Source organism: Rhinolophus sinicus, linkage group LG13 (genome assembly GCF_036562045.2).
Source record: "Rhinolophus sinicus isolate RSC01 linkage group LG13, ASM3656204v1, whole genome shotgun sequence".
NCBI classification, from domain to species: domain Eukaryota; kingdom Metazoa; phylum Chordata; class Mammalia; order Chiroptera; family Rhinolophidae; genus Rhinolophus; species Rhinolophus sinicus.
Window position 1 is genome coordinate 31450432 of NC_133762.1, and position 243793 is coordinate 31694224.

Here is a 243793-nt window from a genome sequence, read left to right on the forward strand (position 1 = left end):
TGTTAGACTGAATCTTCCTTAGACTGCAGGCAATCTGGGACACTTGCACTCAACCTTCTCCCCCTCTCTCCTTCACTTGGGGTCTTATGGCTCTCCTAGCCTTCTCTGGCTCCCTCCCCATTTCCTTTCACATGGGTATCTCCCCCAGTAAAATCCTTGCACTTTTAATCCCATCTTGGTGTCTGCAATTCACAGTCTCTAGCACAGATACAATAACGCATGCAACACTTGCATAACTCAGAACTGGGCACATAGTACGCACTCAATAAACAATCGCTATGTGGTGATAATGGTTGGGGTGGGGGGAGGAAGTAGTGCAGAGCCAGCCATGGAGAAAGGAGGGTTCACATATTGGGGAGACTGAGGAGGAGGCAGGATCTGAGGTAAATCACTCTGTTTGATCCTCCTTCACCCCCACAGAATATTTCTATTACAGTAAAATCTGGTTAAAATCAGCACCAAAGTCAGTATGAAAGGGGGAAAATAGACTCTAGTTGTCATCACAGGGAAATTGAACTGCTATTACTTAGCATGAGCCATTTCAAGTCATTTTTCAACATAAAGGAAGGAAATAAATAATAGGGCAGGCCTGAGAAAAAAATTGCACAAAATAAACCCAATGTGCTGAGCAACTCTGATTCTCATATGGGAAAAACAGTGACCAGAAATTACTTCTCATGATGACCTAAGAACACCACTCCCACGAGATAGTTTTCAGTATGGAAGTTAAAGCGCATGCAAACATCTAGAAAAATAATGAAAGAATTCCAAGGAGAAAACACATTGTGAGGGAAGGAACAGTGGGGACAAAAGGTGGATGTGAGGTCTATATGACACAAAAGCTCCATGGAACTTAACCGACCTTATGTACGTGGCACATGGTAGGAGCTTAATGAATGATGGTCACCCAGATAATTGAACGGCTTTCTCGAGGTTGTAGTTCACCATTCATTCATTCATTCACGGAAGAAAGATTTACAGGAAGCCTACTATATGCCAAGCCTTGTGCTAGGGACTGAAGGTGCCACAGTGAATAAGACAGTTGAGGTCCTTGCCCTCACCACCCTTCTGCAGAGGGATCTCCTTTACAGACATTTTGTGTGGGCCCCGCTACCTCTGTTTTTCCACGGACCCAGCCTGAATTGGCTCCCTCATCTATCAGATTTCAAGTCCATACGTTGCTTCTGAAATACTTGCTTGGTCTCGAAAACCAAGTTGATTCACCCATGTAAATTTATCCCTGATGCAAGCTTGGATTTCCATTGGCCTCTGTATTAGTTATCTACTGCTGCATAACAAATTAGCCCCCAACACTTAGCAGCCTGAGGTAACAAACGTTTATTATCTCCCAGAGCTAAGGAGTGACTTGGCTGAATGGTCTAGCTCAGCATCTCTCATGCGGTCTCAGCCAAGGTGTCAGCTGGGGCTACAGTCATCTGAAGGCTTGACTGGGGCTGGAGGATCTGCTTCTGAGGTGGCTCACACATGCCTAGCAAAGGTGATGCTGGCTGTTGCCAAGGAGGCCTCAGCTCTTTGCTACATGGGTCTCTCCCCAGGGCTCCTCATGACATGGCAGGTCACTTTCCCCAGAGCAGATGATCTGACAGAAAGACAGAGACAGAGACCAAGAGAGAAGCTGCGATGTCTTTTAATAGCTAACCTCAGAAGTGACATGCCATCACTTCTCCTGTATTCCGTTGGCCACACAGACCACCTCTTGGTACAATATAGGAGGTAACTCCACAAGGGTGTGAAAACCAGGAGGTGGGGTTCATTGGGGCCATTTTGGAGACTGGTAACCATGGCCTCCAAGGAGAGCTTGCTCTCCCCAAATTCCACCCAAACCCCAATGGGGGAGAGAGGGTGTGTGCAAATTTCTCTGTTTGAAAATACAGTAGTCCCCCCTTACCCATGGTTTCACTTTCTGCAGTTTCAGTTACCCATGGTCAACCGTGGTTCAACAATTTTAAGTGGCAAATTCCTGAAATAAACAATTCATACGTTTTAAATTGCAAACCATTCTGAGTAGCGCGATGGAATCTTACACCATCCCACCCGGGATGTGAATCATCCCTTTGCCCGGGGTATCTATGCTGTACGTACAGTACAACAAGGTATTTTAGGAAGAGAAAGACCACATTCCCATAACTTTTACTACAGCATATTGTTATAAGCGGTCTATTCTATTATTGTTGTTGTTAATCTCTTGCTGTGCCTAATTTATAAATTGAACTTTATCATAGGTATGTATGCATGGGGAAAACATAGCACATACAGGGTTTGGTACCATCTGCTGTTTCAGGCATCCACTGGGGGTCCTGGAATGTATCCTCCACAGATAAGTGGGGACGCCTACCCCAAGAGGCACAGCAGTGAATTTACTCTCTCCTGGAAACCCAGTGTTGGAGCCCCATGGACCTGCTTTTCCGCAATGGTACTTTAGCATCATGCCGCAGGCCTGCCTAGAAGGAGATCACAGAAACAGCTCCAATGAAGTCATCGGTGTTTGTTTCACTGTTCTGTCAGTGGGCCATCTATCTCTGAAGACCCACGAGAAAAATATCTCTCTGGTCTCACGATCAGAAAAAGTTGTTTCTCCTGAATCATTACTTTGTTTTTCTCATGTAAAATCTGGAGTTTTGTTACCATTGTTTCCCTCTTTACTTTGGCTGTTCGGAAGCTCAGAGCCAGCCGTATGCAGGCACTCGTGTCTTTGATCTAACGTCATCCTGGAGTTATTTCTTCCACTTGTCCTCTAATTTCTGCAATTCCCTCAACTTTTCATTTTACCCTTTTCTATATTTTCCTCTTTTATAATTCCTCTCAAAGCTTCTGTGGACTGGAGTATAAACACATAATAAAATTCCAAGTTTTCAGCCGAAGACTGACGACTTGCACACATGTGCCATCTAGTGGTGAGAGTGAGAACTGCCAAAATAGACACCCCAGATTTTTCAAGGTTTGTTTTTGCAGGAAAGTGGAGTGGGAGGGATGGAAGAGGAGGGAGACCCCGACCTCTCTCTGTGCTTTGTCAGGGAATTGAGACTGTTGGGGATTAAGGACACTCCAAGCAGGGCAAAAGAGCAGGTGATTCAATGGCTGGAATCTAACATGACTTACAATCTGAAGCAGCAGCCAACAAACAGCAAAGACCTTGCATATAAGAAAGACACTGGCAGTGGAAGGGTTACGTGAGAGGTGTTAGGAAAAAAACTAAACAATGAAAATAGGCCAGATTCAAGCAAATGATCACTTGAAAGGTACTTAATGCAGGTTGATTGCAGATGTGACCAGCCATTTTTTTAAACATTCACATTACCTTAGGAAGGAGCTAATGTTTTTTAGTCTAATGTCTTTGTTTTACTCATGAGAAAACTGGGGCCCAGAGGCACGGAGCACCTTGTCCAAGGTCATACAGCCTGTTAGTCACAGATCCATGGAGACTCTGAGACCAGTCCTGTTTCTTCAGAACCACACTGCCTCTAATCATATGTAGCAGATACTGATGTGGGTTTTCATTTTCCACACGGTTTCAAAATAAAAATCTGATTATCACATAAAAGTGCTGGATCCAGCATCGTTCCAAGAAATTAGTACTCACTGGTTTTGCCGCTGTCCCTTGGCACACCCTAAAGGGTCAGGATGGAGGAGGTGGTTATGAAGCACTGGTTTCATGAATCTTCACTAGATGGCAAAAGCCATTAGTCCACAACAAGGAGGGATCCTAGAAACCAGTCTCCAATAGCTGAGGAAGCCCTAGCCTGGGCAAGAGAAAGTAGATTCATTCATTCAGCCACCGTGTTAGCCAGCACCTGCTCTGGGCCAGGGTCCAGGCAGAATGCTGGGGTAGCAACGCACTGGCCATCCTGGGAGCCATATACATTCTACCTGTCTGTGCCCTGATGTGTGCTTGGGCACAGCTTGAACTACGGCTAAGGTACAGTTTGGAGCTACAGGGCCCTTAAAGCCCTAGCCCAGGGGTCTGAGTCTCAGGGTGAGCTATCTTGGAAACAGCCTGGAATCAGGGACCACTGGTGGTGGTGGTGGTGGCAGGAGGGCTGCTGCTAGAGCTACTAAGTGAAACTTGTGACATCACCATATTGAACAGCACAGATATAGAACCAAACTGTTTAATCATCTCAGAGAGTTTCCTATTGGACAGCGCTAGCCAAGGGTGCCCTTTCTTGAATTTTCTGCCTCTCTCTTATTAATATTGACTGCCTTCAAATATTGACATAGAGAGTGATATAAGTCACTGGTTTCTGGAAGGGGCTGAGTCCCAGTACAATGGCTGTTCCAGATGTGATGTACAGAAGTACAAATGACCCACCTGAGATAGAGGACATCTAGAGTTCAGTTCCTTCAACTTTTCAGGATTCTGTGCTAGTAAAAGGTGCCATAATAGGGGCAAAGGGAGCAGGGAGAGTATTGGGGGCCTCAACTTTTGAGGTGGGAAAGACCTAGGTTCCTATCCCAGGTTCCTCATTACTAGGTGGGTGATCTTTGGGCAGCAGCTTTCTTGCCAGCAAAAAGAAGCTGAGACCCACAATTGTCAGCGGATTAGATGAGACCGTGGAGGAGACAGTATCTGGTTCATGATACGTGTAGACTTCTTATTCATCTCTTCTTGCCCTTTGGATGCTAATCTTTACTCCTCCACGGATGGAAGCTACAGGTCACCTTCTCATCAGGTACCAGGTGGAGGCCAGTGATGGCTAACTGTTCGCTCATTCTCTCAGTGGATATTTGTTATAAAAATACCAACAGCCGGGCCTCATGTTCTGCAGTGCTGCATCATATAGAGCTAAAAAACAAACCCCTGAGAGGAGGAGCTCACTGTCTCATGGGAGGGATTAATAGGCAAACCAATAATTATATAGCCAGGGAACCAGAAGTTGAGAGCACACTGGGGAAAGAGCACAGAGGAGGTGACATTGAGGCTAAGGCAGGAAGGGTGAACAGAAATTTGCTTGCTCAGCAAGAACATGGGCGAGAGCATGCCAAGCAAGAGGTAACAGCACCACCAAAAAAAGGGAGACTGCAAAGCAAGGTTAGGCCATGTATGAAGGTCCTTGAGCACCGAGCCAAGGAGTTTGGTTTGTAGGGGACACAAAGCCTCTAAAAGGGAGTAAAGTCAACATATACTGAGTTTTGAAAAGACTTCTGTATTGCCAGTGTGGGACAGCTTAGATGAGGCAACAGTGGAGAAAGGGAGGCCAGCCTCAATTTGCTCCACCCTCACCTGACTTCACTATGCTCCAGTCCCAAGGCACTTCTCAGTTCCTTGAATAACATACTCCTAACACTAAGTTCTTACCCATCTCAGGGCCTTCGCACTTGATGGTCCCTCTGCCTGGATCACTCCTCTCTTGGCTGTTAACAAAGCTTCGTTTTTCTCAACGTTCAGGTCTCAAATCAAGCATTTCTTCTTTTCTTTAATTTCCCTAATTTATACTCTCTCCATTAGTCTGTCGTGTAGCGCCCTATTTTTTGCTATTAACCCTAGTTTGAGATTTTATTATTTGCGTTATTGTCAGGCGGGGGACCCCGCTCGCTGCGCTATTTGTCTGGCAGGGAGGCCTGCGGGGTCTTGGCTCCTGCTCCCCACATAAGAACGCAGGATATGGTGAGGCCAAAAAGGAACACCCACGGAGCCATAGGTAGGGGAGTCATACCACTATAGTCTCACTGGAGGCTGGATCCACACTGTCCGCAAACCGCCATCCATGTTTGCCAGCCCAGCCGCCATCTTCTTGCTAGCCCCCATTCTCTTCTCTCTCTCTCCTCTCTCTGCTAGCCTAGCCACAGCAGTTATATTAGTGGCCAATGGCTCACTGGTTACAGCTGACGGCCAACTAGCCACAGCTGATGGCCATCCAATCACAGTTGATGACCATTTACTACCTGAGCCAGCACCTGTCTCTGTGAGGCCGAGAGCCTGGAAACTGCTTTCTGGGGCTCTGCCCCCACAGTTATGTAATCAACGCGTCTTCCCTATTAGATTATAAACTCCGTGAGGGTGGGGTTGTGTCTGCCCCATTCAATACCGTGTCTCCTGCACCCAGCACAGCGCCTGGACACTTCACACACTCGCAATAAATACTGGATGAGACTGTTAGAATAGCCAGGATGACCATGGTTTAAACTAGGGCAGTAGCAGCAACATTGAGAAAAGGAGACTAACACCGCACGAAGCGGACAGGACAGGTTTGAGTCAAGAATCATAATTAGTTCCGGTTGGACCGAGTTCTGACTACACACCTAGCTGTACAGCCTGGGCAGGTTGACAACCCTTTATCCACCACACCCTGTTTTCCCCTCCGTTTAATGAGCTCGAGACCACTGCAGCTGGGCAGAACGAATGTCCTCCAAAACAGAAATAAGGCCTGGGCTGGGCCCAGGGAGGAGGGAGCCCACTTCAGGGTGGCTGTATGTGAACATCCGCAAGGATTCCTGACGCTCCCTGCGGGCGGAAATAACTGCCCGATGAGGTCCTGACATAAAATGGTTCCCCCATGTGTGCAGCGCCACGGTTCTTTGCACCCTCGTAAAACATCCGATGAGCAACAAAGGGAGGGGGGGTGATTTAGGGCCGTAATTATGTTTCTTTTAAAATATTTTCCTCATTTTTCAGCAGATGTCTCTAAAAATTGCTTAATCGAAATCTATGATCGAAGAATTCTCGGGACTATAGAGTAGAAGGAAGATTCCAGCATGGGATAAGCAGGAGGTAGATGGGTAGATGCCTGCGCAGTGCCACCTGGTGGGGGGGAGAATCCAGTGTCCCCCTCTTCCCCACGGGTCCCACCCGACCCGCGACCCCGAGATCCCAGATGAGCGCCAGGAGACCCGGAGACCTCCACGTTACTAAGTTTCCCAGAGGTCTCTGCACAAAGGAAAGGGCCGAGCCGCAGTTCGCTTCCCCCGCCTCCAGAGTGCGCATGTTTTAATTCTCACCAGCCAGTCAAGTTCCCCACCAACGTGAGGCAAACCCGGCACCGCCCCCCACTTAACCAGCCAGGAAGAAAAATAAGCGCCACAAGGCCCTCTGGGAAATGTAGTTTCCAAGAAGAATTCTGGAAAACAGAGGAAGGCGCTGAGCTTTTGCAGCCAATTAGAGCCGGGTTTGGTCACGTGATGCGCGCGGTGAGCTGTGCTGGGGTTTTGCCTTTGCCGGCGCTGCGGGAAGGAGGGTAGCCGAGGTGTGGGCGGCAGCTCCTGCCACCGTCTGGGCTCGACTTGTGGACTGGCTCCCTCAGTACCTGAGCCGTCCCCGTGGGCGAGCGCTGACCGTATATTTGCATGTACTTAAACTTGCCATGGCTTCTAGGACCTCGAGTTAACTTCCAGGCTCTTATAGGACCTCACCATCCTCTTCTCGTATTTGGCCTGTGAAGCAACCAAACGACCACTCGAGTTGCTTCAGAGCTTTACTGAATAAGCCATTAATTAGTTATTGGGTCGCCTCATCTTTGGGGATCTTTCCCGCCACTGTTCTCACTCTGCCTCCTGTCCTCACTCATGACTCAGATTTAAGTCCCAGGACCCCTCTCCTTTCTCGCTATCAGCCCCCTCCTAGCTTCATTTCTTCCCCTACCCAGCCTAGTTCCTAAGAATCCTGTCCTGTCTCACGTCCTTCTGCAACAACCCCAAACATAAATACAGTAACCTGCTTTGGGTTGCTAGGTGCTGCTGGAGGGGAAAAAATACATCACCTAACCTTACAGGTTGGTGCCACTAGAATCAAGATCTCAGACGTCAGCTAACCCACAGCTCAGTGGATTGGGACAGTATTGGGGAAAAGAAAGGTAGAAATTAGAGGCAGGAAGCCTGCCGCAGAGACCTCTGAGAGCAATACAAGTCTTTGGAGACTATCAATTGTTGCCCTATTCCTCGTTTGTCCTATAAGAGAGTGAAAATAAAATGTAGAGTAAATCAAAATATTAGTTATGATAATATTCTAGAATGGCACGTTGGTAAAAAAGTAGAGGATCCTGTAAAAACGCAAACAAATGTTAACATAAACAATGAAATGAGAAACAGCAAGAAATCAGATCAAATCATTGTCAGAGTTAAATGAGCCCAGAAAGCAAATGCCCAAGTCCTTCAAAATGCATTATGATGGAAAGAGATTGGGTGTTTCTGGTGGCAAGCCAGGCATGGACAATGTTTTGTTACCTTTCCAGAAAGATTAAAAGATTATACAAAACAACAAAAACATCCTGGAGAAGTGGCAGGTGTAAGAGGACACTGGAAATCAGTAACTAATATGGCTTCAAAAAAGTAATTTTTAAAAACGATTCTTTCCTTGAGGGAAAAAGGAGATCTAAAACAGATATGTTTGGACATTTCAGAGGAGCCTACTGTGCTGCATCTCGGCGGCAGAATCTCACAGACACTGGGCTCCTGCTGTCACACAGGCCATTAAGCAAGCTTTGGAGTCCCCTGGTGGAGACCACACACAGCCTGCAACTTCTCAGGAAGAGTGCTGCCAAGCGCTGGAGAGGAGGTTTGGTTTTATTTTGTTCTCTTACAATGACAATGCTTTGTTGATTTATAGCTTTCATTCCTCTATAACATGAGGTCCATTTGTCATGTGAGAAGTCCATGAAACACTTAAAACCCTATCTATAGTGTTTTCACACACCATATTTGGTATAATTAAGAAAAGCAGCAAACTGGTGAGTTAACACTTAACTGGGAAAGGTATTGCTTTGAAAGCAATCCAATATATGACACTTCCACATATCAACCTTGCCACCTGATTCTAAAGACTACTGTCTGCCAACAGGACACACAGCTACTTTTATATGTGTCTCTGGGGGAAATGCATACAGAGAATAGCTACATCTTTATATGCAAGGCAAATTATTCGGAACCAAATAAAACAATTCTGGAATTCCATACTGGACATTAATATTTTAGGAGTAGAGCACAAGATCCCCAATGAACAAGAAAAAAAAATCACTAAGTTAACAATTTTCATTAAGATAGAGCAATTCACCTCAAACTATGTATGTAGGACCGGTTTGTGTATTTGTTTTCAATTCATTGCACACCAATACTTTTGTAAAATAAGAGTTTATTTCTAGAAAATGAAATTATAATGAATGATAAAATACAAGACCATATTTTTTGATTATTAGATTCAACATACATAAAATCACTCTAAAATTGCTGTACTGTAATAGTTCCCAAACCCTTAGGCTCAATTCTATATTTAGTTCATTGCAGACCAGATTACCAACCCACACTTGTCTAAGGATCATATTTTGAATGGCACTGAGATACAAAAATGGAGATCTTTCAGAAGCGCGTCCCATATTGTTCCCTGGCTCGAACTTTCATTATTTTTATATAATAATGACTTTTATTGAAGTTGTAATTACGTATAGTTTAAACGTCAGCCAGAAGAACAAGGTTTAAAAAAAACAAGTCTTCTGCACCTCCCTTCACCTTCCCCTACTCTTCTTTCCTTTTCCTCTTTCCTTCCGTGTTTCTGAATAAGCATATAATGCTATCTAAGTGACATATTTTATTCTAAGGTACAAATAACAATGAATATCCGTCACCCAGCTTAAGAAATAAAGCATTACATTTATAGCTGGAGCTCTGCATTACCCTCCCTGATTTCATTCCCCTGCCAAAAGTAAACCACATTTGATTTTTATTGCTGTTTATTGTTCCCATACATGTGTTTTTATACTTTTACTAGATATATTCTTAAACCAAATATATATTGTTTGTTTGTGTTTTTAAGTTTTAGAAAAATAGTACAATACGTTCTGAAACCTTTTTTCCCCTTAACATGATGTTTCTGAGAGTTATCCACAATGATACATGTCACTGTGGTTCACTAATTTCCTCTGTTGTACGGTATCTCTTATATGAATATACCATGATTTATTTAACCCTTCTCTGAGGCTGGACATTGGATTGTTTCCCATTTTTTATTATTACAAACAATGTTGCAGTGAACATTCTTGTAAATGTCTCCTCATGCACAAGTGCCAGAACCTAGCATACATACCCATGTGATTCTGTGTGATTTGTACACTCATGAGTGAAATTGCGGCGTTGGAGGGCACGAGCATCTTCATGCATCTTCACCTTTAGATATTGCCCACTTGGTCTCCGAAATGCTTGTACCAATTTACACTTACTTCCGCAGTGTAGTGGAGTTCCCGTTTCTCCATGTGACCACAAACATTTGAAATTGTCAGACTTTTTAATTTTCCCAAGCTGATGAATGTGAAATGGTACTTCATTATGGTTTAGTTTGCATTTCTCTGATTATGAAGGAGGTTGAGCATCTCTTCATACATTTATTAGCCATTCTGGCTTCTTATGCTGTGATTTACCTCTTTATTGTTTACTCATTTTCTATTGGGTTTTTGTAAGTATCGATTTATGAGTTATTTATATATTATGGATTTGAATCCTTTGTCAGTTATGTATGTTGCAAATATTTTTCCCAGTCTGTAGTTTGTCTTTTCACCATTTTAATAATGTCTTTTGAAATTCAGGCTTTTTATTAAATTTATTGAGGTGACATTGGTTAGTAAAATTATATAGGTTTCAAGTGTAGAGTTCTAAAATATATCATCTATCTATTGCATTGTGTATTCAACACCCAGAGTCAATTCTCCTTCCATCACCATATATTTGACCCTCTTTACTCTCTTCTACCACTCCCCTTTCCCCCTTGCCCTCTGGTAACCACTAAACTGTTGTCTGTCTATGATGTTTTGTTTGTTTGTCTAGTTCACTTGTTGCTTTCAGTTTTATATCCCACATATGAGTGAAGTCATATGGTTCTCTATTTTTCTGTACTCAAGCATTTTTAATTTTAATGATGTTGACTTTATCGGTTTTTCTGTTTATGGGTTGTGCTTTTTGTATTTTATTAAAACATTGCTGTAACCAAAGGTCATAGACATACTCTCAATTGTTCTTCTAAAAGTTGTCTTTTCTTACGAGGTTCTTGAATTCTACTTGGATTTTTGTATTTGGTCTGAGTAATAGTCTCAATTTTATTTTATTTTTTTCTATATGAATAACTGGTTACTCATCATCATTTTTTGAAAGATCTATCTTTTCTCCAGTGATCTGCAGTGCCACTGTCATATATATCACGTCCATCCATGAGTGTGTCTGAGCTTTATATTCTCGTCTGGTGATCTACTTATCTATCTGTGTTCCAGTGCCATGCTATCTTAATTTCCATACTTTATAATAAATCCTGTAGTGTACTAGGGTGAGACCACTATCCTCTCTCTTCCCTGTTCTTGTACATTTCCATTTATGTTTTAGAATCAGCTTGTCAAGTTCCCAAAGTAACATGTCGGGATTTTTTATTAAAATCACAATCAAATATGTATATTCTGTATATTCCTACAAAGAATTGACATCTTTATCATATTAAGTTTTTCTGTCCTTGTTCATAATATGTTTTTCTATTTATTTAGGTCATTTTTAAGATTTTTCTATCATTTTTTTATAATTTTCTTCTTAAAGAAGAAAATTATAAAAAATGATAGAAAAATCTTAAAAATTAGATTTATTGTAGGGTACTTTATCACTTCTTTCTTCATGTTATAAATGACATTGTTTTAAAGTTTTTATTTTCCAAATCTTTGTGTCTGAACTATAGGAAAGCAATTGAATCACCTTGCTAAACTCTCCTATTAGTTCTAATAACCTGTTTGTAAATTATCTTGGCTTTTTCTATATAAACAATCATGTAACCTGTGAATGATGGCGTGGAAGTGATACATAGTAGACTGAATAATTCCTCCCCCTCCCCCGAAAGATGTCCACTGCCTAACCCCCAAAACCTGTGAATGTGTTACCTTACAGGACATAATGGACTTTGTAGATGTGGCTAAATTAAGGGTTTTGAGATGGGGAGATTTTCCTGGATTATCCAAATTGGCCCAATGCAATCATGAGGGTCCATGAGAGGGAGGCAGAAGGGTCAGAGACAGTGAAGGCTATATGATGACAGTAGCAAAGAGAGACCGTGTAAGGATAGAAGCAAAGGAGGGAGTGATGTGCTTTGACTGGGGAAGAAGGGGCCATAAGCCAAGGATTGGGGGTGGCCTCTCGAGCTAGAAGAGACAAGAAAACAGATTCTCCCCTAGATCCTTCAGAAGGAACACCCCTGCCAACACCTTGATTTTAGAGCCATGGACTAAACTAATTTCAGATGTCCAGAGAACTGTAAGAGAATAAATCTGTGTTGTTTTAAGTCACTAAATTTGTGGTAATTTGTTATAGCAGCAATAAGAAGCTAATACAGGTTGTATGAAAGATAAACTTGTTGAGACCTACCTTGTCTGAACTTGTCTTACTTAATTCTGCTGTCTCATTTGCAAGTTTGGTGGCTCTAGAATTCTGGGCTCTGGAATTCAAGATGCTCTGGGAACAAGATAGGTATTTTTTTCTCCCTTTAGAATTTTTATCTCATTTATTTATTTTTCTTGTCTTACTGTGCTGGCCAGACTCTCCAAGTACAATGTTGAGTAGAAAGATGTTAAAGGATACCCTTTTCATCTTCCTGATTTTAAAAGGAATGTTTCCAATACTTCACCATTTAAGTATTATTGGGAGAGATTTTTCATCAAGTTATTGAAGAAATTCCCTTATTCTCCTAGTTAGCTAAGATTATTTTTAACATAAATGAGAGCTGATTTGTATCAAATGTTTTTTCTGTGCTTGTCAAGATAATCATGTTCTCTATTCATCATTATTGTGATGACTTAATAGTTTATTAAAGTTGGACCAACTTTATTGCTGCAATAAAACCAGCTTGACTCTGCCGCATTCAGCTTGCTAACATTTTAATTAAAACTTTCACATCTATGCTTCTAAGTGAAACTGGCTGTGAATTATTTTCTTCTGCTGTCCTCATCTACTTTTGCTTCAGGGTTATATAGCCTCCAAAATCGAACGGGGGAGTGTTCCCCGTCCTACTATTTTGGTTAGTTCTTTTCATTTTAGAAATTAAGCATTTACTTATAACTTCAGAAGATACAGATTTCGTTTATTTTAAATTTCATATACTCTGACCACAAACACACTTCCAGTGCCTTCATTCTCCCTGTATAGTCATATCATAATTTTTGGTTTAGTCCGTATTCAGCATTATCATGATTAAGTATATCATGATATACTAATGACCCACATAGAATATTACGTTGACATATCCTTTCCTGTATAACTTCTGGTTTTCCCTGGAGTAAATTAATGGCTTCGTTTTGTTTGTTTGTTTTGGCTTAGTTTTCTAGGTGCCAATCCGTAATTGTTCCTGAAACTGTTACACATAACTGTGATTCAATTTACTTAAATATTGGACAACTGATATTGTTGTTTTTCATGGAGAGATTTCTCCTAGATTTTTTTCTTGTTCTCTTGCTCCATACTGGATGGTGCTGTGCCTGCTTCCTGCTGTTTGGGGGTTATTTCCCTCCACTAACAGCCTTTATATTCCTTTTGCCTCTTTTCTGTGTTGAAATCCCTGTGTCCTTGTTTCCAGGGTTTCCTCTTTTTTTAATTTACTGGCTCATTTTGGTAGAGCACATTCTTTCATTTTGAGAAGGGGTGCGTGGAAGATAACGTTTTTGAGGACTAACTTCTCTGAGTTTACCTTATTTCTGCTCTCTCGTGCTACTTGGATGGGTCTAGACAGGAATCTTTTTCCTTCAGAATCTAAAGGTGTGTTGTCTTCTACTTCCATTCTTGTGGGTGAGACACCAACACTGCTCTGATTCTCAGTTTTTTGTATGTGAGGTATTTTTCCTCTTTCATTGCTTCTATGATATTCTTCTTATCTCTGATGTTCTGGAATTTCATAATGATATGTTTTGGTGTAGATTTTTTCCCCCTCATTGCATTGCGCTGTTAGGCCCTTTTAATCTGGAAACTCACATTCCCAATTCAGGGAAAACTTCTTATATGATTTCTGTGTGTGTATGTGTTTGTATTTGTGTGTGTGTGTGGAGAGAGAGAGAGAGAGAGAGAGAGAGAGAGAGAGAGGAAAAAAGAAAGAGAAGCATTTCACATGTATAAAAGAACATGAGTAATATCAGGTAGGAGACATAGTAATAAAACAAACACCTATGAGCCCACCACGCACTTAGGAAATAGGATAGTATCAATACCTTGATGTTCCCTATATGCTGTTTTCTGGCCCCATTCTCTGCCTTCCCCTGCTGCCCCCCATGCCCTCACCCTCCACCAGCCACATAACCACTCTCATGCCTTTTTTCTGATTCACTTGCTTTTCTTTATTGTTTTACTACACATGTATATGTTGCTAAACTCTACCTTGTTCACTGGTGCTTTGAACATCATAGAAATAGCATCACACACAGAAATGGCATTCTTCTGGGGCTTGCATTTCATTCAACGTTGTTCCTAAGAGTCATCGATGCACATAGCTGTAGTTCATTAATTTTTCATCTGCAGTGTAGCATTCTGCTATGTGAAGATACTACCATTTCCTATCTATCAGCCCAATGTCGGGCATTAAGTTATTTCCTTTTTTCCTTCTATCATGTGTACTAGTGTGATCACGTCTTTACCCCATTGTCTCTCTTCTCTCTGAAACTTACAATTGTCAGTTTGTTGAGTCATCTGAGCTGAGTCTTGAATTTTCTTACCTCTTCTCTCCTGTTTTCTGTTTCTTTGTATTTTTCTTCTACTGTCTCAGAGAATTCCTCAAACTATACTCTAATTCATCTATTGAACTTTTTTATTGCTGCCATCATATTTTGAATTTTTAAAAGCTCTCAGTCTCTAGATGTACCTTTTTCTAACTTACTGTTCTGTTTTCATAATCTTCATAGATGCAAACAAGGTTGAGGATTTTCTTGCAATTTTCCTTTGCTTTCTGCAGTCTCTGCTTCCCTCTAGGATGGGTGGGTGGGTGGGTGGTGGATTTATGTCTTTGGGTTTCGTGTTAGAAGCTCCCCTCTGATGTCAAGGGATGCTTAGCTAGCTGTCTGCTCAGGCTGATTTTCAGTCCTGGGTGTGTGGGAGGGGCTTGTCTGTCACTGGGCTTCCCAGTAGGGTGATCAGGTAGGGACCCAGCTGTTTCATTCAGAGAACACCAAACGCCAGTAAGTCTTTTCTTTTTTGACGTAGTCGGTCTCCCCAGAGAGGAATCTTTCATTCTTCCTCCCAGAGGATGTAAGCTGGTCTACCATCATTCTGGTTGCTGAGAAGGGAAATTGAGTGGGGAGGTTGTCATCCACAGGTAGACTTTCACTTAATGCCCCTTTTTAATAGAGTTCTCTGTTCTCGTCCGACTGTGAAGGGTGGGAGTGGATATATGGGTGTCTCACTGCTTCTCACACAGACAGCCAAGATGTCGCTCCTATTTTCAGCCCCACCTCTCATCCCATCTCTGGTGGATAGTTCAGTGAGAGTCCTACAGCAAGGAATCCACTGACTGCTTCTTATTATACACCACCTCCCTTTTCAGGTTTAAATTTCAGCTTTCTTTGCTCTTCTAAATCAGTTACCCCTGACTTTCCAGCTTCCAAAATTTCCTGGACATCTGTCATCTGTCCCTGTCTCCTCTCCAACTCACTTTGTCCTTGTGCATCTATGCTTTTTTTGTTGTCGTAATTCCTCTCCTCTCATTTCAAGGCTTTGGGGAGGAAGTGGAAATAAATGCACATGTTTTCAATGTCATTACCCCACAATGCAGAGATGTTATAATGCGGACAAGTACCTGAGGGGAGGAGCATTGGAAACTGCAGGAGGTCTGCAGGGCCAGGCTTGAATGTCTGGTTTTCAGAGGCCTCCCTGAGCTGGCCCACTGCCTGGCACAGTATTCATTTATGTGGCATGTAGAGAGGAATTGTGTGTGTGTGTGTGTGTGTGTGTGTGTGTGTGTGTGTGTTCAGACCAGTGAAGCTTTTGCAAAAGGCATCTGAGGAAAGAGCTGTTGAACGGAGGAAAGAGAATCGAGCTCAGTGGGAGCAAACAAAAGTCTACCAGAAAGGCACTGACGGCCAACATCCAGATGAACCTCAGCCCCCCGTTTCTTCCTGTTGGGAGACACAATTCATGTGGAGGCAATATTGGGTGTTCTTGAGAAGCAGCCCCGGCCGCAGAGTGCACTAGCAGCCCGTGCCCAGACTCCAGGAGTTGATGGAGCTATGACTCCAACACCTGAGGCTAAGTTCCTGAAAACAGGAGATTTCTCACCCCCGTCAGAGGGTCTAACCCCCAGACCAGGACTCATGTTTGCAGCGTGGGCTAGGTAGCCACACACCAGAGAGCTGCGTCTCAAACAGGAAGCTGTCTTGCCCCTCGCCATCTAGCAAACCAAAGTCAGATGGGGCAGCTTCTGAAAGAAGACAGTGCAGTCGCCACCTGTGCATCCAGGGCTCTGTGACCTGGGGTGAGGCGCTGTCTCAGAGATGTGTGTTTTCACTCCCTCTGGCAGGGGAGCTGCGTTGTTCCATGCGCAATTTCTGAGGGGCAGGTGTGAGTACTGAAAACGTTAGAAACGTGCAAACCTGTGGATAATTTTTATGAGTTTATTTGAGCCAAAACTGATGACAGTTGCTGGGAAGCAAGATCTAAAATGCTCCGGAGAATAACTGTTTTGCAGCTTCTTTGATGCATTCGAAATTAAGGAGGGAAAGTAAGGAAGATCACATGAGAGTGGAAGAAAGCAAGGTGGGGATTGGATGGTGAGATTATGTGCTTTCCAAAGGGTGGTTACACCTTTGAGGGGTATTACTTCTGGCATTTCAAATGTGTGTTAACCTAGATGCACAAGAACAATGGACAGGGCTGGCTTAAAAACATTTCACTAAGGAAGTTATGGGCCTGGGGCGTGACTACCTACCAAGACCTGCCCAGTTAGGAACTTATGATTTATTACAGCACCTCCTTCTATCCACAGTACTCACCCTTTTCTTCTGATTGTGAGTGCCCTGTAGGGATCCTAAGAAGCTAAGACAGGCCTGAGATGGGTGGGGAAATGGGAGAAGGCCCTGGAAGAATAGCTCCTGCCCTGGTGTGAGTGAGGATGCGTTGGAGAGTTTTCAGCACTACCAAGCCATTCTCAGCAGCTACTGACTGGACTCCTATCTGCCGATCTGATACGATTGAACTCAGTTCTGACACTACCTAGAGACAGCGTCCTATCTCACAGCTTAGGGCTCCCACAACACTGCCCCACTTCACATGCCAATCCTCAATCCAGGTTGTCACCTGAGCTTCGGAATGATGGGCGATAAATCAGAGGTTCCCATGGACACGCCCTCAGGTTCGATCATTTGTCAGAACAGCTCACAAAGCCCAGGGAAACATTTACGTACATTTACGGGTTTATTGTAATAGACGTTATAAAGGATACAGATGGACAGCGTGAAGAGGTACCGTAGGGTGAGGCCAGGAACTGTCCTGACTGAGCTCAGCAGCTTCGGTTCCCGTGGATCTGGGCTGTGCCGCCCCTCCTGGCACGTGGATGTGCTCATGAAACTCATCAAATCTCCTTGTTCAGAGTTTTTGTAGAACTTAATCTGCAGCACCCCTTGTTCCCCCCCTCCTTAGATCAGTGGGTGGAGCTGAAAATTCCAATCCTGTCATCATTTGGTCTTTCTGGGGTGACCAGTCTCATCGTGAGGCTATGTAAGGGCCCCATCCTGAGTCCCTTCATTAGTATAAACTCAGGTGTGATGGAAAGGGCTTGTTATGAATAACAAAAGATATTCCTATCATTTAGGAAATTCCTATCATTTAGGAAATGGGTTTTAGGAGCTCAGTGCCAGGAACCAAAGATGGAAACCAAATATTCTTATACCACACATGCCAATACCACATCCTCAGTGATAGCTGCTTCTGCTTTCTCCAGGGTGGCCTTACGCACTTCACTGAGGAAATTATTCTGCACACACAGTGGGAAAGGGAGGGGAGAAGGGGTGACTGCAGCAGATGCTGCTGGTGCTGTGCCCGTAGCCGCTAGGAAGCCTGGACTGGTTTGCGTGCATGCTCGCTCTCCGTGTGCTTTCGCTCCCAACAGGCTGCACCTGCAACTCTTGGTAGAGAGTCTGGGAATTTATGTCCCCCGAGGGCCAGCCCTTTAGCAAATGACTGACAAACATGGGGGTACCATCCTCCAGCTCTCTTGCTCCCAGTAAGAGCAATTGTAAGGTGTCTCCAGAGTTTCCATGTGGGATTGAGCCAGAGCTACCTTCTTCAGGACTCTGCTTGCTGTCCTATCTTTGCTTGTCCTCTTTTTATTCCGGGTTCCACTTCCCTACCCACCCGCCCCCCCCCATCCAGTTTTTTTCTGGGAACACTTCTTAAATAATTTTTACATGAATCCTCTTCTCCGAGTCTGCTTCTGGAAACTCAATCTAAGGCAGCCTCGTATTTCAGAGTCCTTGCTGGTTCTTTGCTACTAAAACCAGAAAAGACTAGATGGCCCTTTGTTTATAAAGCACAATAAGGCTGCTGCAGGTGGGAAAAGGGTCGACCCTGAGATGCGGAAAGAGTGGAGACTTAAATTGTTTCTTCAAATCAAAGGGAGAGAATTGGGCTTCTTAAGGGAACCTGGAGTGGTAAGAAGGGGAGGAAGTTGGGAGTTTGGGGTGGAGAAGGTGCCGGGCACCACGGCAGGATGCAGCTGCTCTATGGTGCCAAGGCTTCTACTCACACAAACACTGTGCGGGCGTGATGCGTGGGGCCAGGGGAATCCAGTGCAAAGGCGGCTTGGGATGCAATGCTGCAGTGCAGACCAGAAGAACAGGACAGGAAGGCAAGGCAATCCTGGAACAGAGCTCGTTCAGTGGAAGCAGGAACTCTGAGCCAGAGAAGAGGAAGGAAAACATAATCCAGCATTGATGCAACACGCACACACACACACACACACACACATGCACGCATGTGCATGCATGCACACATGTGCACACATGCGTGCACACACCAACCCACCACGAGGTGGAAAGGGATAAAAGACCTCCTCCTCTGAGATCTGAGTTACACATGAAATGACAAACTTGAAATAATTGAACGATACATTCTAAAATCATGCCAAGAATATCCAAAGGCATCTACAACCTCAGAACAGCATTTCTCAGTTAAAATCTATCAACTGAGTCCCACAGCAAACAGGAGTTCATGGACAAGCTAAGATACTGTCCCTCAAACACACAACAGGTGTCTCAGAACATGGCGTCCCCCATGACCTCATCCCTCCCTCCTCCTCCCAGCCCATGGCAGAGCCAGGACAGCCCTGGGACTTCCTCCCTCTGCCCTGTGCTCACAGCCCTGCCCCTTCCCTGCCCTTCCTCTCCTCGGCCCTGCTGCCAGCTTCCTGCCCGTGTACCAGGGTCCTCACAGTGGGTGCTCCAGGGTGAATGAGGTCTAATTCAGTCAGGGAGCTGGGCACCTACCTCCGAATCCACTCCTATCTCTAACTCTTCCTCCTTTCAAGTCTTTATTCCACGAACATTCGTTTCACCACATGCTGCTCACCAGGAGCTGGTATCTTTGTTCTGTCTCCATCCCTGTTTCTGTTTCTTTTTTTCTCTCTCACCCTGACTCCATTCCTGACTCTTTCCTCCTCCTTTCCCCTCTTTCTCTCTTGACCCTTAACCCTCTCCCTCTCTCTATCCCTTCTCCCAGTCCTGGTCTCTTTGAATTAAATTGGCCTATATCCCTGAAGATAGATCACACAGCACATTTGGCAGTGCCCATAGTAACACAGGTCACAAAGCAGTTTGTGCTAACCTAACAAGTCCATTTTTTTGCTGCTGTGAACATGATTTTAGATCTTTTCCTACCTCTCTGATTAATTACTTCAGGAGAGCTCCCTAGGTATAGTATTTTCAGGCCAAAGGGTATAGACATTGTTAAGGCTTCTGATGTAGTTAGATAATTGCTTTTATAGCAATGTTGTATGTGTTACTACTTTCAGTTCGTACCAAGCTCAGATTTAAGATGGGATCACACAGAGGTGGCCAGTTAACTCAGTTGGTTAGAGCATGGTGCTAATAACACCAAGGTTGCCGGTTCGATCCCCGCATGGGCCCCTATGAGGTGCACCCTCCTTAAAAAACAATTTTTTTATTAAAAATATATAAGTAAATGTGTTAATGCTAATAAAAGTGTCATTCAAAAATAAAAAGATGGTGAATGAACTAATCAGAAACAGTTTTGGAGACACAGAGGAAAAACTGAGGGTTGCTAGATGGGAGTGGGGGTGGAGATAAGGGGGAAGGTGAGGGGATTAGAATACAGTCAGTAACCACAAGATGGCCATGGGGTTTTGAAAATTAATTTGGGGAATGTAATTAATAATGTTGTAAAGACTTTGTAGGGTATTCGATGGACACTTGTCTCATTAGGGAGAGCACCTCAGGGATGATGTAGATGCCTGATCACTGCATTGTACACCAGAAGCTGACATTGAACAATAATGAATATCAACTACATGTTTATATGTGTGTGTGTGTGTGTGTGTGTGTGTGTGTGTGTGTGTGTGTGTAGTTACAAGAAGCAGAGTACAGCATTAGGAATGTAGACAGTGGAAATGTAATGGCTCTGTGCAATGTCAGAGGGATAGTGGATGGGGGGGGGTTCACACAGTGTGAGGGATATAAATGATAAATGTCTAAGTTTTACTTTGTCTTGTGCACCTGAAACTAATAAATAATAATAATAATAATAAATAAAAAGATGGGACCACACATGTTTTTCCAGGGTTCCTGAAGACACACGTTCTGGAATATCTCTGTGGATTGGTTGCTCAGGAGAGGACATGCCTAATCCCCTTTCTGCACACTTGTTCATTGATTTGTTCCACACCTATGTCAAACATGTGCCAAGTGCTAATAATGACCCTGGAGTAAAGACTGGTGATGTAGACCTTTGCCAGAATCATGGGTAACTCCTTCCTTCAGATTAGGTTCAATTTAGGCATTTGGTATTTTAAAAATCAACAATAGGATGGACGTTTTCTCAACGTGAGACAGAATGCGACCAAAGATCCTTCTACTACCCATCTCTTCTCTACCCAGATAGTAGTAAATAACATTCAACTCTCAGCCATTCTGCCATCAAGGCCTCTGTGGATCAAGGCGTCTCCTTTTTTTCAAACATTCAAACAGCTTTGGAAGTCCTACAGTTTTTAATCACTGCTTACTCTAGACTGAATGCTTGTGTTCCCCCCAGATTCATATGTTGAAACCCAACCCCCAATGTGATAGTATTTGGAAGTAGGGCCTTTGGGAGGTGAAAAGGACATGAAGGTAGAATGTGATTAGTGCCCTCAAAAAAGACCCCAAAGAGTTCCCTCACTCCTCCCACCATGTAAAGACAGAGTAAAACGAAGGTTGTCTATGAACCAGGAAGCAGCCCCTGGCCAGACATCAAATTTGCCAGCATCTTGATCTTGGACTTCCCAGACTCTAGAACTGTGAGAAATACATTTATGTTGTTTATACGCCACCTCCTAGTCTACGGTAATTTGTTACGACAGCCCAAACAGATTAAAACACTGCTTCAAAGGAGGGAAGTATTTTGACCCTTTTTGTTTCCTCCCTACTGCAGAATTCCTGGGCCATTGTGCCCTCCTGTATTCTTTTCCCTCATCTGAGATCGATCCAATGGGCTATTCTCTCTCTGCTATCCAATGGGTACATGAAAACACCAAGCTTTATATTTTCCACTTGTTGCAACGTGTGCTCACAGATACTGGTATAACTTGCTCACTAATCACAATTTTCAGCTATTAGGTGAGTGTCAAGGGGTGTTTTTAGGTCTCCAAAGAGGAATTTGACTAAGGGTCACCCAGGACATTTAGGTGCACTTAGAAGCTCCCGGTGCGTGTTAATCAGATAATCACAATATAGTATGATAAAGGCTTCTCTGAAGTTGAACTATAGGGGAGGTAGGATTTGAGGGGGAACCCAGAAGAGAAGTTCATAACACAACAAGCAGAGAAAGGGACCTTATTAACTTTGTGTCAGTCAGCTATTACTGCATAACAAACACTACAATAATCTGTGTCAAACAACAGTACGTAGTTGTAAATTTCTCACTCACGTGACTGGAAGTTTGTAGTATGTTGGTCTTAATTTTTTCTGGGTTTCAGGTCGTGGATTTGATTCTATTCCATGCATTTTGGACTTCCTTGCACCAGTGCCTGGTTATCATGACAAAAGACATGCATGCAAGAACCAAACCCAACAAGCAAGCACATTTTAAGCCTCTGCTCGCATCATGTATATTAATATCCCATTGGTCAAAGTAGGTCATATGGCAAACCCAAAGTCAAGGTGAAAGGAAGTACATTCCTTCCATGGAAGTATAGTGAGCAGCAGTGACTATTGTTGAGTAGTCATCTACCACAAGTTGGATCTTGATGAACCAACAAATGTTGTTCTAGGGAGAGAGGTGAGTGTTCCATAAGAAAGGAACCACATCAGGAAAGACTGGGAGACACAAGAATGTATGGCACATTTAGGGAATTGTGGGTGGTTTGAAGGACAGAAGCCCAGGGCACTTGTGAGAGGTGTTAAATGTATTTAGGAAGATGAATCAGGAGAGGGAGACAGGAGCCAGTATCTCAGGGTTGAAGGAAACCCAAAAGATCTGGACAGATAGGGGCAAAGTAAGAGTCCTCTCCTCCCTGTTGGATTTTCTGGGGACTATTTCTTGAAGCCTCTACTTCCTGAGGGAGAAAAAAACCTATCAACTCTCTGTGCTCTCTAGGCAACCAATATCACCTTCTTTTCACTATCCAAGGGAAGAATTGCACTAATGTTCCTTTTCCTCAACACCTACCATGCCTGCAGAGCATCTAGTAAATGTTTATTGTGTATGTCTCAGAATGTATGAACAACTGTGAATTCTTTATTCAAAATTGTTTTTTCCTGATCAGGCATACTTATTGAAAGAATGGCACAAAGTGGTGAATATTCATGATGTACTGCCTGTTGGCAGAAATAACCACCCTTCACCCTTTTATCAATAGCCCTCCAGGTTACATGCAATGTAATTATATAACAGAATCATATATTCTGTTATAGTTAACCGGTTTTTGTATATCAACTCAAAGCATAAACCTATCACATCCTTTTGAATGGCTGCATTGTATTTTATTGTATGGCTGTGCCATCATTTAGTCACTCTCTTTAATTTTCACCACTAGAAATAATACTCTGAAGAATATCCTTTTGAATATATGTTTGCCTACTGGTCTAGTTACTTGTCTAAGAATAAATTGCTGGAAGTAGAATAGTTTTTTCAAATGCATACACACTTAAACTTTTCATACATGTTATCAAATTACCTACCAGAATGATTGTGTCCATATGTATTCCTACAAGCAGTGTCTGAAAGTGGCTTTTCCTCACACATTTTATATCGTTAGGTATTTTACCCATTGCTAATATGAACAAGTATACTCGTATCTCATTATCATAATGGAACAATGATATTTTTATTTCTTTGTGAAAAAGATATTTTTTGAACTAGAATCATCACACCAGAGCTATCAACCAATGTGAGGGGAGAACACAGATATTTTAGGAGAGATAAATTATTAAAGACAGAAGCAAAAATTAATAAATTAGAGAGCAAAAATACAAATAGACCTGATAAATAAAACTAAGAGCTGGTTCTTTTAACAAGAAGGGGGGGAAAGAAGAAAAGAAAAAAACTGTCAAGCACAAGCAAAAAAGTAAGAGAAAAACACACAATGCCAGGTATAAGGAATAGGGTATTTACTCCTCAAATAAAGAACTAAAACTTATTAGAAAATTCTAATAAGTTAAAGTTTGTTAATATACCTGTAATTTTATTTGAAATGACTGGTTTTCTTTGAAAATATAAGTTCCTAAAATTGATTCTACAGAACCTCTATAGCAGAATATACCAAAATCCATTGATAAAATGGAAAAGGTTGTAAATAATTGATTCCCCCAGTCAACAGCACGCCAGAGGGTTTTATGAATGAGTTCTAGGAAAACTTATTTTAAAATACCATTTCTATGTTATTTAAACTAGGTATTTAAACTAGCATGGGAAAAGATGTAATTTATAATACTAAAATGCAATGCGTTTTATAATATGAAAGTCTAACTAGGCACTTACAGATATGAAAGTCTTAAATAAAATATTAGTGAGTTATACTCAGCAGTGTCTTAAAAGAATTATGCACCAGGATCAAGTAGTGTTTATTCTGGGAAGAATGATTGTCTCAACATTAAGAAATCTGTGTTGAACCAAGCATTCTGTAATACATCAGATGGTGAAAGAAACACGCATACGATCACCTCAATATACGGCAAAAATTCATTAATTAACTGTAACATTTATTCCAGAGAATGATGACAATGACGATAATGATAATGAGGATAAATACATTAGTAAGCAAATAACGGGGGCCAAAGATACTTTTTTTAAATCAGAAGCCACAAGCAGCAAACTTAATGGTAAAACATTAAACATTGGAAACATTTCCATTAAATGAGATGCTCACTATTATTGCTATTAATCAAAATGTTTCTGAAGTCTCAGAACAATGTCATTAGTTAAGAAAAAGAAATAAAATGGGATAGATATTAAAAGAAACGGTAAGTTATCTTTATTTCCAGACTATATTATTTTCTTCCTAGAAAATCCATGAAAACAAACTGCTGAAAATATTATTGAAACTAATAAGAGAGATCAATGAAGTGGTTCAATATAAGAAATACTTAAACATGACTTTAAGCAATAACTAGTTAGTAAATGTAATGAAAAAAAGGAGATTCCATGCATAATTGCAACAGTAACTATAGAATATCTGTATATGACTATGACAAAAGCTATATGACTTATATGAAGAAAACTATAAAATATTCCTAAAGGAAAAAAAAAACTTAAAATGTTGGAGAAAGATACCATATTTCATGGTATAAAGATATTTGTTTTCCCTGAATTATTTTATTAATTTAATACAGTTCTAAAAAAAAAATCCCTGTGGGATTATTTTTTGAACTTGAAAGATTGATTCTAAAGTTGTCTGGAAGAAGATATGCATGAAGCCAAAAAATTTTAGATGGGCCCATAGACACACAGAATAAAGACTACGTTTCCCATTCACCTTTGCAGCTAGATGTGTTCACGTGACTATGTTTTGACCAATAAAAGTGTTTTGTTTCTGCATCCAGAAACCTTTTTTAAGAAATGGCTTACATACATCATTTCCCTTCTCTAACCTCTTTCTCTGTCCTGCTACTTGAGACATTAAGTCTGAGAATGAGGATGTATAGGCTGGACTCTAAGAAGGATGGTCTCATTCTAATGGCAGAAAAGAAAACTGAAAGGAGCCTCGTTTCCAATCAATCAATCAATCAATGTTTTTTCATGAAAAAAACAACATCAACTCCAGATTACCTACCTCTGGACCTTCACATGAGGGAAAACAGAACAACCATATTTAAGCTACTGACATTTTAGGTGTTCTTCATTCACAGGTGAATCTAATCCTACCATAATAACCTTTCATAATTTCCCCATGCTTATATAATTATATTCAGATCTATTTAACACACAAGTTTTATACAGGTTTTTATCCTTGTGAGAGGAAAAAATAACTTTCTTCATCTTGATTTCCTCTGTCCATGCAACCTTGTGAAATGTTATCCATGTCAATTGGTATAGCTCTAACTCATGTTTTTTGGTGACTTTTAAATAGTACCAAAATTTACCCTCCCATCCTTCCTTTATTGGGCATTGACTTTGTTTACAATTTTTTTCTCAGCACTAACAATGAAGTAATAAACTTGTATATTCTTTTGTACTGGTGCTCTTGTTTCCAAGGGATAGATTCCTAGGAGTAAGCTAGCTGGGTGAAGGGTTTATGTATTTTAAATTGTAAGAGATGTTACTAGATTGTTTTCCAGAAAGCCTGCAACACTTACATTTCCATTAGCAATGTATGAGAGCACCGTTTCCCCACATCCCCACCAGCAATAGCTCCTTTTTATTTTTTAGCAGTCCATCGGACGTAAAATGTTACCTCAATTTGCTTTTCCCAGACTATTAATCAATATCTAGTAATGTAAGACTCCTGTTTCTTCTTTTCATAGTTTTCAGGCATTGTTCTTGCATACAACTAGATCACTTTATTCAATTCAAACAAAACCCTATGGGATTCTAAACGGACTTACAAGAAATTGACATATAAACTTGAGAAAATTAAAATTTTTGTATTAAGCCTTCCCACCCAAGAACATAGTAAACTTTTTATTGGTTTAGTTCTTGTATGCCTTTCAATAAACTTTATTGGTTTTTGTGTAGCTTTTCCTGAGGCTATTATAAATAAAATACCTTCCCATTTCCATTTCTAGGTATTTATTGGTAAAAACAGAGAAATGTTATGGATTTTTTTGTATATTTATCTTATAACAAGACACATCGAATTATTTTATTCATATAATCTCTTTTTACTGGAACTTCTTGTATGTTTTCGTTAAATCATAACATCAGGAAAAAAAGAGATAGTTGTAGCTGTTTATTTCCAATGCCTATGTTAGTTATTTCATTTTCTTTTTTGGCGTTTTCTAGAACCTCCAAGACTATGATAAATAATAACAGGACCAATCTTTTGGTTTTTAAATCCCTCCCCTTCAATTGCTAGTGTTTGTTTACTTCTAACCTTGGTTGGTCCCCTTCACATCTTACTTGAAGGCAAGAATAATGTCTAATTTCCCCAACACTCTATCCCTAGCAACCAGAATATATTTCAAGAAGGAGGAAGTGGCCAAATGTTGAGTTCACTAAGATCAATTAATAATTCGAAATGTACTTTAGATTTAACAACAGGGAGTTCGCTGATGGATTTAGTGGTGGGAGCAGAAGTCACAGGACAGAAATTTTGGAAATAAGGCACACCAGGCATGAGGGAAATTTGTATAGACATTTGGGAACCTGAGCTCCCCTAGAGCTTAGGCGACCCTGAAAACGTTTCAGGACAGCAGAGCCTGTGGTGTATGTGGAGAGCTAAGAGGTGATCAAGAATCATGCTAGGGACTTTGAAGGCCGTGCTTCAGCTTGGAGGCTGTGAGTAGCTATGGAATAACTTTAGCGTCATACCATTAGAGTTGCTTTCTAGAAAGATCACTCTTTCTGAAGGAAATGCAGTACTGTTTTTCCAAATTCACCCATTTCTCTCCAGTTTTCTTTGTGTTGCCTTTCCTTGGATCACCCTCCCCACATGTGGATTGCTGCAATCATTTCTGGGCCTCTTTCTATCCATTCTTGCCCCTCATTGATTCATTCTTCACACCAGTTTCCAAGGCAATCCCTTTGTTTTGTTTTTCAGAGAAACCTTTTCTAGACTACAAATCTAATAATGCCATTCTTCTGCTTAAATTATTGGGAGGTGTAAAGCACCACCCTGGTTTCTATGGGATCCAGGCTTCCCCGGTGAGCTGCTGAGGGTATCAGCATCCATCCTTTGGTTGGTAGAATCTTTATCTGGGGAATGACTTATTCTTGGCGTTCCTATGGAGAAAATAAGTTTGTGCTTTAGGGAAACAGAATTCAGTGAGGATCTGGTAACCATCTTTGGAGGTGTGGTGTGCAGATTTCCTCAAGACTGTCTATTCTCCCACCGTAGTCAGTTCAAATTGTGCTGAACTCTGGTTATGGTGCTTTTTCCATTTATCGCCTGCAGGAAGCCCTGATGCTCTTATGTCTGCTGGGATGGGAAGATGAGTTCTCTGGAACAATCTTGTCTGTAGATCTGTGTCTGAGGAGGGAACCAGGAAGATTTGGATGGGGTTTAGAGAAGAGTCCTTGGAAGACTTTGCATTCAAACCAGTTCAAGGCGAGGATTCAGTAATAGTAATGGTGACGATAATACGGCAGGATGGCTTAGCTGCCATATCTTCCCCTCCTTCTCCTCAAAACCTAGCACCTCCTGAGGCCAAGGTAGTAGAGGTGGTGAGACTTGGTCAGATCCTGAATATATTATGAAGATAGAGCGGATGGGACTTGCTGACAAATTAAGTGTAGGGTGAGAGGAAAAAGAAGAAATGGATCGAGGATGACGCCAAGGTTTTCAGCCTGAGCAGTTGGAAGTATGGAATTTCTTTTTACTGACATGGGGGAAGCAATAAGATGAGAACATTTTGAAGAGGGCTGGAATTTAATTTTGGACGTGTTATATTTGAGATGTTATTAGACACCTAGAGGAGAGTATCAAGCAGGTAGTTGAATATACAAGCCAAGCGTTTTGGAGAGAAGCCCAGGTCGGAGATACAAATGTGGGAGTGTTTAAAGCCATGAAACTGAATGAAGTCACCAGGAAGTAAGTGGAGATAAAGAAGGATCAAGGACTGAGCCTGGGGAAATCCAACATTTAGATGGGGTGATGAGGGAGAACCCGCAAAGAAGACTAAGAAAGAGCAGTCCCTGCAATAGAAGGAAAAGCAGAAGAATGCAGTGTCAGGGAAGCTAAACACAGAAAGTGTTTCCATGAGCAGAGATGTTTCCATCATGAGCTGTGCCAAATGCTGCAGATAGGTTGTTATTAGTCCCAGGAGAACTACCTGCTGTAATACAGACATCCCCATATCTCAGTGGCATAGACAGTATAAGTGCATTTCTCACTCATGGGAAGTACATCAGCAGCAGAAAGGAGGGATAAAAAGGGGAGAAGTAGTAGCTCCATAATGGAAATCAGGGCCCCATGTTGACAGAGGCTGAGTCATTTTCAACTTGTCGCTTAGGGTGTCACTGTCCCCCAAGTAAATGGTGGAAGGTGAGGATGGTGCATAGGAAATGCATTGGTAAGAGTGTGGCAAGAAATAGAGAACACACTCAAGTTGGGTAATTTGAGAAAAGTTCAGCAATGGGATTGTCTATAAAGGTGTGAGCGGGGGCAGGAAAACTATCAAAGGATTTCCATAACCTTGAGATGGTTGATAGCAGGAGCTGTTACCACCCCAGATCTGAAGAGACAAGCGAAAGTAATGGTTAGGTGAACTGGGAAAGAGAAACCACTGTGTGGGGGGGGATGCCTGACTGAGGCTTTGGTAGAAGCTAACAGCCAACTCAAAGCAACTGCACACGAGGGAGCCAACAAATACCCTGCCCTCACTTTCCTCCCTCCCTCCAATCTCCTGCAGGTAACTCCCACTGACTTAACCCAACCAGAATCCAGAGTCTCATCAATAAAGCCCCTGGCAGTCAGACCCCTGAGGCACAGGGCAGGGTGAAGACAGGTGAAGACCGGTGAAGACTGGAGATGGAAGAGCAGATACCCAGCCCCGGGCATTTCTGTGAGTCAGGCTTGGAAGTTGCAGACATCCCTTCCACTCACGTTCCCTTGGCTAGAGCCCAGTTATATGGCCACATTTAACTACAGATAAATTTGGGAAATATGGTCCAGCTGGTGCCCAGGAGGAAGAAGAGAGAGATTTGGTGAGCAGCTAACCCCTCTCTACCTCACGGCCAAGCAAGAGAACTGCAAATTGACCAGTGGGTTTAGCAACATGGAGGCAATTGATTGATGGTCATGAGAATCCAGTCTTGGGAGAGTGGTGGGGATTCAAGAGAGAATGGGAGGAGGATAATTGGAGACAGCAATTGTCAACAACAACTTCTTTCAATAAGTTTACTGTAAAGGGAAGCCAAGCAATAAGGCAGTAGCTGGAAGCGTTGTGAGATCAAGTGGGTTTTGCTTTGTTGTTTGCATTGAAGAAATAAAAGCATGTTTTTATGCTGATGGGAATGTTCCAGTAGAGAGAAAAAAAACTGATGATGCAGGAACGAGAGGGAAAATTGCTGGAGCGATGTCCTTGAGTCAGCAAGAAAGGATGGAATCTAGCAATAAACAAAGGTCAGCCTTGGAAACGAACACAGGCCGCTCATCCTTAGTAGCGGCGAGGAAAGCAGATGTGTGGACAGAGCCCGGGTAGGGAGTCCGTGCAGGAGGGGAGCCTCCGGGAGTTCTTTTCCGATCACTTGTATTTTCTCAGGGAAACGAAGCAAAATGATCATCTGTGAGTGAGACTGGAGGAAAAATTGGTGGAGGTTTCAGCAGAAAGGAGACAGTAGGACATAGCTACTGAAGAGAGTGTGAGAAAGCATACCCAGAAGTTAACGTTCCCAGTGGACGCGGTCCAGTTGTCTCTAAGATATTCTCCTCTGAGTTCACATGCAGGTGCGAGCCCCTGGCCCTGCCTTCCCTGCCTTCCTCCACTCTATCTGTAGACCTCTCCTTGCCCTAATCCTGTATCGGAACTGGATAATAAGAATAGATAGCACTTTCTGAGCACTTACAAGAGCCAAACATTGATCTAAACACATGTATTTAGTCTATGAAGTAGGGACTACTAGTATCGACCCCATTTTATAAAGGGGAAACTGAGGCACAAGGTAAGTAAAAAAATATCATAGGTGCTCAAGCTGAATCCAGACTCAGGCAGTCTGGCTCTAAGACCCTTGTTCTTGACTTCTATGTGTCTATGCGCACTCGAAGTGTCAGAGTGATAAACCCCAGAGGGGGCCAGGCTCGGGAGGAGTAAATGAAATTTTGAAAGGTCAAAGGGCTGCGTGCAGCTGGGTCGGTGGTTATGAGATGGCGGTGCTTAGGCGATGGTTGGTGGGGACTTTCTGCTAAGAGAGGGGCGGCCACATGGTGACCCAGAGAGTCTAGGACCAAAAGGCAGAGCCAATATCAGGGGCCCAGGGACAAGCTGAGACGACACCCTCGTGTCTTCCCCAATCGGCGTAGGCTCTGCATCAGTCACCATGTAATGCTGGATTTGATCCTGATTTAACACACCCCCGGCTTCCATGTGTGTTTCACTGGCTGGCAGAATCTGTTCCGTGATAGGGATACATGGTGCTGCGATGGTAGCAATGATGATGATGATGTGGGCAAATGCAAACTTCATCTGTGAACAGTGAATTGATGAAGAACTTTGTCTATGAAAAATGCATCAATAAGTGAAGAAGCAAGCCTTGTGTTTACATGATACCATTCAATGCTTATAATACCCCCTGGGACATACACACCATTATTTCCGGTTTCAGATGAGGAAAGTGAGACTCAGGGAGGTTGTATCACACATCCAAGGTCACTAGGTAAGAGGTGGTGCAGATAGAGCTTAAGCCTCAGCCTATAAGAGTCAGAGGCCTGTGCTGGTTACACCGTACCAGCTGCCTCTCTATTTTGGGATGAAGCACCGAGAGCGCTTAGGAACCCTACTTGGCCCCGAGGGCCTCTGGGACAGGGCCCCTGGGTGAGAGGGACTCCCCTTAATGAAGGCAATTGAAAAACAATCCTCCTCTTTATTTGCTTATAACAGAGGCTCAGAAAAGCTAATTATCTTCCTGTGAACCAGTTAACTATTCAATTTTCTCCATTTGGGTAATTAATTATCAGAGTCAAATGCAGGATCCAGCTAATTTTAGAAAGATGCAGCTGTAGGGTCATCTGGGGAACAGGCTCAGCTGAGAAAGGAGGAAACTCAGGCACCAACCTCTGCAGTGGCTTGGAGGGAGACGCGAGAGCTGAGGGGCCTGGGGCTGGCTGGAGTGGACGGCAGGGAGAAGCGTGCCTGACATAGGCTGGCTGGGGTTCCCTCAGCAGCAGAGCACAGCAGAGTCGGAGCCCCAGGAGGGCAAAGCTGCCATGGCAGCTGCCAGCACCACTTCAGGGTAGAGACGGAGACACTTCAACCACCAGCTGCTTTCACTGCCTCCTTTCTCCCTTTGAAGGATCAGTGGGAATCTGCCATCCCCTTGGTCCTCCCAGTCTCACTTGGAGCCAGCTCACAGAGAGAGAAATCTTAGATCCTGTCTGAGTATCAACACAGATTAACATTACTAATATTTATCAGGCATATCTCGTACTAAGGAGGTTAGGTAGGTACTGTTGCTTTCCTGTACTACAGATGAGAAAACCGAGGTTCTGGGAGGTGACGTAACTTACAAATGATTAGGGACATGGCAGAAGCTGGGATTTGAATTCAACTCCCGAACCCATGCTCTAAGTGCCGCTTGAAAGTGACACGCTGCATGTGCAATTTTCTGAGCAGCACCAAGGTGAAGACTTGGGACGTTTGGGGCAGCAAGTGTTGGAGGAGAACTTGGTTCACTAAACAGAATCAATGGGTCAAGAATAGTCAAACCCTCAACAAGTTCCTCAGGGGCAGGGGGCATGCTCCTTCCACCTGAAAAAAGCAGAAGGTCTAGGATTCTTGCCACTATCTACTGTCATGTGCTCTGATGGCGTCCAGAGAGTTTGGAGAAGACCTGGCCATAAAGTCTATTCTGGGCCAGTTTCTGGGGGTAAGTGTTGGGTGGGGATAACAATGATGGTCGTTTTGCTGCTCACTTTACTATATGCCAAGAGGTATAGTAATCACACATGGACTAACTCATTTAATCCTTACAATGATCCATGAGGTGGTCATTCTTAATATTCGCATTGTACAGACAGAGAAACTGAAACACGAAGTTTGGTCCCTTGCCCTTGGATGAAGAAGCTGAATTCAAAACTGAGCAGTTTAAGTCCATAGCCTACCTCCCAATCAACCTGGGCCTGGCAGAGGGCCAGAGAGGGAGCTGGTGGGGAGGGCAGCCAAAACCATGGACAGCTCCCCATGGCCCGGTGGTTGACTAGCCAGGTTGCTGTGGCTGGGTTGTTGTACCTCCTTACCACCCCCAATGTCCACCCGTTGTGAAGAACTTTGCTTTCTTGAAGAGGGGAATTCTCCTTGTACTGACTCCCAGGGGTCAGATGCTCTGGCTTGATTCGAATCCCTGAGAGTCGGGTTCTGAACCAGGACCCTCCTCTGGAGACCCATCTCTCTGGACTCTGGACTCTGACATGTAAGATTTTCACCAGGGTGGGCCAGATTGAGAACTGCTACCCACATCAGCCCAACATCATTTCTCCTATCCAGACCTGCTCTTCCTACATCTGCTATTACTTCCCAAATCCCATCACTATGGGAAAGCCAGGCCCTCCTGCCTCAGCTTCCCCATCTGTACCTCTGCCATCCCTGCAAAAGCCCAGGGCCCAAACTGGACCTGACCAAATTAGGTCTTCCTCCTTTTGCCAGCCCTGATGGGAGTTTCCAAGTTCAAAGCCAGGCTCGCTGGCCCAAGCTGCTGGCCCAAAGCCCCAGCAGGTGCAGCATAGTTGCTAAGCAACATCTCAGAATCTCTGTGTGTTCCTGTCACATGATTATCGTTGCTAAGGAAACAAGTCCTCTGGCATCCCAGGACACAGCAAGGCCTAGGCAGTAGTGTGTTACCTGAGGCCTCACAGAAACCTTCCTGTCCCGTGTTCCTTACGAATTGTGAGCCCCTCACTGCTGTAAGGGATGCTCAGGTCGATGCTTGTCTTACGCAGGCACTGGCTCTTAGAAGGGCATGCCTACACTGAAGTGTCGGTTACTCACTGGGTGCTCATGGAGTGTAGTTCTTTGGGTACAGTCAGTAGTAAGAGCGGCTGTATTAATATGTCAGGGTTCAGAACATAATCTTCCATCCCCACTTCCTCCATTCTTTATCCATAGATTCAGCTGTAGAGATAGGATGGGAAAGATTTGGATTGGAGGATGGGAAAGCTGAGGAGGGCCTGTGCACGGGAGGGTTGAAGCAGGGTCCCACGTCTACAGCAGCAAGAGAGCCAATCGGATTTGCCCCCAGTACCGCCCCCCACACCCACAGCTCAAACACTACCAGGGGATGTCAGTTTCCTTGAAGGGCTGGCCTCACTGGATTTTCCAATCCAGACTTCCTGGGGTTCCCTACCCAAGACTGGCCCAGAAATTAGGTGGAAATGAGGAAATCTCTCTAAAGGACTTTGGGGGAGGAATTATGAGAGAATATCCTGGGAGGAGGTGCAACAATTAACTAATAGGAATTCCAGAAGTAAAGAATGGAGAGAACAGGAAATAAGTTATCAAAGAAGTAATAGAAATATATTGAAAATAACGGAAATATCCCAGAAAAGATGGGCGTGAATTTCCAGATTCAAAGATTCCAAGGAGTGGCCAAAACAAACACTGAAAATAGTTCTACCGGCATCTCATCTTTGGGAAGCATCAGATCACTGGGACAAAGAGGAAATCCTAAGAGCTTCCAGAGAATAAAATCAATTTTCATGGAAAACATAAAAAGTCATAATGGCATCAGACTTCTCAAGTAGAAGATAGAAGACCAGGCAGCAGCGTCCTCCTAGTAATATCCAAGAAAAATGATTTCATCCTTTCTATGATGGCTGTTTTCATTTCCAAGACTTCCTTTTTGATCCGATTGATCCCCCTTTTATAGCACTGTTATTTTTTTTTTTATGTATGAGTGTTTAATCTTCTCTCTATATCATCTCAAATTCCTTCGAATTTGTTTGGGTCTCTATCTTTCTCATTGAAAGCTTTCCCCCAAATGTTTGAGGATGTTTAGTGGTAATTTGGATGACTAGCTTAGGTTTAGGTTTAGAAGTTTAGGTTTCCTGATCATACTGAAGAGTAAAGTACCAAAAACTGATCAGAAGCTCTTTGTACTTGGCAAGGGCATGTGGTCTATGAACTTCTCCGTAAGATGATTCCCACAGGATCCATTGGTTAGATCTTTTTCCTTAGGCTGCTTAGATTCCCCAGAGAGAAGGGTTGCCCACTCCTGCCTAGTGGGCATGACCCTGGCTATCAGCATCCGAACAGCAGTGAAATAAGAAATGGGTGGAAGTTTCGAGATTCAATATGCAAACTTGTACTAATTCCTCTGTTTTTATTAGAAAATACCCCTGCCCTCAATTGTACCTGACATCCCCAAATCCAGAAGCCCTCTTTTACCTTCTCTGGAAAATAAACCTGCAATCACCAGCGGGGGTTGTGAAAGAGAACTGGGGGTCAGTATCTTAAACTTGAAAGCAGTCTGCCTGTTTTAGCCCCATCTGGGGGTGCTGCCAATCCCTGAGCTTTGACGATGTCTGCTGTGGAAACAGGTTGTTGTTTTTTGGCTTTTCCCACAGACAGTATAGGTCAGCTTTCTGGGTCTCCTAAGTCAGCCACCATATTCACTCATCTGCTTTCCAGCTTCTAACAATTTATCGCTCCTTAGGGATATTGTCTCCTCTCCTACCGTCTTTTTTTCTTTATAGATTAAAACTTAAAAAAAAAAAAAAAATTCCTGCAGTATTATTTTACTTAGATTTTGGGGAAGTTAGTAATCAATTGTACTTATTCAATCTTCCATCTTAAATTGTAAGTCTTCATGTTGAATAACAACCAAGATTGAAACATGTACATCCAGACGGCCTGGGTTCCAACACTGGCTTTAGCATCCTGGCTCTAGCACGTATTATCTGCGTAACCATGGGTGACAGAAACTCTGTCTGTCTCTGTTTCCTCATCTGTAAAAAAATGGGGATAATAATAGTATATACCTCACTTGACTGTTGTGAGCTCTTAGAATACTGCCTAGCACATAGTAAACCATTCTGTCAAAGTTTATTATTATTATTATTAATCATGATCATCATCATCATTGTGTTTACTCTGTCCCAGCACCTGTGGCAAGAACAGTGGGTCTGGGGAAACCAAGAGGAACACTCCACGTGAACTTGCACTCTTCCCAGCCCCAAACTGGTATGACCAGTTTTCCCACTCTGGTCTATACCATGTAAATACAATATGTGCACTAAGTAAATTACAAGCAGGTGGAAATTCTAGTTGTGCAAATATATCTGGTAACAATGTAAATAGAGTATTCAAATGATGAGGCCAGCGAAACAGAACAGTTGTTTTCAAATATGGTTGAATTTCTTCTGTTTCAGTATAATGTCACAGATGTGATTTTCCAAACGACTGACACGCGTTTATTTCTGAGCATCCAAATCATGTTGTCTGTTACTTGTTTTGCAGGGCAAATGACACCATGTGGACAATGGAAACAGCACATGCTTAGGGCAGTGTCCCCCTCCCATCCCAAAGGCTTAAGCCAAGTCTCCTCCCCCTTTCAAAGAGCTTCCCTCGGGTTGGGTTTCCTTTCATCTGATCGGCTTGGCTTTTCATCTTCCTCCCTCTGCTCTCTGTCCCGCTGAGCAGGCAGCAAACCTGCAGGTTCTGTAATCCTGCTGCTCAGCTTTAAAACAAAAAACAAACAGAAAAAAATAAAAACGCTGTTGCAATTTGTGAACTTCCTCTCCTGGAAGGCATAAGCCATCAGTTTTTGAAAAGTAGGTGCTGCAAAGTCTTGAAATTGGAGAGGGAAAGAGAGAAACAAAAGCAGAGGGAAGAAGAGAAGCATGGAGAGAGGGAGGAAAGAAGAAGGAGCGAAGGGCAGGGGGGAGGGAAAGCCAGCCAGAACCCAGGTGGAACCGTGTACTCAGCCATTAAGAAACAGGGCTTCTCTAACACGAATGCACATACCAGCCAAGGTATTGGCACAGCAGATTCAGTACCAAGCTGAAGATGACTAGACATTTTTAAAGTGGCAGCAACTGGGCCAGTTCTGGAAAATGCAGTGATTCAGGTTAGAATAGTCTCCGTGCCTCCCACTCCTTCTGCTTGGAATGGTCTTCATCCAATAACCTGTAGTTTGATGCTTCTTGCCCCCAGTTTCACACACAAAACACCCCCTTCCAGCCACGCGCCTCACAGCAGATCACTCAGGGGTCAGCGCGCTCTTACATGTATTTACAAGCCTGGGAGGTCATCCTGAGACATCTGCACGTATATTCTGCTTTGGCTCCTGCCACCCTCCCGTGGGTACAGCTGTACCTCTGGGCAGTGCTTGCCTCCTCCAGACATTGCCACTGATGCTGAGATGCACTTGGGGAGCAAGGTATCGTGCGTTGGGAACCGACAGGAGACCAGCACCTGTACTGTGCCTGAGCACAGGACTTTACAAAGTCAATAATGTAGCGATTCTTCCCGTTTGCCCATTAATAGTATGTTTTCACTTTGCAGTTTTCAGACTTCAGACTTCAGCCTCTCTCTCTCTCTCCCCCTCTCTCCTGCCCACCTTAAGATTCAGATATGTGCCCATTGGACATAAATCTAAGTGGAAACTGCCTTTCTGAACTCAGAATTGCCCAGGATGAGGGCCTCACTCACTAGGTCATCTTCTTCTCTGGTTTCTTCTTTGTTTAGGGTGAGTTTTCTCCCAGGAACCCCCTTGTACCCTCATGCCAAGAGATGTCTGGTTGGCAAGCTCAACAGTTTTTTGGAGACATAATTGGATGTGTCTATACCCCACACATGGACACAGCTTAGACTAAGCCAGGCTGGCCAAGCTTCCTCCCCGTTAATCCCAGTAAACCTTCTTCAGTCCCTTTCGTGAGCCTCTGCCTTCGCTCACCAATAGCTCCTTAAAGAGGGAAGACATGATTCTTCTATTAAGGAGGGCCCTTAGGTGCTCCTTCAGGACTTGGCATCCAGGGACAATGAGACCTCGTGCTAAACAACTCTGTTCTACAAACAACAAACAACAGCTGTTCTGACACAGCCTCGGAACAAAGTAAGTAGGCCTGATCTGTGTCCTATGCTGTGGTCTCCTCTCTGGGAATCTGCCCCCACCACACCTCATCCATCCCCACAATTGATTGGTTTGAGAGTTATTCTGTCAGGTCCCCAGTTACATGGAAGCAGGCAGCTCTCTTTGGCTCAAAGGTGGAAGCAAGTCTGTATGGATCAGCTGGGCGCCCCCTTCAGTGTCTCAAGCTCCAGCCACTTTGTTCTCAGACCGGCTTCCATTTTGGTTCTTGATCAGTTGTTTGGCTGGTGAAGGAGATTCTCCTACTTCCTTTTGGGGCCACTTCTTCATGATGCCTTACTTGTTCTTTTTTTTTTTCTTTTTTTCTTTTTTTTTACTGTAGTCCCAGGATGCAAATAACACAGCTCTTCGTCTGTTGTCTCTCTCTGCCTGTACCACATCCGGCCTTGGGGTCCCATTCTCCCAGGGCAATGGCGAGTGCATCACTCATACTGGGCCAATTGGAGCTTTTCCTTTCCTCCCTAGGTTTTGAGTCTCAAGCAGAGTAATCCAAGGACAAAAGTGATTGCTATGTAGCTGAGCTACTCCAACCAAGCTTCCTAAAGAGATGGCTAATTCCTTTCTCCCTAGATCCCTAAGCTGCCCTTCTTTTTGATCTTTCCAAAAGCTGACTCTTCAGCTTTCTTTACAATTCTTTGACTTTTCCTATCGTCCTCCAGTAAATCCCTTTTATCCTTAAGTTAGCCCAAATCTGTACCTGTTGCTTGATTCCGCAGGGATGGCCTCTCTCTCCGTCTCCCACTGTTGCCCGAGTTGTCCTTGCCCTGAACCCATTCATTTCAGGGCACGGAAAGCTCAGGCTCGTCCTCCTGCCACATGCCCACAACTGCCAGGCAAACTTCAGCTTCTGGGTCTTTGTTATTTTCTTTCAGAATATGGCCATCCTCAGTTTAAAACACAAAAATGTTCCATCCATAATCCCTCTCCATTAATGTTAACATTTATCAGGCAGGGCTCAACCAGGAAAACAGAACCACAAAAGGATTTAAAGGAGAGGGAAGTCAACTCAAGAGAATTGGTTATGTAAATGATGGAAGAATTGATAAGCCCAACAGAGGCTAAAGCAGCCACGCAGAGCTTAGCACAGACAGACAGGAAGGCTCTACCACGCCACGGCTGGAGGGACAAAAGAAAGAGGCGGTGATACTGGAATGCGGGGTGTAGGGTCACTGAGGGAAGCTGGAACCAGATGACAGGCATGTCTGATAAAAGCTGGAGTCACACAGAAGACACAGCTACTGCTGAAGGTGCTGCTGATGGCAGACAGAGAAAGAAACACCCAGGGCTGTCCCATCGTCCTACTCTGCAATCTCCTGTCAGTGCCTCCTGTGCTCAACCCAGATGGAACCCAGCTGACAGAGGAGCTTGAGAAAGGCGCCTGTGGGGTCAGCCCCACTGTGACACAGAGCAAAGCAGAGGAAGGACCCAGAATGGATCTGAGAGCAAACAGACCTCGGACAGCACATGTTTCAATATTTAAATTACGTTTGTTAGAGTAGTATTTAATTTTTAGAAGTAAAAGAAATTAGCATTTAAGTAGCACCTAATAAGTATATATCAATGCTCAAAATGTATACCCTATTTTAATTCCTTATTAAGTACAGATATTATCACATAAAACAAAATAGGAAAGTCTCTACTACTAGAAAAAGCTCTGTACCGTGTCCATGTTCTTGACATCATGAACGAGCCTGTTTCTTTCTTTACTGTTCATACTGACACTTTCTTTGACTCCTAAGTTTGTAGGGTGAGGGGATGCAGTAACCTCCCAACGTCAGTTTCACTGACAGAAGCAGTGTCTCAGGGTCCCCACACTTCCAGGCCCTGGAGAAGCCAGAGAACAGGGTGGTTACCATTTGGCGATTTAGTAACACAAATTACTCAATTCCTCCCCACCTCCCTGCCTTCTCTACACTTATTTCAGGCGGCAGATGACTGCAAAACAGGCTGGCCTCGCATCAGAGCCTGGAGAAATGGGAGTGGCACAATGACGGGCAACATCACAATAACAAAGCAGCATTCTTTGTCTTATATACATAATGAGGTGTAAGAATTTGTATAAACATTTGGTTAGGCGATTTGTTTTAAGTTCATTTTACAATTTTATTAACTATAAAAGCAGTACAAGTCCTATGTGATTTGAGAACTCAGTTTTCTGTCTGCGCTGTATGAAAACAAGGCTCCAGCATTCTGTAGGAGCTTACATAATTCTCAGACAGAGTCTCTGGTGCAGTGTTTAGGCTCAGTCTCCCGAAGAGCAGTTCTGGCTGTCTTTCCTGCAGTGGAACAAAGCTGTGAACCTGGGAATGGGAGAGGGAAGGGACGACCTCGGGACAGGGAACAGAGTAGACCCTCGATGTTATTACATAAATGTTTAATGGCACAGACAGAGCCAAAGTCTGGGCTGTGGGATTCCCCAGGGTCCCAGTATCCTTGGCTCGAGGGTCCCAGCTGGCACAAACCCTGCTCTCCAAAGGGACTGCTAAATCTCTACCTATAATCCATCTGGTTGTAGGTGTGTTTCCCCAGAGACCTTCCCAACGGGTCTCCACCTGAATGTTCCATAGATCCTAAAACAACGTGTTGACAAATGAATTTGTTCATCTCTACCCCAGACCTATTCCTCCAGTGTTTTCTTTCACAGGTGATGGTACCCCCAGCCTTTTATCTGTCTATGTAAGGAACCACAATATTATTCTTGAGACCTTGCACCCCCTACTGGCATCACTACACCCCCAAGTATCATCTAATTTATTTTATCTCCCAGACATCCCATGAATCTGGTCACATCTCTGCATCCCCACAGCGATCACTACAGGTCAGGCCACCTGTTATTTGATATTCAAACTACATAGTTACCTCTTAACTGATGATTTTCCAAAGAGTGGCCATTGATTCATTTCACAGTTGTTTAACGAGAGCACCTACTATGGGTTAGGTGCTGGTGATACAATGGTAAGCAAAACAAAAGCCTTGTCCTCGTGGAACTGACATTCTTACAGAAGCCAGTTGTCCTTCCTAAAGCACAAATACCGTCATGTCTGCCCCCACCTTAAAACATATCAATGGCATCCCATTGCCCTCAGCATAAAATCCAGACCCACTAATGTTCTTTCCTCTCTAGCTCATCTCACCCCACTATCCCCTCTGCTTATCTCCCCCGCCATGTGGAATCTATTGCAGTTCTTTAAATGCACCAAGCCTTTGCATCTCCTTCCCCCATTTTCTACTCACCCTTCAGGTCTCGGCTCAGCACGCTATTGGCCAGGATTGCCAACTGTGATGCATTAAATCATGTTGGGCATAGTAACAGCATTTGGAAGACGCTCAGGATTTCCTGAGACCCATCCTGCCACCACCACTTCTGCCCATTCTTTCTCCCCAAGTCTGTGAAAGAAACATGTGCCCAGCGAACATGACCAGAAGTTCATTTTCTGACGTAGCCTCTCGTAGTGCCGGATTGAACAATGTGAGGCGTTTTATGACCTGGGCTGGAGGGAGACCGAACTGATCTCAGAAGAGAACATTTACCATTTTGGCTGCTCAGCATCTGAGTGCTTGTTCTATTTGGAGGAAACCAGAGCCCAGCACAGTAGAGGTGTTTTTCCAGTAGCAGCAGAACCGGCAGAAATGACCTAACTGGACTGTTCCTATAGATAGTAGGCTCTTAGCTGGCTTTTCTGAGGCCAGTTTTCCAGCCTTCCAGTCAGTTCTATGAGCTACCTAAGATTCTTCCAATAAATCTCTCTCTGATCCAATAGAATCACTGGATATGGTCTCAATTGATGGAAACCAGAAACCCTGCATGGTTCAATATCTTTTTTATCCTGTCCCCGCCGTGGGGCCCATCCTTACTCCCCAGTCCACTAGTGCAAATGACAAGCCCAAGGATAGATATACGGGGCAGGATATCGATTCTAAGCTCCACAGTAGATTTTGACTTATCCACTCACCCCAGGCTTTCTTTGAAGGGCTGGAAACACAGATCCCACGTGTAAACAGACCTAGGCCATTTCCCTTCTCAGCCACATGAGGAGAAGAAAGAAAAAGAAAACAAAAGTTCATCATGAAAGAGGGAGATACCCCCTTAGCCATGTGACCCCTGTCAGTACCCTGACCCCTGGCCTGTCCCTGTTGGCATGCGTCCTGCGCAGAGGCAGAGCCCAGAGACAGGAGTGGCACTTCTCCCTGGAGTCCAGCAGCTGTGGATGAACAGAAAATGTATGTTGTCTTTCTGGGCATCCCGTGGTTCCCTGAGACACAGACACTATTGCTCCCCACCTTTGTCACTTCACCACGCTCATGATTTAATGCCCTTCTACCTTCACTTCTGTCTCGTGGCTTCTCCCTCAGGTGGGTGTATGGATTCCTTACATTTCCCAACCAGTTACTCTCACAGGTCATCACTGCTTGCCAGGCTCCTCCTTCCTGCCCTGTCGTCTCTTCTGCCTGGTGACTTTGCTGCCTCACTGCTTCTGCTCGCTCCCTTATCTCTGTTTCTCAAAGCTTGCCAGCCACTCTGCTGAGTATGTTTATCTCTCAGATCCAAACCTCCCAAAAGATGATGTGATTAGATCTATTGAGGCCCAGGGTCTATGGCCACTTTGCTCACAAAGGCTAAGGATGGGGCAAGCTCGCAGAGCTGATGGATTCCACTCTACTCCAGCATTTCAGACTCAGCTCATGCAAACCTAGCCTGTCATCGTCACTCCCAGCTCTGTTCCTTCTTCTCTGTTCCTAAATTTAGTGACGGTGCTGCCATTCTGTAGAGATCCGGTCTTCAAAATGAAGTCCTCCCCTGCAGCCTACCTCTCCAGCTTCATGTCCCTTCGCTCCCTCTTGTACCACAGTCTTTTGAACTTCTCAATAGGTTAATTCTTAAAATGAAATCAGCTCTCCCCACCCTCTGGCCAATGCTCTCTCCTTTCGACACAAGGGAGACACACGCTCCACACAAGGGAGCTTTGTTTGAACTTCTTTGTCTCCACTTGTATTTTCTTTTCTCTACAAGAGCCCGGTCTGGAATGCATTAACAGCTTCATCTGCTGGACCATGGACCCTCCGGGGCACGAAGGATGATTTACTCATCTTTGGGGCTGGCCCAGAGTGGGTGTCACTGAATATTTAAAGACCAATTCAGACACCCTTCCGCTAGAGCCCAAAACACACATCTCCCTTCCTCTGGTCCAGCAGCTCATCTTGAGGACGTGTGCAAAAATGAGGGTCCTGAATGGACACAGTATGGTGGGGTCTGTCGGTCATTCCCCTGTGCCAGAGATTGCTTGTGTGTGAATGGGTCTGCAGGCTCAACCCTGAGAGCACTTCTCTCCAAAGAGTAGCAGTACCATGTTTCCCCGAAAATCAGACCTAGCCAGACAATCAGCTCTAATGCGTCTTTTGGAGCAAAAATTAATATAAGACCCAGTCTTATATTATAGTAAATTAAGACCGGGTATCATATCATATATCATATCATATCATATCATATCATATCATATCATATATCATATCATAGACCTGGTCTTATAGTAAAATAAGACCGGGTCTTATATGAATTTTTTCCCCAAAACACGCATTAGAGCTGATTGTCCGGCTAGGTCTTATTTTCAGGGAAACACGGCAGCTGAGAGGACACAGTTGTGATCTAGGTGGTCCTTTGCCAGGCCTGCCTGGAGCTTCCGGCTCCCTGGCTGCTCTAAGTGCCTCTCTGTGGAATGAGCTAATTTTCTCTTGCTCTGTTGATTTCTCTCGTGATGGTGATGCCGCAGGACTCTGGCCCAGGAGTGACTCAGCTGATTTGCTTTCTAACATGCTGGGAAAGGTGTAGGAGGCAGGCAGAATGGTAGGGGGTGAAGCTGGAACCCAAGTTTGAGTCTTATGTCCATAAGACGATGGAGAGGGCCAGAAGGGTTAGGACCCGGTCCTGAACTTATCCCAGGGGTATGGCTGGGGCTGGGGAAACTCTGCCAGCTCCAGTAGGATGTAAGAGATTGCAGGGTTCTCAGTGAAGCCCAGGCCTGGAGACTTTCCCACCAAGCAGCCAGAATTACTGGTGGGAATCCAGCCGGTGGCAGATGATACAAAGCAAGAGGTATATACCAGGTCCTCATAGCAAGATTGAGATGGGAACCAATTCTCACAGAAAGTGGGGGAAGGGAGCAAAGTATTCAAATAAACAAATCACAATGAGATCTCAAACAGGAACCAGCCCTGTGAGTCTGGGCACAGGCTGGGTGGGGAGGAGAGACCTCAGGTTTGGAAGCACCTTCATCATTCATTCATTCTGTGTTGGGCTCTGGAGATGCAGAGATGACTGAGCCTGATTTGTACCCTGGAGGAAGCCCTTGTTTGAGTTTGGTGGGGAACCCAGACACGCAATTTAAATGGTCAAAATCATCAAGGAACGTTTTCCTTCTGGCTTGGCAAAAGGGATCAAGTTTCACAACATACAGCATGGGAAGGGCTTCCCCTAATATGAGATTGCTGGCGTGGGGTAGCGTGGACCGAAAGCACTTTACATTTGACCTTCTAAGTCTCACTGCTCTGACTCTGAGTTTCATATTATGTATCTTCCTATGAAGACTTGGCTTCCCACGTGGGTGTGAGCCCTGGGGAGAAAATGCACTGATGACACAGACTTGAGTATTCTAGTCCTTTCAAAAACTGTATTTCTCATTGAAAGTTAATTGACTGTAATCTGGTTTATACATTGGCCTAATAAGTTTGGTTAGTGTGAGTCTGCCCTAAAGCTGAATCTATTCTCAGTGCTGACAAAGGTTTCTGAGCTCTCAGCTCGAGAGTCGGAGTCTAGGTTGTGTTAATTCATACAGACCTTTTTGAGAAAGGTCAGTCTTAACTGACATAATCCCCAACATTTCCATGGCTATGCAAGTATCTTTCTCAATAATGAGTGGTGAGGGCCGGCCCAGTGGCTCAGGTGGTTAGAGCTCCATGCTCCTAACTCAGAGGCTGCCGGTTCGATTCCCACATGGGCCAGTGGGCTCTTAACCACAAGGTTGCCGGTTGGATTCCTCGAGTCCCACAAGGGATGGGGGGCTCCGCCCCCTGCAACTAAAATTGAACATGGCACCTTGAGCTGAGCTGCCGCTGAGCTCCCAGATGGCTCAGTTGGTTGGAATGTGTCCTTTCAACCACAACTTGCAGGTTCGACTCCCACAAGGGATGGTGGGCTGCGCCCTCCTGCAACTAGCAACGGGCAACTGGACCTGGAGCTGAGCTGCGCCCTCCACAACTAAGACTGAAAGGACAACTTGAAACTGAATGGCACCCTCCACAACTAAGATTGAAAGTCAGCAACTTGACTTGGAAAAAAAGTCCTGGAAGTACACACTGTTCCCCAATAAAGTCCTGTTAAGAAAATAATAACAATGAGTGGTGAAGGTGAATGTGCTAGAAACCCCATAACTAATAATAATTAATAAGCACCTACCCCCCTAATTAAGCACTGTCCTTGGCACATTTAATGGACTATTTAATAGCCAGAACATTTCTGTGATGTAAACAATATTAGTTTCTAATTTGCAGCTGGAGAAAAAGGTGCCCAGAAAGAAGTAACTTGACCAAAGTTAGGAAGTCAGAAAATGGTGCTGCCAGTTTTTGAACCCTGGACCATCGTTTTCCTCGAGGCTTTGTTTGTAATAGTTGATTATGACCCCCGTCTTGAAATCTTCCTGTAGCTTAGAGAGCCTCACTGTGATCTAATTATTCCACTAACTAGTCCCAAAATAAGTTGATAACTCCTTTCCCACTAATTTCTTTATTTCTTCCTGAAAGTTCAGACCTTCAGCATTAAATCATATATGTGAGCACCCTGTAGGGACCTCACAGGGACCTCCTGCCAAATCTCTCTTCCCAGAAAATGTAAGCCTCTCTTCTTCCACGAGCTTCCACTGCTGTGTCGAGTTTAAAATATAAAGGGTTTCTTGTGCATTGTCTTCTAGCCAGAAGCAGCAGCAAAAGGCTGACACATTCCATATGAGGTCTTAGGCCTCAAGGAAAATGTCTGTCCTTTATCATTTTCCAAAGTATTGATTTAGATCTTTATTTTCTGAATGTGAATACAGAACTTTATTTACCAGTTTCAGATGGTTTAGTAATGCTCAAATAACTAAAACTGGCCAGTCTATAATTGAATTGCGTTATTTGGCAGATATAAAAATACTGTGCAATTTTGTTTTATGTAGTGCTATTTTTGTGAGGTTTACAAAGTGTTCTATAGACAGAAAAGTGGAAAATAGAACGGGAGACTGCATTGTACTGCTGGAAGAAATAAGAGAAACCTGGGAAGAAAGGAGGAAATTATCACTTGCTGTTGCCAGTCATCATGCTAGATGCTTCATTTATATCGTCATGCTTAACGTCCACAACCTGGGACCTATATGTGTTGCATCCATTTCATGGATTAGGAAATAGGCTCAGAAAGGTTAAGTAACTTGCTCAAGGGCACACAGCTCTTCATGCAGAGCTGGGATTTGAGTGCAGTCCTCTCGGGTACAGAAAAGAAGGCTAGATGACAAAACGTAAACTGAAGCCTGGCAGATAACTGAAAGGTCAAAGGGAAGCTAACTGGGGATGAGAGAAAAGAAGCATGATGGGAGTGACAGAAGAGGTTGGGCTAGCTGTTCGTCAGAGGTGTGGTCTCTGAATCTGTCAGCCTGGAGCAAGGCACGGCAGGTGGCTGCAGCTAGCACTGATGGAGGTCTGGAGGTCGAGATGGGAGATGGCTAGAGGGCCTTATCAAGTCAGCTGCTGGTTTCAGAACTGCTGAGTGAGAAGGATCTCAGTTAAGACAAAGAGATGGTTGACCTGGCCCAGAGATGGGGTCTCTGATCCTTTCTGGGGCAGAGGGGACTCTGGGCAGAGGGAGACTTAAACTCAGTGGATGGCTCTTCCCTTTTGGCAGAACACTGTCCTTATCAAAGTCTGCCATCAGTAAAGCCAGACTTAGTCTCCAGGGTATCAAAATGCCCCAGCAACCCATCAAGGTCTTTCCTGATGATTTGCGTGGGAATGCCACAGGAAGGTTTCAATCCATTCAAAAAAGTACTGCCCAAAAAAAACCCCAATAAATTTAATAAAATAAAAAAATAAAAAGTACTTCCCAAAAAACCACACTGCATGTGCCAGGCATGACTTGAGGGAGGGGGATAAAATGGTATGCAAAAATACTTGGATCCCTGCGCTTATGGCGCTACAGTCCAGTGGAAGAGACAAATACCAATCACAGGAGCATACAAATAAATGTAAAATTGAAATTTTAACAAATGCTCCAAAGGAAAGGTACCCAATACTGTGAGCACATATTAAGTAAGACGTCCCTAAGAAAGCAGTGCTGTGATGCAGGGAATGAGTGGAAGTTAATTACTACATTCCAGATAGAGAAACGATCAAGTACAAAGGTCCCTTCTTTTAAATGGCTCATCCTGGAGGATGGAGGCTTAGTACAGGATCAGGGCCTTGTACTCATTTTACAGTCAATCTGGATGTCTCCTTTCCTCACTGGAAACTTCAGGTCTAAGGTAGTGCCTCTGTCATTAAGCATAAGATACTTTTCATTTATTTATGCATACATACATGCAAGTACCCATCTATCCAATCAGATCTCCAACCAAGTATCTATTCATCTGCCTAGTCATTCATTACCCATTAATATATCCGTTTAATCATCCATCATACTATCATCCATCCATGTGTCATCTACCCATTCACCAACCATTCATCTATCCATGTATCTATACATCTACCTATATCCTCTCTCTCCATGTGTATATAATATCTCTTTATCTGTCCATCCACCCATCTATATATCCATTCATGTACCCATGTGTCCATCTATTCCAGTATCCATTTCTTCATTTATCTCTCTGTGACATAATAAGAAATACATGATTGGTCTCTACCCTCAGTTCCTGAAACAGAGCTCTGAAAACCCTTGTAATTTCCTGAGTGGTGGGGTGATAAGAGCGTCTTACACAGATTTCCTAAATCCCTTGGAATTTCCTGGGTGGTAGGAACATCTTTTGTTCTAATGAGGCGACTCTTGGTGGGCTCCTGAATAGCTTCCGGATGGAGGCTGGTCGCCAGAAAAATCGAGCTTAGACGCTTGGAAATTTCAACCCTACCCAGCCCCATCCTCTGGGGAAGAGAGGGGCTAGAGACTGAGTTAATAATCAATCATACCTATGTGATGAAACTGCCATAAAAATCCCTAAACTGTGGGGTTCAGAGAGGTTCTGGGTTGGTGAATGTATCCACGTATTGGGAGGTGGTGCATCCTAAGCTCCACCAGGACAGACGCTCCTGTGTGTAAGACCCTTCCACTACGTACCTCTTCATCTGGCTGTTCATTTGTATCCTTTATAATATCCTTTATAATAAACTGGTAAACGTAAGTAAAGCATTTCCCTGCGTCTTGTGAGCCATTATAGCAAATTACTGAACCTAATGAAGAGGGTTGTGGGAAGCCCCAATTTGTAGCCAAATTGGACCAGGTGTGGGTAACCTGGGAACTCACTACATATGATTGGCATTTAAAGTGGGGGGCAGTCTTGTGGGGATGAGCCCTTAATCTGTGCGGTGTATGCTAACTCCAGGTAGTTAATGTCAAAATTGTTTAACACGAGGAAGAAACCCACACATTTGGTGTCAGAACTATTATGAGGGGAGAAGCGAGTTTTCTTTTATCCCCCCTCCAATCAACCAACCATTTATTCATGTGTCCATTCATCCATCCTTCCATTTATCCATTCACTCACCTGTCTTATCTGTGTATTCAACCATTTATCATCCATCCATTTAATCATCTAAGTATTCATTCATCTTCCATCCATTTATTTACCCATTGATGTATTCATCCATTTCTATTGCTGCTGTGACCAATTACCACGAACTTGGTGGCTTAAAACAACACAAATGTATTCTCTTATAGTTCTAGAGTTCAGAAGTCTAAAGTGGGCCTTACAGAGTTAAAATTAAAATGGTAGAGCTGAAGTCCTTCTGGAGGTTCTAGAAGAGAATGTTTCCTTCCCTTTTCCAGCTTCTAAAGCCCACCTGCATTCCTGCTCTCATGTCTCCTTCCTCCTACTTTAAAACCAGCACTGTAGCATCTTCAGATCTCTCCCTGACTCTGTCCCTTTAGCCTTCCTCTTATAAGGATACTTGTGATTTACATTGGGCCCACCCAGATAATCCAGGATAATCTCCTCATCTCAAGGTCATCTGATTAACAAACTTAATTCCCCTTTGCCATGTAATTCACAAATTTCAGGAATTAAGACATCTTTGGGGGCCACTATTCTGCCTACCATACCATCCATCCATTTATATATTCATCCATGCATCCATCCATCCATCCATTCATCCAATTGTCCACTTACTTATCCATTTGTCCAACTAATCCTTTGGTTGCCCACTACCCATTCATCTGTCATATCAACCATCCATTCTAATTTCATTATTTCCATTTATCCATTCAACCATCCATTTATCTACCAATCATTCATGTATCAATTTTTCCATCTATCCAACCACCCATGTAATCACTCATGAGCTACCCTTATCTACCTTGACTCTGACCTTTTACTTAACAAAACAGGACATCCTACCTGGATCTTTGTCATTAGTCCTCAACCACCTCTTTTTCTGATCCTAACTCCAAATGACCTGAAGCTCCTGGCTCCTAACCCTGACTCAGTTTTGCCCGTGGTACTCTGTACTGGTTGGATGCCAATGGGTCTTCCTAGAATTTTATTTAGTTTACAGAGCCCTGCCTGTGTTGACCCTGATCTGTCCTTTTCCTGGTTATGCCCAGAAGGAGTGAGGAGAATAAACAACTCTATGTGTGAGTATGTGCGTAGGGGAGGTACTGGATGAGAGCTGTGTCTCAATGTTTTTCCTGCTATACCCTCCCTTCTTAGCCCCAGTGAAGAGGTTGGGATGAGACCCATACTCCTCACAATCTAGGTTGATTTTTTTCCCCCAGGGAAGTAAGACAAATAGCACTGAAAATATTTGTGGTGTGATGGTCATAAAAACATTTTTAAAATACAAAAAAAATTTTTTTTTAATTTTAAATTGTTATAATTGCCATTACATAAGGAAAAATTAAATAAATGTGGCTAACTTTATTTTTTATAACAATTTTTGTTTTCTCCCCAGACTTTCAATAATATGTGAGAAAGCATATACCACTGAAGTAAAAGCATTAATAGTGGCACTACCTGTAAAATCACCACTCACTCACAAACTCCACCATAATTTATAGTTGTCAGAACTGGTAATGGTCTCTCACCACAGGCTGAGACATAGATAAGGTGGGCTGTGTGGACTGTGGGCTGTGTGACATTCCCAGTGCTCAGCTAAAATGCCACCCTCTGCTCTGTTGTTCAGGAGAGCGCATCAGAATACAAATGAATGGGTGTGACATTATTATAAAATATCTGCTCCCATTTATTTTTTTAAAGGGTAAATCAATTGGACTGTGATACTTTATATATGCTTAGTGACAAATGACTTGCCATATACCTCATGACTGGCTATGTCGAGACATGATCACTGACAACCACGGCTAAATGACTGCCAGATTCCTGTATAGATTTAGAGTCAAGAACCCATCATGGGCACAAGTTGAAACTGGAATGAAATTGAGTAACTGTCAGTAGCCCAGCTCCTTTCCTGCAGATACCATTCACTTGTTGCATGAGCAAAAGTGCTGGCACTTCTTCATGGATATCAAACTACACTACAAGGCTATAGTAATCAAAACAGCATGGTACTGGCATAAAACAGACACATAGATCAATGGAACAGAATAGAAAAACCACAAATGAACCCATGCCTATATGGTCAATTAATCTATGACAAAGGAGGGAAGAATACTTGTTTACTATGGAGTAAAGACAGTCTCTTCAATAAATGGTGTTGGGAAAACTGGATAGACATATGCAAAAGAATGAAATTGGATCACTTTCTTTCACCCTATACAGGAATAAACTCAAAATGGATTAAATACTTAAATGTAGGACCCAAAACTATAAAACTCCTAAATGAAAACATAGGCAGTAAACTCTTTGACATTGCTCTCAGTAATATTTTTTGGGGGATATGACTCCTTGGGCAAGGGAAACAAAAGAAAAAATAAACAAGTGGAACTACATCAAACTAAAGAGTTTTGCACAGTGGAGGAAACCATCCACAAAACAAAAAGACAACATACTGAATGGGAGAAGATATTCTCCAATGATACATCCAATAAAGGGTTAATATCCAAAATTTATAAAGAACTCATACAACTTAACACGAAAAAAGCAAACAATCAGATCAAAAATGGGCAGAGGACCTGAATAGACATTTCTCCAACAAGGACATACAGATGGCCAATAGACATATGAAAAGGTGCTCAATGTCACTAATCATCGTCTCAAATAAAAACCACAATGAGCTATCACCTCATACCTGTCAAAATGGCTATTGTCAATAAATCAACAAAAAGCCAGTGTTGGTGAGAATGTGGGGAAAAAGGGAACCCTCCTGCACTGTTGGTGGTACTGTAAACTGGTTCAGCCACTGTGAAAAACACTATGGAGGCTCCTCAAAAAATTGAAAATAGAACTACCATGTAACACAGCAATTCTATTTCTGGGTATTTATCCAAAGAAATCTGAAGTACTAATTCAAAAAGACATATACACCCTATGTTCCTTACAGAATTATTTACAATAACCAAGCTAAGAAAGCCACCTAAGTAAGTGTCCATTGATAGATAAATGGATAAAGAAGATGTGGTACATGTATACAATGGAATATTACTCAGCCATGAAAAAGAATGAAATCTCACCATTTGCTACAACATGGATGGACCTAGAGAGTATTATGCTAAGTGAAGTAAGCCAGACAAAGATAGACAAATGCCGTATGATTTCACTTATATGTGGAATCTAAAACACAAAATAAACAAGCAAAACAAAAACAAACTCATAGATACAGAGAACAAATTGATTGGTGCCAGATGGGAGGGTGGTGGACGGGGTAGGTGAAAAGGGGGAAGGGATTAAGATGTACACATGTCCAGTTATAAAAACAATCACAGGGATGTTAAAGTACAGCATAGGGAATATAATCAATAATATTGATTGATTATAAGACCTATGTATGGTGTCAGATGGGTACTAGACTTATGGGGTGATCACTTCGTAAGTTATATAGCTGTCTAATCACTATGTTGTAGACCTGAAACTAATATAATATGTCAGCAGTAATTGAAAAAAAATTTAAAAACTGTTAAAGAAAGATTTAATGGAAAGTGTGCTGCTATCAGAGCCTTGGCCAAAAGAATATCTCAGAAATGAATGCCCTGGCAATTCTCTATGACTGATCAGCAGTCTGGTTTCGGAAGATGTTGCTTCTTAGCATTTGGAAGATTCTAGAGCCCTGAATCAAAAGATTTTGAAGACACACATTTCGATGATGTGAGGCCACTGGTTTAGGACTAGACTCTGGTCATCACTAAGGTGCAAATTATACATAACGGGTTTATACTTTTATGTCCTGTGTATAAAACGCTACACCTAAATTCCTCAACAATAAGTTTTGGGTTCATGCCAAAAATCTTTCACATGCTGCATCTCATTTGACCCTTACCACAACTCTGAGACATTACTTACACAGGGCATTACCCCCATTTTACAGATGAAATGATGACATCTAGAAAGTAAATGTCCAGAGATGGCAAATAAGGTTTCACGTTACAAGCCATTCTTAGTTGGCCTTATTTGATATAGTAGGAGGGGACAATATTAGGGTTTGAATCCTAGCACATGGAGAGCAGTGAGGGCCATCTTGGAGGATGGTGGCCATGTTTTACCTCAGGAACAAACATGAAAACTGTTTAATCCATTCATTCATTCATTTTAAAAGCTGTAGTATAAAACAACGTTACTTCTTTTATTGTCAATCTGCAGATGGTAGAACCTCTAAATTGGCCAGTAATGCTGATGGTAGAATTGTGCATATAAGGGAAAGGATTCCACAAAGACTTGAGGCTTGGTGAAAAGCCTTAGCTTAAGCACATTTTTATGACTAAGATTGTCTGTCACTGCAGGAAAGTACACTCCCTGAGTGAGAATGAAGGATTTATGGAGCTCTTTCAGGATAGGGTGACCAGTGTTGTTGTTTTTTTAATTCCTACCCAAGAACATTTGAAGTGTGACTTTCCATAAATCATAGTTACTGAAAGTAACTCAAATCAAAATAGTAGTAGTGCTATACATGGGTGAGAGAGCTCTGCAGCACTTGAAGTGTTAACTTAGAATTATAAATAAGGGATGGAGGCATATATCAGCAGAAGGCACTCTAAAAGACTGCAAGTCCCTCAGACCAAAGGCGAGAAGAACAGAGATTGACTTCAGTGGAATTAATATGTTTCAAAAAGAACAAGTCAACAGAAGGGAGAAGGTCTACACAGGATATGGGGAAACAAGGGCCAGAGGAAAGGATATAATAATAACGTAGTAATTAACAATTTGTCGAGCAGTTACCATGTGCTAAGTAGTTTGTGTGAATCATTTAATCCATACAACAACCCTATTATCAGAATCAAGAAACTGTAAGTGAAGTGACTTTCCTAAGGTCACTAAAGTTAGAACTGGGATTTGAACCAGATCTCTCAGGTCCAAAGCCTGAGAGTGGGTTTAACTATTCTTCCAGTTTTGTCCCGGGGGGTAGGGTGGTTTTTGGCAGGTCAGGGTTCTGCCACTGGCTATACACATTCTTTTCTTTCTTCTTTGGGAGTCGCCTCCACACACCCAGGGTCACTGTTTGGAATCTTCTCATGGCAAGTCATACACACATGACTTTTGAGCTGTAAGAAAAAATAGAGCTGATATTGTCCACTTTCCGTCTTATACATCCTTAAGTTTATTTTTGCAAACTATCATGAACCCCTCTCCACCAGGTCTGGAGAATAAGGTCTGCGATCGAGCAGGGGAATTCCATTTTGGGCAATAAGTGAGATGTGATTCTACAGGGATGCAGTTGATTTTCTTCTGTGGCTTGTTATATGAGTCATGGTCTAATCAGAAAACAAAACACTCTGAGAGGTTAAAACACAAAGACTTTGAGGACAAACAGCCCCAGGACAAGGCCACCAATGAACGGGCTTGGAATTGTTTGCCAGGGTAGTATTAGAAGTAAGTGTATGGCCTTCATAAGACACTACTTTGAAGGACTAAATTCGTTGGGGTGATAGGAATTCATGTCATACTTCGGATCTCAGCTCGTGGGCAGCTTTCCTGTCCTCCTTGACCCATGCAGACCCTTCCAGCATAGGCTCTCTCAGCACCATGTACCCCTCCTTTATTACACTCACTGCTGTGATGTTTGTTATATTTGTTTGAACGATTATTTGACTAATGCCTGTCTCCTCCATAGACTGCTAGCTCCATGAGGGCTGAGTTTGTGCTGACTTTTATTCACCATCATATCCCTGGCACCTACTATGATACTCGTCAGTGCTAGGCAGTCAATAAAAATCCTTTCAGTGAACGCATTCAATTTTAAACATTGATCTCTTTAGCTATCTACCTAAGGGAAATGAAAACGTTTGTCCACACAAAGACTTGTACGTGAATGTTCACAGCAGCGTTATTCATACGAGCCCCAAAGTGGAAACAGTCCAAAAGTCCATCAGTTGGTGAGTGGATAAACCAAAGGCAGCATATGCATACAATGGAAGACCATTCAGCAATAAAAAAGAATGATGTGACAATACAGTCTACAACATGATTGAACCACAAAGATATTATGTTAAGTGAAATAAGCCAGACATAAATGACTACATATTGCACTATTCTGTATCTGTGAAACTTCTAGAAGAGGCAAAACTATAGAGAACCAGATCAGTGGCTGCCTGAGCTTGGGGTGGAAAGGGACATTGACTACAAATGGGAAGAAGAGAACTTTTTGGGGGTGATGGAAATTTTCTAAAAGTGGAATGTGGTCATGATTTCACAACTACAAATTTACTGAAAATCATCAAAGTGTACACTTGCAGTAGGTGAATTGTATGGCATGTGAATTATACCTCAATAAAGCTGATACAAAAAAAAAATCAATCTCTTTCCTTTGTCATTTTATCCCAACTTATGTTCCGTGGAACTTTTTTTTTGGGTGGGACATTGTGCCAGACACTGCTAGTGACAAAGCCTCAATTTTTTAACTTGGCACGTAGCCAAGTGAACTAAAATAGCATATTTCCCAGCCTCCTTTGCAGCTTGGTGTGGCCACATGACCAAGTTCTGGGGAATGAGACAACAGCAGAAGTGATGTGTAGTATTTCCAGGAAAGTGGTTTAAGGGATATGACTCAACTCCACTTTTTCTATTTTGCCTTTTCATTTTCCTTTCAAGGACATGTGGACTGGTGCCCCAGGAACCATCTTGGACCATAGGTATGAAAGCTAAGGATGGCAGAGCAAAAATACTAAAGCCTGGATCACTTACAATACCGTATTGCTGCCATGCCACTCTTGGACTACTTGCTTCCCAGGTTTCTTTATGCAAGACAAAAATAGACTTCAATTTTATTATGTCCTATGAAATGTAGGCTAATCTAATCCTAATACCAGTTTTAATGGGGATTAATGAAAATGGGGTTCTGTGGTCAAATAATTTTGAGACGTATTATGTTAAAGTTTAACAGATTTCATTAAATCTCAGAATTTTTAATATGCTACTGAGCGATGGAAAGGAGCTAGAATATGCACAACTTACCAAACCAACTTGACCCCAAAACCTCCTTTTAATGGAGCATCTCATGGGATGAATGATTTGTGGGCAAAAGGAAATGTTGCTTTAAAAAAATCCACATTCTTGCTTCTTTCTTTCTAATCCATCCTCCTTCTAGGCTGCTAGAGACATCTTTCTTAAACATAAACGTGATGATATCACATTCCTGTTTAAAATCCTTGACGATTCCTGTAGGATAAAGTGCCAACTCTTTCCTGTAATGAATAGGACCTCTTATGATCTGGCCCTTGCCGTCTCTCTAGTTTCATCCTAGTCATCTCCCTCTCACATCATCAAACCATTTGCACTGCTGAGAACTGTGTATTTTCTCCCCAGTTTCTCTGCTCTTCACATGCCATGCCCCTCTGAGTACATCACTCTCTACCTACCACCTTGCCTAACGCTCTCCTCTGATCCTTTAAGACCAGGCTTAGGTATCAGCTCATTTACACCCATTCATACTTTCATTCCTACTATGTGTCAGGCGTCACACAAGTACTTGGGTTACAAAGCCACATAAACCTGATCCTTGCCCAGGAGGGATATAGAATCAAATGAAGTAAGACAAATACTGTATTAGTCAGAGTGTGCTACCATGTTTCCTCGAAAATAAGACCTAGCTGGACCATCAGCTTTAATGCATCTTTTGGAGCAAAAATTAATATCAGACCCAGTAATATTATATTATTATATTATATTTTATATTATATTATATTACGTTTTATATTATATATTATATTATGACCCGGTCTTATATTATAGTAAAATAAGACTGGGTTTTATATTAATTTTTGCTCCAAAAGACGCATTAGAGTTGATTGTCCAGCTAGGTCTTATTTTCGGAGAAGCAGGGTAATAGCTATAGTAAACAACCTTTCTAGTTCAGTGACGTGACACTATGACACTGTATTTCTCCCTCACAGCACAGTCCACTGTAGGTAAGCACAGGGGTTCTGCTCCATGCAGTCAGTCAGGGACCCAGGCTCACTCCATTGCCACTTTCTGGGGCCTCTCCGTCTTCTACTGGGTATTTTTGTATCTGGCCAGCAGGTGAGGAATAGAGGAGAGTTTGGAGGATCACACAGGAGGTTTCAGGGGATGCCCGGAAGTGGGATATATCTATCACTTCTCTCCAAATTTCATTACCAGGAGCTCAGTCACATGGGCCTACCGGACTGCAGAGAAATGTAGATTTGCTATGAGCCTAGGAGAAAAATGAAATGGGCTGATGAAAATAGCCTTTCTCTGCCACAGATATATACAGAAGAATAATAAAGAAGCTCATGGTCTAATGGAGGAAACAGACAAGTGAATGGAGGCAGGAAGGCAAGAGAGAACATGGTCAGACAGGATGCAACTTGTGTTTACGGAGTTACTATCATAAAGTTCTAGAACTGCTGGAAGCCCTTCTGGGGCTCCCCTTCAGAACTCCTAAGGATTGCTCTTCTGGGGCCCTTTGTAAACATAGACATACTATATGAGGTGTGATCAAACAATAGGGTGAATGTTTAAATTAAAAAAAAATTATTACAGTAAAAGACACATTGCCATTAATCCCCCTCAAAATACTCCCCTCACGTCAAACACACTTATACCATCATTCTTGCCACTTTCTCAAGCAGTTCTGGAAGTCCTCTTTCATGAATGTCTTTAGTTGCACTGTCATGGCTGCCTCGATGTCCTGAATCATTTTGACTTTGGGGAAGAGCCAGAAGTTACCCGATGCCAGATATGGTGAATAAGGTGGATGAAGACACACCATAATGTTTTCATCTGACAGAAATTGCCGAACCAGAAGCGATGTGTGACACGGAGCATTGTCATGATGGAGGATGATTTACCACACACTTCAAAACACACCTTCTCTCAACTATAGCTCACATCTGACTGACTGCACAGAACAAGTTGAAACTTGTCACGCACTAAGGTTGGATGTGCCACTTCCCATATTAAAGATCCCTGCCTTTCCGTTGGATGGCACTTGGCAGCAGCATTCACTGTATTTGTTGATCACAACAGAAAGGCTCCGGGTCACACATCGCTTCTGGTATATGGCAATTTCTGTCAAACAAAAACATTACAGTGTGTCGTCATCCACTTTATTCACTGGCTCTGGCACCTTGCAACTTCTGGCTACTCCCCAAAGTCAAAATGACCATGAAAAATAAATGTTTTGAACTGATTCAGGACATCGAGGCAGCCATGACAGTGCAACTAAAGACACTCACAAAAGAGGACTTTCCAGAAGTGCTTCAGAGAGTGGGCAGAATGATGGGATAAGTGTGTTCGAAGTGAGGGGGAGTATTTTGAGGTAGATTAATGGCAATGTGCCTTTTACTGTAATAATTTTTTTTTTTAATTTAAACATTCACTGTAGTGTTTGATCATACCTCATGTTACAGAAAGTCATGCCTCAGTGGTGTCACCCCTGTAGCAGACCTTCAGAGCCTTAGTGTCAACTCTCTTGGTTCAGCAGCTGCTGTGGCATCCAGCTCTGCCTGGGTTCCATGTGACTTCACGCAGCCGCACCCGGATAATGCTTGACTTCATGGCCCTGCTACATGCCTCGACACTGAGTTTTGGGACAACACAAAACCCCACTTGGCACCTATGCATGAACAACTGGAATGAATCGTTAGCCAATGAGAGATGAGCCGGTGGATTAATTTCCTTCCTTTCCCCTGCCTGCAGGATATTCTGAGACTCATTTTATGTGGCTTTTCAGAGGATAATCCCTTGAGTAGAAGCAATCAGCCACACTTAGTGGAGGCCAAATGAATAACCATCCTGGCATTAGCTCTCCCTCTTCCCTGCCTTACTCCTTTTGCCTCTCATGGCTGCCCTACAAGAAGCAGCCTCTGCATTTTGGAGAACCCAGGCTAAGACATCTCCATGACCGGGTGCAGCTAAAAGCCACTTAGCTGTCTGCTTTCCCTCCCAATCCTATCCACAGGTCCCTGGGAGCTGCAGAAGTATTTTAAGGGTCAGATTCCACTAACCCCACTCCGTTCTGCAGACCTGACACGTTGAAGGTCAAGCCTGGTGCCTCTCCTGAATGCAGCTTCCAGATCTTTCCTTTGCCTGTACCTGTGCCACTCATTTGTGAATCAATTATGTACTCTCTTAGTGATTTTTCAGTTATATAACATTTATGTGTGTGTGTGTGTGTGTGTGTGTGTGTAACTTCTTCCATGCTACTGACTTTTCTGAAGTTTAAGAACAGGAATAATGACAAGTCTACCTTCCCTCTTCCTTCTGCTCCCATACCTCCCAATGCTTTCTCTTGCTTCTATGTCATGGCATATACGTGCTGCTCCCTCTGTCTGGAGTCCCATTCCTTCCCTACCTCATTTACGTTATTTCATCATTTGTGGGCAAGGGACTCGATTGTGCAAAGAGTGGGCCACCTGACTCCCATGTAGGGCTCACTAAGTCTGCCTCTGATGTAGTAACTGCGCCCAGCTTCTTTCTGGAAGTTAAGTGCACAGACATGAGCTCTATGAGCACTCCTGAGAATTTTAGACCCTTGATCCCGGTGTTGAACTGGAAAGGCTATGGCTACCAGCTGCCTGGTCCTGCCTTAAGCCCTGTAGCAGCTGGTTCAGGAGGGCAAGTTCGTTGTCCCTCTGAGGCGGGGGGAACAAGCAGCTCTTTGCACACTCACTTACCACAGCTTGGCAGGATTGGAGGTTCTCAGGATCCATGTCTGTATCTCTGTCTTATCTTCAACTAGACTACGAGTTCCCTGAAGACAGGAATGTTGTTTGCCTTATTTAATGCTGTATCCTTTGTGTCTAGAACAATACCTGGAACACAGTTGGTGCTTAATAAATATTTGTTTAAGGAAGAACCAAGAGGAAGGAAAGGACCATGAGGCTTTTGGCCAGCCTTGAGTCAAATGAGAGACGTGTACAGGTGAGGTAGACAGGTGGCTGGGGGGCTATCTCTGTATTTTCAAACTGGTGAAATCTGTGGTGTCTGCCAAGAAGTGAAGAAGTGGTCCTCAGAAGAGACTTAGGACCACAGGCTGAAAACCACAGGAATCCTGTGGTTTCAAAGACACTAAAAATATCTTCTCTCTGGGGGTGCAGTAAGGCTCGGCAAAAGCATTCCAGCTATCCCTGACAAAGGCAGACCATGTTCATCTTAAAGGTGTCTGACAAATTGCTCTTGGAATCAGCAGGACTCAGATCGTTCCTACTTTAATTAAGGTAAAATGAGCCTCTACATTCAGAATTCAACCATTTTTTAGTGGGTGCTAAGGAAACACCCATGATGGGGGCAGGGGGCAGGCAACCGCAAAGGTCTCAGCAGGCGGGGCAGTGGTGGGATGACATACACAGTATTCAGCAAGGTATGGCAAAGTCTCCAGATCTCCCTGCCTCCATCTATTTTCTTTATAGCAGTTATCACTGCCTGCCCCTTGTATTTATTGTCTTTCTTTCCTCAACTGTCTTTCTTAGCTCAACTATTCCACGAGGGCAAGGTCTTTGTCCTACTGACCACGGTATCCCCTCTCTTAAAGGATCAATGTCTGGCATTTAGTGGGCACTCAAAAATTAGCTGCTAGCGAACGAATGAAAACATTTTAAACAATTAGTTGAATCTCTGCCAGATGCTGGGCCCTGTCCTTGAGGATGCTACAAGGATGGTGCGGGAGAGAGGCCTGAAAATACATACACCATAGCTCGACACCTGCTTTTACGGAGGTATATCCAAGGTGCTGCAGGCTCCTCGGGACTGCAAAACTCCCGAGGTGTGCGAGGGCCTTGGGAAGAAACCAGTTGTGTGCCAGGGAGCCAGGCGGAGCGGCAGGAGATGCGGCTGGAGACAGAGCATGGGACTTCTTGGCTCTACGCCTGGCTTCGCGGCATCTTCTTTTCCTGCCCTGCGGGACCTCCCTCGTCTCTCTCCTCGATTCTGTCTGCGGGACCTCGGCCCCAGCAGAATCTCTGTCGCGGGACCCCAGCCACATCCTTTCCCATCCCCGGAGACGCCAGCCCCCGGTCTTCCAGACGGCTAGCCCGCTACCTGAGAGACCTCCACCTGCGGGATGAACCCCTGCTCGGCTAGCTAGCGATCCCGGTCCCCGCCCCTGCCTGCGGTCCGTAGCGCGTAGGACCCCGCCCCGCCCCCTCGGCCCGCAGGACCCCGGCCCCGCCCCGCCCCCGTGGCCCCGCTGCTCGGCCCCGGGGGGCGGGGCCGCGCGCAGCGGCGTCTCCAAGGCGGGGGGCGCGAGGCAGGGGGCGGGGCGGCCCCAAGTGCCGGCCAATCAGCGCCGCGATCACATCCATGCAAATACGAGCACAATGGAGCGAGCCCATCACTCGCCCCTGCAAGCAAGCTTGAAATGGGCTTCTGCTTGAGCGGCAGCCAGGCTGACCAATGACTCTATGTTTTGGGATGGTGAAGCCCAATGGCGTGGCAAGGAAGGCGGGCCCGAGCCGGGTTAGGGTGTCCTTGCAGGGTGTCTGAGCTAAACTTCACCAAATAATAGCTGTTTGTATTTTGGCTGCTGCAGGAGCCATTTTAGGTAAGTTCTTCTCTTAACTTTTTATTTTCCTCCCCGGCCTCGGCGGGCCGGCCTTGTCCGCAGGTCCCTGGCCCCGCCCCGACGGCCGGGCTGGGGTACCCCTATGAATGGAGCCGGGATGAGGGGCTGCGGCGGCGCCAAGGCCCGGTGGGGCCGGGGTCCGAGCGGGGCCGGCGGCGGCCTGAGGCCTGAGGCGAAGGGCCAGGCTCCGCCGCGCCCCGCTCCGGCTCGTGCTCAGGCCGCGCTTGGGCCGGACGGCCGTCCTTGGGAGTGCGCCGCTGCGGGCCGCGCGGAGGGGCGGGGGTCCCGGCAGCCCCCGGCCCTAGGCCTGGCGGGCGGGGGCGGGGGCAGGGCGTGCGGAGCCCCCCCCTCCACTCGCAGGGCCAGGTCGACCGGGGACCCCCGGCTCGGCCGCCCCGCGCCATGGCGGGGGTGACCGCTATTCCACTGCCGCCCCCGCGGAGAAGTTGTTCTATTGGCGTCCTGCGTCTGTTTGCAGGGGTGGAGGAGGGTGGGCTGGTGCCAGGCTGCTGCTCCGGGAGGGGGCGGGGGCCCCGGCGCGTCCTCGGAGCGCGCACCCCTCCGCCCCCTTCCTACGCACTAGCGCGCACTCGCCCCGAAAATTGGAACCCTGGAGGTGCCCAGCAGCCCCGCAGCCAAGTTTCATGCATTATTAGATTGCATGTTTAAGCTTACAGAAAAAAAAAGGAATGTGTCCCCTTCAGGGTATTTATCCCCTTGGCTGTTGAGAGGTAACGGAGTCTGTTGCTCCCAAATTTCAAAGGACATTCCTGTCAGATGTGCAGAGGGTTGGCGGCTACTTGGTTTTTAAAAAGACGCTATTAGGAAATCCCCTCACCAGTGAGATAATTGAAATTTGAGTTTGTTTGCAGCTTCAGTTTTATTTGATCCAATTAAAAATACATAAGCAGGCACTTATATTTGTGTACATAAAGTATTCTAGTTCCAGTTATAACTGATGGGACTGTGGTTTTCGGTAGTGTAGAATCTAATAAGGCAGTATAATTCAATTTTGAACTTGTAGGCCCGTGTTTTCCAAATGAGGGTTTATGGACCATTAGTAATCTGGCCAATGTGTTTAGAGAATCCTTGGCATCTCCAGGCATCTTTGGGGCTGTGTATGCATTATTCCTCACCCCCTCAAAACTGTTCATTTCTGGTGTAACATCCATGAACAGAAAAAACACATTTAAACATTTTTACAGTTTTCAGACCGTCTGCAGTATTGCCTGCGATTGGATTGTTTCTCAAATAGCATATAGGAATACCATCCCAGTAGGCCCCAAATGTTGACATACTTGTAGGGATACACCTTGTGGCCCTTAGAAAAGCCCCTACAAGGACCATTGTGTTCTGGTCCCAAGGCTAATTGTGAGTCGTCTTTCCTAGTGGGGATCTGTACTTCCTGACTGTGCGTGGCAGTGTAGAGTTTGTTGGTAAGCCAAATTGGAAGATCAGTTTGGCAACCTCAGGGAGAGAGTTTTTATGAATTTTGTGGCTCTCTGGCAGTAGAAAGAAGGTTTGAGATCCATGTATGATAAAATGATTAGGCATGAATCGTCAAGTAACATGGTTGATGCCAACCAGAACAGGTGGTTTCATATAAGCGATGCATGACTGTAACTGAAGGCCTGGGAAAATATGGAGTGGTAAAATTACTAGTTTTGAACTTCTTTCTGTCCCAGAGCAGATTTTGTAGATGAATTGCGGTGAATTATTTAAACATCTTTCTTGATTAATCGACTATTAAAAGGTATTCTTTAACAAAAAAAATTTTTTGTCCTTTTTGCTTTGGAATTTCCCTTATAGTAACCAGACTATGATACTGTTCTGGCTGTAGTCTGGCCATGGACAAAGTAAATCTAGATCTTTTAGGAAATTTGTTGTGTCTCATTGTGGTTTCACAGTCTGCCTGGAGTCACATCTTTTATACTGCAGTTATTTCTTTGCTTTTTACATTCAGCTCTTTTGTTGTTACAGCATTGCAAACTCTTTCAATATGATCACTTTGACCACAGTTTTTTAATATTCTATATCTTTACAATTATTTTTATAGTTTATTGTCAGTATAATTGGAAGTTCTCTGAACTCAGCAGCATATTACTTCATGCGAACCACACAAGAAGTTGAAAGACTATTTGGAAGTGAAATGGGGAAGCCACAACTTACACGACTGCATTCCTGGAAGATCCTTTGGCAGTTAGTTTTTTGTGTTTATTGATTTACTTTTCTTATAACTATTTCAAATACCAAAGAAAATCTGAAGCAGAATCTATCTCTTTAGAAACCAGATCCCGTTTGTGACTGTTGCCATTATATCACAGGAAACCTATCAGAAACACCAGGCCCTTGGGCTCTATGGTGTCTTGGCGATCTCTGTGATTTATAGAAGTTTCAAAGAAGTTGTTATGGTTTTCTTGAAAGTATGGCTTTGCCCCCAAGCAGGGTTTGTGGTTCTGTCTTATTGAGGGAAAAGGGTTTTATATCCTTAGGCTTGATTCTCACTGAAGGTGCCTATGTTTTTCAACTCTCATGGAAAGACTTTTTGCTGGTTATGACCAAATGGAGTCACAAGTAGACCCCTCATACTCTGAACCCTTTGGAACAGATTTTAGGATTCAAGGATTCTACCTGCAAAAATACCTTTGGTACATGACAATGATAGTATCTAGTATCTAAATCAACTGAGGAGAATATATTCTCTCTCCTCCCTTGTCCCCCTAGTATAGCAAGATTTGAAATAGCTTTATTTTTAGTAAATATTTAGTGGTTCTCTTTATACTTCCGTCCTTTATGCGAAGCTTTAATTTAGGTGAAGAGCAGTGAATTCCATGGGACTGCCTGAATTCTACTGTACCAGGTTATTACGGTAGCCCTCCCTTATCCACGGGGGGTATAGTCCAAGACCCCCAGTAGATGCCTGAAACCACAGACAGTGCCAAACCCTCCATGGGGGATACGGGCGCTGACCACCATGCAGTCGAAAATCCACGTATAACTTGGCTCCCCAAAAACTTAACTAGTAATAGCCTACTGTTGACTGGAAGCCTTACCGAGGACATGAAACACAGTCGATTAACACATATTTTGTATGTTATATGTATTCTATATTGTATTCTTATAATGCACTAAGCTAAAGAAGAGGAAATATTAGTAAGAAAATCATAAGGAAGAGAAAATACATTTATAGTATTCATTGAAAAAAAATCCATGTATAAGTGGCCCCGCATAGTTCAAACCTGTGTGGTTCATGGGTCAACTGTGCTGTTTTTCCCTATGCATGTATACCTATGATAACGTTTAATTTATAAATTAGGCACAGTAAGAGATTAACAACAATAATAAAATATAACAATTATAACAATATACTGTAATAAAAGTTACGTGAATACGGTTTCAAAATATTCTACTGTACTCATCCTTGTGATGAAATGAGATGATACAGTGCCTGTGTGATGAGATGAAGTGAGGTGAATGATGTAGGTATTGTGACCTAGTGTTAGGCTACTATAAGGGTCACTCAAACCCAAGCACTGAGACACCACAGTTTCAGACTGCTCCTAGGTGACTAACGGATGGGTAGCATATGCAGTGTGGATACTCTGGCAAAGGGGTGATACATGTTCCACCCAGGATGGAGCAGGGTGGCGAACAATTGTATCACTACTCAGAACAGTGCGCAATTTAAACTTAGGAATTTTTTTATTTGTAGAATTTTCCATTTAGTATTTCGGATCATGATTGACTGCAGGTAACTTGAAATTGTGGAAAGCGAAACCGTGGATAAGGGGGAGCCTGACTTATTATTTTGAAAATAATAGCTAGGGCTTAGATATCCGCTCCCTAGAGAATGTTTTTGTTTTCAATAGAATGTGACATACTATGTTTCCCCGAAAATAAGACCTAGCCAGACAATCAGCTCTAATGCGTCTTTGGAGCAAAAATTAATATTTAAGACCCGGTCTTATAGTAACATAAGACTGGGTGTTGTATTAATTTTTGTTCCAAAAGATGCATTAGAGCTGATTGTCCGGCTAAGTCTTATTTTCGGGGAAACACTGTACTTATGAGGGAAGCACAAAGAACTAGCATTGAATGAATACCTGGTGTGTGTGCAGCATTCATCGAGGCACTGGGGGTACAGAGATGAAACAATCCTGTTTTCATAGCCACTGTGAGGCTGAACTGCAGCTCAGAGAAATGAAGTACTTGTTCAAGGTCATAAAGCTAGTAAATGTTAGAGGCAGAATTTGAACCCAGATCATTGGGATGCAAAGCAAAGCAAGTATTTTTTTCACCACCAACCTTCTCTGAAGATTTCTTCCAAAGCTGAAGCATGCTGTCAACATGCTGTCATGTTTTAGTGGTGTGGTGCTAGGTTAACTAACACACTTTGCCTAAGTTCTTATACACACGCATCCAGTTTTACTCCCCCCCCCCCCTTTAAGAATTTGTCACTGAAGAGGCATATTAGAATACAGTGAGGGAACCTCCCACCCCCCTCTCTGCAGTGTAGGAACGGTCTTCCTAGGGCACTTCGGGGTTCGGGTGTAGGTTGGGACTGTGATAACCATGAAGTGCAGAGGGAGAATGCAGTCATTATTTCCTTGCCAAAATGTTCTTTTCTTTAGTTCATTTTGTGGAGGCGTTGATACCCTCATGAGAAGTTCTGTTACTTCCATAAAAGTCCTGAAGGTAGTAAAATGGTTAAAATACCCATTCCTGGGGCAGCTGGTTGGTTCAGTTGGTTAGAGCATGGTGCTCATAACACCAAGGTCACCAGTTCAATTCCCACATGGGCCAGGGAGCTGCGCCCTCCACAACTAGATTGAAAACGACTTGACTTGGAGCTGATGGGTCCTGGAAAAGACACACTGTTCCCCAGTATTCCCCAATTAAAAAAAAAAAAGTTTCCAAATTGTAAAAAAAATTACTAAAACAAAATACCCATTCCTGTTCTCATCTCTAAACTAAATTATTGTCATAAAATCCAGAGGAATGTATTTATTTTTGCTCCTAGTACCTGGATTAATTGGTTTTTATAGTTTGTGATAGTGATTCTTTACATCCTCCTACATTTATTCCTTATGCCATTTGCCATCGAGACCTTTAGAATCTTTGATAATGTATATACAGAGGTGCCAAAAAAAGTATACACATTTTAAGAAAGGAAAACTATTAAAATTGTAATATATATTGATAACAAAAAATGAATGCAGGTCACATTTGACTTCTGCAATTACAAGAGGTGCTCAAAGTGGTTTCCATCAGCGTCCAGACACTTCTGATAACGGCAAACTACTGGTTGAACAGTGTCCACTTGTATACATTTTTTTGGCACCCCTGGTATATGACATAAATGGAGCTCCCATTTTGAGGAATTGTAAAAAAACTGATGAGTGTTTTTTCTTTGTAGTCATAATGAAGAATTTAAAATTTTTAGCAAAGAAAAAAACTGATTTTTCTGTATACTTTCATGGTACTTTTATCTGTAAGCTATTTCAGAAGAACTTAATGTACTAAGACAGTATTTGAAAATTTCAAGAAAACTGGAAGATAGAATTTTAAGATAACTTCAGGACATGAATCCAAACATAAATACAAAGTGATGGATATGTATAGATCCATCACTTTGTGGATGGATAAATAGATATGTAATATTATATATATATTTGAATTTTCTAAATAGTTTTTTTTATTTTTCTACTCCTTTATTAAAGATACTTATAGGGAGTATTCACTGATTTAATTGTATGGATCAAATATATTATTTTATCGGTAAATTGTTAATGTGTTTTGGATTATCTTGTATACTATTTGACCAAGGTATTTTATTTTTAGAATCTCTATATTTTTTAATTCTAAGATTCTTTATGTAAAAGGTCAGGTTCCAGGTTAAAAGAAGGTCTAACTGCTGTGGTAACATTGACCTTTAGTCCTTACCTATTTAGATTGAGACTTTTTATCCTGGGATTCATGGACCTGATCTGTGAACTCCCCAAAAATAGTATGAGAAATTTTGTGTATTTTTATGGGAAGCAAATCCTTGCTTTTATGATTCTCGGATCTGTAACTCCCACCCACCCTCCTTTCCTCTCCCACTCCACTTCTTCCCAGCCACGTGCAAAAACGTATGAAGGATCATTGATTTAGGTCATTCCAAAACAGTTGTTTTGTTTGAGCAAAATCTTTTGCCTGGAGGCTGACTTCTTTGGGCCTGTTTTTTGTTTGTTTGTTTTTTCCCCCTTTTTGCAGGGCCTGCAGTCTCAGACTGGATCAGTTGGCCTGGGCTTGGGGAAGTACTGCAAGCCTCATGGCAGCATCCAGGCCAGGGTCATCCCCAGAATTCTTCCCTGCCTTGTTATGCTGGGAAGCTGTTCTCCATCCTTGCCCGTGCAGCCTGATGAGTCAGGCGGGAGCAGGAGCCATGAGGGCAATTGCAAGGCAGTCTTAGAGGGTCCTGGGCCTCAGTCTCTGCCATCTGCCTCTGCAGATGGGACTGGAGGGGTGGCCATGGCAAAAGCTCCTGACATTTTCTTGCTTTGAATACTTCTTATTCATTCTGTTACTGCTTCATTCAATATGTCAGGAGGCAAAAGGGTTTTCTTTCTTATATTGTAAGAACAATGAAAAAGAATCCCTCCCATTTTTATATTCCCTAGACTTAGTATGAGACACCTTGCAACTTTTCCGTTAATGCGTATTTAATTTTTCTTAATGTCTAGTTGGGCATGTAACCGTATTTTACAGAGAACATGCATGTATGTCAAGTACTGTTAAACCAGATGTTACAATGGAAAGAAGGAACACATATTTAAAGTTCAAGAGCCTTATTTTATAATGTACTTAAGTAAAAGTCAAGCAGATTGATAAAACAAAATTCTACAGCCACAATAAAATTCTACGAGTAGTCTCTAGGAAGTGGTTGAACTTGCAGTTATCCTAGAGATTTTCATAGAAGTCCGTTTATTGGGCCACACCAGAAGTTGTACAAAAAAAAAAATGTTTGGTTTGATATGTAAATTGGGAAAAACACCTAAGCTTTAGGTATTTTGGTGAAGGGCACTGACTTTTGTAAGAGTATTCTGTTTGATTTGTTCCTTCCCTAAGTGTACTTGAGTAAAGAAGTGTATCTGGACTGTTTAATTTCAGTTCAAGGAAACCATTAGTGTTCTAAGAAATCCTTTGCAAATTTACGTCCAGTAAACTAGGTCCAGATCACAGATTTTATTTATGGAAAGAAATTTTATAATTTAACACAGAGACTTTATTAATGTTCATTGTGTATTTTGGCATAACAACTCTTGCAGTCTTAAAGTCAACCATGGGTTACCATGAAAAAGTCAAGGCAGTATCTTCCTTGACTATGTGACAGAATTGGATCACATTATAAATGATGGCACCATCAGATTGCTTCCTTAAGCAAACCCTGTATAGTGTCATTTTAAGGGACTCGGGTATTCTGCTTAATGGAATTAACAGTGTCGCCTTGAGTTGTAAAAAATACACTGAGGAAATGATAGAGGATATGAAAGAGATTGTTAATGACCAGCTCCCAGTAGATAATTGTAAAGATGTAAAATAAGCCCTTCTAGATGACGGCCACTCAGAGTTAGTCTGTGGATCTGTGCAGGTCTGTGGGCCGTCTGTCACCTGTTTGTGATGAGGGGAGTTCAGGACCTGAAAGGAAGCATTTAGATGCTTTTACAGCATTTTTTAGAGATACAATTTGTCTGTTGAATCTAATAAAAAACGTAAGTTTGTAGTGTAGTCCTTGTTTAAAAAAATTTTTTTCCCTTGGTATTCATTTTTCTAGTATTTTATTAAAGTATTGGTCCGGATGGATTGGGAAAGAACAAAACCTAGTCGTTTACCATAGAGAGCACTGGTCTGGATGATAGGCAATGTCGGCGTTATCTTGGAGCTTGTTAGAAACGCACATTTTGGAACCCCATTCTAGACTGACTGAAATCAATTACCTTGAGTGGGGACCCAGTAACCCGTGTTATAACAAGCTATCCTGATGATTTGGGGGCACATTTGAATTTAAGAAGGTGTTCTAGATCAGTGGTGCCCAGCAGAACTTTGTGCTATGATGGAAAATATCCTCTGTGTGGGACCTACTAGTCACGAGTGGCTTTTGAACCCTTAAAAGGTGGCTAGTGTGAGGGAGGAACAAAATTTAAAGTTTTATTTATTAGTAGCTAATTTAAATTTAAATAGCCACATGTGGCTGGTGGCACTGGCATTTGATCACAAAGTTCTCGACCCTTTAGTGCTCCTCCCCCTTTTTTCGTGGGGAAAGGAGATTTTTTTTCTTTGTTTAGAAACAAAATATACAATATGGGACAAGACTACCTTTTAGCCTAAAATGAGACTAAGCAAATCATACAATAAAATTTGGCACTATTTTCCCATTTATTTTTGTCGAAAAGTTGATTTGATGTTAAAAAAAGAGTAAGGTCAGAAAATAAACCTGTGTCTCCTAAGGTTTCGCAGACAGCAAGGTAGCAGTTCCAGTGAGGTCTTGTGACCCTTCGTGGCTGTCACTCACGTGCATGTCGTCTTTCAGCGTGACTTCTGAAGCTGTTTTCTTTCATATAAGGATTGAAGACAGGCAGTTTTTAAGTGCAATACTGTAGATTTCCAGTTCTCAGTGTAAAGTGCTAGTTATTGAGGGTTCTCTATTACTTAGACTAGTTAATGGAGAATTTTCTATGTAAAGTAGTTTAGGTTTTTCAACTTACTTAGAAGATGGTCTTTCAGTTTATAAAGGTAATCTTTGTTTTTAATACCGTGTTTCCCCAAAAATGAGACCTAGCCGGACCATCAGCTCTAATGCGTCTTTTGGAGCAAAAATTAATATAAGACCGGGTATTATTTTATACCCAGTCTTATAGTAAAATAAGACCGGGTCTTATATTAATTTTTGCTCCAAAAGACGCATTAGAGCTGATGGTCCGGCTAGGTCTCATTTTTGGGGAAACACGGTAATATTCATGGAGGCTCCCTTGAAGGATTGAAATTTATCCTCTGTCCCCACTGTATTTAAAAATTGATTTGTTAAAAAGATTTCTTGTACTCACTCAGGGTGGTATATGCTTCCCTTCCTCCAGCTCCATTTACTTGTATTTTTAATTTTAAACTCCTGAAAAACAAAAAAATATAGGATAGTATTGATTCTAATATATTGATTAATAATCCATTGTAGGATTGGAAATTATTTTGTGATTGACAAGTGGAAGGAAACATGGCTGTGGAAATAAATGAAGATGCACTTATGGAATCATAGCTTTTTAAAATGCTGTCCAGACATAATAAAATTAATCTTTCTAATCATACCATAATTTTATTAAATATATTTGCCAGGTTTTCGGTTTTGTTAGTCATTTAGGCAGTGACTCTTGGAGCATGAGAGAGACAGTAAGGGGTCCCATGTGCTTTATGCCGTCATGGAGTGTTAGCATGAGCCAGCGTCTTAAAGATCATGGATAGGGCTGCAGAATAGCAGCCTTAGTAATGCAGCAGTGTTCGTTGCTTTGCGCATGGCACGAGTTCATGCTGTGTTGTCTTCCAACTGGTGTTCATTAAAAACAGCGTTGCTTTCCCTTTAATTCTGTCGTAGGGACAGCCTTACACTCTCAGACAGTGAAGATGTCATGCTAGGTTGTCTGGGGAGGGGCTTCTATTTAGCTGATAATTACACCAGTATCACTGATTGGGTGACTTAATGTTTTGTGACACGCTTTGGGCTCCTTTGTTTGACTTTGTCCAAAGGGTTTGAAGTTCTTGATCTCTAGGCATATATTTGAATTACTGCTTTAGGGTCTTAAGAAACTGGAAAACCCAGTCTATTGGAATTGATCTGGTAGTTGACAGATCCTGTGTTTAGACGGTTTGGAAGTTCCGTGTTTCAAGTTTGTATGCATCATTGTCACTGGTCCCCAGAGCTGCGATTGGAATGTTGTGTGAGATGTTACTAGAAGACTGATTTCATAAGTGACGCCCCAATACCAGTCTCCTTATTTACACGTCATAGACATACTCAGTCCACCTGTATCTGCTCTAACTGGAGCATTTCATGCTCTCAGGGCTCTCCCTGGGTACTCCTGACTTTCTTCCATGTTCACTCTTGAACTAAGTTTTATTGCTGCCATTGTATTAATAGTTGTGGTCATGGCAGTTTTTTCACTAGTTTAAAATTTAAGCCTTATCAGATTTCACACAATTCAGCATCTTAACCAGGCTCTTCTAAACCAAAGCCTCTCTCTGGCTTCTCAGGATTGCAGAAGAGTAGAGTTGGAAGGGACTTCAGAGGCCATTTAGCCCAATTTTGTCATTTTATGAATCCTAGGCGTGTAAATAATTTTGAGGCCATATTGGTGGTCTATGGCCAAGTTAGGATTAGAATTCAAGTCTCATTTTACTAAATAGGACTCTTTCCTTAACTCTGATGGTTAGGCTCCTAAAAAACCCATATAGGAGAATTTTTCATAAGAAGTTTAGGGGAGAATAAGGGGAATGAGTGCTCTGAGATTAGGAGTGAATTTGTAAAAGGCTGCATATCTTGTTTATGCGCTCCAAAATACAGATATTATCAATGAAATTTTATGTCTTTTAAATAAGAATCGGTACTATTTCAGTAACTTTTGTTTACTCTGTCTTATTTACTAGAAACATTTTGGCATGTCCTTCCCTTATGGTAAAAGGCTTGTGGTACTATTTTGGTAACTCTTATTTACTATTTTTTGCTTACTAGAAACTTTTTGGCATGTCCCTCTGTTATATCATGGTGAAATGCTTGTAAAATTCACCTTTGCTTTATTGCAAATAATGTGCGTGATAGATGTTTTTCACATGTGCATATTCATTCAGCTTTATGACTTAGGGTTATTGGAATAGGTTTTTCCTAGATCTCTCAATAATCACCATCATAATAATAGCACCTACCAGTCATTGAGTGCTTACCGTGTGCCAGGTGTGGTGCTAGGCTCTCATGGTGTGGTGATCGTTAAGGCTGTTCACCAGTACTCTGGTTCTCTTTCTTCCGGGTACATTGTGGGATTGCATTTCTCCATCACCTTGAAGTTGGGTATGGCTGTGGGACTTGCTTTGGGTATGAAATTTGAGTGGAAGTGATGTGAGACACATCTAGGCATATAACCTTTTTCTAACAGAAATCTGTAATGGTTATGTAATGTAAGCAAGTAAATCTATATATGCTTTAAACCACTGAGCTGAGTTTTGTTTTTGGTTTTTTTCAATGGAGTTCTAACTGCAGCACAGCCAAGCCCACCCTGATGAATATCCATGCATTATTATCGTTGATCCTCTTGGCTAAGTGCTGATATTAAGCCCATGTTACAGTTGAGGAAACAGAGACAAAGGAATGAAGTAACTTGTCTATAATTGCAGAACCAGTAACCCAGGCAGTTTGAGTCCTGCCTACATTCTGAAGCACTACAGTTTGCTGTCATTCTCTGCTGTGTGACCTCAGTACCCGCTATTATAGATAGACTATGGCTCTGCCCAGGATAACTTCATGCCAAAGCTTATGTTTGCCTCTCTGTTCATCCCTTCCTACAGATGCATCTGAAGTTCTAGATCCAAGGGTGATTGTCTCTGACTAGCATTTGGTCTTCGCGATATTGTACTGCAAAAACCTCCATTCCTTTTCTGTCCTGTTTTCTACTTTTACTGTCCTCTGGAATTCCATCTTTCATATGACGAGGATAGTTTCTTGCCTTAAATATCCTCACATCTCTAATACTTTCAAAGTAAATTCCTCCAAAGGACACATTTAGCTTTATGACTAGGACCCTGCCCAGAAATTAGAGAGGTTAAAAGTTCATGGATTCTGCAGCCAGACTACCTGGGTTTGAATCCTATCTCTGCCGCTTACTGGCGCTGTGTGAACTCCTCTATGCCTCAGTTTCCTCATCTGTAAAATGGACATACATAATAATACCTATCTCATGATTGTTTTGAGGATTAAGTGAGTTAATTTTTGTAAAGTCTTGGAATAATACCTGGCACGTTATAAGCATAATATAGGTTGGATATATTAAAGAATCAGGTTGGACATTTTAAAGAACCATAAGGTCAAGATGAATGGAGATAGGTCATTATTGATCTTAATATTTCTGATGTTAAGATATTAAAGGTTTAATATCACCTTTAATTTTTCCTTTTATTTAACAGAGAATACTGAGCAACCACAGGACACTGTGCTCTGGGGGCGGGAGGGATGCCTAGAGCTTGCCCTCAAAGAATTTGCAGTATAAAGGGGGTAAGATATACATAAATACTTGTTCACAGATAATTGTGCTATTACAGTGTAGCCATAAAAAGTCATAAGACAAGAAAGACAAAGGGCTTTGGGATTTCAGAAAAGGGAGAGATGAGGAGTCAGAAGGCTTTTGAGTTGCCAGACAGGACATTTATTATGGTTTTGGAAGGATAGGCAGGATTTGGATGTGTGGAGACTGGGTGAGGTCAGGAGGAAATCTCTAGGTGAAAGGAAGCATTAGAGCAGAAGCTCATAATAGACACGTTCATTGACCCATTCAGCACTGATACATGTGCAAGGCTGTGATGTAACCCCAGCGGGTGCAGCAGGAAAGAAAACAAAGTTCCTGCTCTTGTGGAGCTTGTGTTCTAGGGGGAATTTGAATATGCAGAACCATAATATGTCAAGCAGTGATAAAGATTTAGAAGAAAAGTAAAGCAGGATAATGAGACAGAGAATAGATTTATATAACTAAGGAAAGCACGATTGATTTCTTAAGTTTTTTTCTAGGGTATCTTTTGAGGAAACCCAAGGCAGAGCTAAATGGCTTCTTCCTGGGCAAGGGGCCATATCTGGGCTCATAGTTCTCTGCCCCTTGCTCTTGGCCTGTCTTGATATTTTCCTTTCTTTGAGACTTGAGAACAAGTCCCAGTGTCTTCATGGGGCTTTCCTCTTGTATATCTGCCAGAAACACTCTTCCCCTCCCTGCTCTTCTGGAGTCAGATTTTGCCTATATAACTAATTTGACATTTCATATTGAACTGCTTTTGTCTTCTCTCAGGTTGTTACTCGTATATTCCATAGTATGTGATGGCCATTTATTTAGTGAATAATTATTGAACTTTCATTTTGTTTCAGCCATTACTGGGCACTGGGAACTTGAAGAGAAATGCACTTGGTCTCTGTCTTTGAGGAATGCAGTTTATTAGAAGAGATAGAAATGTAAACTGCTACTACAAACATCATGATAAATATCAGATTAGAGCTGTGTCCAAAGTTGTGTTTTGTGTTCAAACACAACAACAGGAAACAGCCATCTACCCAGGGGAGTTGGTTAAGGCTTTTGAAAGGAAGAAACTGAAATTGTTTCTTGAAAGTTGATGTGGAGTTTAATCAGAGACTGGGATTGGTGTCTGTGAGTTTGGAGAGCCCTTTATGCAGACCGCGTTTCCCTGAAAATAAGACCTAGCCCGATCAGCTCTAATGCTTCTTTTTTTAAATCCCCCCTTCTTCCGCCTCCCCCTTAACCCCCTCACTCCAGTTCACGCTGTTGTTTTTCAGTGTAGTTGTGTAGGAAACAGCTCCCTGGCCCAGGCTGGTGTTATGAGCCTTGCGTTCCCCCCTGGCTGAGGCAGTCGGTTGCCAGTCATTGGCTGGCCGCTCACAGCAGCTCTCGCCGGCTGCCGGCCACTCACACCAGCTGCCAGCCACTCATGGCAGCACACGGCAGCCCACGGCAGCACATGGTAGCCCGCGGCAGCTCACACCAACCTCCGGCTGCTCATGGCAGCCCAACTCCAGGGAGAGCCATTGTTCACAATCTTAACTGTAGAGGGTGCAGCTCACTGGCCCATGTGGGAATCGAACCAGTGACCTCGGCATTAGGAGCACGGTGCTCCAACCACCTGAGCCACCGGGCTGGCCCTTTAATGTGTCTTTTGGAGCAAAAATTAGTATAAGAACCTGTCTTAAACCGGTCTCATATAAGACCGTGTATAATAAGACCGGGTATAATATAATATAATAATATAATATAATATAATATAATATAATATAATTAATATAATATAATATAATATAATATAATATAATATAATATAATATAATACTGGGTCTTGAATTAATTTTTGCTCCAAAAGATGCATTAGAGCTGATGGTCCAGCAAGGTCTTGTTTTCGGGAAAACACGGTAGGAAGTATCCTGCGAAGAGACCCAGGTAAGCGGTAAGTTCACTGTGGCTGGAGTAGTGTGGAGAGCTGTGGGGTTGTGTGGGCAGTGGGTCTGGAGGAGATGGTTGGAGACATTGGAAGGCTTTGAAGTTCATGGAAGGAGTTGAGGTATGTATTGGCAGTGAAGACTCATCAGAGGTTTTGATGCCGGAGAGTAGATGGTATTCTACACTTGGCCAGCCCAGGTTCTTTTATAGAACACTGGTGCTCAAACTCCCCTGCATACTAGAATCATCGGGAGAGCTTTAACAAAATACCAGTGCCCGGGTTGCACACCATAGAGTCAGATTCTCTGGAGGAGAGACCGAGGCGTGGGACTTTCGGTTACTTCCCAGCTGATTCCACTGTGCACCCACGTTTGAGAACCAGGGGTTTGGAGAGAGGCTAGACAACAGGTTAGTGAATTCGGAGGCTACTGCAGTGGTCTGGCTTGGATTTAAGTCTTTGAACTGAGGCAGTGGGAGCGGGAACAAGGGATGATGCAGCCAACCATTATTATTTTTCTTTAACTTTCTGTATGTTGTCTTCTCCAGAAAAACTGTGGCCCCCATGGGCGTAAGGTCCAGTCTTTGTACTTTGAATTCCTCATAGAGAGGTGTACATAGTAGGTTCTTGATAACCATCTGCCTTGCCTAGTCAGTTTGCTTTTGTTTAGGTACTCATAGTTGCATATCTAGGGCGTTTTGATTTCATTTTCTTCTTATTAAATAGAAATTCCTGGGGCCGGCCCGGTGGCTCAGATGGTTAGAGCTCCATCATGCTCCTAACTCCGAAGGCTGCCGGTTCGATTCCCACATGGGCCAGTGGGCTCTCAACCATAAGGTTGCCGGTTCAACTCCTCAAGTCCTGCAAGGGATGGTGGGCTCCGCCTCTTGCAACTAAGATTGAATATGGCACCTTGAGCTGAGCTGCCTCCCAGATGGCTCAGTTGGTTAGAGCGCATCCTCTCAACCACAAGGTTGCCCATTTGACTCCCGCAAGGGATGGTGGGTTGCGCCCCCTGCAACTAGCAACGGCAACTGGACCTAGAAGTGAGCTGTGCCCTCCACAACTAAGACTGAAAGGACAACAACTTGATTTGGAAAAAAGTCTTGGAAGTACACACTGTTCCCCAATAAAGTCCTGTTCCCCTTGCCCAATAAAAAAAAAAGTCTTTAAAAAAAAAAAAAGAAATTCCTTTAGGGATGACAGTGGATGGAGGTGAGGTGAAACTTTTGGTCAGTTTTCTTCATAATTTTGATGAAAGATTTAGGAAGTTAAAATTCAGTAATTAAAATAATAAATCTGCATATGAACTTGGTTTATCCATGCTGTCTCTCCTTACTGGTGCAAATAAGTAAATTTACTCTTGGCATTGTGTAAAACCCATTAGTGTTAATATGCCCTTTAAAGTAATGAATCCAGATAAAGAATCTAGATTCTCAAAGTATTTTTAAGGTTTTTCTTCCACAACAACATGTGGAAAGTTAACCTTAAAAACAACACCTTATCTAACCACTATGCTGTATATCTGAAACTAATACAATATTGAATGTCAACTGTAATTGAAAAAAAATAACACCTACATTCTGTTAATCTGTGTAGTAACTCAGGAATTAGTGTGGTGTAGAGACTGACTTGGTTTGTGCACTTGAAATAATTTCTCTTTGCCAAATAAATTTATTATTTGTGAATGGGGCTAGTGTATAAAAATGCTGTGAAGCTTTGTTGTGTCAACTCTTTGTTCTCTATTCCAGTGGAGGAGGGGAGTTGGAACACAGAGAAATTAAAAACTTTTTTTTATAGTTGAAGGCATTTATACCTCCCCCCCAGCCATTTTGTATCCTAAAAAACATCAAACCTACAGAACGTTATGAAAATAGCACCATAATACCCATATCTCCTCTACCTAGATTCACCGATTATTAACATTTTGCCAAATTTGGTTTATATCTTTCTGTCTATATACATATTGTTTTTCGCCATATCCTTTGAGAGTTACATTCAGACTTTGTGATACTTCACTCCCAAATACTTTTGCATCTTTATCCTTAGAGAAAGGGTACAGAACTATCATATAGTTTATCACTCAGGAAACTTGACATGAAATGACATGAAATATGCAGGCCATGTTTAAATCTTCTCGCTCGTATGTTTACTAGCTTTTTTATTTGTCCTTATCTAGAATCCAGTCAAGGATCACGCATTGTTTTAAGTTGTCATGTGTCCTTACCTTCCAATATTAAAACATTAAAAAAAATTTTTTTTAGTTACAGTTGACATTTACTGTTGTATTAGTTTTAGGTGTACAGCATAATGATTAGACATTTGTATAACTTACAGGGTGATTCCCCCACTGAGTCTAGTACCCACCTGACACCATACTTAGTACAACGTTATTGACTGTATTCCCTGTGCTGTACTTTACATCCCCATGACTATTTTGTAACTGCCAATTTGTACTTCTTAATCCCTTCACCTTTTTCACCCAGCCCTCCCCACCCCGCAGCCCCTTACTCTTCGATATTGATTAGTGTGATCTGGGAGGAAACAGGATTTCAGGAACGGACATGAAGCCCTCCCTGAAGGGCAGTGTGGCCCCGCTTCCCATCCTTCTTGCCTGTTTACCTCCGTCCATGCCCCCCAGTCACCCACTGGCGGGGAAGTGTGTTGGATGGACTACAAAGCTCCCAAGTGCAACCTGCTCCAAAGTGGAAGAGGTGCAGACTTGCTCGTGTTCATCTTCCTGCGGCCAGGAGAGGCTTTGTCCTGGACCAAGGTCTTTCCATTTAGGATTAAAGCCATTCAGCTTGCCCAGGTGCTTAATGAAGACAACGCCTGAGTGTTAATGAGACTTCGAGTAAAGATTTTCATAGTTGACTAGAAATCATCTGAAACAAAGAGTTAGGAGTCACCTGCTGTTCCTGAGGACCACGGATTCTCATGACCTTGTCTTTACATAGTTCATGGAGTTAGAATTTGTTTTTTAAACTATTAAGGACGTCCCTGTCCCTACCCCCTTTTAAATATTCCAGTGGTTATGTCCTTTTGCTCCTTTGCCCTTCTTGCTTTACATTCCTTCCTGGGCAGACTCCTTTCCTGTTGTTTCAACTCTTGATGAGTCTAAAATCTCTATTGCCATCTCCCTCGCTCCTGTGCTCCAAATCCTCATTTCCAACCACATCCTCCCTCAGCAGCTTCACCTGCCTTCCCCACATGCAAAACTGAGCTCAGTGTCTTTTCTGTAAACCTGAGCACTGGTTTTAATATTGGTGGGGGTGCGAATGAGATGGTATTTGACCAGGGGACTAGGGACTTTGACCCCTGTCCCTTACCAGCTCCTGCCATTCCTAACACGGCCCTACCCTCCACCCCCTCAGGGGAAAGAGCAGGGCTGTGAGGCCTTGCTAACACCACCATTTCTGGCTGAATGTGGAGTCTTGGAAGTTAAGCTTCATGAAATGAGTTCCTTATAACTCAACTTTTTTTGAGTTATAAACTCAAAAACTGGTCTCCTAAGGAGCCTTTATAGACAGTTTTTTTTTATAGCTTTATTTCCCTCCTACTTGTGAAATTTTAATACCGCAAGTATGCTGTATCTGTTTATGGGTGTATATCTGCATAATACTTAAACAAGCAGAATATTTTAACCCCCAAGAACCAATTTTTGTTTCCTTGGGGTGATAGGGCCCCATTGCGAATGCATGTTTTAACCTAAGCTGGAAGGTAGTCTAATGCCTAGAAACAAAGCAGGCCACAATCCGCTTGCTGCCTGTCCTTCCCAAGAAGAATTTACCTTCGGCTTGCGTCTGACTGCTGCAGCCGGAGTGTTGTAATCTTGTGACCATAACTCACAGTGAGTACAACCCTGTGTTGTACCCAGTATACACACACATGGTCACGCAGCAGAGCTCTGCTGTGAGCTTTTTTAAGACCACAGGTAAAACTGCTCTGGTGGCAACAGAAGGGCCAGGAAGGTGAAGTGGGCATCTTCCTTCTTTGTTTGTGGTGCCAACACTCCCTCTCCTTTTTGAAAGAATGAAGAGATTTATGGGGAGGGGTGGAGAGAGGAAAGATTGATCTAACATTAGATAGTAGAGCCTGAAATTCTTGAAATCCTTGTTATTTAACTAGGCTTATCCATAAGAATCTTTGGAAAAAGTGACTACAGAGATCTGTGTATTTGATTAATCTGTTAAAAGGAGCACAGAGCACTGAGGAAATGAAATAGGAAACTACTAAGTTTTCGTTAGGGAAATGGAAGGGGAGAGGGTCTAAAATATGCTGCGTGGCTTTGCTTTGTCGGATGTATTCATGAGAGAGGGAGGCCCTGCATATAACTAGTGGGAATCAGTCCTGTAAAAATGGAAGCTGGTGGTGGAAAGGCCCAGAGAGTATGTTTGGCCCTGGGGCTGGGCAGGCAACAATATGACAGGACCAAATGTAACACAGGCATGTCCATCCCATCCTATAGCAGCAGAACAATTAGAGCAAACACTTAACCAAGTGCTTATTCTATGCTAGGTACTAAGCACTTTAGATTTAGTCTCTCATTTAATCCTTTAAAACTGTGAGGTGGTATTATTACTCATGCCCCCATTTTACTGATGAGGAAACTGAAACCGAGGCACAGGGAGGTAAACAAACTTATTCAGGGTCACACAGTTACCTTGTTCTTACGTGGAATATAAATGCAGGACGTTGGAGGACCCTGCCTTGAAGTGAATGAAGCACTGCTGCTGGGATCATGTTTGCCACGCTGTACCTCTCTTCAGGGGCAGAGCTACCGGGCAGATCCCATGATCTTCCCTGCAGTCATTTAGTCTCCAGGTCGCCTCTGTTCACGCTTAGCGGCTGGTGACCACAATACTAAAAATAACATTGTCCTAGAGAATATTTATAGTTTTTTCACTCCCTCTTCTTTAGTACAGACTGTGCCTTATCTGGGAAATACCACTTATTTTAGGACTCTAGAGTTGGACATTTAGAGTTAGGGCTTGTCCGTTGGTAGTCAGATTTCAAGTCAATTCAACAAACGTTTGTGTGTCTCTGAAGTGCCCTGCCATGCACTTGGTGCCAGGTTGACAAATGTAGTCACAGTCTAGTAAGGGAAATAGACGTGACCAATATTTAAATTGCAATGAAACAAAGTAAGTAGAACAATAAAAGGAACATAGAGGAGGGTGGAGAGGTTAGGAAGAACTTCCCAGAAGACATACCTAAGTTGGGTTTTGAAGGATAAATAGGAGTTTGCCAGATAGGTAGACAGTTGCAGATTAAGTGAAAATTGCTAGAGGGATGGACAGAGGGTTCCTTCTGATACTATTGCCAATGTGTCTAGATTCTTAATGTAATAAAAAAAGCTTCCAGTTGTAAAATTCCCCCCTTTTCCCTAGTGATTTGAAATGCCATTGGGATCCTGTGACTCAGTAGTAGGGCTAAGTCACCAGTGATTATGCTTTGGGCCAGTTGTAGGAGGGAAGAATTGTTACCCATGTAGCACCTGCAGTCACACTGCAACTCCAGGCAGAAGCGAGTTTTCTGCATGTGTGAGGGGATAAAGGTGTCCGCTGTAGCCTAGCTCCAACTCTAGGCTTTCATTGCAACTCCTTGGTGAGATTTTTCTTGTATGAAAATAGTTGATTGATTATTGTTATTTAAAAGGTACTTAAGCATTCAGCCACAAACATTTTGAGCACTGACTTTTTTTGGGTAGAGGGTAGGTGAGGACCATACATAGAAACTGAGGTTTTGAAGAGTGACATGCATTCAGTAAAGCGTAGAAGAAGTCTCAAGTATGCTGCTTGATGGATTTTTACATGTGTTTATACCTGTGTAACCACCGCCTTCAGCTCAAGACAGAGAACATTTCCACCTCCCTAAGAAGGTTTGTACCCCTTCTCTGATAATACCTGTACCCTTCCCCCAACACTGTCTAGACTTTTGTCACCAAAAATTAGTTTTGTCTGTTTTTGAACTTTATTTAAATGGAATCATACAGAATGTATGTTTTCTGTCTGGCTTCTTAACTTTACAATTGTGAGATCCATCCAAATTGTTAGGGAGCACTGATGACCGGTCACACTGTTAGGAAGAGACCCAGAATAATCACGTGTGATTTATGACATTAAAAGTAGGTATGAATTTATTGGTGGCATTCATTTATTCAGTACACGTTTACAATCACCATCCGCCGGGTGCTTTGCAAGGGCTTGAGTCATAGACGTTCATTCCTGCCATCCAGAAGTGTTCCGGCTAATTTGAAGGAGACAGACACTTGCACACATAATTACGGCAATGAAGAGTTGGGCAACTTTTAGGGGTAAAAGTGGTTTTTGACAGACTTTATAGAGGAGGTGAAGTTTCTTCTGGTTGTCAGAGGATTATTAAAAGTTTTCCAGGGCCGGCCCGGTGGCTCAGGCGGTTAGAGCTCCGTGCTCCTAACTCCGAGGACTACCGGTTCGATTCCCACATGGGCCAGTGGGCTCTCAACCACAAGGTTGCCGGTTCGATTCCTCGACTCCCGCAAGGGATGGTGGGCAGCACCCCCTGCAACTGAGATTGAAAGGACAACAACTTGAAGCTGAACAACATCCTCCACAACTAAGATTGAAAGTCAACAACTTGACTTGGGGGAAAAAAAAAAGTCCTGGAAGTACACACTGTTCCCCAATAAAGTCCTATTCTCCTTCCCCAATAATAATAATAAAAAAAATCTTAAAAAAATAAAAGAAGTTTTCCAGATGGTCATAGGTGATAGCTGTACGTAGGTGTGGAGGTATGACGTGGCGTGGTGTCTGCAGAGACCTGCAGTAGTGACGTTTTGATTTTAAGTCAAGTGTCAGAATACCAAAAAATACCAATTTGGGAAGAAATTTTGAGGAAAACATTGACGTATAAGTTTGACTTCCGTTTTAGGCTGGAGCCATGGGGGATGACGACTAGCGCATGGTTGTAATGTCAAGGAATGGACGTGAATTTTGCTGATTACTGTAGCTAAGGAAAGCGTGCAGTGGTGCGTACTGTGGCTGTTGTGGGAGACTTTTATGAGTTTAGATAAAATTATAGAGATGCTTATGAAAGTGGTGCTTTCTTTCAATAATTGAGATGACTTGAGCTGTCTCATTAAGCCATCAAAAATTCCCTAAGGGTGTGTTTAGATGCAACGTCTTCCTCAGTCAGGGGATGTTGGAGCAAAATGTGTTCCCCCTTGTATCAGTTTGCAAGGCTACTGTAAAATACCAGGAAGTAGGTGGCTGACACAGAGATTTATTTTCTCACAATTCAGGAGGCTTAGAAGTCCACGAGCAAGGTGGCAGGTTTGGTTTCTTTTGAAGCCTGTCTCCTTGGCCTGTAATCCTTCTCCCCGCGTCTCACTTGGTCATTTCTGTGTCCTAATCGCTTCTTAAGAGGACACCAGCTTTATTGGATTAGAGCCTACCCCCAGTGACCCCATTTTAACTTAATTACCTCTTTCAATGCCCTATCTCCAAAATAGTCACATTCTGAATTACTTGGGTTAGGGCTTTGCTTCAGCATATGAATTTCGGGGGTGGGGGGAGGGAAACGCAGACACACAATTGAGTTCTCAACACCCATTGTTGCAGAACCTGCCTTACCATCGTTGGGCTGTGAGGGTTTTCGCATGAGAAAAGCAGGGTCCAGAACCAGGGCCAAGACCAGCAGGTAGAAGTGTTGTGGACCCAGGTCTGGTGTGACCCCTGTGTGTGGTGATTGGGGGTTTTGGGGAGGGGCTGGGCTTGCTCCTGCTCTTGCAGTGCCATCTCTGAGTTCACAGTGGCTCATCTGTGCGTGCACAAACTTGTGAGCCTTGGGTAATACGTCTAACACCGTTAAGACTATGGTGCTTTATCAATAACGGTTGAAAATAGGGACTAAGAAGAAAAAGACCTAAACCGTAAAGGTCAGGTGGACATCACAAGGAAAATAATTTCATAACTTTCATAACTCTTGATAATCTGTTCCAGTGCTGAACAAACCATATCCCTGTCTCGTGCCATTTAGCCCTTTTCTTTGATTGGGCCGGAGTTAAACAGCCTTGGCATTCTCCTTATCAAACTATTTGAATATCAAAGGGTTGTTTTTTTCTAAATCAGATCACTTCAACTTCCTCCTCCTTGGGGGCTGGAAACTTTCCTGCAGAAGGATTTTAGTTTGAATTTTCTGTTGTGATGCAGAGACACTGCAGAGGGTAGAGGGTGGGGATTTGTCTTTTTTTGAAGGGAGTCTCTTTGGAGGAAGTGATTTTAGATAGTCACATCTTAAACTTGTTTCACTGGAGGCAGAGAAATCTTGCTAGGATGAATTTTGCAGAGACTGCTTTTGTTTTGGAATTCTGTGGTAGCAGAATGAGGCTTGTTATAGATACCTTGGAACTGGAAATCTTTGGTTTTCAGTGTAATGGTGTTATTATTATAAGGGTGTATGTCCTCGAGTAACTGTAAGACCCTTTTCCAGAAGGAGAACTTGAAAACTTATGGGCTATCATTCTGAGAACTCATGCAGAGTTGAGTGACATGCCTTAGTGCACACCCACTCATGTAAGAACCAGCCTAATGTGAAGCAGGGCATCTTGGGAAGCCACAGCATGCTCACGCATGCTCACGTGTTTTCACATTGCATCTGTATGTTAATGCCGTGCTGTTCCATTGCCTTTTTGTTCCTTTTCTTAGTTGTGGGCTGGTTGACCATGAATTGATTTTGCCAGGATGGTGCGGGTCAGAAGTAAGCCTTTTAAAACCTTTGAACAACAGTCAAAGGTAGTGTGTGTTGTGGCTCTAATTTCTGTTTATATTAATATAATACTTGTGATATCTTTGACTTGCTTGGTGGTTTACTGAGGAATGAGGTTCTTTTAACAGACATTACTGAGTCATTGTTAATTCTTTTAACAAGAAGTAAGTTCATTGTTTGAAATGGGTCACGGTTCAAAAGTGTACCCAGAATTTTACTTACTTTTTGAAGAAACAAAACTGTCTTTTTCAAAACTCTCTCTGTTTAGGACAGTAAACAGTATTTCTTATACCTCCAGCAAGTTGAATATTTTAACTTTCCAAATTTTTCTCTTTTGTTTTCACTGTTTTCTACCATTTTGTTCTGCTCTACTTTTAGATTTGACTCGTCACTTTTTTTTTTTTTTTTGGTAATTCATGACTTTTTTCTTTTTTACAAACTAGGTAGATAATACTATTCTAGAAAAGTGTTTTTTTAAGCATAAAGGTGCTGACAGAGCTCAGAAGCTTTGGATATAGGAACCTGTGACTTTTGGTCCCTCAGCCAGCCAACTGATTTGAAATTCTGTGGAGTGGTCTTGGTAGAGTGGTCTGTGTTTTATATGCACCTTCTGTCTGTGGAAATCTTTGAGCAGTTACTGCCCTATTTTCTGGACATGTCTCCTGAATTTCTTAAGTTTCTTTCCCCTCTTTTTAACTAGAAATAGTTCAACAAAATAATTCAGATGGTAGCCTACCTTTGAAAGGGGAGAAGGGAGAGATGATATTTATCGGTAACATTGCGTTGGGGATGGAAGCACCCACTGCTCCTAGAGTATTTTCGTAATCCCGGTGTTTTAGTTAGATTCTTTTAGTTGCAAGGAACAGAAATTTAAGCCAAGTTAGTTTACAAAAGTGGTGTAGAGTGGTGTAATAGATTGAGTCATTGGTCCCAATTCTTGATTCTCCTATGGAAGTATTTTACATTCATACCCTTGCCATATAACCTCAGATGGAATTACCCCTTGATTTTGGGCTTGGCCATGACTTGTGTTAGGCCATATTTAGGCCAGGAACAGGAACCTTCTTATCTTCAAAGCCATCTATCTTGTCTTGCTTTGTACCTTGTACCTGCCGGCTTGTGTTTGCCTTAGGCCTGGAGAAGCCGCCTGGAATGTAGAAACCATCTTACCTTGTCTTACTTTGTGCTTTGCTTTTCTCCTAGGGGCTTGTGATCAGCCTGGGCGGTAGGGTGGAGGCCTGGGGGCCAGGGTGTGGAGCCGGAGGGCTTGGTCAGGCCCCAAAACCCTTTGTTGCTAGAGACAATGCAAGGAAAAGCCCCTGAAGCATTGAAGGGGGAACAACCTCATTTAGCCCCTCCTATAAAACTCCGTTCGCTTTTTTGTTTGGGGAGGTTATGGTCTTTTCTAGCCTGATCTCCTGAAGCCCAAACACGCCAAATAAATTCTAATAGACCAGTTTTGGTGTCCCGCCACTCATTCCTCCGGCTGAGCCTGAGCACTGGCTTTGGCCCCGTGGGATGGATATTAGTAGTGGCCGTGACGCAAGGAGAGGTTGGCAGCAGGCTTGTGCTGATGGGCTTGGCCTCTTGTGCCTTTGCCATCCTCATGAGAAGAGCCCTGAGTGGCTGTAGCCTCCTCAGCATGAGCCTCAGAGTGAAACCATAGAGCAGAGCCACCCCAGCAGACTTGTGTTGACGGAAAAAACATCGAGCCTAAGAGAAAGCTTGTAAGTTTATTTGAGCCAAAATGACGACAATTGCTGGGAAGCAAAGTCTCAACGGATTGAGAAAATTCTCCAGAAAGTGGCCATTTTGCAACTTATTTTATACATTAGAATCAAAGGAGGAAGGTTACAATCCATTGGTTGTAGGGGGTGGGAGAAAGCAAAGCGGGGAAATCCCTGGGACTGGATTAAAAAGTGGAGAGACACACTTATTTTACAATGGTGGGTACAGGATAGTTAATAGCATTTTACAGCACATAGAGATGGTATTTGGGGAACAAGATAACAATGAGGGATTTTGTAGATTCCTACTTGTATTGTGGCTTGTGCCCCCTGGGGGGTCCGGAAAAAGAGATTACTCTGACATTCCTAGAGTATGTTATCTTAGATGCAAAAAGACAACAGAGAACAGATAGGCTCACTTAAGGTAAAGATTGACCTTTGTCAAGGAAGCCACAGGCCAAGGATGTGACTTCCCGCTATGGCCCACCTTAGTTAGGAATTTTTCTGTTCACCCCATCCTATGTGGTTATTTTCAGTCACCTGAGCTTGTCAGTTTTAACATGTGGCCCCTTTTCCGTCTACACCTGTGTGGAGCAGGGCCAATCCAATGCAGATGCCTGAGGGAAAATGGAGTGCTGATTGGTCTGTTGTGCTTATTACTGTGGTAATGAGTAATCCAGGACAGCTCCAGGGCCTTTCGTTGCAGGCTTTCTTGGATGGTCTCTGCTAGTACTTTGCCATTTTCGTACAGGATGCCCAGTGAGTGCCCCACCCTTCTCATCCACTGCCTTCTGCATCCTAGTGTATTGCTCTCTACTTATAGTTTCTGCCTACTTATCTACGGTATTATGTTCTCTCAACGTTTCTTCGTCCGAGGCAACATTTCCTTTCCTTATCCCTAGTTCCTCCAGGCTCTCTCAGTCTGACTTCTCAGCTTCTGCCCCTGTTGCTTAATGCCGTCTTCTTTCAGGACTTTTCATTTCAGATTTCTGAGAGGAAACTGATTTTGCCCAGCGGTTTGTTTTTCTTTTGCACCCTAGAAATGTCATGTCCTTAGCTGTTGTCCTTTTTAGACATTGGTTGCAATTGGTTTAGGGACCCACCTCTCATCCAGTGTCGGGGGTCGGTTGAAAGGCGGGACCTGTCTTGAAATACATGTTGCCTAGTACTGCCTTATTAATAGAGGCTGTGAAAGTGTGGAAGGCTTAGTGATAAGACTGGTCTTTTACACGGTGTCGTACTTCATCTGGAGATTTTAGTATTAAAGCTTGTCAGTTTCTGGGTTCATCAGTTCACCAGAAGGAAAGCTTTTAACTTGGTTTTTGCAAGCTTTTCATTTTCTGGGACTGCATTCCATTTTTCTGTTTCCTGGTTCCAAGAAACCAGCCTCACAGCATGAATTCTCAGGATGAATTTCTTCTAAGGGAAAATGTGAGAGAAGGGACCATCTACTGGAAGAAAAGCTTACTCATGCAAAACCTTCCAAAGAGTTAAGAAGAAAATAAGTCAGCTTATTCTGAAGTTTTAGGTTCTGTAGCCTTTCCCATAGCTTTTCTGTATAGGGGAAGAGACGGGTCATGTTAAAACTGGTTTATAACAATTATAAGGTTGTGCTTTAGCTTTATCTCCATTTCATGTTTTGTGGTACTGTTTAAATACTACTTTAAGTAAATGTTCATTTAAAGTTGTTAGTTGCTAATATATAGAAATATGATTGATTTTTGCATATTGATCTTACATCCTATGACCTTATTAAATGAATTTACTGGTTTTAGAAGCTTTTTTTTGTAGATTCTTTGGGATTTTCTGCATTGATATGTCAAGTGCAAATAAAGACAATTTTTTTTTTCTTTCTGTTTAATCTGTATCCCTTCTATTTCTTTTTCTTGTCCTATTGCACTGGCTAGACCTCTGGTGTGATGAGATTAGACATGTCTTGTTCCTGAGTTTAGGGGAAAATAGTACAGTCCCATTAACTAACTTTTTCATCAACGCCTTTTATCACATTGAAGATGTTTTCTTTTACACCTAGTTTTCAGAAACTTTTTCTCATAAATGGACATTGCATTTTGTCAGATACTTCTTGTGTATTTATTGAGATGATCATGTGGGTTTTTTCCCTTAGTCTATTGAATTCCATTAATCGATTTTTGGTTGTTAAATTCCTCTTGCATACAGGATAGAGCCTACTTGGTCTTGATGTATTATCCTTTCTATACATTGCTGGATTCAATATGATGGTACAGTTGACCCTTGAACAACACAGGTTTGAACTGCACAGGTCCACTTATACACAGATTTTTTTTCCAACAAATGCAGTCCTTTCTTTTTATCTCTGGGTTTTGCATCCAGGGATTCAACCAACCACAGATCAAAAACAGTAATTTCGATCTGCAGTTGGGAATCCGCGGATATGGGCGGCCAACTGTATGCATTGTTCTATGCTGTTTTATGTAAAAGGTCTGAGCATCTGCAAGTTTGGGTATCTGCGGGGTTCCTAAAACCAATCCCCCACAGATACTGAGGGCCCACTGTAGTGAAGTTTTGCGGGAGTCAAAAGTTATATGCAGTTTTTTTACTGCATTGGGTCAGTGCCATGAATCCCCGCCATTGATCAAGGGTCCACTGTAGTTTTAAGGATTTTAGTGTCTTTGTTTTGATCTTTGTCTTTAAACTATGGTTTCTTCTATTGCCATTGCTGGACTTGGTGTTAGGATAACGCTGGCCTCATAAAATGAGATAGGAAGTGTTCCCTCCTGTTGTTTTCTGGAAGAGTGTATGTAAAACTGGTGTAATTTTTTTCCATAAATATTTGGTAAAATTTGCCATTGAAACTGTCTGCACCTGGAGTTTTCTTTGTTAGATGGTTTTTAACTATAAATTTACCATCTTTAATAGATGAAGAGCTAATTCAGGTTGTCTTTCTTCTTAAGTGGGCTTTAGTGGGCTACATTGTGTCTTTTGAGGAACTTACCCAATTCATCTAAGTTGTCCAAATTCACAGATATAAAATTAATGTTATTATCTTTTTAGTGTGTGTAGGAACCCTAAAGATGTCTCCTTTTTGAGTCCTGATATTGGTAATTTGTGTCCTTTTTTTTTTCCCCTTGATCATTCTGGCTAGAGGTTTATCAGTTTTACTGATCTTTTCAAAGAACTGGCTTTTTAGTTAAATTAATTTTTGTCTTACTATTTTTCTGTTCTCAATTTCATTGATTTTTATTCTTTATAATTTGTTTCCTTCTACTTTAGGTTTAATTTGGTCTCCCTCTTTAGTATCTTAAGGTGTAAGCTTAATTCATCTGAGGATTTTTTTCTTATTTTCTAATAATCTTTTAATACTGCTTTCCATAAATTTTCACATATTGTGTTTTGATGTTCATTCAATTTAAAATATTTCCTAATTTTCCTCATTACTTCCTTTTTGGCCTAAGGGTGTTTAGAACTGTTTTATTTCCAAATATTTGTGGATTTTCCACGTACCTTGTTAATGATTTCAAATTTAATTACTTTGTGATCAGAGAATATACTTTGATATAATTTCAGTTCTTTTAAATTTGCTGAGATTTTTTTTTTCATAGCCAAGGATATAGGCTATATTGGTGAATGTCCCATGTGCACTTGGAAAGAATATATTCTGCTCTTGCAGGGTGGAGTGTTCTATAAATGTTAATTAGGTGAAGCTGTTTGATAGTGTTATTCATGTCTTCTATATCCTTACAGTTTTTTTGTATACTTTTTTATGGATTACTGAAAGAGGAGTGTTAAGTCTCCAACTATAATATATATAGTTATATATTATATGTTATTAATTATATATAACAAATATGCATATATTTCTCCTTTGACTTCTATCAGTTTTTGGCTCATTTGTTTTGAGGCTCTGTTGTCAGGTGTATACATATTAAGGATTATTATATCTTCTTGATAAATCTAACCCCTTTATTATTATGTGAGTGGTTCTTTTTATCTCTTTTAATATTCTTTCTACTGATGTCTGCTTTGTCTAATATTAATGTACTCCTCTTGTTTTCTTTTGATTAATATTTGTATGGTATATCTTTTCCATCATTTTACTCTCTATCTTTAAAGTAGATTTCTTACAGAAAACATCTAACTGGGTCTTTTGATAATCTGTGTCTTTTAATTGGGATGTTTAGACCATTTTCATTTAATATAATTATCAATATGGTTGGATTTAAATCTATCATCTTGCTGGTTGATTTCTGTTTGTCCCATCTATTCTGTTCTCCCTTTCCTCTTTTTATTCCTCCTTTTTAGGGTTTTTAAAATTCCATTTTATCCCCACTATTGGTATATTAGTTATATTTCTTGTAAAAGTTTAGTGGTAGCCCTAGGATTTACAATATGCATCATAATCTACCTTCACATAATACAATACCTCACATTTCACATACAGTTACAAGATTCTAACAACACAATATACATACTTCTAGTTTTTCCCTTCCAGTCACTGGGGTGAGAAGTGAGGACTGGCCATGGATGAATTTATGAAGAGGTAGCTCTTACACAGGAACACTGACATTTTCTCTATTGGTTTTACATGTACGTTTTGTCTCCCTCCATTGAGGGGAAGGTTTTAAGAAGGTATAGCTGTGTTCTGCTTCTGCAGTGTTCTTCGGTAATTATTAGTGCACGTTGAGCACGCAGTCAATGCTCAGCAGATATTTCTGCATGAGATTTAGTGATACTAATGGCTTTACTTTTTCTGTTTATCCCTAAGAAACTTTGAGTGGTGATGGTGGTGATATTATTCCATTACTTACTAGCTCCATTTTCTTTGGCAAGTTACTTTGGTTACTTCATCTATATTACTTTGGGAATAGTAATAGTATATACCACATGAGATTATTAAAACGATGAAGAAAAATAGTGCAGTAAATGTTAGTTGCTGCATTCTAGTTTCTTAATTATTATTGACAGTGCATATTAGAAAGGCAAATCCAATTATAAGTTTTTAGAAGCTAAGTTCTTTGAGTAGAAAAACTTTTAATATCTCAAAACCATCTATCTCAGTGTTGATAAATAAAACTACTTCTGTATTAATTAAGGAGGTAACCTTTGCTTGGAATATTAACTGCAGAAAGGGAGCAGAGTTAATTAATTTCTACCTTGCTAACAGTAATATGCTATACCCTCTCTCTTACCCTAGGAACAATGTGCCCTATTCCCAGGGAACTAATGTCAATACAGAAACAGAGTTCCCAGATCAGCTTTCTTTAGGACCAAAGGCACTTAATCTTAGAGTTCATTTTCAATTATATGTCAAAACTGTAGTCATCCTTAACCTTTAGGCATCATTTATTATTGTTTGCGTTTATAGTGTGTCTTCCTTTTTACCACCGTTATTGACCAAATCCCATACAAAGATAATGTAAAGCCCAGAGGGAATCATAGAAAGGTGATGATAGTGTGGTGAGAGTTAGTCAAAATATTTGGCAGACAGCAGCTATTGGGAAAATATTATTAAGGCTGGTAAGTACAATATTCGGGATTCACTGTTTACCTAACCAGAACGGGTACAAAACCGTTGTAGATCAAAGAGAATTATTCCTTGTATGGCCATGGTGCCTGTATTCCTGAACTGCTTTATTAGATTAGTGGTCATGACATTTGAACAATACCCTCTTCTATAAATGCAGTCCACTACTATTATGGATAGTAGTGGAACAAGGATAATTATTTGTGTGTGTTTTTAAGTTTTGGAAAGAAACAGGTGACATATTTGACCTGTAAATATACAAGCCATTATAAAAGATATGTTTTGGTAATTAGTTTAATTGAATAAGTTTTCTCAGGGAAAAGGAGCTGGACGAGTTCAGTTTGGTATCAAGACATCTTGTTTACACCCCAGTAACAGAACATTGCCTCTCGGAAAGCACAGCTCCCAGGAATGTTGTAGCGAGAATGTCTGCTGACAAAAGAAATCTGCCCGAAGTATCTCCCTACAGTTTTTAGAGGCCACTACTGTCAGATTCTGTGGTGTTTGTTTTGTAAGAGGCTTTCTGCAGTTTTTCAGGACTCATGAATAGTGGCCAAACTTAGATTTGGTTGTGAATTCCTGTCTCTTCTTTCCTTTAACCTTAAAAAAATTTTTTTTATTATGGAAAATTTCACATACACAAAAAGTAGAGAGACTAATACAATGAATCTTCGCGCCATTCTTGTTTTATGTATCCCCTCCCACTTTCTTTTTGACCCAGAGTATTTTAAAGAAAATCCCAGACAGCCTGTTATTTCACCTATAAATATTTTAATGTTCATGTCTATCAGATATGGACATTATAGAAAAGCACATTGTCATACCGCATAAATTCCTTATAGCCTCATTTCTTGATATTATCTAGTACTGAATCTCTTCTCTTGATTTTCTCAAAAAAAGGTCTTTTTACAGTTAACTCTTTGAAGCAGGTCCAAATAAGGTCTACCTAATGCATTTGATTGATACATTTCTTTAATCTCTTTCAATTTATAATAATTCACCCTCCTTTTTTTTGTTTTCTTTTTTTTTTTGTTATGTCACCTATTTCTTGAAGAAACTGAGTCAGTCCCCTTGCCCACACTGGATTTTGCTGGTTGTATCATTGTGTTGTATATAACATGTTACTCTTTCTGTATTACTAGTAAATAGGTACCGTGTTTCCCCGAAAATAAAACCTAGCCAGACCATCAGCGCTAATGTGTCTTTTGGAGCAAAAATTAATATAAGACCTGGTATTATATTATACCCGGTATTATATTATATTATATTATATTATATTATATTATATTATATTACCCGGTCTTATATAAGACCGGGTCTTATATTAAAATAAGATACATTAGAGCTGATGGTCTGGCTAGGTCTTATTTTATGGGAAACATGGTAGTTAGAGGCTTAACTATTTTTGTAATCATTCGTATTTTTAATTATTCATTGGAGGTGTATTGTGCTTTCTGTTCACATTAGCAGACTATAAGGCTTGATTGTCCCACTTTGTACACTAAGATTGATTGGTGGGTTCATTTTGACATAGCCCTTTGTTAAGATTTTCACCAAGAAAATCCATGGGGAACATTCTGACAACCTGCAGATTTCCAGGTCTGTTCGCCTTTCATCTAATGGTCTTAGTTTAACATTCATTGATGATTGTTTTCTGAGTCATTTATTTCACTGTTGTTGCATTTTAAGAAGACTGTAGAAAATGAAATGAAAAAACAGTTTTTGTGTTTCTTTTTTAAGGAGGGCGCAGCTCACAGTGGCCCATGCGGGAATTGAACTGGCAAGCTCGGTGTTATTAGCACCAGGTTCTAACCAACTGAGCTAACTGGCCACTCCTGAAATGAAAATTTTTGATTAAGAACTTTTTAAAAAACTGCATATAAACTCTGAGGTGTCTGGAAAATTTATTTATTCAAAGTATTGTTTTCTTTGATTAAGTCTAGTAAAAGTAGTATCATTGTAGAAAAGAATGTCTAAAAGTTGTGTGTTTAGCCAAATTAAATGCACCCTATTTATTTGCTTTTGAATGAGTTGTCTTTAAAAGGTTTTATGGGAACAGATTTTGAGCTAGACTCCTGCTTTGGGATTACCATGCTTTTTGTGAAACGTGTTTACCTGAATTGGGGCTTGCCCCAAGGATAATAAAATTCTATGGTTACTTTGGTTGGGGATTATGGATCATGAATTCATATGGGTTACTTGAAACCATATAGGTTGTTTATTCTCACTGCTGTGGTCACATATTTTTCCTGTAATCCTACCTAGTCGGCTGTCATGTGTCAATAGTAATGTTTGACTTTATAAAGTACTTCCATATGTCAGACACTATGTAATTTGCATGTACTAATTTATTTAATCCTCACATGATTATCATTCCTGTTTCACACATGAGGAAACTGAGGCAGAGAGATTAAGTGATTTGACCTGGTCACACTGCCAATGAATGGCAAGGGCTAGGATTTGGACCCAGTTGGCTGAATTTGTGCGCTTAAAAGGACAGAGTGGATTATGTAGTCTCATTATTACTAGAAAAATACCTCAACTGTACTGTCTTACTAGCCCTGGAGGATAATCTATTTATATTCATATGTAATGTAAATAATCCACACATATATATGTATTTGGTTTCCTTGTGTGTATGTTTATACATATAGAGATACAAACATAGCATGTCCGTGTGGAGGGACAAATATTCTTACTCCAAAACCTTTTTAAAAATCTCTGAACTTGACTTTAGATGGAGGCAGAAACACCTCCAGGCTCTGGTAATATTTTCTGGTGTAGGAGGTCCTATGGGTTGAGAATAGATGGAAAGGTCACAAGGGAAACCTAGCAGACAGCTTGAAGTCAAGGTCAGATTCACACAGGATACTACTCGGATCTTGGGACCTTTCTGCCTTGAAGTTTAAGCTACTTGCTCTCTAAACAGCCACCCAGATCTTAGCTACACAATTTCATATTATATGAGCAGAAAGCCATATAGCTAGTATCCAATACCATAAAAACAATTTTTAAAATTCTCCAAAACATAAGATACAGCAGTCATAGGTTTCTCGAGTACAGAACCAGGAGTCAGGACTGTAGGGGATCTTGTCCTGTTTGTCTCTTACTAAGTGAGTTTTTAAAAATTGAGGTAATGTGTCACATATTTTAACAAACTGTTAAATAATTCTCTCCCTCTCTTTTCCCGTCATTCTGTTTTCACTTCAGCAAGCGAATTTATTACTTCCACCAAATGTCAGTTCAGATGGGAACAGTGAATAATTTGAGCAGTCATGTTCTTTCATAGAAAAGTCTCCACATTTCTCTCTCTTTATATTTGAATTATACTTGTTTTGTACTGGTCTGAGAAGAGGTTAATCTGTGTGGATAAGAAAATGACTAGATCCTTAAGAATCTGAACATTGTAACACCCTTATGGTTTGAACCCGTGGTTATCATTGATAGGGGATAAGAGAAAGCTTCCTTAGGTCAGGAGCTGAATGAGATGGGTTTATCTAGGTGTCTTTTCGTCTGTGTTTGAAGCTTCAAACTGGTAAGATTTCCCAGGGAAGTCCTCCAGCAGTCAATTCTCTAGATATAAGAGTGAAGATGGATTTAAAGGCAACATGTTTCCTAATTTTATTCTAGTTACACATTCAAATATTGACACTGTATATAATTTTGATAATCATTATTGCATGGTTAATTTTTCCCAAATTTAGAGAATTTCTTAAAGTACTTAACACTTTTTTTTTAAGTAAAGATGTTCATGCCTTCTAACAGAAACAGATTTCCTGACTCATCTTCCTGACTCCTGTGCAGCCTTTCCTTTTTAGTAAGTTTTTTGAAGAAAAAAAAGAATATGTTACCATCTTATGTTGTTTTTTTTTCATTTTAAACCCAGCTTTCTTATTCACCTAGAGAATGGAAAACTCAGGAAAGTAGGGAACATATTAATGTTGTAGGATTCATTTCCCATGGTGTTTTTTTTTCTCTTAGTAAGTAGTAAGTATTATATGTTCTGGGGTCATAGAATTGTAGGATTTTAGGGCATAGAATCCTTAAGAAAGGATTTCTAAAACCTTAGGTCAAACGCCCTAATTTTACAGTTTAAGAAACAGAGTCAATTCTTGAGTTTCCTTGGTGACTGCGTGTCTTCTCTTGCTGGTTGCTGAGTGAAGCGGCCAGCTCCTCAGACACAGGATAAACCATAAAATGAGGGAGAAATTTGAGAAATGGTTGAGTTTGGTGTAATAGAAATTCAAGATGAGTTTTATGTTGGGCATTTGCTAATGCAGTTCTCCTTGGGATTGTGTTAAAGACAAGCTAAAGGTGAGCTGCCCTTGTGGGGGCTCTTGGCTGACGGGGTGGGTGCCGTCCTGTACTATAGGAGGTTGGCTTGTCATGTCTGGCCTGTGTCAGTGGGCCTTTGCCTTGGCACTGGTCCCTGGAGTCACAGCCAGTTGTGACTTCACTGTGTTGCTTTCACTTGGTGTGCATGATGGGAGCAGCAGCAACTGCATTCATGATGAAAGCTGGAGGTTTCTCTCCACAAAGTTGATGTTTGCATAACGATATTTTTTTACTGGCCATCTTATAAATTCTTTTTCTTGGTTCTCATAGTTTTCACACTGTTTCTTATGGCTTAGAAGAGAAACAGTCACATCATATATACGTAGTAATTTTGTGTCTTTCTGGTTTCCATATCTCGGAATGTGTCCCCATGCTCTCTAGAATGTCCAGAGCAGTGCTTGATAGATAGAGGCCTCGTCTTTCCCAGCTTTTTAATAGGGGCATCTGCAGCATCTCACCATAAGATTTGACTTGGTTTTGGGTGGATATTTATGAGGGTTGATAGTACTTCGACCAGATAAAGTATCTTAGTTCAGCTTTTGACTTTGCAAATTAAGAAGTTTACAGACTATCAAGTTTCCAGAAGCAAGCCGAAAAGATGTGGGGTATTAAGTGATAATATTAACTATCTGGGAATATGTATCCTAGCGAAGAAAAAAGCTGTGGGATGGTTTCATTACCCTCAAGTACAGGTAGGACCTACACTGGCCAGTGATAGCTGCCGGATCATCTGTGAGAATGAGAAAACAGTTTGATGCTCTGGGCCTGCAGCTGGGCCAGAGACCACCAGACAGATGTCCCTGAATACTTTCACTGGTGACGTGGAGCAGGAGCAAGAACAAGCAAAGGCACTGCGCCCTTGACCCTCAAAGATCAGCTCCCTTCCTCCTGCAGTTTCCCTCCAGGGCCCTCTGCTGACCAAGCTTACCATCGTGGGCTCTGAAGGAGAAGCGCTTCGAGTCCCGTGCATTATCACAGAGCAGGTGCTGAAGGGTGAATCTGGAGTGGAGAGGCGGTGAACTGATAACTGGCTCAGAAGCCAGACACCAGAGGACATACTATAGAACCCCACTGTTATAAGGTAAGGAAAGAAGCGAAACAGAGCTATGCTGTTAGAAGTCAGGCTAGTGGTTACCCGGAGAAAAGCAATAGTGACGGAAAGGAGCATGAACAGGGAGGGCTTTTGTTGTGCCGACAGTTCTGTTTCTGGATGTGGGTGCTGGCGCCGGGGGTGTGTGCAGTTGTGAAGAGCTATCCTTTTTTTTAATGCGTAGTGTACTTCAATATGAGTTAAAATGCGGTACAGTCTGATTGCAAAGGTAAAACTTAAAAATAAGAGTCAGTCTAGAATAGGGGAAATACAAAATAATCCATGCTACCTCAACCTTTCTTTATTTTTTTTTTAAACTTGTTTGAGAGCTGTGCAACTTAATGTCAGAAAACAGGTATCTCATTCATTCAGCAAAATGTTGTCAGAATACCTTTCTTTTCATTTGGGATCAAATTGTTACTCCCGAGGCCTTCTGGAGAGCCACTTCCACTTCCTTTTGTTGCCCTTCTTGCTACATCTTCGAACAGCAGCTTATAAGGTTGTTGTTGTTGTTTTTTTGTCTTAGTCGAAATAAAATATCACTGCTCTTCTCTGTAGCGTTATCTTTGCTTTTATCTTTGTCATGATATACCCTTCTTCTTACAGCAGCTGGAAAATCACCAGATCCCTTTTCTTCTGCCCATGAGATTTGGGAGCCTGCAATGCAGGAGTTAATCATAATAGGAACCGTGGCGTTGGTTCTGGAATTGGTGGTGATGGGAGAGACTCAGTGTGTGGCTTTGAAAAGCTGCAGGCAGAAGCAGCTCAGTACTGTGGTTCATTCAGGAGCAGGTAACCCTGAGTGCAGAATCTAAGGCATCCACCACGTTGGCAGTTGAACCTGGATCTGGGAGATGGATGTGGAATCTAGACAGGAGTTGTATTCCCAGAAAGCAAAGGTCGCAAAGAAACTCTGCCATTATACTGGGGATAGAATTTAGGGTGAATTTTAAAGTGGCGCCATCTGTTTAAAGTCCAGTCATTGTTAAATTAAAGTGAATAATAGTAAAAGACTTGGAATTACCTGCTTTTCTGTACAATCTCATATGTAGGATATGAGAGAGTTCTTGAGCTTTGCGTGGCTGGTGGTCCTCTTGTATCTGGAGAGGCTTTGGCCAGAGCAAGGCTTACCACAGCCACGAGTCCCTTGCAAAAACTGTTTTCTTTTATTTTTTGACCCTTAAGTCATTTGAGAGTAGAGGGAAGAAAATAGTGTAAGTGGTGAAACTAGCAAGGGGGTCTTTTCATTTATAGACTCAATCCATGTACTCAGCCAAGCAGTACATGGGTATTTACTGCATTGGAGGTCCTGTCCTACAACACGGGTCCTGAAGGTGAATCTGATGCAGTCCCTTGACCCTCTGGAGGGTTATAATTTTGTATTCCTATGTTGGGGGGCTGCCTTTATTGTACTTGTCTGTGACATTCAGCCTTGTCACCAACTCCTTTAGGAGTCTGTTGAACCTTTAAGAACTGATACTTGGATTTCACACACAGGCTAAGGAGGGTTTTCTGACTTTTATTTACTGCATATTATTACTGGCCTGGGCTTATACTATGCCACCAGTAAAGGGCTTCATTTGCAAATGTAGCATCTTAAGGAAAGAGTGCCAGTGATTGAAGGTATGACTCTCCTGCGCATGTATGTATTCCAGAGTGGCTGTTGGAAATTTCTGTCCTCCAAACTGCTCATCTCTGTGTAGAACAGTCTCGAATCCCATCATTACAGCGGGTTGTCAGTGCTTGTGATAATGGAAGGGAGCGTGGGGACGAGTAGTATAAATATAATGTAATGTAAGTGGGAGATTATGGGTATCAAAAAGTTAAATTTACGTTTCAAAATGGTTGTCTTTTGATCTGGGAATTGATACTCCTTACTAAATAAACAAACAGGCTTTGGGGTCTCCTGCTCATTCTGGACATGAGTTGTGTCATCTGTCACCCCAGTTCTTCTAAGGTAGCGCCACATGCCACTCTGAAAACCTGCTCAGTTTTACTTCTCGTTAAGTAGTTATTTAGGTGTTGGAAGTCAGTAGTTTTAACAATATGTTGTTTGCTAATAAACTAAAATAGCAATTTGTAGACACGTTAGGTGGACCACACGTAATGTAGATGGTATGAACAGATTTTTGTCCATTGGCTTAAATTTGCCTAAGGTGGCCTTAAATTTGCCTGCAGGTTCTACTCTTAGTGTTGTACCCAGATTTGGAGAGCCAGGGCATTTTACTGGCAGGAGATTCCTGCCACCCGCCTCACCGTTCAGCCCCGGCTAGCTGGGTTTGTTTCGCAAGAACTCCCGCGCGTCTCGGTCACATCGCATCACGCAGCATTGTGCTTTCTGTATCCTCCGCAGACTGGTTCTGCATTTATCACAGTACTCTCTCCCTTTCAGGTTTTGGGGAGGGGGTGTGGGAGAGGATTAAGAACTGTTTCAGCCTTTAAAAATCCAGGGCTTTGAAAATATCCGTCTCAATTTCTATTAAACAAAAATTCCTGGACCCTAAGGAAAGTGCAGGGGGTGTCAAGAGTTGAACAGGGTGTAGGAGACTGAAATGACTGTGGAATCTGTCAGGGTGCAGTGTCCTCCTGGGTTCGCAGCAGGCGATTTCATGTCAGATACGGAATCAGGATGCGGGATTTCACCTTAAACTTGAATGGAAAGAAATTTGTGTCAGATTCAGACTCCAATGGGGAAAAACCACTTTGGAAGAACCTTGGGTTTTTATTTTACTTTAACAAAATAGAGTTGTAGAAAGAGGGGAAAGCCCATCTTTTCAGCGCTAGGCATTCCACAGATTTAGTTGATGTTTTCAGATTGTAGCACTTGGGCTGGCTCTTCTGTTTCCTATAGAATAGAGTGTGGAGCCTCGATGACCATAAATATGTGATTTTTATTATTTATTCCAAAGTAAAAACTCTGCTGAGTATTGTCTGTATTATGATTCTGTTAATGTGTTTACTTTGTTTCCTGCTGTCTTGGATCGCTATCAGATAGACTGTTCCGTACTGTAATTTGCTCCAAAACAATTTTGTTTTAACAATTCAGAATTTAAATGGAAGGCTTTATGAAAGTAAAGAATTTAAACAGAATTACTTGCTGTTATATTCCCCAAAGGTTTTATCTACGTTTATCATGAATAATTTGTATATTTTGTTCTCTTGTATGTAATCTTATCTGAAGGGTCCATCCATCTTGTCTAAAATGTGCTTAAAAGGTCCAAATGAATGATAGTTGTTTTAGTTGCTTCCTGTTCACCCCATGGATGGGTCAAAACCATCCTCTGCTACAGTCTGCTTTTTTGTGTTTTTTGTTTTGTTTTGTTTTATTTTGCCACATGGGCTTTCTTTTCTTTCTTTTTCTAGACTGTTGTAATTTATTTACAGAATGAATATCTTTCTAACCTCTGCCAACTCTCTGAGGTCTCATATAGAACCTCTCCATAGCCTGACCTCTCACCTTGTGCTCTTTTCATTTGCTTGCCAGGCAGCGTGATGTAGTGCAAAGAGGGCAGAATTGGAACCCAGGAAATCTAATCCTTGTACTTCTGAATAATTGTGAGCCTTTGGGCAACCAGACAGCTCTGACTCTTAGTTTCCTTATCTTAAGATAAAAGGATTGTATTGCCTGAGCTTTCAGTTCTCTGCCTTCACTATATTTCAGTGTTGACTGTTCCTTCAAACTTAGCCTATCCAGGATAGAATTCATCTCCCAAAAGATGGTTTTGTCCCTGTTCTGCAAATGAAGAAACTGAGACCCAGGGAGATTAAATAAATGGTACAAATCATAGTGTTCAGATTCTAGATACCGTCACTCCTAAGTCTGCTATGGGTATTATTCTTCCTCCACAAAAGGCATTGAAGTGTAACGAGTCAGAAAGTCTCGTGTACTGGTGAGACCCCTTGAGCCTGAATATGAAACGTTGTGTGTAAAACTCTGTCTTCCCACATTAGGTTATACCGTGAATTTTCAGGGCTCTGAACCTTGAGTGGGCGTGGCTGTCAGGAGATTGGCTTCTTCAGTCCTGTGTTCACAGATGTGAGCGTCCCTGATCTGGGTCCATTGACAGTAAGGCGTAGGGTCTAATGACAGTGTAAAAAAGCACAGTCCGGTTTTACTTTATACCGTGATCTTTGATAGCTCTGGTAGTGCCTGGCCACTGGCTTCTACTACTGTCCTTAATAGTGATGCTTATCAAGCAAGTTGATTTTTATCACCAGATGAGGAGTTTTAAATGAGTTTCTCTGATTGAAAAGATGAACTGGGATTTGAAGTTGACATTTTTCCTCCTGTGTTATGCAAATGTGCCTCATTCATCATTAAAGTCAAAGTGTTCGGCTTTGTGATCTCAGAGGTCCCATTCAGTTCTGATTCTGTGACTGCAGCACTGTTAAAATAAATGTTCCTACTCGGTGAAAGAGAACTTCTTTAGTTTACACCTTTATACCATCTCAGACACAACAGATTGCAGTAAGGAAATATAGCAACACAGGGCCTTGGTTGAAGTCAATAGTAATTAGTTTGAATAACCAGAGGAGATGCATTCAGTTAGGAAAAGCCTTGTTGGTAGCGCAGTTGACCAATAGGAAGCTTCTCAAATGGACTTTTCTAGAACTCTTGGTCCAGTAATAGCAGTTTACTCTGTTGGAGGTGTAAATTACTCTTAACTGCTGATTATGTCTTCTCACAGACAAGGATTAAAATCAGTACTCTTGATTTGCCTTTTGACTTGCATTGCCCATGTACAGAGTAACAGAGCTTTTACTATAATACATTAAATGTTTAAAACACTTTTCTTTTGAGGAGCAAAGTATCTTAAATTAATGTTAGTGGCAGTAGCATACTTTCCAGCCAGCAAAACAGAGAGCTCCGCCTCAGTTTGGAAGTTGACCGTACCGTGCCTTTTTACTGGTAGTGTTCGGCAGATACTTGAACGTAGGCATCTACAGTTTTGGAGAGAAGGGTTTTAGCCTGGTGTATTGCCCTAATACCAGTATGGTTCTTCTCTTTTGACCCCCCCCCCAATTAATAAATCCATATGTAATATTAATATATTGAATTTATTCATTTATCAAATACTGTGCTAGGAATTAGATATATAGTAGTCATCCAAATAGATAGGTCCCTGTTCTCATGCCCCCTTTTAGTCTTACAGATGTGAATGCCTTTGACGGGTAGTCATGAGCTGAAGGTGGTGTGTGTGATAGGTTCTCTCTGCCCTGTAATTGACAGCATCAAAGATCGAACTGTGCAGACTTTCCTCTCACCTAAGCTGTACACAGAAGGTAACTTTCACAGAAGTTGATGTAATTTACAAATTCTCTATGTTCCAAAGAAAACTTCCAGGCACCAGAAAGAATTCGTGTGTGTGTGTCTGTCTGTCTGTCTGTCTGTCTGTGTGGGTGTGTGTACATCCTCGGTGTATTTTGGTGCTGTACTTACTACCTTTAATGGACAATAAAACTTCTCATCCAGAGCATTGAAACTACAGGAAATCCTTACGATTATTACAGAAGCATTTTTTCACCCCAGTTTGAATATTCTAATTGTGCAGAAATATTTCCACTAGGTCATAGGGTTTTCTTTAAGAGGAAAGAGTGACCATTTGCCATTCGAATGCCCTTCCATTGTTGGTTGGTTGGCATGAGCTTAGACTGAAAAAAATAAAACATCAGAGTACCAAAAAAAAAAAAATTATTGAATACTAAAATGTTAGTTATAAAAATAAAGAAGGGCTGGAAGATGAAGTTTGGGAAGCCTCCCAGAAAATAGAACATGAAGAGATAAAACATTTTTTTAATGAGATAAAAGTAGAGGTACAGTCCAGAAGGTCCATCATTCAAATACAGCAATAGGAGTTCCATAAAAAGAAAATAATAGGGAGTTATGAAGAAATAATACAAGAAGATTTCTTAGAACTGAAGCAAGAGTTTCCAGATTGTGAAACCAGATGCCCAGTCTCATGGATGAAAATAGCCCCAAGGCTCATCATTGTGAAAACGCAATCCTAAAAACTTTCTGAGAAGGAAGAGAGGTTATATATACAAATGATTAGGGATCGGAATGGTTTGGATTCCTTAACAGGTCCTAGTGGAAGGAATAGGACAATGACGCAGTGCTCTCAGAATTCTGAGGAGAAACCTATTTCCAGCCTGTAATTTGCTACCCCCAGACCATCAAGGTAGAACAGAAACATTCACACATGAAGATCTCAAAAACTTACCTCTTGGTCATTTTCTAGAGAGTTAATGGACATGGTGATTCACCAAAATGAGAATAAACCTAGAGAAAAGAAACATAGAAGTCCACTCTTGAGAGGAACAAAGGGAATGAATCCCCAGGAGGTTGGTTATGAGAAGTCTCAGGAAGGTAGCTTTGAAGCAGATTGGAGAGAATAAGACCCGAAATTCACTAACGAAAGGAAAACAAACTGAACTTAGGTTGAGATGAGTTTTAAAGTTTAGGGGGAGCATTTTGAGATAAGTTATTGGTTCATAGAAAACAGGGCAAATTTTGAAATAAGATACTATTTTTAGGGGGAAAATTACCCAAAAAATGATTTTTAGCACAGTATAGTTCATGGCTTAGCTGTGAATTGAATATTCATTTAATAAATAATGGTGATAATAACCATATTGGGACGATAACAGTTCATCTTCTGTAACAGGGGGCTACTTGTTTTTATAAATAAAGATTTATTGGAACACAGCCACACTCATTTGCATGTTGTCTATGGCTGTTTTTATCCTACAATGGCAGAATTGAATAGTTGCAACACAGACCATATGGCCTAACTATTTATTATCTGGCTTATAATAAAAATACTTGCCAACTCCTGTTTCATAGGAAGAAACCAATAGAATAATGTTTAAAATGGGGAAAAAATAGTAGTTTTCGTATCTTTTTTTAGAAATATTATGGAAAGTAGCAGAAGGAACAGCTAAAGATAAAATGATTACCTTTGGGAAGAGTGAATGAGGAATGGGGAGGAGTAGAATCCAGGAAATGTTTTTTTTTTTAGGCTTTATATTGATTTTTAAGTTAAGTACGTGTATTACTTTGAAAAAGTCTGAATGAAGAATGCTGAGAAATTTGATTGGACTGGAAGAACGGAATAAACAGGAAAGGAAAAACAAGCTAGAGGCCACCAGTTACGGTGAAGAAAGCGGGAGCTCAAAGCCTTTTCTGTAAACACAGTGTTTCCACTTACTCACTCACTGATCCCGTGGACAATCATGGAAGAGTCCACACATCAGGCACTGGGCTCAGTGCTGCAGAACAGAGTTCCTTCCCGGAGGGAGCTCGGGCACCTAAAAGCGGACGGCACGCGAAGGGGAAAAGATGGTGTCTCATGGTGATGAAGCTGCTCTCGTGCTTTTCACGAGATGCTTTCACGGTCCAGGGAAGTTGAATACGGTGTCTTGGAGAACATGACACCAGAGCTGAGTTTTGAAGGATAAGAGACTGCAGAGGAAGGAAGGGCAGTGGAAGAATTTCCAAAATGGAGGCGTCTCCTAAATGAAACCTGAGAGAGCAGGGCTGGTTTCAGAGCCTGCAGGTGTTCAGTATGGTGGGGTGAATGGCAGAAGGAGCCGCTGACAAGGCCCAGAGGCCACCTCATGTAGGCAGGGCGCTGTGTTATGTGGAATTTGTATTGTTTGCTGAAGACACTGTAGATACACAGTCTGATTTTGTTTATACTTTAGGAAAATGTACTCTTGGTGCAATGAACCGGATAATGGAATTAGGGAAGGAGGCATAAACAGTAGAGGCTATTTCGGGTAAAAGAGGAAAAAAAAAAGACAAAATGATGGGAGTAAACTGAAGAAGTGGACTGGGGAGGAAACAAAGGGTTCAGGAATCATAAAGGAGCAAAGGGAAAAAAAGGAAGGAGGTAAGGATGGCCGAATTCTGGGCTGGGTGGCAGTTCGTGGGACATTAGCCTCTGATGGAGAACACAGGGACAGATGTGTATGTGCATAAAGGTAGTACAGAGTTAGATTTGGGAGGGGTGGTGGGGGTTTTGTGGCGTCTGTGGAATGCCTGATTGGAACTGGCCAGGATGCAGTTGGACATGCCCACTTGGAGGCCAGGAGGAGGGCTTGGATTTGGAAATGTGCAGTGGTCGTGGTGTAGGGAGATGAAGTTTGGGAACTGAGTAGAGAATTCAGGGAGCCCTTGTGGTATTAAGAGTATTGAACCCGGAGGACGCTGCCATTTAAGGGTTAGGCCTTATAATAAGGAGCTTAGCGAGGAAGAGGAGCTTTGGAAACCGGCAATCAGGGGAAAATCAGGAGAGAATGGCCCCCAAGAAATCAGTGAAGTGAGAATTTTAAGAGAAGGAAGTGGTCTATAGTTTAAAGTGCTGCAAGGAAGTCAGAATAAAGCCTAAAAATGCCCATTGGATTTAGCAGCTAACGAGTTATTGGTAAGAACCACTTTAGAGAAGTAATATGGGAGGAAGTGAAAAGTCAGGTACGTGGGTGATTTGTTAGTATAGTTAACTATTTTAAGATAGAGTCAAACCTGTTTCGTTGTTGAGGAGAAAAGAACTGTGTGCAGAGATCTAGTGATAGGAGAGGAGATGATTCTTCATTCGACAGATGTTTATGGAGCACCAGTTATGAGCCCAGTGGGTGCACAGCGTGGACAAAACAAAGCTTACATTCACGTGTCTCCCGGGTCATGAATGTACAATCAACTAGACGTCATACAATGTCAAGCAGTAACAAGTGCCAGGAGGAAAACATCTAGGGTAAGAGGATAGGAGCGGGAGGGAGGAGGGGAGAAGTGTTTTCTGTTGGGTGTTAGGGAAGGCATCACTGACGAGGAAAGAGCAACGCAAAGGAACCCCGAGTCTGAGGTGGCTGAGAAGTGGAAGAGAATGAATTGATTCCAAGTACCGATGGGAGGGTTCATTATCCTCCAGAGAGGGCCACCTTCCTGAGACCGGAGGGAGGCCCACAGGGACAGTCCACTCTCATGGCTGCCATGTGGCTAATGTTCACCAGGTGGCAGACACTCTAGATTCTCATCCCTTTTATTTTAAAACCCTATGAGATAGTTATTGTCCCCATTTTACAGATGAGGAAACCAAGTCTGGAAGAGGTTTTACCTGGCTGATCATTGTTAGAGCTTGGATTTACACTCTGCTTTTGGGCTTCAGACCCTTGCTGTTATCCTCCTGGGGATGCTCCAAGCCCATCAAAAGACAGATGAATTTGTTCAGGTTGTGAAAGGTGGAAAGGTGGGGAAGTGAGAAGTTGAGGGGTACATTGCCCATTGCCTGCACCCTCTTCGTGGTCAAGAATGGTTTTCAAGAGTCTTGGTAAGAGGTGGTTGGCTGGAGAGGGATTTAAGGAAGGGAGCATTCCCCAACACCCAGCTGCCTTTTTTTTTTTTTAAATTTTATTGGGGAAGGGGAACAGGACTGGACTTTATTGGGGAACAGTGTGTCCTTCCAGGACTTTGTTCCAAGTTAAGTTGTTGTCCTTTCAATCTTAGTTGTGGAGGGCGCAGCTCAGCTCCAGGTCCCGTTGCTAGTTGCAGGGGGTGCAGCCCACCATCCCTTGCGGGAGTCGAGGAATCGAACTGGCAACCTTGTGGTTGAGAGCCCACTGGCCCATGTGGGAATCGAACCGGCAGCCTTCGGAGTTAGGAGCACGGAGCTCCAACCGCCTGAGCCACCAGGCCAGCCCCGCAGCTGCCTTCTTGAGTAACGCTTTCCAAATGAGTTACCATTCCTCATGTTTCCTTTAAACCCTCCCCCCCCTTGTAACAAGGTGGGATTGCCTTGGTTCTTAGGAGCCTGCCTCGAAGTTAAGAGTGGGCATACATAGGTTGTAAAAATACATGTGCACTGTGGAAAATTTGAAGTGTATCTGATTTTGAAAGTTGCTTTCCACGTACTCTTTGTCACATTGGGCCTGTTAGAGTGGAAGGAACAGGGCAAAGCTCCCTGTCCTTCCTGCCGTCTCCATATAAGGGACCCTGGTAGCAGTCTGTTGTTTGGGCACTTGTCTGTGTGTGCATGCATAAACACACACTTTCATAGTGAAATAGGCCCCTTGGACTGCACAGGGATTGTCAGGATGGCAGAATTCTCACAGTGTAGTAAATGTAGGTGGTTTCTGTGAATGAATGGTAGAATAGAGTGTACCTGATGTTTTACTATTTTTAAGTGCCCATGGCAGCACTGAGGAACTTGGAAATGGCTCAGGCCATTGCAGAATTTTTAACTGGAGAGAGAGATAGTAATAAAAATAACTTGCAAAATGTTCTTATTGAAACCTGGCACTCATTTTTTGTAATGGAATCACGGTGAGGGAGTGAGTGTAAGAAGGAAGGTGAGTTTTTATATTGTTTGCTCTTTATGTTATTTGCAGTTTATCTTCTTGTAAAGGTAATTAGATCCTGCATTCATACTTAAACACTGAAATGCAGTGAGGGGAGCAGGAGGCCCACCAGTTTTCATGTAATTCAGAAGTTATACACATTTTTTCCCCCCTGCTGACAAATTTCCTCGTTTGCCCACACAGTTAGGAATTTCAGAATATGCCTGTATTATGTTTCTAATTAAGTTGTGGGATGCTGAAATTACTGTTTAATTTGTTCTTTATTGAACCAAAAAGATTTAATCACAACTTTTGAGCGACGGCAACACAGCAACAGAGGCTGTAAAACCGTTTCCAGTATTGTGCAGAAGTACATGCTTTCGGGCGCATCTATTCATCTATTCCTGCTCCATAAAATTTAGCCTTACAAAAAGATGATGTAGTTTTGTGTTTTTTTAATGTGTGCCATAAAAGAGGTAAAAAAGAAAAAAAGTAGAGCTAATTTAAGAGCGTGCTTTGTAAATTATTAGGTACTATTTGGAGAAATAAAAGTCAGTAACTGCTTATTGAACACCTATTGATGTTGCTGATGACATCTGTCATCCTGTGGGTGGCAGATGCTGGTATGTGACAGTCCCTCGCGGTGGTCTAAGTAAGTGCCCAGTAATACATGAGGTCTGCTGAGATTGCTTTCAGTGAGCTAGCGCAGTTTATTCTCAGAGTAGCATCACTCCCACTCACTTGGAACCCCCCACACACACACCCACCTCAGCGAATGGGGTGGCCTTATCTGTGCAGCATGAATGTCGCTGAAGGTGCAGGTGGCATTATCTTGTATGTGACCAAATTGGGGATGGGGTGGAGATTTGGTTTCACGCATCTCTCTTCTTCCAACCCTGTTCTCTTTGCTGAGTAATCAAATTCACGCCATACTTGAGTCAGCCCCACCTCTTCCCCCATCTTTCCAGCCTGTGTTCATCTGCCTTCTCTGATCTTCTCAGGCCCTGTGTTGACAGGGACCCAAGAAGCGGTGGGCGTGTGTGCTCAGCATGGGCCTTTGTTCTGATCTCCAAACTCTGCTGGAATAGGCATTTTCACACTTCACCCTACCTCATCCCTGAGCTTCCTCTAAGGCTCAGGTTTGTTTCCTCCTGGCTTATTTCCATGGGATGTATTTTTCAAGTGGAACTGGCAGCAAGAAGAACTGCAGCAGGGTACAGATCCAGTGGCACATTGCCTGAGTGCTCTTCAGAAAGCCTGAGACGATTAAAAGTGCCATTAGCAACGCAAAGCTGTACCTGTTTTCCCCACAATCCTGGCAGTGTGGTGGCCCTGCGTATTTCATGCTAGTTTGTGATATTTCATCGGAAATTGTGTTTTGTGATGTCTCTACTGCATTATACTTGTTCTTTATACTATATTAAAAAGTAGTTTTTATTGGCATTTGGTGGAATGTATTTTTTAAATGATTTCATTTTGTTGGGCAGAATTTTGAGTACATATGTCTGATTATTGATAATATCCCTATTTATTAGCTGGATTTATTTTCCAAACTTCCTTCGTCATTTCAGAACTTGTGACAGTTTTTCACGTTTGAGGATGTTGGTTTCCTGCAGTCTGATAATTTAAAGTTGAGAGATAAAGGAGATAAACTTATACTAACAGTATTTACTTAGAACTGACTCCACTATAATGAAGATTAGAGGGCAAAATTCTGTTCACTGCCCTGATTCAGAGCCCTTACCCATTCTCTGGAATTCAGTTTTCTGGAGGTGAACAATTGTTGCATCACACGCTAATCCTCACAGTGTTTCTTAGCATCTTTTACTAACTTGACTGCTTTTCCTGCTTTGGCAAATTCTGTCCCTCCCCACCCCCGCCTTACCTGCTCGCGTGTCTAGCAACCTCCTTGGCTGCTCTGCTTTTTGTGAGCCTCACTGTCCAGGTAGTATTTTAGTCCTTTTTTCTAGAAAATGCCTCTGACTCTTGGAGGAAAAAGACCCTGAATTGATAGACATTAAACTGACAAAGTATAATTGAGGTCTCAAGGATGATTAGAATCACATGCCTTTCATTTTTCTCAGTTTGCATCCAACGCACACCATGAACTCACTTGGAAAATGGGATCATCTCAGTTTAATCTTAAAGTTCTACTTACTGCCTGCACACCTCATTCATCTGGATATGAGAAATAATTATGAACACAGGCTAGTTATGCACCTCTGGGATGGTTTCCTGAGGGAGTGGGATTCTGTAGCTCTGTGGGACGCCCACGAAATCAAAGTCAGCGGTACAGATGAGGCGGCATCTGTGCCTGGCTAGACCTGGCTGCTGAGATTCGGCCGCCCCTCCATTGCCTGTATCTGAGGAGGGTGAGAGCTGCAGACCCGAGGCAGTACTTACAAGTTAGTGATTCGTGAGGCCCCCAGGTGCCGGGTTTCTAGAGCAGAGTTCTTTCTGTTCCCAGAATGCCCCAGAGCACATCTAATGCCAGCTGCTGCCCTCTTCTTACTGTGGTGCTCCGATGTTGTTTCTGAGAGCAAAAATTCTCTGGCATCAAAGGCATTGTGGTGGGGTTGGAAATGGGCTTAAGTCCTGGGTAGCATAAAAACCGTCATTTAAAAAGTCATGAAATATTGGAATGGAATTCATTTTGTCAAGTAATATATACATATGATTTAAAACATCAAATAACAGGAGAGCATATGATGAAATGCAGGGGTGACTTGTCTTACCTCACCAACTCCTCTCTCACTTTTTCAAGAGAACTACTTTTAACTCTTTCAGCTCGCTTTTTTATTGTGTATATTTCTATTTCTTGCTTTATCAATTGCAGACATCACTTACTGATTTTCTTCCAGAAGAAATGAGGGCTTAGCTTATTTTCATTCCCTCTCCTCCATTCCTCAGTATAGTCATGCCATTATTTCTGGTTCCTCTTTTAGTTTCATTTGTCGTTTTATATGCCAGCATCTTTTACACTTATTTCATCTACAAAGACAGTATCTTTTTGACTCCACCCCATCTGGAGCAATACGTTAGAGTTTGGGACAGGGTTAGGTGGGTCAGGGCTCTCCTTAGGACTTGGGGGGTATGTTCTGTAGGAGTAATCCTTTAGTCTGTGTTTTCCTCATGTGTCACACTTAATCCTGAGATAATCTAAAATATTTTATTTTGGATTTTACCATAATCTTTGCCCTTTTTTTCTGTGTTACAGAAATAAGTATCTTCCTTCAATCGATGATAATGAAAATACAGAAGAAAGAGAAGCAGGTAAGTGATCACATATCTTTTAAGGGAATGCATCCAGCATGCACTGGTGCTTTTTTAACGAGAGGAGATGCTGGCTGTTATGGCTCATGTCTTAACTTCTGGTAGTTACCCTGCTTCCCATTCTCCATGTGGTAACTGAGAGCTCTGTTATTAATGACTTAATACTGGGATTTTTACTTACGCTCAGGTCACCTCCACATAGAAACTACATATAGGAATAATGTAATGAAAACTATGAATTGGAATATTATGAAAAATTAGCTGTGCAGAGGAGAAAGTATTCCTCCCCTGGAACAGCTTTCCAAGTTTTTATAAAGAGAGATGCAATCAATTTTTATAGTTTATATATTTATCATTTTGGATATTTGATTATCCAAATATCCAAAATATCCAAATACTTTGGATATTTGATTATCATTTTGGATATTTAATTAAACTTAAAGCGTTCTCATTTATAAAATTCTTATTTATAATGAACCTCGGAATTTCTTCCTAGAGAAAATAGTCAACTAATTAAAAGGATGTTTGGCATTTGCTGTCTTGAAGGAGAGCGGAGTTGGTAAAAACATTTGGCTATGTGACCCATTCTGCCAGAATCTTTTTCCTTAGCTGGTACTCCTATGCTACAGGTGGTTACATATGAAAGGAACCCAGAGACCCCAACCAGTGTGGCTCAAGAAGGTGAGATGGGGAGACCTGCCTCTATTGGAAACAGGCTGTCTCTGGTCGGCTGGTTTTTCTTTTACAGAATTGAATGACAGCCTGGTAACCGAGGAGATCTGTATCCCTTTCCTGCACTGGACCCTTGTGCACATAGGTTGGGTGGGACCAGCTCCTCTCCTCTCCTCTGCTCCTAGGGAGCAATGAACAGTCAGATAAAGGGCGACTCAGGGATTCAGTGACAAAGACTACCCTCTGGTCGGTCCCCAGTAGGTAGGTCCTCACGAAACCAAAACAGAACAACCTGTTTGGGGAAATGAATGGACTCGTCTGCTGCCAATTCTTAACAGCAAGAGCAGTGAAGAAATGCTTTCTACATACTGATTTCCTCCTGTCCTGGCCCTGTAGAGTCATCAGCTGGTAGACAAACATTATAGAGAATGCAGTTCCATCTGTCAGGAATTTACCCTATGGATATATTTAGACAGGTGTGCAAAACTGTGTATATAAGGGCTTTCTTTGGTGCTTTGTTTATAATAGCAAAAAGGGAAAAGAATTAACATGTCCATCAGAAAGGGGGCTATTTAAATTATAGCATAGCCAAGGAGTGGAATATTAGTACGCTGTTGTTACTAAAGAGAACCCCAAACCCTCAAAATAGTCTGCATGTTTAATTTTTAAGACGTTTTTCAAAGTAAGTTTTTATTTCAATTCAAACATTCTTTACCAAACTCACCCCCAAATAAATGCGAGTTTTTTTCACGATTTTACTGGTTCATATTAAGACCTTTGGTATGTCAACCAGCTGGAGGGGTTTTCATTTTAGGCCTCACAGTAAGGTTGATGAGTAGGGCAGGGCTTTTATTTAAAAGTTAATATTAGCTATGGTAGAGGAGCGAGTTAATTAACTGGAGACATTTTCAGAAGGAGTTGGTCCTGCTCCCCATATAGTTCTGGTGATAGCCCATTCTGATGATTGAACCACAAAAAAAGGCAGAGCATGAAGATAGAAAATGACAGTCGTACTAAAGTAGTCCACAGGCTTCAAGACTGAGCATGTGTGCAGAGAGTTCGTTGCCCAACAGAGAGGAGGCCCATGTTCTAGAAGAACTTGGGATTTGATTCAATAGAACGGGATTGAAACTCTACCACTTAGCTTTGTAACTTTGGACAAGTTCAGCCTCATTTTTTATCATTTAAATGCCTCGTAAGGTATTGCTAAAGATTAAATAAGGTAATTCATCAAGTATGTGACATTCAGTAAGTCAGTGGTAAGGAAATCTTTCAGTATAACCATAAAATTAACCATCAAACTTGATCCTTTCTCTTACCACAATTCTAAGGTGTCAGAAGTAGCAGCAAGCAAAACGTCCACTCTTTAAAAACCCTCATTCCCGTGAATTCGTTTTTCCTCTTCTTTGGAGAAAATGGCATGTAAATAATTCTGATCTTGAAAATTTATCATTTCCCGTCCAACATCTTAACCAAGGTAAATTAAACTAAGATGACAGATTTTACAAGTTAATCAAAACTCAGTAATAAATAATCATGCTTCTTGTTCACCAGAAAGAGCATAACAGGAGTAAGTATGCCAAGAACAAAAGGTTGAGATTGGCTTTGTATTGCCTAAAGGAGTATTGCAAGAAAAATAGGCTTTAATAAAACATTTCAAAATGAACCATAGGGGTGGGCACTATTATAGTCTTTTATATTAAAAAACAACCTGATTCTAAGTAAGAATATATATATATATGTATATGTATATATATGTATATGCATATACGTATATGTATATGTATATGTATATGTATATGTATATGTATATATGAAAATCCCTAAGATGACCAAGTAGTGTTAGATGGAAAAAGTTAGCTAGAAAAATAAAATCTGAACTATAATCATTGAAAACCCATGTAGTCCTACTGATGTATATAGTACAGCTGAAAATACTTCTTTGTAATGGGACACATCCTGATGTTAGTGATGACAAACCTATACTATGGAAATAACTGATTTTTATTCATCCCAGCCCCTTGCTTGGTGCTGAGAGAAGTACAAAACAGGAAACTTGTATGTGCTATATGCTAGGTGGTACGGTCTGCAGGCACGTGTGATCGTTAGGGCTGCGAGGGGTTTGGGCGCACATTTCCATTGTAGAGGAAGGAGCGTTAAGAAGCACAAATGCAGTAGAAATAGGTAATACACATAGAATTAAAACTCGGAGCTATGACCGGGAGGTTAACCCAGACTCGCAGTCATTAGGAGAGAAAACCGAGTAGCATCGCCTCATCTGTCCTCAAGGAGGAGTCGAGGAGGCTCTGGTGACTGGGCTTTCAGAGCAGTGTCAAAGTGGCCATGAAAGACCTAGGACCTGCGACGTCTGTTGCTCACACACAGTCGTGGATGTGACTCTGCAGAATTGTCTTCCTTTGCCTAACTTTGATGCACCCTTGGGAAAACTAGCCCAAAACTAGTGTTGTGAGTATTATGAAAAAAGCACAAGTGCAACAGGGACCTTTCCCGTTTTGATGTGGTTAATAGTTTTCTCATTAACTCACTGTCTGGCCCCTCAGCCCATTCCTTTACTAGTACTATGGTTTTCGGTGAGTTTTGTAAGTTTTTGGAAACTACATGATACTTAGTGACCAAGGATCAAAAGTTCTCCTTTTGTGAGGATAAATGAAATAATGTCCACTGCTAACAAAATGGATCGGGGTGGAGGGGGGGGCATAGGTCTTCTGGTAGCTGCCAAGTCCACGTTTGATGTTCATTCATTAACCCTCATCTTGGGCCCCTTCTGGTGAAGTTGAAAAGTCTTAGAAATTACTTATATAATCTTGTATGTTATACTAAGTTGTTTATTCGCTCATTCTGATCTGGGCACAAATGGATTTATGAAGAAATGGATAGAAGAGGAAAAGTTAACGAATTGAAAGTTGCCTGGGGCAAGGTTATGGAAATACAGTGGTATTGGGGAAGGGATGATGGAAATAAAGTAGAGGTGGTTAGAGCGTCTTGCTAATTATTTCTAAGTTTGCTCTATCTGGAACATAGAGGCAGTATCATGAAGTGGTCAAGAGCAGCAGCCCTTGTAACCAGGAGCCAAACCTGGATTCACACTTAGCTCTGTTGCTTACTAGCTGTGTGACTTTGGGTGAGTTAGTCAACATCTCCGAGCTTCTGCTCTATACAGCCGAGTCATAATTAGAACCAAACACACCTGCCTTCTCTTAGAGTTGTTTTGATGACAAAGTCCTTTTTTTTTTTTAATTTATGGGGGTGACAATTGTTAGTAAAATTACATAGATTTCAGGGGTACAATTCTGTATTACGTATTGTGTGTTCACCATCCAGAGTCAGTTCTCCTTCCATCACCATATATTTGATACAAAGTCCATTTTTAAAACTCAGTACACTGCCTAATACTTAGTCCTTAATAAAGTCAGCCATTATTATTATAATTATCATCACAGACATCTGTTTTGTCTTTTAAAATATCAGAACAATTTTGAGTACTTGAGTAGTTGTGACTAAAAGGTTAAGACACATAAAAAGAACCATTCCCTATCCATGTATATATAGTATTTCTAATTCCAGGCCAGGGTCTTGCTGGGCCTTTGTAATTGCCAATGGTATGGACAAGGGTTGGCATGAGTTCTGGGCTCAGGGGCTCTGGTGGCCCAAGAATATAGTAGAATTGGCCAGAAATAAAGAGGTAGGAAGTAGTCTATATGTGTTGAGCATTTACTTGGCCTAGAAGTTACCACAAAAAACTTATGGAAGAGGTCTCTTCCTGGCCTTGGTTGGTGGAACAAACATCATTTCACTTTGGCAGATTAAGAAATTGAATCACTTTGAGGTTTTGGTTTGGCCAAAGCCATAGTTGTTTGGAAATAAAACTCATAGTTTCTAAAAACAACACAGGCACTTACTAAATAATATTTTCCCTCTGTCCTCCTAACTCTTCTGTGTCCGCATCTAAATTATGTAATCTGCCTTCCCCCAGTTTTTGTTACTGCCTGGAATGAACAAATCTTAGGTTGTCTTTGCCTATAGATTTAGAGACATCAAATTTCTAAGACTCTTGAAACATCATAAGAAAAGAAACACACCACCTCCCTACCCCTCCACCCCCATGCCCCCTTTTTCAATGCAAAAATATGAAAATAGAGGTGGGGAGTAGAAAGGACAGATTCAAGGACTTGGAGGTGGAGGGGTTTTGCAAAAATTCCATTTCCAGATCTGTTGATTACTCTTTAGTCCTACCTTACCTGCTTCTCAGCAGCATTTGACACAGCTGGGATCATTCTGTCTTGAAGTGCTCAGGCTTCTGTGATACCACACTCTCTTACGTATTTTCCCCCACCCGTGTCACTGGCTTGCCTGCTCCCTCTCACTCTTCGCTGTATGTTCTTTTTCTCAGGGACCCTTAAATATTAGTATTTCTTGGGTTTTGGTCCTGTTTTCTTTCTTTATAGGTGTTTAATTTATTCTTATAGAAATTTCTCTTGGAAAGTATATCCAAGAACCTACTAGACACCTTTACGTGACTTATCTTTAGATACCTGAAACTGAACTCTCCTCCTGGTTCTAAGCCACTGGGACTCAGTGAGAAGCCACATCAGGATCAAAATACCTGCTTTCCCACCCAAAACCCAAAGCACAGGACTCCTGGGAAAAGATGGATTGGGTATACTAAATGCAGGGGCAAAAAAAAGCAGAGAGAGAGGACACACATACAAACACCGCTGTACAGACGTCCCTTGTTTCTACCCTTCTTCAGATTGGTGTTGCTCACTCAGCACAAATGTATTTGCCAAATAAATGAGCCCCAGTTAAACAGTATAATAAAGGCAAGGGCATTTGGGGTTTTCTGCCGTTAGCATATTCTGTAGTCAGGTAACTGTAAGAAACATTCTTTCAGAAGAAATTGAAGGTGAAGAAATGAAGTCAATCCTATTTTTAATTGGAAAATAACTTTTGCCACCTGAAATGTTTTCCACAAACTGACTCATTAATAGTAGCAATTGATTCTTATTTTCTCTTTTCACTTTTATTATTTGGACTTGAATAAAAAGACTGAAGTTCTCAAATTTAGATAAGCTTTTCTATTCCTTTTTATGTTTACCTAATATCTTGATTTCAAGTTAAGTCCAAACATAGAACGTTTTTATCTCCCTGCGGGAGAAGATGAAGACAGACGCAGCCCTGCAGCAGAGCTGGCTGGGCCTTGCTCACTACCGGGTGAAGGTGCCAGGATGAAAGGGGCGGGGCTTTGTGGCCCAGGTGCAAAGTGCTTGCTTTGCTCTGCGCTGTCATGTGTAATCGCAGTGCCAGTGCCTCTCATATTCTGCCTTGATTCTGAATCCTGATGATTTGGAGGAGCAGGAATTTTCAGGCAAAACAATTTTTCCTGTTTATTATGAAAATCTTTAAATTTTTTTCTATTACATATATGTGAAATGTTTTCCATTACAAATATCATGAAAGTAATACATTTTAATTATTGAAAATTTAGATATCTGTGTGAAAGTCAAACCACCAAATGTGCGCAGCCTCAAATGATTGCTGTTAACATTCTGTTCATTTTCTTCCATTCTTTTTTCTATGCACAGGTATTTGTTGTCATTTTTGTTTACGTGTACAATTTTATACACTTTTTTCTTTTTCAAATGGAAAATAGTCATTTCATCCAATAACCATCTGATTGAGTTTTACTGTAAGCCACAAATAGGGGAACACTTCCTCATGAAGCTTACATTCTAGTCATGGGAGACAGATAAAAACAAATAAATAAGAACTTTCAGAAAGTTATAAAAAAGGAAGTGAAAGTTGCCCACAGGTTTTTCACCCAGACGTAATGATGATTAATATTCGTATGTGTCCTAAATCTGTTTTTAAAAGTTAATGTTGATATAGCATTTAAAAGAACCAAAAATGGGATTACATGATAGGTTACTTTTTTTGGGGTTTTTTTTTCACTTTCCAACATATTGTGGACTTTTTACAATGTCAACTAAAACTTTGTGTGATAATGTAATGTCTGCATAGTATTATTCCATATGATGTGCTATTTAAGCATTTTCCTAAAGATTGACAATAAGTTACTTATAGTTTTTTTCTCTATTAACAATTCTGTATCAGATATTCTTATATATAAAATCTTTGAGAACCTAAATGTTCCTTTAATTTGTGTTCTAAAAGAGGAATTGCTTCATTTGAAACACATATCCACAATTAAAATTTTAGTATTGTTGCCATGCTCCCCTGCAAAAAGGCTTTTAATTGATGTTCCTGCCAGCAGCGTATGAGAGGACCATTTTTGGCATGTTCTTACATTGGATTTTAAAAAGTTAGATATAATCCACATACCGTAAAATCCACATATTTAAAGTGAGCAATTCAGTGGTTTTTAGCGTAATTCACAAGATGGTATAAAGATCACCATTATCTGATTCCAGAATTTTTTCATCACCTCCAAAAGAAACCTTATACCCATTAGCAGATGCTTTCCATTCCCTCTGCTCTCAGCCCCCACACAACCTCTATCCTACTTTCTGCCTCTATGGATTTGATTATTCTGGACATTTCATATAAATGGTATCACAATATGTGGTCTTTTGTGTCTGGCTTCTTTCACTTAGCATAATGTTTTCAAGGTTTGTCCATGTTGTAACATGGATGGTTTTCTTAATTTGAGTCTTTTGACTTTGAAGTACTTGAGTGATTCTTAGGGAGATGACCCAGGTTTGTCCTTCGACCTCTGTTTGAAAAGCATTGACCTAGGACATATCTTTCTGTTAGTTCTTAAATCCTTTACAACTGACCCGAATCTGTTTCATCTAGATTCAAATCTTTAAGAGTCTTCCCCAGCAATATTGTAGATGGATAATTTTGAATCAGAGAAATGGGTTTTATTACTAGCAGTGCAGTTTATGAGCTAGCATTGTTGCATATTTTATCAGCCAGCCTCTCTCCATTTCATCCTTGTATTTCTAGATACTTGTCTCAATTTAAATTGTCAATGTCATATCAAATATTGTTGGGACCATAGTCCATCGTCTCCAGTCTGTTCCTTTTGGGGCCATTTTCCAAGTGATGAATTAATGTCCTTCATGGTAGAATCTGAAACAAAGACTTTATTTAGGCTCTTTGCTTCTTCCCCCACTGACTTTGAGACACATGGAAGAAATATTTTTTAATCCTCAGCAGATATCTTTTCCAAACTCCCAGCAAGGTGCCTTAAAAATAAAAAAGGAAAACATTTCTGTGGATTATTGACATTCAAGATTATAATTTTATATTTTTTATTAATAATATCTGCGTTTTGGGATACTTCCCCCTTTTCAACATTGACTGATTATGCTGCATTTCGTGGGTCCCAGCTCTGCCACTCTCTAGGACTCTAAGCTTGACACATGGCTCCGTCTCTCTGAACTGATGACCTTTTCTATAAAATGAGGCGTTAGAGTAGACGACTGATTCTTGGGAGTGGAATTGCTGGGACATCAGGTAGGTATGTGTGGGAAAAGAACCACCTGACCTTTTCCCAAAGTGGTTGTATACGCCGTCACAATTAACATTTCTAACCAGGTCTAATCATGCTGGTCTGGTGGCCCAGGGATCGTTATGGTTACCTGGGATGACATAAAATGCTCAATGCAATGAGCATTAGCTTTTGGCCAGAGGATTCAGAGCCAAGCTCCTCTCTCACTAGCTCTGTGGCCTTGGGCACATCACTTAATAGAATTAATCTTCCATTTTCCCATATACAAAATAGGCCTCTTCGTACTAACTTTGTAGGATTGTTGTAAAGACTAGATATCAGGAAACATGCTTCAAACGATTCCAAACATATCCATATGATATGTGTCCAATAAATGTTAGCTGCTGCTATGGTTGTTGCCTAATGATTGAATGTCCAGTTAACTCCATCTGCCTTAGCTTCTTCAGAGATCCACCTCCTTCAGAAGAGAGGTCTGGACATGAGGTGTGAGTTGGTGAGAGGGTCCCGCTTTCACTTACAGAGAGCTGCCTTGGTGGGATTAAGTCTTTAATGTGTTGTCTTTGAAAGCCTCTTTAATAAACAAACCTGCATCTCTTGCTTTTTTAGTATGTCCACCCTTGCATGCTAAGCAAAAAGTTCTTCCCTGAGGGCCAAGTATCCTTGGCACAGAACTCAGTAATATGCCAGGGATGGATGGCTTTGTACTCACAGGATCCGAGCTTAACTGGGTACCTGTTACTGCACTGTTGGGTGTCTTGTGGCCTTGGATTTTTTTCTTATTGTGGCAAAAAAACACATAAAATTTACCATCTTAAGCATTTTCTTGTGTTTGATTTTTAAATTCCTTTTAAGGTTTCTTAGTTCCTCCTTTTCGAAAACTATCTCAAGTACTGAGTCAGCAGTGAGGTAGTCAAACTGAATTGTTTTCCTCCTTTTTTTTAAAGTATTGAGTCCTGCCAGAATGAGCAGTTTCCTCTGGATTTAGGCTTGTTTCATAACTGAGGCTGGACTTCAGTTATGATAAAGATACAAGAAAATTCTTGTCTTTCATCTTTTTCTCCTGGGATTCTCAGTGTTATGTTTGGGAGTATGAGACAAGGGAAGGGAGCTGGAAAAAACAGGAGGGGAAATACACAGCTGAATTTTGCACTCTCCATCACTCCCAGTGTGAGCCAGGAAGTCTGAGCACAGATTGGGTAACGAGAACACTGGCGGCAAACCACACCACCTGGGCGAGTGTCTGTGCCCTTTTGCACAAGCCAGGCCTCTTGGTAGGAGAGCAGGCAACTCACAAATGGTGCTGTTCATAAGCTACCACCCAAAGATGATTTGTAGCCCTCTTCCTGGAAAGCCTGCTTATGCCTCCCAGGCTCTTTAAGTTATTAATCTGTTCCTGACCCAAAACAAGTGACTTATTTGGATTATTACAGGAGAGCGTGTTATTCGCTGAAACTAGCTTCCACGTTACCCGATTATTGCCAACCTTAACTTGGTTTTGAAATGACAAATGTACTTTGTCACAGCAGACCTGAAAGTATGACATGTAACTTAAACGCTTCCAAAGGGATGTTTCCTTAAAAGTGGTGACTTTAGGAGGCTGGACCGTTATTCAATGGTGCTCAAAACTAGCTTTGAAACTTCCCTTTTAGGGTTGCCTTCAGTACCTGTAACAGTCTTTCTAATGGCGTCAATCATAATAAAGCTTCCTCCTATACGGGTGGTGGGTGTTTTGCAAGTGGCCAAAGGTTGTTTGCTGCTGCGTCTGGTGAATAAGTTAGATGATCATACAGAAGAACATTATTTTTAGTTAAAAATAAAAGTTTGAATGACCCAGATTTTCTTGTTGAAAATCAAACCAGCTGAATGTTGATGCTGCTTGATATGTGAGAGCTAAGATTTGGGGGGAAAGCAACATACTGAGTTGGACCGTGCGACCTGATCACCCAGTGATCATCACCTTTAGTCATGACCGCCTTGGAACAGAACTTTTGTGAGTTAGCGTGATACCCGTAAATGCTACTCTGGGTCAGAACAGTGTGCCTAGGATTTTATGTCTTCTAGTGGCACCTGAAGGTATTTTATGGGAGATTGTTGTTACCTGTTCTAGACATGGCCCTTAAAAGGTGTTTCCGATTTCTTCACGTAACATGGAAAATCCTTCAGGCTTTTTTAAACATGTATTTCTTACATAATATGCTAACAACTTGGGATAGTTCTACCAGGGCAAAGGCTAACACAAACACTGTGTGTCCTGTTTGCCACCATCTCCCCAAGGCCTAGGCCAGGAGGAACTACTGTGTTTCCTCGAAAATAAGACCCGGTCTTATATTCATTTTGGCTCCAAAAGGTGCATTAGGGCTTATGTTCAGGGGATGTCATCCTGAAAAGTCACGCTAGGGCTTATTTTCCAGTTAGGTCTTATTTTCGGGGAAACACGGTAACACATAGTAGGAGCTCTGTAAATGCTGACTAAAGCCATGCGTTCAGAGTTACTAACGCGCTTTGTATGAAGCATGCAGGGGAAGAGTAATTTTCTTGTTTCTCTCTTTTTTACAGTTGTCACACTTAAAAGTTCTGAATCACTCCCCAATGTCTGATGCCTCTGTCAATTTTGACTACAAATCTCCCTCCCCGTTTGACCGCAGCTCCGATCAGGAAGAGAAAATTGAAGATGTTGCCAGTCACCGTCTGCCCCAGAAGGACCTGCACGCTGCTGAAGAGGAAGCTGAGACGCTTTTTCCTAGGAAAATGACATCCCATAATGGGATGGAGGACAGTGGGGGAGGAGGCACTGGTGTGAAGAAGAAACGGAAGAAAAAGGATCCAGGAGAGCAGGAGGGGGCAGCGAAGGGAAGCAAGGACAGGGAACCCAAGCCAAAGAGGAAGCGAGAACCCAGGGAGCCCAGGCGGCCCCGGGAGCCCAGGAGGGCCAAGGAGCCCAAGCCGAAGGATGGAGCAAAGAAAGTGCGGAAGCCCCGCGAGGCCTCCGGCACCAAGGAGGCCAAAGAGAAGAGGAGCGGCGCCGACTCTGCTGCCAGGACGAAGTCCAAGAAGGCCAGGTACGTCCTTTCTCCCGCCCTGAACACTTGGCTCCGTCTCCCCGGAGCAGTTTGCCTTTGGCCTTCCTCCAGACCCTGGACAGGGCTTTGCTACTTTCAGCCAAAATGAGCCGCTTTCTGACCTCCTAATGAGAGAGAGAACCTTGTAGCACTGGCCCTGCAGTTTCTTCCATTTCTTTTGGGTTTGGGATATTAGCACGCACCAGATGTAAGGGAAGGGACGTACAGGTGTGATGCCGGAGGGCAGTGGTAGTGTGGGAACAGCAGCGGTGGAGAGGCAGAGGTGGGTGCCCAGCCCGGGGCATCCACCGTGTGGGCGGTCTGGGAGAGCCGAGCGTGTGCGCAGACTCCGGGCAGAAAAGGGCTGCCTCGCTTCCCCAGGCTGCCAGCTCTCCAGGGCACGGCGTGCCTGGTCTTTTCTCTCAGTCGGTCATTAGCACAGTGCGTGACACATCAGCAGGTGCTCAGGAAATGTTGAGCCAGTGAGACCAGAGGAGACCGCAGTGCTTGTAGCCGGCGATCGGAGGACGTGGGTCCGGATTCAGGGCGGAGGGTGACACCTGGCTGTAGATCCGGTCCGCAGCCAAATGCGCTCTTCATTCAAGCAATTCGGCATTTGTCATCTGTACCCAAAAGTAATGGTTTACGTTGGTCTCTAAGTTCTTGATGCAGAACATTCTGTTTGAACTTTGTGAGGCCATAGAAGACAAAAAATACGTAACTTCTAGATATTTAAGAGGAATTTAAGTTTCTAAAATCTAAGTGCAGAGGCAGAATACAGACCAGGGGCACCCATGAAAATGCAGAGATCCATGTGAATGCCGATGGAACAGAAAGTAATGAGTCCATCAGGCCTGTATGGGTCCAGGCATGGAGGAAGAAATCAGTTTTGAAGAGAGAAAACATTTTAGGTGGTGTCTGCTGTGATTCGGAATTTACTACTATGTGGTTCAGTTCATTTTCAGAAGGATGGTTGGGAGCAGATGGATAATTTCATAATCGAAGTTAAAAATGCCTTATAATATTCATTCCCTTCTGCCTGGCAGGTGATTTCATCTTTCGTCTATCATAGAGGCTTGCGTGGGATGCTAGGAATGTGGGACCTAAAATACCTTACAGAAGGTGGAGAGAGATAGGTAGATTCAAGCTACTGACTAATGAGAAACTCATGGGCTAGGTTTCTCAGTAAGTATACCCTGATCGCTGATGTGTGTAGGGGGTGGCAGAGTGAGTTTCTGTCTTCTGCCAATAGCTTTCATCTTCAGATTACTTTGGAGAAGCTGAAGTGGTTCTTCAGGGTAATAGCATGTGTGAAGGAGAATCTGACGTGAACTAATGGAGTGACTTATTTTGGTTATTACAGAAAACAAAGAGGAATCCTCAAGGATAATGTTTAGAATTGGGGCGATTAGAGGAGAGTTTCACAGCTCTAACGGGGAGTTTGGTTTGTGTGTAGAAGGCAGTAGGTGTCAGAGCTCACTTTAGCCACTGTTTTCTGGTGCTTACGATTTTCTTCTCTTTCTTAAAAGGAATTCACATTTGCTTTGTGTGGGATCTGAAACAAGGTGGTGAGTATATAGACATTGCCGTAAAGTCCATTTTGGGGCAATGAGGCGGCATTTCACAAAACAGCTAGGGTGTCACATGCATGGGTAGCAACACTGAGGGAACCTGATTTGGATCTGACTAGTCTGTGTAAAATTAGTTGGAGAAGTGCTTTGTAGTGTTTCCAGTGTGCTAACTTAGTAGAACCTCTTGAGGTTTAGAAATCCAGAAGACCCTCTTTGAGGGGATGCTGACAGATAGATAGGACTGGTTATCTCTAGAAATGTGGCCAAGTTACAGTATGAGGCAGCTTTCTCTCTCTCGATTTTGGGACTACGTATGTAAGGTTGAATTCTACAGTGTAGCCAAGATAGGATTCTGAACTGGTGAGCCTTTATGTGTTTGTAAAATTGCTTTGGTTCCTTTAATTAATGACCGCACTGGTCAACAGAAGCAGTTTTAGTTATAACAGGATGACATTAATTGATACAAAAATATATGTTGGTAATTAAGTCTCAGTTTTTTGTGCTCTTTGATTTACTCTCTTGCAGATTGGCTCAAGTACATGTTTTGATGTGAGCAGTTATTGATTAGCCCCTGGGTAATACTTGATGGTTACAAATGATTCACTGACTGCTTGCATTATTGTAGGAGCTCCACAAATTGATTTAAGGGCTTCCAGTCTTTTCCTCTTTCAGTCCATCTTGCCAGCTGCCACCTGGCTAATCTTTCTGAAGCACTGCTGTTATTTATGTTTATAGTTGGTAGTGGTGGTAATCAAACCCTCTCTTCATTCAAATCAGTTGGGAAATAATCAACAGAGATGGAGATGCAATTATCAGCTTTATTATTGATAAGCTGGATTGTAGAACTGCCTTTGGCTTGTGACCGGAATCAGGCTTCTTGTTAGTTACTCCCTCTGTCGAGTTTATCCATCAGAACTGCAGGCACGTACATCCCTGAGCAAAGAGGAGAGGATGCTGAGTCATATATGCTCCATTCCTTTTCCCAATCTCACCCGGCTGGTAGATACCCAATCAGAGAAGTGAGAGGAATTTGAAGAAAGGCGGAAAATAGGTTTCTGACGTTGTTCCCTCCTTAGGAGTAAAACATGATTTTCCTCTTGAGAACATGGGTACAGGGAAATGCGATTCCCTCTAACAGTTGATGCTCTTAGAAACTTCTCATTGTTCCTGCTGCCTCCAGGACAAAAGCCAGGCTCTTTCTCTGTTACTTAGACCGCCTGGGTCTGACCTCTCACGGCCTTCCCGCCTCTGACAACAGACCTCACCAGCGAGATCTCACTGGCCCGTAAAGGTACTCGACGCCGTTCTCCTTTGGACTGCTCTTGCTCTTTTCTCCCAGCCTTATGCCTTTGTCCTTCTCCCAGTCTCCCAAGCCCTCTCTGTTCTTCAGGTCTGAGTGAGAGTCCCAGTTCCTCCATAGACTTTCTCCAAACCGGTGTGCTAGCTCATCCCCTCTGGACTTCCCAAATACTTGCAGCCTCACTTCGCATTATAAATCAGAGACTTTCACACCTGGGAAGACTAAAGGAGATTTGATCCAACCAACCCTATTGTACTGCAGCCAGGGAAATGGAGACCCACAGAGCCATGACTTGTTTACAAGAGTGTGTCATAAACTCTGACTTCCTAATTCCCAGTCCTATACACTTCCCTCTGCAATAGGCTACTTCTTAAACATACGTACACTTGTTTTCATGTACGTATGGCTTGTCTCCTCAACAAAAGGTGAGTGCCTGAGTTCAGGACCACCATATCTCCGGGGATTGGTCAGGTTATTGGATACATAGGAGGAATATATATGTAATATATATGTTAATTTATACATGTAATTTATCTTATATAAATAATATATAATTAATATGTAAAATAAAATTTAGTTTATATGTATATAGAAGGTGCCAAAAAAAAGGATACACATTTTAAGAAAGGAAAATTGTATTAAAATTGTAATACTCAGTATATACCGATAACAAAAGATGACTACAAGTCACGTTTGACTTCTGCAGTTACAAGAGGTGCTCAAAGTGGTTACCATCAGTGTCCAGACACTTCTGATGACGGCGAACTACTGCTTGAGCAACGTTGACTACAGTGTCCACTTGTATACATGTTTTGACACCCCCAGTATATATATGTTTTTATATATTATAATATATAATTTATATATTAAGTACATATTATATATATATATATATATAATTTGTTTTCCTGAAATAATGAACAGAGAGAGCTCTTCTCCCTGAAAATAAGACTCATGTAGATATCGTATAACTCCCATTTTAAGTAACAGTACGTGATGTCTCCATTTTATAATTAAAGAAATGAAAATCTCTTTTCTTAAGATTTTTATTAAAATATAGCTAATATACAATATTATATTAGTTTAAGATGTACACAATAGTTCTTCAATGTTTATATACCTAAAGAAGTGACCACCATAAGTCCAGCAACCATCTGACACGGTACCAGGCTATCACAATATTATTGACTATATTCCCCATGCTGCACATTACGTCCCCATGACTTACTTGTTTTATACCTGGAAATTTGAACCTCTTATTCTCATTCATCTTTCCCCCTCCTTTTTAATTTTTGAATTATAGTTGACATTCAATATAATTTTATATTTCAGGTGTACAGCATAGTGGTTAGACATTTATATTATATATAATTTTTTTAAATTAAAGTTTATTGGGGTGACATTTGTTAGTAAAGTTACATAGATTTCAGGTGTACAATTCTGTATTACATCATCTATAAATCCCATTGTGTGTTCACCACCCAGAGTCAGTTCTCCTTCCATCACCATATATTTGATCCCCCTTACCCTCATCTCCCACCCCCCACCCCCCTTACCCTCTGGTAACCACTAAACTATTGTCTGTGTCTATGAGTTTTTGTTTCTCCGTTGTTTGTCTTGTTTTTTTGTTTGTTTTTGGTTTATAGACCATATATCAGTGAAGAAATGAAAATCTTAAAGGTAACTCGTCCAAGGCACAAAGCTAATCCTGAGCTGCACTGTCAGGATTTGATTCCAGGCTCACCTGACTGTAAAACCCACTTTTTTCTCCCACAGCTTTGTGCCTCCTTATGCCTTGCTAGGGAAAGTCAGGAATGGAAAATGAGGGTGGGGGGAGATTCCAGTTTAAGAGAAATTGGTTTTTTATTTGTGGGAAATGGCCCCTCTTCTGTAGGATTTCCTTTTGCATATGTTTGCACCCTCCACAGTATTCTCTTAAGGACCAGGAGGCTCCAACTTTTTCCTGTGCTGTATCTGCATTTGAGGAAGCAAATAGATAATCGAACGTGTTTCTTCTCCTAAATAGGTGATAGAGTCTCGCACATTTTCCTTTTCAAGGATGGTATTAATAGTGATAAATATTCATTTACTGTGTAAGGGATAGAATTCCAAAATGCCCAAGTGGGAGAAGCCTTTTTTAAGAAACCTACCCTCTTTCCTTTTCTTTCAGATTATCTTGGAGTATGAACTTATTTCATTCCTTTATTGTCCTAAACATAAGAAAGGAAGCTCCTCCAGGATGCTAAGTTGGGCTCTGTCATTTCCCCAACTCTGAAATTTACAAGTTCACTTAGCATAGCTTATTTGTTTTTACTGTTTACTTTTTCACAAAGAGGATCGGGCCATCGGCCTCACAAGACATACACAGGTGTACTTGTGTGTACATGCAAACTGACCTATACATATGTAGGCACAAGTGCTCATCTAATGTTGATAAGGGCTTTGGGAAAATGCTTTGCTGTTAAAAAAGCACCGTGCCAGTTCCTCAGGGAAGCCAGATTTTTACCTGCTGAGAAAAAAATTTCTCACCAAGGAGCATTATGTGATATAATGGATATTGTCCTCAACAATAGTTGTTGGATCTTAGGTGCCTATGAATTTTGTATTTCTCTTTCCTGAAATGGCCTTTAGTAAAAGTCAGCCTCACGGCGCTAAAGCACGGCTCACTGAGCAGGAAAGAGGACCCATTCCAGTGTGTGAGTGAGGCTGCCTGGTGCTTACTCATGTGTAGGGAGTACCTAGGAGTAGGTGGACAGCCCTTCCGGTTGCACGCTCTTCAGCCGGGGGCGGAGCGATTCTCTGAACTGGAGCTTGCCTTTGGAAACGGGAGTCTTGAGCGTTGGTGTTCATATTGTCCGTTGAGGGCAGAGTAGAAGCTTTGGTACGTGTGCACACGTCAGAATGGTTTCTAGTCTCTCTCCAAAGTCAAGAAGTTGATCAGTGTGCTGGCCCAGTTGGAGGCCTGTGTACCTCCATCTCTGGCTCCCGGACTTTGCTGTGCCTAAGGAATCACCTGGACAGCTTGTTAGGGAAGTAGATTGATTCCCTGACCACTTGCCCAGGGAATGATTTATTAGGTCTTGGGCAGAGCCCAGGAACCTGCACTTGCAAAGGCTGCCAGATATTTAGAGTGTAGCTGGTTCTTAGACCATCCTTTGAGAAGCGGATGAAAGATCCCAGCAAATGGAGCATATTTACGTTTTTATGTTTAACATCTGCTAGGAATGAAACACCAAAAAGAGGAAAAGAAATGAATGGTGTGATTAGCCTGTGAAATAATAAGAAACGTATGTATTGGTCTCTGCCCCAGGTGACTGGTACGAAACTCCTGAAACCTTGTAAATTCCAAAGTGATGAGGGCACGAGGCGCATCTCTTGTTCTAATGTTTGGTCTTTGACCCCATCCCTGACACAAGGCTCCTAAAACCCTTGTCATTCCCTAAGTGTACGAGCCCTGGGAGCGTCTCTTGTTCTACGAGGCCACTCTGGGCGGGCTCCTGGGTGGGGGCTGGTCACAAGGGAGACCAAGCGGGATTAGCAGCTTGGAGTTTTCAGAGAGGAAGAGAGGAGAGGGGGCCAGAAACAGAGCTGTGAGTTGATCACGCCTACGTGAGGAAGCCTCCGTAAAATCCCAGTAGTGGGGGTTTGGAGAACTTCCAGGTTGGTGAACGTGTCCACATGCCGGGAGGGTGGTACACCCAACTCCACAGGGGCAGAAGCTTCTGCGCTCCAGACCTCTCCCCCGTTTATCTCTTCATCTGGCTGTTCATCTGTATCCTTGGTAATAACCTTTAACAAACTGATAAACGTGTTTCCCTGAGTTCTGTGAGCCGCTCCAGCAAATTAATTGAACCCAAGGAGGAGGGGGTGTTGGAACCTCTGATTTATATAGCTCATTGGTCAGAAGCACAGGTGACAACCTGAGCTTGTGACTGGCATTTGAAATGCAGTGGAGGCAAGCAGTCTTGTGGGACTGAGCCCTTAACCTCTAGAATCCGATGCGATCTCTGGGTAGATACTGTCAGAATTGAGTTCAGTGCTGGTGTCTGAGAATTGCTTGTTGGTGTGGGGAAAACCTCCTCACATTTGGTGACCCAAAGTATCCGAAGTCAAGTGTTTTGTGTGACTAGTAAAGGAGACATACAGGAGAGAAACAAATAGTGGGGAGGATCTGGGTTTTTCCCTCCTCAGTAAGGTGGGAAACTGAGTTTTTTCCAATTCAAGCCCCAATTGCTGTGCCTCAGCTTTTTGCCCCCATTTGTTTTGGTTTGTCAACCCATAGCAGATTTTCCTCCCAAACGCAAAAAGGTTAGTAACATCCGGGAAGAAAGGTTGTTTTTTTGTTTTTTAATACCTTTTCTGATTTTCTTCTTTGATGGTTGCTTCTAGAAAGTTAAGCCCTAGACCTTCTGATTATATAACCATTTGAGCTGTGAGTCAGCTGATAACTGATGCAGGAGGGAGGAGTGTGACCCAATCAGCTCAGCTCGGCCGCCCTATTTGAAGGTCAATCACCGTCTTTGTTTAGAGTGCAGATCTTTAGTGAGTCTGGACTTGGGCTCAGGAGCATCCATTGACCACATGCTTTCTGTTGGGAGACTTCTTTTGTACATTCTGATCATTTATTCAAAGAATGAAGACAATGAGTAGAGACCTTGTACTTTGAACCCACTGGGCTCAATGTTAAGTAGGGAAGGAATCGCAATGATAATGGCAGAGACCCACCTCTGAAGCTTTGGACTAAGGCCCCGTTGCTGTTTTTCTAAGGGCACCTGGAGTGCTTACTCTGCAATCCTCTAACTTTCCAAGTTAGGGTCTGGTGCGTCGTGGACCTGGACCTAATCTGTAAGGAACCAGTTACTAAGTAGGAGCGCTTGATTTATTTATCCAGTACATTTTTAGAGCCTTCTGTGTGACTTGCTTTGTTATGAGTACTTTTGTTGGGAATGCGATAGTTGAGGAAAGGTGTCACAGAAGTATCATCTATGAGGAACTTTCGCGAGTCAGAGAAACAGCCTTGCTGCAGGTAGTCAAATAACAGGCAAAAATGGAAGCAAGTGAAAGAACCTAATATAACTGTATACAGAATAGCTGAAAGGATTTAGAGGATTAAGAGCGTTTCAGTTGTGGTCTAGGGAGTCCCTTGGAAGAGGTGAGGATTGAGCCAGGTATTAAAGGAATTAATAGATGAGAAAAGACTTAAAGCAAAAAGACCAAAAGACATTTAAATAAATGTTCTTTGGGGGGAATTTTCAGTTTCAAGATGGTAGACTGAGCATACTTTTATTCTCCATTTTTCACCAAATCTTAATGAAATGACTGGAAGAACAGAGGGGAATAGATTCTTCAGAGATGAGTGATGTTATGAATTTCTGGATGGGGAAGGCTGGTGGTGTTACACTGATGGGTACATGTGTGGAGGGGCGTCCCAGCTCAGAGCATGTGCAGCAGCTGTGTCCTCAGTGGACCTGGCAGCCCTGCAGAAGTGTTGGGAGGCAGGCCACCTCCACTCCAAACCAAGGGGAGGTGGATAAGGGACTGTCTGCAGAATGGCTGCGTGGTTTGTCAGCTCCAGGCTGGAGTCAGGCAGCTGCTCTAGAGGTGCTGAGCTGTTTGCTCCGGGGGAAGGTCCAGGGTCCAGGGCTCCAAGTGGAGACCACCGTCCACAGGAAGGGAGCCTAGGGGCAGTAGCTTCTCTGCCTTTCCCTGCCCGGACCCTGGAAGGGCGGGGAGAGGAGCAGACTCCCCGTATGCAGAGTCCCAGGCCAGGCCTCCCAGAGAAAGTGACTTATTCTGCAGCACGTCGTCTCACTAGCCACCTGCATTACCCGCCTCGTTCATTTTAAATAGAAACAGTCCACTAAAGATCGTGAGACTGGAGGCAAACAAGCAGCAAAGAAGGAGAAAAAAAGGAATGAGCAGAACAACTGTCCTCCGAAGGAGCAAGTCCAGGAAAAAATACCTTGGAAAAGATTTTAAGTTAGTATCCTCAGAATCAAGATGGTATTTTATCTGCAAAACAAGGAGGGGTTATGATGAAAAAGAAACAGAAAACAAGGGAAAAAAATGAAAATTCAAAACATGGTTTGCCTAGACTAAAAGAATTCAACAAAAATATTGAGTAGAGGAAGGAGTGGGGAGGTATAAAAGATCTAAATTCATCACCTTTCATATCAGGATGCCAGGAGCTTTCGCTTGATGTGGTCAATAAGGAACTGGAGGCATGGAAATATTAGTCAAAAGCAGTTCTCTGGTAATGGGATTTGGTGCAAGTAGGGACGGCTTGTACATTTCATTTGCAACCCTTCTGCATTTAAACAACGTTTATTTTCATTTGCTTTTATCACTGTCAATAAGATTTGTAAAAACTGCCTTTTCATCTTATCAGTATGTAATGTTTTTGTTTCATTTTTTACTAGGACAATGTCACAAATTGTGTAATCTTTGTTTTGATGGTGGCGATGATGCAGTTAAAGGGACAGAGGACAGGGTGGATTTTGGTCTCGTTTTGTGGATAGCGAGCTACATCTGCAGCCAGATGAATATTTCTTTTCTCTTAATCAGTATCTTTAAAATCTATGCCCAACTCTATTCTCTAGATATAGATTGAACATTGTAATATGGGCATTAAGTAAAAGTTGAATTAAGTATACAAATGAGCTTTTTGGGGTCAATATCCATGTGTTCAGTATTATACCCCTGGGAAGAGGACCAGAGCCTGTGGCGAGGCCTGGACTGAAGCTTCTCTGCAGAGTTGTTCCAGCTGTGGAGCAGCGGTTCCCTGGCTGGACTCCCCAGACGGGCACGTCTGTGAAGGCAGTCGCTGGCATCGTGAGCTCTTTCCAGCCGTTCTGAATTGGAGGGTGATAGCAACTCACTGTGTCAGTAACTGAATTCTTTTCTGGTAAGATTTTGATGGACATTTTACAAGATTTAATTTTAAACTGGGAAGATGAGTCATTTTGAAATGATGCGGTTTGGTAGATAAAAGTTTTCAATACCTGGAATCCATGGGGACAAACTAATAAAAAAATCAAAAGAATCGCTGTAGTACAATGTTGTAACATATACCCAGACCTTTTTTCTCATACTCAGATCCAGCACTCAGTTTCTAACTCTGAATTCTAGCGAAGAAACCTGGAGGTTGGGAACTGGAGATAAGATTGGGAGAAGAGTTTTAAGAAAGTCTATCTAATGCTTTAATGCTGTAATGTAATTTCCTATTTGGACGTCAAAAAAAGTACTTATTTTCCTGATACAAACTGCAGAAAGTTAAGATGTGTAATATCTTGGCTAATGAAGCTGTGTAGAAGACAGGACAGAGCTTTGGGGGCGAGGCCGACTAGGAAACAATTGTTGGTCATTCCTGCTAGTTGTCTTGCATGGATGGTATAGTTTATATATTAGAGGTTTCTTACATGTCATAAATACGTGGTGGATGCTTTCCTTAGAAAAGTGGATTTATGTTTTATTGTAAAATCAAATTTGATTTTGTTAACTAAAATTAGGTACTATGAACCTAAAAAATCTTGTCTGCTACATTTTTCTGTCTTGCAAGTTAGTTGGTTCTAACTCTCAAAGCTAGAGAGGAGAGGATTATAAAAATACAGTTGCTTTGATCCAGCCTCAAGTGCCGTTAAATAAATGGTATAGGTATTAGGCCTTTGTATTGTTCAGAACTCTCTTGGTTACAAGTGACATAAAGCCAACTTGAATTAAGTTAAAAAAATAAGAGGGGGTTCATTGGCTTACAGACTCAGAGCCAGGAAGTAGAGTTGAGGATCCCACCTGAGTGCTTCATCTGTAACCCTTCCCTGCACCTCTCTGAGTGTCAGCTCCATTCGTTGCAACCGCTTTTATACTCAAGGTTCAATTGTGGCTGCCTGCAGCTGTGGGCTCACAGCTGTAAGACCTAGGAGGAATGAGATTTATTTTCCTACCCACTCCTGCCAGACATTCACTTTTTTTTCTTTTAAAGGAAGGACTCCCAAATTGGGCTGGCTGGGTCATTTGCCCATCCCTAGACCAGTCACTGGGGTAAAAGGAATGGGATCCCATAGCCCAGCCTGACCTTCTGCTAACTTTCGTACCTGGGGCATCAGTGTTGGTGGATGGTGTAAAAAGCAACAGGCTGTGAGTCAGACAACAGCGTGCCGGCCTCTGCTCCACTGCTGCCTTTGGGGCCTTTGCTGCTTTGAAACCTGTTTCTTCATCTGGAATATGAGGCTTGTTTGCCCTGGCTCCCTCATGGAATTGTGGTTTTAACAGTTAAATGAAACTCAGAACCCAGAAGTGCTTTGTAGAATATAAATAAATTGCTATACAGTTTTCTTAGTGAGAAGCCATATAACATGAGATAAATAGTCCTGTGAAAATTAAGCATCTTTTTGAATTGGTTCGCCGGAGTCTCCTGTCTTGAACTGATAAGAAGTAGAACTTTTGCTTCCCCCCCCACCGTCTTACCCCCCCCCCCCCTTAAAGAGTACAAATAAAAAGTTAAATAAAAAGTTTAGTGCTCTAAAATGGGAGGCCAGCCAGTCTTCAGCCTGGGGAATCAGGGGTGGGCGAAGTTTGTGCTGACCTGACTGGGATCCGTGAGGGCTGAAGGGTGTTGAGGAGAGCGCCAGGCTGATGGAGCAGTCCGCACTTAGTATTTCTGCCCGAGCTCATGCTGGATCTCCCTTCCCTACACAAGGCCCTCGGTTCTCCTCTCTTCCCCCACACCTTCCAGAACTCACCTGATGGAAAAGACCCGTAATTTGGGGTCTTGGTCCTCGTCCTTCACGTTGTCATTTGCCAAGACTTACTGGTTCTACTTCAGCTGGACCTTTCAAATCATTTTCTCCTTTGAGTTTTGGTTGATTCCATGTCCAGCCTAGTCTTCATTTCCTCTTGCCTGGGCTTCCCATCATGTCCCTGTCACACAGAATGAAATCTGAACTCTCTGTGCAGGTGTACCCCTGACTTCTTTCCACTTCCACCGCTTAGGACTTCTGTTCACTGCCCTGTCATCCAGCCACACAGACTGGCTTTTACTAAACGAGCCCAGAACACTCTGCCCTTCTCCAAGAATGCCGTGGTGGTGAAAAGCAGGCCTGGGTTCAGATCCTTTCCCTGCCGTTTCCTAGCATGTTACCCTGGAAAGCTAACTGAGCTTCACTGTGCCTCCTGATAAAATGGGGATGATAATACTACCTGCCTTTCAAGGTTGTGAAGGGTAAAGAAGATAATCCATGTGAAGGATTTAGAGAACCGTGCCTGCATGTATTAAGTGTTATATATAAGTATTAGCTATAATAACAATCATTATAATTATAATAATTATAATAATTACTATTATCATTCCTACCCTCTGTCTTTCGAAATTTTATGTATATTCCCGCCCAAATGCATTTTCCCAAATCTCCCCAGTGATAAGGAATGTAATCCATCCATTGGTGCATCCATCTTTCCATCTATATATTCAATAAATATTTACTGAATACTTAACTATGTATAAGGCATAAGACTACTCGTTGTGAGGAATATGAAACTTAATCTTAAGTCCATACTGTTCTTTAGGAACGTAGAGTCTGGTAGGAGAGATCAGAGAAGTATAAAATATTCATCCCCTCAGCAGATGTTTATTGAACAACTGCAGAGGATCCAAACATGGTGTGGTTCTGAGCCTGGCGGCGTGGTTACTGACTGACTCTGGTGAAAGATCAGAGTTTGCAAATACTAAGCAAGGCACAGCGGGAGCACTTTGGGACTGTAGGAAAGAGGTTCTGCCTACTAGGAGGGTGTTTGAGGAGAGGTTGGCATCTTAGCAGGGCCTTCCAAGATGGGTGGACTTTGCCCATTTCCACCTCTCTCAGGAAGCATCCGTCTACTGCTCGGGGCTGTGGCTCTAGGTGGGCTGTAGGATTTTCATAATTGTAACCTCCTCGGGCAGGGACAGTGTTGTCTTCATTTGGAGTTTCCAGTACTCACTCCGAGTCTTATACATAGACCATTCTCAATAGAGGAGGAGGATAGATTAGGGAGATGTCTTTTCCTGTGTAACTTAAAGGGAGATTGAAATGTGATGGTTCTCAATACCTACAAAGCAATTACACATCCTAGAGAAGGCATTTATATAAACTGAAAGGGAGCTTTTTGGAGATGTTCATACTATTTTATTTCTTATCACATCAATCATAGTCTTAGTAGTCATGATAGGGGTATAAAAAAGTGAATTCTGCATCAATCCATGTAGATATTTCTTCCCATATTTCTGTATATTTCTGGGAAGAAACTTATAGATTCTCCATTAAAGCCTATCCTGGTTCAAGAATTCCAGGATGTTATATCATAACTTTGATCACATGAGAAATCTTAGTTTTAAAAACTGCCCAACAGTTTTAATTCTGAATTTCTCCTTGTAGCAAGGAGCAAGGACCAACCCCAGTGGAGAAAAAGAAGAAAGGAAAAAGGAAAAGTGAAACCACAGTGGAGAGTTTAGAGCTGGATCAGGGCCTGCGGAACCCACCCCTGCGGAGTCCTGAGGAATCCACTGAGTCTGCAGACAGCCAGGTACAGCTGTGATCGGGAGCCCTGGTGGAGGTTACGGCTGCCAGACGGGGTCGTGCTGACGCAAACCTGTTGCTTCTCCCTCCCTTTCTCAAGCCGACATCTCTTGTGCACAGACCCGGGCTGGGCGTCTCTGTTTTGGTGGGTGAGCACCAAGAGACCACAGGCCTTCTCCCCCGCATCTGGATCTCTTTGTACTAACAGTCTCCCAGTGTCTTAGTGCTGGTTGCTTCCTTCTGGGAAAGTAGCATGCTTGGCGTCAGCGAGAGTGAATGTGGAAATGGAGTTGTGAGCCAAGCTGGGTCAGGCTCCGGGGCCTGTTTCGTCTTGTAGACAGTGCCTGCAGCGTTACCTCTGTGCAGAGAGCTAGGCCCGTCTACACAAGGACATTTTCATAATCCCAGATGCTGGAAAAATCAGGGATGTGTTCATTATGCCAAAATAGTTAGGAAAGTTTGGCCCAACATGAAAACAAGGAGTTGCTTGGCTAAATGAGATTCCTACAAATATGTCAAAATGTGCCCATGACATTGGTAGCAATTTTCTCCCTGAGTTAAAGCAACCTCTCTTGGATCTGAGTTCTTACGTTTGAAAGTGCTCTTTCCTCTGATGCCCACAGCAGTTTATCTGGGCTGTGTGCTGCAAGGGGACGATTTAGAAGAAGACCAATTCCGTGCACCTTCAAGTATCATCTGGACCCTCAGAGATTTCTAGGTGATCTTCCTTGTAGGAAGGTGTCAGCTCCTAAGGTCGTAGTGGTAATAAATAGTAGTGTCTGGGGTGTCAGAGCCAAGACACGCCCCACCCCACTGCCTATAAACTCGGGTTGTGGCTGTTAGGTATCCTGATTGGCAGAGAAACAAACACGTCAGGTTGATGGGAGTTGGCAGGGGGGTCACGTGTTTATAGGATGGTGATCTGTACGTGAGATTGGGGGTGGGGTATGTGGAATCTCTCATGTAAAATGAAACATCACAGAGGTGACATAGTGAAGAAATGATGGGAATACAGAGAGAGGCCCAGGAGATATCTTTTTAGAAAATAAGAAAGGTGGGGTTTTGCTTTTGTTTTTGTTTTTTAAGGTATACATATTTGAGAGGGAGCTAGCTGGTAAATGGTCCCCAGAAGTATTTCTATTGCTTGAATATGACGTGTACATAGAGATGGACCATGTGTTTTTGTGTTGGCAGAAAGCCACTAGGCTGCTTTGTTGCAGAAGTTGCTCTAAAAGGTCACAAGCTACTTAATTATAGACAAGTCCTCAGATGGTGACTCACGAGTCTTGTTTTGTCACACTTAAGATGTCTCCCTGCATTTCACGGGGTATTATGAGTTTCTAATAAAATTGGTATTATTTAGTGTTTTACGAGTTACGTGGTAAGTATGGTGAATTCAAGCAAAAACAAAAACAACTGTCGTATCATTGTCATAAAATCAGAGCTTCCAGCTGTGCTGGAAGGGACCTCAAAGATGATGGAGTGTACCTCCCTTCTCTGTTTTACTGGAATAGAAATCAGTTCTAGAAAGGAGGGAAAAAGTCTCTGCCACTGATGAATAAAATACATCTCACTGGATTCTGAGACACCTTCTCAGTGGTGCTGGCAGGTTGGATCCTCTCCCCTATCTAGATCCCATTTTGAGTATAAAGTTTTTAAAAGAGTTGTATTTAAGGAAGATTCCTCTTGTAAAGTAAGAAAAATCTCCTTTGCATGTTAGTGAGTGTAATTGAGGGTATTCTTGTACAAGCTTTTTGCCTTTGACTCACAGCGCTTCTCTCTCTGACGGGTGTGTTTGCCCTGCAGAAACGGCGCTCGGGCCGCCAAGTGAAGCGCAGAAAATACAACGAGGACCTGGACTTCAAAGTGGTGGACGATGATGGGGAAACGATCGCTGTCCTCGGAGCCGGCCGAACGTCCGCCCTCTCGGCTTCTACCCTGGCTTGGCAGGCAGAGGTACGGCCTTTGGATTGGGTGCTGGCCTTGGCTGGACAGTCGTTTTGTCCTACTTGACTGAGTTTTCCCAGGGCTCTTTGCTAAAGCATTAGTTAGATCATTTTAACTGCTGCTTTTAACCTTCAGATGGCTTCCTGTTGCACTTAGAATAAAATTGAGACCCTTTACTGTGCCAAGCAGGACCCTCTACCATTACACTCAATTTCACCAAATTCGTTTTTCAAATAAACGGCTTCTAGTCTCTCATTACTCTTCAGCCAAAAGCCTTGCTGTCTTTTAATGCCTGAACCAGCAGTTCTTTCCCACTCACTGGCCTTGGCCTGTGTTGTTGCTTCTGCCTGGAATGTTGTTCACATGCTTTGCATGACTGGTTCACCATCTTTTAAGTCAAAGTAGGTCCCTGCCCCTCACCCCAGTGGTTCTCTGTTTCACTCGGTTTCCTTCATAGCACTTACCACAACTTGTAATTGTGTTCGGATTTCTAATTTCGTTTTATTTTTTGTCTCTCATTAGAATGTAAAAGTCTGATACAGACTAAATAGTTGTTCAGTGAATAAAATTACATGAACTAGTAAATTACCAATGGAACTTGGATTCAACAAACATTTATTAAGCGTCCACTGCCAAGCCAGGTCCTGGGATACAAGGCTGAGTATCAAGGGACGGTCCCCGCCCCCAAGGAGCTATATGTAGGAGAAGCAGCGTACAGCTCCACTAATACCGTGCTAAGTGCTGCCCTAGAAGAGTGTGCTACACAGAAGGAGGTGTGGACAGAAAAAGGAGGGCGGTCAGGGTTTTAGGAAGGGTAATTTCAGGCATGAAATAAAGCCCCAGAGCCTGAATCAGCCTGGTATGATAGATAGACGAGCTCGGCTGGGCGTGGGGTCTGATTTGGGGAGTGGTAGGAGACGACCCCTGAGTGGTAGGAAAAGTCCCATAATGCAGGTCCTGGATGTCAGCTAAGGTATTTGGCCTTATTCTGTAGAGTAGAGAGGGGTCAGGGGCATTGAGGGGCTGAAGCAGAGAAGCAGGATGGCCATGTTTGCACTGTAGGACTTTCCACTGGCAGCAGTTTCAGAGAGGAAGAGGATAGCGTTAGGACCTGGTACTCAGATGCTAGAAAGGAAGAGGGGTGAATGCTGGAAAGGAGGAGGTCTGTGCCACAGAGCCTGACGGAGAAGAAATGAGAAGCCAAAGGAGGAGCAGGCTGGGCGTGGAGGAGGGGCCTCATTGCCAGCAGCACATTCTGGGACACAGGCTTCTGTCTGTTGGGGCGGCACCGTCGCTGACTGGGCGGAATTCATACTCCACATGTGTGGCCGCAGCTCCAATACCTGTCCTTTCCCCTGGGCGCCAGTGCGGCTCACTGAAGCTGATAATTCTTTATCTGTTTAAGCCACCTGGCCTCCAACATGAAGCATTTTTATGTAATTCCACATATCCCTTCACTCTGTGTGCATGGAAGGTAGTTAAGAGCAGGGGTCATTGTCCCTTTTTTAACAATCAAGAAACAGGCTCATAATGATCCAGGTCATACTTATATACAGAGGCTGCCAAAAAAAAGTATACTCATTTTAAGAAAGGGAAAAACTGTATTAAAATTGTAATACTCAATATATTCCGGAAACAAAAGATGAATACAAGTCATGTTTGACTTCTGCAATTGCAAGAGGTGCTCAAAGTGGTTACCATCAGCGTAATTTTAATACAGTTTTTTCCTTTCTTAAAATATGTAGACATGTTTTTGGCCTCCTTTGTAGTAGCGGTTGATCAGTGACCAGCACATTAAGAGTTGATAGCATGTCTCTATGCTAAGGGTTATCCAACTAATGCATAGAATACTTAATAGGAATAATAATTGACGTGCTGTGGTTGCAGTGCTTTTCGAGCAAATAGTTAAGAGCCCTTGCAGACTGTCCTGAGGTGATAGGATTATATGGCTTTATAATGGGTTTTCCTTAGAGATTTTATGGTTGGTTTGGTATTTGAAACATTGTAAGGAATTTTATTTTCTCCTAGTACCCTTTTAGCCTAAGTCATTTCCCATATTTCAGTTGTTACGGCTTCTCCCCTGAGACCTGAAGGGCAGAATTAGCTGATTTGACAGAAACAATTCAAGAAACTTGATTTATCTAGTCCTTTTGTATCCTCCTAAGGATACAGTAAAGAGAGGGTTTATATATATGGTGAAATATAAGATTGAATCTGAATTTGCACTAATTATGCCTCAAAAATTATTACTAAATTTCAACAAGAAGGAGGCCTGACACGTGGTTTTGGCACTGATGTTCAGAAAGGCAGCCGCGCCACAGGCCTGGCCCAGCGTGCAGGGCATACTAGAGAGCCTGTCTATGAGGGGATCCAGGGACTTTCAAAAGCAGCGCTCCGGAGAGCCTTAGCTGCTGCAGAACCAAAACAGCTTCACTTTCATCTCTTCTACATATTGGGCTTCCTGGTGAGGTGTGAACAAAGATTTTCCAGGCTAATGCAAAGCTTGAAAGCCTTGGGATCTCATCTTGGATTCCAGGCAATCCTCAAAGCATCCAGGGGCACAGAAAATCCGAAGAAGAGGATGAGGCCTTTTTTCATCTTTCTCTTTCTCTTAAGGCCCTTCTGGATGGGTGTCTGCCTGCTTGCTGGCTTTAGTTTGGGGCTGAGAAGGGTGCAGCATGGACATAAAAATGGCCCTGCTGGTCCCTCTTTGCATTTCTATGCAGTCTCTTATCAGCAGGCTCAGCCCAATTCTGTGGCTTCTGGCCCCCGTCCCAGCCCCAAACTGCAGCCTCAGCATTGGTTACCTAGTGGTGAGTTGCTAAAAACATCTTTACACATGATTCACTCTAGCTCAAGATTGGCAGATTAGCACAGCCCTGCTTTGGAGTCCTGAGGACAGTGCTCTGACAGGGATCTGGGATTCAGGGATGGAGATGAGTTTCCATCCTGACTTGGACTCCTCGCTTGTCTTATTCTTTGTCACACTGATGTTGGTGCTTGGAGCAGAGATAAGCTTCGCAGTTGTACATTTACAGCGTATAGAGTTTTACAAGGTTGTCTCACTGTTTGCCTCCTCCAGTTTGTGTGGTTCATATGATTTTGCCTTTTGGAACAAAAGGACTTTCATTTAAATGAGGCTTCCCAGTGCCTTTGCAGATAGGACCTTCTGCTTTGGCCCTTTCCTGTGCCTGCAGGCTGAGCTCAGTTAGTGTCCCCACCCCCACCCCCAGCCAGCTCCCTACCCGCCCTGAGCTGGGGGTAAGTGCTTCTCCTCTGTGCTCCCGCAGCACCCTAATATGATTCACTCTGTCATTGTCCTTTAAAGACCTGCTAACTTTGGTTTCTTTCTTTGAAACCACAGGCTACTTTAGGATAAAGCTTGTATCGGTTTTTCCTGTGTATCTCACAGGCATGAAAGAGTTACAGGAAAGTAAAATTTACATTAACTCCCAGGAACTATTCAGATGAAGACTGGCACTTTCAGTCCTCAGTGTGGTGTTCTAACTGTTGTATTTATTATTCCCCAAGTTGAGTCAGCTGAAACCCTGGCCCCTCGTGTTCAAAGCCTGTGACTACTCTGATTTGTCAGTGCCTCTGCCATACTGTTCTGAATGTCACGCCCGACGGTTCCCTCAATCAGACTGTAAACTTCTGCAAAACAAGGGTCGCTTTTTAGTATATCGTGATGTTTACCTAACATAGGTAGTACTTTATGTTAGGTAGTAGCTAACATAAAGACTTGCATTCAGTTGTACTTCTACATTTATTTACTATATGAATGATGAATAAATATGCTTAAAACCCTTATATAAACAGGTATGATTTTTTAACTCCTAGATTAGAAAGACAAGAATGAGATACTTTTTTTCTTAGGCTCTTGTTTTCTCCATTTCTCTATGCAAGCATATTTTTCCCTCTGGTATTCATTTATCTCTCGCTCCAAGTAGGCACTTGAGCCTGCAACAGACCCCTTGGCAAAGCTTACTTGGTGGTGTTTGGCATTTGGCATCACTCTAGCTTGGTACCTGCTTCTGTGATTCAGTGCTTAGGCTCCTGTCCTTTTGGCCTGCGTGGATGGTCTTTACTTCTTCCCTTTTCTACGTTGGCTACAACCATTTCCCACCTTGTAGCTTCCTTCACATCGTCTCCTGTATGTGTTTCCCCTTGGTTTCTGCTGCCCCTGGTGCTTGAGGCCAGTGTTCAGATCATTGCAGTTTGCAGTTCTGTAGTTCCCTGCTGTAGCCTCTGTCCTTCCGAATCCATTAGCAGACTAATTTTCCCATAGGACCAGAGAAAGTTCTGGTATTTCTGTGTCCTGCTCAAGAATCTAAGCTGGTTCCTCCTCAACTCCTGTATGAAGTTGAAACTCCTGACTGATTTTTTTTTCCCTAATGTGGCTACACACTACCTGTTTACCCTCATTCATTTCCACTCCTCATTGTATAAAATGCTTTTGTTCTACTGTGAATGGTTACTGAGTATTCCAAATATGTGCCCTCCTTCCCATTGACTCGCCCTTTCGTTTGTCAGGTTCATTCCGGCTTTCCTTCCTGTTTGCTGTCCTCTTGGGAACCACCATTCTTTCAGGCCCAGCTAAAACCTCACGTGTTCTATGACATCCAAGCTATTCTTCCCTTTTGCACTCTGGTGGGAACTTATGTTTACTGTCATACCAAATAGCTTTACCCTGGGACATTTCTAAGAAAAATAAGTTTCGTTTTGCTTTCCCTGAATGAGTGTAAGCCCCTGCGAAAGGACTGGGCATCTCGTTGGATGTTACTTTCGTACCCTCCTTGGCACTCGGGAAATACTTGGTGATTTGAAAAGTGGTTTGCTTCTTGTTCGAGCCTCTCCTATGGCTAGCTAAATAGAAGTAAATCGAGTGGTTGGTTGAAGTTAGGAACAACTTGGGTTGAAAATTTTTGAACTTTTCCCTAAGAAAAAGATGTTGAATTATATGAGCCCCTGACATGAAAGTGAATGAGTTAAAATTGTCTTCTTTGAAGGATAATTTGAGAAAATTCCAAGCAGTTGAGAACAGATGGCTGTTATGGAATTGTGTTTGGCAAGCAGATTTAGTTTATATCTGTGTGTATCTGTATATACTGAGTGTTTATACACACATGATCGTGCTTTTATGCACAATCTCAGCTTAGGGAGAGAAAACCCTGATTTTCCAGTTTCCTTCCTACTTTGATGTGTATTTTGGAAATGCCACTCTCCTTTCCTTTCATTAGGATAAAGTAAAAACCTGTCCTCAGTATTTTGATGACAACCATTGATTTTTTTTTAACACTTGTGTTCGTCCCCCATTCTTTACCCAGTGCCAAAAAATAAATTGAAATTTTATTTCAGATTCTTTAGTTTTTTACTTAAAAAATGTCTCTAGTGAAGAATGTTTTAAGCCCTCTGTCCTTTTAATACTCAGAGTAAAGTCCTGTGCTTTCTTCATCCATATATTAATGTTTCCTTGGATTTGGTCCTAGTTAAAAACTCTGAATAGCAATCAAAATCCTGTCATCAGAAACCTTTTTGCTCTTCATGGTAGGTAAGAATAAGGATATTTGAAGCAACCTGGTAGTGATGGAGAGACGGTTGTTCCTTTCAGCATGTGTGTACACGTATGAATGCTTGCTTGCCAGTCTGGGTTACACAAACTTGGGAGTAGGTAAAAAGGTAGCCAGAAATTATGAAAGTTTTAATTCTGGCTAACGGAGATCTAACTCAGGTATCACTTCATTTCCAAAGCCTCTCCTAATTCGCCCACGTGCTCTGGCTTCTGTGGTCCCATGTCACTTGCTGTATATTATTACTTTGCAATTTTTTTTTAATTGGGGAATATTGGGGAACAGTGTGTTTTTTCAGGACCCATCAGCTCCAGGTCAAGTTGTTGTTTTCACTCCAGTTGCGAAGGGCGCAGCTCACTGGCCCATGTGGGAATCGAACCGGCGACCTTGGTGTTATGAGTACTGGGCTCTAACCAACTGAGCCAACTGCAAAATTTTTTAACATTATCTACTCAGAAACATTTATTGAGTACCTACTACATACCAAGGACTGTTGGGAGTCTGTCCTTGTGGGGGGAGCCTACAAATGGAGAAGAGATCTACTCAGGTATCACTTCATTTCCAAAGCCTCTCTAATTTGCCGACGTGCTCTGGCTTCTGTGGTCTCAGCCAACGCACAACCAATCTCTCCTTCCAGATATTTGCCAGATTTTGAACATACTTGGGATGGGATACCAAAGGGATAAGCCCCAAACTTCCAAATGATAGAAATACCAAGGGAGAGGCTGACAATAAAGCTGAAAATAATAAAATTGTGTAGTATATCAATGGTGGTAAGTGCTATGGGAAAAAAAGTGTCAGAATAAGGACTGCAATTTTAAATAGGGTGGTCAGTATTGGCCTCACAAAGGTAACATTTGAGCAAAGAATTGGAGGAAGTAACTGAACAAAAGAGTCATGTAGGGGAGAAGAGCATTTCAAGCAGAGGGAATAGCCTGTGCAAAGTCCCTGAGGTGGAAGCACGCCTGGTACTATGTATGGAGAACAGGCAGGAAGACCTGAAAGGTAACAGATGAGATGGGAGGCAGGGTACAGAAACCTTAGGTGTTGTACATCTGTGGCTTCATTCTGAGTCAAAAGAGAAACATTTCAAGCAGTTTAAGTAAAAGGTGACATAATGAAAAAGGACCAATCTGAAGGTTGTTTTGAGAACAGCGTAGCAGGGCAAGAATGGAAGGCAGGCTCTAGTGAGGAGGCTTTTGGGAATAATCTAGGTGAGAAATGAGGGTGGTTTGGATCAGGGTAGAAGCAGGGGAAGTAGTGAGAAATGGCTGGATTCTAGACATACTTTGAAGGTACCGCACCAAGATTTCTTCGTTAATCAGCTATGGTATATGGAGAGAAGAGAGAGGAGTCAAGGATTACACCAAGATTTTTGTTTTGAACACCTAGAAGGACAGAATTCCCTTTAACTCAAATGGGGGGAAACTGTAGCTAGAAGGGCTAGGATTGGGCGGTTGCCTAGGAGACCAGGAGTTTATTTTGTGGACATTTTAAGTGTGAAACATCTCTGAGATATTCAGGTGGTAACAATTAGATATATGAGTCTATAACTGGGAGAGGTTCTGAGCTGAATATATAAGTTTGGCAGGCATGACAGTGTAGCCAGTATTTATAACCACGAGACTTGAGAAGATCACCAAGAGAATGAGTATAGATAGAAAAGAGGAGAAAATCCAAAAACTTGTCCCTAGGGAAGTCCAGAAGTACGAGTTAAAATTTTTCTCCAGTTGCATTGCTTCTACCCTGTTCCAAACTTCCAGCTAAGATGTAACAGGTCATGGCAGGCCAGGACTCACTGTAAAAAACAAGCAATCAAAAAGAATAAATTGCAAAGAACATTTTTAAAAGCATAGATAGCCACAGTATCAATAAAAATTGGATGAACTGAAATTCCAGACAGTGAAGAGCTATTCCTAGATGCGCTGACAGTTGCTGACTGTTTCTTCTCTGGAGACATTCCACAATTCTGGACATGGATTGAGGATCAGACTTGGCCCAAACACAGCCTGGGTTGAAGAGGAACCATCTGACCCTGCTGGTGATTAGTTATACTGGGCTGGTGAAATGATTGGAAACTAAAGGAATCTCCAAAGCAATGGGGTTTTCCTTAGGAGACTTTTGCTGAATTCTTGGGTAGCCAAAGCACCTACAGGCTCAACCAAAAGGCAGATTGAAATCTCAGTCTCACGATACTTAGGAGACAAAATTTCACTATAGAGATGGGCCCACCACAAAAAAACTGGCTCTCCCTTAAGAGAGATTTTAACTTGCTGGGGATTGGAGACTTCAGGGCTCAGGTGTAAAAAGACCTTGCAGACTCTGTCAGTGACCTTGGACATTCATGCTCGAGGAACAGGGTAAACCAAGAGATCGACTGAATCTTAAAAGATCAGTAACCCAATTCTGACCCAGCTCAATCCCTGATTGTACCAAAAGGACGACCCCCTGTTCCTGTTGGTCTAAAAGAATAGGACTCACTTGTGGTGGAAGATATTGTTTGGAGCTGCTATGATTCTTTTATCCACATTATCCAACATACGGTAAAAAATTGGAGACCATTGAAGAGGCTGGAAAATATGATAAAAAATAAAGAAATAAACATATAATGGAAGCATACCCCAGATGATCCAGATATTGGAGTTAGCAGAAAAGAACTTTAAAATTACTATGACTGATATATAAAAGAAAATAAAAGAAATGATGGGCAAAATAAGTTTTTAAGTGAATTCCAACAGAATTAAATCAGTAAAGAGAAGTCAATAGTCTCAAAGTGAGTATTTCAATTTATAACCTTCAGAACACTGAGGATGAGTTTAAAAGCAGATTGTATATAGCAGAAGACAAGATTAGTGACTTTGAAAACATCAGTGGAAAATTTCTAAACTGAAGCACAGGAAAAAACAGAATGGCTAGAACAGAGGAAAACAAAGGCATAAAAGGCAGTTGGGATGCAGTTGAAAGGTCTCATCTATATCTGATTAGAGTTCTAGACTTGGAGGAGAGATTGGAGGATAGAGGAGTGTTTGAAGATCAAATTAATGGCCAAGAATTCCTATAAACTGATGGGACATATCAACCAGTAAATTCAACATCAGGTAACACTCAAGCAGGGAAAATACAAAAAAGAAAACCATACCTACGCATACCTTAAACTGTAGAAAATGAAAGACTGAAAGAACATCTTAAAAGCCTCTAGATAAAAACTGACAGCTAACATTGTATTAAATGGTGCAATATCGAATGCTTTCCCCCTGAATTTGGGAATAAAAAAAGATTCCACTATTATCATTTATATTTAGAAATATATTGGAGGTCTTGGCTACTGCAATAAGGAAAAAGAAGAAAAAAAGTTTAAAGATTTGGAAAGGAAGAAGACTCATTATTTGCAGGTGACAATTGTATGTAGAAAATTCAACAGAATCGACAGACCATTAGAATGAATACATGTGGATTTAGCTAAATTGTTAGCTACAAAGACAATATACAGGAAACGATTTTTATAAACTAGCAACATGATATCAGGGAAGGAAAATTGTAAAATGTCATTTATAATGACATCAAAGTAGTTGATACCCTGAAATAACTCTCAAAAGATATACAAGCCCTCTATATGAAAAACATTGCTGAAAGAAAGAAAACATAAATAAATGGAGCGATACATGATGTACATGTATTCACATTGTTAAGATATCTATAATTCAGTCCCAGTCAAAAATCAAAACTGTTTTGGGGTGGAAATCGATAACAGAAATGCAAAAGACTGAGAATATCCAAGGCGATCTTGAAAAAAAAGAACTAAGTGGGAGAGTTACTGTAATCCAGACTCTGTGATCGAGCTACACTAATGAAGTCGCGGAAGTGTTGCCGTAAGAACAAACAGACCAGTATAGAGCTACACCGCCCGGTAGGGCTGCTACCGGTCTGAACTGAGATGTGCTGCTAAGTGTAAAGTACACTGTGGATTTTAAAGACTTGGTATGAAAAAAAGGATATAAAATAATTTTATGCAGATTACATATTAAAATAATATTTTGCACATATTGGTTTAAATCAAATGTATTATTAAAATCAATTTCATCTGTTTATTGTTACTTCTTTAACGTGGCTACAAGAAAATTTAAAATTACCTGTGTGGGTTAATGAATGACCATGGTGGCTGCAAATATTCCTTAAACAGGACACAAAAATACATGAGATAAAAGATTGATAAGGTCGATTATTCAAAACTTCATCAAAAGACACATTTACAGATTGAAAAGGCAAACCATAGATTGGTAGAAAATGTTTGTAATCTGTATATTTGACAGAGAACCCTTATTTAGAAATATAAAGAACACTTGCAAATAAAAAATGGGGGATAGTTTTAAAAATAGGCAAATCACTTGAATGGGAGCTTCATAAAGAGGGTATCCACATGGCCTGTAAGCATATGGAAAGGTACTCAGCCTCCTCAGTTATCAGGGAAATACGAATTAAAGACATAATAAATACTGCACATCTACTAGAAAGGCTGCGTTTTAAAGGCTGACAATATCAAGTCAGCTGGAATACCCATACATTGCGGGAGGAGAGGGTGTAAAAATTATTACAGTCACTTTGAAAAAAGTTTTGACAACATCAATTAAAACCAAACGCAACCTACCTCATAACCTAGCAGTTCCACTCCTACATATATATCCAAGATAAATGAGTGCATCTGTCCAGCAAAAGACATAAAATTTATATGAACATTGGAAGCAGCCGAAACATTCCTCAATAGCAGTGTGTGTTTATACAAAATACTACACAGTGATAACAAAAATGAGCCACATATTATATGATTCCATTTGCATGAAGTTTTAATAATAGGCAAAGCTAATCAAGAGTGGTAGAAGTCTGAATAGTGGTTACTTCCAGTGGGGGCAGGAGGGTCTTCCAAGTATGTTGGGAATATTATATAACTTGATAAGGGTGGTTCTTATACAAGTTTGTATGTGGATATGTGGAAGTCCATCAGTTGTACACTTGAGGTCTCAGCATACTGTACCTCAATAACTTTTAAAGCATTCTGTTAACATGTCTGGTAGTTCTTCTGTGATGAGCTCACTTCTGTTAAGACCAGTGCATCCACAAGACAGGCACTCAGTGGATAATGTGGAAGAAATTTAGGAAGGAAATGAAGTAGATAGGCTCCTTGTCTAGTTTCTTGTAACCTGGCACCTGTTCATGGGCTCACTGCTCACTTGCCATAGGCAGAGCTCTGTCTGTTGGCTGCACAGTCTACGTGGCGATCGTTCCCACTCAAGAAAGTACACCAAGCTTTGGTCCTTTGCTGTTAGCCGTCCTGACAGTATAAGATACTGTGTTTCCCCGAAAATATGACCCGGCCGGACAATCAGTTCTAATGCGTCTTTTGGAGCAAAAATTAATATAAGACCGGGTATTATTTTATACCCAGTCTTATAGTAAAATAAGACCGGGTCTTATATTAATTTTTGCTCCAAAAGACGCATTAGAGCTGATTGTCCGGCTGGGTCTTATTTTCGGGAAAACACGGTGGGTCCAAGTGGATGGAGGAGGGGTAGACTTTAATTACGTGATGTAGGTTAAGAATAATAACTGTGTCCGCTTTGTGGTCTGCTGAGTTTGATGCTATATTTCCTTCTCTTCATCGTTTCTTCTTCCTTGTTATTTAGCATTCAACAAATATATGTCAGTCACCCACTGTTGCCTGGCCACTTTGCGGCATTTAGCCACATCAGTGAATAAAACAAATAAGGATCTCTGCCCTCAGTAGGTTTGTGTCAAATGGGAGAAGATAGGCAATAAACAGTTACCTGCCTCCTTCTCCTTCCCTAACTCCTGCTTAAGAATCAAGCAGAACAAATTACAGTAGTACCTCAGTTTTCGAACGTCTCTGTTGACGAACATTTCGGTTTACGAATGCTGTAAACTCAGAAGTAAATGCTTCGGGTTTCGAACACGCCTCAGAAGTCGAACATGTCACATAGCTTCTGCTGAGTGCAAGATCCTGAGGCCTAGCTGTCGGCTGTTTTCGAACGTTTCAGAACTCGAATGGACTTCTGGAATGGATTACATTAGAAAGCTGAGGTACCACTGTACTTAAAGAGAGAAATAAAAGCTTTGTCTGTTCCCACCCCTTCCTCCTTAGAACTTGTCACAACAACCCTGACTCTCACAATAACTATTTGGGTGCTTGATCAGAACTTCCCAAAAAGGAAGCTGTGGTTATGTACAGTTCTAAATCTCATATTGTGATATATACTAAATCTGGAAAGGTCATATAGTGCACAGTAAACCACTGAAATAAGACTTGTTAAATGCGAGAGTGTTCTGACTCAATGGATCATTTTTTAAGTTTGTCATTTTTAATGCAGATTTTTAAAAATCAAATACTCTAGAAAGAGAGTTCATGGAGATTAGGAGCCTAGAAATATTAATGTGTATGTAGATGGGAGGGAGGGAGGGAGGGAGGGATTAATTTGTTTTCAGTTGGGTTTTAGTCAGATGATGAGGACAACAAAACCATTTCCAGGTACAGAGGGGAAAGGTGGTACTTAATAGGGAGTAACTACACCTTGCATTTGCATCATGCTTACTGTCCAAAAAGTTTCCCCCATGCCATTTTATCCTCCCAGTAATCCAGTAGGATGGGTATGTATTTTTAGCTCCTATTTTAATAGATTTGGAAACTAAGAGGTGTTAAGCTGGTAGGTGTTAGAATTGGGACCTTTTGATTCTAAAGCCCCCAGATTCTTTTACATTACCGCCTTTCTGAAAATTATATGCAGCAACATGTAGGCAGTTTGGGCAGAGAAGGGAAGTCCTAGAACAAAGTTTAGTGATGCTAAAGGATCTGAAATTAAGAATCTGAAAAGCAGAATAATTTCTGTGCTCGTGTGGGAGGGGAAGGTGATAGGGTTGTGCCCAGAGGTTGGAATGTTTTGGATTTTTTGATCACCCTTTGGTCTGATAGGAAGGAAGTCTTGTTGCTCAAAAATGAACTTTTGGGTGCAGTAGTGTCTGTTGTAGTATTTCTTACAGAATTATTTCTTGTGTTCCATGGTGCCAGTGATTTCTCTTTCTTTTTAACCTCCATCTCCAGGAGCCTCCAGAAGATGACGCAAACATCATTGAGAAGATTCTGGCATCTAAGACCGTCCAGGAGGTCGGTGACTGATGTTTCTGGCTTTTATATCACTTGCACCGATTACGTCCTCTGAAGTGATACTGGGCTAGAGAACCTGGAATGGTTCTCCTGGCTGGAGTGAGAGCTGGGCATGAGCATTGGCTAGTCAACACTTTCACCCACACGGAAGATTTAGGACATGAAATTGTTAAATGTTTGAGTATTAGCCCAATTCAGTATGGCCCAATCTGATTTTTTTTCTCCGTTGTGATGCTTGGAAAAGGTCTTTATCCTTAGTTGCTGTAGCCCATTGAAAGTCATCGGAGGGCCAAGAAGAAGAGGTGGCAAAAGAGTCCTAATAAAAACACATAGGGTTTTTTCCCTTTAGCTACCTCAGTGCCATTGAAGGAACCCTCTAGAGAATCCTGGAGGGAAAGAGTATGTTGGTGCCAGTGCGAGCATACTCTTAGTTTCATCTTTACTTCAAATATTTATGAACATGATGAGCTTCATTGCTTTGAGCAGGAACACCACTGGTGTTTGGGGTGATGGTCAGGAGGGACTCCAGAGATACACACTCTTACTTCTCCAGGCTCTCGTTCTGACAGCCCTCAAGGCCCTGGGCCACTTGGGGCTTATCAGCTGTTCACTGTCCCAGCCTGGACCTGAGAAGGGCACAGGAGGATGTTTTTCTTTTTTAACCTTATAGCTAGGTATGTATCTAACTTTTGAGAAACCTCAATAGCTGTCAGAAAAAGAGATGGGAAAATGAAAACACTCTTGAGACGTCAGTAATAAAACCAGGCAGAGGTCTTGATTTACCTGTTTTCTTTTGTCACATAAAGGTGATATGCAGGGATCTGGGCTGATAACGTCTTTCTCTTGGTTACAGGTTCACCCAGGAGAACCCCCATTTGACTTGGAGCTATTCTACGTTAAGTACAGAAATTTGTACGTCCACTTAATGTATTATTTGTATTTGAATCTTACATGACTGAAACTTCCTTTACGTCATCACATCATCATCTCCATTTTCCAAGAATGGCCCCTAACGCATGACCCACAGATGTTGGTTGACTCGGGTTCACCTTAGGCAGTAGTGCTCAGCAATGGCTGCACAGAAAATCACCTGGAAAGCTTTTAAACTACTGGAGCCCTTGCTCCACTTGGGACCTGTTGACTCAGACTCTGGGAGTAGGTCCTGAGGATGGGTGTTTTGTAAAAACTCCCTGTGCAGTTCTCTTTTGCACCCAGGTTGGAAAACCCTTGTCCTTATAGCCTATACCTTTCCCCTCTTACATTTTTCTTTCTTTGTCTGCTACCTGCCCACTTTCACTAACATGTTTTAATGATAGCTTGCCTATGTCTGCCCGCCCTCCGCTCTGAGCCAGTTTCTATAGAAGCTGCAGAGTGATCTACTGCTTGGAATTGCTGCATTATTTTATTTTCTGTTTTTGCCCTTAAGGGCGAAGCCCTTCTAAGGCCAATCTCCAGCAATTTCACAACAAACCACTCCATTGCTTCTGTTAGGTGGTCACCCTGTTCATTGAAACACTTTAAAGCTCAATGATTGGCTGGTTTATGTGCTTGTCTCACAATTTATGTATCATTGGATAGTTCCTACTTACACTGTAAATGGGCCACAATGGAAGAGCTCGAAAAGGATCCTCGCATCGCACAGAAGATCAAGCGATTTAGGAATAAACAAGCCCAGATGAAGCACATATTTACTGAGGTGAAGTAGTATTTACTGACTCATTTGACCACTGCTTTTCTTGCAGTATTAAGTACTGGGTGTGAGTTCCTTAAAGTTGAAGTCCTGTGCAGATCCATTGCTTAAGTCTAATTGCTAATTGTGCACTGATTTACAACAAAACTAGTCCAGATTTAAGCCAAAGAAAACAAATTACCCACCAAGATATGAAGATCAAACCTTACATACTGATACTCTTAAGAGCGAGCATCTTGCTCGGAGTACTGATAAGTAGTAGCGAGGGCAGAGGAACCTGCACACAACTCTTTCATCCCCCTCCCCAGAGGGCAGTTCCGAAACCCTAAAGTTTGAATGTAAACAAACACAAAGCTAAAATGTTAGAAAATAAGTAAATTTACATAAACTTGGGACTTTCTAAGTATGGTGCCTACAGCAAAAGGAACGATTGATGGATTTGAATATTAAACAAATCTATAATATGTACACATTAGAAAATACCACAAACAAATCTTAAAGTAAACAATTAGAAAATATGAATATACATTGCGTACATGTACATATTTTCTAATTATATACATGCACACATACATATATACAGCATATATTTTTCTTAATCTAGTATGAGAACCTTCTTATTTATATTTATACACATACACGTTATACACACACATATATAACAAATAGTTTAATAAGACACGCCCTTATAGCTCAATAAGAAAAATATAAAACACCAAATAGAAAAAAATGGATGCATTAACAGAGGAGTTAGAAAAGAAGGAAACTTTGGTCATTAACCATACAAAAATGTAGTCAGTTTCAGTAGTTAGTAGTCAAAGGCATGCAGATTGGGAATTTTTTTTTTTTTTAGTTATCAAATATTTAACTTCTAAAAATAAGGATTATCTATTGCTGGTGAGGAGGTAAGGAAGAGACAACCACTTGTATATCTCTGGGAGGGGGCATAACTTAGTATGACCTGTAAGGAAAACAGTATGACAGCAAACATCCGGCATCTAAAAATTTGCATATCCTTTGTCCCAGCAATTCTAATTCTGTCATTTATTGTAAGGAAACTATCAAGTCTTTGTGTAAAGAATTAACAATGATAAACAGTTGTTTGTATGGGTGAAAAATTGAAAACAAAGTGTTAGACAATGGACATTTGTTAAATTATCATATATCCCACAGAATGGAATATGGTGCAACTAGTAAAAATACTGGAGAACAGTTGTTAATGACATAGAAAGTCTCTTCTCTGGTTGATGGGATTGTGGTGCTTTTTATTTTCTTTTCATTTTTTTAAAATTTTAACTGGGGAACAGTGTGTTTTTCCAGGACCCACACAGCTCCAAGTCAAGTCATTGTTTTCACTCTAGTTGTAGAGGGCGCAGCTCACTGTCCCATGTGGGAATCAAACCGGTGACCTTAGTGTTATCTATGAGCACTGCACTCCAACCAACTGAGCCAAGCGGCCACCCCTATTTTCTTATTTTATTAACGTGTAATTTTTCAATTTTATTTAGATAACTTGAAGTAATAAAAATTATTCTTAAAATGTAGTCACAAGCATTAGACTTTAAGAGTGCACTCAGATGCCATCAAATTATAGTAGGTGGCTGCACATACTTAGCACTTAATCACACATTTTGTACTCCTTTTCCTCAAGTGACAGAAAATTGTTTTAGGATAATGTCAGTAAGCATTCTTCTTGTCCCAATGGGGCCCTTCCTTTTTAGCCTTACCGTTTAACCCTCGCCCTTTCCGTAATTATTCATAAGCCTGTAAGAACTGCTGTTCATGGCATTGTTCTTCTGATAGAGAACCTAGGAAAGGAAGGTTACGACTAGAATCGGAAAAACCATCTTGAAGCCCCGTTGGATGCTCTCCCTCTATTCCTGGAACATTTTTTTCACACCTCTATTTTAGCCAGTATTTGCAGTGTAGTAACTTGTTTACATGTCTGTATCTTCCATTTTGAGCCCTGTGAGACAGACGGCCCATGTCTTCCTCATATTTCTGTCCCTGGTCCCAGGTAGGCACAGAATCAGTGCTCAAGTGATGATTTGGTAAGGGAGGAGGGTTTACCTTATGCTTCAGAACCTTCAGCGTTTCCCATTTTCTTGGAATAAAACCCAGATTCCTCAGTATAGCTTACAAAGCCTCCTGTGTCTATTTTCTGATTTATTCCCAAGGGAGTGATTTTTCCTTGGTTGGGAATAGAGGAAATTGTGTTAGGGTGTATAGAAATAATGTAACACTGTGTTTTCCCGAAAGTTTGATCTAACCGGAAAATAAGCCCTAGCATGATTTTTCAGGATGACATCCCCTGAACATAAGCCCTAATGCGTCTTTTGGAGCAAAAATTAATGTAAGACCCTGTCTTATTTTCAGGGAATCACGGTAGGAGTTCATATTGTCAGAAGGAAAGGCTTTTGAGAAGATTGGAGGGCCTCATAGAATCAAGGAGTAATAGTGGGGAGTAGTTTCTATAATACTGTCATTGATCTTGACCTCTTTAACGTTTTTATTAATACCTTGGATAATTGATATTCTTAGGACATAAATAATAACTTAGTTTTGGACAGAGCTGCTTCCTGTCCATTATTTCCAGATGCCTTATGAGGTAGCCAGGGGAGAGGGTAGCCATGTGAAGGACGCTCAGGCTCGAGAGGCTGCGAGTTCCCACACTCTGCAGAGGTGGAGGCCTTCTGACTAAACCCTGAGTCCTTCTGAAAACCAGACCCCAGGCGGGGAGAATAAATGACAAAATCAAAGTTTAAGTGTTCCTGCACAGGCCAAGATGAGTGAAATATCATGACCATAAATAAATGTAATGTCATACATTTGTATTTTAATGACTTTTTACAACTTTGGAGTGGGGAAAATGACTGGATAGCAGTTGTAGGGAGAAAAGATATTGTCAATTTAATTACAAGTTTACTGTTAGCCAAGAGTAGGATATGGCTGCTTAGAAAGTGACATTAATCCTAGACTGCGCCTGTAGAACCGTCCTGCTGTGCCTTGCTTCTTTCATTCCTGAGTTTATTTCTGTTTCTTTTTGGGTACCAGGACTCAGTGAGGGACTTGGCAAAACCTGAGGGCACCTGCAGGAGAACTGTAAGAGTCAGTGGTAAAGGGGTAGAAGCATAGCTGAATGACTGAGAGCAAAGGTGGAAATCAGACTACACAGTGCTAGGAGCCTGGGCTCTGGGGCCAAACTACCCTCCCAGCACACGCACACATACGCACGCACACACCCCACCCCCAGCTCCTTCAGACTCTATTCTCATCTGTGTAAAGCAGAACAGTATCGACCTCACAGACTACCTGGGAGGATTAAATGGCACCGTGTTTATAGAAATGCTTAGCATGGTGCCTGACCCATAGGCACTATTCCATAAATGTTAGCTCTCTCTATCATAAGGGGTCTGGAAACATGGCATCTGAAGAACAGTTGAACACCCAGGGTTATTTAACCCAGATAGGGAGGAGATTGTTGAAGAGCCAACACAGGAGAGAATCAGCTTCGTTACTGCTGCTTGTAGAGGAAGCAGTTCACACCAATGACTCACAGTTCCAGGACGGAAATTAGGCTGTAATTTAATAGGAATAATGATAAAGATCACGCTGCTACTACTGAGCCGGCAGAGGTAAAACTGTTGGCAGTGGGTCACGTCGTGTAGTGCAGTATATTTCTGAACATGGGAATAATTGAATCTGAGGGTGGGTGTGCCAGGGTTGCTATAAAAAGTATTTCTGAATTGATTAGAAGATGAAAATAGATAGCACCTAAGGTACCTTCTAACTAAGGGGCAGTAAGAACATTCCAGCAGTCCAGGAGCAGGGCTTCTGGGTGAGAAAGACCTGGGTAAATGTAGCAGTTCCCACAGCTCTGGGCCCTTAGTCACATTACTTATTCAGCCTCTCTGAATCAGTTTTTTTATCTGTAAAGTGATTACAGCACCTATTCCATAAAGTAGTTTTGAGACTTTAAGTGAAAGCACTTAGCGTAACTCTGGCCACACATGTAATATTTCTGAATGTTGTTTATTATTTTGTAAGTACCCTTTTTTTGAAGTGTAATGTACATAAACATAAATAAATCCTAAGGGCATTTAGCTCAGTGAATTTTTACAAAATAAACACACCTGCGTAACTACCACCGAGATCAGGAAATAGAAAATTATCAATACCTCGAAAGCGCCCCGCATGCCTTCTTCCAATGTTAGCTGTTATTGGTGTTGATACTAAGAAAGAAACTAGGGGGCAGCCAGTTAGCTCAGTTGGTTAGAGCGAGGTGCCCTTAACAACAAGGTTGCCGGTTCGATCCCCACATGGGCCACTGTGAGCTGCTCTCTCCAAAACTAGATGGAAACAACTACTTGACTTGGAGCTGATGGGTCCTGGAAAAACACACTTAAATAAATAAAAGTTTTAAAAAAGAAAAAGAAACTGTAATTCTGAGTTTCCAAGGATTATCTTTGGAACAAGGAGCAGTAAGAAAAAGGGAGTCCTCCTTGTGCTGATTTTTGTGGTGCTGGGTGACCAACAGGAAAGTCTTTCCCTGGTCGTGATGTAGTCCATATGACGTGAGGGATTCCTTTAAATTTAGTCATGCAGAGCAGGACTTGGGGACAGTGAAGAAACATCTGTGAGGTGGCTTTTAGTCTCAAGTGAGCTTCTCATTCTGTGTTTCCCGATAGGGTCCAGAGAAGGGGGCACTTTTTAACTCTTCTCCTCTGTTTGCATTAGCCTGATGAAGACTTGTTCAACCCAGACTACGTAGAAGTTGATCGCATCTTGGAGGTGGCCCACACCAAGGATGCAGAAACAGGAGAGGTGCGTGTTCCGCTCTGTTGACTCTCCTAAAGTATGTCTTCCCTTCTTACCTCATCGTTTGCTTGTTTTGTTAACATGTGGCCTTTGTTTTAATGGCATTCATGTGTTGTATTGTAGGGTGGTTTTCCAGAGACCGGCCAGACTATGATCACCTTCTTTAACCTAGTAGAAACACAAGTTTCTCTCCTGTTCCCACAGGAAGTGACACATTACCTGGTGAAGTGGTGCTCACTGCCTTATGAAGAAAGCACATGGGAGCTAGAGGAAGACGTGGATCCTGCAAAAGTGAAAGAATTTGAATCTCTTCAAGTTCTCCCTGAAATTAAGCACGTGGTAATGTATCCGTATCTCTGACTCCTCTCATAACATGCAGTTTCTTGAACTTGGTAATCCTGGATGTCCCCTGGGCTGTTTTCTGTGGTGTCTTACCTTTGGCCATTCCCCCTTTCAACCAGCATTTCAGGGTGTTTTTCTCCCCAAATCAAACTTTGCTAGCACTCAGGTCAGCATTAGGTCTCCCTCTACTTTCGTGTATGTGACGTTTAAGAAGCTTGGATATGAGCTTCGACTTCGTGGTGTGTGGCTGTTTATGGAGTCAACGCAGAGGGTGTGAGAAAGGCTTGGCTTGGGAAGGAAGCTCAGTGAATTCTTAGTATCTGTCTTTTTTCCTAGTTCTTATCTCTTGCTCCATCAATGATCTCTTTTCTTTGCCTTTACTCAACTGCAATATTCTTAAGGGGAAGAATTGTCCTTTATCTATAGATCCCTGGGACTTCGCAGAGAGAATGCAGGTTTTCAATGTACGTTTATTGAATTGGTTTGTTTTTCTGATTCAGGGTTATTACCACCAAAATGCAAAAAAGTTCCAGAGTACCTGACAAGTAGTTATACACAGAGTATCAACAATTAAAAGGAGATGGAATTGGGATAGAGCCTGGTTAAGTTATAACTAACATGGGAAGAGAATCAGATTATTGATATAGGATGAAATGATCAGTTTCTATTTTTAAAAATCACCATTTTTATATGAAAAGCTCTTATCCAGTTCCTTATTAGTATTATTTGTTTTTACATCACTGGAAAGTTAGGATTCTGAAGACAAGACCTCAGCATTGAACTTAGATCCCTGTCAGAGTCCATCCAAAAGCAGGGTTTGTTTTTGGGTTTTTTTGGTATATAAAGTACATAAAGGTACATGGAGATGCAGACTGTGATTAGAAACCTACATGTTTTATAGTTTTTTGTCTACATGAGTGATGAATAAATTTCTCTTTCAACCCTCTCCTGTAACTATTATCTGTTTTTAATTCAACTTGCCAGTCATTTATTAACCATCTGCTGTAGGTTGTTTCTTGTGTGAGATCTAATAAGAAAGAAGGTACATGCCCTGCCCCCAGGACCTCACAGTGTAATGGGAAAAGCATGTGTGTACGTGGACTAATAGGGCACCAGGCTAATTGGGGTGTGGGAAGCGCAGAGACAAACCATTGAGGAAGCAGAGAGCAGAGAGCATTTCATTCGGAAGCTGATTGTAAGTTATCATTTAGAAGCAATGAGGATTCTTATTCTTTCAGCCTGAATCCCACTCATTTCTTCAGATTAACTCCATGAATTTGGCAAGAGTCTGCACACTCAGGTGTTCTCAGGCAATTTCACTTTACCTTTTTTGCTCTTGTGATGCTGCTGCCCTCTTCATCTCTCAGTGAGCCATGGTGTCATTGCACACTTGTCTCTTTTTGTTTCTGATCTATTTGTCCTCTCATTTAAAATGCACCTTTTGAAACGTTATCTCAAAAATTCTAAATTGGAATGGTAGCAAAAAGTGTAATTAAAGTTGTCGTCTTATGTTAAGAAAAGGTATGGCTCCATATGATACTTTATTTGAATAAATTTTTCAGGTATTTTATTCTGGGCTTTGAAGGTTAGAGGTAACCCTACCAGTCTTGATGAATAGAACATTCTACGTAGCTAAAAGCTTTTTGGTAAAAATTGGTTACTTACAGGTAAAATACCGAATTTTGAGAAAGCAAGAAATAAGAGTGTCAATAATGATTGCACAAATTGAGAAACAGTCTTTTAATAGGCAAAACTCATCTTAGAGACTCCAAGAATCAATTGTCTTCTTTTGAACTTAACTCAGTAGCCAGTGAAGGCTGTGGAGCCCTGGGACAGGTGGTTTCTTGTAGCCTGTATGACTGGTGAGCCAACCAGACTAAGCACTAGAAGCTTCTAGCCAGTTTCAGGTCTTAGGTGTTTAGGTGGCTGACATTTCTGGCCAGTGGGCTGTTAAACTGAAACCTTTAGCCCTGGGGAATGAGGGAAAACCTTGAGGAATGACGGAATTACCTCAGATCTAGAGTGCTAATCAGGGCAACAGTGTAGAAATCTGCCGTGAAATTCTTTCCTACAATACCTATAATGCTGAGAGTGAGCCACATAAGTCACTAGGGATGAGGAACATTCCAGAAAGTTTCCCCATAGTATCTAGTAGAGTAGGGAAGAATGCCCAGTTAAGTGGCTTGCATGGACTTAAGGGATCCAGGACGAATGGTTCCTGTAGGTTAAGAAGATGTAATTTCCTTAAGGGAGCAGACCAAGAGATTTCATATGGAAAATAATGTTGCTTAAAAGTTTTTCCTTTAAAATGAATTGTTTTGACATAATAAATTATTTTCTCCTTTATTTCTAAAAACACCTATACCTATGTGCTGGTAATAATATTCAACAATGTCCTATTTCAAAGGGCTTAGCCTAACTACAGCTATAGTAATTTTGTAGGTTAGTAGCGATGTGTATTTCTCTGGAAGACCATGGACAGATTACACTTATCTCCAAATATCAGTGATATATTTGGGAATATTTAATTAAATTTCATATGCAAATGGTTTTGTTTTAGTTAATAACATATTTCAGGTATAAAGTTTATCGTAGAACCCCAAAGTAGAATTACCAAAGACTGAAATTGCTGTTTAGAAAAAGCTACAATCTCAAAATTATTATTTATAACTGCAGGCATAGCTAAGAATGTTTTTATTTTTAAGACCTAACTTCAGGTCTTTATGGACTCAATTTGTCTATAAGCAAAATAACGAAGTCTGTGTCCAAATAATATAATACCCAAACGAGCAAAATTTTTGGATGGGAAAACTCAATACGTAAAGATTTAAATTTCCACAGATTAATTGAAATTCCAGTGGGATTTTAAGAGAACTTGACAAATTGATTCTTAAGTTACATGGCATAGTACATAAGATAGAATGGCTAAGACATTTAAAAAAAAAATTCCCCATCAGATGTAAAACTATAGTAATTAAAAAGTATGGTTTTATTGTAGTAATAGTCTTGTGGAACAGAATGACGAATCTAGGTACAGCTTCATTCATATATTGGAACTTAGTATATGATAAATATGTCATTTCGTATCAGCAGGGAAAAGATTATATTTAGAAGTTGGTGCTTAATATGGAAAAATAAAATAATAAGATTGCTAGTATCTTATTTCCAGTTTTGATTATACAGGCTTTTTACCTGGTATACTGACTTTGGAAACTAATCAGTAAAATATTTGAACCACTGTACTCCACTGTGTTGATACCACAGGCACAAAGAAATAAAAAGAAATTCTGTCTATAGAAACCAAAAACCTGACTAATGATGGCTTGCAGGAAAATGAAAGTGTAAATGGAAGTGACATCTAAGAGTCTAAGTAAGACAATATAACACCAAGATTTTAGGTTGGTGTGTTTCTCTTCATTAATTACCTGCAAATTTTAGAGAGGTGTTCTTAGTTTAATCTGGTAAAATCCAGAAAGTAGTAACTGTAGTTTGAAGTCAGCTTTAGGGCAGTATTTTGAGATTTACCGTCTTCCCCATCAGTATTCTGTGTCCCTACCGGCGTTATTCTCCTAAAACCCCATTCTTTACATATTGTGCTCTCTGCTTTCTTCCACTAGGAGCGGCCTGCTTCAGACTCCTGGCAGAAACTTGAGAAGTCTCGCGAGTATAAGAATAGTAACCAGCTCCGGGAGTACCAGCTCGAGGGAATGAACTGGCTTCTTTTTAACTGGTATAATAGGTAAGGGACCAGAACATTCCTGTCTTCATGGATGATTTTCTTACCAAATGTTTGTCCCTGCGGGAGGATCACGGCCTTAGCGCTTAGAGTAACAGTAGCAGAGCGGTGAGAGAATGCCTGGCTGCCGTTGATGTAGACTAGTGATATTTATACATTAGTCACACCAAGGCTTGATTTTTGTTAGGTATTTCTCTAACCAAAAGGAATGATCTTTAGATATCACTGGCTTAGTGCTTGTTTTCTCCCCCTTCGTCAGTATAGCCAAAAGGTTCAGCTAAACTTAGGTTAGACTCAAAAGATCCTTTAAACATGTTTCCTGTCTCTAAGTCTAGCGAGAATTGGCTCTAAAGGGAAGTGGATTTGGATTCTAGCCCCAAGCCTGCTGCTTGGGTGTGAGCTGTGGATGTTCTGGATTTGTGCTGTAACACTCAGTTGTGGACTGTTTGCATAGTAGTTCCTGTCGGAATTTGATGAAATGTGCAATTTGAGAAAAATGGGTTGAGATTTTAACATTCTGGAATGTGCCCCTTAGGTTTGATTTTAAAGGCAGCATGTTGTGATGGAAAACACACCAAAGTGGGACTCTGAAGACCTGTGTTCTAGCGTAGTCTCTGCCACTTACAGCACCACCCAGCACAGCTCCGAGGGTGGCTTTCCAGGTCTTGGGTTGCCCATGGGTTACGTGAGCTGTGAGACGGGATGGGGACCACACCCATTGGAGTGTCACAGCTCAATGCAGTCTATGATTCTGGATCACGAGAAGAGACCGATATTTTTACTCTGATAAGGATTTATTATGTGGGTTAAAAGTCTGTCCTCTGATGACAAATGAAGACAATGAGAATCGTGTAACTTATTTTATTTTTGCCTTGGCTTCCATGAAGTTTGTCATGTATAGAAACTGGCTTCGCTTTGAGGCCTATTTGTTTTCTCCTGGTCTCACTATTTTAATTTTTAATATTTTTAGTTTATATTTAAATGGACCTACTTCACGTATTTTCTTGCAAGTTGCCATAGTTCCTTTTTGGAAGTGAGCAGGGTATGAATAATAACTCACCTCAGTCGCATCTCTGGAAAATGCTGATAAGGTCTTCACCGATGACCTTAGAGGTCAGGGTGTGCTTCTGAAATATCTTTTTAGTTAGAACCGACGTCCACCTCTTTCCTGTATTGATGACGAATTATCTGTATTTCTTACTATCTGCAGAAAGAACTGCATTTTGGCTGATGAGATGGGCCTAGGGAAAACCATCCAGTCCATCACGTTCCTTTCAGAAATATTCCTCAGGGGAATCCATGGCCCTTTCCTCATCATCGCTCCTCTCTCCACCATCACTAACTGGGAGCGAGAGTTCCGGACGTGGACAGAGATGAACGCCATTGTGTACCACGGCAGCCAGATCAGCCGGCAGATGATCCAGCAGTATGAGATGGTGTACAGAGACGCACAGGTGAGCCTTACACGAGTCACACAGACCCGGTGACAGCCTTTCTGTCGCTTGTCTCCAGGAGTTTTAATGCCCTGTCCCTTGGGTTACTGTTGACAGACTTTGTAGTCATATGTGTATTGAAGCAGACTTCTTGCTCCTCCCCAGTAGTTTAATTTATGATAAAATAGAATTGTAGGGCATGCCTTCCACTCTCTAGATATACCAGAGGCTCTTTTTAGGACACCGAGAGCTTGGCGTCTTGGTTGGTTTATGAAGTTGCTTTTACGTGCAAAAGATTTTATCCGAATTAAATGCTCAGTGAAGAAAGTGAGCAGAAGAATTAGTATACAGAGAATGGGTTCCCAGCAAGGGAATTTAGAGAGGAGGTGAACAGATTGGACAGGGAAGGATACAAAGAAGACAGGATTCACAAGAGAATTTTTTTAAGCTTTTTTTTTTTAAAGTATAATCACGTTGCTGTGTGAGTATGCTTTATGCTTGTCCTGGGCTCTAGGTTTTATGATTAAGGAAAGTGAAAATTAAGTGAACCCAATCAGAGGAAAGCCAGTGCTCTCCTCAGGAGCGTCGTAGACAGCAGACGACACTTGGAGGAAACTGAAGATGTGCTCTAATAGGATGCCGCTGTGCTCTCTAAATGTGATGGCAACCCTGGGACAGGCTCAGAAACAAAGATGTGCCCTGCCTGGTAGCACTCGTCCCAGGTGAATCAGGATCATGACTTTGAATCTGTGCTAGAACCCAAGTTACAAGTTGAAATTAATTACATCTGAAAAGTAGCAAAGAAGGTTTCCTGGAGCATTCAAGCTATGCATGGTTTAGACCGGCTCATGACTAGGAGCCTGTGAGTCAACACCCATCTGCTTTCCTTGTTGTGACAATTAATAAATAAAATGTTTCCTTGCTGGGCCTTCCGGACTGCTCATCCGTCTCACCTTTGTGAGGGCACATTTCATCGATGTAATGAGGTCTGTCTCTTGTCTAAATAGCTGGTTCACTCTTACATTCTCTCTTTTCTCAAATGAGGAAGAGCAGTGCTTCTTGGCTTCTCACCTCAATCCTAGTGCTTAAGTTGTAGTGCCGTCTCCTCTAATCCACTGTTTGCCGAATGTTCTAGCCTTGGCGTAAAGCTGTGCCTTCTGTTGTGTCGTCCCCAGGGAAACCCCCTCTCAGGGGTCTTCAAGTTCCATGTGGTCATCACAACGTTTGAGATGATCCTGGCGGACTGCCCCGAGCTAAAGAAGATTCACTGGAGCTGTGTGATCATTGATGAAGCCCACAGACTGAAGAACAGGAATTGCAAACTTCTGGAGGGTCTCAAGCTCATGGCCCTGGTGAGCCTTGCAGGCTTTTTACGTGAACAGTTTCCTTCTGTTGACGGTGGTGGAAGCATTCTGCAGGCAGCTTACTTGTGCATAGTCTGTTTACTCTAGATTTTCTTTTTGCCCTCTGTAGCTGTGATAGTATAGGAATCAAATGTGTTTTAGTTATGAACTAGGTTAACAGTGCGACCTTTGCCACAGATTGACTCTCAGAGGGACCCAGGGGAATCTTAAGTACCATGAAATTTGTGACCTGGAAATGTAAGGTATTTTGGTTTGTTTCCAGGTCCGTGAATGATCTGGTACCTCCTACTGGCAGAGTGCCCAGTAAGTGGTGGGTTGGCACTCCATAATATTGAGTGAATGAATGAATGGTTGCTTTAATTAACATGAAATTGCTGCTGGAATCAGTGACGTGAAAGGAAGAGTGAGTTGTTTATTGACTGTACTCCCATGAAATGTGGGCACCCTATCTTTTCATAAAAGCGAAACGGAATTGCCCCCAGTTGAGCACAGAGTGCCCTGGCTGCATTTTCCTACCCAGACATACTGTTTGGGGGCCCACGCACCCACCCACCCTTCATCGTGTGGTGTTCGTCTGTGCAGGAACACAAAGTGCTGCTCACCGGGACGCCCTTGCAGAACTCTGTGGAGGAGCTCTTCAGTTTGCTCAATTTTCTGGAGCCGTCACAGTTTCCTTCAGAGACGGCTTTCTTGGAGGAGTTTGGGGATCTCAAAACGGAGGAACAGGTAAATAGGGGCCTGAAGGAGTGAAGAGACGGTGTGGTGATTACCTTCACCAGCAAGGAAAGACCAAGCCATTAGCAAGTTCTAATGTCCTTTATTTAGCTATTTGTTTATGTTGAAGAGGGCAAACTGATTCCTAGCAGTTCTGATGACTCCAAAGAAGAAAGGAATCAGCATCCAGAATACCCAGTGTAACGTATCAGGCCTCTTGCCTTCACCAGTCGCACGTGCATGTTCCATGAGTTTGCCCTCTGGCTCAGGATCCTGGTGCTTTCTTCCCTCCTCCTTCACCCCGCCTCCTCCATAATTGGCAACACAGTCCCAGGCTCATCTTTTTGTGTACAACAAAATACTCAAGAGTAGTGAGGAAAAGAAGGCAGTCATGTACTAGAGTAGTTGGTAAGTCCAGTTTTGTCCATGTCAACTAAATGTCCTCAGTTTTCAAAGGTCTAGTCCCGAGTCTAGCTTGTTGGACTCAAAGCTGATTCAAAGCAGCCGGCATTAATAAGGAGCTACTATCTACTGCGGGTAGAAATCTCTACTAGAGATGACAGAAATAAGCCACACAAGTTTAAATGCTACAAGAGGAACAAATGATAGAGTTTGAGACTTTAAAGGAGGGAAGGGTCACATCTGTTTGGGAATCAGGAAAGATTTCATGGAGAGATTGCAATTTGAAAATGGCCTTAAAAGAGTGGGTAAGTTTTCAGTAGGTGGAGAGAGAAGAGATGGTGACTATTTTACACATAGGAAAAAATATGGAATTTATTATTTTGTTACGTGGCATTTATTCAGTATTAGGGAATTATCTGGTTGAGCTAGAAACAGGATGGATGATGCTTATGAGGCCAGAGGGGTTTGGGGTTATATTTTGGGAAGATCTTGAAAGACAGGTTGAAGGATTCGGTAGGGGTTAGAGAAGCAGTGCAAGGCTCTGATGGCAGGAATGACATAGTTCTGCTAAGTTAATCTGGCAATGGTGTGTTACTGGGCCGGGGCCGAGAACTTGGGAGCTGAGGAGGATTGGGAATTTCACTGACAGATGTCAAGAGTACACTCTGTGGTTCCAATCTGTTTGTTCCTACTTCTGTGGCAAGTCAGACCTTGAGAGCAGTGAATAATCAAGCTGGATTCCACTTCCCTGCGTTTGCAGTATCTATCGATCCTTCCAAAGCCAGCTCCAACCCTCTCTCCATTTTTGGATCATTAGAAATGCATCCTCTTCTCCTGCTTATTTTGTGGTGTGCATTTTTTCTTCTTCTAGACAATGACTTTCCTGAGGAAAAGGCCCACATCTTCTCCAAAGCTGTGTTTGTTGTATTGAGCAGCACAGTGTCTGGCACGTAGTATACTCTAAGTGCTTCCAGGTATGAACTGAGTGGAGGGCAGAGGCTGAACCCAGCCTGTGGCAGGCAGGTTGGCATTTGTGCCTGTCTTTCACGGTTACCGAGCTGTGCCTTTTCTCTTTGGCTTCTTACGTGCTCATTCCTTACCCATTTGGGGGATTAAATTCCTAAGGACCGTGGTTGGTAAAATAAATGGGTTAGATTTAAGATTGGAGTTAGCAGAAAACCACAAAAATGGCATCAAATGTCTATATTTTAAATAACAGTAAATAAATGTTCTAGAAGGCATCTGCTTTCAAACTAAAGCATATTGATCATTGTTTAAAATCTGCTCCAGTAAGTAACTCTTCTAAATCACTCTGTAAAACCTATGTTTCTTCAGGAAGTGCTGGCACAGTGTACAGCTAACTTATGCAGAATCTACCCTGTTAAAAAAATTTTTGAACGGCCCTTTATGACTTGCAACTTGATCGTTTGCGCTTGCGGTTTCCCTCATTTTCCCAGCAGGATTAGTCTGTTTGGTATCGTGTTTTAGCTCAGAGTTAACTCAGGAGCCTTGACTTTGAATCCCTTCTCTGTCACTGTCTTCTTGGGAGAGGGAGCCAGTCACCTTGCCGGTGCAGTCAAGTGAGTAGAGATCTGCTGTGCAGGCCTGGGCTGTGGGAAGAACAGACAAATCACAGCAGAGAACACTGCCAGCTCAGAGTGCTCCTGATATGACGGCTTGCATGATGAGATAAATAGGAGATGTCGCCTTACAGCATTAGCTTTCTATATACTGCTATCCCCAAACATGTTTGCTGCTGCTGTTATTTACAACATGTAGGAAGACTCTGTTTCCAGATTGCCTCTACTTTTTTTAAATTCAGATCTAATTGACATGTTAGTTTCAGATGTACATCGTAATGACCTAATGAATGTATATATTATGAAATGGTCACCACAGTAAGTCTAGTCTCGTTAGCATCCATCACCACACATAGGTACCAATTTATTCCTAGTGATGAGAACTTTTAACATCTCCTCTCAGCAACTTTCAAATATGCAATTTAGTAGTATTAACTGTAGTCACCATGCTGTACATTACATCCCCAGGACTTAGTTGTTTTATAACCGGAAGTGTGTACTTTTGACGACTTGCATCCATTTCACCCAGCCCAGATTCCCTCTGCTTCTTCCTTTGTTCTTTCAGCATCTAAGTCTTCCCTTTATAACATCACTTGTACCTCTTAACATGGCTTAAATAGTCCTCAGGTAATTGCTGCATAGGTGTGCATGTTAGAGAGTGAGGGAGGGAGCTGTTTTGTCCATTCTAGAGAATAGGTGCTGTCTTTTGTATCTTTCTTTATATCTTGTGAGGCCACCACAGAGTTTCCCAGTAATGACTTGTGAATTAGAGCCACATCCCCTTTTCCTCCATTCCATCCTCATGTTCAGGGATCTCTCATGATCTTTCATTGAGTCTCCTCCCACAGTACTGTGTTCAAGAGACTGTAGTGAAGGTGGGAGTGCCCCAGGAATCATTAAATCAGGATTTCCCTGGACAGGTGAAGAAACTGCAGTCTATCCTAAAACCTATGATGCTTCGACGGCTAAAAGATGACGTGGAAAAGAACCTGGCTCCCAAACAAGAGACAATTATTGAAGTAGAGCTGACTAATATCCAGAAAAAGTACTACCGTGCCATTCTGGAGAAGAACTTCTCCTTCCTGACCAAGGGGGCAAATCAGCACAACATGCCCAACCTCATCAACACCATGATGGAGCTGAGAAAGTGCTGTAACCATCCTTACCTGATCAATGGTGAGTGGGAGCGGGGAGCAGCGTGGGCTGGGTGTGTGCCTCTGCTACAAGCTAGTGCTGACCCACGAGCTGATGTATTGAGTTCCCATTAAATGCTAGGATGTGTGTTTGCTCCCCTTCCTTACCGAGTGTTAAGCTGAGGTTCAGAGAGGTTGATGGACCTACCCAAGCCGTCTAACTAGTGGGGACAGAGAACCATGTGTTGCAAGTACCTCTGCCATCTTTCTGCCTGTCAGAAGATGGGATGTTACTCTTCAATCTGCTGTCCTTTGTCTATGTGCGGGTTAGCCCACACTTTCCACTTTGGGACAGGGAGATGTGTTACTTGGTTGAGTAAATGGTCATGATGCAGTGAGACTAAAACTCTCTGCAGATAAATGGTTAGCTATACTAATTAGAGAACATACTGGAAACCTTTTTTAATAATAAAACTTTTTGATAAAATTTTAAAACTAAATGTGGCTTGGATTTTCTTATAGCCAGTTTTTATGACATTCGGCGCCGTCTTTGTCAGCTCTCTGAAGGTTTCTTTACTTGCATGAGTCAGCTTGGTATCTCAGATCCTTCCCTACTTGGTGAGACTTCCCAGGAAAGCATAGCACCTGTGTTCTCAGCACCTGCTGCCCCTGCAGAGCCCTCTGCTGAGGGCATGGACGAGGGATGCACACACAGCATTGCTTCACTGGACCATCAGTCCAGGACCTAAAGATTCACTTCATCTCTCCTAGGTCTGTAAAGCGGAGAGCAGCTTTTACCCTTCTAACTTTGTTCAAGGAATAGTTTTGTTCCATTCCTTTTTAGGGGCAGAGGAGAAAATTCTGGAAGATTTCCGAAAAACCCACAGCTCTGATGCCCCCGACTTTCAGCTGCAGGCCATGATTCAGGCAGCGGGGAAGCTGGTGCTCATTGACAAGCTGCTCCCTAAGCTGATTGCAGGTGGCCACAAAGTACTCATCTTCTCCCAGATGGTGCGCTGTCTCGATATCCTGGAAGATTATCTCATCCAGAGAAGGTGAGACTTGGGTCAAAGCTGGCGCCAAAGGCTGGCAGTTCCTTTTCTCTGATACCTTTTTGATTTATTCAGAAAGTATGCTTTAACAACCACAAAACATTCAAAAATGGAGAAAAGGAATCTCTTCTTAAAGATTCACCAGAATTCAGAGTGAAATCTTATAACCACATATGCCCACGTTTAACTTTCTAGAGTGAATTTCATAGTCTATAATGCAAGAGAGGCCTTCCTTTGCTTGAAAAAGTTCTACTTCGTATTATTGTTTATTTATATTCTCCATAGTTGGAAGAAGCAATTCAAATAGTGTTAGAAAAGGTTAAGAAAATAATGTATTTACTTTTTTTCCTTTCTTTCTTTTTTCTTTTTATTTTTTGCCTAATGATGAGAGAAATACATTCTTGGAAGCATCACTACAGAGGGTGCCAAAAAAATGTATTTATACACATTTTAAGAAAGGAAAACTGTATTTAAATTGTAATACGCAATATATACCAATAACAAAAGATGAATACACGTCATATTTTTCTTCTGCAATTACAAGAGGTGCTCAAAGTGGTTACCATCAGCGTCCAGACACTTCTGATTACGGAGAACTACTGCTTGAGCAACGTTGACCAGTGTCCACTTGTATACATTTTTTTTGGCACCCCCGGTATGTGACAGGCTGCTAAAAGAGTATAATCTATCAACTCAGAAAAATAATTTGGGGATATTTTATATCTTTTTCATCAAACCATCTAAGGTTTTATGATACACTAGCTATGGCTTCCCAATTTATTTTCTTATTCATTCTCCTATAATTTCTTGAACCTAAATTCCATTACTCATGCAGGTAAAAAGTCTATAGTTTTACATGGGTTATTTGGAGTCTGTGTGGGTACTGCATTTGTTAATTATGCACTGGACCTTATACCAGTGATCTGAAGATATAAATGAATTTTTCAAAATTTACTCTCAATGATAAAAGACTTTTCAAGATCACAGAAACTATTGGCTTAGGCATTGCTAAGTTTGAAGGAAATCTTTGTTTTCCTAAAGTAAAATCATAGCAAATCTTACTTGTCTTTTACGTATTATTGTCCTTGAACATTCCGTTTGCTCTTATAACATGTAATTTATAGAAAATAGAGTATTAAATGACAAATTTAACTATAGGATATGCTGACATTTCATGTTACATACATAATTCTCTGAAATCGAATGAGACAATGAAAGAATTTCTTTGAGCCCTGTAGTGGAGCTTTTTAGGTAAAGAATTCTTAAGACTTGTATTATTTTTTCTTTGAGGAAGTTGTAATGAATAAATCAAAACTAGTAAAGCAGTTTCATATTTTACGAATTTACTATAGATTAGGAACCCATTGCCAGAACACTTGCTTCTCATAAATATATTATCTTACTCTTCAAAATATATAACACTCCTAGTTTGCAGTTTTATTAAAGAAGCCCTCCCCCCACCAAATGAGTAAATGTAATTAACACACTTTTGTTAAACACAGGTGTCTGTTGAGCTCCCTTTATGCTATTTTTGCTTATCATTTATTGATCATTTTGTTTTCAAATTACTTGAGTATCATACTATCTCTTGAAAATATGGGTGCATGTAATACCACCCCTGCTCAAAGCCCTCATTTATACTTGGGGCATTTATCCTTTTAGTCTTTTTGTGTGTGCATGCATGCATACATTTAGTTTTGTTGTTTATTTGTTTACATATTCTACATTCTACTTTGTAATACATTTTTATTTAATAAAAAAATTTTTCTTTTATTTTTCTGCAACATAATTTTGATGATCTGCATGATATTCTATCTTAGGTTTTTAATTTTTTCAGCATTTTAAGGAACTCTGAACATCCCTTTATATTCATTGTGACTGTTTCCATTTATTTCCTTAGGATAAATTCTGATGTACAGTTTTAAAAGCATTTGGTAAATATTTCCAAAACACCCTCTAGAAAGGTATTTAAATTACGGTCTCCTGTTTTAGCTTGTATTTGATTATTAGTGAGAGTGAATATTTTTTCATATATAATAAAATAGCTACTTATGTTTCTTCTTTTGTGAATTGCTTATTCATGTTCTTTCTCTATTTTCGGTTGCTCTTTGCCTTTTTGTTTGTTAATTTATAAGAATTATAAATTACTTAAGAATATGGTGCAAATACTTCCCCAGTTTTGTTTTTGACTGTTAGTTTATGGGTGTGGGTTTTTGTTTGTTTATTTTTAGAAGTTTTAAATTTTACAATAGTCAAATCTCTGTCTTAAAAACAGCTTTAAATAAATTTGAATGCTTAAATCAATGTGCTTTAAAAGGCTTACTTTCTCCACCTCTTAACCATTCCAATCATAAATATTCTGAAGTATTTTCTTTTGTGGTTTCTTCACCGTAATAGCATCTAACAGGGATCTTCTGGGCTTAATATCATCAATCCTTTTCTCTTTTTAATTAAGCTTTTATTTTCATTAAAGTTATACCTGTATATAATGTATAAAGAGTCACATGGACTTAAGAAAAATTGTATTTCCGAATTCATACCCTCTTCTCCCCTGAGTTTTCCTGCCCCCAGAAACAATTACTTTAAACTCTTAGACTATTTCTTTGGTATTTATAGCTACATCTAAAAAATGTTAGTAGTTATAATTTCTTGATTTTTTTTTTCAGTTTTAGGTATTATCTGTTCTCACTATGGAACATGAGTATTTCTCTTCTTTCACTGCCCCTCATAAAAATCATGTATGCAACTTCCTGTCCTCCCACCTTCCCAATATGCCATGTAATACTTTGCGTTGGATTTTTATTGTGTCTATTAGAACTTACGTAAAAGCTAAATTATAGCTTAGTCATGCAGTACCCTGTTGACTGTTTCTTTATTGCTCAATTTTTTGTTTTCTCTGAAGCTAACTATTATTTTTACTTAATTGCTTATTTTTCTATATACTTATGTATAATTGAGCTCCAAAATTCACCCTGGTTGTCTGCATCTCCTCTTGTTGTTTTCAAGCACATCAGTTTCATGTTCTCAGAGCTGTCTCTCATGAAACCTTCTAACATGCCTCTCTCTGTCCATTTGTTCTTCATGCCTAGTACACAGCTGTTATCTGTGATCTCCCTTCCTTCATCATGCCGACAAGTTTCTTTTTTTCCCACTTGAATCAAATCTTTTTGTTGGTGGACATGGGTTTGTACCTCTTCCGGGAGCTTCTAAGGAAGGATGAATGAGGAGTGAATTTTGAGGCTTTGTCTGAAATATCTGTAGTCTGTTCTCATTCTTGAGTAATAGTTTGGCTGGGTTTGAGATTCTAGATTAGAAATCATTTTCCCACAGAATTTTGAAGGGTTACTTCATTGTCTTCTAGCTTCCAGGGTTGCTGTTTAGAAGTTCAAAGCCCTTATGATTCCCAGTCTATGTATGTGACAGTTTTTTGTTTTGTTTTTTTTTCTATTTAGAAACTTTGATATATTCTCTTTGTTCCGGTGCTGTAAAATTTTACAGTGAACTGTTTTTGTATGGGATCCATTGCATTGGATACTAAGTCATTTTTTCCTATCTGAAATCTCAATTCCTTCAGCTCTGGGGAATTTTCTTGAATTTTATCTTTCCTTATTTCTTTTTGTTTTATCTTTGTGGGACTCTTGTTACTTTTATGTCAGACCTTCTTGACTAATTGCGTGATTTTCTCTTTACTCTCCATCTCATTATATTTTGCTCTGTCTTCTGATAGAATTCCTTTACTCTGTCTTCCAACCTTAATCCTACGTTTTCTTTGTGTAATTATATTTTTAATTTCCTAGAACATTTTCTTCTCTAATTTTTCAATTTTTATAGCATTCGACTGGTTATTCCACAAATGTGGTGTGTTCATTTGTCTTTCTGAAATTAATCGAGATAGAGTTTTTAAAAAAATCTTCCTACAATGTCTGTTTTCTCCCAGTCAAAATTTTGTTTTTGTTTGTTTATATCTCTGTCTTTCATATTAGAATTCTGGGTTGGCTTTTTTGTTTGTTTTTCTTTCATCACTTTAAATTGTTAATCACCTGTGTTTTGGCCCCATGGTTTCTGATAGAAGTTCTGTAGTCATTTAAGTGACTCTTCCCCTTGTGTGTAATGTGTTGTTTTACTCTCTCGAGTGAGATTTTCTGTTGATTTTCAGCAGTTTGATGGTGATGGATGGAATTCATCCTGTGCAGAGTTCACTGAGCTTCTGGAATATGTAAATGTATGTTATCAAATTTGGGAGGATTTTGGTCAATATTTCTTCAGTGTTTTTCTTTTGTTTGTTTGTTTTTTCCCTTTTGCCCTATCCTCTTGTTTCTTTTTGAGACTCCAGGTAACCTGTATGTTTGACCTTTTGATATTGTCCCACAGGTCCTTAGGCTCCATTGTTTTCCCCACTAATTCTTTTTCTCTCTCCTTTGATTTATCTGTCTTCAGGTTCTCTGACTCTTTCCTCTGTTATTTGCATCATGCTTATTAAGCCCATTCAATGCTTTTTCTTTTTTGTATTTTAGTTCTAGAATTTCTTTTTGGTTCTTAGCTTGACGTTTCTCTGCTGTGGTTTGCTATCTTTTCATTCATTACATACGTTCCTTCGCTTCCATCGAGGATAATTGTAATGGCTGTTTTAAAGTTCTTCATTGATAATTATAACATTTTGGATTTGATATCTGTCGATTGTTTCTTCTCTTGAAAATGGGTCACATTTTTCCTGTTTATTCATATGTTACATGATTTTGGATTTTTTTCCCTGGACATTGTGAATGTTTTGTTGTAGAGATTTAGGATTCTGCTATGTTGCTGTGAAGATGTTGACGGCTATTGTTTAGAGGCATTTATCTAGGTGAGATTCAAAATGCAAATTCTATCAAGGTCTGGTAGGTAGCAGCTCCAGTCTTAGCTCAGACTACTTTTAGCATGTTCCACTTATGTGTGAGTCAGGTCAGCTAGAGACTTAGGTAGCATCTATACCCAGAGTTTGGGATGCGCCTTCTCTGTCTTTCTTCTTTCTGGAGATCCCCTCTCATCCTCCGGCAGTACTGGTGGCCCCAGACTCCTTCCTCTTGTGCCTCTGGTTAAAAAGACAGTGGCTTTTTATCAGATTTGTAGCAGCCCTGCACTTCTGCGGCTTTTTCTCTGGCCAAAACCACAAGTTTCTGTCCTCTCCATAATCTGCCTGCTTTCCTTTACTCTCCAGTCCCCTCAGAGAGGTTTTTCTGTTCGTCTGTTTTGTTTTTTTATGTTTCATTTGGATTTTGCCGTAGTTATTTGCCAAGGGCTGGTGTGTTCGGACTTTTTCCCTCTATACCAGAAGCAGAACCTCCGTGTTTCAGGTCAAAGCCTTTTCTCCAATGTCTGGTCTTAGCCATCAGACTGTGGGCACTGTCGAGCTGATTGGAAGCTCTGGGTATGTGGGCTAGGCTTGCTGGTTCTGGGCTTCACTTGCCATGGGTGAACACTAGCCATCTAGCTGCACCATTTCATTGGGGAACCTCCAGTGTCAGTATTTTTGAGTGTTTCTCTTCCCCTCTCCAGCCTAGAGGATGGGAACTTGATAGTCCTGGGAGCTGATTGTAGGGAAGTGGGGTGCAGAGAGGTAGGGAGGTCTCAATTTTCCCTTTTTTCAGTTATAGTACTTCTATCTTTAACTGTGATTGGTCTCTCTTAGGGTAAAAAGGGGTACAAGGTCTTTACCCTCAAGGCTGAGGTGAGTGACCTGTAGCCTAAATGATATTCAGCCAGTCCCCTGGTTTTTAGACTCTTTGCATCCCCATTTTCAAGGGTACCTGTTGCCACCAATTCCTGATCCCTTTGGATAGTCTACAATATTGAATTAGGTTATTTCTCACCTGGTATTCTGCTTTCTTCAAATTAAATACTGCTTGGCTGGCTGTCCAGCTTCCAGAATTTTTTATGATTCTGTTTGTGGGTTTATTTGGGGAGGGGAGGCATTATTATACATTTTTTAAAAATCCTTTTACTATCATTTTATTAGTGGTTTGGGAAGATAAAAGGATTAAATGTGCATTTTAACTCATAATCTTTAACTGATTTCTTTGGGGGGTTTTTTGTTTTGTTTTTTGTTTACATTTCAATCTTCAATCCTGTAATTTTGGTAAATGGTATAAAATAGGCATTTATTTAGTTTATTTGCAAATATGTCTAATTTTCTATATTAAATAGTCTATCTTTTCTCCATTCATCTAAAACACCATAAAATATACTGAGATGTTATTTATATATGCAGGGTGTATGACTAATTTTTTTTAATTCTTTTGATCAATATTTCTATTGCTTTGCTCATGTATTATTGGAGGTGAACTTCATAATTATTATTTTTTAATCTACCCCTGACTACTTCAGCCCCTCACTATAAAAACTTATTTATATATATACATATACATATCTATACACACATTCACACATCGGTATTTATCTATCTATCTATCTATCTATCTATCTATCTATCTATATCCAGTTTTTGGGATTTTGATTGCTTTTTATACATTCAGTACGGTACAGTTGACATCTTTGCAAGGTTGAAAAACCTGGTATTCACTGCACTTACAGAGGTCCTTCATATACACTGATGGTTCAGTAAGTATGTACTTTGCCTGGACAAGCCTACCTTGTCCAGAACCTCTGCATGTGTTAGGGAGGTGGTGAGCAAACCAGCATGGCCCTGAGTGTCATATCGCCCAGTCCGTCTTATTTCTTACTGAGTTTAATCCCAAGTACTTTATATTTTCATGGCTGTTGTGAATGGGAGTGTTTTCACTCCTTATATTTTCCAGCTGGTTATTGCTGGGAGACAAGAAACTTGTTCATTTTTCCTTAAGCCTTCTGAGAACAGCATTTCCTGTTGTGCCAAAAACGTGTCACTCTTCCCCTTGCTCCCCCCAAAACAAAGCACACGGAGGTTTTCCAGAGTGCCACCTGCTTCTCGTTGATACATGACAGTGACTAAGAATTACAGTTTGATGAACCACATCAACTCCTAAGGATTTTGTTCAAAATACAGTTGACACAGAGGGTTAATTGCTGTACTGTTTGGTGTGGCAAATTTTATGACGTCTGATTTCTTCATTCAGACTTATTAGCCCTCAAAGTTTTCTTTGTCCTCTTGCTGAGCCTCGTTGCCTCTCCAGCTGTCAGTTTGGTTTTGTTCCCATTTAATTTCATGCCATATTCTCATACAGGGGTGAGGACATGGAAGTGAGGGAGGTGAGGAACAATTTAAAAGAATGCCAGTAATTGGATTTTTATTTTAGTGTTATGTTCTTTGAGACTGCTTCCTCAAAAGTGAACAAGTGATGGAAATGAGAATTAATGTTCCAATTATCCTACATGGTTTCTAAAACCACTGTTATATCATAGCTGGCAAAAACACTACCTAATTTTATGGAAATTTTTTCTGTGGATCATGGCCAAGCTATATCATCACTATTCATTGATTTCTCCTCCTCCTAAGACTATGCTGATTCCCTGCCTCATTCACATCCCTCGGCATCTAGCTCCTCTCTGATGGCTGGGGGTGTCTTATTAAAGAATATTGAGTCCTCTGTGCTTGTAGCAGTAGTCGTTCACATGTGTGATGGTGGGGGTGGTCACAGCTATTGTTTAATTTTGTCTTCTGACTCCAAATCCTGTGCTGCTTGCATTGCATCACACACATGGCCAAACTTCTGTGAGAACCCAGCACAGATCCTTGGTGCATTGATTTATCAAAACCATTTTGATACCTACAGTTTCTTCTTTCACCTTCCACTAGAGTTACAAGTTTCTTAAGTTCACTAGTGTCCCTTATTTATCTTTATCTTTCTCTTTTAAGTTCTTGGGGAAATCTTTCTTTCCTACCGCATTGAGATGTAGGGTATATGTGAAGAACATAGAGCAAACTGGTTAAGAGTGTGGACATTGAGTCAAATGGATCTGAGTTCAACTCACCAGCCAGGTGACTAAGCAAGTTATTTTGCTTGTGTTTTTGTTTTTGAAGTTTCTTCACGTGTAAAATGGGGATGATAACAGTAAAACTACCTCATGGGACTGTCGTGAGATATGATGACACATACAAAGCAGGTATCACAGGGCCTGCCACTTACGTTGCTGCTCATATTGCTGCCTCGGCCGTGATTAATGATAATGACCCTTATATCTAATGACCCGATAGTTTTGTAGAACTCTAACCCTTAGCTTTTATCTCATGACACAAGATCTTAGCCTGCCTTTATGGTACTCCTGTCATCACCACTTGTCTTATTTGCTATCACTGTCCCATGTATTATCACTAAGTTTGTTACATTAAAAAAGAAGAAAGGAAAAATCTACCCCTGTAATTCCAGGTATGGGTGCACGGCAGCTTTGTAAAATGAAGGCGGTATTTTTGAACTTGGTTCTTTGCTGTCTTACATGTCCCTTAGGAGTCTGAGTTGGCCTGGTGTATTTACGTGTATTTCCTTTGTTGGTTTCTTTACTTGGGTTTTCCTTTTCCTCAAGGAAATCAGGATTATATCGCCAAATTTAGTCTTCTAGAACCATCCCCACACAGTCATTTACCCCTGGACTGTCCATCCTTATTCTCTTACCAGTTATTTATCTGAATTTTTAGAGATCAGGTTTGCCAAATTCTGGGCTACTGATAAGATTTTTGTCAGGATTCGTGTTCTTGCCTGTTGTCAGGTCCAGGATGACTTACTCTCCTTATCTCACAAGGTTCCTATCACTTCCACTTTACCAAATAGTTCTTGCTTATTGGGCAGATTGGGTCCAGGGTAACATCCCCTTGTTAATTCACTTGTTGTTAGGGGGTAAGTAAGAGAAAGAAGGGTAAGACTCTCGGCAGCTGTCCAGATTGTACAGTATTGGAATCCTGTTAATTCCGTGATCTCCATCATCAAGTTACCTTCTGTGTTTTCTGGTTGGATGGATGGGCAGTAATATGCTCCTCTAGCATTTTTCATTTCTTATTCTCTTTCCTTTTTCTCTTTCCTCCACCATGCTTTCCACCCTTATTTCTTGACTTAACACACAGGTATACGTCTTTTTAAGGATATTCGGCTTTACTTCTTCACTTTATTTTCCTTTAAAAAATTTAGTTCCCTCTACCCCTGACACAGCACAGAAACGTTTCCTGTGATTTATCCCCACTTGCTCGGCAATATAATGCCTAGAAGATCTTGGTTTCAGCTATACACTTGGAGGCTTTGCTGTGCGCCTCTCAAGCTTTGAGGAACTGTTAGGTTCGAGATGTCTAGTCCGGGCATAAAAGGACTGCCTCTCAATATCATCATCTTCCAATTCTCAGTTCACCACAAAGCAGCTAGAGACTGATTTGAACTCTGAGTCCTTCTTATGGGCACTACTGAAAGTAGACAGTTGAGGCTTTTATTTGTTTTTTCTGATCTTATCATTAGATTCAGTGTTAGTGAGAAACTGGGAAATAACTTGAGAATAAGTTGCTTGGGCACTAGAGATTGTTTTTTTGTTTTGTTTTGTTTTGTTTTACAGTTTTTCTAGTCCTCTAGTTTGTGGCTGGGGTGTGTGTGTGTGTGTGTGTGTGTGTGTGTGTGTGTTTTCGGGGGGATAGGGGACATTTTGCAGTGCAGTTTAGGTGTCTGCTCTGTTGCATATGGGGGGGGGGGATTCCTTCTAGACTGCTGACATTTGATCTGAATTTAGAAGTGAGGGATTTAAGGCCCGCGGTCACAGCTTCCTGCATTGTTTACTGTTCTCCACTGAAGTCATGATTAACGCCTGGGCTTTCGTTCGTTTGGGTCCCCTCAGATACACCTATGAGCGAATTGATGGGCGAGTACGGGGAAACCTGCGCCAGGCAGCCATCGACCGGTTCTGTAAGCCAGACTCAGACCGCTTTGTCTTTCTTCTGTGCACCAGAGCGGGAGGCCTGGGGATCAATCTCACAGCTGCTGATACCTGCATCATATTTGATTCAGACTGGAACCCACAAAATGACTTGCAGGTAACCACTAGGATGATTGCTGTTTGCCTTAGCTGCCCCTGAATCCAACAACATCATGACAGGACCGGGCTTGGCTTTAGCGTGGCTGCCATGCTCCATGCTACGCTGTCAGCCAGATGGCAGGCTTAGGGCCTCGGTCAGGCTGTGCAGCCAAATGAAAAGTAAATGTCGCCCCTTCCCACTAATTGGAGTGGTTTCTTTCCTTTTACTTGAAATCAAATGGTATTTCACAGTGGTAGCCTCCAAGTACAGACTAGAACTCCTGTATTATTATTATTGCTGTTAATATCATCCTCATCGTCATCAGATGTGAAGAAAGTTATTAAGCTTGACTAACCCCCTAACTCGTGATATATGGATTGATTCTGGCTTTTCGCTCGGCTTGTTTATTAAATGGCCGTACGTCATAAACAGTCAGTGAGCTAACCCAAAGGGGTGGGGACGGTCCATGGTGTGGCAGCTGACAGAGGGCAGCGTCCTCACTCGTTCATTTGCTCCCCACGTAATGCAGCACCTTAGAGTTTATTCCCAGTGAAGTGGATTTGCAGATTCACTTTTCTAGTTTTAACCAAACTAAATAATGGTGGCTTTAAAAGGTTATTGCAAAGATTGGAGTTAATACGTTTAAAAAGCAAGAAAATGGCAGAGCTAGCACTTCTGGGTTAGAGTTCTTCATCAACACTGTTTGGAAGTAAAGCAGTGACTTTTTAGCCAGATTATGCAATAAGTCAGCCAAGAAGATTCTAACTTACAAGAAGACCGTTTAGAATGTAGATTTACATCCATTATCATTAACGATGCACTTCATCCTAAGTGTATATTGTATTATGGGATATTTGCTAATACTCGGAGTATGAGTGTACGTGGTAGGGAGCGTAGTGGGTACCTCACATCCTTTTTCATGATACGGGTGATTGATAAATTTGGAGGCTGCTGTTTTCATAGAACTGAAGAGGTGCCTTAGGGGACACCACAAGGGAAGGGAGGCAGGAAAAGGGAGCTAGCTGGTGAGGGTCTGGGCTTCTTCCCTGGTCACCACTCCACACAGAGTCACTTTGCTTTGTATTTTTCATTTAATGAGTTTCCAAATAACCTTTTATTTGAAGAAAGCAGTCTACTAATTGAAAAACCCATCCTTTAGATGATTAAATTTAATAATTTAATATTAAATTATTGACAAGTGGCAAAAACTCAGGGGAAGAAGTCATTGTAAAAGAGGTTGTGTGGCACTGTGCTCAGTAAACAAAGAAAAGTACACGAGAGTTAACAGCGATACTTCTTACAAAGAAAGAAAACAGTACAAGAGGATAAGAATGATGGGGGTTAGGTGCCCTGATTTAGAGAGTGGTCTAGGAAGGCTTTTTTAAGAAGGTGACATCTGAACAAAGGAAGTGTGTCCCAGACAGAGGGAATACAAAGTGTGACCACTCACAGTGGGGTGAGCATAGGTGACACCCCTGAAGCAGCCGTGACAGGCACTTACTGTACTGCATGAGTCCCAAAGAAAGTGCCTGGAGTTTCTGTTCAGTCTCTCCTGCCGCTGTTTTCAAAGTCCTCTCGTTTTCACTCGCTGTTCTTTCTTCTCCTGCCCCGAGGCTCCCTTCTCCTTTTCCCATTCAGTCCGCTCCCTTCTCTTTCCCGTTCTCAGCCAGCTCTTAACTGACTTACTACACATTAATTGAGCTCTAGACACGAGACCAGGCCCTGGGGAGACAGGGGTGCTTAGGACTTTGGTTTGGGGTGATTGAACTGAACCACAGAGTAGAAGTAGAGTGCAGTGGGCACAGATCTGTGCTATTTCCCAAAGACGTGTACATTTTAAGAGGGGAAGAGACCTTTCTCCAAGGAGCAAACCTGGAGTTGGGAATTTCAGATTCCAAACGTAGGTCTGCCACCCGGTGCCCCCTGATTCATACTGCATAGGGGCCCCTCATTCCTCTTCTGCAGGAGTCGGTGACCTGTGGATGCGGACTTTTAGAGTGCCAAGAGAAATGTAAAATTGCTGGGCTTGAAATAAAATACTTGTGCATAGAAAATGGGCTGGGACACTGTACCAGCATGCTAAAAATGGTAGAGTTCAGAGGGGACTATTTAATAATTTTTTTAATTCTCTGATTATGCAGATTTTCATCGAGGAACAAGTAGTATTTTAAATTATTAAAGAAAATGTACTTTTTAAGTTCAGTAGAACCAACGACTTGGAGAAGTACTATAAAGGTCAAGAGCAGAATCAACATTACGCTTGGTTCTTTATACCAGCTATTTCCTTTTCATCTGACTGTATGGAAAGACACGGTATAAAGTTTTGCTAAGTCCTGGACTTGAAAGTTACAGTAGTAAATTGAAGGTTGGAATCAATTTGAAATCTTGTACTGTTTGGCCAACTAAGTCTCACACACACCCCTTTCTTCCCATTGCAGTCACTGGGAACTAGACCAGTTTTTTGTTTTAATTTTTCTGAACATCACTACTTGTTTCTTGTAGGCCTTGTTTACCTCAAATAAATTAAAAAGTAAAGAACAAACTGTGAGCCTGCAAATCGTGCAGGAGAGCGTTGGAGCCCTGTGATCTTCCCTGGGTGGGGGTATAGCACCACTGCCCCCCCCCCACCCCCGTGGCCTACTCCAAAGGTTCTGTATTTCTATCTTTGCTGATGTATCTTATTTGGACTTCATCTTAGTTGCTGCCCTAGTTCTGAATGTTTCTGTTCCTACCACATTTTTGTGTGTGAGTTCTGTTTCGGAAAACAAGGAATATATGATTAACTGTTTGAGATTTGACTGTAAAATGACGAATCTCTTAAATGTGGCAGGACTCATCCCGTTAATCTTTCAGGTAAGTCATCTTGGCAGAACGTGTGTTTATCTCCTGGTCTCATTAGCTGCTTGTGGCAGTGGCCCCTGAAACAGAGCTTTGTTTTTCTCAGTGAACGAGAAGTCCAGAGGTGGATAGTCCAGGACTAGTGAGATGGCTGTGTAGTGTCACCAGAGTCCCAGGTTCCTTCCGTCTTTCTGCCCCACCATCGTCAGTGAGTGGGATTTATATGCTCTTGGTTCCAAGATGGATACTTCATGTCCCCAGCAAGAAAAATAATGAAGGAAGGCGGGGTCCTTTTCGCAGGAGAGCCTAACTTTGCCAGATCACCCCAGTAGACTTCTGGAGATCTCATTGTCACTGTGCTGTTACCTTGCCATCCCCGGGACACAGTTAAACATATTGCTGCCCTTTGCAAGAATCAGGGTTCCCGTAGTGAAGAAGAAAGGGAATGTGGATACCAAGGAGGTAATTAGCAGTGTCTGCAGTGCTCCCCTATCAGACTGTTGCTCAGAATATTTCTTAAACTCTCTTACAATTTACTCTCAACACAGGATGAGTCAGAGAAAAAATCAGTGTCAGTACTTAGGGCCAAATATTATCACTGCCTTATAGGTTCCATAAACCATATTACTTACTTTGATCCCTTCCTTTGTATACCACAGTTATCCATCGAATCTTCTCCTAATAATAATGATTTACTACCAGGAAAGATACAGAAAAAAGGTATGGCAACTAATTGTAATAGCCAAAGACTAGACAACTTAGTTGTCCGGCAATAGAAGACTGATTGACTAAACTAATCCATAGTATATTCAGCTTTGATAAAAGAATGAGGACTGTTTCTGCAGACTGCTGTGGAGACATCTCTTGAATATAGTGTTAGGTGAGAAAAAAAAACAAAGTGGAAAAAATATGTATAGTATACTAGCATTTATCTAAAAAGGCTGTGTGTCTGCCTGTCACTTCTCCCCCACACTCCCGCCCCGCAAAGATAAAACCAACAAACAAAACTTTATGTTTAAGTGATTACCTAAGGGGGAGTGACGGAACAGGATGAAAGTGGCGGGGATAGCAACTAGTTTTTCCAAATAGATCTTTTTGTATATTCGACCTTGGAACCATCCGAAGTATTTTATGGCATTATAAAACAATAATAAATTAATTTTAAAAACTGTATTCTGAAATCACTTTAAACTTTTTAAATGTTGCAAAATAAGTACAGACTTCTAGGACCCTTCACCCAGATTCCCTTAATGTTAACATTTTATATAACCATAGTATAATGTTGAAACCAGGAAATTATCAATGCTAGAGTAATCTACAGACCTTATTCATATTCCTTCCAGTTTTCTACAAAAGTTCTTTTTCTGGTCTGGGATCCAATCTCGGATCTCACATTTCCTTTAGATGTCATGACTCCTTAGCCTACTGCAGTGTGTAACGGCTCCTATCTTTCCTTGTCTTTTATGATCCTGGCACTTTTGAAGGGTACTGACCAGCTGTTTTGTGAAATGTCTCTCAATTTGTGTTTGCTCGATGTTTTCTAATGATCAGATTTTGAAGTTACGCATTTTTGGCAAGAATATCATAGAAGTGATGTTTTCAGTACATCCCAGCAGATATATGATGTCAATATGACTTACTGCTTGTGATGTTAACCTTGATTACTTGGTTGAGGTGGTGCCTGTCAGGTTTCTCCATTGTAAGGTAACCATTTGTTTTACCTTTAAAGTCAATCGGTGTCTTGGGAGGAAATATTTGAAACTGTAAATATCGTGTTTCTCATCATACTTTTCTGCATATTCATTTTCGCTTCCATTAGTGGTTCTTGCCTTCAGCAATTATTATTGTGTTTGGCTAATGGTAATTTTCTGCTTCAGTCATTCCTTCTATAATGCATTTATTAATTGGAATTCTGTAAAGAACAGTTGACCTTTGCCCCATTTATTTATATCAGTCATGGACTCAAGGATATTTATTTCATGGGCTATCATACCTCACTCTCATTATTTATTTTGTTCTGATTAGGTCATTTGGAGAGCCTTCGAGTTGGCTCCTGTGTGCTTTTGACATGCTCCCATTAGTTTTTGAGCACTTCTTTACTTTCTGTCACCACGAGATGTTCAGGTTCATGCTCCATTTTTCGTGCCATTGCCATGGAATTGACAGTTTCTCTAAGGATCCCTGGTTCCTATTATTCAAGACGGCGCTTAGAAACTACGATTTGGCTGCCAGGTCTGCTGTTTGCTCCTGCGGTGTTATTGCTTCTGGACTCTGAGCAGACAGCTAGAAATATATAGACTAACACATAAGTACACTCACACAAACACTCGTGCTGCACTCACTCCGTATCTGTCCACCCACAGTGACGTTTCTGATTCTAGTCCAACACCACAGAATTAACTCTAGTCTTCCTCTCTTACTTATTTGTGTCTCCTTTCCCTGGCTATGAGAAGTCTGAATCTCATTATCGTAACAGAATATTTACTCATTTGTTCAGTCCTAGTGTATGCATAAGTAGTGTCAGAATTGCTAACCCATAGTCTGTGAAAAGTAAATTTGCCAGCATATAGTATTGGGTGATAGTGGGGTTTTTTTGGTCATTAGTCTTATAGTACATAATCAAAATACCATTTTCCAAAAGTACTGGGTTTAGTGTTTTTCTCCCCCATCCTCTTCATTGTAGTTCAATTAATATAGGGAAAAGTTAATTCCTGAAATTTTAAAGCAAAATGAAAGAATTGAATCCACCTCTATAGCAAGTGGACAGCATAATACCCAAAGAGAAATTACTTCAAATGTCTATAGTCAATATTTTTTACATTGTCATTTTGATAATTTCAGTTGGCAAGTCCTGTATACCCTTTATCTAGACTCACCAACTGTCTACATTTTGTCCCATTTACTTGATCATTTCTGCCCTCTGTCACCCTCTCCTCTGTCTCTTGAGGCCATGAACAGACACACACATGCACGTCACACATACACCCTGTCTTTTGTCTGAACCATTTGAGAGTAAGTTGCCCCCTAAGTACTTTAGCGTGTATTTCCCAAGTGCAAGGACCTCTTACATAAGAACAGTTCAGTTCTCAGAATCAGGAAATGAGAATATTGTCTCCAATCCATAGTCCATATTTTATAATTTTATAATTTCTTTCCACATCTTTATAGCTGTTACCCCCCAGTCTAAGATCCAATCCAGGGTCACCCAATACAAAGTTCTCATACCGCTGTAGTCTCCTTTAATCTGGACCAGTTCCTTGATTTTTCTTCTCTTTTATGACCTTGATGTTTTTGAAGAGTACAGGCCAGTTGTTTTATAGATTATCCCTCAGTTTGTGTTTGTATCTCCTCAGGATTGGATTCAGGTTTCGTAATACCCTGAAGTGATATGTCCTTATCAATATACCACATCGAGAGGGACATGATGCTTATTCGTCTGATAATACTGACTTTGGTCTCTTAATTAAGTGGTGTCTGTCAGATTTCTCCACTATAACTTGGTGTTTTTCCCTTAGAAATTAATAAGCAATTTTGGAGAGATCCTTTGAGACTGTGTAAATATCCTGTTCCTCATTAAAGTTTCACCCATTGATTTTAGTTTCCATTGATTATTTTTGCTTAAATCATTCATCACTATGGTGGTTGCAAAGTAGTGATTTTCTAACTGTCACCCTACATTTGTTGGTTAACGTTCTATAAAGAAGAGTTTTCCCTTTTCTCCAATTTATTTATGTCAGTATGTACTCGGGTTCTTTTTTTATTCAGTGGATTATAGTCCATTACAGTCTTTATTTATTTTGATGTTCAAATAGTCCTAGCCTTAGCCAGTGGAAGCCTCCTCAAGTTTCAAATGTTATTTTGATATGTCTCCATCATTCTCTGAGTACTTCCTTGCATTCTGGCACAGTAATATGTTTCAGGCTCATCCTGTACTTGGTCTATTGCAGCCCTGGAGTTAACCATTTCTCTAACATGCTTTGGTTCTGTCTTACGGAGAATGGTATTTAGAAACCAAGATCTGAGAGTTAGTTGTATCCTTTACCACTGGGATGTCACTGCTTCTGGTCCCTCTTAGTGAATATAGGTAGACTACATACAGAGAATATAAATGTACACGTATACATAGCATGCATTCATATGTAGGTATATAAACATGTGTATACAAACATGAATACACGCATATCCCCATCTATTTCTATGTCTGTATATACTCTTGTTTGTATACACGCATGTACACACCTAACCCTGAGTTAATACCAACACCTCCAACACCAGCGTTTATTCTAGTCTTCCTCCTTTCCATATTTGACTGGATCATGTCAAAAGAACTCTCGAGCCAACTTGAAGAGGTTTCTCACAGGCCATATTTGAACAGCAATAAGAATAACAACAGCAATGCAATAAAACAGCACATAATTAAATGCATAACTTCTTTGTGTTCCTCAAAATACTAATTATGAAAATCTTCATTGGTCACTTGTAGAGGATGTTATTTTGGAAACTTATTAAATGAAGAGAAAGAATTAAAACATTTAGCTTGTTTCTCCTATTAATATATAAACTGTACATCAGGGTAACCAAAAAATTGATGAAGGGAATTGTAATTCCTAATGAAATTATCTAGGCAACTATCATCAATTCAAAGAAAGAGAACCAGACATCATGTGCCTCTTGATGGAAATTCAACACCACCTATGAAATACACTTGCCAAAAATGAAATGTTAGCTGAAGTCCCAAGATATAACTCCCAGTATAAAGGAAGTACAAGGGAACACAGGGACCTATTCTGTGATGGCAAAATGCAGACTGTGACAAACTATAGGACAGATAACTGGTCTCTTAAAAAAAAAAAAATAAAAAAAAAAATAGCACTTGACAAAAGCGAGATCAAAGGCAAGGGAGTCCTAGATTAAGACACTTGAGACATACCAGCCAATCACAATGAATGGGCCTTGTTTGGATCTTGTGAGCTTTAAAAAATATATGAGCTAAGCAGGGAAATTGGAACACTGACTAGACAGTACTTAGTATTCATTTTTTAAAGTATGGCAATGGTAATAAGTTTTACAAGAGTCCTTATCTTTAGAAACACATACTGAAACATACAAGGGTGAAGCAATGTGGTGTGTAGGATTTGCTTCGTAATAATCCTGGAGGGTAGAAGCATAATAGAGATGAACCAGAATTGTCCATAAGAGGTTGTATACTTTTTTCTACTTTAGTCTAGGTGTGAAAGGGGTGCTGCCAGGTCAGAGGCATTTCCCAAAAGAGCAGGACAGCATCCTGGGAATGTGTGCCTATGCTGTGATCACAGGCTAGGGAGGGGAGTAGGCCATGTTTTTCTCAGCACCTTATCCCAGCACACGGCAGTCACTCAGTAAATAATGGGTGGTAAAATGAGTGACCTTGAAAGGGCAGCTGTCATTTGGGTAAATTCTGTTCCTTAATCAGTCCCATGCCTCCACCATGAGACCTGGCCACTCAGACCACATGGAATTTAAGCATTTCCCTATGCCTTGGACTGCTGCCATTATAACTGGTGACATGATGTATATAACCCTCTTTCCTTCCCAGGCTCAGGCTCGATGTCACCGGATAGGCCAGAGTAAAGCCGTGAAGGTGTATCGCCTCATTACTCGAAACTCCTATGAGCGGGAAATGTTTGACAAGGCCAGTCTAAAGCTGGGTCTGGACAAGGCCGTTCTTCAGGACATCAACCGGAAGGGCAGCACCAATGGAGTGAGTATGATGGTGCTGGCCCTGGAGCCTTCAGCATTTGTCACACAGCTGGGAGTCTTTCTGGCTACAGCTGTCTGAAGCTTCACTTTCACTGAATTGAGTCACTACACAACTTGGTTGGCTAATACCCTACAGTAGAAGCTAATTCAGGGTCAGGTCTCTGCATCCTACAGATGAATCAAGAAAATCTGTAGGAGCAATTATGTGGTAGGATTGCCCAACATACAGGAACATTTCAGTAAACAGAGTTTTTAACAGTGCCCATTAGAAGTCAGTAGATCTTAACACTCTTAACTCTAAATTATCTGTCGTCCCCATACTTTAGCTCATACTCCAGACTTTGAGCTCCCTGAGGGTAGAATGGAAACCATTTTATCTGTATCCCCCCCAAGGCCCCTGACAGTACTTCATGTATTAAAGATGTTCGATGCTTGATGGTCAGTGAATAAATGAACAGATAAGCAGCTTGAAATGTGGTGGTTAATAAAATATTTTTCCCCCTTTAGGGGGGATAAAAATTGCAGCTAAGATTCTTAAATTGTATTGAAGTATAGACAAACAGAGCATAGTATCTCCTTAATCTCAGGGCTCTGGGCATCAAAGGTTGGGAATGAAAACCTCCTAAATGAGTTATCTTTAATCCATATGTTCCATATCCTCTTAGCTATGCAGATGTGGCTAAATATGATACTTCAAGTTACCAGTGCTGTGAGTCGTGGAATTCCCTCTTGCGATTGATATAAAGAGAACCAGATTCTTAATTAGAACCAGGAAAGGGTGTTTTGAACTCCCATTTCCTGTTTTCAACAAGCAATTGAGAAGATCACACTTGGCACGGGATCTTCTCTTTAGTTAAGAAATGACATCATTTCCAATACTAATGTATTTTTTTTTAATAATGAAGAAATCATTATTCTTTAGCTCGTTTGGTACATCTGGAGGTTTTTAAAGATGCAGGTTCAAACTAAAATATACAATAAACATTAAATACATCCTCTTCAATGGTGCATAGTGTTAATGGCTGGTGACATTTGATAATAACCAATGTCCGGAAGAATGCTGGGGCCACTCGGTCATGTGCTGGTTTTATTCCAGAGCTCCCTGTAGAGGATTGTCTGCCTGCCCTCCCATAGTTCTCTTGAGTGTCTTTATTTGGGTTTTCATTTCCTAAAGCTTATCCATGTCTTTATTCTGACATGTTCAATTAGTGGAGGAACTGTGTTGAATCATGAAGGCCAGATTCAAGGCTGTTTTTCTCCTGTGCATTTTCCACTTTACGAGTAGCCTTTGGTGACCTCTCCAGGTACAGCAGCTTTCAAAAATGGAGGTAGAGGACTTGCTTCGGAAAGGTGCTTATGGAGCCTTAATGGATGAGGAAGACGAAGGCTCCAAGTTCTGTGAAGAAGACATAGACCAGATTCTGCAGAGGAGAACCCACACCATTACCATCCAGTCTGAAGGGAAAGGGTCCACGTTTGCCAAGGTACAGGGTCTGCGTTGGGGAGAGTGAGAAGAAAATTGTTTATCCTCTGACTCCCGTTAGCCATGCGTCTGTTTCTCTAAATGCACACCATTGAGATTGTCTGGCTACACATTCATGCTGTGTGACACTCTGAAGATACGGGTTCTTAGAGGGAGTGTCAAGGATGAGTCAGAGGCGACAGAGAAAACACCACTCCCAACGTTTGGGAGCTGGTCTTCAGCGGGCTCCATAGACACCTTAGTTTGCGGTTGGCGCTCCTCACTCTTCACAGACGGCTCTGAAACCCCTGAGTGGTCACCTGGGTTCCCTTACCGAGCACTCCTTGATCAATATTCCAGTTCCACTCCATTCCTCAGGCTCAAGCAAGTATTCTGTTCATCACCTGAGAAAAGAGATTTTACTCAGGATTCCCGACTTCTGGTCTAGGTGCCTCTTGCCTCTGCCCTTCAGGTCACTGAGTTTAGAATTCAGCTAATCAGACCACTTATCAGATCCCTCTCAGGTTTCCCTGACCACAGGCTCTGTGAGCTTGGTGACCTCTCTGATTAGATCTCTTGTTCGGTGACTTAGGTAGGACGTTTTCAGTAGGACACTTTGTGCTTTACAGCCATTGCTTATCAGTACACCTCCTACTGCCCAGCTCAGTGCCTTTTTCCTGGAGCAGACATTCGGTAACTGGTGAACTAAAAGAAAAATTATATCTAGGGAAGTTGTAAGAACCCTTTCACAGGGAACTAGACATCACATAACATGTTGCCATTGTCTTCCAGGGGTTGTCTTCCTGCTTCCAAGTTTAAGTTCCAAAAAATGATCCTGTAGGTTGAAATTGTAATTTCCTCACCCATTCATTACAAATAAAAAAAATAGGTTTGAGATTTTCATATTTCATTTTTGGAGGCTCTGTTTGAGTTTCTGGTGCATTTAAAATAACACAGGTATTTTATTAATTTATACTGTATTCAAACACAGTTTATTGACTCTTGTTTTCTTCATAGGCTAGCTTTGTGGCTTCAGGAAACAGAACAGATATTTCCTTAGATGACCCAAATTTTTGGCAGAAGTGGGCCAAAATAGCTGAACTGGACACTGAAGCAAAGAATGAAAAGGTACAACATTAAGCATATTTTATTCCACGGACATTTCACGGGTGCCTTATAGGACCATAAATTTCTACACAGCTCCTGAGCCTTAATTCTTAAATGAGGTGCTAGATATAACACTTAAAATGTGCCTAGTACATAGAGCTTGATAAACATTAACTGCAGAATGTAAAAACGACCTAATGGGACATACAGACTACAGGGTGCCTGGTAATTAGACCTGGAACTGGCCAAACAAGGGCAACCTTCTGACCTAAGCCAACATCCCTTCCTTGGCATGTGGCTATTTTACCTCTGTTTCAACACTTCCTGTGAAAGAAACATCACCTCTGATGAATACTACATAAAAAGAAAAAAAAAACACAATGAGGAAAAGTTTGTTGGCCTCATTTCCATTCTTTCAGTATCTGGAATTTTCCTATTTCTGTACATGAGAAAGAGAATGGTCTTGGAATAAAAGCAGAGTGTGAATACTGGCTCTGCCCCTGACTAGCCGTTTGCCTCTGGGCAAGGTGCTTGACCTCACTGAGATAGGTGATAAAAGGCAGGTGAAAAAAGGAGGTGGTGCTGCCTGCTTTGCAGAGTTGGGCATCGTGTTTGTGAATAGAACCGCCCAGCCCATTGTGAGGCGCCCCTTACATGTTAGTTTCCCTCCTCTCCACCTCTAACGCTATCCCTCACTTCAGGATGAGCACACATCACTTTTCACCTGTCTTCTCAGGTGAGTGTTGAACTCTCGTGGACCCACAAACCCAGGAGACAGTCCCAGCTTGTATCTAGCAGATTCAGTCACCAGCACCCAGCCTTTGCTCTTCTTCTGTAGGATCGCCAGAGGTTGCTTAATCCAACCTCTTCTCTCCAAATAGGAAGATTCCGCAGTCTTACAGGGTCACAGTCAAGAAGTTAGTGTGTGTGCAGCGCAGTGGGTGAGGGGAGAAGAAAAGCTCTTGCCCCATAGTCAGTAAGAAGCAGTTGGAGCATTCCAAGGTGGGAAATAGGTGACTGAAGCAGGGATGGCATTAGAAATTCATCTGGGCTACATAGAGGAGTATTCAGGAGCTGAGCCCAGCTTTGGGGAGAGGTGGAAGGGGGTGGGGAAAAGCATGAAATGATGGAGACTAGAAGAGAGGCAATGGTTGTGGCCCCGGGAGCCACCAGAATGAGTGAGGTTCCTGAGCTAAGAATTATGTTTTTGGCGAAAGACGAAAGGTTAGTAGTTAGTGCCAGTGGAAAGCAGAGTATGAAACAGCAGGAATATGTGTTTGTCTTCAGAAAGTTGCTGAGCGGATGGAATTCTCCTCCTCTCCTGTCTCCAGCGTGCAGACGGCCCCTGCATGCTGGGCAGAGCAGCTGCGGGGCAGCGCTGCAGTCTTTTTGGCCAGAGCAGACTGCCACTCTGGGCACTGGGGGGCCTTGCCTGCCCAGACCCGTTAGACAGACTGCAGAGAGCAGATGGTGGTGGACGGCACTGGGGCCTGGGGAGCACATCCACTTCAGCAAGTCCCAGAGCAGCCCCTCTGCTTGCTGTGGACACAGCAGGTGTGCTGGCAAGAGCCTTTCCTGCTGGAGGATGAGACCGGGTGTGTTTCTTTCCCCAGTGTGCCCTGAGGAACGGCAACAGGATATCCTTGTGCATTGGGATGGGGTAGAGAGAGGGGCTTTCCCCCCAGCAGTTTTCTCTGTTTCTAGGAAAGCTTAGTGATCGACCGGCCTCGTGTGAGAAAGCAGACCAAACACTACAACTCCTTTGAGGAGGATGAGCTCATGGAGTTCTCCGAGTTAGACAGCGACTCCGATGAAAGGCCCACCAGGTCCAGGCGTCTCAATGACAAAACCAGGCGCTATCTCCGAGCTGAATGCTTCCGGGTAGAGAAGAACCTGCTCATCTTTGGGTGGGTATTGGCTTTGCCTGTTTTTCGTTGTTTTTCAGTCGCTGAGATTTGTCCAGTGTGTCTCTCCAGTTACCTCTGGAGTCATGGGCTGGTGGAGGCTCTGTGCTTTCTGCCTGTGACCCCCTCCCCAAGTTCATTGTACGCTCTGCTGCCATATTGTAGACATGCCATGATTTTCTCATATGCTTGTCACAGCAAATCTCTGTTACTAATTTGCTGCCTGGTACTAATTTCCTGCTTTTTTCCCCCAAGGATACATAAGGAGTCAGTGCAACAGATGTTACCGTTAAGGCATGATTCGTGCAGGCCTCTGGTTCTGGTAGAAATAGAAGGTTTAGCTTCTAGGAGCTCCATTGCTTTTGAATACTGCAGCTGGACTCTGCTTAATTCCAAATTTTTATTCCCCACTCCAAATATTTTTGTCCCTTCTTAAAATTCTAGTGACCATATGAAGCTCACAGTGTCCAAAGTCCAAGTCACCTTAGTGACATTTGGTGGCTACAGCCTGAAGTCCTGAAAGCGTTTCAGGTCAAAGTCCTCGGGGCGATTAATAGACCCAGCAGAGGCCGAGAAGCCCTGTTGGCTCCCGTGTGTCCAGCAGCGTTGAGGGCATACATGGCCCTTCCTCTCTCCAACACCCTTCTATATTTCCACTGTCAGCTGGGGCCGATGGAAGGACATCCTGACCCATGGGCGCTTCAAGTGGCACCTGAATGAGAAGGACATGGAGATGATTTGCCGTGCCCTGCTGGTGTACTGCGTCAAGCATTACAAGGGGGACGAGAAGATCAAGAGTTTCATTTGGGAGTTGATCACACCTACCAAAGATGGGCAGGCCCAGACCCTCCAGAACCACTCAGGTGAGAGTGGCAGGGCCACGCCTGAGAAGCACGGGTTCGCCTGTGCTTCCATCCGCCGTCTGTCTCCCTGTGTTGGTCCATGTTGGGGGCGCGGAGGGGACTTCTGTTCCTCAGATACATTTCAGAATGTGACCTGTGGGAAAGGATGATGATTCTTTGAGTTCTCCCTCAGAATCTTCCAGTGTTACCTGTGATATTTTCTTTAAGTACAATGGGACCTTTAGAAGTTTCCTACGTGCCAGTCCTGCCCACTAACCTGAGCGTCCCAGGATCCTCCTCTGAGGGGGAGACTGACCCCTCGTGCTGGGCGGTCTGACTTGCGCATTTCACTGCTCTCGTGCTGTGCTCCTCCTTCCCTGGGCTTGACCACAGCTCACCTTCAAGTTTCAGATTGAGTGTCCTTTTTTCCCTGGCTGTGTTGTAAGTTCCAAAAGGGCGCAGGTTATGGTACACCTTTCTCGATCCTCTCAGGGTGCTAAATGAATTCGTGCTGCCTGACTGAACAGTACTGGGATTTACTAAGTTGGGGACCAGGCATCTCCTCACCACCATCACTACTTGGTGGGGTCTGTCGACCAGGGCCACCATGCCCAGTCTGGCTGCCTCTGGGCAAGCCCAGCCCAGCTCTGTTTTAACCCCCATGTTTAAGGCTCCTTGTCTCATCTACCTGCCTTTGTTTCAGGGTTGTCTGCTCCAGTTCCCAGAGGGAGGAAGGGAAAGAAGACGAAGAACCAGCTGCTGCTTCCAGAGTTAAAGAACGCAGACTGGCTGGCCACCTGCAACCCTGAGGTGGTCTTGCATGATGACGGCTACAAGAAACACCTCAAACAACACTGCAACAAGTGAGTGAGCCCCCTGCCCATCCCCTGGGGGCCGCTCCACTCACTGTCCAGATTCCTAGGACCCCTACAGGACCGCCTGATGCTCCTGTACTTCCCACGCAAGGTCTGGAAAAGCAGGATACGAGTCTTAAACTGGGTCTTGGTTCATTCACGTTCAGCCTTCCTAACTCCTTTAATAATCCCTTCTCCCTGCAGAACCTCACGTCCCTACCCGTGCAGTTTATGCCCTGAGGGTTTTTCTGACCTGACTCTCAAAATCCAGTTAGGACACTGTGGTGACTTCACTGTCCTCTCTCCTTTTCCTTTCCCTCCCTCTGCCCCTGTCATCACATTAGCAAGAGCAGAAGACTGCCCTCGATGGGTGGCCAGGACTCTCAGGACAACCCCTCCATCAAGTTGCTTCCTTTCTTTATATCCCTAGACTGGCAGCTGGGGTGGGCGGGGCAGGGAGAAACAGGAAAAAGTGATAGAAAATGTTTTGCGCATGGGTATTTTCATCCCTGTACAGTGTTATCTATTAGAATTAAAAGAACCCTTGGAAACCATCTAATCCAGCTTCCTAGGTCATGCACGAGTTCTAGGCCCGGCATTCGTGGTAGGCAGCAAGAAAGCCTGTGCTTGCAGATCCTCTGGTATAAAGAGTTTATTACCTTATAAATTAAGGTGTTGGGGTAGGTTTTTCCCTCCTTCCCTGTAACATCAGTGTGATGGTTCTATAGTTGCTGGGTTGTGTTTTTCTTTTTTTCTTTAATAGATGCAGTCTAATCCTTTCCCTTCATCCCTCCAAATATTTGAAAATAGGTTTCATGCCCAATACTGTAATAAAAGCTACTGTACACCTAAGTACAAGCTCTTTGGAGACAGTAGGTCTCACTCTGAGACTTAAAGGTCACACACTGTTAATAGTTGAGCCTGACTGGGGCAGGACCCTCTAGCACAGGTGTGTCCAAACTTTTTTCAACGTTTTTCACCAAGGACCATATGCGGTAAAATACACAAACAGCCAGGCCACTCACTCGAGGTGAAGTACATATTGCCTCACCTGGTTTATTTAAATAAACTAAATATATTTTGGAATTTGCTACGGGCCAATTAAAAATGGATTGCGGGCCGCAGTTGGCCCAGGGGCCGCAGTTTGGACACCCCTGCTCTAGCATGTTCAATGTGAGTGAATCAGAGTCACCATGTGGGAGACAGAGAGGAAGCTAGCTGGGCAAGAGGACTCGGACTCGTTGATGGGAGACCTTGTATGGCAGACTAGCGGGGGACTCAATTGTAAATATTAAGCAACCATATTTCTTGAACAGTGAGATGTGATAAGAAATGATACCTGGGGAAAAATGAATCAGGTAACAGTTTGCAAGATGAAGTAAGTAAACCTACAGCTGAATGGCCAACTAGGAGAGTTCTGTCATAATTTTTTATCACAAGGACCTAGATTAGGGTGCTGACTGTAGAATTGGAAAGAAAGTGTTAAATATGAGAGACATGACTAAGGAAGGATCCACGTGTGATAAGGAATGCAAAAAGCAGGTAACTTCATGACTGCAAGCTTTATAGGCTGTGAAACTGTCAGTGCCTTTAGCCATAACAGAATCAGATTTGTTATAGTCACAAAAAGATGAAGAGCCAAATGAAGGACTTGAGGTTTTGCCTCGTTAAGTTACAGCAACATTTGGCTGTCCCATCCACAGCTACAGATGTGGGTGTGGAGCGCGGAAAATAGGCTGAGCTGGAGAGGTTGACCTAGAACTCGCCCCTACACCTGCAGAGACGATCACAGATGATAACCAGAACTGTTTTTGACCTTGGAGGAATTTCTTAACATTTCTAACCACTGCTGCTCCAACTCGCCCCCCCCCCCCAACACCTCTCCTGAGTATATGCCTGACCCTGGGGATCAAAGAATAATTCAGTAAAGCACGTCCTTCGAGTTAGAACGAGTTAGAACATGCCGACTGTTGCTTATTATTCTGAATCTAATGGAGACCACTGTCATCATTAGTTGTGGCCCAGCAAGAGCCAGAGACTCAGAGCCGACAGGGACCTTGCAGCTCCTCCCACTCAGTGGGGGTTCTGTGGGCAGTATCCTGACACTGCATCTTCCAGCCTCTGCTTGAGCCTTCCTGGTGATGGGAGTTTACCATTTCTCAGCAAGGTTCATTTAATTACCAGATGATTCTAATTAATTGTCCTGCATATCGAATCTAAAATCTGCTTCCTTGAGACTTCCATCCTTTGATCATGGGTCCTGGTTCTGTCCTGAGACGTAATGGAAAACAGGCAGAATTTCTTCAGCATAACTGGACTGTGAGCTTCTAGACTGTGGGCTCTCGTACTTAGCAAATTTACCGCCACCCCACTGCCAGGTAAGGGTTAAGACAGGCTGTGGGGTCAGAATGGTCTAATTTCAGTCCTGGTTCTGTTGCTTACCAGCAGGTAAATTCCTCTGTTTGCCTTCTTTCCATCATCTAGAAAATAAGCATAATAATAGTTCCTGTCTGTTGGCATTGTTATGAGTCTTAAGCGAGCTGGCACACAGTAAGTACTCAAAGGATTGTTTGTTATTAGTCTAGCATTTCAGGACATGAAATTGCCATCTAAAGGACTTTAAGAAGTTAAAAAGCAACTGCTTCAAATCTAAGCTATAAGAAGTCAGGATGGTGGGTGGCCGGTTAGCTCAGTTGGTTAGAGTATGGTGCCAATAACACCAAGGTTGCCGGTTCGATCCCCAGTCCCTGCATGGACCATGAGCTGCGCCCTCCTTAAAAAAAAAAAAAAGTCAGACTGGTGACTGTACGTTCGGGGTGGGGTAGTGACTGGAAGGGGATACCAAGGGACCTTCTGGGGAAATGTTCTTCTTCCTAATCTGGACTGCATGCACGTGTATGTTCAGTTTGTGGAAATATATCAAGCTTTACATTGGTGCAAAGTGTACTTTCTGGAAGTATATTTCATAGCAATTAAATATTGTCTTAGAGAAGAAAGAAAAAGCAATACTGCCACCTAAAATATTAATGGATTTTGTTTGGCTAGACTAAGGGTGTTACAACCTTCCCTTTGAGTTCAGTTGCCAACTGGGGTTATCAGCTCACCCTGGAAGGAGGAGATGGCCCTCTAAGCAGAGCTGTCAGTCTGTCCTCTGAATTCGTTCACTTCTCACATGGAAAAGAAGTGAATACTGCTGACTGAATTCTCTTCTTGTGCCGTAGATACTGCCAAATATTTTAACACCTTGGCTTCTCTTTAGAGAAATAGAAACAGCTCTGTGTATCTTACATCTTCAGGAAAGCCTTACTCTGGCTGAGCTAGATCTAAGCAAGCAGGAGTTCTATACTTAAGACACCTCGTTCTGGTTCTTACTAAGGTGTCCGTCAGCTACTGCCAGCCAGGTAGGAGGCTTAGCAATGATTATAAATTCTTTTTTTCCCTCCCCTTCGTCCGCCTACCCCCCTGCCCCCACCGCACTCAGGGTCAAGCTGCTGTTTCTCAGTCTAGCTGTGTAGGACACAGCTCCCTGGCCCATGCTGACATTATGAGCCTTGCGCCTCTCCCCCTCCCCCCTCCCGCCGCTGAGATAGTCGGTCACCAGCTCTTGGCAGCTCTCGCCAGCTGCCGGCTGCTGGCCACTCACGCTGGCCACCGCCTGCTCATGGCTGCACACGGTAGCCCATGGCAGCACTCAGCAGCCCCGCGGCAACTCACACCAACCTCCGGCTGGCTGCTCACAACAACCCAGCTCCAGGGAGAGCAGTTTTTCACAATCTTAGCTGTGAGGGCACGGCTCACTGGCACATGTGGGAATCGAACCGGCGGCCTCGGAATTAGGAGCGCAGCACTCCAACCACCTGAGCCACCGGGCCGGCCCTATAAATTCTGACGAGTTCTTATTCTATGAGCTAAAAAAAAAAAAAAAATCTCAAAATTATTTGAGCTGATTGACAGCTGAGGTAAGGAATGGTGTACCAGAAAAGTAAGGGTTCTTTCCAATCTAAAAATTTCAACTTGAGCCCATAGTGGCGCTTTGTACCCGCGTCTAAGAAAGTATGCTTTTTTAGAGGCTTCAACCCTTCATTGTTATCATCCTTTGAATAGGTAATACATACACATGTTAAAAAATTTTTGTCAAAAGTAAGGTTTCATGCCACCTCCAAAGGCAACCACTGTTAACCTGATTCTTCAGAGATCCTCTGCATGGACCAGCATAGGTGAATGTACAGCCTCCTTTTATCTTCCCTAAAATAATACATACTTTACACACTGTGCTTTCTTTCTGTCTCTGTTTTTTGAACAACTTATGTGATCGGTTCTTATGTAAGTGGGCTTTTACTTTTAATAGCTAGCCTTTACTCTTGACTGGCATTGAGCAAGTGATAAGTAAGTACTCTTCTAAACCTCTTTAGACATGACTATGAAGCATCTCCTTAAACATGGTCAGCTTCTCTGGGCCTGCCCTCACTTTGACCTTGTTTTTGTATCGTCAAGCCCTCCACTCCCTCAACCCCACTGTTGTTCCCGTTCTCATCTTTCTTGGTTGGTGTCATTTCACAATTGGACTGCTGTGCGCTCCTCAAGATCAGGGTTGAATTGTGTACTTCTGTTACATACCTCACAGTACCCAGCATGGTGCAGGGCACATAGTAGTTGCCCAGCAAATACTTCCTTAACTGCTTTGTCTCATACATGTTCAGTGCATTCCCATGGAGCCTGAGTGTGGTCCATGCAGAATCACAGTGAATCGAGCATCTTAGGAGAGAAGACATGGCTGCTGTCTGGCAGTATTGCCATGAAAAGGATGTTAAAATAGTCCTTTAACTGTGTACAAGTGAAACAGTTTGAAAACAGCATCATTGAACGTGGCTTACTCTTCAGTAAGCTAGTCAACTGGTCCCTACCCTCCTGGAGGGCAGCTCTGCCTGAGAGGTCATTGCAGCCACATTATGGGAGGGGTGAGTAGTCTTTCAAGGACTAGGAGGGTCGCCGTTTCTGCTGCCCCCACAGCGCTCACAGGGTGACCTCACAGATGACTGATGAGATACATTTTATAACAATAACAATAACATCTGCCATCGGTACCTAGGGTGTTTTTTTCTAGCGTTTTCTCATATATTTATTTCCTATCACTAACGACATGGGAATGCCCAGAATTTCCGTGTCAGCTGGGGGACAGTTCACAAGCTGCTCCTGGCGTCTGACGTGTCTGCGTTGCTTTGCTCACCTCTCCCAGGGTACTTCTGCGCGTCCGGATGCTTTACTACCTGAAAGCTGAAATACTGGGAGAAGCCGCTGACAAAGCCTTTGAAGGAACTCCTGCCAGGTAAAACGAGTCAACCTTAGCCCCGAGTGTGAATGAGTTCCCATAAGGTGCCTGTTCCGGAAAGAGGCAAACCCATGTTCCCGTCCCACCAATCAGTTTCCTAGATGGCAGAGCAGGCAGGTAGAGTAAGGACAGTTCAGCCAGTCCATCTACAAGGAAGCAAAGGCAAAAACACTCTTTTAGGAACACAGCTTTTGGTGAGGTTTTAAGTTAGTTTTTTGTCCCAGCAGTGTTGTAAAATTGCTTTTAAAACGGTCATTTCTGTACCTTAACTAATCATGGTTGAATGACTACCCTGTTTCCCCGAAAATAAGACCTAGTTGGACCATCATCTCTACTGCGTCTTTTGGAGCAAAAATTAATATAAAACCTGGTATTATATTATATTATATTATATTATATTATATTATATTATATTATACCCAGTCTTATATAAGACCCAGTCTTATATTAAAATAAGACCAGGTGCTATATTAATTTTTGCTCCAAAAGACGCATTAGAGCTGATGGTCCTGCTAGGTCTTATTTTCGGGGAAACACTATATTAATTACTTGGATACACTCGATCCGATAGATATACACAAGAAATTTGACTCAGAATCCCCACTCTTGGCCTTAGTACTCTAATGCACATGAGTGGCTCTCCTTTATTTGTTAATCCTCTGACCTCTGACCTGTTTGACTTATTGCCCCTTAATTTTATAAATTCCTGTTTCCGAAACTGTAGAATCCTGTGGGGAATAGGCTGCCAAGCTCCCAGCTCCCACCTGATAAAGCTGTCAGATGGTCACAATTTATAGGGGGATCGCCAGGCAGCCCCCTTCACCTTCCCCACATCTGTGGTTTGCTCCAGCCCTGTACAATGCCTGTTATTCTCAGAAGACACCAGAAGTGTCCTGGGATGACCTGGGGCCATGGTGTCTTCGTTCTCTTTCTTTCCATTGGGCACTGCTAATGGCTTTAGTGGTCATAGGAGCACAAAAGGAGGAGAGGGTGAAGGACATTGACAGTCCTATCTGTGGGGCAGTTTGTAATCAGGAGCAGCCATCATCCCAGAAAAGTCAGTCATTCAGCCCATGGCACCTCGCAGGCAGAGCAGCTGGCCTTGCAGTGGAGCCAGGTTGGGAGCGCTGCCTGGGAAGGTGGGGCTGGGGAGCACCATCCCCACAGAGGGAGGTGGGAGAGAGAAGCCAGTCAGGTAGATGTTGTCCCTCAGACCCCAAAGCCTTCACAGAGTAAGGACTGTGCTCAGACATATGAAGACAGTGAGCTGAGGGTCCATATGAGCTCAGAACATGGACAGAAACTCAGAGGGGCTGCTGGCCGGGCCTGCTGATCCTGCATATCTGCCCACTAGGGTGCGTTACGGGCATCGCTTTGGCCAGCAGCAGTGCAGTTTGTGCTCACTTTTGACCCAGCGGGCCATTAGCAGACCACTGTCAGGAGGTACCACCTGTTGTGGCATCTGTCCTCTGAAAGGCTCTCTTCATAGCCCCACATGAACCAGCACAGACTGTCTTGTTCTCAAATACTGCTTGAGATCCCTACATGTTGAACCAAGATGATTTAGACACTTAATCTTTTCAGCATTTGATCATGTATAAATTCAACTATTGGGGGGTGTTCTACCATCAGATGAGTAATGTGTTGATGGCTTTTACTGTGGTTCTCAACTGAAGGTGCACATCAGAACTACCTATAGATCTCCAGGCCCCATCCAAGACAACTGACGATGAATTTCCAGTCGGTGCTTCAAGATTCTGTGTCAGTCAGAGGTGGAGCCTGGGATGGCAGCCACATGCAGACATAGTTTGCGATGAGCCTGACGGAAAGCCCTGGTGAAGAAACCTTGGCCCACAGCCTTCTGCTTCCTTGTTACTTTAGTGCCTAAGCATACACCAAGGGATGTGGCTGAACACCAGGGTTCGGCCAGTAGCTCGCGTGTTATTTTCTGTGTGTGTCACAGGACTCTGAGTCCATGCTCTTCCTTCCATAGGGAGCTGGACGTGCCTCTGCCCGACATCGACTACATGGAGATCCCAGTGGATTGGTGGGATGCTGAGGCCGATAAGTCCCTTCTGATTGGTGTATTCAAACATGGTGTGTATTTCAATGAATGTTTTCCCTTTCCTGAAAACCCCGTAGTCCGGTTCCACGTCTCTTCTAGAAAGCAGAGCTTCACCTCTGTCCTCTCAGAATTTAAACCAGACGAATGTATGAGTCATGAAAAGACAGTGAATGTTCGCATGAGCGCGGAACTTCGAGTGGGTGACTGTGGCTGCAAAGAGCTTATTCAGTGTATGTCTTCCTCACACTCGCCTGTCCACACTCGGGCATGGGGCCGCCTCACTCTCGTTCACTCCTGTAGTCTCAACATATGGCCTGGCCTAGTGCCTGGCGCATAGTAGGCACCTAGTGTGTCTCGAGTGAAGGAATAAGTAAATGGGGAAAATGTCAGGTTTTAGCATTTCATATGTATGCAGAATTCTGAGGTCATTGTAGATAGTCTGTGTATTTCTAGTGTGTATCTCTTGCCCTATTGGGTATAAAAATTTAAGAATAAAAGATGGCATGGACATCCCCCCCCTTTTTTTTCAAATGTGGTAACCAAGAGACTAAAGGGGAATCAGCAGTTTTTTAGTAGCTTGGAAAACCTGAAATAACTGCCCCCCTTCTTTCACTCCTGGCACAGTCCTCCGCACCTGCCCTTGGTTTCCTCCAATGGTTAAAATGAATGATGAGAATGCCAGATGCAGTCACTGCTGTGCCTGACACACACCTTCCCTGCCAGGTGAATGAATGGAAATGTTAAGCCGGAGAGCAGGGTTCAAAGTGGGAAGAGTTAGTGACACCTGGCCTTCACTGTCACCTCTCCCGCTCCCTAAACGTTTGACCTTGGGCACGTCACAACCTTCTGACCTATTTCCTCACCTGTACAGTGGGAAGACTACCAAAGCCACCTACCAGGAAGGTTGTTTGAAGATTAAATGGGACAATATATGTAGACTGCCTAGCACAGTGCTTGGTACATAGTAGATGCTTGGCGCTTCCACGGTCACTTGTTACTCTGCCTTTGGAAGGTAAACTCTCTTAATACATGTCCTGTGCATAGAATTCTTCCACATTTACAGGCCAACCAGTTAACATTTCCTCCAGATCTGTGGGTTTCCCATTCGTGGGTTCAGTCAAATGCAGATCAAAAGTATTCCCCTCCCCTCCAAGAAAATCCCAGAAAGTTCCAGAAAACAAACCTTGAATTTGCCACATGTTGAGCACTGCACTGAACCCATGCGAATGGAGTCATGTGTAGGCTCACCCTGCTGTGGCGTCTCTGCAAATACAGGTTATAGGCGAATGCGCCACTTTCTGTAAGGGACTTGGCATGCTCAGGGGCGTCCTGCAACCAGTCCCCAGTCCTGCTTCTATGCTGTCCACTACGGAAGCCACACGTGGCTATTGAGCACTTGAAATGTGACTAGTACAACTGAGCATCTGTATTTTTAATTTTACATAATTTTACTTAACATAGCCACATGGGGCTCCTCTGCTGGACAGGAGTACAGGCTAGAACTCAGCTGTGAAGTGAGGACAAGAAGCACGTGACCTCCCTGTTAAGCACAAGGAGCCACAAAGCAACCGAAACTTGGTTTAATCTAATGTTGGAAAGAACCCAGAAGTAGACAGACTGCTAGAGGCAGCCCCGTTCCAGAGCATCTGAACTTGAGTGCAGGACAGTCTGCTGAGCCTGCGTCTCCCTTCAGTGGCGGCGTTAGGGCACACTGCCAAATCCAGACGGAGTCAGTATGGCCTCAAAGGAGGACAAAAACCTCAAGTCCCAGCAGTTGATGTGCTTCCTCTCCCTCCCCCAAGCCAGCACACATTCCACAGGCACACAGAAAGCCTGGTAAATTATGACAGCAGTGTTAAACTACCTAGCTGAACTTGAAAGAAAGAAATGAAGAGATCACTTATAGCCAGAGCTGAACGCTCGGGCTGACGACAGCAGACCAGGGGGACTGGGTTTTAATGCCCTCCTAGAGGTGGGAAGTGGGCCGCTCCGGGAAAGCAGGGCAAGAAAAGACTGCCTGACTGGCCTGTGGTTGGCTTCGTGGGCCCATCCTCCTTGGAGTTTCCTAGAATCCAAATCAGATCAGATCTTGGCTGGATGTTGCCCATCGGGCATTCCATGAGCATAGGCCTGTACCTGTCCTCACCTGGGTAACGCACCTGACCACCCCTGTACAACATCGCCTTCGCCACAGTATCATCAAGCCCACAGGACATGTCTTAACTCGTCACAGCCAAACTCTCAGATACCCGGCAGCTGGTGGAGAGGTGACAATTTCAGAAAGCCAAGCTGCCTGGTGTTCGCTTTTCAGAACTCTCCATCAAGAATCATTCTGCCTCACCTCCGTGTCCTGGAGACAGAAGTATGAGCTATAGTGCTGCAACCACTTTCTTGGTTAAAAAACACACAGCTGCCTTTTTTTTCAGCCGGAACTGCCATCTTATAGTAATTCATGAAAATGACCAACACAAAGGGAAAGAGGAGAGGCCCCCTCTCTATGTTCTCTAGGCCTTTTAGAAAACATGGAGTTGTCTCTTTGGCCACATACATGTGAATCTACAAGAAAGGTGATATTGTAGACATCAGGGGGATGGGCACTGTTCAAAAAGGAATCCCCCACCAGTTTCACCACGGCAAAACTGGAGGGGGATACCCTGTTGCCCAGCACACGGTTGACATTGTTGTAAACATACAAGTTAAGGGCGAGATCCTTGCCGAGAAAATTAATGTTCGAATTAAGCATATGAAGCACTGAAAGAGCCGAGAGAGCTTCCTGAAACGGGTGAAGGAAAATGATCACAAAAAGAAGGAAGCCGAAGAGAAAGGTGCCTGTGTTCAACTGAAATGCCAGCCTGCGCCACCCAGAGCAGCGCACTTTGTGAGAACCAATGGAAAGGAGCCTGAGCTGCTGGAACCCATTTCCTACGAATTCATGGCAGGATACGTGTAAAAAAAAAAAAAAAAAAAAAAAAACCTTCACTGTTAAAAAGGAAAAAAGAAAAACACAGCTGTTCATTGTCTGAGGTCTTGTGGATCTTTTAGTCCACACCAGACATAGCCTGCTACAGCCCTGCTTAGATCAGAACACAGCCACGGTTCTACCTCCACGCGTTGACCCCATGGCAGAATCGGCTGAATCTTGGGTTGCCTGCAGCAAAGAGGGACCTGGAGCAAACCTATTCTGGGTGATGCTCTTGACATTCTCAGTTGCATTAAGTGACTTCCACCCCTCCAGGGCAGCCAGGGTTTATGAAATTTCCATCAAGATCCAGAGTTTAGTATTTCTATTCCTATTCTTAGGAGTTTTTTTAGACTATGTTAAGAGACCAGCGGTCTGCACCCCCTAAAAGGCCTGTCATTTTACTACCTCTTTGCACTGCTGTGATAGCTCCGACGGCGCTCTTCAGGACAGCTGTTAGAGTTTTCTAGGGAACTGACTCAGTCAGTCGTCCTCACCTCCAGCTTCATAGCAGCTTGAGAACTAGAAATGCAGAATCTGTCTAGATGGCAGGCCCACACATGACGAGACAAAGTCTGGAGAGGAGACACCTGCAGGGACCTGGCCACCCTCATGCCGTCCAGTACCAAGTTCACAAAGGCAGGACACTCATGGGCTGTTAACCTCTTTCAATAGTGAAGGTTCAGTGGAGGAACCGTTCACCATCTCACCTGTCAGGTAAAGCACCCCTCCTTTCACGGGGAGGAGACAGTGGCAGGAAATTCCTCAAGGCAGCAGAAGCATCGAGGCCGTTTCCGTTCTGCTGTGAGCTGAGGGAGAGCGTGGGGAGAGGGTGACGATGGTTCTTCCTACAGTGATTATTGGAAGAGAATCTGGGCAACACTGACTCATTCAGTCAGTTGTTTGTCAGACCCTGTGTTAATACTGGATACATAATGAGACGTAAAAACAGATTGTTTTCTTTGGAGCCCACAATCTCAGGAGAGAGGCAGTCACCAAATAATCAACCTAGGGAATAAGTGACTAAAGAAGAGCGCAGGGCACCCCAGGTTCTCCTGCCATTCACCTCCTATGGGCAGCACCTGTCGTTGAGATGGAAGAGTCACTTTGTAGCTCCTCAGAGAAAAAGTACTAGATGCTGCCTACAGGGTGAAGGATAGAACTGCATCAACAGTCATCCAAGAACCAAAACCAATGTAGAAATGAAATACCCAACAAAGTGAAATCAAGTCTGTTATCAGCAGCCAGCTCGTTCTCATTTTAGGTACAGCATTTTCCATCACCTCTGATGGGGTCTCTGTACACACTACCAAGCTAGAAATTGACCTTGTTTGCTAGGAGCAATACAGAAAAGGTTTTGATGATCATGAAGGAGTTTTCCCCAAGGTAGTTGGATAAAATAGGTTGGATCTTGTACATAACCATTAGATTTAATAAAATAATAACACTCGTGCATGGGCTTTATGAAAGTAAAAGTGATGGTTTTTCATTGTCTTGCCTCCCTTTTGAAGTCTCTCTTCTGAGTCAAAAAATGCTCCATCTGTTCTTGACTTTGGAGATGTGGTGAGGGGCAATTTTAAAGCCCTGTCCAGTGGATTTAGGATTTTGTACTGAGTTTGAATACAGAGGCAGCAGATCCATTTTAATCCAATTAACAATCACAGTCCTCTTTATATTTCATCGCTGGCATCCGTCACTTTGTTCAGCTTCCGTTTCTAACACATGGGATAAAACTGGACTGTAAGAAAACGAGGCCCACTCGAGAGGTAACGAGGTGTCCAGAGTTGGGGGGGGTGCCAGGAGAAAAAACTGTAAAACCAACTTACCTGATTCCCTTTGGTGTCCGAAAGCAGCAAGCACGTGAGAATGGTGTCTGAACCTGTCTCGGACACAAGAGCATTTATATAAGCTTTCATTTTTGGTCAGGCACTGCTCAGAGGTGTCCCCTTCAGCTCAAGGCTCTTCCCCTGATGAGAAGTCTTAACCGGTCCAGTAAATCTTAAATGAGCATTTGTTGTTTGTTTTTACTTCATAAGGGAAACAAAGTGACTGTCCGGGTCCTGGGGCAGAAACTGAGTGCTGACGTGACTGCTGACCTCTCTCATTACTCCTGCTCAGGGTACGAGCGGTACAACGCCATGCGAGCAGACCCAGCGCTCTGCTTCCTGGAGAAAGTTGGGATGCCAGATGAGAAGTCCCTCTCTGCAGAACAGGGTGTGACAGACGGGGCTTCAGACATTCCTGAAAGGTGAGAAGCTGCATAGGACAGCTGTGATGTGACACGTCATGCCACAAAATGATGGCCCCTTCCACGGCGTGCAGCACACTCAGCCTCTTCCCTACAGTCCGGCTCTCCCTTAAACCTTGCCGTGCCGGAACGGCCTTCCAGAGGTGCTGCTTTGGGTACATCCTGTTACACTTCAGGCCTTTTCTATGACTTCTAAACACTTTGAACCAGATACTAGCTCCTGTCTTTCGTGGGTTCCCCAGGCCGCCCGTATCTCTGTATCTTACCTGGTCAGAGGATTCTGGAACCCAGACCTCTCATACCTGGCAGAAAGCTCAGAAGAGGCATAGCAAGTACAGGCTTCTTGACCTTGGAATTCCTCAGATAAAGTTCCAGCATTATTTAAGGATTGCATGGTCTGCAAGTAAGGTGGGTTTAGGAGCCACCCATTGACAGCCATGGCATTTAGGCCTTTTCCCTGGGTGTGTGCACAAAAGGATGAAAGAATCCTCAATGACTGAATTTTATTTACTGTTGGCATAATCTCCCAATGTGCGAATTCATAGGAAAGCTAAACTAACAGCCAAAAACTGGTTCTCAGAAAAAAACCATATATATATGTATGTGTGCGTGTGTGTGTGTGTGTATATATATATATATATATACACACACACGCACACACACATACATATATACGTACATATATATATGTATGTGTGTATATATGGAAAATGTAATATGTATCTCTTAGCTTGTGTTTGAGAAGCTTTTGACCTGATCTTTTCCCCAAAAGTAGCAGATATGCTTTGCATTGCCTAGGGCTGTGGCCAGGCTTGGACATGAGGGCATGGCACTGCCAGGAGCCCTGACCATCTGCTAAGGCCAAGAAAGGAGCGAGATGCCTTTTTCATCTGTCCTTAACTCCGATGAACATTTTAGCTACCAAAGGTGTTTCCTGTGGGTGGGTACTAAAGATGCATTCAGAGAGATGTTAACAAATGCCCAAGTGACCCATGTTGGTGGTGTTAGATTCACTGGGTCAGGGAAAACATTACCTGCATGAGGTACCTCATTGTGGTCTAAAGGTTGTATTTTTGTGGGGCAGCTATTCTCTCTGGTTAAGCAGTGAAGGTAGGAGGTTTTCATAGAATCTGAGCAGCAAAGATAAGAATCTGAGCAGCAAAGATAAGAATGTTTGAGGCAGGAATACTTCAAAGTCAATTTTAAAAGGAGTCATGAAAAATGTAGACATCAGCAATAGTTAAGCTCACAAGAGAGAAGACATTAGGAGCAAACCTAGAGTCAAGTGCGATTGTCAGTAAAGGGGGGGTAAAGTGTCCTTCTCAACAGTTTTGGCAGATTTCCCTTTGGAGGAAGGGACTGCTGCCAAATGGAAGTGATCATGTGTGAAGATTCATCTGATGTGATTGGGGATGGCACATCAGGACTTGCTCGGTTTGCAAGCCTTCAGTCTCTGGAGTCTTTTTTTTTTTTTTTTTTTTAAGAAAGCCACATATTCAGATAACTTTTGATGTGTAGTGATTACTTTTTTATGACAGTATCGCTGTTGAATAGCTGGCCTCTCCACTTGACTGAGTAGATGCTGAAATCCTAATTTTTGGAGGTCCTTGCCCATAGAAGTTAGGACGCTTAGAAAATCCAAGATTTTGAGGCCTGTGGGGAAAGGGATCGACTAAGAGTCCCTGAGCTCAGTGATTTAGGGGGTTTTCTTGCAAGTGTCCTGATTTGCTAAATAGCTCCTACGTGGTGTGTGATGCTTTTTTATTTTTCACTTTTATTTAGAGGCAACACAGATAAAGAAGATAGCACTGAGGACAAATTAGATGGCCTCCAGAAACAAATGGTGAGTCGGATGTGCTGTGTGGCAATCCCAATCTTGAATGTGAAGAGAGAAATCCCCATTTTAGTAGTGGTCTTGGGAACTTGACTGCATTGCTTCAATGGCATTGCATTTCCCCCAACATTTTCTTATAAAAATTGTCAACATGCAGACTGCATTGCACTTTTATTCTGATGAAACTTTTGATTTTGAGATCACTGGATTTTAGGTGCAGTTATAGGATACAGAATGATTCCATGTACCTTTTATCCAGTTTCCCACCAGAGGAACATCTTGCACAATTTTAGTGCAGTATCAGAAGCAGGAAGCTGACGTTGATAGAGTCCGAATACAGGACATTTCCATGACCACAGAGCTGCATCCTGCTGCCCTTGGAGAGCCAGCTACACTGCCCTCCTGTCTTCACATACCTGTTAATCCCTGGCAACCGCTCACCTGTTCTCCATTTCTATAATTTTGTCATTTTAAGAATTTATACAAAGGGAGTCGTATAACATGTAACCTTTGGGAATTGGCTTTTGTCACTCAGCACAATTCTCTGTAGGTGGGTCCAGATGATGTCTGTAGCAATAATTCACCCCTTTGGAATGCCTAGTGGTCGTCTGTAGTGTGGCTGTACTGCAGTGTGTTTCACCAGTTATCCATTGCAGGACATCTGGGTGGTTTCCAGTTTTGGACTATTACGAATACCTCTACAAACATTTGCATACAGATTGGGTATATGGACATACATTTCCATTTCTCTGGGATAAATGCCCAGGAGTATAATTGCTGGGTCATAGGATATAGTTATTATGTGTTTAGTTTTTCTTAGAAACTGCCAGACTTTTCCAGAGTGGCTGTACAGTTTTACCTTCCCACCAGCGATGCATGAGGGATCTCATTTTCACTTTCCTCATTTTCTTCATTTTCACTAGGGTGTTGTCACCTTTTTTTAGTTGATCCATTCTGATAGGAATGGAGTGATATCTTGTGGTTTTAATTTGCATTTTCCTAATGGCTACTGATGTTTAACATTTTTTTTTATGCTTTACTGCCCTATGTATACCTCTTCAGTGAAATGTTTCTTCGTGTCCTTTGTCCATTTTCTAATTGAGTTGTTTCTTTGTTTTACTGTTGATATTTGAGAGTCCTTCATATATTCCAGACACTCGTCTTTTGACAGATATGTGGTTTGCAAATGTTTTCTCCCACTTTGTATTTTGTCTTTTTATCCTATTCATATTATCTTTCACAAAAGTTTTTAATTTTGATCAAGTCAAGCTTATCAGTTTTTCCTTATATGGATCATATTTTTGGTGTCAAATCTAAGAACTGTGCCTACCTGTAGATCCTGAAGGTTTTCTTCTGTTGTTTTTTTTTCCCCTAAAAGTGTTTGATTTACATTTAAGTCTGTGATCCATTTTAAGTTAATTTTCACATAAATGGAGAGAATTAGATTACATTTCTTTTTTTGTCATGTTGATGTCCAATTACCCTGGAACCTTTTGTTTTAAAAATCTTTCTTTCATTGAATTGTGTTTGCACCTTTGTCAAGAAAGATCCACATATTTGTGTGGATCTGTTTCTGGGTTCTCTATTCTGTTCCATTGATCTATTTGTATATTCCTCTGCCAATGGCATATATATTGATTTCTGTAGCTATATAGTAAGTTTTAAAATTGGATAGACTGATTCCTTTCTTTGGAGTGATTACAAATGATGTATTTATGTTTATCTTGTATCCTTCAACCTTGCTGAACTCAATTACCAATTAGTTCTAGGTTTTTGTAGGTTTCTTGAGATTTTTTTTTTACATCAACAGATTGTTTGCAAATAGGGATAGTTTTATTTTTTCTTTTCTGATCTAAAAGCCGTGTATGTCCTTTTCCTGCTTTATTGCATTGTCTAAAACTTCCAGCATCATGTTGAATAAGAGTGATGAGAGCAGACATCCCTTGTTCCTGGTATTAGTGGAAAGACATTCAGTTTTTCACCGTTGAGTATAATGTTAGCTCTAGGATTTTTGTAGATGCTCTTTATTGAAGATGAGGACATTCCCCTGTATTCCTCCTTTTCTGAGAATTTTTATCATGAATGGATATCAAATGCATTTTTTATACCAGTTAATACAATATGAAAAATCGTGTGATTTTTCTAATTTAGCATGTTAATATTGTAGATTACATTGATTGATTTTCAAATATTGAACCAGTGTTACATCCCTGGATAAACTCTACTTGGTCATGGTGTATGATTCTTATTGTTGAATACTATTTACTAATATTTTCTTAAGGATTTTTACATCTGTATTCACAAGGGATATTGGTCTGCAGTTGTCTTTCAGTGTTATATTTGTCTGATTTTTTGTGTGTGTTTTTTTCCTTTTATTTTATTTCAGGTCTACAAAACAATGTAATAGTTAGGCATTTAATGTCTGGTTTTGATATTGGGGTCATGTTAGCCTCATAAAATGAATTAGATGGTCCCTCCTCTCCTATTTTCTGATAGAGTTTGCCTAGAATTGGTATTAATTCTTTACATGTTTAGTAGAATTCTCCAATGAAACCATCTGGACCTAGAGATTGCCTTTTTTGGGGAGTTTTTAAATTAAGAATCCTCTTGTCTTTTATATTGGATAAGTTGTGGTAGTTGGTGTTTTTTAAGAAATTGGTCTGTTTCACCTGAGTTGTCAAATGTATGTGTGTTGAGTTGTTCATAATATCTGCTTACTGTCCTTTTGATATCTGCAGAATTGGTAGTGAAATTCTGTTTCATTCCTGCTTTGGTAATTTGTCTTCTCTCTTTTCCTTTATCATCTTGCTAGAGATTTGTCTACTTTATCTTTTTGAAGAATCAGCTCTTTATTTTATTGATTTTTCTCTATTGTTTTTCTGTTTTAAATGTCATCGATTTCTGCTCTTTAGCATTCCCTTCTCCCTGCTTGCTTTGGTTTTATTTTCCTAGATTTTTGGGGTGGGGGATCAGATTACTGATTTTTGAGACTTTCCTGCTTGTTTAATGTATGCATTTGGTACTATAAATTTACCTATCAGCATTGCTTCAGTTATGTTCCATAAGTTTTGCTATGTTATATTTTCATTTTCATTCAATTTAATGTATCTCTTTAAAATTTCTCTCAAGACTTCCTTTTTGAGCCATGGATATTTACACATGTATCATTTAATTTCCAAGTAGAGACTTACCCATTATTTTTCTGTTTTTGAATTTTAGTTTGATTCCATTGTGTTCGGAGCACACATGTGTATATTTCAATTGTTTTAAATTTGTTAAGGTTTGTTTTATGGCCCAGGATATGGTCTATCTTGGTATATATTCTATTGACACTTGAAAAAAAATGTGTGTTGTTCTGTTGTTGTGTGGAGTGTTGCACTTAGAGTCCATTGGTTGATAGTGTTGAGTTCTTCTGTATCCTTGCTGATTTTTCTGTCTAGGTATTTTCATCAGATTTTGAGAGAGGAGTATAAAGTCTCCAGCTATAATTATGGATTTGTCTATTTCTCCTTCCAGTTTTATTAGTTTTTGCTTCATGTATTTTGCAGCTCTGTTGTTTGGTATATATACATTTAGGATTATGTCTTCTTAGTGGATTAACTTAGCTGTCATTGTATAATGTCCCTCTGTGTCTCTCAGACTTTAATCTGATATTATTATACCTGCTCCTGATTTCCTTTGATTAATGTTTTCATTCTATAATTTTTTCTATCCTTTTACTTTCAGCCTTATTTGAAGTGAGTTTCTTTTAGACATCATATAGTTGGGTCATATTTTTTTAATGCACTCTGCCAATCTTTGTCTTATAGTTGGTGTATTAGGCTCTTTGCATTTAATGTAATTATTGATACATAAAGGTTTAAGTCTGATGTTTTATTGTTTTCTTTGCTTTTTGATTCTGTTTTCTTTTTTCTGCCTTCCACTGGGTTATTTGAATATTTTTTTATTTATATTGGGTTTTTTTTAATAGCTTTTAATGGTTATTCTAGGTATGTCGTTATATATATACATAGTGTATCACAACCCACTGGTATCATTTTCCCAGTTCAAGTGAAGTGTAGAAACCGTACTTCATTTCATACCTTTCCCCTTCCCCATTTATAATATAATTGTGTGAAATATTTCTTCTACATATATTTAGAACCATATTAGACAATGTTATGATTATTGCTACAACTGTCAAATATAATTTAGAAAATTCGAGAGAAGGAAAGGCTACTGTATTTACCCCTATATTCGTTTACTGTGTTCTTTCTTCCTGGTGTTCCAAGGTTTCTTTCTATTTTAAGAAATTGTTTTAGCCATTCATTTAGAGTAGGTTTGCTGGTGACAGTTCTTCATCTGAGAATGTCTTAATATCCCTCTTCATTCCTGAAGGATGTTTTCACTGGATATGGGATTCTGGGTTGACAGTTCTTTTCTTTCAGCTCTTGAAAAATGTTGTGCCACTTCCTTCTGGCTTCCATGGTTTCTGATGAGAAATCCACTGTCATTCAAGTTGTTTTTCTCCTGTAAGTGAGGTGTCTTTTCTCTCTTGCTGCTTTCAAGATTTTTTTCTTTGTCTTTAGTTTTCAAGAAGTTTAACTAGGATTTTTTGAGTGGATTTCTTTGCGTTCATCCTGTTTGCTCAGCTTCCTGAATATGTAGGTTTATGTCTTCTGCCAATTTTGGGAAGTTTTCAGCCATTATTTCTTCAAGCCGTTTTTCCTCCCCTTTTGAGACTCTGGTGATATGAATGTTAGATCTTTTGTTATAGTCCCACAGGTCCCTAAGGTTCTGTTTAATTTTTTTAAATCTATTTCTCTCTTGTTCACACTGGGTACTTTTTGGTGTTCTGTCTTCTGGTTCATTAATTCTTTTCTCTATTCTGCCATTGAGTTTGTTCACTGAGAATTTTTGGGGTTATTTTATTTTCAAATCTAAAATTTCCCTTTGGTTCTTCTTTAGCTATTTCTTTGCAGGAACTTTGTTTTCTTCATTGATGACTGCTTTAAATTCTGATGGCAGATAATTCTAAGATCTCATCATTTCCGTGTTATTAGTATCGATTGATTGGTTCTTTTATGATTCAATTTGAGGTCTTCCTAGTTCTTGGTATAATCAATTTTTGAGTGAAACCTGAACATTTGAGTATTATGTTGTGAGACTTACTTAAAAGGATCTTATTTAAAACTTCTGTTTTAGCTGACTACCTCTGACAACTCTCTCGCAGGGGAACAGTGAACAGGTCTGCGCCACCTTATTACCACGTGGAAGGAGAAGTTCATGTTGTCAGTCAGCCCCCAGTGACACCCAAGGGGGGTGTTTCTCCTACTGTTGGTCAGGAGTGGAAGTTTAGCTCTCATATGGTCTTTGCTGACACTATGGGTAGGGGTGGGTACCTCATTACTATCAGGTACTCCCTATTGGCTTTTGACACTACCCCAGCAGGGAAATGAGGTGCCCTGTTACAGCCTGGTGAAGGTGGATGTCTAGATTCCCCACTCAGCCTTTGCTAGTATGGGTGTTGTGAGCCACAGTGTTTTCTTTGTCGTTACACTGGGGTATAGTGGGTATTAACATTTTGTGTATTTCTAAATTGCTCTTTTCCTGGTTTTTTACTAGAGCGGCTTTTATTGGGGCTGTCTTTTTTTTCCTTCTTTTTTTACTTTTTTTTTGTCTGCACCATTTTGTGTATCCTGGCAGCCAGCTTCTTTACCTCTAAAACTAGGATATATAAAGCAGTAAAACCCAGGGAACTCACCACTATTTCATACCTTGGGTCCCAAGATCACTAATTGGTCTGCTTTCTTCTCTTCAGTTTTCAGAGTTTTCTTGTGTTTTCTTTATGTAAATGTCCAGGGATTTTCGTTGTACTTAGAGTGAGGAATAGGGGAAATGTGCATCTTCCCAGAAGCAGAAGTCTGTACTGCATTTTACAAATGAGTTTCTGGGACTTTGCATAAGCAGACTGAAACCTTACCAGGACCCAAGCACCATTTGATTATGTTTTCTCTGGCTTTGAGGAGTGGAGCAAATGAATCTGTTAGAATTTCAGGGATTCTGGGTCCTAGAGGTTACTGTAGCATTGTCCCTAACTGACTCCATTGCCAGGATAATCTCTCCTCGTCTGCTGATCACCACCTAAAAGTTACCAATTCGTTTTGGTTCTAGTTTGGAGAATGTGTGGTATTTACTTTGGCTCCCCTCAGCTCTGATTCTTGTAACAGTAACAATGACATCACTTTCCCAAAGTGGGAAATAATTATTTTTCGAAGATATGTTTCCGTATCTCCCCCAAGGTTTGAGAAGCAGTATCGAAGCAAAGCAGCATGAAGCTTCAGGCCCTGGACTTGAAAGAAGTTGGGTTCTGGTCTTGACAATGAGAATCCCAAGTTCTACCATTCTGGTCCCTGGCTTATACTGTTAACTTCTTTTGTCTGGAATTTGGGATGTGTTTTCCCATAGGAAACAACTCAAGTACCAAAGAAATGAAAGTAATACCATATACTCATGTGGAACTTGACTCTTTCCAAAGCACTGTTTGCATTTGTTTCACTCGATTCTCACCTCAGCCATGTGAAGTTAACACTTCAGATGTTATTACCCTCATTTGAGAGCTGAGGAAACGGGAGGCCCAGGAAGTCATTAAGAGCCCTGCCAAGTACTCACAACTATTCGATGGCAGAGTTCAGACTAGGTATTCTCTCGATATTCCGGTATTCTTTTTTCCAATCAACTGTTCTTTGCATAGTCAAGAAAGTAGAATGTTTATGTATACACAATGGAATACTATTTGGTGGTAAGAAAGATGATATAGGACTATTTGTGACAACATGGATGGATCTTGAGAGTATAATGCTAAGCGCGAAATAAGTCAGACAGAAAAAGCAGAGAACCATATGATTTCACTAATATGTGGTATATAAACCAAAAACAACAAAAGAACAAGACAAAGAAAATAGAATGTATTTCATTTGTACATACATGTGCCTTCCTCCCGGTAGCAGCTTCTATGAAAAGGCAGCTACCAGCCCAACTGCAGGCCAGACCCAGCTGAACGCAGTTCACAATCAAGTTTACGTGCTTAACCGATCAGCCTTTGATCTTGGAGCGCTCTGGGCACTGAATGGCTTCTGGCAGAATTGATAAAATAACTTCAGTTTCCTTATACAGAGCAGGGTAAAAGTTCTCTGGAACTACGTTTTTATTCTTTTATAAAATTAATACCTCTTACTCATTTTGCTCTTCAAACCCCTAAAATCTGGGCTATAGAATAATCAAAAGCAGATGGAATGGAGAGTGCTTACCTCAGGTTTTGAGGTGGACAGATTATATAACAGATTAAGCTTGACTTCTAGTCCATGTGCTGAAATAACAAATGGAGAAGAGCAGCCAACATCTGAACCAGACCTCGTTCCCTCCCACCCCACACCTCCTGCACGGAAGACGCTGGTTAGGTGTTTCCTTCTCCCAGTTCTGTTCTCAGGCAGATCAGCAAGCGGGGTTCAAGAAGCGCACAGAGCCTGTCATCCAGGACCAGGGTCGTTTCTCTGAATTAAACAGACCTGGCCGTAGAAGGATGAACAGTGAATACATCGGCAGAATCTTAGCATTGCAAGGAGCCCTAACGACGGGTGTTGGGTGGTCTCTAAGTGTTCCAGCCTCTCTACAACTTTGCTGTCGGGGTTGTTCCAGGTAGGTTCAGGTACTTCCAGGAGCCTCTGGGAAGAAGAGGTGGAGTGTGCTGCCTTCCAAGGAAGCCCATTTCGTTTTGGGGTGATATTTCCCTTATATTGACCCAGAAATCTGGCTAGCAGTTGGTTCCGTAGATTCTGTCTGGTTTTCTTCTGGTACTGCAAAGAACAAAACTGTTCTTTCTTTTCTCTCTGATGGGATTTTAAATTCTTGAGGCTGGCTAGGTACCTTAATCCCTTTAAATCTCTTTTCAGGTGAAGTATCCCTAGCTCTTCTGCTTTTCTTCGTATCACATCGGGTCCAGACCCCACACTACTCTGGTGCCTTCCAGAGCACACTGCAGCATTTGTCCCCTTAAAATGTGGTGGGAGAGAATCAGAGAATGTTCAAGTTAAAAAGGACATTTGATCTACTCGATTCCCTTCCCCCACACTCTCTGTTTTAATACCAATAGAACTTTGGTAAACAGACTTCAGATGCAGCTGGAGTCACTAAACCCATAGGGAAGTTCTTTCTTTTTCTTTTTCTTTCTTTTTTTTTTTTGTTAAGGAGGGCACTGCTCGCAGTGGCCCATGTGGGATCGAACTGGCAACCTTGGTGTTAGTAGCACCGTGCTCTAACCAGCTGAGCTAACCAGCCATCCCCATAGGGAACTTCTCTAGCAGTTAGTCTGAAAGTTGACTTGCGTTTGGAATGGTCTAGAGCCTAGAATTATAAATGAAATATTTCTCTATGTCAGTCCTCATATGTCAGAAAATAAACAACCATCTCTTTTAATAGAAAGAGGAGTAAGTAGTGGCACAGCCGTCACTCATATAGTCGGTCTGTGATCAGCGTGTTTGTCCTTGCTCCGCAGCAGTTCCTACTCCAGGTGCCTCTGAAACAAGGTCTAAATAAGTGGAGGATGAAGTCATAGCCAACGTGCACACAGGAGAAATTCTTAACAGGGAAATCGAATGGCGAAGGTGGTTTGATTCCATTGTAGGAAAAATTCAGCTCGGAGCTGGAAAGTCACCCTTATGAGTTTAAGAGTTTGAGGGTTCTCTGAACTGCAGTAATGATATTTGACTGGAGAGTAAAAAGTCCTACTGGCTGAGGACACAAGAGCAGTGTCTCCCCTGCTCACACCTTTTTCTAAATCCTGTGATCTTTACGTAATAGGTTCGTTGAGTTTTATGTTAAAGACATTTGATGTGTATTTACTTTCCAGGTGAAGTTTATGCAAGAGTAGTGGGGTGCTTTGTTTTCCTGCAAGACGAAAACCACTGTGGGATCTTTTTGACTCCACCTTAGTACTTCCTGTTACCTCTACACAGAGAGCTTTTACGTCCTCTTCCTGCGAACACATTGTCCTTCAAAATGAGGCTCAGACATCACCTCTTGGACGTCTTTCCCCCTCCCCAATTTGGGTCTGATAGAGACAGTGATTCTTCCTTGTGTTTTCACTGTGCACAGGGGTGATTGTCGCACTGAATGGCCAGTCTTTATTGACATGTCCAACATAACCACCAGACTGTGGGCTCTAAAAGGATAAAAGTTCCATCTTTTCCACTGTTTTAGCACCTAAACCTAGCACGCAGTTCCTGGCACTCACGAGACACTCACTGTTTGTTAAATGAGACAACAGCTCATCGCAGTTGTGTTGGCCCTAGGATTTCCTAAGAGCATAGAGGAAATTCCCTGGGTCCGCAGGTTCCACAGGGTCTGTGCTGCCTCGGCCCCCACCTCCACCTTCACCCAGACCAGGTAGAGGAGTAGCCACAAAGGAGACTAGACCTTATGTTTTCAGATAAGGAAACAGAGCCCTACGCCCCCAGTAGAGAAGCGATGTGTGTGGAGGTAAGTTACTCTTAGTACTGGCAGTGCGTTTGATTCAGCCAGTGTGTCTCCCACCTGCCAGAGGCAGCATGGCACCGTGGTTAGAGATTGTCCTCTGGAGAGGCAGAGCTTCTGGGTTTGAAATCCGTTTTCACCACCTAATAACTGTGTGTAATAGTAGACAAGATTAGCAACCTCCCCATTCCGCAGTTTCCCCTTGTCTAGAATCCTCATTATACAAGTAAATGAAATATGCACATAAAGTACTCAGTAGAGTACTGTACTCAGTACTCAAAGATCTTCATAGACGTTTGTTGCTGATACACGAAGCCTCCCTTAGAGTACACATTTTAGTTGGAAGCTAGAAATACTGAGTGATTATCTAATCATTGGGACTAATATTTAGTATTTCCTCAGTCCCAGCGACCATTTGTTGGGCATTTGCTTTGTACCAGCATTTGATTAAACAGTTCACATAATCAACTCATTTGTGTCCCCCAGTCGCCCTATAAAGTAGTGTATTACCTCCATTTTTGCAAATGAAGAAATGAGCCTGAGACAGATTGAACAACTTGCCCAGGGCTTGGGAACAGTGGACTGTCAGACTGCCAACCACATGCGTGTTCAAGATGGGGAAATTGCATGTTGTCATCAGTTTCTTTTGTTTTGACGATCTTGTCATCAGCGCTCTCTGGGTCCTTCACTCTGAAATGATCGATTCACACTCCTTCCAAGGAGAGCATTTCTTTCCGATTGTTTCACGTAGGCAGAACTTGCGATACTACAATAAACGTTAAACTACATACCTCAGTGCTGGGCGTCCTGTGACCCCAGTCTCACTGTGGTAGCACACCACACACTCACATTAACGGCTGGAAGCGAGGAGTGTGACATCTCTTTCACTTGGGCTACTCATAAGCCAGGTTGTCTCCATTCTGTCATTTCTAGTGAGAGGAAGTGCTCCCAAGAGAGGGCAGGATTCAGAGAAAGGCACTTGCTGATACCAGAATCTTTCCTTACCAGAGAGACTGCCCGCGGCCATTCATGTTTATTGTCTGTGCACCAACAGCAACCATTGGGTAGACTGGCCAGGAAACCTGGGTGTCATGTGTGCCTGCCTCGCACCATGCTGGGAGCCTTGGATCTGGGGTATGGTGATGCCCGCGGCGGCCAGCCACGTGTCCTAATGAGCCTGACACTCCAGCGCCTGGCTTCCACATTTCGCAGGCTGTGGAGCCTTTCTCAGTCTGGCCGTGTCTGTAATTAGAAATTCCAGCGTCCAGAGGCTCTCCATGGATTCTGGGAGGCTACTCAAAAGTGCTCTCTATGGCAGGAAAGGATATAAGGCATGGCCGGTTAGTTTTGGCTTATTTTTTACCACCTAAACAGTGAGAGAAGATGAGACAGTATACTTATGTGCCACTTCAAAATGGTATGGTAGATCAGCCTAAGGATTCCACTCTTTGCTGACATTAGACGGCAGGAAGCAGTTTGGCCCGAGGAAGAGATTAAACTTGAATTCTTCGATTCTAAATAGGTTTCACTCTCCAAAACAAGTGTTCAACGTGGACGCTGTTTTTGTTGTTTTGTCATGGCTTAGTGGTTGAAAGTATAGGCTCTCATCAGACTACTGTGTTTGAAACCCAGCTCTGCCACTTGCTAGCCGTGTGACCTTGGGCAAGTTACAGAACCTTTCCATGGCTTGTTTTCTGCATCTATAAGATGAGGGTAGTAACAGTTTCTACCTCGTGAAGCAGCTCTGAGATGTCATGGAAAGCGTTTTGCACGGTGCTTAAGTAACACATCCAGTAATGTTAGCTATTTTCACCATTCTAGCAAAACAGAAACACATTCAGAGAATGCACCCCAGTTTCCCTTTGCCCTCAAGGTCCATCCTTGATATGAGGGGCCCAAAAAAGTTTGAATTGTAACTACTGCCAGTCGTAGGTGTCTGTCCATTCCTGCTGTATCCAGGTCTCTGTGCTGGGTGCTAGTCCAGGAGGCAGCAAACCGAAAGGACCAGTAAATACCTTAGGCCGGGGGGCCACAGACAGTCTGTCACACATTCTTCTCCCTCTCCCCTTTTCTTCTTCCTCCTCTTCTACTTCTCCTCCTCCTCCTCTTCTCCCCCCTTTAAAAATGCAAAACCCATTCTTACTTTGAGGGCTAACACTCTCGGGGCCACAGTTTGCTCACCCTGCTTCCTCGTCTGACCTGTGCTCTAAAATGGCCGAAGTCTTGAATTCTGGAGTTATTCTCTCGCATCATTCAGGTCAAAAGGTACTAATCAAAAACAGAAGATGTGTTAAAAATGGAGTCCAGTTGAAAAATAACACTGTCTCTTTTCCCATCCCCAAACTCCCATGTGCCTTAAAATAAGGAGCTTTGAAAGTTCTGTTTCTGAGACCAAGAAGGGGTTCGTGAAGGAATCCATTAGAGCCAGTTTGACAAATGCTCCAACTTGGATAAGCTCTGTAATATGGCTCCAGATTCACTTGGAGCCTCAGATTGTGATTTTAATTTTAAATTCTTGGGATTTTGCAGCATCAGGTCTCATGCCTGGAGCAGTCAGTCGTGTTTTAGGAAGTAGCGTCTGTTGCTGTGCAGTAAGAAAACCATAACGAACATGAGCGTGATACTTTCTCACAACCAAAATGCAAGCACAGCTTTTGTGAAATGGCTATTAAATTGCGAGTGACACTGGTAAAGCAAATATTTAAATTCACAGCTAAAATAGTGCTTGTAAAATATAATTGCCGGGAAAAACATTCAAGTTCATCACTCTTTAAGCTATAATTCTCTACAGGCAGAATCATTCCACACAGTTCCAGGGGGAAATGCATATTTTAAATAAACCGCTTTCTGGCTCCCTTGAAACTTGTGTGAATAAACTGTTTCCCAGGGACCATTTTGGTCTTTGAGATACTTGCAGGCAGGAGATGCTTGTGCATGTTTACTCCTGTGCAGGGCTACCTGAGGTGGCTTCTGAGCTGCAGGTTTACTGATGACATGGCTTCATTTATTCCTAGGAGAGCTCCACTGATGGAGGTGATGGCATTTTTGGTGAAAAGAAGGATGACAGCCGGGCAGGTGAGACTGTGTCCTTCTGAAGGCAAAGAAAAGTAAGGTCCCGGTTTATAGCTGTTGTGGAGTTCACATGTGCTAAAAATGCTGTTTGTTATAAGGAGGCTCTTTTAAAAAGCCAAGTAAGTTGACCTTCAGCAAACTCTCCTGGTGTCACACAAGGAGGATTAACGTGGCTCTGGCAAGCTTCCTCCACCTGGCATTGAAATTCAAATGTGAAATCAATGTTAATGTCTGAAGTCAGGATAGAGTCTGAGAGAGAAAAAGGAATTGTGGTTTCATTGATTTTTTTTTTTTTTAACTTAATTGAATTTGGGGGAGGAGAGTGAAGGGGGCTTGGTTTGGTTTTTTTGTTTTTTTGTTTTTTTTTCAGTTTGTTTTTCTGAATATAGAATATACGCTTAATAGATTCTTTGGCAGTTGGAAGGCCCAGCTACACAAAATCTCATACTGTGTTTCCCCAAAAATAAGATCTAACTGGACCATCAGCTCTAATGCATCTTTTGAAGCAAAAATTACTACAAGGCCCGGTCTTATATTATAGTAAAATAAGACCGGGTTTTATATTAATTTTTGCTTATATTATAGTAAAATAAGACAGGGTCTTGTATTAATTTTTGCTGCAAAAGATGCATTAGAGCTGATGGTCCAGCTAGGTCTTATTTTCGGGGAAACACAGAAGTTCTCTATGGAGAAGACCACAGAGAGTCTGCTTGTTACCGGCCTTAAAGCAGGGTCCTCGAATTAGTTCTGGGTTTGAGAGACAGCAGCCAACCACAACCTCAAACTGTTTCTAAAGCAAAATTGCAGCCCTTCCAGCTATTCCTAGATCCTGGGCTGATTAGGTTATTGAGTCACCACTGTTTTGGTTCTGTTTGTAAATACTAATGTCCTCACTGATGTTTGAAGCCCAGGATGGCTCCGACCCAGACAAATCGCCCTGGCCAGTTTCATCTGCGCTCACTGCTCGTCTCAGACGGTTGGTCACTGTTTACCAGCGCTGCAACCGCAAGGAACTCTGCCGACCTGAAATTCTGGGACCAGGTAACCAAGGATACTGGGTCCAGGAAGAGATGTTCAGGAGAACCTCCGAAATGGACCTCATCAACAAGGAAGCTCAAAAGAGGTAAAAGCCAATGGCAGAAGGGCTGGGTAAAGGTGACAAAAGGCATATATTAATGAAATCCACTGTGATGGTGTTGTCATGCTGACCAGGGAGCCTGATGAGATCTAGGACACCCTCTGCCCACAGTTCCCAGACTTTTAGATTTTCCAACTTGACCCTCTTTCCTAAGTTGGGCCCTAGTCTCTGAGGTTGTGGTTTAAAAACACCACGTTGGGTAAAGGTGACAAAAGGCACATATCACTATGTTCTGTTAGCAGCAAAGGGAACAGTGTGCACAAAAGCTGTCTTATTACAGCTACCAGTCCTTAGCCCTTGAGAACAATAAGTACCATAACATGCCAACCTTAGAGGGAAGATATGAATTGCTAGGAGTTACTTGCCCATCTGAGAGTTAAGCTGAAGATGGCTACAGAAGGCCAGCACAGGCCAGGAATGATGCACCAGAGAAATGAACAAAGCTGTAGTTCTTTGAGTCTTTATATCTCTCCATCCATCTGATGTAACATCCAGTGGATTAAATGAGCACCGCAGAGCAAATTTAGTAACCGCTTTGCAGTCCTGGCTTTATGAAATTTGGTAATTCAGGGGAAGTATTTTTCCCATCTTCCTTTCACAGCTCCAAAGAGGAGAATCGAATCAGAGCCCCTTGTTCCCTGCTTCTCACTCTTCACTGACCCCCTCGCCCTGCTGCTTTTCTCATTCCTTCAGGGTGGAGGGTACGGTGCCCCTCATAAAGACTGTGGTGGAGTATAATAATTCAACTCCCTTAAGTCATTATCTTAATATTGCAGGATTTAAAGACTAGAGAACCTTTGTGTCCTAGAGAAGATAGTTAAAATGGGAAGCCTGCCTACATAACCGGGAAGAAAGCCCATATGCAATAGGGGGTCAAAGAAGGTGCGTGGCTCAGGGAGGCGCCTCCCTTCTGGACCAGTTTCCTGATCTATAAAATGAAGGAGGTGAATTTAATGGTCTGGAAGTGCCCTCCAGGTTTCTGTGATTCTGGGTTGTACAGGGGGACAAAAAAATATGGCAAAATATTTAAGCATAAATAGTTTTTGAAAAATCTTTATCTCTCGCAAGAGGAAATTAACAAGGTAATTTCTAAAGTTGATGAATCAGGATCACAAGTACGCACACGTGATTTAGAAATTGAGAGGTAAATACCAGAGGAAAGAGCTGGAAGGTTTGGAAGTGCTGGTAGGATGATAGGCTAGTTTTGTTACAAGCCTTTCAGCCCAATTTTAACTTAAATGAAAATAAACAAAATAGACAAACCAGCTCTACCTGCTTTCTTGACTTCATGGGCTCTTCTAGTAGGCGCTCAATAAGTTAGTTGCTGGTTTTTTTTAAAAGAAGAAAAGAATAGCTCACTGTCCCTTTCTGGTTAAATCGCAGGTGGACAAGGAGAGAACAAGCAGACTTCTGCAGAACAGTGTCTGCCTTTGGTGTCGTTTATGATCAAGAAAAGAAAACTTTTGACTGGACTCAGTTCCGCCTCATTTCTCGTTTGGACAAGAAGTCGGATGAGAGCCTAGAACACTATTTTTATAGTTTTGTAGCCATGTGCCGGAATGTTTGTCGTCTGCCCACGTGGAAAGATGGTGGTGAGAAAACTCTGTCATTATATTCCAGATAAGACAAGGAAAGAGCATGCTTATTTTCAAGGTTCAGAATTAGTTTGGGTGTAATTAGAAAAGTGGAGTCTACCTGAAAAGTTCAGGTAGAGACAAGAGGGTTTTCACAAATTGATGAACTTCACATTGGGTCCACCCTCATAAAATCTCACTCCCAAAACGATGTAACTCCAGCAAAAAGTGAAATTCAGATTAAAACCTCACAGAAACATTGCGAGGTTACTATTAATTACCTTTTCCAAAGCATAGTTTTTGTTTTTTTTTTAAGTCTCATAGAGATTTATCTTATTCTAAACTTTGTACCTTCCTTACATTAAATCTTAATAACTCTTTTTTCTAATGTGTTGACTTATAGCTGTGGAAAGGAAGTGGCTGTCATTTAAATATCCCCTGATACGATAGAGACTTTTTCTGAGACATTTCTTCCCAGTTGGAATTATTTGCAGCAGCTCCCTCTGAGACCCTCTTCAGCCTCAGACTTATAGATAAACTTGCTATGGACCATATTTCAATATTTTAGGAAAGCTGAAACATACATTGAGCCTACCCAGCTTGGGTTCTGGACTGACAGCAGCATGCACAGACGTCCCAACTTTTGCCCCCAGGTGGCATGGTGAGGGTGTTTTCATTTAAGCCAGGGAGCTGGATAGATTGGAAAAATCTGGACCTTGGAGTCACACTGACAGGACCTGGAATTGAATCCTGGTTCTGCCATCTTGAGCAAGTTAGCTTATCTGAACCTGTTTCTTCATCTTTAAAACAAGGAGGATGTTGGTATATCATAGAATTTTTCTGAGAACTAAATATCCTGTATAACACTCCCAGTGTACAGGGCACACAGTGCATGCTTATTGAATGGGAACTCATCTTATTTCCAGAACTGAAGTTTTCATGCTCTCCTTTCACCCTCGTTGGTCTGTCCTTGTTTCATAAACACCTTGCATTCTCTTCTAGCTTTTCATTTTAGCAGGGACACACACACCTGAGATTGCCGTGCTGAGGAACCAGGGAACTAAACCATAAGAGCAAAGAGCACTCAGGTGGGCAGCGAGCACCCGAGGGCTACCTGAAGTGATCTGCTCTGTGTTTGCCTTGCAGGTCCCCCAGATCCCACCATCTACATTGAACCCATCACTGAGGAACGGGCGGCAAGAACTCTGTACCGCATTGAGCTGTTACGGAAGGTCCGAGAGCAGGTGCTGAGGTGTCCGCAGCTGCACGAACGCCTCCAGCTGTGCAGGCCCAGCCTCTACCTCCCCGTGTGGTGGGAGTGTGGGAAGCATGATCGCGACCTGCTCATCGGTACCGCCAAACACGGGCTCAGCCGCACTGATTACCACGTCATGACCGACCCCCAGCTGTCTTTTCTGGACGCCTATAGAAACTATGCCCAGCATAAAAGACCTGACAGCCAGGCACCAGAAAGCCTCTGTTGCCTTTACCAGACCAACTCCAAACTATATGAATCTCTTGCATATACTCAAATGAGCAGGACTTCAGAGGCCCTTGAAAATGAACCTGAGAATCTCAGGAAAATAGAAGGTAGAGATGATCATCTCGGCCCACCTGGGGGCAGCTTATCTGATATGACTTGTGAAAACTTTATTTCTAAAGTTCAGGATGTCATTTCCATCACCCATGATGAAAGCCTGCTGCCTGAGTCCTTGGAGAACATGATGTATGGGAAGAAGCTGCTCAGTCGAGAGCCAGGCTCTTTTCAGGAGAGCCCAAGGACCAGTCCAGAATCCAGAAAAGATGCCGTTGCCATCTCAGCAAGCAACGATGGGCACTGCCAGCCTGGTGGGCACGAGGCAGAAATAGCTTCCGGCCCCTCACTTATGGATAGTTTAGAAGCAGGAGTAGCTCAGATGAACATCAAAAATGGAAAACATTTGCTGGTGTCTCTTTCACAGGAAGGGGACCTGTGCTGCAGTGAGGCAGGGCAGAGACCTGACGGCATCGGGCAGTTAGAAGCCAAGTGCTTGGCTGCTGCTTCCTTGGATCAAGGAAATGAAAGTGGATTTGTAGATATGTGCAATCTTAGTGTCTGTGACTCCAAAAGAAACCTGTCATCGGAGCAGCAATTAATTGATTTATTAGAAAACAAAAGTTTAGAAAGTCATTTGATTTTGAGTCAAAACCACAGTGATGAGGAAGAGGAAGAGGAGGAAAATGAGGAGGAAAACTTAGACATGGCAGCAGGCATGAGGGGAAGGCCGGAGGTTTTGCCTCTAACCGAGCCCGCTGCTAACATCCCAAGGGCAAAGAGCCGAGGCTTCCATGTAGATGAAACCAGGAGAGGCAGCCTGGAGGCTGGAAGCCAGAACCCCAGGCTGCAGGGGGCTTTTCCTCAGGCAATCTGTCAGTGTCACTGCAAACACATGGAGAGGTGGACACGTGGCCTCGAGAAGGATGAATTTGAAGTGGAGAAGCCCAAGGCTTATAACCCAGACCTGTACAAAAGCAGAACTAACAACGTCACAATGGAGGGTGAGCTCACTGCTGTTCCATCAGATCCGTTTCAAGTAAAGCATGAACTTTTAAGAGAACCTTGGAAAGAAAGTACAGAAGGGAAAAAAGGTTTCCCTACATATCCTCCTGAAGGAAATGAGCTCAAGTCAGAAGACACAGATTTTGAAAGTAAAGATGATTATGATAGAGATGGAAACTGCCATAGTCAAGGTACAGTATGTGGGATCTTGTATTTTGAGTAAGCCAGTTCTTAACGTGACAGAGTGGGGTGGGGGGGAAGTTCTAAGAGTTTCATGGCTTCTGAAACGGACCTGCCTACATACAGCGTGTGTTTAAAACCAAAGGTCCCAAGCCCTTGTCTGAAAACGAGCCAGAGTCGCTTAACTCTAGTCATTCCAGAAAATTGAGGATTGTAGACAATCATTGCACCTTTGCTGCATTGGTGTGACGGGCAGGCGCTGTGTGCTTTTTATACGATGGATGCTAGATATGGTGTCGAGGGGAAGTAATTAGTTCTTCCACTAGATAAAGCGCTTCAAACTCTGAGTACAACAGCAGAAGCCAGGGAACCTCAGAATCCTGCAACGTGACATAGGTGTGATTTCTCAGGAATCCCACAAAAAAGTGAATAAATGTGATCTTTATTAAGGTGAACAAAGTTAGCACCATTTATTCACGTTATTGTCAAAACCCTGTGATATAATCAATGTTGGTGCATTTGGTTTCGATTCCTTGTAGTAACTCAACAGAAATTAAAATAAAATTACAGGTAACTCAACAGAAATACAAATAGATTTGATCTTTTTATCAACAGGGAAATCTCACATAAAGGTTCAAGTTAGAAGGAATTTTAAAATGTTAAGAATCTAGATGACCTTGAGGTTTTTATTTGCTTTGCAGGGATATAAATACAATGATTACCTAACCTTTGGTTTTAGTCATTGTGATGAGTGATGTGTGACAGGACTTCTTGGGAAGTCTTCTGACCCAGACTAAACTGTACACACGAGCTAGGATAAGGACAGAGAAGCTGAGCTGAGGGTAGCTTGTAACCCCAGCTGACCCTCGAGGAGCCAGCCTACTGCCCTGCCCCTCGTCGTCCTCACCACAGGCCGTGAAGGACGGCTGCCATGGGCTGAATTATAAAACCCACTTTGCTTTTTGAACCCTGGAGTAGAGAAACATAACCAAACAATCAGTTCTTGGAACCCAGAGTACAGGAGTACAAGTCAGATGACTACAGGCTATAAAGAGTATGGTTCAGAAAAGAACTGATCTTGCCCTGATGTCGTTTGGTGGCGGTGTCAGCCCTGCCAAGTTGGGATGGAAGGTGGCAGTGAACTTGATAAGCTTTGGTGAGTTTGCACATACTTGTGGATATGGATCCCTTGCACCAGTGCTTTTAAAATCACCTCTGAAGGGATCCCCCACACATATGCGATGTGGAGGAGGGAGGGCAGGGAGGCCCTCTCTGTTTCTGAGACTAGAAATCTACAGCTGAGGGAGCAGTAATTGGCACAGCTCAGTGCCAGCCCCCAGATCTCCAGGCTCCTTTTCCAGGGTTTTCTCTCACACATCATTTTGCTTTTTCTTAAAACTTAAATCCAACTCCTCTGCTGTAAACCTTTCATTGGTGCTCCCCACCATCTCCAGACTGAACCTTTCATGGGTGCTCCCCATCGTCTCCAGACTGAACCTTTCATTGGTGCTCCCCATCGGGTCCGGACTGAACCTTTCATTGGTGCTCCCCATCGGGTCCGGACTGAACCTTTCATTGGTGCTCCCCATCGTCTCCAGACTGAACCTTTCATTGGTGCTCCCCATCGTCTCCAGACTGAACCTTTCATTGGTGCTCCCCATCGGGTCCAGACTGAACCTTTCAGTGGAGCTCCCCATCGGGTCCAGACTGAACCTTTCATGGGTGCTCCCCATCAGGTCCAGACTAAACCTTTCATGGGTGCTCCCCATCAGGTCCAGACTAAACCTTTCATTGGTGCTCCCCATCGGGTCCAGACTGAACCTTTCATGGGTGCTCCCCATCGGGTCCAGACTGAACCTTTCATTGGTGCTCCCCATCGTCTCCAGACTGAACCTTTCATTGGTGCTCCCCATCGGGTCCAGACTAAACCTTTCATTGGTGCTCCCCATCAGCTCCAGACTGAACCTTTCAGTGGAGCTCCCCATTGGCTCCAGACTACAATTTGCATTGTCCTTCATGGCCTCCAGGACTCAGCATGATCTAGAGGACTCCTCCCCTCCACCTCATCCTGGTACCTTCCCCTGGCTGTCTCTCAGTTCCTCAGCATGTCCAGAATGCCCTTCCCACATTGCCCCCTCATCACCTTGGGTGTTCTTTCCTTCGAGAGGCTCTCTCTGCCAGCCTTCCCTCTTCCCGTAAGCTTACTCCCTGTCAAGATACCTTGTTTCTGTCCCTTTCTGGCACTCACCACAGTTTATAATTATACATATTCATTTATTGTTACCGTTTCCCTGTATTTCCTATTTTCCTGGCTCTCTTTCCCCATGAAACTAAGATCCTTGCCACATCTGTCTTGTTGATCTTTGAATCACCGGCCTGCAAGGCCGTGTCCACGGTAAGGGGTCGCTGTGGCTCCCCCAGAGACTTGTACAGTCAAGACTCAAATCTCCACCTGTTAGAGGATAGACATTCCTTGTCATGTCACCAAGATAACAGGTTCACCACTGTTCTTGCCCTGGGCATTCCGCTACCCTCTCTTCACTCCCTGTCGTTACTGGTAAATGAAGATCCATTTCACGTTGATGTTAACTTTTTACTACTGAAGCGTGAGGGAATGAGTCCCATTTCCATTTCTTTCCATCAGTGAAATAATTTAAGTGTTCCAGGTTTCTTTGCATCATTTTTTACATGACTCGGGTCTGTTTTACCTTTGTTGTAAGTTTCATGACTTTTCATCTTTTTCATTAATATCAGCCTCTTGCTGTTTTATATTTAGTAGACTCTCCCTCCAAATGTATCAAAGTATTAAAATGTTTAATTTCCTCTTACCCACTACACCAAATGTGAAAGCCTGTTTGTGGTCATTCATTTCCTCTCACTCTTAGAGACACAGAAGAACATCCTTTCTCTTTTCTTTTTCTGTTGTTTTTGTGGGGGTGTGGATGCAAACTCTTATCAGATGACTTGTGTTGGTGACCCTAGAGCAGGATCCACCTTTATGGATTAACTGATATGGTTCTTCTGGAAATAGAATGTATGGTAATTAATATTCAATTTAAAATGAATTAGCATGGAAATCAGATGTCCTGACCTTTCGTATCACAACTGTCTCTCAAGTATTTTATTTCATTTTTTTAACCTTTCTTCCCAGATTATCCCGGGAAATACTCTGAGGAGGAGAGCAAGAGCTCACCTTCGGGCGTCACGGGAGACCTCGGGGATGACCTGCAGGAGGCCCGGGCCCCCACCATTGCTCAACTGCTCCAGGAGAAAACCCTTTATTCCTTCTCTGAGTGGCCAAAGGTACCTCCCGAAGCTTGCATTCTTCACCCAAACCGTTCTCAGATTTGAATCCTTTATTTTTACCTTTCAGAGTATTTCTGAGTAACGTTTCAGAGAAATGTTTACTATCTTTAAAAGGTATTAGTATTATAACCTTTGAACATTAAAGCTATATGTACTTGACTAATTAGACCATAAGACAGGAGTGTCCATTGTCTTCATATTTATAGCACTGTGGCTTTAATTTTCATTGTCCACACTATGGAAATTTATCTTAAGGCTTATAAAATTAGTACATTTGAATGTGCTCTTTTCTGTCGGCTGCTTCCGGTTAGAAAACTAGACCCTTGATGTCAAGGGATTTTGTGAGTTTAGGTAACTTGGTACATACCCCTCTGAGCTTTTGTCCTTATTTTACAGGACCGTGTGATAATCAACCGCCTCGATAACATCTGCCACGTGGTGTTAGAGGGGAAGTGGCCCTCCAGCCAGCAGTATGAGCCCTCGGGCACACTGCCCACCCCTGTGTTAGCCAGCAGTGCTGGTTCTCGAAACAGCCTCTCGGAGCCAGACGCATCGGAGCACAGCTTCAGCAGTGGAGCAGCGTTGGCGGCCCAGATCCAGAAGGTGAGGCCGTGACAATGGTGCTGACCATGGAACAAAGGATGAGGGACATTTGGTACTTCTCAACTGAGTCATTCATTCAATAAATACTTACTGTATGGATAGGACTGGTTGGTTTTTTTTGTGTGTTTTTTTTTTTATAATGCCATTAGTGTTAGTTGAGGAATTGGGATTTTATCCTGTACAGAGCAGAGAGCTGTTAAACGTTTTAGAGCAGGGAACTGCATGATGAAAGCAGGGTGTTGTTGGAGTGGTATGTAGGTTCGTGGGAGATGAGGGTCAGGAAAGAGGAGTGCCTCAAAAGCTGGGGGGCCAAGTGGGCATCTGATGAAGGGATAAGGTTCCCGACTACGTTAGTGGCAGAGTGGATAAAAGAGGGGGGGAGGAGTTGGCAGCCGTAAGTTGATGACTGATAAATATATAAGGAAAGGGAGGCAAAAAGAGACCGTGTGTTCAACATTTGGAGGACTGAGAGAATGATGGCAGCTGGTAGAAATCAGGGAAATCAAAGCAGGAATGAGTTCTATAAACTCCAACTTGAAAGTCAAAATTAACTGAGATACGTTGTTAATACACTGACCCTCAGTCTTGACTGGACATTGGAATCCACTAGGGATCTTGAAAAGCTGCTGATTCTGATTGAATGGGTCTGCGGTGTGGACTGAGTATTGGAATTTTGTTTTTTTAACTTCCCAATTAATTCTGATGTACAGCTGACCTTGAGATTCCCTAAATTATAATTTTACAATTCTTAAGTGTAGTTTGTGGAACAACAGCTTTCACAGCATGTGGAAACCTGTTAGAAATGCAGAATCTCGGGCCCACTGAAGTAGAATCTGCATTTTTAACAAGCTGTCAAGCTGATGGGGTACTAAAGTTTGAGAAGGCCTGAGTTAGAAGAACTTGTAAGAAGATGATTAGAAGTCATACTAGGCCCAAGGAAGTCAGGACTGGAGAAAGCTGGCATTCAGCCACAGAAGTGGCTTTCCAACCTCTCTTGCCACGTGTGTGTTCACAGGACAGCTTCTTGGCTCCAGTATTCACAAAGGATGAACAGAAGCACAGGCGTCCTTACGAGTTTGAGGTGGAGAGGGATACAAAGGCTCGGAGCCTGGAACAGTTCCCTGCCACCCATGGGCACCCTCCCATCGTCCTCAATGGCTGGCATGGGGAGTCAGCGATAGACCTCTCCTGCACATCTGAGGGGTCCCCAGGAGCTACATCCCCTTTCCCAGTGAGTGCCAGCACCCCTAAGATTGGGGCCATCAGTTCACTTCAAGGAGCCCTTGGCATGGACTTGTCTGGGATTCTACAAGCTGGCCTGATCCATCCAGTGACCGGACAGATCGTGAACGGAAGCCTGAGAAGAGATGACGCTGCCACGAGGAGGCGGAGAGGGAGACGGAAACATGTGGAAGGAGGGATGGACCTCATCTTTTTGAAGGATCAAACACTTCAGGCAGGAATCTTGGTGGGTATATGAGGCCATTAAGTAAAAATACTGACCTTTCTGCATGGAGCAACACACACTTCTTCCTCAGTCACAAAATTTTTTGGTTTGTGGAACTTTTATCCCTATTTCAATTGTCCTCCTTATTTTCGTTAGGTTTTCATTATGTCCTCGTTATAAGTTGCCCTCAATCTTTTCTAGAAGTATAGGTAATATTAACCCATGAAGGGCCCTAATTGGCGTACAACCTGGAAAAATGAACCAGGAGGTCTTGCCATTTCAAATAGAAATGACCAAAATCCTCCATCGTTTTGGAGGAGCCCCTGGTGACTGAAGGAGCCAAGCCAGACATGATTTTGTGGCGGGGTCAGCAGGCTTTCCAGCAGCTGGGGTTTGGGAGGAGCAACAGGAGTCAGGAGTTCGGAATGTTGATCCTGGCTCTGCTGGGTGGCACTGGGCACACCACGGAGCCTCCCTGTGCTCCTGGAAGGTGGGGTGTTGGAGGGGGCACAGCATCTGCTGCGGAGGGTGCTGTGAGGATTCACCAAGGTCACACTAAGACATTCTAAACTCAAAGGACATCATTATAACAACAGAAAAGGTACACCAGCCAAGAGAAATCCCCTTAGACTTTGTTTCATGTGTCAAAGACTGCTGACTTTTTTTTTATTTTGGTTTTTCACACTGACTGATCATTTGACCTCCAAAACAGGAATCACATTTCACGTTTTCTTGTTTTAAAAGGAATAGTAATGACCAGTATTTGTTGAGTGCTTATGTGTGCCAGGCACTGTTTTGGCTTTTATGTGCTTGTCCTTTGTGAGCCTCACCACGACCCTGTGAAGGTGTCCTTGTTATTCCCATTTTATAGATGAGAAAACTGAGGTTTACAAGCATTAAATAATTTGCCAAAGATAGTCCAGCTAGTAAGTGCAAATCAGGGAACCAAACCAAGTACTTTGTTCTCTAGAACTTTAGAGCTTTAGGACTAGGCTGTATTGCTTGGGATACGTCTTCCTCTTAGACTTTATGTATAATTTGGGAAGCTGACATGGTGGGTTCTTGCCCTGCCCGATTCTGCAAGATTTAAGAAGGTTTGTCTCATTTTTCAGAGGTCTGAAGCCATAGCTTCTCTGTAATGGTCATAGAATTCCATTGAAATGACTGATAAAAAATTTTTCCTTGGCCTCAGGGTATTTTTTTTAAATGGGTTACACAAACAGTTAGCATTGACAGTGTACTTTATCAGCAGGCCTGGTTATAGGCTTTGGGATCATGGAGACGAGTAAGACACGCTTTCGAACTGTAGAGGAAAAGAGGTAAGTCAGTTGCAGTGAGGCATTTTTTGTTCAATGAAAAACCTGTGAAGAGTGCTATGGGGAACCCGACGTGGGGTGGCCAGTGTTGCCTGGGACTGTCAGTGACAGTGACAACGGAGGTGACACCGGACCTGAGCAGATAGGATGGCGTTAAAGTCTGCCGAGTAGACAGGAAGGGGAGAGGAGCACTCAGGTGGGGGGAACACCCAGCACACGCAGAGCTTCTGTGTGGGCCACTGGCATGTGTGGAGTTCTTCCTCAAGCAGAGTGCTCTGCAGCTGCAAGTAGACGGGAAGATTAAAAAAAACACCTAAGGTGTTTTCCTTCTAGAAGCTAGTTTTCATTCTGTCGTGATTAACTGCTCGTCCTTGTTTTCCCTTCATCCAGGAAGTCCATGAAGACCCAGGGCAGGCCCCCCTGGGCACCTCCCAGCCTGAAGGGCCAGTGCCAGCCCCTTCGGCCCCCGAGCCCACTTCAGCAGCTGGCAGCCAGGCTAAGGCCATTCCTAGCAAGAGTCTGCTTGACTGGCTGAGGCAGCAGGCCGACTACTCCTTAGAAGTTCCTGCCTTTGGAGCAGTAAGTGTTTGTCGGGGCTACCCGAGACTGTTGTTTACTTCCTGCTAACTTGCTGCCATTTTTTGATACAGAACGTGCTCAGGAAGACCAGGAAGTTTGGGAGAAATCTGTCTATTGAGAACATCATTTGAAAGTTTAAAGAAAAAGAAATTTACAGCCCAAGTCAGAACACTGTGCCAAGAAACAGACATGTGAAATCTTATGAGGACAGAACTGGCCTAAACTCAGCCCCCGTTTCCCCCCAGAATTACCTACAATGTCATAGGCTCACAGAGAAGTCTTGAGGTTGCATAAACACTGCCACTTCATCAAAATATCCCTATGTATTTTCAAGTTAATACATTAGCACTTTGCTGGCAGGGATGTCTATTCTTAGTTGTACAGTTACTGCGTTGGGACTTTTCCTCAAGACCTCTTACTGCCTTTGTCCTAAGTCCTTCAGATTAGCAATCTGTAGGAGAGGTCTCCTGAGCACAGATGCCTTTTCTTGGCTTTTCTTTCCTCATTTGCTCGTCTGCCCACCACCATCTCTGTCCTGGGTACATCTGGCTAATAAAAAATGGAGGTAGAGAGCTCACAAGAAAAGGAGGGGAATGTACTCACAGAAACACACGCTCTAACAACAGAGCCCGTTAGGTGGGTTCCAGTGGAAGGAAAAGAGAGAAAGTGATAGAGAAAAGGCTAGGGATGAAGTAGTGCGCTGGGAAAGTGCTAGGTCGGCCCAGAGTTCTCGTCTGGAGGCTCAGGAAGCCCACACAGTGTGTTTTCCAGCTGCTACAGAAATGCTGTTGCTTCAGGGAGAGCGCCTAGGTGAGAGGCAGGTGGCTATTTCCTTCGGCGTAACCTGACCAGATCCTGTCAGAGGGCCATGAACGAGAGAAGCGCAAAACCAGCTGAAAAGCACCACCCTTATCAGAAGAATCGGTGCCAGAATGTTTTGTAATGTCGGTTTCCATTTGTCTCCTAGAATTTTTCAGACAAACCAAAGCAGAGGAGACCACGCTGTAAGGAACCTGGAAAATTAGATGTCAATTCCCTGAGCGGGGAAGAGAGGGTTCCTGCTGTCCCCAAGGAGCCAGGACTGAGGGTAAGGAAGAGGGATGTGTCCCTGTGGAGCCCAGCCTTGTACTCGAGAGGAAAGTCCACTGGGAAACGGGTTTCCCAGACATTTCCAGGAGGACGAGTGGCCATCACAGGAAGTTTTAGGTGGTGATAAGTGGTGCTGGGGCGTTTTGAGCAGCCATATGACTTCCTGTGGTCATTTGTTTTCAACCTTTACCTCAAGAACTTCTGGTTTGTTTGTGCTTAAACCATTCCCAAAGCTTGATATTTTCCCCCCATTTGTGTTGAGTTCAGGGGAAAGCTACCTCACCTCATCAGGAGTCTGTTGCCAGTGTTTAACAAACTTCATTATTGGAAATTTTCATTTTCTAATCGAAGCTTTTCTGGCTACCATTTAAGACATTTCCTCCTAGCCCATCCTCACTGGCAATGAAAAACAGCTGACTCCAAGCACAACCCTTTTCCTATTACAGAATCATGAGCCTGGAAGAGACTTCAAAGTCATCTGCAAAACACTTCTGTTATAACAAGTAGGGGTTAATTATAGTTTACAGATGAGTAAATTTGGAATAGAAAACTCATAACCTCTAGGGGGCAGTAATCACATTTCAACCTGAAGATGCTTTGAGCTTGGGCAAATTATACATAAATATGTTTTTAACCTCCTGAAAGTGCGTTCTGCCCAAATGGGGAGCTTCTGAGGCTCCGCGTGGGACTCTGCTCTCCTGGGTCGCCCCCTGAACTTGCAGGCTTTCCTGAATGCCTTCGCGCCAGTGCTCTGCCAGCTGCAGCTTGTCCTGGGCTATGAGTTCCCTTTTAGTGAAACTGCCTGGATGTGATTTCTCTTCTTTGCTCCAAAAGACCACCCACCCTAGTCATTTCCTCCTCCTCCTCCTCCTCCTCATGGGGAAGGAAGTTTTTATTTAATGTTCTCAAGGAACTTGTTACTGATTTTGTCACCTGGCTGATTACTCTTTTTTTCTAGCAGCTCTACAGAGTTGCTCTCCCATCTCCATCCACTGCAGCCACTGGGGGAGCCAGGCCTGGCCTAGTCCTGGCGGGGAGGGCAGCTTATTAGAAGGTTTATCACATTGGGAAAGCTGCCCTCCCCCCCAACTCTTTATTCTCGGAAAGTGTTCTCCCTACCCGTTTTCTGAGACCCACTGTCGGGTTTTGTCCCCTCTGTCTTTCTCAACCCCTCATGCACCATCCCACATTCTGCTCTTGTCTTTGCACTCGGCATCGTCCGTAGAGACCTCCATCTCTTGCTTTGTTGCAGGCTCTGAGCTCTTGGTTTAGAGACTTGTCAGAAAAACCGTGTGGTTTCCCCCTTGGCTTTCTCATGTCTTTCTGCACATCTAACAATTTCCCTCATGTTCTCTGGAAATTAATGTGCACAAGTCCCCACAGACACTGACCCCTTGCCAGAAAACCCATTTCTAAGCTGTTCTTCCGAGTCAGGCTCTTACCAGAGATGCACTTTCCCTCCTTCATTAAATAAACACAGCCCCTGCCTCGGAGGTCCTTTTTCCCGCAGGAAGGCGAGAACAGGAAGGGCTCATCCACTTGGTCCTCTCGGCAGCTCGGCCTTCCCCACCGGGCAGAGCCGGCATGGCCCTGACAGCAATGCTCTGCTTGGCTCCGGGAGAGCGCATCTCAACTGTGTAACCATGTCTCCCCAGGCTCCTCCGGGGACAGGAGCCCTGTAGGTGTGCTGCCCTGTCTCCCATAGAGACCCCATCTCTTCTTCTGGAAACAGACTCAGATCCCACCAGGGACCTCTTCCTTCTTTCCTCCCCTTCTGCTCTGTGTGCCATGGCTCAGCTGAGGCCACAGACGCAGCCTCACACACGCTGCAGTAGGCCGGGGCTTCGGCTCTCAGAAGGCCCAGTGCAGAGTGGTCGCTCGTTAAATGTATGTATGCACACATGCACACTTCTTGTGTTTTGTATGTGTAAGTTACATTTGTTTTACATTATAGACAAACATGTGTGTGTATAGTTTTTTGTTTGTTTCTTACTGAGCCATTTGAAAGTAAATTACAGACATGACACATCACCCCTAAAGACTTCAGCGTGCATTTCGTAAGTGTTTTTCCATAGAACCATTACATTATCGCACATGTGAATATTAATAATATCTACTGTCGAGTCCATATTCAGATTTCCCCAGTTGTCCCAAAAATGTTTTTTAGAGCTAATTTTTGTTTTGTCTTATTTTGTTGTGTTTTTAGGATTTTTTAAATTAGGGTCCACATACTGAATTTGGTTGTTAGGTCTCTTTCCACTCAGTGGCTGTGTGTCGGTCAACCTGCTAACCTTCCTGGGAGGAATAGGGACATTTCAGTTACCACCTTCTTCTCCACCTCTGCCCAGGAGTTAAGTTTTAGAGTTAGTATTCACAAGCTTTGGAATAAATGCTACCAGGCATTAATGAAGAAAGATGTCCTTATCAGGTTGGAATGCCCATGTAATCATCTGGAAAAGCAACTTTGCCTCCAGGGTTGCTTAATGTCTGCCTGTCCTTTTCCTTGCTCTACTTGCCCTCTCCCCAGGCCTCCCCTGGAAGAGGAAGCAGGTTTGCTCCCAGGGTATAATTACCAGGAGGGAGAGCTGCCAAAGCCCGACTTGGCCGCTGTGTGTGGTCTCAGAGCTGCTGGGAGGGGCATCTGACAAGGGTGGGCAGCAGCTGGGTGGCTAGAGCGACTCCCTCCCACCTCCCACAGGAAGTGGTGAGAGCCGACTTCCTCTGCCAGCACGCCTCTTGCTTTACTATAGATGAAGAACTGTTCTCTTCACGCCTAGGGCCCTTGCTGCTGCTCTCCCAGGCTGAAGGGGAGAAGGCAGCCAGCCTGTGCCTTCTTGGCAAGTTCCCAGTTCTGAAAGGGCTCAGCATTCTCTCTGCTTCAGTGGCTCCCAACAAGGGCAGGAAAGGGATATTTTTGGATATCCTGATGCCTGAGGAGTGCAACTTGAACTTAGTGGGCAGGGCCAGAGAGACCACAGGTCCCGCAGGATGCAGGCTGTCTTAAGTGCGGTGTCTAGTCCTAATGCCTCGTTGAGCTCAAAATAAAGTATGTTCACGAACATCTGAGTTATAGCAGGTTGTTTGGAAATAAGGTGGAGGCATTATTTATCAAGCTCTGGGTTTGTTTTCTTCCCAACAGAAAGACTTCTGAGATCGAACGTGCCCTCCCACCAGAGAGTTTTAAGGGGACATTTGTGGGTATAAAGGAAGAAGACTCCTCCACCCCACCTCCCACCCCCCAGCACCTTTCCCTGGCTCTTGCTGTGGGTGGGCTGCTGGAAGGAGGGCTTGGAAAGCTTTGTGGTCGAGCTGTGGTTGGCCTGGCCAGGGCCCTGGGCTGAGGTGGTATACCCAACAGGGGCCTGAGACGGAGTGGTGCAGTCCAGAATGAGGCGATTTTCCTTAATGGGCTCAAATAGACTGGTGAGGAATTACGCTTGTAGCCTCGCCCCAATCCATCAAGTCCTACTACCTATCTGGTTGAGACACAGGAACCAGGCAGGAATTGCTCCCCGAGCAGTTATCCCGAGAACCCGAGTGAGGAGGGAGCAGTTGCCCTGCACACTCTGGGACAGTCCAGCCATGCAGATCACAGGTGGCTGGTCACGTGTGAGAACAAAAGGCAGGTGTGGTGTGGTACATGCAAAGAGCCCGAGGCTGGGGCCACAGAGCCTGACCACCTGTGCCCCGGGCACAAATCCCTGCCCCTCTCAACTTGTAAGAAAGGAGGAGGACAAAACATGAGCGTATCAGAGGTTTCTCCCTCTTCTGCTCTTTTGAGAAGAGTTTCTCCCCAGGCACAGAGTTGACCATCACAATGCTTTTTGCCTATGGTGACCTGGTTTTTCATTAACATCCTTTGGGAAACAAACGTAGGACTTCAAAACTGACATTATTTCTGGGGACTTGGAAACATTCAAGTGTGCGTTTTGCACATGTCTGTGATTCTGTAACTCCCTGTAAAATGGCTGTGATGATAGTGAGTCCGCAGATCGGTGTGATGGTGACTTGCAGTAACGCAGTGCCTGACGTGGCTAAGTGCTTACTCGATGGCACGGTCACTCCTTCTGCTCTTCCTGTTACTGCCACCCCTTTCGTGAGCACCGCTGACAGCATTCCCCCTGCCGCTGACAGTCCCCACTGCCCTGGGCACCAGAGCCTCAGCTGCTTCTCCCTTGGGAGCCCACCACAACACGCGTGTACTCACAGCTCCCTGAGAACCTGAGCCAGTGTCACCCATGATCCCTGTCTCCACGACTGCCCCTTAAGCAAAGATCTGTTGGGGTTTCTAAGGATTTGACATAACAGTTAAGGGAGAACAGAGGCAGTGGACGAAATGGAAACGTCAGAACAACTGCATTCAAGTTCACAGTAGGCGTCCTTGGGAAGGGTGAAAAGAGGTTTCTTAACTGCTTTCAGGCCTGGTTGCCAGTCTCAGCCCTTAAACAGCCTTAGCTTCCCTGACTTCTTTCTCCACAGTCTCTCGGACTCGTGGCCCTAATAGAAGGGTTTATCTGGCTCTTCTTGTGTCTCTTGGTGAGCCCTGTACTTGCTCCGAGTGTGCTTTCCTGAGGAGTGGGTCCCTGCCTCTGAGCCTTGGACACAGGAGGCTGTGGGCTGGTGGCGTCTCAGCTGCTTCTTGCCAATTCCTGCTCCCCACTCACTCCAGACTTGCAGGAAGGGAAGGTGTTTACACAGATGCCTGAGAATCCTGAAAAGGCAGCAGAAGCAGCCAGAGAGAAGCGTGGGCTCCTCCAGCATCCCAGAGGCCAGGCCACAGATCCCTCAAGGCTGCTCTGAATGTTTGTAGCATCACCATTGCTCTGATCAGAGAAGGTGGTAGAAGAACACGAGCTTCGTGACAGAACCCCAAGGAGGAGAAGCTGAGCCAGTTAGAGCTGCTTCCCTTCAGTGTGGCTCGGAAAGGGGCGATGGCTCCCCAGGGACCAAACGGCTCCCAAACGGCTTTTTCTTTATGCTCCTCTGTACCAAAAGATTGAGCCTGCTTCACAACAGAGGTAGAATTATCTTGGTGCGTGGACATGTGTCACCTTGATAAGCTAAACGATAGCAGTGAGGTGGGGGGCTGGGGGCGTTTCAGACACTGAGGCCTGAAAGAAATGTCCCCTCCTTTCTGTGGGGAAAACCTTTCTTTATATGGGGATTATTCTCGCCATTTTGAAGCACAAGCAGAGTTAGATCCATCATAATTGCAGCGGTTGCTTTAATTCTCTCTGCAACCACACTGAGCTCCAGGAGAGCAGGTTCTCGCTGCATCCTCATTGCCCCCGCGGAGCCCCTGAGCCAGTCACAGGAAGGAGTGTGTGTGGCTACAGCAAGCGCCCCCAGGAGGACGCTTTCTAACCACCACGCTGCCTGCCGCTCACTGATACATTAAAGCAGGAGGTTCTCCTCTGCGCTTCTCTGTAGCTCGGTCATCCAGATGTGTCGTGGTGAAGTGTTCAGATGTGTGGTGCCAGGTGACCTGTGCTGTGCATGTGCAGCTATAAGTCCCAGCTACCGGCAGGCAGGTCATTCCACACGAAACAGAAATGCTTAATTCTAATGCTCCACTGAGTAAGAAAACTGGAGAGCCAACCTCTAAACAGGAAAAGTAGATGGTCTCCCTTGAGGGAAACCGGATCATCACTTATTTTTGATGCATTTCCCCAACAATATTCAAGAATACTTTTCATTTCCTCAACAAACATGTAGGCGTGTCTGACTCCTTGCCCTCCAGGAGCTCCTGATCCGGAGGGGAGTTTTAATAGTGTCCCTTCGGTGGGACTTCTTCCTGTGGGTCAGGTAATGTGTTAAACACTTCACTTTCAGTATCCCTGCCAGACAGATGTCATTGTCCTTTCTCACCAGTTCTGACGTTAACTGACTTGGCCCGAGTCCCACAGCTAGGGGGTTACAGAGTCAGGGTGGAAAGTCAGGTTTGCTGCTCCCAAACCCTGTCTTACCTACTCTGCTTCATGGCTGCAGTTGAAAACCTTCCCATGTCACGAGAAAGACAGATGTTGGGATCCGGTCAAGGGATTGCAGCCACGAGTCTTAACTGCTCGCTTCGGCAGTACGAATACTAAAGTTGGAACGATTCAGAGGTTAGCATGACCCCTACACAGGAATGACTCGCAAATTCGTGAAGTGTTCCGTATGTTTTTTACATTGTATAGCCAAACCTGATAAAATGTTATGTCAATTATCACGCCTCAGTCAGGATTTTTTAAGAGTCTTGCCTAAGACCTGGGCGTCTTTAGTCCTGGTCTCCTGTTCCCAGCACTCTGGCAGCTTCTCCACAGGCTGGACACACCTTTGCATGATAGCATGTTGGAGGCTCTATCAGTGGCGACAGTCTCTCGGCCTCTGAGGGAGAAACCTTCAGGTGCAGTTAGAGCTGTCACTCTGGGCGGGTGGGCAGGAGGCGTCCTTCAAGGAGCTGGGACAGGGTGGCCAGGACAGGACCCCGGGCTGATGGCCTTCCGTCCCGTAACCTTCAGCATTTTGTGTTTCTTTGTCCTTTGTCAGGGCTTTCTCCCAGAAAACAAGTTCAATCACACCCTGACTGAGCCCGTTCTTCGTGACGCGGGTCCTCGCAGGAGGGGGAGGAGGCCTCGGAGCGAGCTCCTGAAAGCTCCCGCCATTGTGGCGGACTCTCCCTCTGGAATGGGGCCACTGTTCATGAATGGACTGATTGCTGGGATGGACCTGGTAGGACTTCAGAACATGAGAAATATGCCAGGCATCCCCCTCACGGGGCTGGTGGGGTTCCCAGCCGGCTTTGCCACAATGCCCACAGGTGAAGAGGTCAAAAGCACCTTGAGCATGCTGCCCATGATGCTGCCGGGAATGGCCGCCGTGCCCCAGATGTTTGGTGTTGGGGGACTCCTCAATGCCCCCATGGCAACTACCTGCACTTCGACTGCTCCAGCGCCTCTGTCAAGCACAACGAAAAGTGGTACGTCAGTGACCGAAAAGACTGCAGAAGACAAGCCAAGTAGCCATGATGTCAAAACAGACACTTTAGCTGAAGACAAGCCTGGTCCTAGTCCGTATTCTGATCAGTCCGAACCTGCAATAACTACGAGTAGTCCTGTGGCTTTTAACCCATTTCTCATCCCAGGAGTGTCTCCCGGACTCATTTACCCATCTATGTTTCTCTCCCCTGGCATGGGCATGGCTCTGCCAGCCATGCAGCACGCCAGACACTCTGAAATAGCAGCGCTGGAGAACCAGAAGAGGAAGAAGAAGAAAACAAAAGGGGACAACCCGAACCCCCACCCAGAGCCTGTTCCTGGGTCAGAAAGGGAGCCCGGCAGCGATGAGAGCTGTCCCGAGCCCAGGGCACCTGTGCCCTCAGATAGAGAACATGCGGCACAGGCCGGGGACGGGGCCCTCAAAGACTCCAACAGTGACACCAATTAGAACTTTTTCATTTAAGAAATGATGTGACTTGTAAGTTTCTTATCCCATAAAGGTTTGTTACTTCCCTCACTTCACCTTCATAAGAACCTGTGTTTCTTTCCATAAGTAATATTCCCTACCTAGTTTCCTGTCTGAGAACTATGGTAACAGATGTTGATAGTTGCAGGGTCTTGCCACTTCATTAGATAAGTGTCGACCTAGTCTAGGAGGCACAGAATTCTCATTCTGTTATCCAGTTGTTCATTCCAGCAGCCGTAGTTAATACAGTACTTGGTGACACGCCCTACCCCCTTCTCTTCCAAGTTTCCCACTTATTTGAGGAGGAAAAATGGCATAAGAAAGCTGTCTAGGGATTTACCATTGAAGGGCCGAAGAGCAGACGCAGAGTAGCTCTTTTTTTCCATGAGCTTTGTTGAATGGGAAGAATGTAACGGGAACCAAAAAGCACAGAAAAAGGAAGTGCTGGTGCATATTTTTTAGTTAAAGTATGTCCCTATTTTATCATGATTACTAAATGAGTAGTATAGACAGAAGTATATAACTGATGGTTGAAAATGCATATATTCATTTCTTTATAAAACAAAAACCTTACTTGTAGTAACATAACTTCCCCCTTCATGGTTTTTCAGACACTTGCAGCAAGAATACTGACTAGGCATTATTTTCTACATAGGTATTCTCTCTCTCCCAAGTTAGAAGATGATTCTCGGTACGAGAAAGCTTTACACACCTCGAGTTGTTGCCGGCGACGAGTGGACGAGGGGCTCACCCTCGTGGATCTGCACGCCTCACAAGCACACAACGAGCATTCCGCTCACCTCATTCTCTTAAGAATTGCTCTAGCCACTCCCGGGGCCTTGGTGGGTTTTTATTTTGTGCTTTCCTTCACCAAGAATCGAGCTCTTTCTGGAGCCTGCAAGAAAATAGTCAACACTTTTACACTAGGTCCTTTTGTCAAAGTTATTTGAGGTTGTCAAAACATGTATACCACCTTTTATAACACAACTGTGAAAAGTTTTTTTTTTCCTTCTCTCCATTTTTTTTCTCCATTCGGCTTATATTTTCCAGTTGGACCCAGATTCCAGATTATCTTTAGTCGAGACTGTTGCAAGTTAACCTAATGCTCCCTCTCCCTCAGCTTCCCGAGCTGGGAAGAACCTGCCAGAGTGGCACTTCAGCCCATTGTTTTTGGCCTTCCCACTCGTGTTCCATTCCTTCTGGTGATATTACTCGTTCCTGACAGTTCACACTCTGAGACTTGAAATAAGCTCGTGGTTCAGTACTCCGGGGGCACAGGGCTGTGCAGGACCGTTGGACACGTTAGAAGTGTTACTAGTACCAGTTTCACATTTTGTTGTCACAATTTACTGTATTTTTTACTTTTTCTGTTAAAGTTTTGCTAATTTATCAGAAGGTCCAAACGTTTGACATAACTATTTCAGTTTGCATTATTTATTTATGATGCTTTTGTCATTGTCTTTTATACATTTGGGATTATAAATTATGTAAATGTTAAAATGAGCATCTCAAAGAAGTCTGTTAAATCGTAACCGAAAAAAAAAATCAATCAGATGTATTGTCAAAAAAGTGGAGTCCCCGTTTTATGAATCAGAGAGGTAAATCGGAAATTCTATAACTGATCATATGAGAAGAAAGAATCCGGTAATTGAACAAATCCTATTTAATGACATCTTTGTAGCATAGATGGTCTGTAATGCTGACAACAGATTTCTTAGAAATGCTGCTCTCTCTATTTAACTAACATTTTGTTCAGTTTTGCCTCCAGTGGAAGCAGAAAGGGTTTTTTCAGCTGTTAAATCCTAAAAATCAATATAATTTATTTATGTAAAAAAAAAAATCACTCAATCGATATATTTTTGAACCTTTTAAGTACTAATTTTCTTTTTATCGAGTAGAAAAAAAAATGTATTTGCCCTAAATCCTTAAAATACAAATGCTATAAAAATTCATGTATCTTGAAAGCCTTACTGCAAATGAGTATTATAGACATCCAGCAGAGCCTGGGTTTTCTTTGTCGTCATTGTTGTTTTGTATGGAAAAGCTGCTTTCCCCAGGTTCCACTTAGAACCTCCAGTAGGTCACAGGGTTCAATATGGATATGATTTAAAAACCCACCAGCATGTTAAATCCCTTGTTATAGCTTATCGAACCTGTATGTTAACTCTCTGGGTGTTTAGGCTTCTATTGGACTGCTATTGTGTCCCTGTTTGCAAATGAAAATGACACTTTGTGGATTATTTGCTCTGTAAGGCATAAGTGCTTCTTAATGATTATTTTGACGTTTCCAAGAGCAAAAGCCAAATTTAAACTCTCTTCAGCAAACTTGAGCCTTTTCATCGAATTCCATGTCACTCACAGCCGTAACTTCCCTTGATCGTCTTCACCCCATGTCTTACATAATAAATTGTCTGTGGTCTTGATCCTGGATTTAAAAACAAAAAAAAACAAAAAAAAAAACCTGAAAAGTCAAATTTGTACGTGAGGACTTCAGTGGCACTTGGACGTCTCTTGCAGCCGGGGCATTTTCTGAATGAGTCATCTGCACACAGGAATCCAGTCTTTCTTAGGTGCACCCAATGGGGGGCTTGTTAACTATTCATTCAGGACGGTTGACTGGACCTGTCTCTCAACCTACCAGAGCACCTGGTTAAAACAGATGCCATAAAAGGGGATGCAGCACAGCTTCCCAGACTCAGAGCCTCGTCCCTAAGCCCCATTCCAGAAGTCCACCTCAAGTCACACACCTGGGACATCAGAGGGCAACTAGACTTCTCTGGGTTGGAGCAGGTCCGTAAAATGGGTGCCTCTGGATCTGACATCCCTAAGGCCTGTGCAGAGCTTCGGGGTCCTTAGCTTTGGGAAGCATCGCTGCTCAGACCCCAGAAGGGCTGTGTCAGAAATTATTAGTGAGTCTGGCAGGAAAGTGCTGAAGTCGCCGTAGGACTGAGAGCAGGAGATGTCCCCCTCTCCATTGCTGGGTCCCTAGTAGGTACCAATAGATGGTGGATGAATAGCCTGGAGGATGGGTGGGGTATTTTTCTATAAGGCCCTCGAGTTCTCTGCTACAGTTTTTTGGATGTATTACAGGCTTTGGAGAGCCCTAGTCAAGACTTGGAGAGCCCGCC

At 42.4% G+C, this 243793-nt stretch overlaps 1 protein-coding gene, 1 long non-coding RNA gene, 1 other non-coding gene and 1 pseudogene across 4 annotated transcripts; 3 read left to right on the forward strand and 1 right to left on the reverse strand.

Annotated features, from left to right (window-relative positions):
• Positions 1–49694: 49694 nt before the first annotated feature.
• LOC141568237 (uncharacterized) lies at positions 49695–60560 on the reverse strand. Its single transcript, XR_012491310.1, has 3 exons — positions 60024–60560; positions 59012–59149; positions 49695–53419 (listed from the first exon to the last, which is right to left on the reverse strand). It is a non-coding gene; the product is annotated as an uncharacterized LOC141568237 (long non-coding RNA).
• A 194-nt stretch (positions 60561–60754) lies between these two features.
• Positions 60755–242617, forward strand: CHD6 (chromodomain helicase DNA binding protein 6). Of its 2 annotated transcripts, XM_074318117.1 has the most exons (38): positions 60755–60876; positions 110073–110128; positions 120852–121354; positions 134632–134779; positions 136579–136728; positions 149398–149460; positions 150314–150372; positions 151039–151156; positions 155888–155974; positions 156173–156307; positions 159928–160049; positions 161257–161500; positions 162655–162831; positions 163426–163569; positions 166460–166715; positions 167517–167727; positions 177508–177703; positions 186099–186263; positions 187567–187746; positions 188742–188852; positions 190536–190738; positions 191399–191598; positions 192281–192440; positions 197668–197757; positions 199754–199857; positions 204903–205032; positions 206815–206875; positions 219391–219451; positions 220355–220571; positions 221970–222178; positions 223307–224890; positions 228031–228182; positions 228582–228788; positions 229804–230256; positions 231942–232130; positions 233098–233217; positions 239751–240677; positions 241321–241458. In XM_074318117.1, the coding sequence occupies exons 2-37, from the start codon at positions 110096–110098 to the stop codon at positions 240645–240647; spliced, it is 8139 nt and encodes a 2712-aa protein (XP_074174218.1). In that variant the 5' UTR covers positions 60755–60876; positions 110073–110095; the 3' UTR covers positions 240648–240677; positions 241321–241458. The 2 variants fall into 2 exon arrangements, with proteins under 2 accessions (XP_074174218.1, XP_019604502.2); XM_019748943.2 differs by having other exon boundaries at positions 239751–242617.
• Positions 202156–202879, forward strand: LOC109456211 (large ribosomal subunit protein eL21; annotated as a pseudogene).
• Positions 239283–239384, forward strand: LOC141568340 (U6 spliceosomal RNA). The gene has a single exon (XR_012491489.1). It is a non-coding gene; the product is annotated as a U6 spliceosomal RNA (small nuclear RNA).
• Positions 242618–243793: the final 1176 nt, after the last annotated feature.

What these genes read in the sequence shown, in the direction of transcription:
- CHD6 (XM_019748943.2), top strand. Translation starts at nt 110,096, where the DNA reads ATGATAATGAAAATACAGAAGAAAGAGAAGCAG. An exon ending in CCCTGGCTTGGCAGGCAGAG is followed by an intron (nt 136,729 to 149,397) that starts GTACGGCCTTTG and finishes CTCCATCTCCAG; the next exon opens with GAGCCTCCAGAAGATGACGC. An exon ending in GAAGGATGACAGCCGGGCAG is followed by an intron (nt 219,452 to 220,354) that starts GTGAGACTGTGT and finishes TGATGTTTGAAG; the next exon opens with CCCAGGATGGCTCCGACCCA.